The 246379-nt window shown below is 39.7% G+C and overlaps 1 protein-coding gene across 1 annotated transcript; it reads right to left on the reverse strand.

Annotated features, from left to right (window-relative positions):
- Positions 1 to 130302: 130302 nt before the first annotated feature.
- EIF3H (eukaryotic translation initiation factor 3 subunit H) lies at positions 130303 to 240680 on the reverse strand. Its single transcript, XM_054498514.2, has 8 exons — positions 240502 to 240680; positions 210439 to 210595; positions 144209 to 144376; positions 142611 to 142710; positions 141250 to 141399; positions 134254 to 134374; positions 131944 to 132076; positions 130303 to 130574 (listed from the first exon to the last, which is right to left on the reverse strand). The coding sequence occupies exons 1-8, from the start codon at positions 240631 to 240633 to the stop codon at positions 130477 to 130479; spliced, it is 1059 nt and encodes a 352-aa protein (XP_054354489.1). The 5' UTR covers positions 240634 to 240680; the 3' UTR covers positions 130303 to 130476.
- Between the last annotated feature and the right edge of the window lie 5699 nt (positions 240681 to 246379).

The raw sequence follows: 246379 nt of genomic DNA on the forward strand, positions 1-246379 counted from the left end.
TTAAAATTAGTTATTGACAGACTCTGGATGGGAAAAATGTTTTCTAGAGATAAAATGATTTCCAATGTGAAGAATCAGGCTTAGAGACTTTTGATCATAAGTCTTTCAAACACGACAATAAAAATGCCATTAGGTTTCTTATCATACAGCAATTCGGCCTTCATTAGCTCATTTTCATTGAAATTCCACACAGTTAATCACTGTAGGACTAACATAAAAAGTCCCCCACTTCATGCTCATTGTAAAATTACACCTTTACTTGTTTGTCCCACAAAATTAAGCATTTACAAGATTGCACGGCCCCAACACAGGCATTTAGAAGCATACTTATTATCCTATCATATTCTATTTTTTAAAACTACTCGAAGAATTTGGAAGCAAAGCAATCTCTTTGGACAAATTTGTCAAATAATGAGAGTTCAAAGCTCTAGTTATCTCTTATTCTAAAACACTCCGTTATCCCTCAAGGATAAATTTTTCCATTTCTGATAAGGTCCTCATCCAATCCAAATTATAAGCAAAGGAAGTCTTGGGAGCAACAGGGTTGGGGGAGATGTGTTTACTTATTTTTCCATGTAACACCATCAAAGAAATTTAAAGGAAGAAAGAACTGACCCTAAGGATATCTTCCAGAAGCAAAAATTCAGTAAGACATTTTCTTCATCCTCCTAAAATACAACCTTTATCTCTGAGGAAATTGAACCAATACTCAAGATCCTACCTCTCAAAGCAATGTTTTTCCAAAAGAGTTGTCCTTATTCATCTAATATAAATATCATCTGTGGAGTCATTTTTTATACCCCCAAGATTTACATTAAAGCTAGTTTAAAAATAATTTTCCATTTACATATGTTTTCACTAGATTGAAAGTCAAAAGCTCTTCAACCCTTGCCATTCCGGCAACAAAAGACAGAACCACATTATCTTAAGGTTTTATTCAGCAAGACAGAGAGCGGAGCCTCTGAAGAGATAGGTTTCTCGTGCTGAAGGGTTAAAAGAGGACACCAAACCACCCTCTGGAAGTCATTAAGTTACAAAGCCCCAAGAAGATAAAAGTTTCCATTTTCTAAAATGTAAATCAAAAACATATTCATTAGTATTGCAAAACAAACATGCAAATCTTCACCACTTGAAAAGCTCGGCTAAATATGTACAAGGGCTAAACCCAAAAATACATCTGGTCCTTGGTTACAGAACTTGCTTTTTTGGTTTTATCTAAAGAGTTTGTCTGTCTTCCATGGTTGGCTTCTTGGATTATTGCAATTCATAATAAGCCTTTTAGCTAAGGATGAAATAAACAAAGATAAAGTCTATGTCCTAGTTTTAAATGGTCCAGATGGGATGATTTTTCCATATGTTTAGCACACCCACTGTTTATTAATCATTGCTAGCAGAGCTTAGAGGATTACTGGGTTTATTGCCTGGGCAAGGGCTGAAATTTACGGTTTGTATAATCTCTGCACACCTTTTTAATATTCCATCCTTTCTGGATTGCCCTTTCTGCTTTATTCAGGTTGAGTGTGCGTCCAAATCCCTGTGTGTGTGTCTGTGTGTCTATGTGTGTGTGTGACTTATTATAGGGCAGGGAATCTCAGCCAACTGATCAAGAGGAGGTTTTTGTGCCCAAATTTGGATACAATATCAGTCTGAAGGAATGTGTTACATCATAACAATGACAATGTGGGTAAAACTGGCAATACTTGACTCACCACCCTTTACAGTGATTTACTTAGTGTCTGGCAATCTGTTTTTCATATGATGTTTGTTTCTCATAAACAGTTTCAACATGGGAGAGTATGGTGTCAAGATAACAGTCATATCATCCGTCATTGCAGAACATCTACGGAGCTTGCCAAGAAAATACGGTTCTTTTACCCTGGGCTTCTTACAAGTCCTTGCGTTGTGGCAATTGTTTCTCATCAACGTGCTGTGTTGCTTTTTGAAACCTGACCATCATTGCCTCAGTTATGTTGTCATTGCAGTTTATCATAAGTGAGATGAAGTCCATGGAAGGGTCAGCAGGGGGAACGGTGGAGGAAAAGAGAGAGGAGGAAGTCCTGGGACATGGTACAGCCGCAGAGATGGGAAAGCCTGAAGCAGTGAGCTAAGGAAACAACAGGGGCACCTTGATTGTTTCACTTCTGAAATGGATTCAGCCTTAGGGCAAGTGTATTGTCTCCATTTTCATAAGTATACCAAGCCCTCCAGCATATTTTTAGTCATAAAATAGTTAAAACAACAATTTGAGGGGCAAAAAGGAGAAACCTCTGTCTTTTTATATCACCATCAGAATGCCACCCCGTCAATCCGAGGGAATTCTGACAGAAGGCTTCCATATTTGGAACACCCCCTGAAACTTGGAAGCAGAAAAAAGGGGGGAAGATATTCTTTAAAATTTCTTTTAATAGAATTGGTTAAGACAGTTAATGCAGAAAATGTTCTATTAATCATGTATGTTTTTATAGTATTTTTACGTGGTTTTTGAGATGTGGTTTTATATCTTCAGCAAATAGAAGAATGGAAGGCCTCCATAAAGCATAAGGATAGACAGCTGTGGGCACAGAAAACTGAATATTCAGTCATTCAAAAAAAGGCTTTGAAATCACTCTGCTGGAGTCTTGTGTACAATAATTGAACTCTGGCCAAGCATATTTTATGACATCCTACCCTATGCTGTAGGCACATAACATTTGCCCTATAAAATAAAATATAGGATTTGTGTTCAGGAACTAGCATTTTTCAAACCAGTTACATAAAGGTGCAGCATCTAACTCATGTCGGTGGACGGAAATGAACTAATTTGAATTTGAAATGTTAATTCTATGACCCAGATTTTGGTCAGATATTATGGGAAATCTACATATAGAATCTCCTTCTTCTGATAGCTCACCTTAAAATGTGTGCCCAGGAAAGCTGCTTCATTTAAAGCATTGTCATCAGGTAAACTGGTACCCAGCTTCCTCCAAGATGACAGACTAAGCCCACTTTCCAATTCAAAGGGGGGAAAAAAAAAATATATATATATATATATATATATATATATATATAAAAGTGACTAAACAAGAAAGAAAAATACTGTTTATTTCAGGGATCCAGTACATATAGAGTATATCTCAGAAGAAAACAAAATTGGACTTATCAGTTACAAAGTTCAGCCACCTTCTGAGAATGTCTTGCAGTGGAAATGAAAAGGAAAGTTCTAGAAGGTCAATATCAAGTGATCCTTAAAAGAACCGGCAATGCACATAGCAAACTGCTAAGTGTTAGGACTTAGCAGAAAATCATAGAAAAGGCAGGCCTCTTTATAAAAAGACGTTTCCCACCAAAACTGTCTCTTAGGCAGAGGAATGTCTTATCATCACTGAATAGCAAATTATAACCAATATTATTGAGGGCTCTGTTTATAGTTTCTTATCCCCCAAAGTAATTGCGCATGTAGAGAGTTCCCTCAGAAAAACTGGATAATCAGAATAATTCAGCTTTTCTTTTTTCTTACTGAGCAATATAACAAAACCCAGAAATTACTCCAAGCAAGAGGAAATTTTGAAGGGACAGTGGTCCAAGCAACTAAATCACATAACTGGATAAAAACGCTACCTGAAATAAACTCACGGTCTTTTCCTCAAAACTTAGATTTCTCCATCCCAATTTATGTTAATAAATACCCAAAGTCTCCCTGCTGTCCAAAACCTCTTAGTTCAAACATATGTTAGTCACCAAGTGCTACCCATTCTTCTTTCAAAATGTATATACTCTGTCATTCAGTTTTTTGCTTTTGTTCCCCATTGTGCCATTCCAATTCTGCTCCAATTATTTTGGCTACGGGTCTGTGGGATGGATTGCTAGGGAGAGACTAGAGACAAATGAAGGTGAAAATTTAAAAGGGTCTTGCAATAATCTAGGTAATGGTAATGCAGTAATGTGAGTAGATGGTAAGGACTACCCTACCTAGATTATCTAGATTATTGCAAGAGCCTTCTAAATGTTTGCCTTCATTTGTTTCTAGTCTCTCACTAGCAATCCATTCTACAGACTACTAGCCAAAATAATTTTTCTAAAAAATCCTTTTCATTTTGTCACAATCCCTCTCAAAAGTGGCCAAATGTTTTCCACTGATTACAGGACCAAATACCAAACTTAAGCTGATGACATTGAAAGCCCATTGAAATCTAGCCTACTACCCTACCAGCATTTGGCCTGATTACCTTTGATCATACCATATCAATTTCTTACCCTTAATCTCTCACTTCCCTTCTCTTTGCCTGTCCAAATCTCCCTAACTTCAGTTCCAGTTCAGGTCCTTTCTGCTCCGCAAGGCCTTTCCCACTATCAAAGTGCACACTGATGTCTCCCTTCTCTGGACCACAATATAGCCTAAATGACTATATTGTAAATACAGACACACAACCATGTGCTGCCTTGTACTATTAATAGTTTTACGTCGGCAGGGCGTGACGGCTCATGCTGTAATCCCAGCACTCTGGGAGGCCGAGACAGGCAGATCGCTTGAGCCCAGGAGTTTCAGACCAGCCTGGACAATATGGTAAAACCCCATCTCTACTAAAAACACAAAAATTAGCCAGGTATGGTGGTGCATGTCTGTAATCCCAGCTACTTGGGAGGCTGAGGCAGGACAATTGCTTGAACTGGGGAGGCAGAGGTTGCAGTGAGCTGAGATTGCACCACTGCACTCCAGCCTGGGTGACAGAGTGAGACCCTGTCTCAAAAATAATAATAATAGCAATAATAGTTTTATGTTCATTTTCTGTTTTCTTTACTTGACTATACGCCCCTGAGAGACAAGGATCATTTCTAAAAAGCACCGGTAACTGCCACACCGAGTACCCGTTTTATGCCAGACACAATGTGAGGCACCTTCCCAGAGCTATGTCACTAATTCTAGGCTATAAACTCCATGGAGACATGTCTGCCTTGCTCCCACAGTGCCTGGCAAAATGAACAAGTAATATATAATTATCTGGGCTCCATTGCCTTGATCAACAATTAGCACCCAATTTTGAAAAGAATTTACATGCAACACAGAAAGCCCTAAATATATAGACATTTTGCAGAGTCACAGACAACAGTCAGAAAAAATACTCTGGTAGAATGAAAGTATTCCCTCCTACCCTCAGAATTGGCTCACCAATTTCATTGGTTCCTTTTGTGCTACATAAATGAACTTTTGTGACACTTCATTATTTTACCGTGATTTTCCATGGCTACACCCATGACTATCAGACATTTGTTAGGGCTTCCTGAGAGGACTGGCTAGAACTCTGTTTCTGAGTGATCATTTTTATCACATAAAAATACCTGACTAGATTATACTATTTAATAATAGTTGTTTTCATTTTTGCACACTTTCAGTAATTGAGTTAAATCTGGGAAGAAAGTAAGTTTCCCAAAACCATTTCTACTGCTTTACTCCTCACTTCTAGATTTTTATCCTTTTGTCTCAAAAGAACCCTGGAACCACTGTAGCAATATAAGAATAGCCCATTGGAAACAGTCAAACTGCTCTCTGACAGGCAAAATGAAATGAACACAGATGCTCAATGTTCTTGTTGAATTAAAATGAAAGTCCAGAGATCTAGATGACCCAAATTGCATGTCTACACAGGTAAGGCTACCCAAATAAACCCCACCCAGCACTCTCCTTACATTTTTCAGATTCGAGAAAGCCACTGATGCCAACTCAAATGAGAAATTATAAAGACAAACTTGGCCCAGTAGGGAATTATGTTTTATCCTACCACATTTTTACATTTGCATGCATGGCACCCTTCAAAGCCAGGAGTTTATATTTTCCCACCAAGACTCAGCATGTGTGAAAAATGCTTTCCAAGAAACGAAGACTGGCTAAGATGCAAATGCAAATATGAATTTGTGGGCAAACATACACAATTTAACCTGAACTGGGATCTTTCCTCCATATCTTGGATAGACTTGGTAATAACCCAAGTTTCCTCCAGACTGGAATCTTGAACCTCAAAATCCAAAAAAATAATGGCACAAGGAGAGAATTGTTCAAAAAGCAAATGCATTTCTCAATAATGAATATAACATACAACTGGAAAAACGTGGGGAGTGGGATTCAGCAGGAGATAATGTGCTCAAGGCTGGGAATTATTTGCTAGCTTATTCTTTCCATGAAAAGGATTATCTCTGTGGCTATGAATAAATTCCAAAGCCTCGGACTCCAAGGGATCTTTTTTTCCTTAGAAAAGGGCCAGTACTAGAATTCAGTTCTACTGCTTTCCAACTCGAAAAGGATTCTCAAAATAAAGATATGTATAGAGAGGGTCTTGTGCTAAAAGGGATGATCATATTTACCTACTGTTTTCTCTCCCCACTATTCTAAAAAAGAAAGGTTGCTGTAGGTTGTCAAATATGTATACACAAGTTTAGGTTTTAGAGGATATAAGCTTATAGCACATATCAGAGCCAGAGGAAGTAGCTTACCTAAGCTGGAAGACAGAGAGGAAGTGGGGAAAGTTGCCACACTAATCTCCATCTTTCCTGGGTGCTGGACCTTGAACCACATTATCTCATCCCTAAGCAACTTAAGATGATTTATGTGCAACAGCACTGACTCTTTCTGTGTCTTTGAAAATGAAAGAAAAAAGATCTCCAAGAGAGATTATATGAAGATTTGAAATTTATTTAATGCATGGTTATTTGCCTACATATGGCCTAGGCCTGTTTGGTACAATCTGCCAAGTATCTTCAAAGGTTCTCAGAAAACTCCCTAATTCGATTCCACTGCCCTGAATTTTCTGTATCATTTTAATTGTTCCAATGAGATGTGAGATGCTGCGTAGTGAACAGCCTCAAGCACTGATAAATCAGCAATTTGCCAATCTGGATGTTAAAACCAAACAAGAAATACAGAGATAGTCCCTACTCCAAGCAGAATGTCTCTTCAGTGGTCATGTTGCTTTTAACTTTTTTGCAAGAAACATTTTATTTGGAGCAGCTTCAATTGCTGAACATGAAAAATGACAAAAGCAGGCATTGGAGAGTAGTATTGTGCCCCCAGCTCAGGATCCTAAGAAGTAATCAGACTTTTCTGCAGTGTGGTGCAGTGCCAATCCATGAAGAGGAAGCCAAAATCCTAAATGAAGGCTGAGCTCATAAAACTGTTCTTTTCCCTTATCAAGATGAGGTCTTAGGCTCTCCGATTTCACGGGTTTGCTTTGATTTTTCTTTTTCTTAGGCCAGCACAAGTAGCTCTCACATGGTTTGCCTTAGACATTAATTAATATGGGTAACTAACAATTCAAGTAGAAAAAAGCAAAATCAATTAGCAAATAGGAGCTATTTACTGAATATTCAGTATGTGCAAGGTACCAAGCTAGACGCTCAAAGAACACGAAAGAATAGGCAATATGGCTCCATCCTGAGTTTCTCATAGGGCTTACTGAAGAGCAGAGATGAGAGATAACAATAAACTACAAGCTAAGTGTCAAAAATGGCCAGACAAATCAGTGTTTTGGGAGTTGGAGACAGGCCTGGGTTGGATAAAAAAGGCTGAAGAAAACAAATAGGATTTGAGATGAGCCTAAGAAAGAAGAAAATTCAGACCAGTGGAAAAAAGAGAATACACCTTCATGGCAACAGGTAAACAGGTACAAAAAGATTCTTGCTGAATCTGACAATGTAATTATTAGAGCTTATACGTATTTTTCTTTTCCGTAGGCCTAATTAAAAACTATTTAAATATTTCTGTTTATTAATGTCCCTACAAAGGGAAGTAGGCTTTAAATAAATCAACAATTAGATTGAGATTGACCAAAGCTACATAAACAATTTTGCAGATATTAATGGGCCCTATCAAAGCCTAGTAAACAATTTTGCAGATATTAATGGCTACTACTACAAATATGAAAAGATACATATTAGTAATAAATAGGCTGGGCATGGTGGCTTATGCCTATAATCCCAGTACGCTTTGGGAGGCCAAAGGCAGGCAGATAGCCTGAGCTCAGGAGTTCGAGACCACCTGGGGCAACATGGTGAAATCTAAATACAAAATACGAAATACTAAATACTAAAATAAAAAAAAATTAGCCGGGTGTGATGGCATGTACCTGTAGTCCCAGCTACTTGAGAGGCTGAGGCATGAGAATCACTTGAGCCCCAGAGGTGGAGGTTGCAGTGAGCCAACATCACGCCACTGCACTTCAGCTTGGGCTACAGAGTGAGACTCAGTCTCAAAATAAATAAATAAATAAATAAATAAATAAAACAAATAATCAGTAACATGAAGAAATGTAGTGCTGTGTTGCACATTTGGTCTGAAACCCAGATTTTTTCAGACCCATGTTAAGGAGTAAATGTGGAAGTCTTCCTACTTGCTGACAAAGCTCTAGTGAGATCTTTGAAGACTAAGCCTGTGTCATTCAGCTCTGCATACTTAGTTCCTAACAAATTGTCTGGGATTATAGTAGATGTTCAGTTAGTACATGTTAAACTGAACTGGTCTAAATCTCATTTCAAGCTGATCAAAATATGTGCATTTATGAGCTATAATTTCTCCAGTATTAATTGCTATAGAGTAGATTATGCTTAGAATAACCTTAGGATGTATTTTCTCACATCACTGCTTTTTAAATCTCCATTTTTGGCCATCATTATGAAACATGACTTTTTGGTTCACCCCATCAATACTATCTCTTGACACCTCTCTCTGAGGTGTCAAGATTTGAAGGACTCTCTTTATCTTGCTTGGTCTCTAATGTGTTTCTTAAGTTCTTGCATAAGAGGAGCATAGTCCACACGATAAGGTAAAGCTGACCTCAGCATCATGACCTTCATTCATTAACAAAAAGAAAAACTTCATCCATGAATTTGTGGTGCATTGTCAGGGTGGCACCAGCTTGGAGAGGGAGTGCCCACAAATGAGTTCCAGTCTGTCTCTCAAAGCAGTAACAATTCACAAAAGAAATGTTATAATGTTCTCAGGAGTAACTGAACCAGTCAGAAATTAAAAAGAACTATGCATACACAACATAATGAGCAGATTTATTAGAAGGAAATACACAGTTGAAGAGGGAATTACTGAGCCAGAGAAGAAACTATGGAAAAGATTGCCCAACACAATTTCAAGGTTTCACATCAACTCCTAGACAGGATTCTTGGTCTCCGCAATACACAAGCATTCAAAATCTGCTCAGGTATTTTCTTTCATAAAAGAACTTGTAGATCCCAAGCCTACATGTGCTATCTGTTGAAATGTTGGTCCTGATAAATATAAGAGGGTCAAAAGCCAAGCAGAAACTCATCTTAGCTCAAGTCAGTAGGCCTGTACTCACTGACCACTCTGAATTTCCATCTAGGTCTTTACTAAGCACATTCGTGATAAATAATCCCAATTTTTTTACTTTTTTGGCACACATGTAAGACTGGTATAATTCAATTTCCTATCCCCCAAATCTTTATTGAGATTGAGCAAGAACCATGTGCAATATCAAAGCAGTGAATCCATTGCTAGGCACCATGGGTACAATCATGAATAAGTCTTTGTCCCTGCCCTCAAGATGCTCACTGTAACAGAAACAATCAAATCAAAGGTGATCTCTGTGGCTGTGGGCTTGCAATTGAAAGTAGAAGATGTTAGCTTAAACAGACACGCAAAAGAAAGCAGAACAACAACCCAACAAACCATGACAACATAAATGAACAAATGTCAAGGAAAGGTTGAGCCTTGGGGTCCAATAAACAAGTGTGATTATCTTGTGAGAAAATTGAGAACAAACAGTGTAGAGGGGAGTGAGAGCTTGAGCAGGGAGGTGTTGAGACAGACTTACCCCCTCCCAGTCCTGTTTAGTCTTCAACGACTTTCCCACAGGTGTTATTCTGCTGCCACTGGAAGAATAGAGGCAGCTGGGAGGCAGCCAGGAGGAATGTTCATCTTTGTCTTTGCAGCCACACCCAAACCCACAATGAGAGAACTCCCAGGCAGAGGTGCCAACCCTAGACACAAAGGATAATGCAGCAGATACAGAAACAAGACGAGAGAGAGAGTAAGAAAAGAGCTGGTCAGACAGACAGGGCCAGTGCCATCTTTAACGAGGCTGAGGAACACCCAGTTCAGAGCTTCAGGGAGTGACTGTCATCAAAGATTAAACCATCTCTGGGATGCTTTGCAAGATAGGAGGAACACTTATGCAACCACCTCTTCAATAGATAATGTTGATCCTCATTAAAACGGGAAAGCCACCTACACAATTTTGCAAACAGTTTCCTATAACCACCAGATCTTCCAAATGCACATGTGATCCTAAAATGTAAATGGTGCTCAGTCACATAAAGGTAGCTTTCTCAACTCTCCCACTACATCCCAGATCACTAGCTGGACAGAATACAAGCATCTGCCCTTAGCAAATGAACCTATCGTTCTTTTTAAGACTTCCATGGTAGACAAACAATTTGATATTCTCAAATATTTAGGTTATTCTTCTTATTTGGCACTGCTGGATTTTAAGCCTGGGGTTTCTGAACCAGTACTTGTGTCCATAACCAGATTAGTGCAAAGTTGGTTACTGTAGAAGGAGGCCCTCATATGCTCAAGAGCCCCTCCACTGGGCCTGCCAGTCGTTCTTTTCCTATTTGTCCCTGTGAGAAGGAACAACAGATACCTTACTAAACCTCTCATCTCACTAATCTCCTCCTACTCTTTCCCTCACTACATGTCCCCAACTTCCCCAATCTCCTAAGATGTCTTCCTTATTGCCATTTTTTTCCTCAGAACTGGCAAAGGAACACAGTACCAAGCTTAAGACTTGTTAATATGTTAGTTCTATCAGGGTATCAATTCAGTAAGCAACTATTTTATGTAAGTCCCCCAGCTAGGTGCTGTGAGCAACACCAAAAAAAAAAATTATCACTGACCACTCTCAATTTCCATCTGGGTTTTTAATGAGCACATTTAATGAGCACATTACTTAAATGTGCTCATTAAAAACATTATAAGGGCTGGGCACAGTGGCTCACACCTGTAATCCCAGCACTTTGGGAGGCTGAGGTGGGTCCCAAAGTCACCGGACCCACTCCTGACTTGAGGAGTGGGTCAGGAGTTTGAGGTCAGGAGTTTGAGACCAGCCTAGCCAATATGGTGAAATCCCATCTCTACTAAAAATACAAAAATTAGCCGGGCATGGTGGTGGATGCCTGTAATCCTAGCTACTCGGGAGACTGAGGCAGGAAAATCACTTGAACCCAGGAGACGGAGGTTGCAGTGAGCCGAGATCATGCCACTGCACTCCAGCCTGAGCAACAGAGCAAGACTCCATCTCAAAAAATAAAAATAAAAAAAAATAAAATTATAAGCCTTTTTTTTTTTTCAAAAAATGAACAATCTAGCAAGGATATCTAAAACTCTAAGTATAAAATGAGATAATACCATAATAATTAATATTTGCAAGTTGCTTTGTAATTTGATGAATATCTCCTCATTTATAATCTTGTTTAATTGTTAGAAATATGCTGTGGGATAAGAAGATTATTATCATCCTCATTGTATCAGAGAGAGCCCTGTAGCTCATTCAGGCAAATGATTTTCCTCAGAACAATCATCAGTAGGGGAGCAACAAACAGACTTAAATCCAACTATTCTAGCCCTGAATGCTTTGCTCTCTCCCCAAGTAAGGTAATATAAGAAAAGTAGAAAGAAAGTGCTATTGGAATTCACAGGAGGAAATGCCATGAAAAACCAGGATGTTCTCAAAACCACATCGCAGATGAGTTTCTCCGTCAGGCATCTGGCTGCAGTGTCTTCAGTAACTCGTTTATCAAACAGTTGCTATAAGTTCAGCTAACAGCGTCCTTCCCTAGAGTTGTTTCTCTGTCACACAGAAGAGGCCATTGTGGCCTCACTGTTGTTTTCAATAACTCTGGAACATCAAATTTATCTTTATAATTGCAAAGATGTTAAGGTCGCCAGATTTCTATATCGAACAACAAAAGGATGGTGAATTATCAGATTTTTAATAGGAGACAGGAGAGGTAAAAAGGAAAAGAGAGGCAGAAAGGCCTTAGGGTGACTTAAGTCAGGAAGTTGCAACATCAGATCTTAATTTTTTCATTCAACAAATATTTATTAATTCCCTTCTTCATGCAAGCCAGTGTGCTGGATGCTGGGGTTACAAAAGTGAACAGGCTAACCATGTCAGGCACATGCACTAAACATGGGTGCCTACTTCTGAACTGTACATTACGCATCTGAGACATTTCACTTTTCTGGACACCAGGAGAAGCCATTGACAAGCCATTCCAATGCACCATAACCCTGTCTATAATAGATTCCTGGCAAACCTGAGGCTTGCTGTTCAGTCAATGATATCTTAAATTCCAATTCTTTAAAAAAAAAAAAAAAAGAAAAAAGAAAAAAAAACTGTCCTCAAAAGTGTCCTGACCACACACTTTGGGAATTCCCACTTTGATGGACTTCCAAGCTCTTTGGGGCCTCCTTGGGAGGTAATGACAGCATGTCCAATCTGTCCCTCCCCCACCCCCAGCAGCTTTCTCTCTGACCTTCTTAGAGAGATGGTAATCACTCATTTGAAAACCAAACCAAAACTCACCGTAGCCTCCCAACTGCTGATAACAAAGTTAAAAGGCCATGTTTCTGGCTCTCCCTTTCCCTGCCAGAGAAGAAGGGTACATGGGAAGGGCCTCCCACTGACCAGGAGTGAAAGAGAACTCTTTTTTCAGACTTACATTTTCCATCACACAGGTAAAATCTTCCCTGGTCTACAAGTCCCAGCAATGGGGCTGTGGAAAAAAGTGGGTTCATTACTCAGAGGAGCCTAACTTTCCTGCAATTTCTCTTCTCCTTCTCTTTGGCATTTCAGTTTATGCATTATTCAAGATGCAAAAGCAAGAAAGATAAAAAACAAACAAGCAAAAAAGTCACCTTCTCCTCAGAGCTCCTTTGTAAGATCAAAAAGTTCTCAAGAATGAGCATCGCTTTTGTTGAGTTTACACAAAAACACTCACGCCTCCAGGTCAGACCTACTCTGTTCTAAAATGGAAAGAGGCACCTCCACTAGGATGCTCTGAAAGCCTTCAGGAAAGAAATTGGGAAGACTTTCAAGGGAGCAACTCTTATATTCATGGATGGCCAAAAGTAAAATGATGTGATCTCGGGTAAATTATTTGACCTATCTGAATGTTCAATTCTGTAACTTTCAAATAGCATTTGGATTTATCTAAAACTACTGTGCTGACTGATATCTATTATGGAATAGTTTATTCTGATAAATGCAATAAGACAAACTTGGTAGAAAAGTTTCCATGAGAATTTCAATTCTCAGGGCAGGAGAATTTTTACCCAAGGGAGCCAAGGAGACATTCAAATCACAAATGGTTGAACCCTGGGAGGACATCAAAAGATTGTTTCCAAAGATAAGTTTCTCAGAACTGGAATCCTCTGAAATGCTCTGCCAAAAAGTGTTCCGTGGTCACAGAAGCTTAGAATAGTCAACAGAGAATAACCACTCTTGGACATTCACAAAGAACATCACTAAAGCTGACTTTGAAATGTCCCATCTTAACTCAACTTTCTTCACATCGTTGAACACTACCTTTTCAAAACTTATTTGACCACAGATATTGGGGGTTTAAAAGAAAATCATGTATAAACATTTCATAGATGGGAAACATTGCAGAAGAAAAAATAAATTTGCCTTGAAAGAAGGATAGATTCCCAAAACTGAACTAACTTCCTCAGCATGTAACTGATTTAAGGGTACAGCAATGTCGTTATTACGTGTCTGTCTAGAGCCTGCCAGGCTGAAGTAATAGCTAATGCATTTTTCCTTCTCTAATTGGCATTCTAAGCCTTGGCACCTGGTCCTTAATTCAAATCACAAGACTCACTCACAGCCTCACTCCAATAAACTGGCCTTACTGAAACTGCTTCTCCATTTTGCATACATCCAGCCCCCAGACTTTTTTTTTAATATCCTTCTATCCCTGTAGTTCTTTCCCCAGAGACGGGTGACCACTCCTCCAACCGTATTTCATAGAAACGAATATTTGTGTAGAACTCATTAGCCCCACTTCAGGTAGGGCGGCAGTCAATAAAAATAAAACTGCTTGGAAATCAGCAGCTATTTGAAAGCACCGTTGTTTGAAAGACAGCTGATGGAACATGCAGCTGAGTAGGAAGGACTTACAATGGGAAACTGGGCTGAAAAACAAATTGGAGATGCCTTCCTTCTGCTCTGGAAATGAGCCCATTAAAATCCCATGAAGCTGACCTATGCAGCCTGGTTTGCCTACGCAGACTTGGTATAAACTGTTGCAGGCCCTGAGGATCCTCAAGGCACCATTCTAGGTGGGTAACTTGTCTAGGTTTCCACAGTCCGTTCTCACATCAGCACACTGACACTGTGCCCAGCTCACCACTAGAAGAAAAACGGCATACTTTCCTATTTCCATGGCATGTGACAGTTTTCAAGCACTACCCTCACGATTTCCCATTGGATCTTAGGTCTGCAACTTTGAAGAAATGATTTTCCCCACTGAGCCTTAGTTTTTCTCATCTGCAGAATGAGAACAAGTGGGCCATGCGTTAGAGGATTCCTTTTAGCTTTTCATTCACTTGTTCATTCATCCAAGGTTTCCTGAGCATTTCCTAAGAGCCAAGCACAGTGCTGGGCACAGAGTCGACAGTGGAGGTTCTCATGGTCAGTAAAGGAGACAGATAATGGACATGGTGAATTAACCAACGAACACATTACCAGATATAAATTGCTTTAAATAAAACAAATAGGGATCTCAAGGAGGAATAAGAGAGATATCTGTAACTCCATAATGCTTCCAATACTCACAGACAGTATACAGAATGGGAATCTAAAACTCACTGAGATGTTCAGCAAGGGGCTTTCAGCCGCACAGCCACCTCGGACTCCTGTGTCCCATGCTATTGAGAGGTGACAGCGTGCTGGCAGTCCTCACAGCCCTCGCTCGCTCTCAGCGCCTCCTCTGCCTGGGATCCCACTTGGACGGCACTTGAGGAGCCCTTCAGCCCGCCACTGCACTGTAGGAGCTCCTTTCTGGGCTGGCCAAGGACAGAGCAGGCTCCCTCAGCTTGCGGGGAGGTGTGGAGGGAGAGGCGCGGGCGGGAACCAGGGCTGTGTGCAGTTCTTGCGGGCCAGCGCGAGTTCCGGGTGGGCGTGGGCTCAGCGGACCCCACACACGGAGCGGCCTGCTGGCCCCACCGGCCCGGGCAGTGAGGGGCTTAGCACCTGGGCCAGCAGCTGCCCTGCTCAATTTCTCGCCGGGCCTTAGCTGCCTTCCTGCGGGGCAGGGCTTGGGAGCTGCAGCCCGCCATGCCTGAGCCTCCCTCCCACTCCGTGGGCTCCTGTGCGCCCGAGCCTCCCAGACGAGTGCCGCCCCCTGCTCCATGGCGCCCAGTCCCATCGACCACCCAAGGGCTGAGGAGTGCGGGCGCACGGCGCGGGACTGGCAGGCAGCTCCACGGGCAGCCCCAGTGCGGGATCCACTGGGTGAAGCCAGCTGGGCTCCTGAGTCTGGTGGGGACGTGGAAAACCTTTATGTCTAGCTCAGGGATTGTAAATACACCAATCAGCACCCTGTGTCTAGCTCAGGGTTTGTGAATGCACCAATCGACACTCAGTATCTAGCTACTCTGTTGGGGCCTTGGAGAACCTTTGTGTCCACACTCTGTATCTAGCTAATCTGGTGGGGACTTGGAGAACCTTTGTGTCTAGCTCAGGGATTGTAAAGGCACCAATCAGCGCCCTGTCAAAACAGACCACTGGGCTCTACCAATCAGCAGGATGTGGGTGGGGCCAGATAAGAGAATAAAAGCAGGCTGCCCCAGCCAGCAGTGGCAACCTGCTCGGGTTCCCTTCCACACTGTGGAAGCTTTGTTCTTTTGCTCTTTGCAATAAATCTTGCTACTGCTAGCCCTTTGGGTCCACACTGCTTTTGCTGTAACACTCACCGCAAAGGTCTGCAGCTTCACTCCTGAAGCCAGGGAGACCACGAGCCCACCGGGAGGAACGAACAACTGCAGACGCGCCGCCTAAAGAGCTGTAACACTCACGGGGAAGGTCTGCAGCTTCACTCCTGAGCCAGCGAGACCACGAACCCACCAGAAGGAAGAAACTCCGAACATATCCGAACATCAGAAAGAACGAACAACTCCAGACGCGCCACCTGAAGAGCTGTAACACTAACCGCGAGGGTCCGCGGCTTCGTTCTTGAAGTCAGTGAGACCAAGAACCCACCAATTCTGGACACACTATCACTGCTCCCAGGGAGATAATTCACTTTTTGAAGCCCACCAGGGAGGAGGTACACTTTTTACAGCTATGCAACTGCGAACACTGTGCTTTAGAGGGGATGAAAACGAGAAAAGGAAAGGGGGGAAAAAAAAAGATGAGACAAAATTTCTACCTAAAAAAAATTAAAAAAAAAAACAAAAACCTTCCCCATCTACAATCTGGCTTGGCCTGACAGCCAGCTTGAAAATCTAGGGCAAAACACAAGGGACTTCCCACCAAGAACTATGGCTGATTATTCCATTTTATATTTTTAAAAAGAGGAGAAAAAAAAAAAAAACTTCTCGGAAGTGCGAATGAGGATTGAATTGCAGTAAAGCACAACAGGCCACCATCTCTGAGCAACAGGGATTTAGTTCTCTGTATGGAGATGCAGTCTGACAAGACAAGTTCACCGCAGTTCACAGCGCGGTTGAACGCCAAGGCCCAGGAGGTTCACATCTGGGACTCAGCACACAAGCGTTATCACTGTTACAGCTGCAGGTAATTATTAGTAATAATAATAGATAATATTTACATAGCCTGTTTCAACTAAAGATCCAAAGACATTTGATAATACCTACAAATTTCGGTGCACATAGCCACCCCCAAGAACCTGCTGAGAGATGGCTTTCCCATCAACACAATGCAGATGACATGCAGCAGATTATCGCCAGGCACTCTAACCTGGCAGCAGCTCAGGATGGAAAGCTAAAGGAAAGAAATTTAAATATTAATTTAGGCTTTTTGAAAATCCATAGAATCAATCCTTAGGAAAAAGCAGTGTTTTTACACATTTGTCAAAACCCACAGAAAGTAAAGGAAGTCCTCACTTAACTTTGTCAATAGGTTCTTGGAAGTGGCGACTTTTGACAACTTCAAGTGAAACATCTTATAACAAAGCCAGTTTTAACATAGGCTAATTGATATCAGTAAGAATTACAATCCTACAGCTTATTTCTGGTCACAAAAACACCATAGTTCTAAATAAATGCCAAAATACTTCTAATATCAAACATTGAAATAAATGTGAGCTATAAATAACATTTAAGAAAAATGAATAAAAATGAGTAAGATAGTTATTTACTCAATTATGCCAGTTCAGGGTCATGGGTGACTGGTGCCTGTCCTGGCTACTCAGGACGCAAGGCCAGAACCAGCCCTGGACAGGACACCCACAACCACACTCCCTCACACTGGGCCCATGTAGACATGCCAATGAACCTAATATGCACATCTTTGGGATGTGGGAGGAAACCTGAGTACCTGGAGAAAACACATGCAGACATGGGGAGAACATGCAAACTCCACACAGACAGTGGCTCTGACCAGGAATTGACTTTTTTCTCAATAACGTTATCATGAAATGACATTGAACAAAACAACGTTATTCTAGAACCTGATGCAGAGGAGTGTGTTCTAATATAAACTAAAGATTTGGCGTGATAATGACGTGTCAATGTAGGCTCTTCTTTTTTTTTTTTTTTTTTTTTGAGAGTCTCGCTCTGTCGCCCAGGCTGGGGTGCAGTGGTGCGATCTCAGCTCACTGCAACCTCCGCCTCCCAAGTTCAAGCGATTCTTCTGCCTCAGCCTCCTGAGTAGCTGGGACTGCAGGTGTGTGCCTCCATGCCCAGCTAATGTAGGCTCTTCTATTGTAACAAATGTACCACTCTGATGCCAGATGTTGACAGTGGGGGAGACCCTGCTTGTGTGGAAGGAGGGAGGATATGGAAATTCTCTGTACTCTCAGCTCAGTTTTGCTGTGAATCTAAAATTGTTCTGAAAAACAAAATCCATTGAAAACAAAAAGAAAAAGGCCTAGAGTTTCTTTATGACAGTCTGGGGCTGGTTCAATGTAGCTCAGGCACGTTCTGCTTGAATCCCAAAATTAGTGCAGCTGCATGCATAGGTTTATTACAGCACAACTCTCAATTGCAGAGATATGGAACCAACCTAAATGCCCATAGACCAATGATTGGATAAAGAAATTGTGGTATACATACACCATAAAATATTACTCAACCATAAAAAAGAATGGAATAATGTCTTTTGCAGCAACTGGGATCTAGCTGGAGACCATTATTCTAAGTGAAGTAACTCAGGAATGAGAAACCAAATGCCATATGTTCTCATTTATAAGAAGGGAGGTGAGGGATTAAAAAAAAAAAAACTATTTATTGGGGCCAGGTGTGGTGGCTGACACCTGTAATCCCAGCACTTTGGGAGGCCTCGGTGGGCAGATCACTTGAGCTCAGGAGTTCGAGACCAGCCTAGCCAACGTGGTGAAACCCTGTCTCTACTGAAAATACAAAAATTAGCCAGGTGCGGTGGCAGGCACCTGTAATCCCAGCTACTCTGGAGGCTGAGGCAGGAGAATCACTTGAACCTGGGAGGCAGAGGTTGCAGTGAGCTGAGATCATGCCACTGGACTCCAGCCTGGGTGACAGAGTGGGATTCCATCTGAAAAAGAAAAAAAAAGAAATCTGCTTATTGGGTAGCTGGACGTGGGGGCTGGTGCACACCTGTAATCCCAGTCGCTCGGGAGGCTGGGGCAGGATAATTGCTTGAGCCCAGAAGGCAGAGGCTGCAGTGAGCAGAGATTGTGCCACTGCACTCCAGCCTGGGTGACAGAGACTCTGTCTCAAAAAAAAGAAACAAAGAAAAAACACTACCTATTGGGTACAGTGTACACTACCTGGGTGACAAGTGCACTAAAATCTCAGACTTCACCACTATATAATTCATCCGTGTAACCAAAAACCACTTGTACCCCAAAAGTTATTAAAGTTTTCAAAAATTAATAAAAAGTAAAATAAGTAGATCATGAGATTGGAGTGCAATGAGAGTACTTGGAAAGTGGGCCCTAGGAGCATAGGTAAGGAGTTGGGAATGGAGGCAGGAAAGGGTAAGAAACAGTGAGAGTGCTTTGTGTAGCCAGTTAGCACCTGGAGCTCTAAGCCTCTGGGGAACGCTGGAGACAATAAGAATCCTCCCCTCAGAATTATCCTAACTGAGGAGCAAGGAAGCTGCAGTATTTACCCAACAATTCTGTGTCCTTCATTGGTTGAGGCTGCTTCTAAAGCATCAACTCCCTAGAACTTCCAACTTGCCCCCACAGATCAAGAGCATTTCTGCAGCCAGGGGAAAAAAAAATCCTCAAGCAGAAAGCCAAAAGTGTTCCCAGTAAGCTCAGTAAAAGGTGAATGCCACAGCTGGGGGAGAGGGCAGATGGCATCTGCTATTCTGTTCAAGACCCAAATCATATCATCTACCCTACCTACTCTTACTAATGAATGGGGCCAAGGGTCTGAGATGTCAGTAAAAGAAAGGAAAGCCTAGGCCCTTTTTCAACTGATAGAAAATGAAAAAGAAACACCTAAAATTGCAGATATCAGAATAAGTTGTTCAATATCTATGATTACATATTGTCATACCTATCCAAAAAAGATGATATATATTTGTTCTAGTAATTAAGAAAGACATCTGGTAAATAACTGACTTCATGCCTTGTCTCAGACAGCAGTTGGCAGCACTGCACACAAAAATCCTCACCATGGAAATATTTGGATGTGTTTAAAGCATTTCAGATTTCTAAAAGATATGTGAGCCGCCATGGTGGCACATAATGAGATTGGTCTCACGATGTCCCCTTAAAACAACCGTTTCCTTCGAGGAGGTAAACAGTAATGTAAAACATGTTTTTTTTGCTGTGAAGTTTTAAAGAACTGCAGTAACCACAATAATACTGAGGCTTTTTCCTTCATTAATATTCTAGTTAAATGCACACCAGTGACAAGCTGCTCAACCTTATGATGTCCTGGGACAAGTTTTTTTTTAAGTCTTACATTGTCTGTTCCTTTGTGTGTTTAGCATGGAAAAGTAAAGAAAAGGTTTTTGTACTAAGGAACACAACAAAAGAGATTTTGAAAGATTTATTCTACTTAAATATACATTTTATTTTAAAGAGTTAAGGTGCTACCCATGAAGAAGCTATTTTATCCAAGGTTAAAGAGAAGATCCCACATTGAATATGAAAGGGTAAAAGATGACATAACACCATCTATAAGGTCTTCTATTCAAAAGCAATATTTTCTATCCCTTCATCTCCCATTTCCCTACCCGCACCATCTCAATGCCACCAGACTGGTGCATAAATAAGAAACATTGGCAGGTCAAGGAGACACAAAAAACAAATGCTGTTTAAGAGATGTGGCCAATGTTGAGTAGCCTAGAGGAAGAAAGAGGCTTGGAAATTAACATGATATTTGACACTTCTTAATACAATTAGAAATATCTGGGTTTCTAAACTGTACTTTGTATAAGCAGAGAAATCCTCCTTGAAGAAATGCATTTCAACAGGGTCAGCTGTTTTGTGTCCTCTTTTCACCAATTCGATGGAATCATTTCCAACTTGGGCAAAGAACACTCTGCTCCCTTTTAAAGATTTAAATTTGTATATTGTATTAAGGTTTCCTTTTTGGTTTTGGTTTTTCTACTGTGAAGGCCAAGGATTCAACAGGAAATAAACAACCTTATAAGGGTCTGCCTTAGAAACCTAAGCCTTCAAGAAGACAGAAAACCTCATAGTTACACTGTGTTTCTGTTTGAAGACAGAGACTGGACACTACTTCTTTCCTGTTTATTTTCCTCAACAGTATTAAGCACAGTGCCTACCTCTGTGGGCAAGCATGGAGGCCTCTCTCCATTTCAGAGTCAAGGTCTTAGAGTAAATATTTTAGACCATCCGTCTTATCCATCCATCCATCCATTCATCCATCCATTCATATGACAAATGTTTCTTGAGCATCCACTATAGGCCAAGCACCATTCATAGCATGAACAAGACAAAGTCTGCATTTTCATAGAGTTTGCATGTGAGGGGCTCAAATCCCTTAGCAACAACAGTCCCTTTAGACTCCAAGATTGATGGTTCTTTTTTCATACTGGGGTAAAAAGGTACCCCAAACACTCAAAACCTCTCTCCCAGCTGCCTTCAGGTCATTCCACACAACTCTGGCCCCTATCTGCCCCTCCCAGACATGTCCATCCATCCCTGGCCCTCACTGTTTGCTCACCCTGGAACCCAACATTGTTCCATTGTTCCATGGCCCAGTGGATTCTCTGCTCTCCAAGGGACTCGCCTAAGCACAAGCCTCAAATCCTTCCCGCAGCCCCTCTTCATTGGGCTTAAAGGAGGTTTCAAAGTTAGATAGACTTGGATTAACATGCAAAGTCAGCCACTGTCTAGCTGTGTATCCTCTGGGCAGTTATTTAACTTCACTGAGCTTACTTTCTTCTTCCTCCTTCAGAAAGGACAATCATACCAGCCTCATATGTTTGCTGTGAGAATTAAAGAAGACAACATTTACGCATTTCACCTAGTTCCTATCACTTAGAATTCCCTTAGTTAATAGTGCTATTATTAACGAGTACATTAGACAAAGAGATTAGTTCACATGTACTGACTGGTCCCTCAGTGGGTGCTAGCCACCTAGGATAACTATTCACTTATTATTTAACAAAGATTCATTGTTATGTGTAAGCTATTGTGACTGGGCTGGAATTAGTAAAATCTAGATGTATAAATCATGTATTCTGTGCCAGGTATTGGGTAAGCGTATTACATCCATCATGCAATGGACTGAATGTTTGTGTCCCCCTAAAAATCCTATGTTAAAATACTAACTTCCAGTGTGAGATTATTAGGAGGTGGGGCCTTTAGAGGTAATTAGGTTGTGAGAGTGGAGCCCTCCTGAATGGGATTAGTGTCTTTATAAAAAGGAGCCCAGTAAGCGCTCTCATTCACTTTCCATGTGAGGATACAATGAGAAATTGGCAACCTGCAACCCAGAAGAGGTCCTTTCCCAGAACACAACCATTCTGGTGAGACAGCAAAGTAAAAAGAGCTCCCCAGAGAACCTCCAAATGGCCTACACACTGGGAGGAGAGGGCAGGCCTCGAGAAGTTCGCGATGTTTGCAGCAGGGAGGAGCCTGGCCTCTCCTGTTCCTGGGTGGTAACCTGTGATTCAATTGGTGAGATGGGAGCCTGTTAACAGGAACCTCTCTCATTTTGCTGTGTTGTTTTTTCTTTTTTCTTTTCACCCAGTAAATTCCATAACCCCTCACCCTTCAAAGTGTCTGCGTGCCTAATCTTTCCAGGTCATGTGACAGGAACCCAGATTTTTCCTACAACACTGGCCTCCTATCTCAGATTTCCAGTCTGCAGAACTGTAAGAAATACATTTCTATTGTTTCAGCTACCCAGTCTATGGTCATTTATTTTTGCAGCCCAAACTGACTAAGACTCACCATCTCACTAAAATCACAGAGGTCATGCTTATCCCTATTTTGCAGACGAGCAAACTGAGACTCAGAGAAGATTAGGGAACTCAACCAAAGCAGTCCATTGGCTGAAAGTAGCACATCCAGAGTTTTAGCCCACAGCTACCTGACTTCCCAGCAAATGTGTCAGGCCCACCACCATAAAATTGCACATATGCACTCCTTGGCTCATGATCTGAGCAAACTCAACTCAAGAAAATGAATATTGAGAGGAGTCTCAATTGTAGCCTAAGTCCATAGGCCTCAATCTGAAGGAAATTGAACTGAATTGGAAGAATGAGGCTTCGACCAGGAGAAAATTTTATTTAAAATTGAAAGGTAATCGTTTTGGATTTCTTCAGGCCACATCTCTCTAGGTCTTTTATTTATGATATAGGTAAGGGTAGAAAGAGCTAGTAGATATAAATCTGCCAATAAAAATGATATCTAGCTGTGCTTCAATCAACTGCAAGTCTATGTTACAGGATTTCTCAGCCGTTATTGGCAGAAGAGAATATTTTCTCTTTTGTAGTCTATACATTAGATGTGAATTGAAGTGACTTCGACTCAAGGCTGTCCTTTGGAGAGAGAATAACATGGTGGGGAACCACAAAGTCATTTCATATGATCAAAGGCCAGGTCTGTTTTCCATTAAGAAGCAGGCCAGACAACTAACAAAAAGTAGAGTTGTTTTCTTGACTGGTGATATCTTGTCTAGACTCCAGAAAGCTCTCCTCTATCCTGATTCTATGGGGTCTCTTAAACTCCAACTCTCGTCCTATTCCTAAACCAGTCACTTTTTTTGGAACTCACCCCCACCATTTTCCACCACCCTATGTATTAGAGTCTAATCTTCTGCTGAATTCTTTTTCAGATGTTACTGTGCTTCTATCCCTGGCACCAGCTCCTTCCTAATTAATGGCTTCTGTTTTTGAACTTTATTTTGCTACCCACTGGCTCCTGCAGAACTCTTTGCATGGCTGGCTTCCCACTGTGTTTTAAGACACTGTCTCTGGCCTCAGTCCCAGCCCTACCGTGGATCATTTCTTCAGTTAAAGAAATATGAGAATTGTTTGAAACAACTGGGATATACTACTTGGAGAAAAGAAGATCCAAGGAGCCCATATCAAATGTCTAAGGCTCCTAGATAATCGAAATCTAGAAGAAAGTCTAGATTTATTATGTGGCTCCAGACAGGATATTAGAACAAACGGGAAAACACTGTTCTGCCCAATATCGAGAACTTTCCAAAATTGTGGTTGTCCAACAATGGAATATGCTGCTACTATAAGTCATGTATTTTCTGTAATTGAGCATACTCAAGCAGAAGTGTAATGACTACTTCTTGGGAATGTAGTAGAAGTGATTCTTGAATCAAATAACAGCTGGTCTGAGTACAGCTAAGGCCCTGCTGACTTCTTAAGTCAGCAAAACTGAGATACCAAACTGTTCTTCACAGCCAACTGATGCAAGTACAGCTCCCAATAAAACCCCCATTAGCACAACATTTCTTGAATTATCTGTTGTTTTTTTCATGAAGTTCCTTCAGAACGTTGGTTCATTCGCCACACACATTTCTAAGACAGGAATTATTGTGAGATGAGAGGAAACTCACATTGCTCTCCAAAACACAGACAAGTACTTCTGTGTCAGTTTCAAGAAGGATGGAGCAAGAGAGTCCCGTAAGGGCTGCCTGTTAGAATCTGAGGAGAAAGATCTTGATTATCAAAAACTGAATCCTAGCTGTTCTAGAAGAGGGCACTTTGTTTGTGGCTTGTTTTCCACCTCCAGTGGAAAATGTTTTTTTTGTTTCAAGTTACAATCATTTAAAATGTCAAAACTATCTTCATAACACACAACCTGAGGCTATATTCTGAAACCAAATGAAATTCCATGGAAACCACTTACATTGCTCAGTAGATTGGGAAGCCTCTCTTAAGTAATCTCCCCTCGCCCAGGGAATTTAAAACACAAGTGGAAACACTTCTCTTTTGTTACTCACTCAACTTGATTGCCTCCACCCAGACTGAAACACAAAAATACTTCTGCCTTCAGTATGCTGAAAATGATTCTTCAAGCTATGAGTTGAGATATTTCATGGCAAGGGCTTTTATCTCTATAAAGTATTTCCTGAAAGAACTACCCCAATTCCATTTGAGGGAATATTACACAGCCAATAAACATTATGTTCACAAAGAGTTTCTAACAACAGTACCAATGTTATTTTTGTCAAATGGAAACAAAGCAATTATTTCAAGTTTACTAGTGACAAAAGCCATGTGTAAAAAGATGACTGTAGCCTCCAGGTCAGGATGCCTCAGTAAATCCACCCTTCAATCATCCCTCTCCTTTAAATGCACAAAACGACTGATAAAATATAAAAAATGAAAACCAACATGGCATTGCTTGTTCAAAAACAAGACAAATACATTTGTAGAGTAAGGATGGGACAATAATGTAAAATGATACATAGGACTGAAGTCTCAGGACTGCAGGCTCCGAGCAAAAGGGCCCAAAACAAGTAGGTATTTAGATTGGGTCACAAGCTAGAGTCAGTGTTTGGGAAGCCAAGGGGTGGAGTAGCTTCTCTCAGCTCCTTCACTCCAACGGAGGCACAAAAAATAAAAATAGCGCAGGCCACCCTCTGTCTGAAACAAGTGCATTTCAGTAGATGCAAGTCCAAAAAGGCAGGTGGAACCAGGCACCGATTCAAACCACCCTCTGTCTCTGTGATAGATCAGTAGTATTCCCAATATCACCTTGTATTAATTTTCTAAGGCTCATATGACAATGTACCACAAACTAAGTGGCTTAAAACAATGAAAATTTATTCTCTCACATTTCTGGAGGGTAGATTCCCATAATCAAGGTGTTTGAAGAGACATACCTTCACCAAAAGCTTTAGGGAAACAATCTTTCTTTGCCTCTTTTAGCTTCTGGTGGACCCAGGAATTCCTTGGTTTATGGCAGGATCACTCCAATTTCTGCCTTGGTCTTCACATAACCATCTTCTGCTGTGAGTGAGTCTCTGTATCTAAATCTCCCTCTTCTTTCTTCTCTTATAAAGACATCAGCCACTGGATTAGGGCTACTCCAATCTAATATGACCTCATCTTAATCTGACTATGTCTGCAAAGACCTTATTTCCAAATAAGGTCACATTACAGGTACCAGGATTAGGACTTCAGCTTATCTTCTTGGGGACCCAATTCAACCCACAACACACTCTGAAGCAGAAATCCCCACCACTGCCTTTATCAGACCCGGCTCTGGATGGGGGACTCAGAGAAATGGATGAAGGAAACCACAAAACATCAGAAAGAAACGAAAAATAATTAAAATCCTCCTTAGTCAAAATGAGCACAGAAATAAGAATTTCAAAATTTGTGAGGAACTGTAATAAGAATTTCAAACTGTGCGAGGAACTAGAAAGCCATGAAAGAAAGCCAAAAAATGGATAATTTGAACACAAATTCACTCCATTGTAAAACTGATTTCACAGAAATATCAGACCAAGACTTTAAAATGAAGTACATACGTTAAAGAGGATAAAAGAAGCCATAATGTTGATTTAAAAGAACAAGGAATCATTAAGCAGGAAGAAATCAAACAAGAACAAGAGGCTGTGAAAAAGACCAATGGATCCTGAAAAATAAAAATTATGTTGATATAAAGGTGACATGACAGGAAAAATTCTGGACTGTTCCTAGTTAAAGAGAGAGTTCATTAACTAAAAGATAGTCCTGATGAAGCCACCCAGAATAAGACACAGAGAGACAAAGCAATTGTTTTTTAATTAGAAAGACAGTGAAGACACATGGAAAAGAGAATGAGAGTCTCCAATATTTAATTAAAAAACATCCACAAAGTAGAGAATGGAGGAACTGGTAAAGATGCAATTTTTTTTTTTTTTTTTTGACAGGGTCTCACTCTGTCACCCAGGCTGGAGAGCAGTGATGCAATCATAAATCACTGCAGCCTCGACCTCCCCAGGCTCAGGTGATCCTCCCACCTCAGCCTCCTGAGTAGCTAGGACTACAGGTGCTTGCCACCATACCTGGCTAATTTTTGCATTTTTTTGTAGAGACTGGTCTCACTATGTTGCCTAGGCTGGCCTCAAACTCCTGGCTCAAGAGATCCACCCACCTTGGCATCCCAAAGTGCTGGGATCACAGGCGTGAGTCACCATGTCCAACCAAAGATGCAATATTTAAAATGATGCTTGCTGAGCATTTCAAAATGAAAGAGCAATGTGAGTTCTCAGAGCAATCATGCCTTCTGATAAATAAAAATAAATCCATATTGGCAGGACATAAAGCAGCGGTTTTTAACGTTTTTGGCACCAGGGATTGGTTTCACGGAAGACAATTTTTTCACTGGGGGAGTGCAGGGGGTGGTATTGGAATGAAACTGTTCCACCTCAGTTCATCAGGCATTAGTTAGATTATCATAAGACGCGCACAACCTAGGTCCCTTGCGTGCGCAGTTCACAGTAGGGTTCGCGTTCCTATGAGAATCTAATGCCTCCACTGATTTGACAGGAAGCAGAGCTCAGGCGGTAATGCTCGCTCACCCGCTGCTCACCTCCTGTGCTGCGGCTGGGTTCCTAACAGGCCACGGACCGGTACCCGTCCACAGCTAGGGCTTAGGGACCCCTGACATAAAGGATAAGGAAACAACCTCAAAAAGGACCAGAGAGAAGACACAGATTACTCATGAATGAGCAAAAACTAGTCCTTGAGAGGACTTCCAAGCTGCAGCCATAGATGGCAAAGGTCAGTGCAGTGGTACCACAGAGTGCTGAGGGAAAATAAGCATCTGGCCAGGCCTGGTGGCTCACGCCTGTATTCCCAGTAATTTGGGAGGCCGAGGCAGGCAGATCACCTGAGGTCAGGAGTTCGAGACCAGCCTAACCAACATAGTGAAACCCATCTCCACCAAAAATATAAATATTAGCTGGGCGTAATATTTATATTTTTACAGGACGCACCTGTAATCCCAAGTACCTGGGAGGCTAAGGCATGAGAATCACTTGAACTTGAGAGGAGGAGGTTGCGGTGAGCCACAATCACACCACTCCACTCCACCCTAGGTGACAGAGCAAGACTCCATCTCAAAAAAAAAAGAAAAGAAAAGAAGCATCTATCTAGAATTGTATACCCAGTTAAACCCTGGTTCAAATGTGATAGCAAAATAAATATTTTTATACACATAAAAGAGACTTTAACACCCAAAGACATTTTCTAAAAGAACTATTAAAGAATGCACTTTAACAAAAAGAAAGATAAACCCATAGGGAGGAATGAGATAAAAGAAAAACACAGTGAACAGACAAAAAGATTTGTTAATATCAGTCAATGAAACTAACTACAAGCTGTGAACAATAATTACTATGTTTTATATTTAAAAGGCATAAAACTACAACTCTAAGCAACTATGACAGGAAAATGGGGTGTTCAATGAGTAGTTATGGTGTGGTAGGACTCTGAGAAGAGAGCAGAAATACTAAAGAACCATAGGATCACTAAGTATGCATGGAAAAAAGACTGGAAAGAAATGCAATAAATGAGCCAGATGCAGTGGCTCACACCTGTAATCCCAACACTTTGGGAGGCTGAGGCAGGAGGATCTCTTGAGGCCAGGAGTTTGAGAATAGCCCTAGCAGCATAACAACACCTCTATCTCTACAAAAAATAAAAAATTAGGCGAGTGTGGCAGCTCATACCTGTAATCCCAGCACTTTGGGAGACTGAGGTGGGAGGATCACTTGAGGTCAGGAGTTCAACACCAGCCTGGCCAACATGGCGAGACCCCATCTCTACTAAAAATACAAAAATTAGTCATATGTAGTGGCGTGCACCTGTAATCCCAGCTACTCAGGAGACTGAGACAGGAGAACTGCTTGAACCCAGGAGGCAGAGGCTGAGATCGTGCCACTGCACTCCAGCCTGGATGACAGAGCAAAACTCCATCTCAAAAAATAAAAATAAAAAATATGATAAAATACAATATATTAGCCAGGCATGGTGGCATGCACCTGTAGTCCCAGCTACTTAGGAGACTGAGATGGGAGGATCCCATGAGCCCAGGAGTTCAAGGCTGCAGTGAGCTATGATCATGCCACTGCACTGATCATCCTGAGGCAACAGAGCAAGACCCTGTCTCAAAAAATAAAAAAGAAATAAAAAAAATTAATAATGATTGTCTCAGAGAAATTATATGAGTATTTTTTTCTTTCCTTTTTATTCTCCTCTGTATTGTTTTCTAAAATACATATATAGACCTTTTATGAAAAAAATGTAATCATCTCTATTAAATCTCCTCACATCACCTCTTCTCTTGTCTTCCCTTAATCCTGAAGAAATGTCTACTCCTTAAAGTGACGTCGTTAGCAATACTAGCACTGGGTAGCCAAACGGCATCCAGAAATTTCTCAAGATAATCTGACCGTTTTGCATTGCTGTGCTGGACTGGTGTCTTAGTCGGCTCAGGCTAGTATAGCAAAATACCACAGGCTGGGTGGCTTAGTAGAAATTTATTTCTCACAGTTCTGCAGGCTGGGAAGCCCCAAGATAAGGTCCTAGCTGGTTCAGTTCTTGGTAGGGGCTCTCTTCATTCCTTGCAGATGGCCGCCTTCTAGCTGTGTCCTCATTTGGCCTTTCATGCTGAGTGCGTGTGGAGAAAGAGAAAGAGAGCTCTTTTTCCCTCTGCTTATAAGGCCACCAATCCTACTGGATTAGTACTCCACCCTTATAATCTCATGTCACCTTAATTACCTGCAAAAAGCCCTACCACCAAATACCATCATATTGGGCTTCGGCGTATACATTTTGAGGGGTACAATTCAGTCCAAGCAGCTGGTATCCTGAAGATCTGCCAAATCCCATCATCTACTGTCACTCCAAGCACCTACACAGAAAGTCCTCACTGATTCAATATAACTGCCCAGAGATCCACCTTGAATGGATAGAAGGATAGTTACAGTCTTTTTAAAAAGAAAGAAAGCAATCAGAGCCTATAATCCCAGTGCTTTAGAAAGCTGAGATGGGAGGATTGTTTGAGGCTAGAAGTTCAATAACAGCCTGGGCCACATAATGAGACCCCATCTCTATTAAGTAAAATAAAATAAAATGCAGTTTTATGACATTTAAATACATTTCTAACGTAAACTAGTGTATTTGTCTGTTCTCACACTGCTAATAAAGACGTACATAAGACTGGGTAATTTATAAACGAAAGATGTTTAACTGGCTCACAGTTCAGTATGGCTGGGGAGGACTCACAATCGTGGCAGAAGGTGAATGAGGAGCAAAATCATGTCTCATGTGGTGGCAGGTAAGGGAGAGTGTGTGCAGGGGAACTCCCCTTTATAAAACCATCAGATCTCGTGAGACTTATTTACTATCACAAGAACAGCAAAGGAAAGACTTGCCCCCATGATTCAATTACCTCCCACTGGGACCCTCCCATGACACTTCGGAATTATGGGAGCTACAATTTGTGATTTGGGTGGGGACACAGCCAAACCATATCAACTAGCAAATAACAAACTGTCATCAAGAGAGGTAGCACTACCAGTCCTAAAAGGAGTGAATGCAATGGGTAGCTTCTCTGATACACATCTTTGTGCAACACAAAACTAAATACTAGCATATTTCAGGTGGCAATAAGTGTTTTAAAATAAAATAGAGGAGAGGATTTTGATATTATACCTGGTGATGTGGTAGGCAAAGGCATGAAGGGGTGAGGGGCACAGAGCAATTCATAGGGATATTTGATGAAAAACATTCCAAGCAGAAGGTGCAGCACCAATAAAGCATTTGCTTGGCATGTTTGAGAAAAAGCAAGGAGACTCATGTAGCTGGAATGAAGTGATCAAGGAAGAGAGGATGAGTACATGGGGCCAGGTGCCATAGAGTTCTCAAGACCTTTGGAGGGAATTTGGCTTTTATTCTAAGTGAAATGGTGAGCCATTATGGAGGGACATGATCTGACCTAACTTACCAAATGATGTCCCTGACTTTGTGCTGAAAATAGACTCTCCTGGGGCAAGGGTGGAAGCAGTGACCACCTAAGGAACATTACAATAATCCAAGGGCAAATGATGGTGGCTTAGACATGGGCTGTATTAGTCCATTCTCACACTGCCATAGAGAAATACCTGAGACTGGGTGACATATAAAGGAAGGAGGTTTAATTGACTCACAGTTCTGCATGACTGGGGAAGCCTCAGGAAACTTACAATCACGGCAGAAGGTGAAGGGGAAGCAAGGAATGTCTTACATGGCAGCAAGAGAGAGAGACAGAGAGCCAGCAAAGGGGAAGTGCAGCAACAGAGAGAGACAGAGAGTGACCAAAGGGGAAGTGCCACATTTTAAAACCATCAGCTCTCGTGAGAACTTACTATCACAAGAACAGCATAGGGAAAATCACCCTTATAATTCAATCACCTCCCACCTAGGTCCCTCTCTTGACACATGGGGATGACAATTCAAGAAGAGATTTGGGTGGAGACATAGAGCCAAACCAAATCATTTGGGTTTAACAATGGAAGTTTGAAAAATGGTTGGGTTCTAGATATATTCCGAAGCTAGAGGTAAGGTGTTTGCTGATGGGCTGTGAGAGAAAGGCTTATTTCCACACTTGATATTTCCACACAAACCACCTCACCCTTCTGGAACATAATGAGAGTTCATTCCTACACATCTTCCTAGTGCAAAAGCCATGCCTGTTGGCAGGGGCAGCCCCCTTCTATGCACCTCTGGGATTCAGAACCTGCCCGCTCCTCCATCTAGTCCCCATTGAGGAGAGAGCAGAGACAGACTTGAGGAAAAAGCCTTGAAGAGGTGCAAACTTTGACTTGAGAAATATCATTCGCTGAATGTAAACAAAGCATTAAGAGCCAACCCTATCTCTTCAATTGCTTTTATTCAAACCCACAGAGGTTCTGAAGGGAAATTCTGCTATCTGGTGTTGCCTGCATAATCTCCTCGTCTCCTCCATCTCCACCCCTGCATAATAATCAAATATTTGCCAAGAGGAAGAAGAGAATTGTGCAACTAAACACAATATACTCTTTGAAAACTTTATCCCGTTCCATGTTTCTCTAAAAGACACATTGCACGCATCTGCCTTACCAAGCCTATTCATAGGCACTAATTATTCTGGCAAGAGAAATTAAAAAAACACACACACACACACACACACACTGGCTCCATTCCTATCTGGTGTGAGCCTCTAAGTTTCTTTTTCCTTACTAAACACCCTGGCTAACTAAGGAAGGGAATCTTTTACCCCAAACCCCAAGCCAAATCTCAATAGTTTGAACAAAATTTATATTCTAAAGAAAAAAAATCACACCATCATGTTGTATCTCTTTCATCTGAAAGCATGCCCTAAAATGGACCAACTAGCCAACCAGTTTAATATTTCAGGGGAAAAATAATAAAATACAAAGAGCCATTCTAGATAAGTTGGGTGGGTTGGGGGGGAATTACTCTAGGTTGCTGGCAGGCTGCCACTCTGTGTTCATTTTTACATGTTTAAACAGTACTTACCCAATGCTCTTCTTAATCCCATTAAATGAAAACATTTTCTAATTTTAAAATTAAATTTCCTGTATTTCCTGATAGGCTTCCAAGTTATTCTCCTTCCCTCCTCCTCTCTGAGTCCCTTGGTATTTCTACAAGAAGAGGGGCATTAGCCTTCTGGACAGATTCCAGTTGGCACAATTGCCCTCAGCCTCGTTTTACTCCCCTGGGGTTTTCCTTTGGACAGATTGGTTCCTTACTTCCTGTTCTAAAGCAGTGGAAACGTAGCCGTAAAGCATGTGGCTCACGGCTGTGACCTTCCCCTCCCCCCAACCACATGAGGGCATACTTCAGTCATTTACTCTTCAATAATCTAAGCATGGTACTCCAAACTTCTTTTATTACTTACCCAAACCTAAGTAGATTTTGAGCATACACCTTCAACATGCATATATTTATGAACTATGCCTTTTTGATACTATACAAATAGGTTGCAAAATTTTGTAAAAATATGACCAAAAGTAGGAATTAAAATAAGAAATATTCTTTTAATATGTTATATTTTAATCATATAACAAAATAATTAAATTATTATTATAATATTTTAGTGCAAAGTGACAGAATATCTGGCAGTACCTTAAAAACCTTGGTGATGCCACAATTCAATGATGCATTTTTCAGAGCTAAAAAGGATGACTCCCACAGATTGTACTTTCCAGTGGAAGACAGTCATCACTGGCTGCATTTATATTGCTATGCTTACGTATTAAGCATAAATTATGCTATGCTGTTGGTTGAAATTCATCTGGGAAGTAAGTTTCCATCTGCCACATGCTACTCATTTTTGCTTTCAAACTAACTGGAAGATGCTTGATTCTAGATTTTCTGTTTTTTAATGTGCAGATACAAAAAAGTCTCTGTAGACAAATATGTAATTGTTTTTGAAGACAAAACACATAAAGCACAACCTAGTTTCTAAAGTTGCATCTTTAACGTTCTTTCTTCATGGCAAGAATTTATTTTGAAATGCACTATTTCTTAATTATTTTCCAAACACCACAATTATCTCATGGGACAGTGCTATGGTTTAAGTGTGTACCCCCTCCAAAATTTCTGTTGAAACTTAATTCTTTTTGTCACGGTATTAAGAAGTAAGACATTCAGGAAAGTGATTAAGTCCTGAGGCCTTCACTCTCATGAAAGAATGAATGCTCTTATAAAAGAGCCTTCAGAGAGAGTTCACTCCTTTTTGTCCTTCCACCTCTTGCCCTGTAAGAGCGCAACATTCCTCCCCTTCAGAGGTCACAGCAACAGGTGCCATCTTGGAAGCAGAGACCAGGCCTTCACCAGACACCAAACCTTTCAGCACCTTCATCTTGGACTTCCAGTCTCTACAACTGTAGAAATAAATTTCTGTTCTTTATAAATTACCTAGTATAAGGTATTTGTTATAGCAGCATGAATGGACTAAGACAAACAGATTATACATTTTTTCCCAAAAAAACTCTCTTGGGTAGCATTCTAGTGAGAGCCACTCAATATCGATTCAGAGTATTAGTGATTTTTAAAAGTTAAAAATCAGCAATTTATCTTTAAGTTTACTAACTCAAGAAATCTGTAATAAGATCGTGGCTGACCTGTGCAGTACAAAATATGGACACTCACCATGTCGATACAAAATGTTAAATTGCTATACTGTTATATTTTCCAGAGAAACAAAACCAATAAGACATACAGAGAAATACAGAGAGAGAGATAACTTTAAGGCTTTGGCTTACACAGTTGTGGGACTGGCAAGTCTAAAACTCATAGAGCAGGCCAACAGGCTGAAAATTTAGGTAAGGTTGATGTTGCTCTCTTGAGTCTGATTTCCACAGGGCAGCAGGTTGGAAACTCAGGTAGGATTTTTATGTCACAGTCTTGAGGCAGAGTTTTTCCTTTGGAAAACCTCAGCCTTTACCTTTATGAGCATTAACTGAATGGATAAGACCCACCTCCCTCATGGAGGGTAATCTGTTTTACTCAGATTCTACTGATTTAAATACTAATCACCTCTAAAACATACCCTCACACTATCATCTAGACCAGTGTTTGACCAAACAACTGAGCATCATAGCTCAATTGACACATAAAATTAATCATCACATGTGTAGAAGTCCTTTTTTAAAAAAAAAAATTTGCTATTTATTTTTTTATTTTTTGAGATGGCGTTTCTCTCTTGTTGCCCAGGCTGGAGTGCAATGGCGGGATCTCAGCTCACTGCAACCTCTGCCTCCCAGGTTCAAGCAATTCTCCTGCCTCAGCCTCCCGAGTAGCTGGGATTACAGGTGCCCGCCACCACACCCTACTAATTTTTGTATTTTTAGTAGAGATGAGGTTTCACCATGTTGGCCAGGCTGGTCTCAAACTCCTGACATCAAGTGATTCGCCCATCTTGGCCTCCCAAAGTGCTGGGATTACAGGTGTGAGCCACCGTGCCCGGCCTAAATTTTTGTTTATCTAGAGACAGAGTCTCACTCTGTCACCCAGGCTGGAATGCAATGATGCAATCATATCTCACTGCAACCTCCAACTCCTGGGCTTAAGCAATCCTCCTATCTCAGCCTCATGTGTGGCTGGGACTACAGATGTGCACGACAATACCCAGCTAGGTTTTTTTTTTTTTTTTTTTGAGACAGGGTCTTGCTCCATCACCCAGGTTGGAGTGCAGTGGCATGACCACGGCTCACTGCAGCCCAGCCTCCTGGGCTCAAGCAGTCCTCCCACCTCAGCATCCCAAGCAGCTGGGACTACAATTGTGCATCACCATGCCCGGCTAATTTTTGTATTTGTTGTAGAGGTGTGGTCTCGCTATGTTACCCAGCCTAGTCTAAAACTCCTGGCCTCAAATGTGTGTGTGTGATTTTAGAAATGTAAACACTTTCATAAAATCCATGCAGTTAAAATGCATCATTTGGCAACCCTCTGGAAGCAACTAAGGCCACCATTGTCAACCGTCTGCGTTGAGAAGTTTCCACTCTCATTCAAGACGCCATAACCGTCACATGTAACCTGTGACTATATGACCTAAGTGTGCAGAGCTAACCTATGTATTGAATGTAAGTAATGTTCACTTTCTCTCTTAATTTTTTAGATCAAAAAATGTAAACAGAAATTGAAAAATACTCTTATACATGTCCATCTGGAATGCACTGGTCTTAAGTGTGAGGAACCTATGAGGAAGAAGATCACAGACCACTAATTTCAAACTTTAGAACACCAAAAAAAATCACCTAAAAATTGTAATAATGTATATTCCTGTAAAAAAAATTATACCCCATAAACATGTACAAATACGCATTAATTTTTAAAAATTAAAAAATATAATGTCTATTTCTAGAATAGAGATACTAAAATTCTGAGTCAGTAGAACTGGGGTATGTCGCAGGGATTTGCATTTTTTTTTTTTTTTTTTTTTGAGATGGAGTCTCCCTCTGTTGCGTGCAGGCTGGAGTGTAGTGGCATGAACTTGGCTCATTGCAACCTCCGCCTCCTGGTTCAAGCAATTCTCCTTCCTCAGCCTCCCCAGTAGCTGGGATTATAGGTGTGCGCCACAAGGCCTGCCTAATATTTCTTATTTCTTTTTTTAGTAGAGACAGGGTTTCACCATGTTGGCCAGGCTGGTCTCGAACTCCCAACCTCATGTGATCTGCCCGTCTCAGCCTCCCAAAGTGCTGGGATTACAGATGTGAGCCACCGCATCCGGCCAGGATCTGCATTTTTAACCACTGCCGTAGGGATTCTGATAAAACTGTGTGGTCCAGCCATCACCCTCAGCCTGCATTGTCATAGACTGAGAACTTAACGGCAAGCTCTGATTGAGTGTCCGCTAAGGACCAGGCACTGCGCCAGGAGAACATGATGCATTCCCTCCCCTCCAAAAGCCTCAACTGGGACTAGTCTCAAAGAATTAAGTTTTACGAGATTCTTGTCTTTTTTAAAGCACAAGCCATTGTGAAGAAAACTAGTAAATAATATTTTGGAATGGAAGTCTAAAAGGTGGCAATTGTTTAGTAAAAACATTTCTCACTTTTCCACCCTTCTGTGCAGCAGCCAGAGAAAGTGCCCTGGTCAAGGACAGAAAACCTGGCTTCCAGTTTCAGTTCTGCCACCAACTAGCAATGTGACCTTCAGCCAGTTATTAAATCTTTTTATATCTCAGCTTCTCCAAATATAAAGTGAGGGGGTTGTGCTAGATTATTTGTACAGTCTCTTCCAACTCGAACAGTCTAAGACTCTGCCTGCACTTGAGAAATCAGTGTAGATCTTTCTTCCTAACAAAGCAAGATACATTTTTCAAACAATCAAAAAGATAGATGTATTCATTTGAAATTTGTACTCTTCATTCATTCAATTAAAGTTTATCTGATTGGTTTAAAATGAACCAGACTAGCAATGCAGGTCTGGCCTATTTCAATAGGGCCCCTGTTTTTCAGAGTTCAACCATGTCTCAGCCAAATCTACGTGGAATAAAGTGGAAAAGTGCAGACAACTCAAGGCCAATCTAATTCACCAGCCTAAGGTGTGGATACTTTGTTCTGAGCTAACCCCATGCCAAAATAGGTGAGCTTTATCAATTCCATGGGGGGTAAAAATCACTCACAATTTTTTAACATCCTAGATATAAAGCTAGCTCATACACTAAATTGTTTTTTAATAAAAATAATCTTTCACTAATGGGTCCATTTGTCCCATCATGCACATGCATTTTAACCTTTCTGCTGTTATTTGCAGAATTATTTAAAATGCTCCATAAAAATAAAGACTCTTCAGGCTGTCTTTGTACTTACAAGCAGCAGCCCAGAACAAAATTGTAAAGTGAGCAATTTGTCTCCAACATTCTTCCATTTTTTACTGTACTCCAATAATAATAGCTATTATTATTATTATTATTATAAATACAACATGTCTGATTAGTCCTTAAATGATGTGAGGCACTTTCATTTGGTTCTGATAGCTACCCTGTGAGGTAAGCAGAGGAGATACTATCTTCATTTTACAGATAAGAAAGCTAAGTAGCAGAGAAGTTAAGTGACTTATCTGAAGTTGCATAGCAAAGAAGCAACCTCTGACTTGCACACAGCTTCCCTGACCCCAAGAATTAATGGAGTCCCATGGTCATGGTGCACCTGGCTGACTAGTTCATGCATCTGTCCCCAGCAGCATTTTTGCCAATGTGAAACCTTGACTTCACATCCAGACTCACTTCTTCTTTGTCCCATTCCTTAGAGTCCTTCTTTCTGAGCCAAATAGCTAAGTGAATCCTTACTAAAATGTGAGTGGAGACATTTGCACTGAGTTTGCATTCTTCTCCATCTAGATAACATTAAAAAATCTAATAAGGGCTATCTGAAGACAATGTCTTCACTCAGAGTGCTGCATTCTAATGGCAGAAAACTTCTAGGACAATTAGGAGCTGGAAAGGACACATACTTTAGAGCAAGGGAGCTTTCGTTAGTGCTTGAGTCATAGTCACAAAGTTACACAGCTTGCCCTAATATTGCGTCATGAAGGCAGACCTACCAGGCAAACATTAGTACAGATAATGTCCCATATCACTCAAACCCCAGTTCTGGGTTCTGCAAGTCAACAATTATTGAACACCAACTACCTATAAAGCAATGGCCCACATGCTATTGAAAGTCAAGCAGCTAAAGAGTAAAAGCTTTCATCAGTTACATCGAAAGAGGTTGTTTAACAATATTGCAGGAAAAAATGAGAGAATTAGAGTTTGTAAACAATGGGAAAATGCCATTATTAGCATTAACACATTCTGACAAAATAAGAGGCAAAATAAGTTTCCCTCCCGAAGCTGTAGCTTAGGCAGAATATGAGATGCAACGAAGAGCATAGAGGCAGCAGGCAGAGAGCCCACTGAGAGAGACAATAAACTGCAGGGCCTCAAGGGAGAGGCCACAGCTGGAAAAGAAATAATTAGTGGAAGCATTAAGCAATGAAAACTGGAGGAAAGAAGCTTCTTTTCAACAGAATTGATTTGATAAAGCTCTTGTACTTAAAATATCAACTTTAAACAATAGTAAACCAAGAGACTGAGAATTAACTTCCAGTAGTTACAAAGGTACCAACACAAAAAGTAAGCCTGATCTAGATATCATAAAATATGCAGAAGGGGGTCTGTAGAATTTGGATCCCAAAGAAAAGAAATCTAGACTTGGAACAGAATAAACACAAGTCTTAGAAGAACGGCCTAGGGGCTAAGGGCTTTCACCACATTCACAGTGAGAAAAACTTGTATCAAGCCCTCACTGTAATTGTTGTACCTAATGATACTTGCATTAATATATAGCAAATTGTATATATTTTCTATTACATTATATAGGGCCCTGTATCAAAGAAGCCTTTCAATTAATGTCATTGATAGATCTCCAAACTACATAGATTTTATCTGGCTACTGCAGCTCAGAATTTAAAACCCAAAAACCCTTGAACAGTCACGTCTCAAAAGAGAATATCAAAAAAGCCAATAAACATATGAAAAGATGCTCAACTTCATCAGTCATCAGGAAAAAAAAAAAAGCGCTAATTAACACCATAGTGAGATACCGTCACACACTCACCAGAATGGTGAACATGTAAAAGACCAGACATACCAAGGGTCAGCAAGAATGCAAAACAACGAGAATTGTCTTACATGATGATGGGAGTGTAAATTGGTACAATCACTTTGGAAAACTTTTTGTAGTGTTTATTAAAGCTAAATATGCTTGCGTCCTGTGACCCAATAACTCTCTTCTGGGTATAGTTCCTACAGAAATGAGTGTACATGTCCACTCTCTTAGTTCATTTTGTGCTGCTATAACAGAATACCTGAGGCTGGGTAATTTGTAATGAACAGAAATTTATTGGATTAGTGGTTATGAAGGCTGAGAAGTCCAAGATCAAGGGGCCAGCAACTGGTTAGGACCTTCATGCTACATCATCCTATGACAGAAGGCAAAGAGAGGGCAAAAGAGCAAGAGATCAAACTCACAACTTCAAGCCCTTTTATAACTGGCATTAATTCATTCATGAGGGTAGAGCTCTCATGACCTAAACATTTCCCTTTAGCTCTATCTCTCAACACTGTTGCATTGCAGATTAAGTTTCCAACACATGCTTTTTGGGGACACATTCAAACCATACCATTCACCAAAACATATACATATGCAAGGATGTTCACAGCCATTTCATTTGTAACCAAAACTTAGAAACAATTTAAATGTCCATAAAAAGTAGAAAGTGTAAATAAATTGTGGTGTATTCATACAGTGGAATATTGCTCAGCAATAAAAAGCCACAAACCCTACTGATAAATGGAACAGTGTAGATAAATCATACCTACATGAGGTTAAGTGCAAAAGTAAGACACAGTAAAGTGTGTACTGTATAATTCTATTATATAAAGTTCAAAAATAGGCAAAAATAATCTGTGGTGATAGAAGTTAGAATAGTGGATGCCCAGGGTAGGGAAGGGGAATTACTTACCAGGAGAGTTCCAAGGGAGACTTTTGGGATTCTGACAGTGTTCTGTGTATCTTACTTTGGGTGACAGGATAGACAGGTAGATAGATGTACAGACAGACAGATGTATATATGCATATATATGTAAAAATTAAGCTATACACTTAAGATTTGTATAAATTTTAATATGTAAGTTACATATTATATATATATTTATCACCCAAGATGAACAAACTTAGATGAGAGTACCTTAACAAAATGCTCCCCTGGCTGCATTTTTTTAGTCTAGGTGGGCCTCACACCTCCGTCCTTAAGAAGCCCACAATCTGGCCAGGCGCAGTGGCTCACACCTGTAATCCCAGCACTTTGGGAGGCCAAGGTAGGCAGATCACCTGAGGTCAGGAGTACAAGACCAGCCTGGCCAACATGGTGAAATCTCGTCTCTACTAAAAACACAAAAATTAGCCAGGTGTGGTGGTGGGCGCCTGTAATCCCAGCTACTCGGGAGGCTGATGCAGGAGATTCACTTGAACCTGGGAGACAGAGGTTGCAGTGAACCAAGATCGCACCACTGCACTCCAGCCTTGGTGACAGACTGAGACTCTGTCTCAAAAAAAAAAAGCCCGCCATCTAATCATGCATGTGGGAAGGGATGAATTCACTGTTGGATGACATTGTACTGTGATATGTAAAAGAAAGGCTATAGAAGAGAGTAATTAATCTTCACCATAGATACAGTAAAGCCTTCAAAAGAGGTGATATTACAGCAGGATCACCTGAATGGTGAGTAGAATTTAAGGTAGAGTTGAAAGGTAGGGCACCCCAGCAGTGAGCACAGCATAAGCAAAGCCATGGAGGCGAAAATATGAATGGCTTCCTCTAAGGGAGAAAAACATAATTTAGTATGGTAGGAGCGTGGCTTGTGAGGCCAGTCAGGGAGGTATAGGAGAGAGAAAATAAGGATGAGGGACACACATGGTGGGCCTGGAATGCTATGGTTAGGCATTCAGCCTTTGGACTTGGAGCATACAGCCAGGGGTTGGTTTACAGAGAGTATATGGAGTGAAGACAGGGAATACATGTAGGCAAGTCTGGGAAACGAACTGCCTAGTTTAGCTCCAAACCAGCTTATTCACTCCAAAAAAAATTATTCCACTTCTAAGATCAAACAGGACTCATGATTCTGTCCTAAAAGAGGCACAACCTTCCTATCCACCCCATTCCCCCATTAAAGGAGTGCTGAGCCCATCCCTTAGCCAATTTTCTGGGAGTACCAAAAATGGTTTTGAAACTGATATCTTCAATTCCAACATATACCCAAGGGTTCAGACCCAAAGGAATGACCTACTAAATACAAGATTAGCTTCACGGGGTTAACATCAGACCTAGTCGAAGCCCTAGTTCTCAGCGTGTTCATTAATGATGTCTCTATAGAGAAATATAAACAAAGATGCTTTTAGCAATTCAGCCCAAATGCTGCTCTGAAGCCAGGAGTTGTTTATATTGAGTAAAAAAGACTTTGCTACTGCAATGATGTGAGCAATTTCTCTTATTCAAAGTATGCATTATTCAGAGTTGCAGCACATGGTAATTAGCAGGCCCTTTAATATATGCTTTATTAAAAAAATTTCAGAGGTGGCAATTTTCTAGCATTGGCCAATAAGTCTTTCTTCATGAGAAAAAAAAAAAACCCTGTGAGTTTCCAGCTTTCATAAAGCTCTGAGAATTATTTATTGATATTTTTAGTAACAAAGTTACAGTAGTAATTTGTTATCATATAGTCCCTTTCATACCAACAGAGTTAAAGCCTATAATATTACTGTGGCATAAGTTATGCTCATTCATGAAACATCAACATTTACACGAAATATGTCATGGAAAGTATTCACTGAGAAAGTACATGAAATGGAACTAAAGCTCTAAAAGTTTAAACCAAGTTTAAATCCAAGATCACACAGGAAGTAAGAAAAAGCACTGGGATTTTCACCCCCGATTTCCCAAGGCTGGTCTAGCTGTTATTCCACTTGAAACACAGAACACCCAAGTCACCGGACTAAGGATGGCTAGCAATGACTGAGGCTGAAATAAGCTACAGTGGTCTCCTGTCATCTTTTTCTTTCTTTGAGTTTCCTGTCTCCTTGCTTCCAGGTACCTGATGCTTTGGTTCTGCTCCGAGACTACCCAAAGCTGCAGGTGGATCCCATTAAAGCCTCTTCTTCGCTCAGCCCTCAAGGCGGTATCTGTGGTACACAGTGAGTGCAAATGGAGCCCAGGACTCATCAGAAGGCCACCATAGGGTCAAGGATCAATCTCTCTTCCTCTCATTTGTTTGAAGTCCTCACCTCTTCTACTTCAGCAGAGTAACACTTGGCTCTCCTATGACTAACTCCATTATAGTACAAACATGCTATCACTGTTTACTTGATCATCTTCCCCAATAGGTAATTTCCCTCCAAAAGGAGTTTAAGGGTTGGGCACAATGGCTCATGCCTGCAATCCCAACACTTTGGGAGACCAAGGCAGTTGGATAGCTTGAGGCCAGTTCAAGACCAGCCTGGGTAACATAACAAGAACCCAACTCTACAATAAATTTTAGCTAGGCATGGCGGTGTGTGACTGTGGTCCCAGCTACTTGGGAAGATGAGGTGGGAGGGTTGCTTGAACCCAGGAGTCTGAGACTGCCGTGACCTATAAATGCATCCCTGCACTCCACCCTGGGGAACAGAGTGAGACCCTGTCTTTTTATTTTTGTTTAAAGTGGTTTTAAAATGAAACAAACAAAACACTCTTACGTTTCTCCTGTAAAACCTCTCATTGCTTCTCAATTATCACCCTCCTGTTAAGAAATACATTGCAGTTATTCACGATACTTGAGTGTATATCCTATATGTCTTTAGAAAGCATGTGGCACAAAGAAGGAAATATCACTCAATGACCCGAACCTCTAAGTTAGCAAAGACAAAAGGAGAGGGGGCAAGAGAGGGAGATGAACAGGGGATGAAAGAGCAGAGGCAGCAAGCAAACAAGAGCAGACAGCAGAGAGGAGAAAATGAACTCTGCTCAGGCTGACCCTGTCTTCCTCCTGCATGCACAAATGCACAGCTGTGACTTCACATCCCACCAAATAACCCACTCCCACCAAAAATACTTGTGAATAATGTCTATTTTGTTGCAGAATTCATAGGGAACAAGGAGCGAGGTGGGGGTAGAGGGGTTTACATCGCACACTCCACAGCCCACAACTTCATATGTTCAACATGCCTGGTCCTCCAAGTCTCTCTTTCTCTGGTATACTGTATTATATATGTATTTTCTTTTTCTCTTTTTAAAGTCATGGTCTTGCTCTGTCACCCAAGCTAGAGTGCAGTGGCACTATCATAGCTCACTGCAGCCTTGAACTCCTGGGCTCAAGCAATCCTCCCACCTCAGCCTCCCGAGTAGCCAGGACTATAGGCATGGGCCACCATGCTCAACTAATTTTTTAAAAATATTTTTTAGAGACAGCGTCTTACTATGCTGCCCAGCCTGGTCTGCAACTCCTGCCTCAGCCTCCCAGAGTGCAGGGAGTACAAGCATAAGCCACCATGCCCAGCGTTATATATGACTTTTCTGACCCCACCACAGTCCTAGATAGCTTGCTTCCCATCTAGAGCAATATAGCTGTACCCAATACTTTCTAAACAACTGTTATCATACTACACAAAGAGCCCTCCAGTACCAAGATCTAATGTCCCTTGAAGGTCTTAGGAGATTATGAACAGCATTTTTTCCCTTGTCACTGATGAACAGACCACAGCTTAAGTAATTAGAGAAGGAAGGCAAAAACCTGAATTTTCAAGCATGTACTATGCACCAGCAACATGCTGGAGTTTTTATCTATATCTTGCCAATGGCAACACTTAAGATTCCTACACTTGGCGAAGTGGACACAACAAAGAAAGATGTTATCCATGTTCTCATTGCCTGCCCAAGTGCAATTTCCATCTCCACCCCTCTGAGAGATGTGGAATATGCCTAAAATGAGAAAGTACGTAGCATTAATTTAAAGAGAAGTGTTGACATGACAGAGAGATGAGGAATGCATCTTGAATCCAGCCAACTCAGGCCATCCTTTGAGGCTTCAGGATAGTTTGGGACAGGCTTCCAGTTATATGTGAGATGTTGAACAGAAGAAAATGAAAACGGGTGGGGAGCTGGACAGGAAGGAGATGCCATATCGGAATCTATCATTTTCCAGTGTTGAACAAGGCTTTTTTTGGGCGACTCTGAATGACAACTAATTCCTTCTGCTTAGAGAAGTTCTGTGATTTGCCTGTGACCACCCTCCACGTCGACGTTTGGTGGAGCCTGGGAAACGCACAGAAGGAAACACTGTAGTGTTGGCAGGGCAGGCGGGGAGACTCTAGGGCCGCAGATGAATGACCTAATACACACATGGCTTTGGTGGATGGAATAAAGACCAGTTCTCTGGAAGCCGGGACAGCAAGCTTAGCCTTAGAGTAAAGGTTATTTTATCAGGAAATAAATCAGAGGCCTGTAGCATGACCATTTTTTTCCAGGCACATCTTGGTGATGAGGAGGGTGTGTGTTCAGACCACAGGAATCTCCAAACCACCCGGCCGCCCCATCGGCGCTCAGGGACGCCAGGCGCAGGGCTGCTGAGAGCCCCAGACAAGAGCATTTCTGAGTCTTCGCGTTGTGTCTGTCTGAGTGCATGTGGTTTCTTTCATTTGTGTTTGTATTTGGCCTTTTTTATTTGTTTGTTTGTTCGGACGGTCTCATTTGGAGGCTGGTGGTTACCGTCCTTCCCTCTGTGTGAAGTTGCTGCCAAGAAACCTGGTGTCTGCCTGGTGTCTTGCTGCCTGGTGTCTTGCTGCCTGGTGTCTGCCATGGTGTCTTGCTGCCATGGTGTCTTGCTGCCTGGTGTCTTGCTGCCTGGTGTCTGCCATGGTGTCTTGCTGCCTGGTGTCTGCCATGGTGTCTTGCTGCCTGGTGTCTTGCTGCCTGGTGTCTGCCATGGTGTCTTGCTGCCTGGTGTCTGCCATGGTGTCTTGCTGCCTGGTGTCTTGCTGCCTGGTGTCTTGCTGCCTGGTGTCTGCCATGGTGTCTTGCTGCCTGGTGTCTTGCTGCCTGGTGTCTTGCTGCCTGGTGTCTGCCATGGTGTCTTGCTGCCTGGTGTCTGCCATGGTGTCTTGCTGCCTGGTGTCTGCCATGGTGTCTTGCTGCCTGGTGTCTTGCTGCCTGGTGTCTTGCTGCCATGGTGTCTTGCTGCCTGGTGTCTGCCATGGTGTCTTGCTGCCTGGTGTCTTGCTGCCTGGTGTCTTGCTGCCTGGTGTCTGCCATGGTGTCTTGCTGCCTGGTGTCTGCCATGGTGTCTTGCTGCCTGGTGTCTGCCATGGTGTCTTGCTGCCTGGTGTCTTGCTGCCTGGTGTCTGCCATGGTGTCTTGCTGCCTGGTGTCTGCCATGGTGTCTTGCTGCCTGGTGTCTTGCTGCCTGGTGTCTTGCTGCCTGGTGTCTGCCATGGTGTCTTGCTGCCTGGTGTCTGCCATGGTGTCTTGCTGCCTGGTGTCTTGCTGCCTGGTGTCTGCCATGGTGTCTTGCTGCCTGGTGTCTGCCATGGTGTCTTGCTGCCTGGTGTCTTGCTGCCTGGTGTCTTGCTGCCAAGAAACCTGGTGTCTGCCATGGTGTCTTGCTGCCATGGTGTCTTGCTGCCTGGTGTCTTGCTGCCTGGTGTCTTGCTGCCATGGTGTCTTGCTGCCTGGTGTCTTGCTGCCAAGAAACCTGGTGTCTGCCATGGTGTCTTGCTGCCTGGTGTCTTGCTGCCTGGTGTCTTGCTGCCTGGTGTCTGCCATGGTGTCTTGCTGCCTGGTGTCTTGCTGCCTGGTGTCTTGCTGCCAAGAAACCTGGTGTCTGGCCAGCAGCCAGGCCTGAGGTGCCGGCTGGAGTTTCTGCTGGCCTGGCTTGCAAAATGCATTCCGGTGGGCACCAGGAAGGCAAGAAAAAGAGGAGCACTTAGGGGCAGGGAGCGAGGCAGGAGCCTACCAACCTGCTAAGCTGTCCCGGGGGAGAGGCAAGTGTCTGTCATAGAGATGTCCACTGAGAGGGCAAAAAACACCAAGGCTAATAAAAGTAAGCAGAGGCAGGAAATGGCATACTCTGGCTGGGAGTCCTTTTATATAAAAGTAGCACACACTCTTATGATAGGGACAGAGAGTGGGGTTTGGAGTTCTAGTAGAATCTGTGAAAGGACAAAGGGAAGGGATAGAATTGCAAAGGCAGTTGGACATTTTCCCTCGTTGTGGCCCAGAGGTGTGTCCTACCTCAAAACCTGAAATAAACTCAAACACCCCACCTTCAGAGAGATGGAAGTTATTTTTAAAAAGACAGGCTTTCACTTTGAAGCTATTTCAAAAGACTAAGATATAATTTAGTTTTGGGGGACGGGGCGGGGGGTGGCGCAGGGAAGCAATGAGAGGAAAAAAAGTAAAAACACAAGTTATAAAAAACAAAAATAAAGTCCTAGAATTAAATTTTGCAACCGAAATATAGGCCTTCGGGTTCCTCATCAATCACAGCTCTGTGTTGCTGTTTTGGTGAATAGATTTCTGAATTTTATTTTGAATGGTATAATTTTCAGATTACCATTTTAAAAGAAGTACCAGCCCAGAGAAGGATAAAAAACGGAAACTAGTCCACACAACTTCTTCATACAACTGAGGGCGTGTACACGAGATATCCCTAAATGAATGCTTCTTAAAATTCTCCACTATTTTCGTGCTCTGTACTTTCTCTGTACTCTATAAGTTTTCTTTGCTCCAAGAGCTGGGCCTGTCTGCATATTCTCAGAGATAACATCAGGTCAGCGCTTCAATTACCAAATCCCTGTTTTCAGAAACTTAACTCAGGTATAAAATGTGTTTGGGACTCAAACTTGGCAGATAACATCTCAAGCCAGCCGTTAATTCTCTAACATGTTTTCAAGGGCAAACATCTTTTAGCTGCTTATTTTCTGATCCCAAAGTGCAAATAAACAGAAGGCCATACAGTGAAATTATCCATAGTATGTCCCCGACCAGGCCCTACCTAATTGGATTCTAAGAAGGCTGTCTGTAGAACAATGCTACTTTTAAAATGGAACATTCTTCGTAGAAAAACATTCTACAAGCACGGAAGGGTGGTGGAGGGAAGAGCAGAGCTGTTGTTATGAAAATTCTTTATAGTTTGTTTTGGGAATATTAAGAATAAACCTGAAAAGAAGGGAGAAAACCAATGTCTTCTTCATTTCTTCTCCCCTGAAAGCTGTATGAGGGTTACTATATTCATGTATAGAGCTGTCTGGTTTTTAAGAGCACAGAATTGATGTCACGAACACTTACTACCTTTGTGTTGACATTCGTACTGGGGCTAGGGTCACTAAAAGATAAAAGTCATGGCCACTGGATTCCTGGTCTCAGGTTGAGAATATAAAACAAATAAAAAGGTAAATAAAGTATGTGGCAGTATCAGCCACATACTAAATATGTTGGCAATAAGTGCCAATAATAAAAATAGAAAAATAAAACAGCCTATGAGGCCAGGCTTGCTAAACAGGGTTATTAGCATGGGTTTTGGAGTCGAACTACCTGAGATGTAAATTTGACCCCACCTTGGATAATTTACTTAATCCCTGTGTGTCTCACTTTCCTTGTTTGTGTCTCAATTTCCTTGTCTGTAATATGGGGTAAAACATAATATCAGCCTCTTTGGGCTCATAAAGAACTTGGAACAGTGCTTGGTGCACAGGAAGTGCTGAGGCTGATGCTAGAGAAACCTGAAACTAAGGGACCAGAGGTGAAAGGCCCAGTGACTGCACTGCCGTGGTCCTTTATTTTGTCTTCTTGGATCTTCAGTTATCCCTAACTTATTCCTGAAGGTTTCTCAAAGATCCTGGACAGTCTTCACATTGCATTTACAGGTGTTATCAGGGTGCCTAAGAAGAGGGCCCCTGGAGACAAGGCTTTCTCTCCTCCCTCTGGCTTGCCATACTTGGAACTGATTCAGTCCTGCAAGTGGAGGGTCATGTGGCTTACAAAACACCCTAGATTTAGGCAGGAGTCCAGATTCTTTTGGATGCAAGTAGCAAAACTCAAACTAGACTTTGCAAAATGATCTGTTGGAAGGAAGCCAGGTAGCCTTCAACCTTGAAGCTGGGGAATGCAGGGACAGAAGCATCTCTGGAGGCCTGGGAGCCTCAACTAGTCAGGCCTTCCTTGTCCTCATCTTGCTGCTCCTCTCTGCTGTTGGTTTTGGTTTCTTCAATCTGCTTTGTCAAGGGGTAGGAATCATGTCCACTAGCAGCACCTGCTCACATCTTCCTCCCCTGTAATAAGAGAGAAAGGGGCCTTATTGTCTTCATTTCAAGCTGCAAAATTCCAGACAAGGACTCTGGTTGGGCTTGGATCACATATCTACCCCCTGGACCAATCCTTATGGCCAGAAGTGGGGCTGACATACTGCGGTTGACCCAGCTTTCTTCCCTAGAGCAGTTTTTATGGCCAGGTACCTGAACATGGTAGCTGCCTTCACATTCGGACAACCTGTTGGGATTGGAGATGGTAGAAGCTGTTCCCCAATACAATAATGTGTTGTTCCCTTAAGGACAGAGCGGTGCCAAGAGAACAAACCCATGACTATCTTTGACATTACAGAATGACATTGTGGAAATAGTATTTTTATAGATAACATTTGGCAGAACTGGATAAAGTAGTTGCTACCTCTTTCCAAGACTCCTCATGTCCTTGCTGCATGATGAATCAATTCTTTCTTTTTATTTCAGAAAAGCAAAATGTTTCTGTGTGGTGATACATCACACAGTTCCAAAGGCCTTCACTTACTTTGTACTGTGGAAGTTAGAATGTAAAGTCAGTGGTATTCCTGGGTATCTATTTTGTGCCTTGTCCATGGTAGCCATTCAATAAATGCTTGTTGTTTGAATATATGAATCAGTGACCATAATGAAATTTTCTTTCTCAAATACAACAGTGAAATTGTAGATAGATCAATCATATGTCTATGTTAAAATATAAGCTCTTGGCCGGGCGTAGTGGCTCACGCCTGTAATACCAGCACTTTGGGAGGCCGAGGCGGTTGGATCACCTGAGATCAGGAGCTCAAGACAAGCCTGACCAACAAGGCGAAACCCCATCTCTACTAAAAATACAAAAATTAGTCGGGTGTGGTGGCATATGCCCGCAATCCCAGCTACTCGGGAGGTTGAGGCAGGAGAATCGCTTGAACCCGGGAAGCAGAGGTTGCAGTGAGCCAAGATCACGCCACTGCACTCCAGCCTGGGTGACAGAGTGAGACTCCGTCTCAAAAAAAAAAAAAAAAAAAAAAAAACAAGCTAACCAGCTCTTTTTCCCTAGCCTAAGGCAAGTCATTTAATTAATGTAAACCTCGGTGTTCCCATTTTTAAGGCACAAAGATGGCCAGGCGCAGTGGCTCATGCCTGTAATCCCAGCACTTTGAGAGGCCAAGGTGGGCGGATCACAAGGTCAGGGGATTGAGACCATCCTGGCTAACACGGTGAAACCCCCTCTCTACTAAAAATACAAAAATTAGTAGGGCATGGTGGCAGGCGCCTGTAGTCCCAGCTACTCAGGAGGCTGAGGCAGGAGAATGGTGTGAACCCAGGAGGCGGAGCTTGCAGTGAGCCGAGATCACACCACTGCACTCCAGCCTGGGTGAAAGAGCGAGACTCCATCTCTAAAAAAAAAAAAAAAAAGACACAGAGATAATTATTCCTTCCTCTGATAATTTTCTTAGGATCTAAACAAGATAACAAATATTGCAGTGAACACATATTGCTTGCATAGCTCTTTTCCTATTAACTTTTTGTTTGTTTTTTCCTTCACCACCACCTTCCCCCCTTGAGGAAAAACAAGGTAGCATCCTAGTATTGAAAGAGGAATTTTAAATAACTTGGTTCCATATTCTCATGTACAAATCACTGACTCCTTGTTGGCTATAGAATGTGTTTTCAGGGGCCTTTGAAAACTAATGAGAATTTGTAGAAGACACTGTAGCGATTCCTCAAGGATCTAGAACCAGAAATACCATTTGACCCAGCATTCCCATTACTGGGTATATACCCAAAGGATTATAAATCATTCTACCATAAAAACACATGCACATGTATGTTTACTGCAGCACTATTTACAATAACAAAAATTTGGAACCAACCTAAATGCCCATCAATGATAGACTGGATAAAGAAAATGTGGCACATGTACACCATGGAATACTATGCAGCCGTAAAAAAGAATGAGTTCATGTCCTTTGCAGGGACATGGATGAAGCTGGAAGCCATCATCCTTAGCAAACTAACACAGGAACAGAAAACCAAACACCACATGTTCTCACTCATAGGTGGGAATTGAACAATGAGAACACATGGACACAGGCAGAGGAACATCACACACCAGGGTCTGTCGGTGGGGTGGGGAGCAAAGGAAGGAAGAGCATTAGGACAAATACCTAATGCATGAGGGGGTTAAAACCTAGATGATGGGTTGATAGGTACAGCAAACCACCATGGCACATGGATACCTATGTAACAAACCTGCACGTTCTATACATGTATCCCACAGCTTGAAGTAAAATAAATAATAATAATAAAACAATTAATTAGAAAAAAACTAATGAGAACTTTTAAATTTTGTTTGCTTTCCTTTCAATAATAATGTTAAAATTGACAGAAGCATATTCTGGATAAATTGGATGACCATCTTAAAGCAAACATTACCCCCAAACTCATGTTGGTACTTAGGACATTTGGGTGATAAATAATTGTCTGAAGAGACTAAACTTAAAGATTTTCTTTGGCTCTCATAGCAATAGATAGATGGGTGCATAGATAGATACAGAAGATATATGGACATAGACAGAGATGTAGACATACACGCATATCATTTGTTAAGTGTCTTCTTTGTGTCAAACTCTCTCCTGTAGACTCCACCTACATGTTAGCTCAGTTAATCCTCCCTACTGCACTACAAAATAGATTTATTACTCATATTCAGATTTATGGTGAGATAGAGGCTCAGAGAGTTTAAGTGACTTATCCAGGGTTTCAAAGGCAGAAGTGGGAAGCCAGGACAAGCCTCATCACGAGTACTGTCAAAAAAATCTTTCTCTTGGACTGCAGAGAATTAGCTCTGTGTTGCTACCAAAGCTCTCCAGCTTCCTCTTTTCAAAAAGTCTCCTTTTTCTCAGCCTTTCAAAATCTTGTCTAACACAAGGAAGAAACTACCACTGAAGAAAGATAAGAAGAAAAGTTGTGTGAGGGGCTAGTAGTGCAATGAATAATGTGCCTGACTACAGATCAGAAAAAAAGTTCTGTGCACGTGCAGGTGTGCTGGCTGGCTGGATGGATGAGGAAGTCAATAGAGTTTTCTCTATACTATACCTCTTATCATTTGCCTCATTTTCTACTTTTCTCTCTATGACACTTGTTCCAGAAACAAATGCCTAGAATTGCCTATTTAACTTAAAATCGCTTACAAAAATGGAGAGGCTTATTAGACCTGGTATTATACCTGCTAAGTGCTTCTTAGCAGCCAAGTACTTTTAAAAAATGATTCAGAAGGTTGGCAATTACTACCACCCTCAGAATGGAACAAAGCATTTTCAAAGGGAACTAACATTTTCTAACATATCTTATAATTTAGCACCACAGAGCCAAATGTGCTAATAAGTGTTTTCCTGTTTAATCCTTGCATCAAGACTGCAAAACTGATACTGTTATCCCCAGATATTATTATCTCCATATTTTGCAAACAAGGAAACAGAAATCCAGAATAAATAACCTGCCATAAGTTGGATATCTAGTATTTGACAGAGGATTTAAACAGATTCTGCCTGGCTGTGGAGCCTACATTCTTTCTATTTAACATTGAATCGGTCTTTATCACAGTTGCCATCTTTCTCTATGAAATTTACAGGAAGTTCAGTCATCTCACAAAGAAGAAAGTGGAAAATTATTCTGCACGCACAAGACCACTAAATAGGGTCATCATTCACATAACACCACGTGTTACAGGAGAAGGTCCAACTCTCAGGAAACATTTATCTTAAAAAAAGATGAACAAACTGATTTTTTAATAATTTCTTATAGTATTATATGTGAAGAATGCAGTGGATTGCATCATCAGATAGAAGTTAAATCCCTATTTTAGATCTACCATTTATCAAATGGTAGATCTAAAATAGGGATTTAACTTCTATCTACTACTGGGTATCTACCCAGAGGAAAAGAAGTCATTATGTGAAAAAGATACTTGCACATGCATGTTTATAGAAGAAACCTGGATGGAATTGGAGACTACTATTCTAAGTGAAGTAACTTGGAAATGGAAAACCCAACATTGTATGTTCTCGCTCATAAGTGAGAGCTAAGTTGTGAGGACACAAAGGCATAAGAATGATACAATGAACTTTGGGAACTCAAGGGAAAGGGTGGGAGGGGGGTGAGGGATAAAAGACTACACATTGGGTACAGTGTACACTGCTTGGGTGATGGGTACACCAAAATCTCAGAAATCATCACTAAAGAACTTATTCATGTAACCAAACACCACCTGCTCCCTAAAAACCTTTTGAAATAAAAAAATAAATTTTTTTTTAAAAAGTTAAATTTCTACCTTAGAGAAAACACAGTGTGAATACTACTAGTTAAACCTCTTCGTGAAGCCAACACAAGGGCCTTTGTCTTTTGGCCTCTCCTTTCCTCTCCAGCTTCATCTTTTGATATGCTTCAACTTGTACTCTATGTTTTAACATTGATTTTTACATCTCCAAACATTCCATGCTGTTCTAAGATTCTGTGCCTTCCTTTACTCTGTTAGCTCTTCCTGGAACAAGTTATACACTTAACCACATAACCTACATTCCCTTGTCCATCTGGAATACTCTCAGAAAACCCAAGAGGATGTCTGTGGAACTTTCTAGACCCTGCCCTCTCCCTATCCAAGTCATGCCTTCCTACACTACCTCTAAGCTTCCAACATCTTCTGTAGAGTTTATTATGATGTCCTGTAATTATCTTTCTCACACTTGTGCACTGTGCTAGACTGTAGGTTCTTTTAGGGCAGATATAGTGTTTTATTTACCTTGATATCTCTAACACAGTGCCAGATAGCTAGGGATGCTTAATACATGACATTGGATTGAATCAAACTGAATTGATTAAAAAACAACTAAAACGTAAAGTGTAAATTTGAGACTTTCAAAACTTAAACTCCTTATAGAGCCATCTTTTCATTTGTCCCCTCTGCACACTTGTTAATGTTCTATAGAGCTTGCCCCCTGGGTAAGTTGTCTTTGCAAGACAGTTATCCTTCTTTCAAAGGGAAGTTTATCAGTTTTATTCCTTCATTCAACAAGCATTGATTGAGTGCCTGTGGTGTTTCAGGGCCTGCATCAGGAGCTTGGGATAGAAAGAAGGATGAGCCAAGACTCCTGCCTCAAAGAACTGACAACATAGCAAGGTTATATAAAAGTTCAGGAAAAAAAAAAACATAAAACAAAGTAAAGAGGGATTACTGCTATGCAAGAAATGCAACAACATGCCTTTGGGGTGGGAGGCAGAGAAGAGAGAAAGCATTCAGAGAAGGGCCAGGGAACACCACCCAAACAAAAGGATGTTTGCATGAGGCCTTGAGTAGAAAGAAGTGTTTTGAAAGAACATAGGTATTCTCTAAGTTCCCCTAAAAAAAAATCCCAGCCATTTTTTATAAGTAAAATTGCCCTTACCTGAGAAAATTTTAAGCCACAGTATTGCCAAGTTTCTTTTCTATGTCTTCTAAATCTATCCTGAAATCCCAGAAGACATTTCCCGCCAACTTTGACAGTTCTTTGGCAGAACTGTTCTCCATGTTAATAAGCTATAAGGATACTGAAAGCACTGAAATAGCCATTATTGTGTTGCTGTCTTGTTGGGATTGGTTATATTGTATTAACACTGCCAGAGGACATAGCCAGAGTGAACTAAACTTAGAAACAAATGTTCAGGAAAACAAACAAACAAAAAAAGCCTTTAAAAAAATTACATTCAAGGAAAAAACAGAAATGATGGAGACACCAGCCTATGAATGGGAGAAACAGTGTCAACAGGTGACAGGAAACATGAAACTCTGGGTTATGGCTTTGCTTATATCTTCTCTAAAAAAAGTCCATTACAAATGGTAGAACAAAAATGGGGAGACTATTCACAAAGCTGGTGGCTGTTCTAGGTAATTCAGGTCTCCATGCCCAATGAATTTTATAAGGAAACTTAAAAAACCCCTAGGTGAATGTCACTGGGGATTTCTGGGGAAAATAGAAGTGGGATCAAAGCTCTGGGAATTTGGTAAATGTGTTTTTCAAAAAGTGTGCATCCGAGAGCTTAGCTTGAGCCTAAGGCATGTCCGTGAGCCACAGTTTGGATCTACTTTGGTGGGTCTAGAAGGGTGGATCCATCAGGAAAATATATTGAATTAGAATCTTCTAGAAAATAACTTATTGTGGCCAGGTACAGTGGCTCATGCCTGGAATCACAACACTTTGGGAGGCTAAGACAGGAGGATCACTTGAGACCAGGAGCTTGACTAGCCTGGGCAATGGGCGAAGCCCCATCTCTACAAAAACAAACAAACAAAAAAAATAGCCTGGTCTGGTAACATATGCCTGTAGTCCCAGCTACTTGGGAGTTTGAGGTGGGAGGATCATTTGATCCCAGGAGGTAGAGGCTGCAGTGGGCAGACATCACCAGTGCCCTCCAGCCTGGGCAACAGAGTGAGACCCTGTCGCAAAAAAAAAAAAGGAAAAGAGAAAATCAAAGAAAAAGAGAGAGGAGAGGAGAGGAGAGGAGAGGAGAGGAGAGAAGAGGAGGGGAGGGGAGGGGAGGGAAGGGGAGGGGAGGGGAGCGAAGGGGAGGGGAGGGGAGGGAGAATTTATTGTAAGAGAAGAAGGAGTCATCAGACAAAACCTGGTCCAATAAAAAAGCTTTGGTTATTGGAAGAAATGAGCAATTGCCAAGTGTTAGCCTATCACCTGCACTTGATCAGGAAATTGGCAATCTCATATTTTGATAGGAGTGTGAACAGGCACAACCACCAGTTTGGAATCTATCTTCCCTTTGAAAGAAGGAGTAGGGTCCAGGAAAAAGTAAGCCTGAAGGATGGTTATATGCTTGTTTGTTGGTATGTATTTAATGAATCCTCTTTCTGAACTTGGACCTGATGCTAACCAAAAGACAAGGATTAGAACCCTGAGCACTGAGGGGAATTAAAAAGTGCTAGTTGTCTTAGACTCTAAAATTTGTAAAGAATGGCGGAAAAATGATGATGCAATTAATTTATTTTTTATGCTTGTTCCAGATGTTTTTAATTTAGCTTTCACCATTTTTCCTTCTCATAGAAAAATGCTCTAGTCCACATTGGTAGTTTCTCTCGAAACCCCAGCACTGAGCAGAGTTTTTGCTGATGTTTTTCATGTGCAGCGTTGAGAGACGTGAGCAACTGAGCTGCAGGAGGAGTCATTTTGCTCCTTTTTGGAAACGAGGGCCATTTGGAAATCTGCTCTCCCTCCTTCCCTTCTCCTAGAAAGAGCAGAAACTCAATCACGCTCAACAGCTTTAAGTGGGGCTGATATTTGTCAGATACACCTTAATGCTAGGTCTGTTGTGTTTCTTTAAACTCAATATTTCTAAGGGAATGCAGTGAGAAGGTGCTAGCACTTGAGCTTTGCCTATGGGGTTAGACTTAATGACCTTCGAGATTCTTTCCAGATCTGCAATGTGTTTATTTTGAAAGCTTTATAACCCCTGATGAGATATATAGTCATCACAGAGGGATTCAGAACCATTTATAAATTTGCATTGAACATGGTAGACCAAAGAATGTGGGCATTCTTATCAATAAGTAATGTGCAAGCAAATGGTGGAACTTCTCTTGAGATTTGTCAGAATGAATCGAAAGTTTTTAAAATATGCCTACCCTTTGACATAGCAGCACTTCTTCTAGAAATATATCCTAAGGAAATATTTAAGAGTGTTTTCAAAGAATTTAGCACTAAAATGTTCTGTTTTTTGAAATAATTTTCAGAAACCAGAAAGTATTTAAATGTCCAACAATAGCGGATGACTGCAGTAAATTGTGGCTTGCGTGTGCTAGTATACTGTGCAGTCATCAAAAATGAGACAGTACATGTGTATTTATTCTAGTGAGAGAACAGATTATAAAAGTAGCATTACATTATGATCTCATGTTTGTAGCAGACACACATAGGAACATTCAAAAAAATTCTTGATAGAACTACATCAAAATATTAACAGTTATATGTTATTACCTGTGGTAAAAGCCGATTTCTATTTTCACCTCTTTACATGTATTCTTCTTCTAAATTTTTACCATGATTAAAAATTTGTGTTGCCAAAAAAGTTTCAAAGACCTAAGTATGTATTAATATATGTATCCATTTTTGCATTCAATAATTATTTATCAAATGCCTCTTATTCAGCATGCTTTGTGCATATGTCAACCTTTCTATCAAATTCGTTGTTAACTATTTGATCATTTTCTTAGTAACGGATGAACAGAAGAAGCCTAGTAAATAAAGTAGTGAAAAATCAACAAAAAGGTTGAAAAGCTTATTTAAAGCCACATAATGAATTCAAAACAGCAGCCAGGACTTGTAACCTCAGATCCTCAGCGTTGAACCCCTTAAGCAGATGCCGTTCTCCTATTCATCTTAATTTGTGTTCATTGTCCGTTAGGACCGAAAGGTACCTTGAAGAGGTCATTTGAAGAAAGCATTGGCCACGCCACAGTACTCTGCAGCTGCCCCCATGAAGAAAAGTAGTACATTTTCCACCCCACCTCCAATCTGGGCTGGTCCATGACTCGATCGTGCCAGTTCTTAGCTTAGGCCACCAGAGACTTTGCATCTTTCACTTTTTTAGAACCTTTGACCAGCACGTGAATCACCCTGGGTTAGACTACTGGAGAATAAGCAAACTAGTGAAGAAAGGTTCCAGTCATCCCATCACTCAGACATGGCCATCATAAACCAGCTGACCAGAGACACACGAGTGAGCCCCGCTGAGGTCAGCAAAACCACCCAGAGATATCTAGTCCTAAATGCCAAGCCACAGAACAGTGAGCTAAATAAATGTTTGCTGTTTTGAACCACAGAGTTTTTGGGGTGGTTTGTCATGCAGCGAAAGCTAACACATACACTCAGGCTCATATCATCCTCCTCATTTTTCAACTAAAGAAACCAATGAGATAAAGGAGGTGCCCCACTTAGAGTCACACTGTAAATCAATCAAACTGAGAGAAGAGCCAAATTCTCCTGACTGCCATGCACTGAATGCTTCAGAAAGGAAAAGGTTAACACAGTTCACACACTGTTCACAAACACAGACAGAATTAAAACCTTGGCTAAACAATATGGCAAATAGGCTCAGGTCACCATGTGCTCCATGTCTTCCTGCCAGTTCAATCATTTGGCTGCAGGAGAAAGGAAAAAATACCACATTCAGTTCTACTCCTGTCCTGCCCCAGTCAATTCCAGTATTTCCCCATCGCACAGACCACCTGGGAGTTAGGCCCCTGGAGCCTCAGAAGTGTCCGCTCTCTTGCTGTCTCTTCTCTTTTCTTCTTTTTTCCTCCTCTCCTCCCTCCCCCTTCTTCTCTTCATCAATCTTTCTTCTCCTTCAATCTCTCTCTCTGTTTCTTTCAAAAGCCAGAGACCCCCTAACCCATTCCTACATCTTTTTTCTGATTTCACTGACCTCCTACCTACACAGAAAAATCAAATTGACAGAAAAACGAATCAAAATTCACAACCTCAACTGCACCTCAGGATTGCCCTAACAACTACTCATAATATGTGCCAATTCAAAGTGCTTGGCCCCAAACATTAGCCAATTAATCCTCACAGCCACCCTGTGTGTTAATTAGGCATCATTATTCATGAGTTACAGACCACAAAAACAAAGCCAGAAAAAATAACTGCCATACCCAAGGCTCAGAGGCAGGAGAAGAGCCGTGGCCCTCCTGGCACTGGGGCGGAGGCCGGACACAGCCCATGAAGCCACAGCAATCCCCCTGGTACAGACCCAGAGGCCGGTGCCAAAGGGCGGTTCAAGTCTTTCCTTTTCCATTAGCCACAGGTGTGTTTTACCACAGCCTAACTAGCAGCTACTATTTATTCTCTGGGATTTTCTAAAAACGTGCTTTTTCAGATTTTCAAGCCAAAGGCATTCCCAGCATCACTCTTTATTAAATCGACCCACAGAAATGTATTGAAAATCACGAGCATTTTGAAACATACTGAGTCCTTTATGGCTGGAATAATCTAATAGACAAGCTGTTGTTAATTTACAACCTTAATTTTCAGACACACTTCTTGAGTCAAAAGTACTTCCTGCTCCATAATTCCTGTAGGGATACAGGTGGCCTAGTACTAAGTACACATCTACTGTACATTAAAATGTATTTCTTACTTAACTTAAACATTTCTGAAATCTCAAGTTTATGTCTAGACTATTTTAATCAGCTAAATGTCATAATAAGCCATATGTTGGTCTTGATCGGTTACATACACCAGCCCTACTCATAAAGTATCAAAAGGTGTTTTTAAAAAGAAGTCTGTGTTTGTTTTACCAAGAAAATGGTACTTTCAGTCTATCATATCAGACATGCTGGCAAGCAGAAAAGGACCTTACGTAACTGGTGGAAAAAATGGGTTTTTCTCCCTCTTTTCCTCTCATTTACCATGCCATCAATACCACTTTTAAACTTCAGAGTTTAAGAGCAATAAGCTTCTATTGGTTGAAAATGGCACTTGACCACTATCCACAAAACATCAACACTGAGAGAAAGCAGAATGGTGTTGAGCAGGTATTTTTGTTGCTGCTGTTCTCATTTTTACAAGGGTTCTCTGCTTTCAGTTTCTTCCCACCTGAGTTGGCCTACAACTCTCAACCCCCAAAACAGCTACCAAGTCACCCAAACATAAGATGGGAAAAAGTAAGAGCATTGCTGACTAAATCAATATCCAAGTCTTTAATGAGCACCTGTCATGCCTAACATGTTGTGTTAGGACCTGCAGCCACAGCCGAGAGCAAGGGGGTCCTGACACCTGCTTCCACAGAGCCTGCAGTTTTACTGGAGGAAAAGATGTTAAACATAATTCCACAAATACTCATAGACATGCATTTTCACTAGAGTTCTGAAGACAGAGTGCTGAATACCATAAGAGTTCACACCAGAGACACAGACAAGTACACAGGAATGGAAAAGGGTTCCCCAAGGAAATGATATTAGGCTTTGACCTTAGGAATAAGTAGGAGTTCGTCAGGTAGAGAATTCAAATCTGTGACTGGGTGTGGTGGCTCACACCTATAATCCCAGAACTTTGGGAGGTTAAAGCAGATGGATCATTTGAGGTCAGGAGTTCGAGACCAGCCTGGCCAACATGGTGAAACCCTGGCTCTACTAAAAATACAAACATTAGCAGGGCACACCTGTAGTCCCAGCTACTTGGGAGGCTGAAGAAGGAGAATCACTTAAACCTGGGAGGCGGTGGTTGCAGTGAGCCAAGATCACGCCACTGCAATTCAACCTGGGCAACAGAGTGAGTGAGACTCTGTCTCAGAAAAAAAAGATTCAAATATGTTAACTTCTTACTTTTATGACAAGCTAGAAAGCACATAAACTGCCTAAAGTCACTTGTTTCCAATTCTGAAGAAGCATAATTGAAAGAGCACTCATTAATCAAATTAGAAAACACAAGCTTTCTTATCAATCTAAAGAGGGATCTTATCCCAAATTATGAAGTCACACACATACACACACACACACACACACACACACAGACACACAAAATGGTACTTCAGGGAAAATAAGTAAATTGGGTTTTAATGTTGACACTTGATAAAACTCTATGAACTGCGGATTAAGAATAAGAATTCTTGCATGGAGACTTTTTTCTGGAGATGAAAATGGTCCTAAAGTTTGGTTATGCCAAGCCTGGACAGAAACACCAGGAGAGTTTGTTTCCACCATACCATGCAATCACATAATTGCTCTTGGTTCACATAATCTGAAGAGTAGGAAATATTTTGTAATGACAATTTTTGTAAATGATGATGTTTTTCTGGGCATCTTCTCAGTGCATGCTCTTCCTCAACTGGAATGAGTCGAGTCTTGGTGGGGAAAGCATGTGACAGTTCTGTGTCTCTCAGCTGTGTCTGCAAACTGCATTATGACTTCACGGCCATCCCCCCACTGAATCAGCATCTACACTCTGCTTTAGCCTGTTCAGGCATTGGAGTAGTTTCGGTGCTGTTCATCAACTCTTTCTCATTCCTCTCCTCCGAGACTGATGACTGTACTTCTCCGCCCCCTGGAAATGAGGCTTGCCCATCTGACTCACTTTGTCCAATGAATTATCAACAGAAGTGATGTGAATCACTTCGAAGTGGAAGCTTCAAGTGCTGGTACAAGATTTACCTCTCTGTATTTCCCTGTTGCTGTGATCTTATAAGTACAGTTGGCCCGCCCTCCATATCCGCAGATTCTGCATCCACAAATTCAAGCAGCGTTGGATTGAAAATATGAAAAATAAAAAATAGATAATTCTTTCTGTATTGAACATGTACAGACATTTTTTTCTTGTCATTACTCCCTAAACAATTAGGAATGACGGCTATTTACATAGCAGTTACATTGTATTAGGTATTATAAGTAATCTAGAGATGATTTAAAGTATATGGGAGGATGCATGTAAGTTACATGCAAATACTATGCCATTTCATATAAGGTACTTGAGCATCTACTGATTTTGGTGTCTGTGGGCATCCTGGAACTAATCTCTGGAGGATACTGAGGGATGACTAATCAACATAGAGCTGTGTCATTCTGAAACCTGGGTGATTGTAGAGTGCCCTTCTGGCCTACACTGCACATGTAGCATAAGAAATACAGTGTATCCTGTTAAGCTATAGAGATCGAGGGGTTATTTGTAATAGTACTATAACCCAAACCATCCTGGCTCCATAAGAATTAATGTTGGGATTTTTCTTTTCTTTTCTTTTTTTCTTTTTTGTCACCAAGGCTGGAGTGCAGTAGTGCGATCATGGCTCACTACATCCTCAACTTCCCAGGCTCAAGTGATTCTCCCACCACAGCCTCCCAAGTAGCTAGGCCTACAGGCACATGACACCATGCCCAGCTAATTTTATTTTGTATTTTTTGGTAGAGATAAAGTCTCACGCTTGCTATGCTGCCCAGGCTGGTCTCGAACTCCTGGGCTCAAGTGGTCCTCCTGTCTCGATCTCCAAAAATGCTGAGATTACAGGCATGAGGCACCACCCCCAGATTTTTTTCACTTTTGCCATACTACCTTCTCTTGTGTCACCCTTGCACTCAAAATTATATTGATCCCCTATATAAATGCACGTGGAAATTCAATGCCAAATGGATATTTTTTGAGACTCAAAAATTACTGCTTCCAAAATAGCTATCCCTAGAAAATAGTGAATCACCAGTAATTGGTAACTCTTCCGCTTTGGACCCTGCTCAGGGTGGAGTGGGGAACAGTTCCAGGAGTCTGTATCATGTTACCTCCAACCTAAAGTTATAGAGAGGACTGGCTAAAAGTACACATACACCCAGTCTGTGTTGACTCAATTCCTGGTTCTGTCATTTACTGTTTATAACCTTGGGCACATTATTTATTCTCTCCCTGCCTCAATTTTCTTATCTGTAAAATGGGAGATCTTCAAAGTGCTTTTTTCATAAGTTTCATGAAGGAATCAAATAAGGTGGTACAGGTGAACCAGGAACAGTGCCTAGCAAATGCTCAATCATTTTATCCATCATTACCTTAATGTTTTTATCCATCATTACCTTAATGTTAAGTCTTGCAACACTCTCCTATCACTTCTCATCCTTGCCACTACAGCGTACCACACAGATCATTATGTGGCTCATACATCATTTTTCACAGCCGGTATAGGAGACTCAAACAATCTTCAACTCATTAGAGTACCTGAAAACTAAATTGCCTCCCCTATCTTCCTCAACTGCTTTCACTACAATTTCCAGAGTAATTTCTCTCTGCTACAGTGATGACTTCCCACCTTCTCAGGAAGATAAGATGTTGTGTTCACACACTAGGCTAGCAGTCCTCAAATGTCCAGCTGAAGATGGACTGAGACAAGGAGGCCGGGGGCACGAGAAGAACCAGCAGAGGCGAGCGTGAGCTTGTGGGCAAGAAGTTTTGAGAGGCCGCCCTGCTCTATCAATAGGACTTTGAAAGAACTACATGGGTGACAAGAATGCACTGTGATTCCCTTTTCTGATTATTTGAGACTGAAGTAAAGACTTTAACTGCTTGTCAGTGTTAGATATCAAATTTATTTTTTCTGGCAGCCACACTCAGACTGCTCACAATGCAAACCCACTGTGTAGGGGCTGTGCCCACAATGAGGGCTTCCACAGCTGTTGTCTCCCTAGGTGCCCCTTTGATGTTTTCCTTTCATCCTCACACTCCATGAATTTTCTAAGGGCCTCTCACGTTTAATGTACTTCTTATCTTACTCTGCTCCGGCTGTTATCACAAAATACCATAGACTGGGTGGCTTTAACAACAGACACTTACTTTCCCACCTACATACATACATCCAGTTTGGGTGGACTCAATTCCTGGTCCTGCTGTTTATTGTCTATAACCTTGGGCACATAATTTATGCTCTCCCTGCCTCAATTTTCTTATCTGTAAAATGGGAGTTCTTCAACATGCTTCTTTTTTTTCACTTTTTTTTGTTTGTTTTGTTTTGTTTTGTTTTTTATTTTAAGTTCTGGGATACATGTGCCGAACACGCAGGTTTGTTACATAGGTATACATGTGCCATGGTGGTTTGCTGCACCTATCAACCCATCATCTAGGTTTTAAGCCCCGCATGCATTAGGTATTTGTCCTAATGCTTTCCCTCCTCTTGCCCCCTGACACCCTGACAGGCCCCGATGTGTGATGTTCTTTCAGACATGCTTCTTTCATAAGTTTCACGAAGTCATCAAATAAGATGACGCAGGTAAACCAGGAACAGTGCCTAGCAAGTGCTCAGTCGTTTTTTACCCATCATTACAATAATGTTGAGTCTTAAGTTGCTCCTTGTCTCAGCGCAGCGCACCCTCAGGTGGACATCTGAGTGCTGCCAGCCTACCACAGTATTCCAGTTCTGGAGGCTAAGAAGTCCAAGATCAGGGTACTGCTCAATATGGCTCCTGGTAAGGAACTCTTCCTTGTGTGCAGATGGCCACCTTCTCACTGTGTCCTCACACAGCAAAGAGAAATCTCTCTCTCTCTCCCTTTTCATATAAATCCCCTGATCCCATCATGGGAACCTTGCCCTCATGACCTCATCTAACACTAATTACCTCCCAAAGCCCCATCTCCAAATACCATCACCTTAGGTAATAGGGCTTCAACATATGAATTTGTGGAGGGACATAATCATTTAGTACATGATCTCTCCGAGGAGAGAAAACCAAATTGTGGGCTAAGTCTGACCTTCAAGATTCAGGAAATCCAGCCAGGCATGGTGGCTCATGCCTGTAATCCCAACATTTTGGGACATAGAGACAGGTGGATCGCTAGAGCCCAGGAGTTCAAGCGGGAACTCCTGTGCTAAGTGCTAGCATGGAGTAGTCACTCATAAACACTCATTTAAAAAGAAATGCAATGGCTGGCGCAGTGGCTCATGCCTGTGATCCCAGCACTTTGGGAGGCCGAGATGAGTGGATCACCTGAAGTTGGGAGTTCCAGACCAGCCTGGCCAACATGGAGAAACCCCGTCTCTACTAAAAATACAAAATTAGCTGGGCATGGTGGTGCAAGCCTGTAACTCCAGCTACTCAAGAGGCTGAGGCAGGAGAATTGTTTGAACCCAGGAAGCAGAGATTGCAGTGAGCCAAGATCATGCCATTGCACTCCAGCCTGGGCAACAAGAGCGAAACTCCACCTCAAAAAAAAAAAAAATTCATTAAAAAAATTAAAAAGAAATAAAAAGAAATGTGAGCAGGGGAGTCATTTCCAAATGAGACCTGGGGAGGGATGGGAATGATTCCCAGAGGGTGGCAAGAACTTATCTGAACATTAAATCCTGGGGTTAGGGGAGAAGTTCCGTAGGCTATGATGGGTAAGGGTATCAGGCTAAAAAGCACCCGAGTTTGGAGAACTGTAAACAAATGTGTCTGGGTGGAATGTTAGGGAGGCATAGGGGGATGGGTTTGGACCCTGGGTGTCCTTAAAATCCAGACCGCTTTAGGTTTTGTCCCATGCTTTACTTTATTCAATAGAATGCAGCACCTCATCTTCAGTGCTTATGAAAAATGTTTTAACTCAAAGTACATTGTTCCAATAAACCCAGATACAATCATGAAAAAAAAAAAAACATCTGCTTTTCCCTTCACATTGTTCAGGAGCAAATCCCAGTTTGATTTTATACTCAGGAGCTTGTTCTGCCCTAATGTAAAAAATACATAATGGGACTCAAGTGGAACATAAAACTATTTCAAAGGAATTTTTTGTTCAAAACAAAGCCCCCTTTAACCCCTGAGACACCGAAAGTTAAGCGAATTATTAGGATTTTTCCCCCATATTTCTTCTTTTAAGATAAAAGCTTTTCTTAAAAAGTAAATGTTGGCCAGGCACGGTGGCTCACACCTGTAATCCCAGCACTTTGGGAGGCCAAGGCAGGTGGATCATTTGAGGTCAGGAGTTTGAGACCAGCCTGGCCAACATGGTGAAACCCAGTCTCTACTAAAAATACAAAAATTAGCCAGGCATGGTGGCAGGCACCTGTAACCCCAGCTACTCTGAAGGCTGAGGCAGGAGAATCGCTTGAGCCTGGGAGGCGGAGGTTGCAGTGAGCCCAGATCGTGCCACTGCACTCCAGTCTGGGCGACACAGTGAAACCCGGTCTCAAAAAAAAAAAAAAAAAAAAAAAAAGTAAATGTTAACATCACATTAATCTGATCTAATAGGTAAAGTGATTCTGAGTTAGTGAAACGTATGTATTATTCACCATGTTTAAAGCTATCTTAATACTTTCTAGAACAATGAAATCATAGATTAGCAAAGAGTTTGCCAGGTAAGCATCTGTTGTTGTTGTTGTTGTTGTTGTTGTTGGAGACAGGGTCTCATTCTGTCACCCAGGCTGGTGTGCAGTGGTGCACTCATGGATCACTGCAGCTTCAACCTCTCAGGCTCAAGCGATTCTCCCACCTCAGCCTCCCAAGTAGCTGGGACTACAGGCATAAACCACCACACCCAGCCTATTTTATTTTATTTTATTTTATTTTATTTTTTGGAGAGATGAGGTCTCACCATATTGCCCAGGCTGGTCTCGAACCTGAGGCTCAAGTGATCCTCCCACCTTGGCCTTCCAAAGTACTCGGATGACATGCATGAGCCTGGCCATTAGGCATCTTAATGAACAGATAATGATTGGTAATTGTGCCTGAATTAGTTCTTTGTAAATGCATTCTGCCAAAATGGTTTAAAGAATGAATGAAAAAACTCTTTGTCCCCTTAAATACAATTATACCTCCATTTAATTTGTACTAGACACAAAAATGAATTAGATACACTCCCTACCCTCTGGTATCGCACAGTCTAATTTAAGCAAATGAAAACAATAAGCTTCAGAATGTTGCAATAGAAGTAAAATTGAAGTCTTACCAGAATACTTAACAGACAGTCCCCTTGGGTCTTTGCATTATTATTTTGTTTAATAAATCCTATTTTTAAGAACAATTGAAAGTGATGCTGCTATTCAATTTAACTAAAATTAAATCCCACTCCCATTAACCCCAAATTAGTGGATTGGAAACACGTAAGATCTCAGTGCATATGATGTATGACACACATTTTCTCCTAAGAATCGTACCAACAGAAGCAGTCTCTGTTCCAAATTTCTTTCTTTGCACTTGTCTTACTTGAAGACTCAACTTTGAAAGCGTGGGGGAAAGTAATCATCTGTTTATGTATCATGAAGATGAGAGTTTCTTAATGATAAGGATTACAGCTTTAGTCTTCTTTGATTCCCTAGATCCTAGAACAAATTAATAGAAGGTGAGGGAGAAAGAAAATGAGTGAGTGAGTGAATAATTCATAGAAAGAAGGTTTTGTTCAGAAAACACCCATTTAGTGGAGGAAATGTCATCTAATAATGCAACAATCATAAGATAATAGATAATGATTGAGTACCTACCATGTGCCATGTTTTCTTCTAAGCACTTTATTTGTGGTGGTTCATTTAATCTTCCTTGTCCTGGGGACTGCCTTCATTTTACAAGTGAGGAAAATGGACACAGAGAGGTTATATATTGTAGGGAGATGGGACCCTATTTAAGAGCTCTTTACTGAAGTGCATGGCCCCATAGGGCCTTGTGGAAACCTGTTCCTAAATGTGTATGCTATTTTTTGTGTGTGTGTATATTTTCTTGGGAGAAGAGTCATAGTCTATTCAGATACCCAAAGTGGCCTGTTACATCCCCTCTCCCAAAAAGTTAAGACATTGTATGTGTTTCCATTTCAACTTAGATATTAATATTGAGTGAATGAAATAGTCACTACGCTAAATTGACTATAAATCTGGCAGTCATGTTATAAAATAAGGGTTTTCCACACTCCAACTCAATTTCCTCCAGGTTTTCTCTAAAAATAAATGAAAAACAAAAAGACTCTTAGAGAAATGAATTCTTCCAAACTTCCCTGAATGTCTGTCAGACTTTTCCACAAGACAGAGGAAAAACTAGTAACAAAATCAGGAAAGTGCACCAGTGATCATGTTTGCCAAACCCAGCAGCATTTCCTCAGGTCTCCATTTTTTGGTAGTTTCAGATCCTTCCCCGCCTGCCTGGAAATCCTGTTCCCTCCTCATTCTCCTAGCTTTACTCCTACCCAAATCTATACTCTTAACTTTCTACTCTTCCTTTTTCTCATATTTTGTCAAAGCTGTCACCCAGTCTCATGACTTCAGTATGAACTGCTAACCCAGCAAACTCCAATCTTTGCAGGTCGTTCATGCCCTTTCTCCTAAAGGTTGACTACACACTTTCGAACACACTGCACATTTCCAAGGGATGTCCTATTCCCATCTGAAATTCAGCACATCTGAAACTTGACAACATCTGCCCCATCGAACCAACACTTTTTCTGGCTTCTAGTTCATCAGTGATGCCAGCATTATTGAGACTATTTGTGCTTAAAATCAGGAAATCATTTGGTATGACCTTTTCTCACATTTCCCCATATCTAAGACTTATCTTTCACAATATTTACCTCATCTGCCTCTTCCTTTTAATTCCTCCTGCACTCCTCCTAACCCAGAAATTCCTCATCACTTCCTCCTCCCAATCATGTCTAGTCTCTTAGATTTGTATGTTGGTTTCTTTATAATATTCCCTGTGCATCCTTCAGGACTTAAGTCCCATTTCTTCCACAAAGTCTTCTCTAAGAACACTACAATGCTACCTTTCCTCACCAAGTGAACAAACTACTTATTTGACACTTACCATCAAAACTCAACAAAGGCCAGACATGATGGCACCTGTAGTCCCAGATCTTTGGGAGACTGAGGTGGGAGAACTGCTTGAAACCAGGAGTTCAAGACCAGCCTGGGCAACACAATGAGACCCCCAAACCTCTATAAAAAATTTTTTTAATTAACCAAGCATGGTGACACATGTATATACTCCCAGCTACTCAGGAGGCTGAGGCAAGAGGATTGCTTGAACCCAGGAGTTCAAATCCAGCCTGGGCAACATAGCAAGACCCTGTATCTAAGAAAAAAAAAAAACACACAACAGAGTTTAGAAAAGGGTGGGACAACCTTGTATGGCTTCCAATTTTATGGATAAGGAAACTGAACTCAAAAAATATTCAGTGATTTGCCCAAGGTCATACCACTGATCTGTGACAGAAGCTCTAGAACCAATTATTATGCCTAGCCTAAGCAACAGTCTCCAATACCAAGCTCTCAGCTCCTTGGGGGGCAAAAGCACGGCTTTTACCTCTTTGCGGCCTCCTGTATGTCCAGCACAGCATTGTGTACATAGTAAATGCTCAATAAATAAAAATACCATCTAAGGAGAGAAAGAGATCAGGAATAGGAAAGAAGGGAGAGTACAAAGAAGGCACAGCTAGCCTGGCAAATCTAAGAAATCCACAGCCGGGCGCAGTGGCTCACGCCTGTAATCCCAGCACTTTGGGAGGCCAAGGCGGGCGGATCACAAGGTCAGGAGATCAACACCATCCTGGCTAACACGGTGAAACCCCGTCTCTACGAAAAATACAAAAAATTAGCCGGGCGTGGTGGCGGGCGCCTATAGTCCCAGCTACTAGGGAGGCTGAGGCAGGAGAATGGTGTGAACCCGGGAGGTGGAGCTGGCAGTGAGCTGAGATCACGCCACTGCACTCCAGCCTGGGCGACAGAGCGAGACTCCATCTCAAAAAGAAAAAAAAAAGAAATCCACATACACCCCTGGCTGGCCGGGTAGTGAGGACCCACCACCCACGCCAGCACTCTCCTGAGAAGAGGAGGGAAAGTGACATCTGGATCACACCTGGAGACCACAGGAACATCGTGTTCCAGCCTCCAAGTTGCCGCCTGCCTCAACCCAGCATGGAGGGACTTTCGCAAACCTCTGGCCTGCTGTGTGGCTGGTGACTCAAAACTGTGCCTGTTGTCTGAGGTATCATTTGTAAAGTGCTTTCTTGGAAGAGAAAATGTTTGGGACAGCTGGAAGAGGAGCTCCCTGTCCTGGAGCCACAAGTGGCCTTGTTGTGTGCCCTATGAGAACACAGGCTTCTTATTTCTCTCCCTCTTCCCCTAGCCTGTGTTTATTTAAATCTTCCACCACCATGGTTGGGGGGAGGGGGAGGGGTGTGCCCAGGACTTCAGGCGAGGTCTTTGGAACCACCAGGGAGCAGGCCCAGTACTTACTGCAGGGACCACAGTAGTCATGGGCACAGGCCCCAGGCCAGGAATCAGGGAGTCTGGCCAGGACAGTGGGAGGCATTGGGAAAGAGTTGTTATTGTGTCTTTGGCAATCCTGTAATTATTGTGTTTGCTGTTATGATTTCTGTCTCTGGTGCCATTTCTCTTGGTAAATCTGTTCCCACTGTGTCTTCTACAGAGAGTCCTTTTAAGTATATAAATATGTGTACATTTGATAGCCAGGCTGCTGTGTTGACTTCTCGAAGAGTCTGGGTAGCTCAGGAGGAGAGTAGCTGAAGGGAGGATAGATTCCTCTCGGGAAGACTTGCATTTATTAGCAAAACAAAGACCTCAGGTGGGCTTTCACCGCCCCCCAAACCTGCCCCTTTTGCTCAAGTAGCGCCACCCAGCGGCGCTACCAACATCCCGCAACCCAAGAGTGTGTCCAAATCACTGGGAACCCGCCTCCAACCCCGCCTACTGTCCACCGGCTTCTGCTCAATCAAGAAATCAGAAGAAAGACAGAATGGGGGCCAGAGTGCCTTTCCACTCCCAGCCGAGGGGCCCAGGCATTCCCCTGACACATTTTAGAACAAAGGACAGAGCAACAAAGATGTCCCTGACTTACAAGAAGCAGCCAGGCTATTCGTTCCCTGGAAGAGACATCTCCACACACACAAATCATGGTGTATATTTATAAAATCATCAAGGCCTCCTTCCTGGAGCACCTCTGTTTGCCAGTGGCAAACATTAGTGAGGCTTAATTTTTTTTTAATCTTTTTTTTTTTTTTCTGTTGCCCCAAGAGAAGCTCCAAAGGCAAGCAGGATTAAGGCTTTTTAGGGTTAGGAAAATCGTCTTAAGAATCACCATAGTGTACTTTATAGGCTAGAGGAAGAAAAAAAACTTATGTTTATATCTACAAAAAGGATATGATTCCACTATGGTGAGAAGATACTTAATTGTAGCCATGCTCTGCATCAGCTTTTCCTAGTCAATTTAAAGCAAAATTCTATTTTTCAATTCTTACTCTACCAGTTTCTGGTAAGGCGTTGGGTATTTATAAAAAGAAGGCCCTGGTGGGTGCAGTGTGGCTCATGCCTGTAATATCAACTCGTTGGGAGGCCGAGTTGGGAGGATCGCTTGAAGCCAGGAGTTCAAGACCAGCCTAGGCAATATAGCAAGACCCTAGTCTCTATAAAAAATTAAAATATTAGCTGGCCATAGTCCCAGCCACTGGGGAGGCTGAGGTGGGAGGATCACTTGAGTCTGGGAGATGGAGGATGCAATGAGCTGTGACTGTGCCACTACACTCCAGCCTGGGCAACAGAGGGAGACGTTGTCTCAAAAAAGTAAATAAAAATAAGGCCCTCATTAAAAATAATTTATTAGATATTTATAAACTTAGCACTAATTTTTTTCCTATTAAAACTAATAATGCAATGAACATATCCTTACAGAACAGGTGTTCTTAAAAAGCTGAATTCCTCCCTTGAAATAGATTTCTAGGATCAATATTATTGGGTCAAAGGGTAGGAAAGAATTCTTGCTTGTTATGTGTTATATATATATATATATATCCTCAAACAGCTTTCTGAAAGTATTGTACCAAATGGCAATGCCACTAGAAGCGTATGCACTTATTAATCTGTCCAGGTCAATTTAAGACCTGTTGGTGTTAATGGTATGTCAGGTGCAATGCATTATTTTATGATCCTGTCTGATACCTGATGGAAACAGGTTTCCCACCCTAACAACTCTTCCCTCTCAGGGTGGTCTTTGGTCATATGCCCCATTACTTTTCCAAATTAATATCTTAAAAAAAAATTGAAGATTTCCAGGGCAATAATTCTGTAGTTATTTTGATTAGAATTGTGCCTCTATAAATTATAAATCTATAGATTAAAAATAATAGACATATTGAAAGATTGTATGTTCCCATTCAAAAGCAGCATTCATGTATTATGTTGATTTTTTTTTCCCCCTGAACTCCTGGTCATGTCTGCAGCCATGTTGACAGTGTAAGGGTGTGTCAGAGAAAGCCATTCCTCTCCAGGACACAAGCTTCTTCTCTCCTTTCTGGGCTCTCCCAAGAAGACTCCATGTCCTAGTGCCCTTGCAGCTAGGTGCGCCCATGTGGCTGAGCCCTGGACAGTGGAATATGGAAAAAAGTCATGTGCTGCCTGCAGGCCTGACCTCTGACACCTCTCACGAGAGCCTCTACACTCGCTCACTTCCCTCTTCACTTGCCAGCGAGATGTAAAGGATCCTGGGTAGAATCCCACTGGGTGGATCCCACTGGGTGGAGGCCTAGTTCCCTCATCACCACGGAGCAGGCCAACCTTCCCATAGTTTACTGGACCATCTTCACATGGTTTTCACCCTAGGTGTCTGTATCCTAATCTCTTTTTATAAGAACGCCAGTCAGATTAGATTGCAGACTCACCATAATGATTTTATTTTACCTTAATCACCTCTTCAAAGGCTCTGTCTCCAAATACAGTCACATTCTGACCATCATGTAAGCAGAAAATAAAAATTTTGCTGTGTTAACCCACTGAGATTTGGAAGTTATTTACCTGATTGTTACAGCAGGTAACCTACTTTAATGGATTAGGGAGACTCCCTAAACTTCTAAGCCAAAGACTCATACCAGTCAAGGTTCTCCAGGGAAACAGAATCAATAGGATTTGAGAGAGAGAGAGAGAGAGAGAGAGAGGGAAAGACAGAGACAGAGAGAGAGAGGGAGAGAGAGAGAGAGAGAGACAAACAGACTTATTTTAAGAAACTGGTTCACATGATTGTGAGAGCTTGCAAGTCTGAAGTCTATAGGGCAGGCCAGTAGGCTGGAATTCAGGTAAGAGTCAATGTTGTACTCTTAAGTCTGAAATCCTCAGAGCAGGCCAGCTGGAAACTCGGGCATGTTTCTACATTGCAGCCCTGAGACAGAATTCCATCTTAACCCTCAGTCTTTGCTCTTAATGCCTTCAACTGACTAGATGAGGCCCACCCACATTACAGAGGGTGATCGGCTTAACTCAAAGTCTACTGTAATAAATGTTAATCACGTCTAAAAAACAAAAAATCCCTGTCACAGCAACACCTAGACTCTTGTTTGACTGAACAGCTGGGCCCAACAGCCCAGGTAAGTTGACATATAAAAATAGCCATCATAGAAACCAAAGCAGTAACATTTTTTAAAAAGAAATTAGAGAGATCATAATGTAATAAAAACAATATTGAGCTTAGACATAGGCAGATCTATTTCAGTCACAAGCTCTTATAATTGCTGTGTTCTCTTACAAAATATACATATCATCTGTATAGTTTTCTCATCTATAAAATAAGGATAATGTAATACATCATGCAAGTTTATGGGAAAAATTTTAAAAGATGTTTGTGGCTGGGCATCTTTGGGAGGCAAGGCAGGCAGATCACTTGAAGTCAGGAGTTTTAGACCAGCCTGGCCAACATGGTGAAACCTTGTCTCTATTAAATACAAAAATTAGCCAGGCATGGTGGCGGGCACCTGTAATCCCAGCTACTCAGGAGGCTGAGACAGGAGAATCACTTCAATCCGGGAGGCAGTGGTTGCAGTGAGCCGAGATCACACCATTGCACTCCAGCCCAGACAACGAGAGTGAAACTCTGTCTCAAAAAAAAAAAAAAAAATTAAAAGAGATGTTTGTAAAGTTCGCAGCCCAGTACTTGACATGTGAGAGCAGTGGTCCTCCTCTTCTTCCACACAGAGGGGAGTGGTGCCCTCTCTTTTAGCAGTGGCCTTAGAATGACAGCTCAGCTCCTAAGTCCTCTCCAGCCCATTCCTCAGAGGTGAGTCACTGGATTTTCCAACCACTTAGTATACTTAGTCTATTTAGGTTACAAGACCCACTTCATCATTACATGGAAATCACAAGAATTCAAAAACAGAAAATCTATTTACAGATAGGTAAATTACAGGGACAGTAAAACTAGTGAGATCCTCAACTTGACCAGCTTAACAAAAATGTATATCTTCAATTCAGAAGCCCAACCTGTTGAATCCACTTCTTAGCTATATGAGTTTGCTGAGGCTGCCATGACAAAGTACTGCAGACTGGTGACTTAAGCAACAGACATTTGTTTTTCTTATAGTTCTAGAGGCTAAATGTTGGCAGAGTTGGTTTCGTCTGAGGCCTCCCTCCTTGGCTGGTAGATGGTTGTCTTCTCCCTCTGTCTTCACATGGTTGTCACCGTGGGTGTCTGTATCCTAATCTCCTCTTTTTATAAGGATGCCAGTCACATTAGATTGCAGCCTCACCATAATGGTTTTATTTTAACTTAATCACCTCTTCAAAGGCTCTGTCTCCAAATACAGTCACATTCTGAGATATTAGGGGGTTATGATTTGAAAATGTGAACTCGAATTTGGAGGGAAGACACAATTCAGCCCAGGATATCACCTAATTTACCAAACATCTCCACTCCAACCCCCCTCATATAATGACATACGCACTAACAAGCTAGGCTCTGTTCTCACTCCCTGGTGCTTAAGGGACCTCACTCTGCCTGTTCTGTTATCGACTCATACCACAAGAAATCATGAAAGACTGGAGCTGATACACACATACACACACACACACACACACACACACACACATTCTTTGTGATTGGTCTTCCGCATCCATTCTTTGACCTGGAACTGAGCCGTATAGGAATTGAATTGGTGACCTTGTTAGCAAGATTTGCTAACCACTCACAAATGGAAAGGGAGCATATTGCAAAATATAACAGGTGAGGGAACTCCTCTTAGCCTACTTATCTAGGGACACCAAGCATATTGCAGTTTAGTAGAAATAACCAATATCTAAATTAAATGGTCCAGAGTGCATGAACTATATCAATAATCAGCCTGCATTTCAGATGAAAGAAGTATAAGCATTTAATTATCACAAAAGGCAAAAGAAAAAGCATCCAAAGACTGTTCTAACAAATAGGTAGACACCCTCTGAATTTTGAACAGGTTTCTAAATCAAAAAGGGCAGTAAATCGTGTTACTTATCATTTAAAAATAACTAGGATTTAAGAAATGAAATTAGACAAGTGATTAATGCATCAACTTCAGCCAGAGTTCCTTTGATAGTTGGAAGAAAATAAAAGCCAGCCAAGAAATAAACATTTCAAATTCAGGTGCTCTGCAATCTGTGCTCCAAATGTTTTCCCTCAGCTTGCTCTGAGGTGGCTTGGTCTGCATACACAGCAGCCAAATTGCTGGCTTGAGTCAATTATCTTCAAAATAAGAGCACTGGCAGAAAAGAAGAGAAGCTACAGTCACAATGGTCAAAAGTCCATTAGAGAGAAATAGTCTTTCTAGGGCAGGGACGAGGAAATATGCTGGCTAAACTGGAGGGATTGTCAAGGTGCTATTGAGAGATGTTTGAGGTTTTACTTTTTTTCCCCCTCTTGCTATTTCCATTTATATTGGGACTCCAAGGATGGGGTAGAGTCTTCTGTATTGAAATTGAAAGATGTCCATGATAGAGTAAGAAAAAAATATAGATAACGGGACAGTATGTGTAAAGAGAGAAAGAGAGAGACAGACAGAGAGAGAGAGACAGAAACAAAGAGAGAGAAGTGCTTGGTGGGTTAGAAGGAGCCAAGGCTGCCTGGGTTCAAATTCCAGCTCTGCTCTTTACCTCCTCTGTGGCCTTGGGCACTTTAACTCTATGCCTCAGTTTCTCCATCTACAAAATGGAAACAATATAAACAGTACCAATTTTCTAGAACTGTTACTGTTATGAGGATTGAGTTAACAAAGGTAAAGCAAGAAAAATGGTACTTCTATAGAATCAAATAGTAAGAGGCCAGACGCGGTGGCTCACACCTGTAATCCCAGGGCCTTGGGAGGCCAAGACAGATGCATCACTTGAGGTCAGGAGTTTGAGACCAGCCTGGCCAACATGGTGAAACCCTATCTCTACTGAAAATACAAAAATTAGCCAGGAGTTACGGCACATGCCTGTAGTCCCAGCTACTTTGGACGTTGAGGCAGGAGAATTGCTTGAACCCAGGAGGCGGAGGTTGCAGTGAGCAGAGATCACACCACTGCACTCCAGCCTGGACCACAGAGCGAGACCTTGTCTCAAAAATAAATAAATAAATAAATAAATAAATAAATAGTAAGTGCTATCCAAGTGTAAACCGCTCCAATTATAGTATGATTCTTTATTTTGTAAAACAAGCCTCCACCCCATCCCCCCCAAAAAAATCCCTTTTTAATAACAAGGTGTATTTTCCAGGGCCAAAGTTAGGGTGAGATTAATGAGGGACAATAACAGAATTCACCTCGGGTATAAAATTTAAGAAATGCCAAAAAATTCAGTAATCAAGATAAATAATATTTCAATGCAATGTTTTTAAAAAGTAATGCAAAAAAATTGATGATGAACAAAACATTAAAATTTTAAATAAAGACAAGATCTGTTACTGATTTTTTTCTATTGCCTCAGGCTTCAGTATGGCTTGGCATGGGGTATATTCCTTTATATCACAGACAAATATTTGGCAGGTTATAGCCCAAACTTTTATTTTTGGAGTGAGACATTACCTAGGTGTGGTGAGCAACCAAGGTCAGACACAACCAGATCCGTGCTCATTTGTGTTTTTCCACGAGGTCAGAGTTTTACCAATGCTGTTTCAATCATAAAAGCCACGCACTTGGCCGGGCACGGTGGCTCACGCCTGTAATCCCAGCACGTTGGGAGGCCGAGACGGGTGGATCCCTTGAGGTCAGGAGTTTGAGACCAGCCTGACCAACATGGTGAAACCCATCTCTACTAAAAATACAAAATTAGCTGGGTGTGGTGGCACGTGCCTGTAATCCCAGCTACTTGGGAGTCTGAGGCAGGAGAATCGCTTGAACCCAGGAGGTGGAGGTTGCAGTGAGCCGAGATCGCACCATTGCACTCCAGCCTGGGCAACAAGAGTGAAACTCTGTTTCAAAAAGAAAAAACAAGACAAAACAAAAAAACCCATGCACTTCATGGAGTTCCCAAGGAGGCAGTTCTCCTTAGTGTTACTGATTCACTCAGTAGTCAGAGCCATGGGCACACAGGCCCAAGTCTCTCCACAGGTCAGTCAATATTGCAAATCATATACATATATATAGTATAGTACCATATAATAGTATACCTAATCAATATATAAATGTCATAGATTACACATTCCACATCAAACAAAGTAATCTTTAACTTCAAGAGAAAAGGGGGTAGGAAAAAAGGGGTTAACGAACCAGTCCAAGGCGAGTGACCTGTACAAGGAGAGTGTCCTGCCCTGATCTGGACCAACATCACAGTGTTGCAAGTCTTTGATTTGGGCAGAGCCTTTGGTGGTAGATGCTGGGCACTGATCATAAGTGATAGCAAAACAAGGTCTATAAAGATGGCCATCACAAGCTGATAAGTCTTGCTCTTTTTATGACCACATGGTCCTCTGGAGAGGACTGAAAGCTATGAGTTTGTCTGGTTATTTCTTTATCTGGTTGGGTTCCGTCTTTGTTGATTAGGCAAACATCTGGTCCCTGTTGGCACGATGCCTTTTGAAATGTGAGATGGAGCCTTTTTCTAAGATGGAGTTACTTACTACACACTAGGATTTCGTTTTCTGTTTTACATTTCTGTATTTTTTTTTTTTTTACTTTTTTGCTATGAGAACATACACAAAATAAGTGAGGATTCTTACAATTTAATTTATCCATGAAACCTTGAAAGAAAAACACAGGATGATACTAAAGTACTCATATATCTAGGCAGTCAATCAATAGAAGTGAATGAGGCCTCACTGCCCACAGAGACGCCATCAGCAAACTACCTTCCTGCATTGCAGAGCTTGCTACTTCATTCTTTAAATCACAAAAAGAGGCTGGGCTTGGCTGTAATCACAGCACTTTGGGAGGCTGAGACAGGTGGATCACCTGACGTCAGGAGTTGGAGACCAGCCTGGTCAACATGGTGAAACCTGTCTCTACTAAAAATACAAAAATCAGCTGGGAGTGGTGGTGGGTGCCTGTAATCTCAGCTACTCAGGAGGCTGAGACAGGAGAATTGCTTGAACCCAGGAGGCAGAAGTTGCAGTGAGCCGAGATCATGTGCCACTGCACTCTAGCCTGGGTGACAAGAGTGAAACTCCTTCTCAAAAAATAATAATAATAATAAATAATAAAAACATAAATCTGCAAAAAAAACAGAAATTGGGAAATAAATAAGAGTAAACTTCACAAAGCCTTTCTGGGCCTCATTTTTTTCATCCTTTGTAAGAGTGCCTAGCAGGAACCCATCCAAGAGCATCCCTCTAGGTTCTCACCAATGTCTCTCTTGGGCCAAGTGAAGAGTCTTCTATTTTCCTGTTTCCAAGGGAAACCCAGGCCTTCGGGCTGCTGTCCTGCCCCATCTCACTAAGCCCCAAAGTCTGGGAGCTGGAGGGCTCTTCAGAAACCTTGTTGGTGAACTGTTGGCAGAAGCTGGGATGAACATGCACTTGTGAATCCAAAGGCCTGTTAATGAGTTTACTTCCACACATACCCAGTGGCTAGACTTTGAAAGTGTTCCTCCATCGCTCTGATTCTGTTTCTTATCTGCAAATGAGAAATAATAATACTCACTTCTTAGGGTAACTGTGATGATCAAGTGAGAGAATATATGTAATGCATTCAGTACCTGGTAGGCCCTCAATAAATATAAGTTCTTTCATTTCTTCTTAGATCAAAGTTTTAAAACATTTCAATTTAAAGGACTTTTTGCTATTAGAGGGAAGTAGAAGTATGTCAAAACCAAGGAGCAAGTGATAAAATAAGATAGAGATTTCACTTTGGAGAAAGGTGTGTAGCATCTCATTTGCAGTAGATTTTTCCTCCTAATCCCATTCCTTTGAACAAATATTAAAATTCTTGGGCATTCAATGAGCACAACTGTTGATCTGAGAAGGTGACCCAAGAGCCTGCTGGTAACAGAAGATGGGCAGTGATTAATAATTTGCTATGTTTAATCCCTAAAGCAGATCAATAGAAAGTAGATAGAAGTTTGCTATAATTTTTTTTCTTTCTGGATTATTTCCAATAAAAAGAAGGCACAACATTTTCCTAACATAGCTTAACCTTCAAGAAAATTTTATAATATCAGAAAAAAATGGGGATGGGACCATGGGTCATGACACTTGATAGAAAGTTTTCAAAGACCATTTGTTTACCAACAGCACACTGAAAGCAAGGAGAGTTCACCATAAACCAGCAAATCTCCCAGCACACATGCTGCCACTTCCCCTCAATTATCTTATTATTCCTTTTTTAGGATATATCTTTTTATTTTAATAATATTAATGAAGTTTTCTATCAGAAAAATTAAAGGCAAACATTTTTCAAATCCATAATCCTGCTATCTAGATAGCCTTGGCTGACATTTGAACAATAAAATAAAAAGCAATGCTTCCACATGATTAGAGTATTAATTATGGAAAGGTATAATAGTAAAATAGGAGTTTAGCCTCAACCACACTCCCAACTCATTCTGTTATTTTACCCCAAAAGTAAGCCTGGAGTTCCTCGGAGAGGAGCTGGGCACAGTGGCGTGTGCCTGCAATCCCAACCTACTCAGGAGGCTGAAGTGGGAGGGTCACATGAGCCTAGGAATTTGAATCCAGTCTGGGTAGAGCATAGTGAGGTTCTATCTCTATTCTTTTTTAAAAAAAATTTTAAGAGTTCCTTGGAGAGCATTGCAGAAAAAATTGCAATGCCTATACCAGTCTTTACATATCTTTTACAATTATACATAAGAGATTATGCTAATCACAAAGTTACCCAGCCTTCTTTTTCATCTATATTATGGGCTGAATTGTGTCTCTCCTAAAATTTATATATTGAAGTCCTAACACCCAGTACCTCAAAAAAAGACTCTATTTGGAAATACGGCCTTTAAAGAAGTAGTTAAAATGGGGCCATCAAGTGGGCCCTAATCCAATCTAACTTGTGTCCTTATTAGAAGAGGAAATTAGGATACCCAAAGAGATCCCTGTGTGTCTGCACAGAGGGAGACGTGTGAAGAGCCAGCCAGGGAATGGCCATCTGCAAGCCAAAGAGAGCGATCTGGGAGGAAACTAACACTGCCAGCACCTTGATCTTGGACTTCCAGCTTCCAGGACTGTGAGAAAATAGATGGCTGTGATTTAAGCCACCCTGTCTGTGTTACTCTGTTATGGCAGCACTAGCAAACTAACACAACCCATGAGCATGTGTTCGTGATATACCCATGTCAGTGCTCATGGACCAACCCCCCTCATTTCATCATATAAATTATTATAATTGATTTCATCTTTGCCCTATTGATTCACATTTACGTTGACTCCAGGTTTTGGGGTTGTATTTACTAATTCAAACAATGCAGCAATAAACATTTGTGCACTGATATCTTGGCATAATTTTGTTATCAATAGAAGTGAATGAGGCCACACTGCCCACAGAGATGTCATCAGCAAACTACCTTAAGTAGTTTGCTGAGTTTGCTGTTAAGTATATCGATAAAGTAAATTCTCAGAAAGAGAATTGCTGGCTTAAAGTATAAATGCATACATACTCAATATTGATAGTGACAACCTGCCTTTCAAAAGTTTCCACTTCCACAAAGGTGCATAAAAATGCTACTTTCTTTGAGGCTGAGCATGGTAGCTCATGCTTGTAATCCCAGCACTTTGGGAGGCCAAGGTAGGAGGCTCACTTGAGACCAGGAGAGTTAGAAACAAGCCTAGGCAATATAGTGAGATCCAGACTCTACAAAAAAATAAAAGAATTGGCCAGGTGTGATGGCACACGCCTGTAGTCCCAGCTACTCAGGAGGCTAAGGTTGGAGGATCGCTTAAGTCCAGGAGTTTGAGACTACAGTGAACTGTGATAATACCATACCGCTCCAGCCTGGGTGACAGAGCAAGACTCTGCCTCAAAAAAAAATTAAAAATTTAAAAATATTTTTAAATGCCATTTTCCCTTGCCAGCACTAGATACATCAAGCTTTTTCATTTTTACCAAGCCAATAGCTAAAAAATTGGTGTCTTCTTCCGGTTTGTACCTATGATTGAGCCTAAGTATCTTAGAGAGTTGTTGAGAGCACAGGCTCAGGGCCAGATGCTGCCTTTTCCTAGCTGCGTGATCCTGGACAAGTTGTCTGACTTCTCCGTGCATCAGGCTCCTCCTCTGTCAAATGGGATAACAATGGAAACTACCTCATCCTAAGGGTCCTACAAGAAGTACATGAATAAATAGATAGTAATCCAAGTGCTTAGAACAATCCTTGGAATATGGTAAGCCCCAGATTAATGTTGGCTATTATTGTTGTTGTTGTTTAAAATAATAATACGTGTATACTGACAATTTGTATTACCCTTGCTGTGAATGCCCTATGTTGCAGATTGAATGTTCGTGTCCCACTCAGAATTCATATGTTGAATCCATAACCCCCAGTGTAGCTGTATTTGGAGATAGGAACTCTAAGGAAGTAATTAAGGTTAAAGGAGATCATAAGTATGGGACTCTGATCCAACAAAGTTAGTATCCATACAAGAAGAGACATCAGGCCAGGTGCAGTGGCTCATACTTGCAATCCCAGCACTTTGGGAGGCCAAAACAGGAGGATCACTTGAGGCCAAGAAATTGAGACCAGCTGGGCAACATAATGAGACCCTATCTCTATAAACAACAAAAGAATTAGCCAGGCATGGTGCTATGTACCTGTAGTCCCAGCTACTCTGGAGGCTGAGTGTAGGAGGATTGCTTAAGGTCAGGAGTTTGAGATTACAGTGGCATATGATCTCACCATGGCACTTCAGCCTGGATCTTGTCTCTAAAAAAAAAGAAAAAGAAAAGAAAAGTCATCAGACCACACTTCCTGTGCATGCTCAAGGAAGAGCTCATGTGAGCACACAGCAAGATGGCAGCTGCCTACAAGTCAAAAAAAAAAAAAAGGCCTCAGAATGAAACCTACCTTGCTGGCACCTTGATCTTGGATTTCCCAGTCTCCAGACTGTAAGAAATAAATCTCTCTGGTTGAAGCCACCCAGCCTGTGGTATTTTGTTATGGCAGTCCTAGCAGACTAACACATCCTGATTACATCTTTTATCCATGTTTCTGTCCAGCTAGTCTTTTTCTTATTGTATTAACTTCCCTCAACCAATGATTTCTTAATCTGACTTAGAACGACAGACATGCCGATCAAAGGACCTGATAGGGAAACGAAGGCATATGGGATTGGCTTCCGCTTGGTCTCCCAACGAGGAGCTGAGCTAGCTGCAGCAGAGAACTGCTGCAACCACTGAAGACAAAGAACATGGATCAGACAGCGCCTGAGGTAAAATGTTGAGTTTTCAATAGTCCGGATTTAGGATGCCATGTGTAAATTCTAGCCCTAAATAGCAGCACAATGATGGAATTCCACAGTCCCCTCCAAAGACAGAACAAGCAGCCGGACACCTTCTGATTTTTAATGTTTTTACACATCTCCCTCTATTAAAGAAAAGTATAAAGGGCATCAGTTACTTTTTACCTTTGTTCATTTCCACATCAAAACCTTGGTACTGAAATGTACTTTTTCAAATTTAAATCCAAAATTGTAATTTGATGCAGAGCAATATAAATAACAGATGCTGGAAGGCTTGCATTTTTTGTCTCCACAAGAAATACACACATTGGATCCAAAGTTTTGGATATGACATCCAAACAAAGTTAGAGACTGGAAATGAGAGATTGCTAAAGTTAGGTCCATGCAGATACACTTTACAACTTTGGAAAGTATGGGGAAACATGGGGAAATTGGAAGACTACACACATAAAAACCACACTATATTTGACAGACAATCCCATCTAATGGGCACATAAGACTCCAAAGTTAAGGCAGGAGAGTGTCATGGTTGAAGTGTGGACCTCAGAGTTGCAACGTCATTGAACATTGCAGTACTCAATATCCAATCCTACATCTTACACAGCTACATGATCTTGACCAGGGTAATTCACCCTCTAAAACTCAGTTTCCCCAGCTATAAAATAAGAATGATGTCATCCAGCTGATTGAGTTGTGAAGATTATGTAGTTAAAGACTGAAGTTCATGGCTAACGGCTACTAAGAGTTCTGCCAATGACTAAATATCTCTAAGACTCTCTCAATATCTGAACCTTTTGATTTATAAGTTTCTGTCATCCGTCTAATTCAGTTCCATATTCTTCAACCAACCGCTAAGTAATTATTGAGTTCTAAGTGCTACACTTAGAACTCAATAAAGGAGAAGAATAACACCCACAAGAAGCTTGCAGCCTGATTAAGGAGACAACATGGGTCTATATGAAATAATTAGTGACCAATACAAAGCAGTGAAAATCAAGTAAGACCATAAATGCCACTGCAGCTTGAGCCTGGAGGTGTCCGGGTAAACTGGGAAGGGAAGTGGCTGCAAACAGTCTGGGTGGAAGTCATCACCAGTTCCGCATTGCTCACGAGACTGTACCTGTGGACAGTGCTCAGTTGACCATAATACCCGTCTTCACAGACTGCAAAGCAGCACTAACAGAGAGTGTCCCAGGCACAGAGTGTGGCAGGGTAGATTCAGCCAGTAAGGTCCCCTGGAGTTTTCTTTTGCATGCGGCCTTCGAGAGGGGGTCTGAAAGTATCCTTTCCTCAAAAGTATTCTATAGATTCTTTTCCTGGGGCAGTATCTTATGGTATCATTTGTTGCTCTACACATGTCTCCAAGGCAATGGTGGGTCTTACAAGGGTAAAGATGCACTTCCTTGTCTTTCATTCCTCACTCCCAGGTGTCCAGTCTCTTACTCACTGTCACACCTTTGACAAAACAACCACATAAATATATGAATGAATGGAGTTCATATGCCCTCATATATCTTGTGTCAAAGAGTGAGACAGGTGGAAATGGGGTGAAATAGGAAGTAAAGAGGTAGAGATCAAAAATCTGCTTGTGTAAAAATGTGGACACCACTTACCAGTAGTCCATTACACTGAAACTTCAACCACACTTCATATTCTTTGTTTTCTTCATGTCTCTAGTTCCTGGAAAAAAAGTTGCAAGAAGCAAAAGAGCACTAAGCTGGAGTTTTGTTTTCAGAGGAAATGGCAGGAGGGGAGAGGGTGTTTCAGTTGTCATTGCTGCATAACAAACCACCCCCAAAACTTGGTGGTTTGAAATAACAATATATTAGCTCTCATGGCTCTGTAGGTTGACAGGCTCCAGATAGGCAGTTCTGGCTTTGGGGCTCTGGTGTGGGTAGAGGCAGAGTCTAGATAGGGCTGGAGTCTTCTGAAGGCTCGACACCAGGGCTGACCCTCCGAGAAAGCTGTTTCACTCAGGTGTCTGCACCTTCCACGCTCCTTGGCATCTCTCCTGGCCCCTCTCATACGGCATCTCATCCTCCAGAGCCTTCTCACGTGGCTTGTGCCTCTCAGAACACAGATGTCCCAGTGGAGTCGCACTTCCTCCACGGCCACTGACCTCTCAGTGTCTAAAAGCGGAGGCTGCCAGGCCAGGTCAGGGATATGCCTGGAAGTGTCGGTGTCACATCTGCCGTATTCTATTGGTCAGAGCTATAATGGGACCCAAGTGAGTAGAGAAATGGACTCTGCCTTCTGATGAGGGAGTGGCAAGTTCGCATTTTAGAAGAGTGTGCAGGATGAAGATATTGCTGCAGCCAAGTTTGTAAAATACAATTTCCCAGTTTGTTGTCATTGTCATCGCTGAGGCTGTTGTTGTTCTGAAGAATCTCTGCTTGGCCAAAGTAATGCAGAAAACTCCTCAGTCCCTAAATCCCACTGCCATCGTGTTTGATGACTAAATGGCAGCGAGACTAAGATGTTCCTGGAGACCAACTTCTCCCATGGGCCCTCAGTGCTTCTTACCAGAGCCCTGCATTAGCCGATGGAGCTCCTCAGTGTAAGCTACACAACGGTGCCCTTTCCTCCAGGTAGAGGCACGACCCGGGAGAGCAGCACCAGCTGCCTCTGCCAACGGCCTCCTGCAGGGCACACCTGCGTGGACCATGGCCTTCCTCCTAGCCTAGCACTCCACATATCAGAGGCTTACAGCGAAACACTGGCCACCAAGTGAATGAATGAGCAAGAAATTACTGTGCTTTCCTTTCAGTGTGATAGCCCAATGAGTGGACAGGGAGGGGAAACAGGGGAAACTAGACCTGAAGAGAGAACCCCAAAACCACTCAACTCCCACATGGGCAGCTAAAAATTGTCCCAAAACGTCTCCTTGAGGTGACAGTGAGGATGAATGATAGAGCATGTGCAGTTGAACAGAACGTCATTCAATCACAGCCAGGAAGCCAGAGCTGGTGGCAACCAGCGAATCTCGGAAACTAGAAGTAGAAAGGAAAAGTTTCCTACACCATATTTGTAGCCAAAACTTTTTAAAAACAAAAGACAAAGGAGCAAGTGATTTGTAACCTTATTGGGGTGACATGAGCAAAAATGTATTGTCTAAAGTATTATCAAATAACATAATTTTTCAGATAGTTACTTTTTTAGATACAAAATTCACTAGAATGAGGGTTTTTTTTTTAAACTTTTATTTTAAGTTCAAGAGTACGAGTGTAGGTTTGTTACATAGGTAAACTTGTGTCATGGGAGTTTGTTGTACAGATTATTTCATCACCCAGGTATTAAGCCTAGTACCCATTAGTTATTTTTCCTATCCTCTCCCTCCTCCCACCCTCCACTTTCCAAAAGGCCCCAGTGAGCATTGTTGCCCTCTATATGTCCGTGTGTTCTCATCATTTAGCTCCCACTTATAAGTGAGAACATGCAGTATTTGGTTTTCTGTTCCTGTATTACTTTGCTAAGGATAATGGCCTCTAGCTTCATCCATGTTCCTGCAAAGGACATAATCTTGTTCTTTTTTATGGCTGTACAGTATTCCAATGTATATGTACCAATTTTCTTTAACCAGTCTATCACTGATGGGCATTTAGATTGATTTCATGTCTTTGCTATTTTGCATGGTGCTGCAGTGAACATACATGTGCATGTGTCTTTATAATAGAATGATTTATATTCCTTTGGGCATATACCTAGTAATGGGACTGCTGGGTTGAATGGTATTTCTGTCTTTAGGTCTTTGAGGAATCTCTGCACTGTCTTCCACAATGGCTGGACTCATTTACCCTCCCACCAACAGTGTATAAGCGTTCCTTTTTCTCCACAACCTTGCCAGCATCTGTTATTTTTTGACTTTTTAATAATAGCCATTCTGACTGGTGTGAGATGGTATCTCATTGTGATTTTGATTTGCAATTCTCTAATAATCAGTGATGTTGAGCTTTTTTTTTCATATGATTGTTGGCTGCATGTATGTCTTCTTTTGAAAAGTTACTGTTCGTGTAGGGTGAGTTTAAAACTCTGCCCTTTGCAGCTGTAAATCACCATGGGTGGGTGTCTGGCTTATCCACTGACTTGTTAAATCAGACGTTTCCCCCCTTTCCAAGCTTCAGCTATCAATTTATCATTAAACTCTGACAGAGTGTTTGCTCTGTCTCCGTAGTGGCTCAGAATACCAACAGCTGAAAGGAGAAATTTTTTGAAGCTATGTGTCTTTATTTTTATATTTTTAAATTTTTTTTATTTGTTATTATACTTTAAGTTTTAGGGTACATGTGCACAACGTGCAGGTTAGTTACATATGTATACATGTGCCATGTTGGTGTGTTGCACCCAGCAACTCATCATTTAACATTAGGTATATCTCCAAATGCTATCCCTCCCCGCTCCCCCGACCCCACAACAGGCCCCAGTGTGTGATGTTCCCCTTCCTGTGTCCATGTGTTCTCACTGTTCAATTCCCACCTATGAGTGAGAACATGTTGTGTTTGGTTTTCTGTCCTTGTGATAGTTTGCTGAGAATGATGGTTTCCAGCTTCATCCATGTCCCTACAAATGACATGAAGTCATCATTTTTTATGGCTGCATAGTATTCCACAGTGTATATGTGCCACATTTTCTGAATCCAGTCTATCATTGTTGGACATTTGGGTTGGTTCCAAGTCTTTGCTACTGTGAATAGTGCCACAATAAACACACATGTGCATGTGTTTTTATAGCAGCATGATTTATAATCCTTTGGGTATATACCCAGTAATGGGATTGCTGGGTCAAATGGTATTTCTAGTTCTAGATCCCTGAGGAATCGCCACACTGACCTCCACAATGGTTGAACTAGTTTACAGTCCCACCAACAGTGTCTTTAAGATTACTTTTTATAAAATTACTTTTTAATACTTTAAAATTTAATTACTTTAAAATTACTTTTTATAAAATTACTTTTTATATATTTTATTTCTATAAATTTCTCCTATTCCAGTTATCAGAAACTTGAATGACTGTTCCCTCAAAGTGCCACAGCAGCCTCTGTTGAAGCTCCCCCAGAGCCAATATGGTCTCCAGCCCCCAACTAGGAATAACTCAAGCATAAAAATGTGCTTTCCATAGAATCCAGAGTATCGGTTTGCATCAGGTGAAGCAAAACCAGAATCCCCGAAGCCTCGTGGATTTGGAAATCTACCAAATTGCTTCACTGTTACCCACCCAGGACTTCTGGGTATGTAAAAATGTAAATATTTTATTTTATAGTTTATATAGGGTGTTTTATAGAGCAGAGAAATCAGAACACCCTTTACATGACACTGTAAACCCACCATGCTCTAATATCACTCAGCTGTGTTCCTCTCCTTATTCCCCTTATCAGGGATTAAGGGCAGCTCCTACACACATGAAAGCTTTTGACATTCCTCACTGAAGGTCCTGGAGAACACTGGGTCATGAGAGCGAGTCTGTGGAAGTGAAAAAGCCAGTGTGAGAGCCCTCCCTTTCCTAAACTTGTAAACTTCAGCTTAAGAAGTTCACATCGAAGTTAGTGCAGGAGCCTCCCATCCTCAGAGCACAGCATCATTGTTAGATGAATAGGAGCTCTGGCTGAAATTCAGCAGACACCAGGCAAGCTCTTTATGGGCTTTGTATCCTATTCATTCTCACAACCACCTACATGGTGGGCATTAGCGGTAATAATGTCAACAATAATAGCAAATAGGCATGCAATGCTCACTATGTGACAGCCACCATTCTGAGTGCTTCCTGTGTATCAACTCACGTAATCCTCACAAAAACTCCACGAGGTATGTATATTATTAGTGTCACCATTTGATGAGGAAACCGAGGTACAATGAGATGAAAGAACTTGCTGAAATTCTCAGAGATCGTAAGGGAGGAAACTGACTCAGAAGCCAAGCACTCCTAACTATTCTACCCATCTACAGATGAGGAAACTGAGGCACAGAGAGGCAATGTGGTCTCTAGGTTCATAAACCTAGTAAGTAATCAGATGGGATTTCACGTCAAGCATGCCTGGCTCCAGAGACTGTGCACACTTGGTTGTTACTGAGACATGGACAGAGCAACCCAAGTGCCTTTTGACTTGAAAGTGACTTACCAGGTTTTGCTCCCTGGCACAGCTGCTGCTGTTTGCTTCAGTTCCACCTGCCTCAGCACTACCAAGCACAGTACCATGAAAGAATAGTTAAGCATGGGTGAAATGAAGAGTTGCCTGTATCATACGGTTTCAAGAGCATCCAAGAATATGTATGTCCCTTCCTACATTTAGGGAGTTCATCCCTCAATTCACACATTTGTCTCTTGCAGATGTAAAACACTATGTTGCATCAGTAATCCATATCTCAAACACCTTTACCAGACTTTTCTTCAGAGAGGGAAGATAAAATAAAGGCTTTTAAAAAAAAGGAGGAGGAGCAAAAGCAGAAAGTAGCCTCAGATCTACTGGGCATCCCAGTCTGAGCCTAAGCTGTATCCACCTCTGGGACTCAAATACCTCTAAACAGCTTGAATGAGCTGGTGGGCTGGGCTGCCAGCAGGACATTTGCATAAGGGACTGAGAAGCCTCCTGGGAAAGCTCTCACCCTAAGGGAAAGAGGGTCAGCAGACCAGCTTGGCCCAGTGACAAAACCTCAGTCTCAGGGGAATAGATGCACTTCTGAGTGTAGCACTTGGTTCTGTCACTCACTACTTGTCTCCAGTTTGTATCTCAGAGAAGTGGGTTGTAAGGTGAAATCCAGAACAGAGCATGTGGTGGCAGTCTCCAGTTCACTGGAGGGACATCCCGGGCCAGCAGCATTGGTGGTATTAAGATGAATTGGCAAAAGTAATGGTGTCTGGTGATGCAGCAGCTCCCAGAAGATGTCCTAGCCCTGTGTCCTGCGGAAGCAAAAAACCAACACAGGGAACTGGCATGCAGAAGGATAAAAAGAACCAACCAAACTCATTCAAGGGGTGAGTTCCACATTGCCAAGCCCATGAGAATAGGTCCAGGTGCCGCAGTCTATTGGCCAAAACTTGAATACCGTTAAGAAGACAAAGAAATGTACCTCAGGAAATTCTTTCTTATCTTGTTACATCCCATCTCTTTTTTGAGAATCAGGACTGATTTCAGTCTTTCAAGTACGTATTCATTCATTCAACAAGTATTTATTGAGCAACTATTATATGCCCTGAATAGGCAAAGAGGATACAGCTATTCACAAGAAAGCTCTTCCTCCACACCCATCCCAGAAGGCTCCCTCTTGCTCCCTGTCTCTCTGCCATATCAGCTTTCCTTCAGCAGTTTCCATCACTGGCTCTTTCCCTCAGCTTCAACTTTCCCTTCACATGCCACCCCCACTGCTTAAAACACTTTATCCAACCTTCACATGATTGGCTTCTCTTTGTCCTTGGTCTCAAATAAAAGTCAGCTTCCCGAAGAGGCCTTCCTGGCCACCCTATTCAATGGGTCCACTGTTACTCTCTCTACATCATATATTACAGTTTTGTAAGTAGATGCCTATTTGTGTGTGTTTCACTATTTGTTCCTCCTCTGCATTAGAAGCTTCCCATCATCCCTAGTTTCAACTTAGTGTCTGGCACACAGTAGGAACTTGATAAGTACTTGTAGCATAAATGTTTTGAATGAACTTAATTTTATAGAGGAAAACCCAAAGTCAGATGGTAGTAACTGATTGAACAGAGGATGCAGACACAGGCATGCAGTTGGCATGTTAAGAGGAGCTTCCACCTTAAAATACCACCTCCAAGACTTCGTCGTTGAGTTATGAGACCCAGAAACAATATTCGGAATCATGTGACTCATGTTAAAATAGAGGTTTGTCCAAAGTGCTGTGGAAACACAGAAGACAGCCTGATTAATTTGGCTAAGGAATAAGGAAAAGCTTCCAAAGAGATGACCCCTGAACTGAGCATTGAAGGAAGAGGTGGACTAGGGGTGTGGAGGCACGTGGAGCAGGTCGTTTGTCCCAGAGGTGTGAAATGGCACGTGGAGTTCTCAGTCTTATCCCCGTCAGCAAGGGTTGCTTATTTTGGCCAGCTGCACAAAGACTCTTCATTTATTTATTCAATAAGAGTCGAATAGCACTGACAAAAACAGCAGAAAAACCAGATGTGGTCCCTGCCCTCTGAGGGGAAATAGACAAATGAGGAAGATTGGTCCAGAAGGCTCATGGCCAAAGGATCGAAAACATAAGCAGAGGCTGCATCACAGAGGTCCACACTGAGGAAAGTCAAGGTGCCCCCGTTTACAGACTGCCAACAACCAGAGGTGCGCATGAGGCTGATTGACAGGTACTATCCTGCCTGCCTGCTAGCCACACACACTTAAAAGAGACCAGCAAAGATCACCTTCCCTTGCCTAAACCATAGGGACCTCCCAGACAACCCATGGACCCCTGAGCTATATAAAAGATGAGTTGTTTTAAGCCAGTAAGTCTGGGGTATGGTTTGTTGCTAGCTAAGCAAAAGCTAAATGATCAGTGTATGATGGCACAGTGCTAGGCACTATTGGGGTGGCACCAAAAAAATAAGACCCTAACCTTCTTCATGAGATGATATGGAAACAGTTGTATGTAAGAAAATATGAGATACAATGGATCAAAATGAGTTCTCCAGAGAGGCACCACAATTTACTATGGGAGCATGGAGGACAATGAGATGATCTCTGCTTGGGGATAGGGGCACATTGATGGAAGTGAGCAGGCGATCTGAGTGCAGAGGCACAGAAGTCATCAGGCAGAGGCTGGGAAGCGGGGCGCTCCCAGGTAGTAAGAACATTGTGCTTAAAAGCCCAGAAAGTAGGACAACAGTGAGTAATCTAGGATGCTCAACTGAAATATTTCTTGCTTCTTGCCCCAGCCTCTCCCCCTACTAATCTACTGTCCCCAGTAAACTCCTTCAGGAGGTCCGAGCTTAGACTTCACTTCCTCCAAAAGCCTCTTGCTGTGGACTAAGTCGTGTTCCCCCAAATTCATATGTTGAGCTCAAACCCCCATGTCATGTTATTTGGAGATGGGGCCTTTGGGAGATAATTAGGGTTGGATATGGCCTTTATGATAGGATGAGTGACCTTATAAGAAGAGACACCAGAGCTCTCATGCACTCTGTCTCTCTGAGAGAGAACGATGAGAAGGCACCATCTACAAGCCAGGAATAGAGTCCTCACCAAGAACAGAATCAGCTGGCACCTTGATCTCAGACTTCTAGCCTCCAGAACTGTGAGAAAATAAATGTCTATTGTTTAAGCCACCCAGTCTGTAGTATTTGTGATGGCAGCCCCAGCAGATATGCTCACCTCAACATTGGTATCAGGCACCCTTCTCTTATTTCCTCTCCAGAAGCACTTCCCAGATTGTTCGTGATTGGCTCTCTCTTTGTCTGTATCTCCCACCAGGCTGTGACCTCTATGAGGGCAGGAAACTTGTCTAACTTGTCAGCTTTTTAAAATCTCCAGTGCTTAGCCCAGTGGCATATAGTCAGTGCTCAATAAATGTTTATTGAATAAGTGCTCCAAATTTGTCATTCCATATGACATCTCAAAGAATACATGAAAATAAAACATTAGCTAACTCTAACTTGGCTACAGAAATAATTCACATCCTTTTGCAAACTTTGCTATTTCTCTATCATTTCAATTAAAAGAATTGATTTGGAGGACATTTTCTAATTTACTGTTTATAAACACAACATAGAGCTTGCAAACTAAACCAACTTTCTGATAGAATATTTTGTCTGATGATCCAGAACAACCTGATCTCTTGAACCACCAAGTGTCTTTCCATATCCTTTATAAGGAATCTCCATTCATTTGTGTAAACTTTTTTTTTTTTTTTTTTTTGAGACAGAGTTTCACTCTTGTTGCCCAGGCTAGAATGCAGTGACATGCTCTCGGCTTACTGCAACCTCCGCCTCCCGGGTTCAAGCAATTCTGCCTCAGCCTCCCGAGTAGCTGGGGATTACAGGCACCCACCACCACGCCCAGCTAATTTTTGTATTTTTAGTAGAGACGGGGTTTCACCATGTTGGCCAGGCTGGTCTCGAACTCCTGACCTCAGGTGATCCACCCACCTTGGCCTCCCAAAGTGCTGGGATTACAGGCGTGAGCCAACATGCTTGGCCTTGTGTAGACAATTTTTACAGAATTTCCACAGAGTTCTGGAATATTCACTAACATTTACATCATCCTTCTTGGTCTCCCATTTTTTTAACTGATGAAGAAACTGAGGCTCAGCAAGCCTAAATGACCTGCCCAAGATCATCAGCCACCAAGAAATAAAGGCTAGAACGTGGGTCTGCTATGGATGAGAACAGACTTTGCTGGAAGGAAAAAAATGGAAAATATACAGAATTCAGAAATGTCCTGGTCTGTAATACAGAACGTGTATTTCTTCCTATTAAGATGGCACACAAGTATAAATATTTTAAAGGCTTTATATAGGAAGGAAGAAAGGGTGGGGAAAGTCTGGTGTTTATTACCAGAAGCGCTCTATCCACATTTAGGTTTGTCAGTGTCCATTAAGGATGTTAATGTCCATTCTCTTGCCTTTTACGGATGTCAGCACATGACACTTCTGGCTGGACCAAGATGTCAGCATACTTCACGTGTTGAGTTAATCACTATATAGGTTTCCTTGCAAGGTAAACTGCCAATTTCACTTATAATTTGGATGCCAAGGTGACTTGTTCCACGATTTCTGATCTATGGGATTAACTTGAGGGCAAAGTTATATAGTTATATTCATAGGTGCCATCTTGATTGAGGGGAAAGTGGAGGCGAGATAAGGAAAGGCAAAAATTCCTCCTTTTTCATCTGTCACACACACCACACTGATCCTTTGTTTCTATACTTGTTTAAGGTCAGTAACTGAATTAGCCAAATATTCAGAAGAAGGCAGCATGCCTCAAATGTCTCCAGTCACAATTAAGCTACTGGCTTTCCTTCTGCATGGAACTGGGTTCATTGCCAAACATTCCTGTCAGGTGAGGTGAGGAGGATTTCTCTCAGCCAAATGCCTCACTCTCTTCCCCAGCTACCTGTCTTGTTTATTTCTTTTCACAGTAAGTCCCAGGAAGTAGCTCTTTTGTGTGAAAATTCAGTCTTAAGACACTCCTCCATTGTACAATTCAGCCAACAGGAATACTTAAGAAGTGTGGGCTAGATTACCTAATTATGGTCACGTTTGAGAAGCGAAGCATAGAGATGACCAATAACAATGTGGAACCAGATGAAACTAAATAGTTGAGTAAAATAATGCATTCCAAGCACCAGCACATAGCCTGGCACGTTTTCAACACGCCTGTCCGAATTCTAAATGTAGCACACTCAGCTCTGTTTCTGCCTCGCTTCTTAGTCTCCACCATCTCTTTCTTGGTGATCTCATTCAGGCTGCTGGGCTCAAAATGGCCTCAAAGTCTTTATGACTCCCAAATTTACTCTTAGCCCTGACCTCCCACTCTGTGCTAGAGAGTCATTTATCCCACTGACTACCTGACATCTCCACTTGTGTCTCTTACAGGTAGCTACAAATTCAGCGTTTCCAATGGAAAACTCAGGATTTCCTGCTCTGCTTCCAAGATCTGTCCCTCTTCCGTCTCAGTAAAAGAAATCATCATGAATCCAAAAACCTAGGAGTCATCCTAAATCATTCCCTTTTGCTCAATCCCTCCCTCCCCCTACCTTTCCATATACACATCCAATCTGTCACCTAGACCCATAAGCACATTCTCCAAAGGATGTCATGAGCTGGATAATTTATATCCATCTCTCTGGTCACTCTCCTAATCCAACCACCGTTATCTTTCCCTGGACGACTAGAAGAAAGATGAGTGGGTCTCCCTACTGCCATTCGTGTTTTCCCATGATCTATTCTGCACAAAGCAGCCAGCCAGGATCATATTTGTGTGGCTGGGGGGAGAGGCAGGGGGAAGACGCAGAGTCTCACTCTGTTACCCAGGCTGGTTTCAAACTCTTAGCCTCAGGCAGTCTTTCCACCTCAGCCTCCCAAAGTGCTGGGATTATAGGCATGAGCCACTGTGCCCAGTCATGGTCATATTTTAAAACAAACTCAGATAATCTCTCTCTCCAGTGTGAATAAATCTCAGTGGCTTCCCACTGCATTTAAAATAAAATCCAAACTCCTTGTTCTTCCCCTCCATCATCTAAGGTCATCATCAACCGGCCATGGGCTTTTCTCTCTCAATCATGCACCTCCTTTCTCACTAGCTGAAGCCACATTGGTCTCCTTTCAGTTCTTCAAACACCTCAAGCTCTTTCCAGCTTGCAGCTTTTTGTACTTGCTATTCCCTCTACCTGGAATACTGATACCAAAGCTCTCCAGCACCTCAAGTAACTGGTTCTTTTGAAGCCTTCAGGTTTTGACTTAAATTTTACCTGCCTTCCCTGGCTTTCTCTGGCCACCTTATTCATAAGGACATCCTAATTTCCTCTCAATTACCTCATTACACTCATTTCGTTCCCAGAACTTCATCACAATCTGCTATGATGTGGGCTGTGTATTGACCTGCTGGTTTAGTGTCTCTCTTGCCCAATATAATGTAACCCCATGACAGCAGGGCCATATCTGTCTTCTTCATCATGCTATCCTCAGTGTCCAGAACACTGCCTGGAGTATAGTAGAGGCTCAATAAATAATTGTTAAATAAATGTATAAATTAATCTATAAATGTTCTCAATGACTATAACTTTATTATTAAAATGAAATAAGTGCAAAATAGAAATGTAAATAACTCTGGGAGTGGTAGAGTTAAATGTGAGGGTATAGAGGTCCCCAAACTGCCTATCTTTGTTTGGTTACCACATGCAATATACACATGCAACATCAAAAGCTCTCATCCACCAGAATCCATGAAGAAGGAGCTAGTTATAAGCAGAGATGGGCTAGGAGACATACTTGAGAGGAATTGAGCTCATTTGTGAGCCTGACAGTAGTGGATTATTTGAGGGACTTGATGTTGGTCAAGTTAGGGAATAGGTGTGTTAGTTTCTTATTGCTACTGTAACAAATTACTGCAACCTTTAATAGGTTAAAATAGCACAAACTCACAGCCATAATCCCAGCACTTTGGAAGAATGAGGCGGGTGGATCACCTGAGGGCAGGAGTTTGAGAACAGGCTGGCCAACATGGCGAAACCCCATCTCTACTAAAAATACAAAAATTAGCCAGGCATGGTGGCTGGCACCTGTAATCCCAGCTACACGGGAGGCTGAGGTAGGAGAATCGCTTGAACCTGGGAGGCGAAGGTTGCTGTGAGCCGAGATAGCGCCACTGCACTCCAGTCTGGGCAAGAGAGCGAGAGCGAGACTCCATCTCAAAAAAAAAAAAAAAGAAAAAAAAAAGCACAAACTTATTATCTTGTAGTTCTGGGGGTCAGAAGTCTGGAAATGGGTTTTATGGGCTAAAATCAAGATGGCAGCAAGGCTGCATTTTTTTTTGGGAGACTCCAAGGGAGAAATCATTTCTTGCCTTTTCCAACTTCTAGAGGCAGCTTGTATTTCTTGCCTCTTGGCCTATTTCTCCGTCTTCAAAGCACATCACTCAGATCCCTGTTTCCATGGTCCCATCCCTTCTCTGACTTTGACCCTCTTGCCGTCCTTTTACAAGAATCTTGAGACTCCCTGGGCCTGTAGAATCCAAGAAAATCTCCCCATCTCAAGACCCTATAGCACACATGCAAAGGCTTTTTTGCAATGTAATGTTACCTCTTCACACTGTCAAAAACTTACTGAGGATTGTAAAGAACTATTGTTTACATAAATTATATCCATTGGTTCATCACCATTTTAGAAATTTAAACTGAGAAATTAAAAAAGTATTTTATCTATTTTAAACTAATAGCAATAAACCCATTATATGTTAAATTTTAACATATATTTTACGAAAACCAGCTATATTTTCCAAAAGAAAACATTACTAAAAAGAGCAGTTTTGTTTTATATTTTTGTAAATCTCTTAAATGTTTGGCCAAATAACAGACAGCTAGATTCTCAGATCTGCTTCTGCGTTTAATTTGTTGTGATATCACATTTGGAAAACTCCATTGTAAACCCAGAAGAGAATGAGAAGGAGACTTCGTGAACCCCCCGAGAAAACCTCAGGGACCCCTAATGGTCCGAGGACCACACTACCTCCTGTCATTTCCTGCACACACAAGGCTGTTTTTCTAAAGGCTGTGAGTCTCCTTCCCATCCCATCCTTCACTGGTGAACTTCTGCTTTTCCTTTAAGACTCAGATATGGCTTATTCCAGAAAGTCTCTCCTGGGCTCTGCAGGCTGACTTAGGTGCTCTTCCTCAAGTTTATGGCAGCATATTCTCTTTCTTGCACTCTCTCTGCTCACGTTGCTCTGCACACTGAATTTACTTCTCCGCTTAGGCCTCCATCAACCCAGCACATTGTGAACTACCTGAGGATGAAAACCACGTCCTAGTCATCCCTATGCCCCGCAGATGTGATGTGCTATAAATGTTGACTGAATACAAAGTAAATGAATCCTTCCTACTGGCAATATGAACACCAGCATGAGGGAACAGAACACAGGGACTTAGGTGGGCAGCTCCTGCTGTTACAGGATTTGCTTCTTCCCATCTGGCCCAGTCCCAAGCAAAGGCCTTTATCATTTCCACTGGGTGGCCATGCTCAACGTACATGATTTCTGGTTCTGGAGAATGCTGGGTAGCTGCTGAGCAGAAGAAATGCCCGCAGCCTCCAGAGAGTCATGGGTCTCCCCGTCCTGTCAGGTGTTCTGCAGTACTTTGTGGATGCCATGTGAGGATCAGATGGCACAGGACACAACGCATGTTTATATTTCCCATCTACCTTGCATCCTGGCTTAAAGGAGCAAGCAGAGAAACATATGGAAATCCAATGATGAAAAGTGTTAAAGAAAAACATTATTCAATGATTCTTGTTAAAGCACAGTAAGGCAGACTTTATTCAGGACCATTGCAATAGGTATTGGAACCAATACAACAGGATTCTGCAGTGGGAGAGAGAGATTGGGCTCAACTCTGAATACAGCATGGGCAAGTGGAAGTTTATAGCCAAAGAGCACCCAGTTTTTCAGTAGGTGGAAAATTACTGAGATAACACTGCAGTAAGAAAGATTCTGGCTAAACTGACCTACCAGAATTCTTTCTGAAGACAGGCCAAGGTGATCCTTCATTACCTGTGGGATGGTGGAGGACGAAAAATCTGATCAGATATCAAGAGTGAGCAGATATCAAGAGGATGGACGTTCTTGCTAAACTGATTTGCAGAGTTCTTGCTAAAATTGGATTTTATAAGGAAGTGCACAGATGGACCTAGCAGAAGCTCAGGAGCCTGACTAAAGTGTGGTCAAGCAAATAATCTTTGTCAAAATTTAGCCACATGCTTGTAGTTAGAATTTGCATAAGGTCTTAATACAATTTCTAGAAAATGTCAGTGAGTTTAACCAGCAATTCTGTTGACTTGCACCCAAACAAATGTGGAAGAGACAGGTAGTGCACAATTGCTTTCATTTCATGGTGCACATTTGGGTCCATGTCTATCAGGTTCGATGAGTGGACTTCTCCCCCATCAAAGGGCACCTTGATTGCTTCAACTGCATGGCTCAAAATCCACTGTAAGTCCCAAGAAATGGAAGATTCAGCCATGTCAGGCCTCACACAAAAAGGTAGCCTAAGTAAACATTCTTAACTAAGAAACTTCTCATATACCTGTCTGCCTACTAGTCTATCAAAACACTAAATTAGATGCATACAATTATAAAGTATATTCCAGGGCATAAAAGGGTTGGCAGAGGATCAATGCCAGGTGTGGCAACTACCAAAAATGCAACCCCTAACTGGGAAGTGTAATTGACCAAGGGACCCAACTCTGAAATCCACTGCTGCATTTGTGTAGAGACCATGCTTCTCATCGGCTGTTCTGGTATCAGGAATACCACGGCCAATCTATTTCTTGGCAACACCGAACTCCTATGATAGCCAACTGTGGTTCAGAGACTCACCAGCAGCCTTAATGGGCCTTCCTTAGGCTGCACAACTATGTAGGATGCTTCTACCTGACTTTCCTCCCCTCTCTCCTTCACCTGTGGGCAAACTTGTTTCATCGTCTGCCAACTGCCCCAAGATGTTCCACCTCCCTCTCCATTTTTTCTAACACAGGCCTTTCCCCTAAGAAAATTCTTGCACATTTAATCCTATCTCGGCATCTGCTTCTTGGGAAATCTGGACTAATACACCAGGCAGGATCAGGTACCATGTTTGGGAAAGAAAAACAAACTGGAAAATTGTCACAGCTTCATCCCTTTCTAGTTGTGTCAAGCTGCTTCTAAAAACCTCATTTCCTCAACTGCCAAATGAATTAGCTGGATTAGGTATCTCTAAAGTCTCTTCTAGCTTCGACCTCTTGGATTCTATAGCTCCCATTCTGCCATTTATGACCACAGGTTACCAGCATCCTAGGAGACAGTGTCTCTCAGCACAATTGGCTTATTCTACTTACCGAGTCTCAGGTGAGGAGTTACATTTCCATACACTGCTCTTGGACAAGAGAAAGCTGTGAGGTAGCCAAAAACTCAGCAAGTAGAGTAAAGGCGTCCTTGGCTAGGCTCCCACAGAGAACTGAGTGAGTGGTACACATCTTTTATAGTCCAAGTTGCAGTATTAGAGCCTCAAGGCCAAGAGCTCACCTTGAAATCAGAGCCAAGTTATGCTAGCAAGCTTGAAGACATCCTGCCACGTCAGAAGGAGATAGTGTCCCCTCTTCTAAGCCCCCTCAATTCTGTGTCAGACCTTTCTCCTGGCACTTAGCACATGGACCTAACAAGCACCTTGGAGTCTGACACATGAAAGTTCAAATCATTGGTGAGCCATTGAGAAGTTACGTCAGTTAAGATTAGGTATGGCCACCTGTGAAGGAAACTCAAATTAACAATGGCTTAAAGACACTCTATTTATTCTCTCACGAAAAAAGAAGTCCAGAGGTAGACAGTTCAGAGCTGAGAGAGTGGTTCCACAAAGTCAACAAGGACCTAGATTCCATTCACCTTTCCACTCCACTATCTTTTGATTCAAGATGACTGCTAGAGCTCCAGCCATCACATCCATCTTCCAAACAACAAGATAGAGGACAGAAGAAGGGACCTTCTTTCTTCCTTTAAACGCCTTTCCTACATTTTTCACCAACACTTCCACTTTATCTTATTGGCCAAAACATAGTCAGGTAGCTTTACCCGTCTACAAGGAAGGCTGGAGAATGTAGTCTGTGAGCTGATGGGAATCTGCTCAGCCGAAAATCGGGGTCCTTATAGTCAAGAAAGAAGGGGAGCTGAATATGAGGAGGTAACTAGTTGTTTCCATCAGAGACTAATGGGAAAAACAAACCTGGCGGGGAGTGAAGACAGAGGGCTCGCACAGAAGGGGAATGAATCAGGCATGGAGAAGATGGGTCTCTCACCATCCGTGGGGCCATAGCGTGCATATGCCTCAAATTTTTATCATAACCAAAAATAAAAACAAAAAATTGGCAATATTTAACCCTATCTAAGAATAAATACACACATGACTTCTATTGTACCACCTGTATAGCTAACTCAAGTCCCATATTATTTTATGCTGTTATGATTCAGACACTTTGTGTGTGTGTGTGTGTGTGTGTGAGACAGAGTCTCGCTCTGTCACGCAGGCTGGAGTGCAGTGGCAAGATCTCGGCTCACTGCAACCTCCGCCTCCCTGGTTCAAGCAATTCTCGTGCCTCAGCCTCCAGAGTAGCTGGGATTACAGGTGCCTGCCACCACGCTCTGCTAATTTTTGTATTTTTAGTAGAGACAGGATTTCACCATGTTGGCCAGGCTGATGATTCAGACACATTTTTTAAATGCTTTCTCTGAGAGTCAAGATTTAAAGTTGTGGCACGAATTGGGGTAGATCTATGTTTTTAAAAGTAGCCCATGCCTCCCTACCGCTTTCGCCAGGAAGTATGATGCTGTTGGCACTCAGACTCTCTGGTGCTCATGTTTTTCACCTGCCAAATAAAGACAGTAATGCCTACCAAGACGGGCTATCATCAGAATGAAAAGTAAAGCCTGAAAAGCATTCAGTCTAGAGTCTGGTTCATGATAAATGCTCAATAAAGGCTACAGTTATTTGTGGTCTCCACTGCTAGCGGGAGGTTTCCAGAGAAGAAGAATCTGTCTTCTTCCTCTTTGAATCTCCTCCTTTTTTTAAAATTGATTGAACTATGGGATTTCAAAAAATGGTTTTGTGATTAAAAAGCCTAGTTGTTTTCTATTTAACATTTGTAATGCTATATGCAGAAATAAATTATTTTAACAAAATTCAAACAGGTTTGAAAACAGAGACTATCAGAATAGTTATTTGTGAGTTCGCTTATTCAACATTTATTTGAGGACCAAGCACTGAAGACACGAAAATGAAAATCACATACTTCTGTATTCAAGATAATTAATGTAAGAGGAGGACAGAACAAATCATAAGATGCAATAAGAACTACAGTGAAGATGCGTAGTTACTGATGCCGGCAGGAGGGGCCGGCTATGCCCAGGAGAATCAGAGCTTTACAGAAGATGTGAAATTTGAGTTGGTGTTTTGAGGGATGAATAGGAGTTAACTAGGTGGAGGGAAAGATTAGTTACTAATTTTAAATATTATATCTAGAAATCATGAATAAGCAGGAGGAAAAGTTTGGTTAATGTGTGAATCAGCAGATGAAGAGAAATAAATCTTATAATAAACAGATATTTAGATTAAGAACAGTACGGACATGGAAATTATGGCCTCTCTCTCCCTCCCTCTCTCTCTCTCTCTCTCTATGTATATATATATATATATATATATATATATATATATATATATATATAAATAAAATATATATACACATACATGTATACACATATATACACACACACATACACATACACATATATATATATATATATATATCTCTCCAAAGCCAGGTTAGTGATGCTGAAGGCACTTTGCCCCTCACTAGGAAACACCATGAGGGCTGGATTATTATGTGTGGCCTGAGCATTTGCTGGTAAAGTGAGAAGGCCCATGTCATAAAAAGATTCACAACTAAAACATCTTCCAATTGCAGGTATCAGATATAGAAGCCCAGCTTCAGCAACTACCTGGTGGCAAGGAAGAAGAGTCCTCAACACAGACATCGTAGGTGAACTCCTCCAGAACAAGATCAACAGGATCAGAAGTGCCCTTCCATTTCCATTAAGCCCCCCAGTTAAGAACACTGAATTGGAGTAAGGAATTAATGGGAGGAGACCTGTGAAAATTCCTATATGCTGCTTGAGAAGAATGGCAGACCAACTAATTAACTTATCCAGTAATTTTTCATATTAAATTATCACAGCAATTTGTGAGAAGTGGGGAGTTTCTCTGGGAAATAGGATCCAGGTCAGTGCCTTCTTACAGAGCCAAACCTCTGCAGTGTACAAAAACCTTTCCAGGGCAGCTCATGTGCAATGAATATGGTGCATTGGGGCCCAGAAACCACCCTTCTTCTAATACAGGGTTTGTCAAACTTGAAGTTACAAACACTTAGTAGACTTTAAAAGTCTATTATCACAACAAGCTTTTTAAAAACATGAAATAAAATGGAATGGGACAGAATGGAACCCAATGAATGGATGAAAGAATAAAATAGAATAGAATAGAATAGAATAGAATAGAATAGAATAGAATAGAATAGAATAGAATAGAACAGAATAGGCTAGAGTGCATTACACTAGTAAAGTTAATATAGTTTGTAAAACATTGTAAAACCATGCATACATGTGCATGCACACACACACATACACACACACAGACAATCTGGCTTTTGATTTGAATGTATGTTTATTCATACATTGAATGGCAATGTATGTGCTGGCAAAATGATAGTGCTGGCAAAACCCCCACTATCCTAGCCAGCCCATTACCCTAGTGTGCCTTCCCAAACTGAAAGACTGAAAAACTTAAAGAGGTATTTCCCATAATCTCTTGCAGTTAAAATTCAAATAGGATTTAGGTTGGCCAAACATAAACAATTGCATGAGATTCAGAAAGTGTGTCGAAGGTAAAGGTCTCAACTTGTGTCCATCCAATGCTGCTGTTGACCGGCTGGTTCACGGGGGCCCTGGGTTTTCCTGCAGTTAACAGTGGCAGAGGTCCCCGTGTCCAGTTGCTGATTACATGGTAGGGGGTCTGTGTTCTGCTAAAGTGGGCCTGGCAGCTGCAGCACTCTTCTGGAGGCAATAGCTGCCGTGGCCTTCTCCCAACCCACGGATCACAGCGGGGACGTTGTATTCCTGGATGTACCATTTGCCATGTCTGCTTTCTGATTTTCCCGCTTCAGGATCGTGGCAGCAGCAGCAGCTCCCCAAGTGGGCTGATGCTGTGGCGCTGTTCTGGAAGTCACTCTGGAAGACCCAGCCCACTCCTCCAGCCCTCCCAGGATTTTTTGAGTGGCTAATTCCCTTCCCGATTAAAAATTGCTAGAGTTGTTTCTGTTGGCTGCAACTAAACCCTGTCAGATAATAGAAAAACAGATATGAGGGTCATCAAATGATGCACCCAAGTCTCCTCTCTAAATTAGATTCAAATTAATGGCAAGGCTGGAACAGAAACCTCGTTCTTCGAACACTGAGTCCTCGATGGGGTTTGGTGTCCCCTCAGCTGCATTTGTGCAGGAATGGAAAAAGAGGAGATATTAAACCTAAGGAAGGGGCTTAGGTTTGGGATGAAGTTTGTGCCCAAATCTTACTCCCAAAGTCCTCCTCTCCTCCAGAGTTATTGACTAAGGAAGCAGTCACAGAAGGAACAAACATCAAATAATAAGAAAAATATTCTCATTTTACAAGCAGCACAAGCCCCTGACACTCCCATGACGCAGATGATCTACATGATCTGCAGAGGTGCATGAAGTTTGGCCTTTCTCCCACTCAAACAGAGATGGTAAGATCTGTACAGCAGACCCCACGCTTCTGACATAAGCAGTCAAATAGATGAGGCTGACCAAACTGTAACAGGGACCGTCGGGGATAGTTACTGCCCTGGAGGCAGAGGGCTTAAAGTAGGAGACTTAGGAAGCAGGCAGAGAGAGGAAAGGGAATAGGTTCCATCAAGGCTTCAGGCTCTGACTACCCAGATTGGAGGCACTTTCTCTTGTATTGGGATGAAGCTAAGAAATGGAGGGTGAGAGGCTGAGCGCAGTGGCTCACGCCTGTAATCCCAGCACTTTGGGAGGCCGAGGCAGGCGGATCACCTGAGGTTAGGAGTTCGAGACCAGCCTGGCCAACATGGTGAAACCCTGTCTCTACTAAAAATACAAAAAATTAGCCGGGCTTCGTGGTAGGCGCCTGTAATCCCAGCTACTCAGGAGGCTGAGGCAGGAGAATCGTTTGAACCCGGGAGGCAGAGGTTGCATTGAGCCAAGATCCTGCTATTGCACTCCAGCCTGGGCAACAAAAGTGAAACTCTGAAGAAAGAAAGAGAGAAAGAGAGAGAGAAAGGGAGGGAGGGAGGGGAGGGAAGGAAGGAAGGAAGGAAGGAAGGAAGGAAGGAAGGAAGGAAGGAAGGAAGGAAGGGAGGGAGGGAGGGAGGGAAGGAGGGAGGGAGGGAGGGAGGGAGGGAGGGAGGGAGGGAGGAACGAACCAACAGAAAGGATGGAAAATTCTTCACCTCCATTAGGCAGAGGTGAGAATACAGAGAGAAGATCCTGAACATTCCCCTCCCGCTACAGAAAGCTGGCCTGATGTGGAATTGAGGGTCCTAGAGTCTAGGGTGTCTGAACAATCAGGAAAACATGAGGGGACCATGTCTTAGAAGAATTAGGAAAGAATTCGAGGAAAGAAAGGCTAACAGAAAGATGCAAGACATTAGAGAGATCTTATGCCCTCTTTCTCTCTTTTCTCAAAAGTCTTTCTGAACTTAGAGATTTTTTTTTTTTTTTTTTTGAGATGGAATCTCACTTTGTCGCCCAGGCTGGAGTGCAGTGGTGCGATCTCCACTCACTGCATCCACTGTCTCCAAGGTTCAGGCGATTCTCTTGCCTCAGCCTCCCCAGTATCTGGGACTACAGGTGTGCACCACCAATTCCAGCTAATTTTTTTTGTGTGTGTATTTTTAGTAGAGATGAGGTTTCACCATCTTGGCAAGGCTGGTCTCAAACTCCTGACCTCAGGTGATCTGCCCACCTTGGCCTCCCAAGGTGCTGGATTACAGGTGTGAGCCACTGTGCCCGACCCAAAATTTAGAGATCTTATATGAACTTAGCTGTAATAGCTCATAAATGCTTAGGTGACCATCTCCTATAGATTGAGGCTGAAGAAGGCAAAACTCTCTCACCTCTTGCTGGGCCAGCATAGCTCCATTCCTTTCTAAGAGAGGCTTGTTAATAAGTTGGCATTCATCTTACTCTGGTGAGTTTATTTCATCACAGACTCACTGAGAAAAAAAAAAAAACATTGCAACTTACCACAATAAAGTAAATATCACAAGATAAATGACAGCGTTGGAATGGAAACTACTTAGGGACTCAGAACGGTCAGACGCAAACAGTTTCAAGACTATTAGCTGCTAAAGGTTATGCCTTATGTCACCCAAAAGGGTTTTCCCCTAGATTTATAGCACAAACTCATGGAAGATTTATTGCCATCTTAATTTTTCCCCCCATTTTAACTTTACGAACAGTCAGCCTGGAATTCCTCCTAAGTCATTTAGGAATGAGGAGCTGCTGATTCTTAAGAAATGCTTTGTGGCACATTTTCTGCAACTTTAATGTCTTTCTTATGAATTCGATTATGATCAAATCATCTCATGTGCCTCTCCAGATATACCCCCTGCCCTTTGCCACCCACCCTGTTCTCTGTCCCAGGAAGCTGGCCTTTAAGAGCCACATAACAAAGTCTCTTGCCTTTGGCTTTCAGATGGGTACAGCCACAAGGGCGAATGACCAGAGATTGGCGGAAGGGAAGAGACGGGCTTGGGATGTTTGTTCCCCCAGATCCTTTCTGCATGCTGCATGGCTGGCTGCACCTTGGCAAGGTCTCAGCTCCTGTCAGGCAGCCTTCTCACAACGCTCTCTGCCTCCAAGTTCCAGTAACCATTCCGTCCCAGTGGTAGAGTGTACATTTGCTCACAATATTCATTCTCTCTCTCAGGGCCCACCCCACTTATTTTGGCTTGGCCATTTGATTTGCATTGGTCCATGGAATGTAAGCGGGCGTGTCATCATCTCACGGAAGCAAGAAGCTTTAATGTGCTCTTGGATGATGTGGCTCTGCCCCTCGTGCTTCTGACCTCCATCATGAGAAGAGTAGGTCCCAACGTGAGACCACTGTGAGCCTGCGCTCTCAAATGAGAAGGCCATGTCGGGCCCAGCCAAGCCCAGCAGAGTCCAGCAGAACCACAGCCAAACTACAGCCTTCATGCAACATGCATGAGAAATGATGTTTGTTATCATAAGCTGAGATATCGAGGTTGCTGGTTATCACTGCAAAAGTCAACAGATGCGGCCAGGCACAGTGGCTCAGGCTTGTAATCCCAGCACTTTGGGAGGCCAAGGCGGGTGGATCACGAGATCAGGAGATCGAGACCATCCTGGCTAACACGGTGAAACCCCGTCTCTACTAAAAATACAAAAATTAGCTGGGCACGGTGGCGGGCGCCTGTAGTCCCAGCTACTCAAGAGGCTGAGGCAGGAGAATGGCGTGAACCCGGGAGGCGGAGGTTTCAGTGAGCAGAGATCGTGGACTGCACTCCAGCCTGGGCGACAGAGCGAGACTCCATCTCAAAAAAAAAAAAAAAGTCAACAGATGCACTCCCAGTGCCTCTTCAGACCTAGGGGTACCTCTGACATCTACTGCTACTAGGCACAGAGTTCTGCTATATGCCTTGTGGGTTCTCTACTCCCTTCCCAAACCTTTATGAATGGTTCCTTTATTAAAGACTCTTCAGTATATCCAATTCAATTATGTCACCTGCTTCTTGTTGAGACTGTGACTGAAACGTGTCATATTTAGAACGGAGAATATTAGAACAAACCACAAAGAGGTTTAATATAGCATGATATTGACTGAACTCTCTTTAATAGCAAACAATAACTAGGAGGAAAAGGAAGGGGCGAGGGAGAAAGCAGAGGGAGACAAACAAAAGGAGAGGAAAGAGAGAGATAAGGAGAGGAAAGGAAGAAAAAGAAGAGGAGGAGGAAGAGAAAAAGGAAGAGGTGGAAGTATGGAGTGGGAGAGAAGAAAGTAGTTATTGAGGGCTTACTACATGCAGATATTGTGAAAAGAACTTAAAGATAATCTTGACTATAGTAAAAAATAATTGAATTGTTTTTAAATGATTAAAGGGTCTAACTGGATTGTTGAAAACACAAAAGATCAATGGTTGAGGTGATAGATACCCCATTTACCCTGATGTGATTACTATGCATTGCATGCCTGTATCAAAATATCTCTTGGAACCCATAAATATATACACCATAAATATATACACTATGTACCCACAAAAATTAAAAATTAAAAAAAAGGTGATCTCATTTGATTCTTACAACAACCCTAGGTACTATCAATTATGTGCATTTCGTAAATGAAGAAATAAGATAAAAAGAAGGTAGGGAGTTTTCTCAATGTCACCCTCAGAAATGTCCAGAAAAACTGCTTTACAGCCTCAAGAAAAAGAGAGCACAAAGTGGATGGTAGGAAGGCCTCGTGGTGATAACATCTTCGAGGGCCGTGAGGGGTGACAGAGTGATGCTAGTTATTCAAAACTCTTGGACAACATATGCCAGGAAATCTTGCTGGCTAACGGAAATACATCAACAACTACAGCCTGTGAAACACCAACAGTCTCTAAGTAGCTCCAGAGTTCATTTGGATTCTGTGCTTTTTTAAAAAGAAGCTCCATTAAACTGCCACGACGAGCGGCTCTGATGCTGGGATTATTCACTGTAGTGCAAAATAAAGTCAATTATGGGGCTCTCCTATGAGTGAGGGACTCACAGGCAAGTTCCCATTTTCTCTTGGGCTTTATTTCTGTTTCAAGATTGTCAAGCAAAAGTGATAATTACAAAGACGGCTCTATCTTGCACCGATTTTTCACACCAGTCGCCTGTTGTTCATTCACAAGTCTTGCATGGAGGTCGGATCTCTACAAATGCATGCAGATGTGCTATGATTCAATTCTAATGAGCCTTTCAGAGGAAGCCACACACAACCAGCTCTGCAACATCACCACTTTTACCACTTACCAAAATGATCAACACACATCATTTCTCTTAACTGTTTTATGCAAACTTAATACATATTCTGAAAAGTAAGAAAAATATAACTCACATTCGGAAAGAGGAGAAGCAAAGTAACATTTATTGACTGATTAATAGGTTCAGCTCTCTATCTATAATCTCCTTTGAGAGGAAGAAATCATTACTCCCATTTTATCAGTGAAGAAACAAGATCTCAGAGGCTGAATGTAATGGTTAATATTGAGTGTCAACTTGATTGCATTGAAGGATGCAAAGTATTGTTCCTGGGTGTGTCTGTGAAGGAGTTGCCAAAGAAGATTAACATTTGAGTCAGTGAACTGGGAAAGCAGACCCACCCTAAATCTGGGTGGGCACAATCTAATCAGCTGCCAGCACAACCAGAGCAGTAGAACGTGGAAAGACTAGACTGGCTAAGTCTTCTGGCCTCCATCTTTCTCCCGTGCTGGATGCTTCCTGCCCTCAAACATCAGACACCAATTTCTTCAGCTTTTGGATTCTTGGACTTACATCAGTGATTTGCCAGGGGCTCTCGAGCCTTTGGCCACAGAGTGAAGGCTGCCTATCAGCTTCCCTACTTTTGAGGTTTTGGGGACACAAAACCAGGTTTTGGCTTCCTAGCTCCTCAGCTTGCAGACAGCCTATTGTGGGACTTTACCTTGTGATCGTGTGAGTCAGTTCTCCTAATAAATTTCCCTTCATATATACACCTATCCTATTAGTTCTGTCCCTCTAGAGAACCTGACTAATACACGAGTAAGCCCAGGGTAACATAGCTGCTTCATGGCAGAAGCCAGGTCCTAACAGACTCTTGCAGGCGGTCTTCCTACTGTGCACTCCTGTTCCAGCACAGACCTGGCATGGGCCAGTCATGGGCCAGCCATGCCCAAAGCCAAAATCGTCTCAGGGAATGGTGAAGCCCTGAGAATATGTGCTAGCTGTCTGTGGTCAACCATGTTGATATTCAAAAGCATGCAATGCCCTTCTTAGGGAAAGATTTGTTCTCTCCCTATCAGCAGCAGCCTTGGTTGGACAACTTGATTTTGCCATAGAAACATGAACAGAAACAAGTGAGCTATTTCCAAGCAGAGGCTTTAAAAGCCAGCTCAGAGCTCTCCATGTTCTCTTTTCCTTTCACTACAAGCAACGTGTCATTCAAGGTAGAGGCTGTTCCACCAGCCTGCGTTGTGGAGTGAAACCCCCACCATGGATGTGAATCGTGAGTGCAAGATAAACCCTTAGACTGGTAGGTCACTGAGATGGGGTCCTTCATCACTGCAGTGTGACCTCGCTGGGGTTCAGGGTTCTGAAGCCCCAAGGGGCACATCCACTGCCAGATGTTTGTATCTTTTTAAATTTATGACAAATACCAGAGTGGGGGAAAGAACAAGTTGGGTTTGAATCCTGAACTTGCCCTTTACAACCTGAAAATGAGCCATCTTGTGCCATCTTTCCGCACCTTCATTTCCCCATCAGTAAAAATAAAAATAATAATGCCTACCACTCTGATATGGTTTGGCTGTGTCTCCACCCAAATCTCATCTTGAATTGTAGCTCCCACGATTCCCATGTGTCGTGGGAGGAACCCAGTGGGAGGTAATTGGATCATGGGGGCGGGTCTTTCCTGTGCTGTTCTCATGATAGTGAATAAGTCTCATGAGATCTGATGGATTTATAAAGAGAAGTTCCCCTGCACAAGTTCTCTGTTACCCACTGCCATGTAAGAAGTCCCTTTGCTCTCCTTTGTCTTCTGCCATGATTGTGAGGCCTCCCCAGCCATATAGAACTGTGAGTCCATTAAACCTTTTTTCTTTATAAATTACTCAGTCCTGGGTATGTCTTTATTAGCAGCGTGAGAACAGACTAATACACACACATACACTTCTCTCCCACTCCATATTTGAGGTGGAACAGAAATGAGATGCCGAGGCTGTCACTCTGTTTCCAGTACTCCATAAGCACACCTCAACCTTTCGCTACCTTCTCCCAGTTCTCACCCCTTTTCTTCATTCCCTGTGAGCCCTGTCCCATCCTTAAGTATGTGTGTTCAGGCTACCTCCTGCCTGTCTCCACACTTCTGCACTTTCTCTTCTGTTGCCCTTCTCTCTTCCCAGAACCTGGCTGTCCCCCGCATGCACACTCAGATCTTCATCTTCCTTCTGATGCTTTCCCTTCCTCCTGCCTCCAGCTACTACAACTGCCTCACTTGAGAGTCTCGACCTCCTTCCCTGCATCTGTAATCGTCAGTGAAATGTTGAGCACAGCTGGATTTTCTAAGCCAATGGTTAATTGCAGGGAGCTGAGGGTGACCCAGTGGCAGTTTCAAGTATTTGGAGTGTGAAATAATGAAGACGCTGGTGAGCAGACCAGCTGAAAATCAGCAAACAGGCCCCCTGAACAGCTTCCAAGTGTTCTGATGATAGTGGCTTTCTCTCCCCAGCTGGCGAGGCTTGTGCTTCAGCCAGAAGCAGACAAGAGTCAGAGACCACCCCAGGGAGATGCACAGTGGGAAGAGTGTGTCCTCAGACCTGCAGAAGGATTTTGATAACTTCCCCAGTTACCATGACAGCTGGGCTCACAAAGGATTACACAGGAACTAAGCAGCAAATTCTTTAATGAAGTGGTGACTTCAAGAGCCTAGGTCTCCCCTCACCAGCAACAGTGGCCCCTCGATCCCCATCTCTGCTAATGAGGGATTCACTAAACCCCCTCACACAGGGGACAGTCTGTACTGCCCCAAAGATGAAGGGGACACCCAATCACATATGTCATGACCTCAGCTCAGGGTTGTGAAAACCGTGAAAACAGTCCATCTGTGCCCCCTACCGTCTCTTTCTTTGCCTGTCCACAAATCCAGACAACGGATGGGCAGATAAATACTCCAGGAGGCCACTCTGCAGGCCACTCTGTGGTCCCATGGGTTTATCTGCACTGAGGGAAATTTCTTGAAAAGTCTTCAATTTTGAAAATGCAGCATTTTAAGAGCTTACTCTATACAGGCATTGGGGGCTAAGCAGTGAAAAAAATCTAAGCACCTACACTCAAGGAGTTTATAGTCAAAGTGACTGAAATACAAATAAACTAGCAGTTCTAACAGTGAGAAAAGCTTAGGGTTCTGGGAGTGGGGGAGTGTTGAAAAAATGCGTATCATATGATAGGTGCACAATCAATACTTAAATGAATTTGTTTGTTGTAAAAATGATCAATAAATTGAATCAACAACACACCAGGAACCTTCCTACCCCAGAATATTTGTACTTGCTCTTCTTGTCTGGAACATTCTTTTAAAAAAAATTCTTTTTTAAATTTTTAATTATTTTTTTTAGCCCACCTGAATTCACCAGCACTGTCTGGAACATTTTTCGCCAAATACCCTTGTATGAATTTCCTGCTGCTGCTGTAATAAATTACCACAGACTTAGAGGCTTCAAACAACACAAATCTATTCTCCTGCAGTTCTGGAGTCTGAAATCTAAGATCAAGGCATCAGCAGGGCTGCATTCCTTCTGGAAGTTGCAGAGGAGCATTTGCTTCCTCACCTTTTCCAGCTCCTAGAGTCCTCCTGCATTCCTTAGTTCCTGGCCCCTTCCTTGCCTCACTCCAACCTCTCACTTTGGTCATCCCATCTCTTACTACCGACTCTGACCTTCTTGCCTCCCTCTTATAAGTAAGTGAAGACACTGGGTCCACCAAGAAAATACAGAATAATCTCCCCATCTCAAATCTTTCATCACATCTACAAAGTCCGTTTTATGAGGTAAAGAAACATATTCACAGGTCTGGGCATTGGGATGTGGATATATTTGTGGGGGGTCACTATTCAGCTTACCTCAACCCTCAGGATGCCTGTCCTTAAATTCTTTCTTTCTTTCTTTTGAGATGGAGTCTGGCTCTGTTGCCCAGGCTGGAGTGAAGTGGTGCAATCTTGGCTCACTGCAACCTCCGCCTCTCAGGTTCAAGCAATTCTCCTGCCTCAACCTCCCAAGTAGCTGGGATTACAGGCACCTGCCACCATGCCTGGCTAACTTCTTTGTATTTTTAGTAGAGAAGGCGTTTCATATTGGCCAGGCTGGTTTTGAACTCCTGACCTCAAGTGATCAGCACCCCTTAGCCTCCCAAAGTGCTAGGATTACAGATGTGAGCCACTGTGCCCAGCCACTCTTTATCTGTAAGGCATTCTCGGTCAATCTAGCATAAAAGAGATACACCAGCCATGCCTCTGGCACTCTGTCTTCCTTAACCTGCTCAATTTTTCTCCATTTTATTGATTCCCATCAGAAATACCAGGCATCTGCTCATTTATTATTCACTTCCTCCCTCGACTCCATTGGAACGTAAGCTCCAGGAAGGCAAAGAATGTCCTTTGTCCACTCTTACAGCACCAAACCCCAGAACAGTGCCTGACACTTAAGTGTTCATTCATATCTGTTAAATAAATGAAAAAATTCAGCCCATAGGTGAGATGGCATTGATGAAAACTGAGCCAGGCAAAGGAGTAGCAGAGAAAAAGGCATGAAGAGGGCCCCAGGTAAAGAGAGAACATGAACAAAACAAGAAGGTGTGGTTAGTTCCAGAAACAGAAAGACATTTGGTATTAGTCGGTGGTGCTCACTGTTGGTTGCCTGGCCAGAATCCATCCACCCACTCCTCTTCTAATAGAACCCCAATTTTGAGCATATGCCCACCACCCTCATATACACACACCCCAAGGCACCCAGCAGAGTCCACTCCATGCGTTGTTGTTATCACACAAACGCTGGTCCCGGTAGGATCTATTTCCTAGGTTCCCATGGCAGCCACCGGTTTGACCCAAGGGAATTGCTGATAAGAGATAGGAGGCGCTATGGACTGAACTGTGTCCCCCCCAGAATTCACACGTTAAGCCCCTACCCCCACTGTGATGTACTTGGAGACAGGACCTTAAAGGAAGAATTAAGGTTCAGTGAGGGTGTAAGGGTGGGGCCCTAACCTGATAGGACAGATGTCCTTGTAAGAAGAGAAAGAGACCCCAGAGCCCTCTTGCTCTGCATACACACAGAGGAAAGGCCACATGAGGACACAGTGAGCAAGTGGCCATCAACAAGCCAGGAGGAGGGCCCTCACCGGGAACCAGCCCTGCTGACACCCTGATCTTCGACCTATCTCCAGAACTGAGAAAATAAATGTCTGTTGTTTACACCAGCCACTGTGTGGTATTCTATTATGGTGGGGCAAGCTTGACAAATCCAGGAAGAGAAGGAAAGAGCCAGGATATCCCCCTCCCTTCTTCCTTGACTCTAGCAGCTCTGTCTGGTGGTCGCTCCTGCTTCCCCCAGGACGAGAGGCCCACGTGGCTCCTGTTCCTGCCAGGTGACTGAGGCCCAATCTTCAATCTTCGGACGATGTCCTGACAACTGTGCCTTGCTGCCTGATAACCTCTGGGTGGCCACAACTTCCCTTGCTGGCTTCTCAGCCCTTCGTGACCTGTGTGACCAATTCCCTTCATTCATTCCCCTCTGTATCAAGAACTCACACAGATTCCTGTGTTCCTTGCTGCACCCTGCCTGACACCTTCTATGGAGCATAAGGTGCCTGAGGGGAAGGCAGCACCAGAGCAGGTTCAAGGGCATGCAGGGGCCAGTTCACCAGACTCCTTGCCCATCTAACTGCAGAGTTGGAATCATATCTAGAGACCAATGAGGAGCATCCCTGCAGCCTTTTCAGCAGGTGGAGGGACATTTTTAGGGCTCCATTTTAGAAAGAGCAAGTCACAATGAGCATCTACCAGCAGGACCTGGAGAATAATTCTTTGCAGCCTATATTTTCCACGTGGTTTCTCTAATGCTGTGTAAACACAGCCCAAGACTTTTTTCCCCAAAAGAAATGATAGTGGACAGAGAACAGAGAAACAACAAAGAATAGAAGGTGAGAGCTGGCCTTGCACCTTCCCTAAAGCTAGGTCTTCTGGCTTCTAAATTATGTCTAACTCCTAAATTGCATCCAAACCACAATTTGGGGGGCCCACTACTGAAGCAACAGTGTCCCCACTCACGCTCATTCCCTTTACAAACCCCAGATTCTTGAATTTAAAAGGGAAGAAGGGGCCAGGCACCGTGGCTCATGCCTGTAATCCCAGCACTTTGGGAGGCTAAGGCAGGCAGATCACTTGAGGTCAGGAGTTCAAGACCAGCCTGGCCAACATGGTAAAAACCCATCTCTACTAAAAATACAAAAATTAGCCAGGCGTGGTGGCATGTGCCTGTAGTCCCCACTACTTGGGAGGCTCACATGGTAGAAACACTTGAACTGGGGAGACAAAGGTTGCAGTGAGTGGAGATAGCACCACTGCACTCCAGCCTGGGTGACAGAGTGAGACTTTGTCTTTAAATAAATAAATAAATAAATAAAAGCAAAGAAGAGTAGGGGCTGAGAAAATTCAAACGAGAAACACCCAGGCAGCACTTTGCATATAGGATTTATCAATTCCAAATAAGGGTGTCATATGGGGAATGCCAGCTGGTAGCTGTAATTGAAAGGGCCAGGAGTTTGGTCTGTATGATTAGTCACATGAAGCTAGCAGAAGCCTAATTGTTCTTTGTCATTCTTCAGCAAAACTTCTCTCTCCCTTCTTTTAGTTGGTTTGCCTTTCTCCCTTTTTCCCTTCCTTTTCTTTTTTTTTTTTTTTTTTTTTTTAATATTCTTGGAAACCCTTTTCTGCCAATCACTGTCAGCGGCTACTCAGGCCTGAGCAGAGCAGCAGCAGATGCACAGTGAGATATGCAGACTTGGAAATGAACTGTGGACAGTGCGTGGGAGGGAGCACTCCTCTCACGAGAAAGAGCAGAGAAAACACTCAATGTGAATACAGCCTTAGACAAATTCCAATCTAATAAGAATCGTTCTTCAGGTGCACTGACGGACAGAAAACAGAAGTAAATGCTTCATCATGCGGAACTGATTTCTTTTAAGTAATAATAGAAATGTAATTCTCCAAGAGGTCGCTGAGATTTATACGTATTGCTAATATATTTAAAGCTGAAGAAGAAAAGACAGCAGTCCCCAAACAGCGGTGCTGGAACTAAATGGAAACAGACAATGTCAGAGCTCAAGGTGACGCTTCCTGTCCCGAGAGGCCAGGAATCATGAGAGATGCTCCTATGACAGGTATCCTTAATTCTCCAGGTCAGAGGGTCTGGTTAGGGCAGTTAGCGGAGGGGAGACAGGTTTTAAGAACACTGGCCTCTTTTACAAAACAGCAAATATTTCCTAGTGCTTGAGAAATGCCATGGATTTCAGGAAAAGGCTCATGAGAAAATTCAGAAGATCTATTTCTCTCCCGGCATGTCTCACTCATCATCAACCTAGACTCGCCTCTGTTCATTGGTGTGTGCACGTGATCCTCTGTCATCTTCACAGCCACCTACACAGAACCACTACACAGGGCCTATGGCTGAGAAGCAGCATGGGGTGGGGTGGACAGGACGCCATCAGCCTTCCACTTAGGCTCTTGTGGCTAATCTGGGAACATTAAGGTGACATATGGGGTCCTTGAGATACACTTGCAGGACTAGTTTTATAACCTGTTTCAGCATTTCATCATTTTTTAATACAGTGGAGATGACTGGGACTTCTCTTCAACTCTGAGATGGCCTTGGAATTAACGACTTGATGAAGAAAGTCTTCATCCGTAAGGCCAGCATGTTCCAGTGTCCCCCAAGGAGCAGATAAATCCTGATTCCTTTGATATTTTATGTACAAGGTCTCAATTGGATCTCCTTAGAGTATATGCTTTAGGGTGGGCGGAAAGCCTTTTTTTCTGAAAAAATACGCAACCATTGAATTCCAAGGAAAGGAACATTAAAACATTAACAACAAAAATGATCCTTCTTTAAGCCCCTAGAACTTTATGACAATTTGTCAGACATCAACTGTGCCTGCATGTTCTCACCCTGTCTGTCTCTGTCTCTCTCTGTTCCAGCCTGTCACTCTCTCTGATACACTTTTCCCTCCCCTCTTCACCTGGCCAACTCATGCTCATCTTCCAAACCTCATCCCTGAGGAGTCCCTTCCTCAGGGAAGTCCCTACCTTTGCTAATACAACCCTCTATGATACTATCTCAGGGCCTCCTGCACTCCTCCGTGGTGCCAGTCACAATTGCAAATCACTGATGGTTGATGTCATTATTTGTTTAATGCCTGTTTCCCCTCCCTGACTGTGAACTCCATGCAGGCAGTATGAGAGCCCTAAAAATGTGCCACCCAGGTCTCCTGCTGTAGGGAGGATAAGTGAACAAATGGCCCCAGCTGCTCTGCTCTGAACCCACCACTGCATTGTGCCTACACCACGCTTCCCAAGGGTTACTCCCAGCCACCGGCTGAGCCCAGCACTGAATGCAGTCCCTTCCGGCCTCTGGGACTCCTCTGACAAGCTACCTTACATCGAGGGATCGGTAGTCACCTAACCAAAACCTTCCCAGCATGGGGCTTCAGCCTGAGACTCTTCTTCCCCACCACTCCTTCCCGTCCTGCCTCCTTCACAGGGGCAGACATGCAAGGCCATTCAATGGCTTGCACCACTTCCTCTGGCTCCCTTTCCTGAGGACCTGTAGGATTTGCACTGTTGCAAGCAGCAGTTTCCCCTTATTCCCCTCTGTTTCCTCAGGGTCTGGCACAAGGCCTGGTATATAACAGTTGCTCAATTAAGATGTGTAAAATGCACAAATTCTGACAAACATGGGGGAAACCAGTTGACAGAGGATGGACCAATCAGAGCAAACATGACTCAACCTCTGGGAAACTCCTCCAATGGCATTCCCTACAGAATCAATAACAGTGCCCTATTCCTCAGGGCCTTTGTGTTATACGAATGACCACACCTAAAGGAAACAACTGCAGGCCGCGCATGGTGGCTCACGCCTGTAATCCCAGCGCTTTAGAAGGCCGAGCTGGGCATGTCACTTGAGGCCAGGAGTTCGAGAACAGACTGGCCAAAATGATGAAACCTTGTCTTTACTAAAAATACAAAAATTAGCCAGGCGTGATGGTGCATGCCTGTAATACCAGCTACTCGGGACGATGAGGCACGAGAATCGCTTGAACTCAGGAGGCAGAGGATGCAGTGAGTTCAGATTACACCACTGCACTCCAGCCTGGGAGACAGAGCCAAATTCTGTCAAAAAAAAAAAAAAAGAAAGAAAAGAAAACAGCTGTTCTCAACATTGTTAACATCAGCACCAAAATAGCTATCTTTTACTGAGCACTTAGTATGTGTTAGGCATTGAACTATACAATTTACAGGTATTAATTTGTCTGATTCGAATAGTTTAAGTTTTCCCATGGTGACAAAAAAAAAAAAATCTTTGTGGCTTAAAACTCTCATCTGTAAATCTGAATTCTGTTACGGATAGCCTGCATTGTCCTTCTCATTTTTCAAAGACAGAAGCTAATAAGGCTTCTGAACACACAAGGTATAAAGTTGGACCCCCAAATCCAGAGGAGGTGAGGCCCTGGCTGGCTCAGGCCTCACTTCACTCAGGAACACCTATGACATATTTCATATCTGCTGGAGTTGAGATTCAGGGACCTGAGGTCATGTCTATAGATTTGTTCTTGCGCTGAAACTCCCTTCTCTCAATAGATCTGGCAAATCCAAATCAGTTGGCTTTCCTAGCGCCATGCAAAGCACAACTGCTGACCCATTCTTGTCCCTGATGAGAGCTGGCACTCAGCCCTTTTACAGACGTGACATTTTGTTATTTTCAGTCTTTACCTTATCTCCATGACAGTGTCCAGAATTCCTTGCTCTGGGCTTGTTGTATCAGCCAGGCAACTAGAAAAGAGTCTAGTTTTATTTCTTTCCTCCTCTTTTTTGTTTTTAAATCCATGTTTCCTTTTCATAAACACTAAAATCTTCCATCCTCTCAACAATGTTTAGAATCACTGGTTATCCCAAGTGGCCAGGAAAATGTGACTGAGCTCCACTGTTAGTAGTTCACTTTTGGCAAATGCCAAAGTAGGCAAATTACAGAACCAACAGGTTCTCTTTTTTTTCTCTCTCTCATTTCCAAAATACAAAATTAAACTATAACATTAAATAAATGTATTCAAACTGTACCTAACACTCCCAGTCCCCCAACCTTGTCCCCACTTTTGGAGATTCTGATATGCTCTCCTGGTTGGTAACCTCTGCCATGGATGGGGGTGAAGGGCTAAGACATTTTGCTCCAACACTGGACAGGCTCAGAAAAATTGAAAGTGGCAGATGATCCCAACCATCTCAGCAGGAATCCATTTTGGTACCAGGACCCTTCTCCACTGAGACACAATCTTACTACGGGCCACTCATGGGACAGAAGTGACCCGCCCACGAAAGGAAAGAGAGAGGCCTCTTGTGCACTGTGCCACTCGTCTCTGACAGATGCAGCCTCCCGACTCACAGCTCCAAGGCTGCCAAAGTTCTTTTGCCCTGAAGCAGCATCTGGTTTCCTGATTAGAGCCTCTCCTTCATCAAAGTAAAAAAACGGGTTCCCTCCCAGCAGGACCTCGAGTCCCTCTAATGCTTCTTAGATTTAATTGGAGTAGTGGGTCTGAGAAGTCTCAACTGCCCTGGAGAGTAAGGCAGTCCCAGGGAGAGAGGCCTTCAGCCCGATCCTAGGGCTTGTCACATTGGCCTGAGTCCTATATCCAGCAAGCTGTGATCTGAGTCAATTCCATAACCGTTTCAGTACCTCCGTTTCCCCACCCATAAAACTTAGCTCTGGGACTTGGGAGTCTTAATGAGCATTGGCCTTTCCTGAATAAATTAACCAGGTGCCGGAAACATCTGTGGCTGGAGGAGAATCTACTGTATAAACAGAATATGGTATTCTTATACACACGACTGTAGCTAAAGCTCAAATACTAACTAAGCCTGACTTCATCCTAAGTCCTGTGCAGTGGGTATCTGGGGAAAAGCCAACCTCTTCTCCTCTAGTCTAGGTTCTATTTGGAGAACTCACCTTCTCCTTTACATTGCTCTGTTCTACTCAGGACAAAGGGGTTTCTGTCAAAAGTAAAGGAATCAATAGTTCTTATAGCATCACTTTTCATTTAAATCATATAACAATACTCCAAAAATAAACACCCCCAGGAGAATGTATGCTTCATCCAGACAAAGCCAATATCTGTCTTATTCACCACCATATCCTCAGAGTTCAGCACAGTACTGATTCATGCTAAAAATAAATTAATTGAATGAATGAATAAAAGCAATAATAGCTCTAGAAAAAATGTTATATGTTTGCATAGTTGCTTTATAGCAACTCCTTCCATGCTCTCCTCAATATATGAGTTTATTAGAGCAGAAAATACTAAGCAACTTGGTAAACTAGTGAATTAAGCCTCAGATTGAGCCTTGACAGTGAGTGGCAGAACTGGAACCAAAAGCTAGGTCTCCAAACACTCAATTCTGTCTTCTTGCCATAACAACTCACTGCTTCCCTTTATCTCTAGTGAGGGCCAGAAAATTACAGCCCTGAAAGCCGAATCCAGACCAATACCTGATTAATAAAGTTTTCAGAACACAGCCACGCCCATTTATTCAGACTGTCTATGGCTACCTTTCCATACAGCGGTAGAGTTGAGTAGTTGCCATAGAGAGCATATGGCCCACAAAACTGAAAATATTTACTACCTAGCCCCTTACAGAAAAATTTAGCTGGTGCCTGCTCTATATCCTCCTTCCCCTAGAATCCCATATCAGTCCCATATCAATCCCATATCAGTCCTTAGAAACAAGGGGTCTATGGGCCGGGTGCGGCGGCTCACGCTTGTAATCCCAGCACTTTGGGAGGCTGAGGCGGGAGGATCACGAGGTCAGGAGTTTGAGACCATCCTGACCAACATGGTGAAACCCCATCTCTACTAAAAATACAAAAATTATCTGGGCATGGTGGTGCGTGCCTTTAATCCCAGCTACTCAGGAGGCTGAGGCAGGAAAATCGCTTGAACCCAGGAGGCAGAGGTTGCAGTGAGCTGAGATCATGCCATCACACTCCAGCCTAGGCAACAGAGCAAGACTCCATCTCAAAAAAAAAAAAAAAAAAAAAAAAAAAAGAAAGCAAAACAAGGGCTCTATGATTACATTGTTTTGGTCACACAGCCCCACAATCAGAAACCACTAATGAGTGCTTGCTATTGTGAAATCAAAAAGCTTTACCACATCATCTTATTTAATTCTCCCAATAACCCTATGAGATATGCATCATTACATGCATGCATAATGTGATAATAGAATTGGCCTGAACCGTATGAAATTGCTAATTTTTTTTTTGTCCGTTGAATAGTGGCAATTTCACGTAGATGAAGAGAATACCACTATCACTGTTTTAGAGCTGAGAAAACAGGAGAAAGTGGTGCATTGGCACACAGTTAATAAATGAAAGAATGCTTTTTCTTCTTAAAACTTTACACTCCACTTTATTTATTCAAAGTTTTGCTAATTTTGAAGTTAAAGACTCAGTCCAATGATGCTTAAGCAAGCCTTTCCCAAAATTTATTTTTGAAAAGTTTTCTGTTTGTCTTTTTATCGCCAAGTAGTACCTATGAATAGTCCACAAAACTACAGTTCCTCAGAACAGACTTTGGGGTTTCACCGTATTAGCCAGGATGGTCTCGATCTCCTGACCTCATAATTCACCTGCCTCGGCCTCCTAAAGTGCTGGGATTACAGGTGTGAGCCACGGCACCTGGCTAACATGGTGAAACCTCGTCTCTACTAAAAATACAAAAAATTACCTGGGCCTAGGGGCATGTGCCTGTAATCCCAGCTACTCGGGAGGCTGAGGCAGGAGAATCGCTTGAACCTGGAAGGTGGAGGTTGCAGTGAGCCAAGATCACGTGCCATTGCATTCCAGCCTGTGCAAGAGAACGAGACTCCGACTCTGTCTCAAAAACAACCAACAAACTTTGGGAAATACCTCCTCTTCCTTCATCTGCATCAAACTGCCCGCAGCATTTCATAGGTGCTGCCACCTCTGTCCCCCTGGCTGCAGTCATCTCCTGCCTCCCCAGAACACCCACGCAACTGCATTGGGCATGCCCAATTTGAAACACACTGTATCTTGCTCCACTGGCAAGTGAAACTCCATTTTCACTGAAATAACCTGAATAGTCCATGCTACTGCTGCAGGCTAATTCCATTTACAGGAATAATGAAGCTCCATCCTTGTGTGGCCTCGGATGTCAATTTCATACACTTGACCCATCCCATACCTCCCATTTGTGATGCAAATAAACTGCATGTTCCATCAAAACTGCTTGCTCTCCCTCTAAGCTCATGTTCTTTCGATTTATGTGCCAAATCAGTTGTAGACTCTTTCTCAGTAGTAGTGTCCAAAATCTGAGGCTGCCCTCTAGCCCAGGTCAATTAAGCAACATAATATGTGTTTAACTGTGCTTTGCTTCTTTTTTTAAAGAGAGAAAAAATTGCTTATATATATAAAGTTTACTGTCAGGGTTCCATTGATTCCTATTTTCCTTAGGAGTAATATAAGTCCATAATTTGTCATAATCATCCTCCCTACCCCCTCCTAAAATATTAACTTGGTAGGAAGGTTGGAAATCTATCACAATCAATGACAGACATCTGTGCACAAAAATAGCAAGTCTCGTATTTAATATTTTACTGCCATATTTTGAAACAACTGGTTAGGCAGCTGCTACTGTTATCTTCCAATTACTTCTCATTTTTCCAGAGACTTAAATGCAAGCTGTAACAAATTAAATCTAAATTTCTATATTCTCTTTTAAAAAAATAAAAGACTTTCAGAAAATACTGCAAAAAAAAAAAAAAGTCATTGAGAGGAAAAAAGGGATATTGGCAGCAAGACAGAGGACTTTATTCTCAATGCCGCCAATGATTTGTTTCATTTGCCTTAAGGTGTGAAGATATGCTGACCCCTAAGTGATCCAAGTATTCTCCATGCTGACCCCTAAGTGATCCAAGTATTCTCCATTCTACACAGGCTCTTAGTGCTGAGACTTTGCAGCTTGCTAAAAATGCACTTTTCCCTGCAATTTTGTAAAGGTGCCCAAGAAGAAATTCCTTCACCAAATGTTAAATATTCTCTGTTGTACCACTCTATCAATGGTGTTCAAATACACAAAAAATCTCTCAAAAGCCTTAATAGGTCATATTTAGGAGATACCAATTCAAACAAAATTGCACATGGTTCCAATTGAACAGCACGGCAGAGAACAGTGTAATTATTTTTTTTCCAACATCAACATGCTTTTCACCTTAAATTATGAGGCTTGTGCTTAGAAATTACATTTTTGCTAGAAAAATAACACATTTCCTAATCTTCTCTGTTTTCATTTTTCATCTGACTCCTTGATCCTAATTAGGGGGCACTGAGGGTGAGGGTAGGAGGCCAACTGTCACAATTTGTCCCTCTGACTGCCAGGATTCAACATAGATTTCAAAATAGAACTTATGTCACTGAGGCTTTTTTCAGTGCAAGGTTCTGAAGTAGAACACACTTGCTGTTCTTTCGGATGCGGTATCTACACTGCTCCTGCACAGTGGCTGCTGCAATCAGCACAGCCACGTAAACAATGCACCACTATTATCATTATCTCAGGCTTATGGCATATGAGGCTCTCTAGACCTGGATCCTTCCAGCCTTCTCTGTCCCTCCTCCTCCTCCTCCCTGTCCTTGTCCTCTTCCTCCACAGCCCAACATAACTATTACTCTTAACCTCTCCAGAGAGGTGGCTACTCTATAGTGAGTTATTAAATTATGTCTTCCCAATATCATCTGGTAACTTAAAAAAAAAAAAAAAAAAAAAAGTCCAGGCCTTATTGCAACCTTTAGTTTAAAAGAAAAATCTCGGCTGGTCGCGGTGGCTCACACCTATAATCCCAGCACTTTGGGAGGCTGTGGTGGGGGATCACCTGAGGTCAGGAATGCGAGACCAGCCTGGCCAACATGGTAAAACCCAGTCTCTACTAAATATAAAAAAATTAGCTGGGTGTGGTGGCATGCACCTGTAATCTCAGCTACTCAGGAGGCTGAGGCAGGAGAATCACTTGAACACAGGAAGCGGAGGTTGCAGTGAGCTGAGATCACACCACTGCACTCCAGCCTGGACGACAGAGACTTCATCTCAAAAAACAACAACAACAACAAAACTTCCTTGGCAACACAGCCAGATTCAGGAACAACTGTATGGACAGCTCCTGACTTAGGATGGCTTAACTTACAATTTTTCAACTTTACAATGGTGCAAAACAATGCACATTCAGTAGAATTTTGTTTTGTGATTGCCTTTTTTTTTTTTTCCGTATAAGTAGGTCTCACTGTTTCCCAGGTTGGTCTCAAACTCCTGGGCTCAAGCAATCCTCCTGCCTTGGCCTCCCAAAGTGCCGGGATTAGAGGTGTGAGCCACCACACTCAGCCTGAATTTTCAATTTTGATCTTTTTCTGGGCTAGTGATAGACAGTATGATACTTTTTCATGATGCTGGCAGTAGCAGCAAGTTGCAGCTCCCAGTCAGCCACCCAATCACAAGGTAAACAACAGATACAGTGTATTGTATTCAGCAAACCACATGAGATATTTGCCACTTTATAACAAAATAGGCATTGTGTTATTTTGCCCAACTATAGGCTAATGTGTAAGTGTTCTGAGCAAGTTTAAGGTAGGCTAGGTTATGCTATGGTGTAGGTTAAGTGTATTCAATGCATTTTCAACTTACAATATTTTCAACTTACAATGCATTTATCTGGATGTAACTGCACCTCATGTCAAGGAGCATCTGTACTAGAGCAAACTTCACCAAGCAATAGTAACCTGGGGTGCTGGTGAAGACAGGTGCTTGGTTAAGCTTCATCCTCAAAGCTCTTGATTCAGTTAAGTCTGGGTTGAGGCCTGAAAATTTGCTTTTCTAACAAGTTTGCAGGTGATGTTTACCCAGGGGCCATACTTTGGGAACCGCTGCTCTTGGTGAAGTCCCATGTGGGCCAGGACTGACTGCCTTTTCATCCTGTGTTGAGCAGTGTTTGGCACATTTGTTTGTTGAATGAACACCAAAAGGTGCTCTAACACTACAGAAGAAGACCCACCACAACAATCACCATTCTGAAAGTGTAAGTTTGCAATTCTACTTTCCCCTACAGTGTGCTCCATTTGCAAAGCTAAAACCCACTCACCAAATTAGAGATAGAGACTCAGAAGAGCTGAACTGACAAGGTAAGCAACACACACTTCTTTAGATGGAAAAGTGCCACTCCTGTTGGTTGGCTGGTTAGTATTTTTTTCCTAGAGGCAATGAAACACAAGCATCTAGTACATAAGAGCATCAGCAGAGGATAATCTTTTTGTCCAAGTGTGCTTTAAATCAGGAGCAATGATTTACTGCTAACACCGAATATATTTGGAATTCATGGAGGCTTTGCATTGCCAGCCTCTAATCACTTCTCAGCAGAGTACCCTAAAATTGCTACAGTCCGTCAATACAAGATGGGAGATTGTCATCTGAGATTTGCCACATCAGGGATTCATCAAAATGCAAAATCAACACCTTCCCTTTCTCTCTCTCCTACTCCAGATGATTTCTGAATTTCTGTACATTTGTGAATTCACAGAAGCATGAACAAAATGACATGAACATTACAAATGCAAATGTCTTTGTTCCTAACAAATTACTCCAGTTTTCCCTTCTTCCATAAATCTGGGAGTGGGAGGGAAGGGACTTCACATTACCATTGCAAAATCACCATACGTTTAGAAGCCAGAGGCAAAGGTAAGCTATAGTTTCCCAAAGTTTTTTTTTTTTTTTTTTTGTCAGGGATAGCTTTTAAACACACACAACCTCAAATATTATTTTTCCAATGCTGATTTGTACTTTAATAAACTGACATCTGCATCTCTAAAGAAATAGTTCACTGTCAAAAGAATCTAGCTTAATTTTGTTTGCTTGAAATGTTTTCATCTCAGACCAAATTTAGAATACCCCACCACCTGTTTACGCCAATCTCCAGCAAAGCAGCAAAAGCTCACCTCTTCGATTCAATTCCCAGCTGGAACAGTCAAGGTGATGGGAGTTGTGAGATGTTTTAAATTAGCCTCCAACTCCTTGTTCATTTCTGAGAAAATGTGCTACCCTTGAGCTCCAAATGCTACATACTTCAACTCCAGAGTACATCACGGAGCATCTTTGCAAACAGAAAGCCTCAGTCATGTAAGGGACGACATTCTGCAGAAAATGTTGAGGCACAGAACAATACAAAAGAATGGTGAATAGGCTATTTTGGAAACAATACTTAAAGCTCTTGGTACCTCCTTCCACATCTGTGAATGGGGGTGTTAGTAGTCATAGAGAGATAGGGCTAGTTCCTCTCTTGCTCTAAAGTTCTGTTAACATATTTGCAAAATACAATAGCTTTTATTCTCCAATTCCCACTTAACGCTGCACCTTCTAAAATCTTTTGAGGCCTAATAGCAAATAAGCCTTGGCATATACATGAGTTGGGTTAGGCTTTTTTTTTTTTTTTTTTTTTTTTTTTTTTCAGGTTGAAAGCAACAGAAACCAATTCATACTTGCTGAAGAAAAAAAAAGGCAGTTATTAAGAAGATTCAAATGTGTTTTTGTGAGATTCAAAGGCAAGAATCTAAACAGGCCTCAGAAAGAGACTGGAAACAGAAAACGCCAGTGTTAGGAACCCAGGCAATATTCTTTTATTCTTGCTCCAGCTGATTGTTCCCCTGTGCTCTGCTACTCAGCCCTGAATTACAAAGTAGTCAAGAGGTTAGACCACCTCTACTCAAGGAATGAGCCTGGATGGACACTAGCATCCCTTAATTGTTGTTTATCTGAAAAGGGTAACTGATTAAGATGTCCACCTTGGTCCAGTTATAAACACAGACACTGGGAGCTCACCACTGGGATCCTGTGAATCTTGGGATCAGGGTGAATTAGGAGGTGAAACAGTTCCCACAAATCGGTGGGGGAAGGAGAGAGAGTGGCTCACCACAGAAGAGATGATATCACATAAATAGGAAGATATCTTGAAACAAGGACTATTTTTCCAGTCCTGTTGAGAAGGGAGGTTGTGCCACATCTTGGTACGAGTACAATGGCACTGACACCCAAGACTTGAGCTCCAGTCCCAGTCCCGCCACCTAGGGGTGGGTTAGCTTTAGTCAATCACAACCTTTTTGAAGTTTGGTTTCATCATTCCTGGGCCGTTACTGTGTTTCAAACCTAGTATTTTCTGTATCAAGTGCATTGGCTTCCTAATGCATTTTGTACTTTTCTCAATCCAAATGAGAAGATACATGAGCAAGTACTTTGTGAACTGTAAAATATTAATTTGGAGATTGCTCTTAAAAAGCTACTTGAAATATAATTTGTCTATTCATTTTCTTCTCCAAGTACCTGGGTCTTTTGCCTCCATAATGAGGGAACCCTTCAGCAGGTATGGAACATCAGACACTACAAGCCAAAACAATACCTACATTAAGACTAGGCAAGATATTTTATATAAGCAGCACATGCATTTTGGTTTCTTTGGCCCATTGCCTCCTGAGTGTGCATTTGTTATAGTACAGTGGACTAGAAGTGGAAATCATCAGCTGCAATTCCTCTCTATCTCATTAGAGGTCTAGTTTCCCCTTAATGCACATGAAGACCTTTCATTAGCAATAATGGGAGCTGCATGCATCAAAAGGAAAAATAGACCTTCTCCATTGTGATCTAGGAGATGAGGTTATTGGGACACTTGCTTGCCTGACTGGAGAATTATGACATTCAGAGATGCATGATTAGATCATGGAAAAATTAAAATCTTCGTGACTGTTTTAATAAATAAAATGCAATTTTAAAACCTCAAAATGGAGGTCAAGAATCAACACTAAAGAATCATAGGCAGATTGAAATTAGGAATGAGTTAAGTAAGTGAAAGCCAAATGACAAGATAAACAAAGGTAGAGAAAGATCACCTAGGGGATTTGACAAAATAAGAACTGTTTCCAATACACACAAAGTTAAGACACTGGCAAGAGAGACTACAGTCCAAGAAGAGACGGCAAGGACCATTTACTGTCAGAAGCGGTAAACACTGCTGAAAGTTAAACAAATCCTTTGCTTCCATGTCCACAAAGGAAGATGGAAGATGCCAGAAATGGCTGTGCCCTGAAGAAGGGTCAATGAAATAAAATATTACTCAAGGAAATAAAAGTGACACCTGAGTTTGTCTTGAGGTTGACACAAATGCCAGAAGCAGTATTTTCCTGCTGCAATCAACTTTAAACAAGGACACTTGGAAATTGGCCATTCTGCATTGTTAAGGGTCTGAGGAAGAAGTGGCAGAGTCCTTCACTTTCGTTCAAATGTAAAAACAGTAATCTGTGGATTAAAGGAGAATATATTTTCTTTACAGGACAACATCAGACAATGAGACCTATTTTTGGGGTTGGGTGGGTGGGGAGGGTGGGGAATGCTCAGGAAAAGAAAGCAAACATGTACCTGAATCCTTTTAAAAAGACTTCAAGCAAGTCCTAGAATAAGCGTGAATTCAGCACTCCTTCTCCTATCCCCTCAACTCATGATGGTTCCAGGGAATATTCAAGTTAGTAAGACTCTGAGGATGTATTCAATCTGTAGCAGACTGCTTGCCATCGATTCAATGAAAAGATTGAAAATTGGTTGCCTAACTCATAAAAAAATGCAATTGGCCTCAACATCTAATCTCATGGAATCAAACATTTTTTAAGGATAGGTGCAATGGCTCACATCTGTAATCCCAGCTCCTTAGGAAGCCAAGACAGGAGCCAAACCAGCCAGGGCAACATGGCAAAACTCCGTCTCTACAAAAAAATTAGCCAGGTGTGATGATAGGTGCCTAGGGTTCCAGCTATTCGGGAGGCAGAGGTGGATCACCTGAGCCTGGGAGGTTGAGGCTGCAGTGAGCGGTAATTGTGCCCACTACACTCCAGCCTGGGTGACCGAGTGAGACTCTCAAAAAAAAAAAAAAAAAAGAAAAAAAAATGTATAGAGATGGAGTCTTCACTATGCTACCCAGGCTAGCCTTTAAAAAAAAAAAGTCAATAGCTTTTGGGGGTACAAGGGGTTTTTGGTGACACGGATAATCTGTATAGTGAAGTCTTACATCTTAGTGCACCCTTCACCTGAGTAGTGTACATTATACCCAATATTCAGTTTTTATCCCTCACGCCCCTCTTACTCTCTTCCCTTCTGAGTCTCCAAAGTTCATTATACTCTTTGTGCGCCCACAGCTTCACTTAGAATAATGGCCTCCAGATCCATCTGAGTGGTTGTAAGTCATTATTTCATTCTTTTTTATGGCAGAGTGGTATTCTATGGTGTAGAAATCAAATTTTGACTTTAATAAACTGATCACATGGCAACTACGTGAGGGCTTAACAGCCTATAAGAACAAGAATGCAGGTACTCAGACAAAGAAATGTCTGGGAAACACCAAACTCCTACAGAATGGCCCAAACTCTCCACATTGGAGCAGGGGTATAGCACTTGGAAACCATTCCTTGCGTACCTGGACTATATCCCTAAAATCACCATTGAGGCTTATGCAAAGCCATTTCAGGTTCTGCCAGTAGCTGTGGAGCCAAACAGGCTCAAGGTGCATTATAGGTTAAGTGTCTACTTATATAAAATGAAGTCTCAAGGCAATAAGTACTGGGCCACAGCAGTTTGCTCCAGCAAACTGTAATTTCCCAATAGCTCTGGCTTCCTATTTCTCACTCCCTGTCTCAAGTAATTTGGAGTCAAATGAACCCCTCTTCCAATCCATCCAAAGAGGTTCTGACTCCAACTTGGGAGTCACCACTTTTCAATAATAGACTCAGATCTTTATCCTTTTACCACAATGACTACTAACCACTGTCACCCCTTCTGTACACCCCAATTGCAGAAGGATCCTCTGTTAAGACGGCCCAAAGCACTCTCCAAGGCACTTGTGACTTCATACTCTATCAGCTTGTATGACTTCATGTTCCCCTCTTGGGTCATATGCTGATTAATAAGCTCAGAGGCAGAATCTGTGTCCTGTCTGCTTTGGAACATCAAGAGTGCTTGACATAGTAGGTATCTGATAAATACTTCTTAAATTAAAAAAAAAAAGAGACAGAATTTTAAAAAGTACAGAACTAGCATAGAAAAAGATGCCCAGTGAGAATTTTTTAAAAAATGACCAATAGTGTATTACATACTTAATTTGGTTGAGAAGTGTTTATTGTAAAAATGGAGTTTATAATGAAAATAAAAAATTATTTCATAACATCCTGATACCACTACACCTGAGTTCGATGCCAGCATGGTTTGAAAGTGAAGCTGATACAAGTTTTCTAAAGGATGTTAAAAAACTATAGTATGAAGAATGTAATATTTTAGAAGACACTAAAACTTAAATATTTAGATGTATATGAGAAATCACACCAAGCTCTCTTAATTAGGTTAACATTAGATAACTACGTCTCAATTTCCAAGCTTCCAAAAATAGGTAAAAAAATTATTTTAGTTTAAGTTGATATTAAAAACACATTGGGAGCAGGAATCCATTCTTTCAGGTTTTAAGAATAATGTTATGATTATTAGATTATTATCAATGATTATAAAGTTAATGTCAAATATCTTCTACTTTCTTGGTTAATATTCGATTTTTTCATTAGATTAACATGCTAGCTTTTCCTGTCTTTCTGTTCTTGGGTAAGTGAATGATTTATTAGACCTGGTGCTCAATTTACGAGCTTTTCTCATTTCAACTTGAAGAAACTGCAAATATTTATAGAAGATGAATCACATGTATTTGTTCCTGAAAAATGTCAGAATACAGCACTCAAATCAAATGCCGAACAGAAACTATTCCCTAACACTACATACTGTGGCGAGTTAATTTCCACTGACATGTTTTCCTAAACAGTTTTTCCCACTATGATTAATTCCCAAATCAAAAATTACCGAAATCTTTCATTAAATGTGTATTCATGTTACCAAGTTATAGAAATCTAAACAATCATAAAGAATTTAAGAATCACACCTTTAAAGACATAGTTGAATTGACTCAGTTAAATTACTCTTACATCCTAAAAAATATATAGGTTACGTTCGAACTGATTTTCCTCGCTTTTATTTTGCTCGCTTGCTACTTTAAGGGTGCTTTGTTTAACTCCACAGTAAGATCCCAAGTCTAAAAAATTAGAATGCAGAGGAAATGAACCAACAGAGCATACACTCCACAAGGGCAGGGGCCATGGCCAGTTTTACCTGTTAATATATCCCTTCTGTCTAACACAGTCACACTCAAATTTGTGTTGACTCCAATTTAAGGTATCACCATGGGTAGGTAGGAAGGCAAAACAGCAGAAACTTTTGAAGGCAATTTGGCAATACAGGTAAAAGGGCTGACATTTTACATACCCTTTGACTCATAAGTCTACATCAAAGATTATCCCAAAGAAATAATTATATGTGAGAAAGTACTTGGATTCTAGAATGTTCTAGGCCCTGAGCTTTTTAAAGTAAAATCCGGCTAACAACCCAATATCCTAGATAGGGTGCCTAGAATGCCTCCCTCATCATAAACACAGGCTGAGTGGCTGCCACATACCAACCAGAGTTTGCATGCTTCACCCAAACCCCCAACAAACGTCTTCAACACTCACAGCCACCTTGTGAGGTAACACACCTGCTCCCATTTCTTATCTCACCTGGTTGACAAAAAGTGAGGCACAGGGAGGTTAAGTAACTTAGGAAAAGGAGGAGCCAGGTTTCAATCTGGCTGCCTGATCCCAGAGCCCCAGTAGTGCCTTCAAAACGATGTTGTCCAAAAAATGGATTTCTCAACTCTCCTGATCTTTCACCCATCTCCTTTTTTGATAACCCTCCTAGGGGATCATAATCTAAAATTCTCATAGGCAAACCCACACCAGCTGGCAGATCTCACTGACTTTGGTGGTACACAAACAGCAAAATCTGTGATTATCTTTAAAATATAAAAATTACTAAAATATATTTTTCCCAATGTACTACCATTCTCCTAATTCCTAATTCCTCATTCACAACACTTGCTGTTAGCAGAATTATACTTCATGGTTTGGGAAGACAAATGTGAAGTCCTAAATAATATAAACAAAATGAAGTTTACTTGTGGTGGCATGATTCTTTTCTTTAAAATTTCTGTGTCCTGTCCCGGAGTGGTGGCTCATGCCTGTATTCCCAGCACTTTGGGAGACAGAAGCAGGTGAATCACTTGAGGTCAGGAGATGCAGACCAGCCTGGCCAACATGGTGAAACCCCATCTCTACTAAAAATACAAAAATTAGCCAGGTGTGATGGCACACACCTGTAGTCCCAGCTACTTGGGAGGCTGAGGTAGGAGAATCGCTTGAACTCAGAAGGTGGAGGTTGCAGCGAGCTGAGATTGCGCCACTACACTCCAGCCTGGGCAACAAAGTGAGACTCTGTCTTTAAAAAAAAAAAAAAAAAAAAAAAAAAATCGTGTCCCATGGCCTGTGAGTACAGGGACTGGTTGACCATCACCAACAGAAATGAAAAGGCAGACTGACTGGAATTAGGCCAAGTGATTCCGGGTCCGGGGACAAGGAATCCTGGGCAAGTACACGAAGTCTGGACTTCTCTCGAGGTGCTCATTTGGGAGCAGCGAAGTATAAAAATTCAAAAAAAAAAAAAATATATTCACAGTAGGTGCCACGGCCTCCGGGTCAGAAGCTGGGATAAGTAGTTGGGAGAAGTGGGTTGAAAGGTGGCACCTGAGAGGCAGCAAAAGTGGTGGAGCCTATAGGTTTCTGCCTGATGAAACTTCTGGTCAGGGCTTGCTTTAGCTTTTAGAAATAAACAAGTATAAGCAAACAAAAGGAAGCCAGAGAAAATACATCTAAAATCAAAGAAGCAAGCAGTCAAGGTTTTGTTTTATTTTATTATGGCTAGAAAGACACTGTTATAGCCAAAATCGGCAATGACACTAAAGAAATCCTCTGTGCTTTTCAATATGCAAATATATTTCTTCCAAGAGTTGCCCTGGTGTGATTTCAAGAGTTCATGTTAACTTCTTTTCTGGAAACTTCCTTTTCTTAGTTGTTGTATTCTTGAAGAGCCTGGGCCATGAAGAGCTTGCCTAAGTTTTGGGCAGTGAACTCCTTGATGTTCTGGCAGTAAGTATTTATCTGGCCTGTGCATTTGAGAAAGAGATAGAGCCATAATGTTCCACAAATTGTAAAATGATCCAGAAAGCTAGTCAAACTGAAAAATCAGCATAAAACAGAATCACCTGTATATTGTTTTGAATTCAGAGTTTATTTTTCTATAAGGGATAAGAAATACAAGTTCTTTTGAAAATAAGCTACTGTCCACTCTCAATTACACAGAGAATAAAGAAAAACTACTCCTCAAAAGCTTATCAGCCCTTAGGACATAATAGCTGTCAGTCAAAAGGACTGACTAAATAGATCAAACCAATGCTGTACAACTGAGAAAACAGCATTGACTAGCCTTCACAGGTAGAAAGGAGATACTAACAATAAATCACAGAGCTGCAAACCAGCCAGACCTACTGGACCCAGATGTGAACAAGTACGGTAGGTTTTCAGTTTGTGCTTTGGGAATGTTAAGGAGTTTTCTCCTACGAGCCAGACAGAGTAAGAGTAGAGAGTTCACCTGAAGAAAGGGCTCCATCGTTGCTTTTTATGTCTTAAATGATCTAATCTCATGCAACAGTTACATCAGTTACATACTTCTTCAAAATATAAGGATTTCAATTCTGTTTGAATTGGACCTTTGGGAAGGAACTGTGTCTCATTTCCAAATTTAATTTGTATGTACACTAGAAAATGTTAAGGAATTTGGAATTTCCTCCCACATTACAAATGTATCAATATAATTGAGAAACTGCCAATCAGCTTTTGAGTAGGATTTTCACTTTGATAAAATCTTCTCACAGGTAAGGATCTGACTGAATCAGATGGCATTTAACATTTCTATAAGATTATAGCCAAATAAGGGCATGAATGTCATATATTCAAAATCAAGTCCTAGTACAGGACACAGGACCTCTCCTGCTTAAAGGTGGTATTAAACATTAAGCATAACCAGAAAAAGTTCATCCAGAAATACATTTGTGCTGCCACAATTTAAGTCCAAGTAAGGGAAATAATTTCCTAAATTCAAGTCAAGTACCCACTGTACAGTGCTGAGCTGGAAGAGGAATAGTAAGAGGCCTGAGCTAAGTGATCTTCTGCATTAAGACTGTAAACAATTTTTCTGGGTTTCCATGAAAAAGCACTCATTTCAGAAAGTTTATAATGCCATCTCAAAAATGTTTAGAAACATAGAGTGAAGCACTGAAAGGACCTGGACAAAAGAACAAACTCTTACAAGTTCTTAGATTTCAGATATTACAGGTGCTAGATTCAAATTCATCCTGCAGCTATTTCAAACATACTAGCTTTTATGGCATGCTTTTCTGTTTGTAAGTTTCTCACTGTCTTCTGCTTCCTAAGAAATGAACAAAACCAGCCAGGTTTTGCACTGGGCAACAATACCTGCAATGAGCAGCGAGTCCATCCTAGCAGGAGGCTGTGGCGGTTTGAAGAGTTTGGACAGGTCCTCCTCAGGGAGCGGGGGTTCTCCTCGGCTCTGGCGCTGCATATTCTCCTGCTGGCGACGCTGCTGATACTAAAATTCAAAGGGAAAATGATTTGGTTATTTTTCTCCATCTGAGGAGGAAAAAAAGATGTCCTTCCCCTACACAACCAGCAGAACCCCACTGCTCTGAATTCCAACCTCAGTTTTTATCAATGGCAACATTTGGTAACTTGCGTCTAAGAAGCTAAATACGCCAATAATAGAAGAAAATTCCTTTGTTGAAAACTCTAGTGTCACTCTGAGCTCTAAGAGTCTATAACTAATGATTCAGAAAACAAAACTAGTTATGTAAGTAACAGGGAGCTTAAAGGGAAAGAAACTCATGATTAGTAAGGTAAAGGGAGTTCCTTTATCATTTATGACAATGGGGTAATAAATAAATGATTCATCCTAATTTTAATGACTAAGTAAAGAACTACCACACTGGAAATTCTTTCACCTTTACTCCTATTGACCTAAAATAACAATACAGATGATGTCATTATTGCTATGTTCACTATTGTTACGGCTTTTTTTTCTTTTCTTTTTTTTTTTTGACACAGAGTCTCATTCTGTCACCCAGGCTGGAGTGCAGTGGCACAATCTTGGCTCACTGCAGCCTCTACCTCTCAGCCTCCCCGGTTCAAGCAATTCTCCTGCCTCAGCCTCCCAAGTAGTTGGGGTTACAGGTGCCCACCACCACACCCAGCTAATTTTTGTATTTTTAGTACAGTCTCAAACTCCTGACCTCGTGATCCACCCGCCTCAGCCTCCCAAAGTGCTGGGATTACAGGCGAGAGCCAGCACTCCTGGCCTGTTGTTACTACTCTTAACAGATAATTGTCTGTACCTCAGCTCTATAGCTAAGGATGGATACTATTAATAGCTCAGATAATGCTTCAAATACTTTCAAACTCTGGATTCCTACGATTCGCTGAAGAGAGAGTAGGGACATATATAAACTTTAACTATAAACTTATAGATCAACTACAGTAAGAGCTAACAGCTATGACTGCTCCCAACAGTGAAGCACGTAATATCCCATACACAACCTTAAAATGTCAGGTAATGAGAAACCAAGCTGTGCTAGTAAAAATTTAGTCTTTGGATTCCTAAGAAAATCAAGGGAAACAACAACTCTTTCTAGTGAAGGAAAGTAACTTGCTTTGTAAAGATTCCTGTATTCATTATGGGGTACTCATAGGAAACAAATATTCAATTTGATACCCTGGATGAGTCCTTCACCTACAGGAAAAACCAGCATGAAAATGAAATCCAGCTGAGACGATTTTTTCCCCCTCAGTTTATCAGACATTTGTAACCACTCCCATCTTTTCAGTTAAAAAAAAAAATACTGATTTACATATGTTTTCTCAATTCTAAGCTGGTAGAAACAAAGTACTTTAAATTTCACTATATACTAAAAATGAACTCTGATATTAAGAAAAAATTTAAATACAACATTCTCAGAAACCACTTAGTTGTGCTTAGAATTCTATATTTAACAACGCTCTGTTTAAAGTACATTTTAATGAACAGAGTAGTCATATATAAATACTACTTTCACAGATAAACATTCTGGAATCAACTTATCTATGAATCAAATGCTAAGAACACTTTAGAGCAGTATAGTCCAAATACAATATTCCAGGAACTGTGAAAACCATGTGGCCTGCAGGCAACATGAATAAAGAAAAGGTTAAATGGCCACAGCCGTAGATGTATGCATATGAGAATATTCGGATAATTCTAGGGTTTTTGTCTGTATTATACTATCTACTTCACAGCAGTTAGTCTATTACTTCCTATCAACATTGCTTGCTCTTAATCACAATTGCTCAGTTTTTTAAATGAACTGAAGATTGATTGCTAACTATGCTGCAATGAGCCACTGCCAAACCAATTATATTTTAGTAAAGAAATGAGCTGTGACATTCTGGAATCTCTTTGCTCCTGATTTTCTCAATAAATGTATCTCTTATTTGCATAACCTTGGCATTACAATCTGAGCTTAATAGCTCTCTTTAACACAGGTATTTTTAAGTATAACCTGTAAATAATATGTTACAAACATGCCATAAAAATAATAATCTTTTAAAAATATGATATAGAGTAACTAGCTAACGGTCAGTGCTTTACCAAAGATAATTTAGGTCATTTTGAACATGACTCTTGAAATACATGAAACGTAGAAATACATGTTTGTTGAATTTTTCCATAATACCAACCTGATGTTTCTGCTGCTGTTGTTTACTAGTATTCCTCATGTATGTGTTGTATTTAACTATATCTTGGCTCATTTCATCCACTCTGTCCATCAGCAACTGTAGATTCTTCCCCAAATGATTGCTGAAATGTAAAGTAAACATACTGACAAGTCTTACTTTAAATTATAGCTTTGCTACTGCTCTAAACAGTTTTAAGACATGAACTTGAACTGGCTTTTGCTAAAAGAATGAGAGCACACATATGCATAAAAGCAAAGGCAGAGGAAAAAATCTGAGTCAACTTGTTACTAAACTTTCCATACCAAACTTCCAACTATAATCTCAGGGATACCTGAAATAGCCGAGTTTCTTATTGTGAGAGCACAGGCATGATAGGGTAGGAACTGTTAAACATACCTAGTGAGACATCTATAATACATATTTTTTATACCAAGTTCAGTATTCCCAAATTCTTTTCATTAACTCACCCCTGCCCAAATGCATTCCATAACATTTAAATCAGCAGCCACAGGAAAGAACCATCCAGATTATGACATCTGGCACATGATTTCTCTATCTAGGCTTTAAATGAGCAATGGTAACATTTATTCTTCTACAAAACCTGATGAAGAGGCTCCTTTCCTCTTACCTTTCCTAGAATCTATAGTACAGTCTTTCATATTTCTTATTCTCTCCAGAAATTTCTATTGCAGTTCAGTTACCAACATCACTTTATAAAGTGATATAATGATTGGCACAATGACCACCATATTCACTGATTTCTGCCTGCAACTTACCTTCTACCATGGTAACGCCTGGACAGCTATTATACATATATATGTTTTTAAAATAGCAAGCTTCTAAAGAGTAGTACCCATTCATTAACTGCAAACAGGTATTTACTATACTCCTATTATGTGCCAGCCTTAGTACTAGAAAACAGGGAGACAACAGTGAATAAGACATACATGTTCTATATCTTCATTGATCTTATAACTGATTAGGGATGGAGGAGAAAGAGAAGGGGGAGGTGAAGAGACACTTACTTTAGATAGCATGATCAGAATATCTCTGAGGAGATGACAGACTGAAAGTGAAAGATGAGTCAGCTATGCCAAAAATATTGTAGGCAAAAGAAAATACAAGTGCTGAATGCCTGAGATGAGCAAGAATTAGGCAGATTTGATAAAAAGAAGAGGCCTGGCATGGCTAGAGCACAGGGATTAAGGTCAGGCAGACCAGACAAGCACATGTGGGAAGCTCATTAGCACCACACAACTCCCCAGCAATATAGTTTGTTGTGAATGAGACCTCACAACTGCAATGTGAATGATACCCTGGAGTTTTGCATGTTTATGACACATTTTGCTTAGATTTTAAAATGATCATTCTGCTGCTATGCAAATAGACTGGAGAGGAGAAACCAGGAGGTTAGTTAAAAGTCTACTGTGGGGTGTTGGCGAGGATGTGGAAAAATGAAAACACTCATACATTGGGGTGGGAAGGTAAAGTGATACAGCTGCTATGGAAACAGTTTGGTGGTTCCTCAAAAAGCTAAACCAAATTACCATATAACCCAGCAATTCCACTCTTAATGAATATACCCTATAAATATGTATATACCCTAGGGAATTAAAAATATATACTCACACAAAAACTCATACATGTATGTTAATAGCTACATTATTCTTAATAGCCAAAAACTAAAAACAATCTAAAATTCCATCAAATGATGAAGAGATAAATAAAATATTATATATCCATATAGTAGAATGTTATTTGGCCTTAAAAATGAATAAAGTTCTGATACACCCCACAACATGGATGAACCTTGAAAACATTTACTAAGGGAAAGAAGGTAGACACAAAAGGCTGCTTATTTTAGGACTCTTTTTTTCTTTGAGACAGTTTCACTCGTCATCCAGGCTGGTGCAGTGGGGCGACCTCCACCTCCCGGGCTCAAGCAATTCTTGTGCCTCAGCCTCTCGAGTAGCTGGGACTACAGGCATGCACCACCACACCTGGCTAGAGTTTTTGTATTTTCAATAGAGATGGGGTTTCGCCAGGAACTCCCGACATCAAGAGATCCTCCCACCTCGGCTTCTCAAAGTGCTGGGATTACAGGCATGAGCCACTGTTCCTGGCCAGGACTCTATTTTATAAAATATTCAGAATAGGCAAATCCGTAGAGATAGAAAGTGACTAGAGGCTGCCAAGGGTTAGGGGAATGGGAATGACAGCTTAATGGGTTTGGGTTCCCGTTCAGGGTGATGAGAATGTTCTAGAGCTAGTAATGGTTGTAAAACATTGTGAATATACTAAAAACGACTAAAGGGTACATTTGAAAAGGGTTTAAATGGTCAATTTTTTCTCTATTTTAAAAACTGCACCTCCGGCAAATAATCTATCGTGACATTACAGAGAGAAATTGTGGTGACTTGAACTAGGATGATGGCAGAGCATAGAGAAAAGTGAGCAGAACTGAGAGAGATTCTGGAGGCGGAGCAGGCAATCTTTATTTGATAGGGGGCATAAGAGAGGAATGGAGGGTGACTCTCAGTCTTCTGGCAGCTGGTTACTACATTTACAGAGAAGGGAAAGACTGAGAAGGAAACAGGGTGGGAATACTGGGAATGAATAAAAATAAATCCAACTAAAATATGGATTCTATCAGTAACCTCAAGAAAATCAGAAAGTTTTGGCTCTTTATCAAATAATGGAAAGAGCATAGAACTAGGGTGTATGTGAGTAAATTTACCTTTTAATCCCAGCCTGGCACTACCTAGATAACCTTGGTCCAGTAACATGGTCGGACGACTTCACCTATTGAGGAATCAAGTGCTTCTTTCATATTTATTTTATTGTGTTGTAATTTTTTAAATCACTTTTAACTTCAAAACATTTCTTCTTCTCTGGATACAATGTATTTGCTTCTGTTTTACCCTAATTTCTAAATAGTTGATTTAAATTCACTCAGACTTAAGTATTAGAATTGGGCAAGACTGGGGAAAAGAGAGGCAGACAACGATCAAAGTGCAATGACTTAAAAACATACTACAAGTCTGGAATCTGTCCTAAGGACAGTGGGAAACCAGCTAAACATTTTAAGCAAAGGAGTAATATGACCATCTAATTTGCATTTAGCAAGATCATTACAATTTTGAAAGAGGAAAAAAAATAAGGTCCTAGACTAAGGCAGTAAAAGTCACAGGAGTAAGACAAAATCGCCCCACGAGTATATGTGTGAGAAGACAGACCTTGGGGAACACGGACAGAGATGAGCACAAGAGGGTTCACTGTGGAAAATGAGAGGAAACCCAGAAGGGCTATAGTTTCACAGGCTCCTAGGAAAGGATCTCAGGAAGAAGGCCTTATCAACATATTACATGCTGAAGAGTCTAAAATACTCAGTGACATAGTGACATCAAAGTCTTTTGTGACTTTGGAGGGAGGTCTTACTACATATAATGGGTGGAATGCCACAAACTGTTGGCAATCACTGGGAAATCAGTGGGAAATGAGGAAACAGTGACATCAAAATTCTATCGAGAAGTTTGATTATGAAACAAATTGAAAAATTTAGCAGAAAACAAAAGGAGATGGATACTAAAGGCAGGAGATCAAAAGGTATTCTTTTCATAAGTTTTTCTTTTGAGATGGGGGACGTAAACAAGTTTAAATGTCTTTGTTTTTGGGAGATGCATGCTGAAGTATTTAGGGGTTAAAAGTCACGTCTACAATTTACTTTCAGATGGTTCAGAAAGAAAAAGTAGTGTTTATGTACGTAGATAGAGTGCAAATGTGGCATGATATACAATTGGTGAATCTAAATGAAAGGTTTATGGATGGATGTTCACTGTATTTTTCTTTCAAATTGTCTAAAGAGTTGAAAATTTAAACAAATTTTTAATTGGAAAAACAAGCCTATAAAGATTGAAAAAAAAACTAGTATAGAAAGAAACTGAAAATCTATGAAGAAGGAAGGAGTAGATCAACCTAATGAGGTCCTGAGAAGGCAAGAAGACAGGAGGCACTGGCTTCAGGTTCCTGATCCTTTCATTTTTACCAGTGAGCAATGTGAAGCCCAAAAGGCTATATAAAGTGTAAGAAATGCCGTTAGCTACATGATTAGTTGTTAAGTCATTTATGTCATTAATTGCAAAAGGAAATCAGAGAAAGAAAAGATCATCACCAATGCTGTGGCTGGGAGGTTACGGGGAAAGCAGTGACAGTAGGGAAAAAATAACAGCACAGGAGAGGTACTGCCATATGCAGAGAAAATACACCTAGACCTTAAATCTTGGAGGCTGTTTACAGTAGTGAGAAAGGCACTACTAAAACAGACCCACTGTTTCTACCAGAAAAGTCTTTAATATAAAGTACTAATATTATCTGCTGCAAGTATATGAAGTTATTGTGAAAGAACACTGCTACAAGCACAAATATGTGGACTTTAAGTATTTCATAACTTTTATATTATGATAATGCTCTTCAGAAAAAAAAATCAGAAACACACACACACACACACACACAAATCTGTGTACTACAGGCCTTATAAAAGGGCATCAGAAATTAACAATGACAGAAAATCATACCACTACCAAGACCAATTTTGTGGGAATCTTTTCAGTACCAATTTAACTAGGATGCTGAAACAGGGACTTACTGTTAGGAGTTTCAGTAACATTGCCTTTTCTTTTATTGCCAAGCAAATAAAGAACTGAAAACAGATAACTTAAACAGATGTGAACCAGGACATGAAGTGTTAAGTCTGCTCTGGCTACAGTATCAATTTATGCTTATAATCCTTAATGTATGATGCCCACCCTTAGTTTACGTTTTTTAAAAGAGAAAATAAAAACAGAATTGTTTCACATGTGTGAAAAGCTGAACGCCTGTGATACACATTTTTAAAAACTAATAAAGACTGTTATGGAATAACTATTACTAGAACTTCCATCTAATAAAATTAAAATAAAAAAATTTGAATTTTTCAACAAAAGCAAATACGTTTTAGTCGTCGCAGAGAACAAACTTATCAGGCACATCAAAGAAACTGGTGCCCATGTATAGGCTGTGAAAGGAAAGACCAAGTTTAAGCACCTGCATAAGAATGATTTCTGATGAGGTTTCTTATACAAACTTTTATGGCAACTGGCCTGAGCCATCATCACACAACTACTGTCAGAAATTAAAAATTGAGATGTACAAAACTTTTCTTTCTGTCTTTTAAAATAGTATAATCGATTTGGTTCAATGTAAGCGTCTACTAGCAAAAAAGCGCTGCTTCAAAGTTGCTTCATTTTTTTCCCTCCCAACAGGAACACCAATTTACACTTTAAATAATTTCATATGGAAAGCAAAGAAATGGGGCCTCTTTTTCCTCGTTTACATAAAAATACAGAAGACAAAAACTATAATAAAATATTTGTCTAGGTCTCAGTTGCTAGGGCAAACTGAGAACATTTTCTTGGTTATTATAAATGCTGCTTTGGACAAACGGACATTATAGACCAGCTCATTGGTAATGTTAAAGCACCATCAGGGATGTATTTCTTTTGTATGCTCAATAAAGGAAGCCTGGGAAAAGGTGAAGACATGAATTATGTAAGCAAAAGCTTTCATGCAGTAAATTTAAAATTATTATATAACCATATACTTAATACATCAAATTGTAACCTTGCATGCTGAAAAAGGTTCTTAGCTAAATGCTTTAAATACAGGTGTGCCCAGTGTGTTTGTAAAAGCAATAAAGAAAAATATGACCTTCTAAAATAGACAAATTAAAGGACTATTATGAATATATGTTTGCAGTCAAACAGCACACTCTTTGGTGCCAAATTAGCCTTGCAACCTGGCTGTGTTACTTAGCACTCCATTTACATTCATCGTCCATCTCCCTGCCCTGTTAAGACTTTCTAGTGGCCTTTGTGATCAATTAATGCAATGGAAGGCGGCGCTTCAACCACAGTCCTACTCGTGCCAGCGCATGGAGAAGAACATTGATGTCTCTGGCCCTTCTGGGTTCATCCCACTTGCCTTATTATCGAGGAAGTACAAAGTCTGTACATTTTTTTTTTTTACAAGTCTCTATCTAAGATTACTAGAAATCTGATAAATAATTTAGTCTGCTCCAAACTGGTTGCTTAAGAAAACACACCTTGTTTCTTTCAGCCAACAAGCATATATTGATTCTTTACCTACTCTGACCATTTAATTTCATTCCACAAGTCTGCTGCTAGCCTCCTTCCACCACAGACAAAATAATCACTAACATAATGCTCAAAGGGCATTTAAGAGGAGCTATACATGTGGCTCTATTCACATTTCTGTTAAGAGTAATAGATGAGGGGGAAATAAACATTAATTTAACAAAGGGAACAATACTTCCTTTTGGAAACCTCAATCTGCATTTTACAAATATAATAAACATTATCTCAACAACTAGATAGCTAAGGCAGTCACGCTGGAGGAAATTGTTATCACCAACTAAAATAGGTGAAGCCAATGTCAGGTTCAGAAAATTCAAATTTTAGTTGAAAACTCAAACAACTGGAATTTTACAACTGCAAGAGTCTGCATCTGAACAAGGGCAAGTACAACAAGTAAAAGAAAAAAGCATTTCTGTTCTTTTCCTGAGCATTATTAAATATCCAGACATAATACCCTAAGCCTCTTAGGACCGTGTACAAGAAATAAAGCTGAGCCATATAAAAAAGCCCTCCCTCTTGGGCACTGACCTTATCAAAGCACAAATGATACAGCAAAGAAGGCAGCAGAGGGTTCTTCTAATATAAGCAATTAGTATTCAAATAATGTGTTGTTTCATATTATCAGTTTGGCGTTTTTCCCTGAGATCCTAACAGGGCCAGACTATTACTCCATGTTACACATGTTTTAAGAACCTATAAATGTTCTTAAGTAACTGTTTTCTTGTTTCACAGGTAAAGTTTATGTGAAAGAATCTTTTGCAAAAAGTTCTAAAACATGGGCTTTTTATTAGGCAGGGCCACTTACCTGCTGGCAAGGCTGAGCAATTCATGTTTATCTGCAACAGCTGACTTCTTTTCAAGTTCCCACATTAGGACATTGATCAGATGTGAATTTTTAATTACAATCGGCACTTCTTCAAACATGTACTCAAAGGTGATATTTGCTTTTTTCAATCTGTGAAGCATGTTAAAAATACTTTAGTCTGATTGTCAAAAGTAGATGCTAGATTGACTACTTCATAAAATTTACCTAATTACAGGCCCTATCCAAGATCTTTGTTTCATTAACACTCTTAAAAAAAAAAAAAAAAAAAAAGAGAAACTAGAGTTTTACAGAGTCAAGCGTAAGTTGAGTGATTTGAGTAACTTTGAAAATGATGCGAATTTGAGCTAAAGCCCAGAAAATAAGATTCTTGGCAGAAGAAACTACTCATTCTTTGTAATCAGGTATCTTTAAAATTTCACTGATACGAAAATGTAAATGTCACAGTAAGCTATGCTACACAACCTACACCTACAACTTAATTTAAAATAGCTAGAAATGAGAAATACTCTATTTCTTGAAAAGTTCATTTTAAAAGCCTCTTGAATTAGAGTTTAACAAGTAGCAGAACACAAGGAGACTCCAGATACAATAGTTAGAACATGCCAAGAACACAGTTTCTCATAGATTAATTATAACCACCACATCCAGGAATTGTTCATGAGTTAGCTTTTCTTTTAAAATTCTCTGCACCTTAACTTTTTAGGAGCCAAATGGGAAACTAGAGATGAACCGTCCTACATGAAGTCAAAACCATTAATTCTGATTCAGTAAGAACTAAAAATTTCTATAATTAAAAAATGGAAGAATTCTAAGTATTTAATTTATTTAAAGTAAATATTACAATGCCATTAAATAGGATCCCAAAACAGCTCCATCAGTTAATTCTCTGCATAACTGTCACCCATAAAATTTCCAATAAGCCACATTCTTTACCAAATTCTTAAAATGTTTATGTCTTTCCCACCCCCTCATTAAACAAGGGTTCGGAAAATAAGACACACAGCTCACAACCAGTCTGACACAGAGCTTACAATCTGACAGCCACTGATCACTCTTTCCATCTCCCTTTATTCAATCATTTATTTCTTCGAATCCAGTAGCTAATTAATTCCCATTCTAACTGAATTCACCCTTGGTGAGAACAACAGATGAGATATTCCCTAAAGAATAATTTAAACATGGGAAGGGAGAGAGCAAGCAGCACTCGGCATGCAGAAAACTTCTACAGTCCACATGGCAAAAGCATTACCACACCACAACCGAGGATTCAAGAGATGTGGCAAAGAAAAATCTCAACAGAAAAATACCCAACCCTTTACCAGATGCCCCCAAACACTTACGCTTCAGGGGAAAAATCCTTTTCTTTACAAACTTCCATCAGTTTAGGAGTCAGTCTGTATGCCTTTAGTGAGAGAGATCCTTGGGCAGTTTTTATGGGATCTCAAACAAGGAAAGAGAAATAAATTACTAAGAATTTTGTCACTACCATGCTTGAATGGCATTGGTTCTAGGCACATTCTGTTACATATCACACAGTCTTTGCAAAATAAAGATCAAAATAAATAACCAGAACACAACTTGAAGCAGACTCAAAGCACTATAGCAAATAGCACTTGAAAATGCAGGAATACCTCTACCCTACTTACAATAGAGTAATTTCCTCTGTCAAAAACTAAAGATGCAAAAGAGTTATTTTCAAATTCATTCCTCAGCAAGAACCAGTAATCTTGCTGAAAATTAAATGTATCGTATGTTCTAGACATCTTGTATAATTAGGAAATCACTGATAAATATTAAACATGAAAATTCACTGCATGTACTTGGGTAGCTCCTCATTCAACTTAAAATGAATAGCCCCGCACACAAAATTTATCCATCCTAACAATCACTGTTCACATTTTTTCGTTAAAACAGATTGTAAAAACAAAACCATTCAAGTCAAACTGCTATCACAAAAGTGTCTTTTTGGTTTTGGAGAAACTAATTTTGTCAAAACTAACCGCTGAAACACTCCATGAGTAAGGGAGCTTAGCACTTGCTGCATGATAACGGCTCTGGCATGCCAATATTCGCCTAAAACCTGTGTTAACATTCATGTTGTATGAAACTTAACACAGTGAAACTTTTAGCAATAGGTGATAAAATGAAAACCAAAATAGATTGAAACAAGTGGAAAATTCATCAAGGTCTGATGATGCAATGTTTCCAGCCAATATAAGTACACTTTAACAACTTGTTCTTTACTGTAATCCAATTGTTAACATACTGAAACAATTTTGGGGCAGCTCATAAGATTGATCGTATTCATTAGTATTTTTTCTGACAGATACTCAGGACGTTACATTTACTTCTCAGCTGGAAACTATATGCAAGTCTGCCAGATATGGCAAACTGTGAGTGTTTGGGGAGGGGGAAGGCTATAAAGCTGTTAAATTGCCTACAGTTCTGATACAGCACAGAACATCTGGTCTGGAGAGCTTGAGGAAACACCATTAAATAGGCCGAAAAGAAAAAAATCTTTGTGCTAAGAAACAGTCCAGGTTTTGTACGCTGTTGTCAGAGGTATAAAAAAAACTTGGCACACTGTATTATGATTGGTCAGTCACGTACAGAGCCAGACACTCTAGCAATCGGGGTTTGTTAGACATCTGGTCTAGTTCCACCGGCCCCTTCAATGAGGGAGGGGAGATGGAGGAATAAAAATGAAGCAGCTACTCCAGCATTCCAAAATGTACACATCAGGGCTCTGATAGCAAGAAAAATAAACAGAAAGAAGGAAACCCTGTCTAGACTGAGCTGCTGCTGAGGCTGCTGCAGAAACAGGGTTGGTATTTACTTGAGAAGGCCTGCCAGACTGCTCTTAGAGGCAAAAAAGACAGAAAGCAAAAATAGTAGTAATAATATTAAGGGAAAAAAGAATAATAAACCTCCTACTAACCATAAATGAGAACGACAGATTCTTCAATGGCATGCTGGTAACTAAACTGAGAGTCCAGGAGTGCCCGGGTAACGAATGAGCCATAGTATGTGGACTGATACCAGCCCACATGAAGATGATCAATGTTTACATGGCGAAGGCTCCGCATCATTTCCATCTGATATTGGACTGGATGATGGGGAAGAGGAAATTAAAAGAAAAAACTTTTTAATGATGTTACCAACATTAAAAACAAGCCTTTTGGAAACAAATGTCTACCTAACAATTTATTAGCAATAGGGAACAGGATTCCAGACTTAAAATTCATTCAGTTCATATATAAAACAAAACAAAATTAGGCTTTTAAATCATCAGGGGTTTCCTTTTATTCTTTAATGAAAAAATATTTTGTAGAAAATGTATTCCACACAATATTAATACCTTGTTCTAACCAAAGAATTATTAAATGTGGCTTCTACTCCCCTTTTTGAAACTCTCAAAATAGTAAATGTTGAAGAAAAATTTGTGTAATTACTAAATTGGTTGGTTGTAAGAAGTTTCATTTGAATTAATAAAAAAGGAAGAGTTATCAACCTCTTCTTCAACACAGCTTTTAGAGCTGAGAAACTAAAACCATTAGGAAAACTAAGGGGAAACAATTAACTACCAACCACACTGCTTATATATGAAGAGGATACAGGCTGTAGCTGATTCAAAATATAAGAATATATTTTTGCCTTCATCTGGTGCCCCCTGCTGCATATGCTAAATTTTTTAAAGAATTATTTTTTCTTGTTTGTGTGTTCCTTTAAGTAACAGACACTATTTTTTCCTTAGAATAAAGTTATATTTTAATGACCATGTATAGAATGAAAAGGTTTAGTGACTTTTACTTTTGTCAAATTAATGACTACAATGTATACTAATGACTATAATGTATACTATATTAAAGCAGTATTACCAGAAATACAGATTAAAACTAGCAATATAATAAATGACATTTTAAAAAGCAATATAGCAGAATAATGCACAGCAAATATATAATACAGGAGAAAACTTTATAGTCAACATAATAGCCATGCTATTTCTCTTATTATTATTTATTATTATTATTATTGACACAGGGTTTCAATCCTGTTGCCCAGGCTGGAGTACAATGGCCTCATCTTGGCTCACTGCAACCTCTGTCTCCCGGGCTCAAGTGATTCTTTTGATTTAGCCTTCCAAGTAGCTGGGACTACAGGTGTGCACCATCACACCCGGCTAATTTTTGTATTGTTTTTTTGTAGAGATGGGGTTTCACCACGTTACCCAGCCTGGTCTCGTACTCCTGGGATCAAAGAATCCACCCACCTCGGCCTCCCAAAGTGTTGGGATTACAGGCATGAGCCACTGCATCCAGCCCCAAACTATTTCTATTATTATGAATACATGACCACGCTGAGTAAACGTATTTGCTTAACTTGAAACCTGTTTCATTTTCAAAATTCTTACTCAGGTTTTAGCAAAAGAAAAGTTATACATCTGTCATTCTTTTGGTTATACCACTATGGTTTTACAAAGCCAACAAGACTCAGGATCATAAAGTATAAAAGAGTGTTCCTCAGATGGACACAGTCTGATTTTTCATTACTTGTAGGCGAAGAAGTTATAAATCTGCTTATTCCAAGGAAGTTACAGTTCTCATGCTAAAAGATGGCAGCCAACTCATCAACTACACAAGAATTGTGTTTTTTGAGATTTTTTTTTTTGCTATGTAGAAAAGCTAAACAAACAAAAACTACCAAACAAAGTTATTTTGCCACTATCTGAAGAGACTTTCTTAAGCCTACGGCAATGTTGCAACAGAGCTGGAAGCTGCACTACTGTCAAGATGTACACAGTTTAAGTGCCTGTTTTGAAAGTGGGCTCATTCATTCATAAAAAGGAAAAAAAGTGTTAATATAGAGGAAGTTAGGCTACTAAGGGTATGGGGGAGAAGGTGATACCAGACACCAGACACTTTGTATACCAAACCAGGGTTTCTGTATATTTATGAATAAAATACAAAATCAAAGTCACATAACCTATGCTATACTTTAAACCACCATTAAAAACATCACTACCTTAGAAACCTATTTTATACACAATATGATAGCCTGAAAAAGCAGTATAAAATATGATAATCTTACACCAATTATTTTTTATCTTCATATTTTATTTCTCTAGCATGTAAGAGGAATCTCACCTCCCCCCAGCTAGTTTAACGATTCACATCAACCACATAAATTTGGCAAGTGGGACAGAATCACTGCTATGATCTCCTTCTGTTTTGAAATTCCATAATTCTTTTAAATCAAAGTAAAATCACTGATTTGGCTAATAAATTGTAATCAAATTTAATTTATGAGTGAAAAGTCCCAGTATTATAAGTAAAATGGGAGCCGAAACTAAATTTGCTATTTATTTTAAAGGGAAAGGGAAGAAGAGAGATTATTAAGCAACTGACAGAACAAGTAAGATTTTTAAAAAATTATTTTTAAATCAAAACTTACACAACATATTAGTACACAATTTAGCTACAATATAAGAAGAGGTTGGAGTCTGCCAACTTATAATAGCAGAAAAGAAAGACTTGGGTGATCTCGGCTCGCTGCAACCTCCCTGCTTCAGGCTCCTGTGATTCTACTGCGTCGGCCTGCCGAGTGCCTGGGATTGCAGGCGCGCGCCGCCACGCCTGACTGGTTTTTGTGTTTTTGGTGGAGACGGGGTTTCACCCTGTTGACCCGGCTGGTCTCCAGCTCCTGGCCTCCAGTGATCTGCCCGCCTCGGCCTCCCGAGGTGCTGGGATTGCAGACGGAGTCTCGCTCACTCAGTGCTCAATGTTGCTCAGGCTGGAGTGCAGTGGCGTGATCTCGCCTCCCTACAACCTCCACCTCCCAACCGCCTGCCTTGGCCTCCTAAAGTGCTAAGATTACAGCCTCTGCCCCGCCGCCATCCCATATAGGAAGTGAGGAGCGTCTCTGCCCGGCCGCCCATCGTCTGGGATGTGAGGAGAGCCTCCACCCGGCCGCCCCGTCTGGGAAGTGAGGAGCGCCTCCGCCCGGCCACCCCATCTGGGAAGTGAGGAGCGCCTCTGCCCGGCCGCCCATCGTCTGGGAGGTGAGGAGCACCTCTGCCCGGCCACCCCGTCTGAGAGGTGAGGAGCGCCTCTGCCTGGCCGCCCCCTCTGTGAGGAAGTGAGGAGCGCCTCTGCCCGGCCGCCCCGTCTGGGAAGTGAGGAGCGCCTCTGCCCGGCCGCCCCGTCTGGGAGGTGAGGAGCGTCTCTGCCCGGCTGCCCCGTCTGGGAAGTGAGGAGCGCCTCTGCCCGGCCGCCCTGTCTGGGAGGTGAGGAGAGCCTCTGCCTGGCTGCCACCCCGTCTGGGAGGAAGTGAGGAGCGCCTCTGCCCAGCCGCCACCCCGTCTGGGAGGTGAGGAGCGTCTCTGCGTGGCCACCCCATCTGGGAAGTGAGGAGCGCCTCTGCCTGGCCGCCCCGTCTGAGAAGTGAGGAGCGCCTCTGCCTGGCCGCCCCGTCTGGGAGGTGAGGAGCGCCTCTGCCTGGCCGCCCATCGTCTGGGATGTGAGGAGCGCCTCTGCCCCGCCGCCCCATCTGGGAAGTGAGGAGCGCCTCTGCCCGGCCGCCCTGTCTGGGAGGTGTACCCAACAGCTCCGGGGAGACAGCGACCATCGGGAGTGGGCCATGAGGACGATGGCGGTTTTGTTGAAAAGAAGAGGGGGAAGTGTGGAAAAAAGAAAGGAGAGATCAGATTGTTGCTGTGTCTGTGTAGAAAGAGGTGGGCATAAGAGACTCCATTTTGTTCCGACTAGGAGAAATTCTTCTGCCTTGGGATGCTGTTGATCTATGGCTTTCCCCCCAGCCCCCTGCTCTCTGAAACATGTGCTGTGTCAACTCAAGGTTAAATGGATTAAGGGCGGTGCAAGATGTGCTTTGTTAAACAGATGCTTGAAGGCAGCATGCTCTTTAAGAGTCATCACCACTCCCTAATCTCAAGTACCCAGGGACACAAACACTGCAGAAGGCCACAGGGACCTCTGCCTAGGAAAACCAGAGACCTTTGTTCATGTGTTTATCTCCTGACCTCTCCACTATTATCCTATGACCCTGCCATATCCCCCTCTCCGAGAAACACCCAAGAATGATCAATAAATACTTAATAAAAAAAAAAAAAGGAAAAAAAAAAGAACTATAAAAAAAAAAAGAAAGACTTGGAATCTAGAGGTCGAGGTTCTCATGCCAGCTCTGAGATTTCCCCTGTGGGGATCTTGCTGTACAGTTAATAATTCTTCTTTGATATTTAATTTTCCCATCTCCAAAGAGATCTGAGAACCCAATCCCAGTCAAAACGCTATTATTCCACATTGTTCACTGGATATACTAATTATAAATAATTTTCTATTAGCTAAAGGGGCCTCCAGCATGCATTATGATTTAAAATAAAAATACATTCCTCTGAAAAATATTCTGTAATCTTGCTAAGTCTCTCCTCAAACAGCCTGAATACAAGAGATTCACGAGGTACAATACTCCAGGATACACGAGGTAAAAAACTCCAAGATCCGTAGCAAACTTCCAAATTTCTTCTTCATCCAGAGTTTTACCTATTCTACAGCACCTCTGACAAGGGTAAGAATGAAAATGAAGTGTTCCTCTAAACTAGGGAAGAAAGTCAAGAAAGCCTATAGCCATGTGGAGATACCACTCCTCCAACATATTTCTGGGGACTGAGGAGTAAAGAGAGATCAGCTTCTTTATTAGGGGAAATGAGGGGAGCATTTCCATTTCCTCTTCCATGGTTTAGAATATGACATAAAAGATTTTGCAAGATTTTGGACACATTTGTAAGTCATAAGAGTTTTCATATCACCTAAATATCAAAATAAAGGGGCCAAGAGCAATGATTGGTCAATTAAGAAAATCACTTTAAAAAGATACAATGCACTAGAATTTCACTAATAAACAATGTATGTGTTGGGCCTAATCTATGTAAAGTGCCAGGAGATTCTCTATCTTGGTTTGGACTTACCACCCCAATTTTAAAATTAAAAACAAAACAAAACTTTTTTTTTAAGTGCCCTCTCAGAGGCATCATATAAAGAAAGGACCTAAACAGACTGCAAGTGAGTCTTAAAAGGTGGGGCTGGGGATGCTAGAGCTCCGAAATGAACCACAGTGCACAGAGGCCCAGTTCTCACCATGACTCTGCTCATATGAAGCGCCAACAAATGCAGTGTTTGAAAAGAGCTCACTTTGATGTAATAAGGTAAAAAAAAATAATCAGTAATACTGTTTCTGTTTATTATAAGCCAAGGAACAAGAGACACAACTCACAGCCACGTGAACTGCATTATCTCTGTAGACTTTCAGGTCTGTGTCCCCATTCTTTGAATCCCATCTCCCTTCACCCTCAGTTTATCCTCCCCTTCCCATCCAAATTTTCAAAAAGTAGAAAGCCAACTCCTGCAAAAGCTTCCTGGTAAACCTAAGTAGGAATACGAAATGAAAAGCAACTGTCCCAGTGACCTGTCTCAAAACCATGCTCCTGGCAGGCACCATCAAGGGAGCTAAGCTGCCACACCAGCTAACATGTATTTACCCCTCTGGCCTATGGACAAGGGAACAACTCTGAAATGATGACATGCTGGTTAAGTTTTACACAGAAAATAAGAAATGGTCGTTCCAGATTCCAATCTCCTGGATAAACACCCTTGCTTTTGTGGCTATGCTAGTTTCTCTCAGGAGTTATATTGGGTGGGTAGGTAAGGTGAGCACAAGAGACCCAGTTTGGCTACAAAACAGGTAAATGAGGGAGGGAAGAAGCCTCTGCATATCTGGAATTGGTTTGTGATGAAGATGCCACGTCATAGCCCACAGGCTCTGGTGACTATGAGGTACTGCTATTTGCCTCCTCATATGCAGCCAGTACTCACTTTTCTGGCTGGAGTTTTGGTATTTCACTCCCGAGAAATAAGGCTCAGGAGTGGCTCACACCTCAGAAGGAAGAGAATCATGTCAAAGAAACAAAAGGAAAAAGGAGGAGGAAAAGAAAAAAAAAAGGCTCCTTGACTCGAAGTGCCAACTGCCTACTGCTGTGTTAATGCAGATCAATGAAGAAACAAGCACTGATTGGCAACTTTGCAGAGTTGGTCCAGGGTTAGACAAGCTTCAATTTTTGTTCTAAAGTTCTCATATTTAAGGGAAGTCAAAACAGCAATTTCAACCAATGACATTCTCTTCTGAGTTAATGTCTAAATATTCCTGGAGAAATTTCCCAAAGATGAATGGCAAGAGGATAATCCTCTTGGGAGACAGAACTATTTTAAAATTCATAATGTTTAAGAGAAGGACTTAGTAGAAAAGAACCTTTTAGGCATTCTTAGTACAAAAAAGCAAACATCTCCACTGAGAAAAAGTAGTATGCAACACATAAATTTCAAAGACAAACTGGTTGGCTGGGCCCCGTGGCTCACGCCTGTAATCCCAGCACTTTGGGAGGCTGAGGTAGGTGGATCACTTGAGGTCAGGAGTTCAAAACCAGCCTGGCCCACATGGTGAAACCTCGTCTCTACTAAAAATACAAAAATTAGCCAGGCATGGTGGCAGGCGCCTGTAATCCCAGCTACTTGAGAGGCTGAGGCGTGAGAATTGCTTGAGCTCGTGAGGCAGATGTTGCAGTGAACCAAGATCACACCACTGCACTCCAGCCTGGGCGACAGAGCGAGACTCAGTCTCAAAAAAAAAAAAGACAAACTGGTCGTTACTATTAAGCCAACTCAAACTACTAATACAAAAAGCCACACTTGGATGCAGTTGAGCTGGTGCCACAAAATTTGGAAGGATTATAAAAACGAGAAGTTTTATAAATCTCTTCAACTTTTGCAATTGTTTTCATTGGTAAGCGTGTCCCAAGCAAAGGAAAACCTGCTTTACAACACTGAATAACTGCCTGAAGTTTGGCACCAGTATATTCATATTCAGTTTTTCCAGATATCCTCTTTGCAAAACAGTCCATTTTAAAGCGCCTAGAGCTAAATCTGTCTTCATTGAGGTGGACTGTCCAATAACTATCCCTTTCAAACATCAACAACATTTGTTGGGCTTTCTCTTGTTTTACCGTCACATATGAAAACACTGAAAATAATATGCTGTCTTACATTTAAGTGTTATATATATCTGAAGTTGCAATGGCAACCAACCAAACAACAGTATGAGATTCAAGTGCTCCTGAAGATCACTGGAAAGGACAACAGAGTAGAAGCTTTTCAGTTCAGCAGAATAACTCAACAGAATTCTTCTTACCTTCAATTCTTCGTCCTCATTTTTAAAAAAATCATCTTTTTGTGTTAAGAGAGCCCTTGTGAAATACAATTTCTCACTGAGAAACAGGAACAAAGAATTGCCACCAATGGATAGCCTGGGATGAGGAGAAAGTAGAAAACTAAAAATGGAGCTTATTCAAACTCGAAAACTCAAGATATGTCCAGTAGATCAAGAAAAAAGAAGTGTTTTGCAGATGTGTTATTAGGGAACTCTTAATTAACAAAGTCATTTAAATTCTAAAAATTAAAAACAATTTAAGAATCTACCATCTAATATTTAATGACTTAATATTTTATCAAATAAATCCAAATTATTTAAAAATACAATAAAATTATTTCTAAAATAAACATAGCCTGTAGGGAAAGAGTAGAGCTAGGCACAGAGAAGGAAACTACCACTTAGTGAGCACTTACTATGTCAGACTTCCTGCTAAGTGTTCCACATATGTTATCTAACTTTATATTCCTCACAATAACTCTAATGAGCTAATCATGATTATTGAAATCCTTTTAGAAAAGCTGTTTACCACAGCTATTACTTCAGACTCTGACTCCAAAGGCTAGCCAGCCACCCATTTTGAGAGCCTCATTACTTCTTATTGGCGAAGTATACAGTAAATTATTTCTGAATCATTGAAGCACAGCACAAATACAAGAGAAATACACAACAAATTTCTAGGTTTCCAGAAACCACATCTTGTGTATATTTGACATTAAATTAACCAATAATAAACCAATAAATGCCAGTAAAATTTTAAGTGATAAAACCACCATCAAAGATTTTTAAATACTACAGTTGGTAATTATCACAAATACATAACCAAGCCCCTAAAATGCTGCATTCTATGTTACTATTTGAGGCTTGTGCCATGACTACTTTGTAACTAAATACTAGCTTAGGTCAAAGATGACCTATATAGGTATATAGATGGAACAGAGACCAGATCTAGTACATGTTCTTTGCAGCAAAAAAAAAAAAAAAAACACAAAGCTCAATCAGGAGATGCAAATAGCTTAAAAAGCAAGCAAACAAACAAAACCCCACAATTTTCCAGAAACAAACCAATGATCTCAACAAATACGACACGGAGGTGGAATGCATAAAAATCTCCTATCTGTTCTGGCATGAGAGCTAACCAAAGTAGGACTTTTAAGAATATAATTATAGGCCTCCTTCCCAGCTGCAACATGGGACACCAGTGAGCACTAGGCTGTGAACAGTGAAGGCTCTGTGCCATTATTTAACAAGACAAACTTTATTCTGTGCTTTCCTCTTCATATCAGACTTTTTGCCAAGCTGCACATACGTTTCAGGCAATGTTCAAAGCTACTAGCAGATGTAGACTTAGGCAAACAGAATGTGCATTTGAAAAAAGAATTAAATAAGAGTCTACTTTGGGTGGAAAGAATTATGGAGTACACAAGTTTCTTAAAACATCCATATTCTCTGCACCCAGTCTGTACCATGTATTCATCTCTTGTTTCAATTAATACATCTCTTACTAATACCACCCTGTGACTGCTTAAAAATTTTACTAACAGTTCCATTTTTCACATTGAAGTGTCCAATGTAAGTTCTATTCTACCTAGACACTAATCTGTTGTATTGTAAAAGAAGTAACAAAAATACTGCCTCTTAATCTTACAGAAATATTTTTTAAAATCATGGGTGGTTTAATGTCTTCTTTAAAGTGTTTATGAATTCTGAAAAAATATTTTTTTGAACGCCAAGCTGGGGGATAATGGAATGGGAATAGGGTGGGGGCAGGCATTGTTACCCTAATTTATCTTTAAAACTAGTATGAACTTTGACAATTATTAGAAATCAGGTATTCTGAGGTTTTACTGTGTCTCAAGAAGTCTTCTATGAAATAAATTGAATTATTCACACATAATAACACTTACATCCTGTAACAAATTTATATTATCTTCTTAAGCAAATCATGAAATAAAACCATGAGATCTTATTTCTTTGAGGTTATAAGAATCTGAAATACATATATACATTTATGGCCTTGGTCATGAAAACACACACACATAGTGGAAGATAGATAGCCATCAGGAAGTTAATTCTATGTCATTTGAGATGTGTTTGTACAAACAAACTGAATTTACCTGGAAGGGCTCACCATGAAGAACTCTCATATAAAGAACAGCTTACTGACCAATGCTACCTCTTGCTACAATTAAGAGCATGGTATGTTAGAAGACCAAATGAGAATCTTTAGTGTTAGGCAAAAAAAAAATTTACACTATGTAATAGGCTCTTTCATGAGGACAAGTAACACCTCTTGTCATACAGGTATTAGATTAATGTTAGCAGAGAGGTGCTGAAAATATTCCCGAAGAATGGAATATTTAAAAAATGTGATTGTTGTTAACGTGCTTGAAAAAAGTCACAACTATTGGGAAAGTATACGTGTGTGTGCGTGCACCTGTGTGCATGTGTGCACGCTCTGCCCCATTCACAAAGGACTTGAGGTAGCTTGCATTAAACCATACAAGGTGATAAGTAATATCAGAACTACAAAACATCTAAATTAGAATATAGAAAGTAGAAACTGAAGGAGAGGCAGAGAACTGAACAAAGTGAATCAGGCCATGGATATTCTGATTAAAACATACAATTTGGCTCCAAGCCAAATCAAAGCAAAAAGGAAAACATGGTCATTCATATCCAAAGGGAGACAAATATCAGATCTTAAAGTAGGTGAAACACTTCCCAGTACTTAACCCTGAATGAAATTACCTTAACCCTAAAATGAAATTTTCATGTGGGGCTTCAATGAAAACTATTTTAAGAAGACATTTCTGTTATACAAAAATCATGCTTGATTTGCCTTTCCTATAAATTTCAGTTTCTAATGTAAATCAAGGACAGAACAACCTGAGTACTTTTCTAAACACAGAAAACTGTTTGTACAACTTTACAAAAAAAAAAAAAAGATTAAGGGGCTAACAAAATGAATTAATAGGTTCTTTCTATTTACAGAAACAATCTGTAAATTTCAAACTCCACTTGTTTACAAAACAGAAAGAGATGTATCAGAAGTGAGCACTAAACATTCAAAAGAGAACAAATGATCACTTTTTGGAGGTACTGTTTGTAGTGTACACACAAAAGTGTGGTGATAATAAATGACCCACAGAATCACTTCACTTTATTTGTTCTGAAACCATTTACTGGGCACTGCTTGCACTAGGAGCCTGATAATGCTATAGTGACCTCATCTTCTAAAAGATACCCTCTTCAATAAGGTTGCCCAATGAACTAGTGGTAGTCAACACATTTGTCTCTCTAGGCCTTAATTTCCTCACCTAGAAAATAATCGTTTCAACTTCCAAACACATGATGATGGCAATTTAAAAAACTTTCCTACGAGCCCAAGGGCTCTTTTGCTTCTTAATGAGCATTTTCAAAAGTCCCATAGGTACCACACACCATGAAGTATGTATAGACTAAGTTCATTAACCCCACCCTCAAACTCTACTACTTCTATATTTTCTCCCTCAGTTAGAGGATTTGTGCCATCTATTGTGACTACTTCTCCACCACTCGGCTTATAATAGTCAACTACCTTCCGAGTAGACTTTGTTTTCCTCAAGGCAAAAATCATTTAGAACATTTCTAAAAATTTTAAATGGCATAGGAAAATGCTCGTGAGCTGCTAAGAGAAAAAAGCAGAATATAAAACTATAAAACATCTATAAATGCCAATATGTAAACAGTGTGGACTGCACTCTCCTCCTAAGGAGAAAGACTGGAAAGAAATACGCTAAATTGGTAACGGAACTGTTCTCCAGAGAGTGAGATCATACAAGGTTTTTCTTTCTTATTTACTCTTATCATCATTTTCCCATGTTTCTTTGGCAAAACAATTATTCAATGCATACAATGTTAAAGAAGTACATACATACATACATACATACATACATACATACATACATACATAGTGACAAAAGTTTTCTATTGCTTGCCAACTTGCTGATTTTCCCATAGTCACCTATAACCTGGTTACTAGTGCTCCTAAACTGTGGGAGCAGCAGGATAGGGTACCGGACTACTCTGAATCTGAAGCACCTAACCTGGTCTGAATAACATCTTTACCACACATTAATTGTGTGACTGGCAACAAATTAACTAGACTGGCCTCCTCTGTTGCCGAAAAAGAAAACATGGGGAATGTGGGGGACATGGGGGCTGGGGGGACATAGGGGCTGGGGGGACGGTGGGCACGATACTACCTACTTCATAAGGCAGTTAAGATTAAACGAAATCATTTACATCAAAAGCTTGGTGCACTGGAAACCTCAGAAGAGCTCAAACCCTTACCACCATCACCTATTATTCAGAAATGTTCCTTAGAACCCAGGTACTATGATACTCATCTGGGTCAGAAGGAAATGTTTGTGTAGAATTGGATTGGATTAACTTGGCCTCCATGGAGTGTTACGCAAGCTCCCCTTTTCTCATCTCCATATTGGCGATGGGGGAAATCAGGAAACTGGGGAGGGGGACTGGAGATTGTATGTGTCACTACAAAAATCAAAGTCTATGCATTTCTAACATTCATGTCATGAAACAGAATTCATATGTACAAATAGGAATATGATCAAAAAACAATCTACCAGGAGAAAAAAATACTTCTAAGATACTAAAAACACTAAGCTAATTATATTCAGTACAATAAAGAACAGATTCAATAAAGAAAGAGACAAGCTACAGAAATTAGATTTCAAGAAAAGGTAATCTTGGGTGTTCTATTATTACTGTGCATATAACAATATAATTGCATTGTACCATATAAGTTTCTATCTCCTGATTCCATTAATAACTCTTCCAAAGAGAAGAAATAAGCTTCCTGCCCCTATCCCCAACAGGTGACTTTTCAAAAAAAGAAAAACATTGAGAACAGCAGTGGGGATGGGAAGGAGGAGTGAGCAGTAATGCCAGCTTACTCAGGGTACTGGGTCAAGGCTATCTGAAAAAACTGCCCACCCAAGTGAATAGCTAAAGTCAGTTAAATAGAGCAAACAGCTTTATCATACACCATGTATTGCTTAGGAAAAGGGTCCACTCCAGCAACTTCAACTGCCCAAAGATAAGCTTCCTTTACCTTCAAACATCAGGATGATTTGGATTTTAAAAAACAGTATCAAAGATATTACAGAAGAAAGCCTGAGGAATATAATTTTTGAAGACTATCGTTAACTGCAACCTAAAGAAGTGGAAGATGGCAAGAATGGAAAGTGACAGCAGTTATAGAAAAGGTTAGGAAGAGCAAACAATTTCCTATGGTTTAGTCAAACCAGAAAAATAGAAGTTTTTATAACCACACACTCCATCCATCCTTTCTTGTCCTCACTTCCTCACCTCTTTCCCTACATACATACTCTGCTTCTTCCAAATACTTTTCGTAGGATAGGAAATACAGCATTCCAAGCTAAGAAAAATGATCAAGCAGAAACCTTCATGGCAGCCCATGATAAACAACAAATCTGAGGTTAGGAATCTATGGTTTATTTTTAAATGGGGCCATGTTACATTTCCTGTTATGACAATATCTAACCCAGGAATCCTTATCCTGGGATTTCAAGGAATGTGTGAATCTCCTATAATCATATGCATATGCACTACTATGGAGATAGTCCAAAGCTTTCAACAAATTCTCAAATGGGCTCAAGATCTAAAAGGGTAACAAGTACTGAGATGCAATGGAGAACAAACCAAATGTGCTCCTGGAACTCCCATTGCCTCACAAGTATGTGGGGAGAATGCGGAGGTAAGGCTAGGTGTGAGGCAGTTATCAATCCAGTTCCGGGGCAGCTACAAGGTAGCACAGATGAGTACTGAGATCACCAAAGATACACTATCAGGACAAGTACAAATGACAGACCAAGGGTTCAGAGAAAACTCCAGCCTTCAGCAGGAGAGCCAACAGAATGTGACTTTTACCCTTGCCCTTCTCCTACCAAAAACACAAAGTGCATGATGAGGGAAGCTGGATGGAGGCTTCACCTAACTACTCTGTGATCCAGACTATTACTTTCCAGGGTGGAGAAAGAGAAAAAGCTGTGCATGCCCTTACCCCCAAGGTGATATGACCAGAGACTTCTACATTTGAGAAGAATACGCATTTATAATTTGGGAGAAAGTTAGTCTCTAGCAAAAATATCACATTATCACATTTTTGAAATACTCTCAGGATAAATTTTATTCTATGTTAGAAATGTACCTTAGATATAAATAGCTCTACTGTCACATACTAGGGACTAACTTCAAGCAACCAACAATCCTGTTACTTTTTGGAGTTTTTACACACAGATCTCTTGAAGTCATTACTGAGATTAGCCTTATCAGCTGCCATTGGGTAATCTGAAGCTCATGAAGATACTTTCCTATGGAGGGCCACTAGGATTAGAGGAAGGTGAAATACAGTATATGAGGGGGAAGTAAAAAATATTGGACAGCAAAAACATTATTACAGAAAGATGTCCGAAGGCTACAAAACAGATCAAATAATTATCTTCTGCAATTGGCAAACAGGCTCCTGACAGATATTTAAAATAGAATTAACTTCTATGGGCTATACTGATAGAAATAAACTGTATAACTATAAAAAATAAACATCTAGGAAAGCATAAATAACTGTCTAGGGAAGGACTATCTTTGTTTTACTTTCCCTAAACTTGCTTCAGCTTGTTTGTCATCCCCTAACGCAGCACAAAAATTGTCGTTCCATGTAGTATCCACTGATACTAAGCCAGCAGTGTATCCCAAGGCTTTTGAGAATGTGTCAAAGGCAGACCAAACGATATCTGCCTAGGGAGCTAAGTTTAATCAGAGTATTTGCAATGTTTCAAAGCATTTCAAACCAGGTAATAATATCATCTTAACAACAACAAAATCTTCCTTTTCCCCTGAAGAATATACATCTTTTCCTTGCAGAAAAGATTATGAGGCTCAGTTAGACCAACGCGTTGAATAGCTTTCTCCTTATATTTTGGGGGAGAAAAATCTGAAAGAATGAATTCATGCATTCATTCCCATGACAATTATTTATTCTGTGTTCTAATTGTGCCAGACCTTCTAGGTGCTGTCCAGCATAGGGCAGTAAAGACAGAGAAAGCTCCTGCAGCTGACGTAGTAGTATAGAGGAGTAGACAGGGCACACAGGATGACAGTCAGCATTCTAGGGTCTACTCAAATGCTTCATGTTTGTTCCGTAAAGAAAATATCTGGGTAATCCCGCAGAGTTCTCCACACCTTTAAATTAAACAAACTATCTCCGTCAAGAACCACCAAAAAAATCAACCTTGGAAGTCAAAGGCCCAGCTTCATACCTTGTAAAATAATACAGTGTAGAAGAATAGTTGCAGGCTGAGAAAACAGAAGATCTGAATTGCAATTTTGACTCTGCCATTAAAATAATAAATCAAAGCAGAGAAAAACCTCCCCAAAACCTAAATGCCCTTAAAAATACAGTTAAAAAATAACCTAATTTTTAATTTATTCCAAATGAAAAAATTGTCTGGTTTAATGTTTATTACAATGGTATGGAGACAAAATAGTAAAACAGCAATGAGTATCCTTGTTAGATAGAGAAAGCTGACATTTTAAAAGAGTTAAAGCAGATACAGATAAAAATCTGCCATGGATAAAATTCCATGTATTTCTTTGCTAAGTTTTGGTATTAGAATTAATTATCTCTACTGTGTGTTCAAAAACTAATATTCCATAGAGATAAGTGGAAAAAGATAGTTTCACTAAAAATATGGTCTAGAAATCCTAATAACCTGAAGTGAACAGAAAATAAAAATAAGACTCAAAACAGGCCAGGTACAGTGGCTCATGCCCGTAATCCCAACACTTTGGAAGGCTAAGGCGGGAGGACTGCTTGAAGCCATGAGTTCGAAAACAGCGCAGATGACACAGCATCTTTACAAAAAAATTTTAGGGCCGGGCGCAGTGGCTCACACCTGTAATCCCAGCATTTTGGGAGGCCGAGGCAGGCGGATCACGAGGTCAGGAGATCGAGACCACCCTGGCTAACACGGTGAAACCCCGTCTCTACTAAAAATACAAAAAATTAGCCGGGCCTGGTGGCGCATGCCTGTAATCCCAGCTACTCGGGAGGCTGAGACGAGAGAATGGCGTGAACCCAGGAGATGGAGCCTGCAGTGAGCCGAGATGGTGCCAATGCACTCCAGCCTGGGTGACAGAGCAAGACTCCGTCTCAAAAAAAAAAAAAAAAAAAAAAAAATTTAAAAATTAGCCAGGCATGGTGGCACATGCCTGTAGTCCTAGCTATTCAGGAGAACGAGATGGGAGGATCACTTGGGCCCAGTAGTTTGAGGCTGCGGTGAGCTATGATTATGCCACTGCACTCCAGCCTAGTCCACAGAGTGAAACCTTGTCTCTTAAAAAAAAAAAAAAAAAAAAAAAAAAACTTGAAACAGTGATCAGTGGTCAGGAGAGGGAGAATACCAACAAGAATCACAATTTAAGAAATGACAAGATTTCTAGTCTAAAGATGACACCAAAGAGCTTATGTGGGTTCCCTGACAGAAAATCGGCCTCAAGATAATCTGAAAAGGAGGAGGAGGCTCAAAAGGTGTCATCAGATTTTCCTCCCAACACTTTAAATTTTATTTCAGACAAACAAGAACGTCTCTCTCAAACATTTACCATTTGCAGACCCTTTAACAGACATATGGCACTCATGAAATCCACTGAGTCCAAGTTTTAAAAAGTTATCTCAATCTTAATTATATAAAGTTTTAATAAAATTACAAAAAAAAAAAAAACCCACAAAAAACTGCTGTGTGCCAATGACAGGGACAAAGATGATTTGTACCTCTCCCCAGGGTTTCAATACACAGCCAGGAGGCAATAGCTTGCACTATTAGGTTCCAGGTCTAGGAAGCTTATTTTCTCAATTTTTACTAAATTAGAAGCTCTTTACTCAGACTTTTAAAACATCAGCAAAAGCAGCAAGCATTTGGTCACTGTTGGAGGACCCTAGATATATAAACAAAATAGAGACTCCAAAATTAAGACTCCACCCTAAATGTCTAAGAAACACACTATATCTAAAAATTAATATTTCAATTATGGGGATTTGATTCCGATCCTTTAAAGCTCTGGAAGCTATTCATATCATACTGTGGTATTTAGATGTGGTTTTCAAAAACATGCCCAGTAATCTCATCAATTTCTTCCTCTAATAAAAGTATCAAGGTTTAGCAAAGAAAAAAATCTTACTAACTCCAGTATGATAACCTCAATGTTAAAAAACTGTGATATTTTTACTCAGAAATAATGCTGTCAAGCTACCCAGGAAACTATATGTTTAGCTAAGCATGTCACTTTGGCAAATTATTTATAAAAATACAAATGGCTTTATTGGCATTAACTGTGTCATAAATAAGGGGTAAAAATGTAATCTTGTCTCTAATGTCGAAGATTCATGCAAGCATCTTTCTCTTCACAGACAGTATGGAAAAGCAGGGTCAGACTTAAGCTCATGCCACACGTTTTTCATTCAGCACACTGTAAAGAGGAATACTTGGGCCGGGCAAGGTGAAGCATGCCTGTAATCCGAGCACTTTGGGAGGCCGAGGCGGGCGGATCAGAGGTCAGGAGATGGAGACCACCCTGGCTAACATGATGAAACCCCGTCTCTCCTAAAAATACAAAAAATTAGCCGGGCACGGTGGTGGGTGCCTGTAGTCCCAGCTACTCGGGAGGCTGAGGCAGGAGAATGGCATGAACCTGGGAGGCGGAGCTTGCAGTGAGGCGAGATCTCGCCACTGCACTCCAGCCTGGGGAACAGAGTGAGACTCCATCTCAAAAAAAAAAAAAAAAAGATGAATACTTAAAGGTGGAAATTTTAAATTTATTATTTTGTCTACTTCCTTCCACAATGAATTAAGACTAGAACGTATAATACATTATTTCATAAAGCCCAAGACTCTACTGAGTAGAAGAAGGAAAGAGAACTGGCAATTTTAATACTAAGACATCATAGATTAACAGATGCATCCCAATTTCATAGAGTTCAGGTGCAAAAAAAGAGGCCTGGGGGTGGGGATGGGGGTGGGGAAGGGATTCTAAAGCAGATAAAGCTGTTCCCAGAAAATGAAGTAGTGGATGGGTAGGCACTGTGGTAGCAATAGCCTTTTCTTGAAGCACAGCTGCATTCTATCATACGCATTCTATCCATCCCACTTTTTCCAGTCTATGTCATAACTCAACACAATTGTTAAACAGAAAGTCTCTTCCTTTGAATCAGGGATTTTCCATTATGAACGAAAAAAGAAAACACCTAGTACCTCTCCATACAAGAACACATATGCTCAGAATGAACACTCCTGTACAGATCAACTACGAGCCTGAATATCTAGTAATGTACACAATTAAAATAAGTGCTTTTGTGTATTGTATGTGACTGATATTGACCAGTATTATCCAACAGTCATTTTGTAAAGGAAATATAATTACTCTACTTTCTCTCCAAATAATATTTGTCAGTAACTCATAAAGCCCAAGACTCTACTGAGTAGAAGAGGGAAAGAGAGCTGGCAATTTTAATTCTAAGACAGCATAGATTAACAGATGCATCCCAATTTCATAAAGTTCAGGTGCAAAAAAAGTTGTGTTTTTTTTTTTTTTTAGATGTTTTTACAAGGTTCTCTGCTACTATAGTGAGACTTCTGCTTTTTTGTGTTAAACCAAGTGCTACGTTGAACAATGCTCCTGTAGTTGGGACTCTTGTCCATCTTTAAAGACAAGATTCATTATTTTTGGAAATAAGCCTTTGGAAAATATAAAATATCTCATTTCACATCTGTCCTCAAAAACTTTATTGATTTATAAAAAATGTCTTTGTAACGTATTTTTAAATCACATATGTCCTGATGGCACTGTCCTACCACTTGATTAAGTCATAAATACACAAAGATTCTTGGAACTAGGAGCAAATGACTCAAGAAACCAATAAAACCTATTTCAGACATATGTCATTGAAATTCCTATTTACACTCTTGTTTTTCAACTGCCTGTGTAAATCATCAAACTCCTAGATTCTTATTCCCAGTCTATACAGATCCACATTCCATTTTAACCAGAATTTCCCATCCTGGCCACTAATGATGACATTTTGGGTACGCTAATTTTTTGTTGTGGAGGACTATCCTGTGCATTTTAAGATGTTTCATTCACAGTGCCCCGGCCTCTATCCTCTATATGCCAGTAATGAGTGCACACACACCTCTTCCCAAGTTGTGACAACCAAAAGTATCTCCAAACACCTCCTGATGTCCTCTGGGGAGTAATCCCTAATACCCCTCCAGCCCTGAACACTGATTTAAGCACTGGAATTCTGTTTAAATGTCAAATTTATTTTAGTCAAATAAAACAGTGCTATGTTACTATTTTTATGATTGGATAATCTACTGCTGATCCACTTTTGAGAGGGGATTATAACACAAGGAGAATGAAGCATCTGAATGCAACAAAATATGTAATTGATGTAAAAATGTTAACCAAAACAAACTACCCTATTAATTGAATATTATCTGACACATGGTAACCAACTTACTATCCTTTATGGTACACATACAACCTTTAAAAAGTTAATAATTACTAAGAACATAAAAAAGCATTCTAGAAAACGCATAACCAATCTTACATTTCAATGTGTAAAACATATATGAATAAGATTGTTTCAATGCCTTATCCTCTGAAAACATCAAAATATGAGGATCTTTTAGAAAGTAAAGGCCAAGTTAAAAAAAATTAGCTGCTATTTTAAGTAATAAGTATTTAAGCTAATTCACTACCATCGAAATGTGATATAGGCCCAGGAACATGCAGGAACCTTTAAAAGGTTAGATAAACTAACAACAGATACATACACAATTAAGATCTTGAAGTTGGTTGTCAACTGCAGCAATTAGGACTTCTCATAAAACTTGTCTCTTGTTACAATACTACTTACTAATACTAATGAGAGAAAGAATACAAGGTGGGGAAGAACATGTATTAGTCTGTTTTTATACTGCTATAAAGAACTGCCTGAGACTAGACTGTGTAATCTAGAAAGGACTTTTAATTGACTCACAGTTCGGTATGGCTGGGGAGCCCTCAGGAAACTTACAATCATGGAGGAAGGCAAAGGGGAAGCAAGGCAATTTCTTCACAAGGTGGCAGGATGAAGTGCTGAGCAAAGGGGGAAGAGCCTCTTGTAAAACCATCAGATCTCGTGAGAACTCACTAACTCTCATGAGAACAGCATGGGGGAAACTGCCCCCCATGATTCAATTACCTCCACCTGGTGTCTCCCTTGACAAGTGGGGATTATGGGGTTTACAATTCAAGATGAGATCTGGATGGGGTCACAAAGCCTAACCATATCAGACTACAAGCCTGAATTAGTATGACAGTATTACTAACGTAAATGGCAAGGAAGAGAAAGGTTAAACATAGGATGTTCATCCTTCAGTCTTGGCTTAGAAGCCCCTTCTTTCTAGAAATGTACTTAGTTCCCCAAAATTCAGGTTCAGTTCCTTCACTTGGTGCACTGTATTTCTGCTTTCATAAGATTAGCCCATTATGCTATAATTGTCTTGTTTTGTCTACATTTTCCAAATAAGCCACTGTGTCCCCAGCACCATGCAGATGATTGGCACCAGTGGGTGCTTTACTAAGTCCTTGCTTTAAAAAAAAAAAAAAAGATTCATATGAATACTGTGATAGCTCTCCTTATGGTATGTAAAAGAAATAACATATACAAATTTATCCAGCATAATTAAGAATATCAAGGAAAGGGGGGAAATTCCTGATAGCAATCTAAAACATTGCAAAGACTCCAAATTTTTACAAATCTCAATGAGCTCTGTGTATGACGGTCTCTATATTTAGAAGGGGTGAATTGAAATTATACAGCTAATTTTACTTACGTCTTTTGCAGAAAAATACTCTGTGCAAAAATAAAGATAATATGCTAGATGATGTTTAAATCCAGAATTTCACTCCATTGGGCTCATCCAAATAAGCAGCTTACAAATCAACGTATTTTGCAATCAAATACATTTTCAACTAAAACATGTAATTTTCACCTGAAAAATGTGTAATTGAAAAAAAAAATGTTCGATGATGGTTAAGATGTGTTTTAACCATAGAGGGACATATGTTCTAATGTGGCTGGATCCCCATTTTTACTTGTCCTAATGTCCCCCATGATTTAGCATTTACTTGGGAGTAATGCATTCCAGTTTGTATGGTAAATTATATGGTCACAGTTAAATGCCATTCTCATATACTGAGAGCAACAACGTTGAAGAAAAAATGCTGGCACCAACAATAATAGCTTCCATTTACTGAGCACCTATTACACTTCAATCAATAAACCTGATAGTTTCCATATTGCACGTAAGGTAGGTATATTTTTCCAATCGTCACATGTGTAACTTGCCCATATAATAATAAGTGACAACTACAGCTCAAGGCTAGACTTTCTCAGTTACCAAGCTCATGTTCCTTTCAATATACCATAAAATGTTTATGTCCTGTGATTCTTTGATTCTGTTGATAGAAATCTAGAATAAGGTTACAATTCTAATTTGAAAGAAAAAATATTTGTTTTTAAATGGTTACCAAAAACTACGTATGCTAATAAAAAAATTAGAAATTACCTAACAGGTCTGATGACAGGAAATGTTAAGTTAAATGTAATATATTCATGCCTTCAAGAGTTTACAGTACAGCTTAAATAACGATGGTGATGAGGATCATTCAATAATACAAAAATGTACTTAATCTGAAACACATACAAAAGGTAAAAAACTGGCCAGGCATGGTGGCTCACACCTGTAATCCCAGCACTTTGGGAGGCTGAGGTGGGAAGATCACCTGAGGTCAGGAGTTCGAAACCAGCCTGGACAACATAGTGAAACCCTGTCTCTACTAAAAATACAAAAATTAGCCAGGTGTGGTGGAACAAGCCTGTAGTCCTAGCTATTCAGGAGGCTGAGGCATGAGAATCGCTTGAACTGGGAGGCAGAGGTTGTAGTGAGCCAAGATCAGGCCACTACACTCCAGCCTGCGTAATACACAGCAAGACTCTGTCTAAAAGAAAAGGTACAAACACTCTATGACCGGGCGCAGTGGCTCACGCCTGTAATCTCAGCACCTTTGGAGGTCGAGGCAGGCGGATCACCTGAGGTAGGGAGTTCAAGACCAGCCTGACCAACATGGAGAAACCCCGTCTCTACTAAAAATACAAAATTAGCCAGGCATGGTGGCACATGCCTGTAATCCCAGCTACTAAGGAGGCTGAGGCAGGAGAATCGCTTGAACCCAGGAGGTGGAGGTTGTAGTGAGCCGAGATCGAGCCATTGCACTCCAGCCTGGGCAACAAGAGTGAAACTCCGTCTCAAAAAAAAAAAAAACTCTAAAATTTTAAAGCATGTTTTAAACGTTTAGAAAGAATTATACCAACCTAATAACTACTGTGTTAAAGATGACACAAGATAAACAATTCTTTTCTAAATTCTGTAAAATACTGTTCTGATAATTTTATTATTCAAAAAACATTTAAAAAAGAAAAACTTACCAAGGGCTACAAGTTCAGAGAGAGTACATTCTGTTCTCTAATTCATAACAAAATTCACATGCTCACAAAAGTGGTAGTTAAGTTTAAAGATATAGATAAGATAGGGAGAGAAAAGGCAAATGAGAGATGCAAGAATTTAAGGAGTTCAGTAATGGAAGCATTTCAAGAGGTAAACCAGATGTTCCTATGGAATTGCAGCATAGAATCCAGGAGACAGAAAATCATAATGTCAATAGCTGTACTCAGATCAAAGAGCATAAAAGTAGTGTCCATCCACTACAGAAATGTCCATTATACTCAAAGGATCAGGCCACTCTATGCTCTCAGCAAAACCCAAAATTAAAATCAGTTGAAGGCTGTTGATTAAGAAAGTACTAGAAAGATGAGAAGATTGCTTCCTCAAACATTTCACTGGTAAATGGAAGCTTGGCAATCGGGTCAATACATAGAGGTCAAAAGCATAATTTAGGTCAATAATGTCTCATTAGAAGCTTTAAAAAGTTACTAACAGTGATCGGTATAGATCCATTTTACTTGCTTTTGCTGCCACCATCATGCCTTCCTTTCCAAGCATCTCTCTCCTGCTTTACTTTCACACTGGCAATGTTGTAGACAATGTTGTAGGCACTCCCTCCAAAAACCTCTCAAAACCAGATGAAAAACTCCTTAAGATATTCCTGTCTCCAGAGGCAGCACAGTTCAAATGCCGTCACAAAACACTTCCTAGGTCTATATCACCTTTCAAGAGGATAAAAGATGCATACTCTGGTTAAATTACTCACAATAGGTAAAAAGTAAAAATTATTCCAAGCGGTCCGTACCTATTAAATTTACCTTCCCTCCAAAATTAAAATGGAATTAAGGTTATACATAGTATGTAGCTACTTAAGTTGAGAATGTTTGGTTTTTTGAGGGGTAAAAGTCTTACTTTCCAATTTCCTGACTTCTATTCAACAACCTAATCAAGAGACTATATAAAATGAAATGCTGTAATATGTGGTTTGCTATGGTTGTGACCCATGAACTTTTCCATAGAGAACTATGCTTAGATGATAATCATCTGACACTGAATTATGAGTACTACATTAAGTGCCTGTCCAGAGAAGATCAATTAAATTTCCATGAATGTTAAAGGTCAAAACATCTCGGGCTACCTACCACCTACTAAACAATAACATTTTACAGATGGCATCATAAAACAAAAATTTCAATTGACATCTGCTCTCCTATCAGGAATAAAGGCAGATAAAGCTATACCCCACCCATTAAGCAGAATGCCTTTTCACTGTTTCATGTTCTATATAATGAATTTATCTCCTTAGTATAGATAGAGATCAGCCTGCTTCATACATATTTGCTCCATTTTCAATTTCACTTGTGTATTGCTCTGCTCTGGCTGCCATTACAAAACAACATAGACGAGGTGGCTTAAATAACAGGATTGTATTTTCTTACAATTTCTAGAGGCTGGGAAGTCTAAGATCAAAGCTGCCAGCCAATTATACTTCTTGTGAGAGACCCTTCCTGGCTTGCAGATGGCCGGCCATTTTCTCACTGTGTCCTCAGGTGGCAGAAGGAAGAGTCACCCTCTCTTGTGCCTCTTCTTATAAGGACACAAGCCCTGCTCTCATTACCTCATCTAACCCTAAGTACCTCCCCAAAAGGCCCACCTCCAGCTATCATCACATTGAGGGTTAGAAATTTGACGTAAGAATTTTAGAGGAATGTTAGACATTCAGCCCTTAACAACTTTTATTTAACTTTCTCAATTTGGTGATGGTATGTGTGCATGGGGATGGATGACATAAATTAAAATTTTTTATTTAAACCATAAATTTTGTAATAAGAAATGGTTGATATCAATATTCACGAAAAAGACTATATAAGAAAATAATACCAAAGTTGGATAAAGCAAAAAACAAACTCTAGTTACGAAGATGCTATTTTATAAATGCTAAAGGTCACATTAGTACTTGGTGATTTACATAATCTAGGCAGGTTACATATGTTGAATTCTTTCTAATTCTAGCTATCCTTGTTTTTTTATGAAGGCATGATTAATAGTAGCCCACATTTATTCAGTTTACTACCCAGTAGCCACTTAGCATGTACTCATGTTAATCTTCCCAACAGTTCAACAATAAGACTACTGTTTCTGCCCCCATTTGACAGGTGAGGAAGTCTAAGCACTGTCCCCTACAGTAGTACATCTTTAAAATACAGAGTTTAGAAAAGAGAAAAATAAGATGTGTCACTAATAATTCCATTTCTGCAAAAAGAACTAGTCAAAAATCTGTAGCTTTTCATTTGACTATTAATAAAAGAAGCCTGTCTTTGTTCTATGTTTTAATCTCAAAGAGATGCTCTTATACAACCACTGGAGAGGGCCAAGATGAAACTGGGCAGAAAGGATCAAGTTCTCCCCAGATGGAAGTCCTGCAGACGTGAGGGATTTTCCAAAGTATTTGATTGAAAGTAGAAAAAACAGAGAGTGAATTTTCTAAAATACATCCACCGTAAAACTGTTCTTTATGGATCCCCCCTAAAGTGAAGATCTACAACGAACACAGTTTTAAAGCAGTTTCCAAAAGACACGGTGATTCTTCCCTTTCTTCAATTAATATAAACTTTAAAATTACCTTGCAGCTATTCTATTCCTATTATTCCAAAGAAACAAGATGATGCATCTCTCCTTAACTACTACTGCTATTTTTTTTAAAGCAACAGTCCTTAATGTTACATAAAACTGCTAGACAATTATTGATGGGAAAGAAAAACACAGAAATCTGGAATATCATGAAATCTTTTCCAGACTCAGAATTATGACCAGTGCTAAAATTCAAAGATTGAAGGAAATAGATAAGAAAATAATTCTTTTGAACTGTACACATACACTACAGGAAATATGCATAGCATCAAAACAACACCGCATTTTACAGTGTTTATAAATCAACTTCCTGCAGATGTTATCATTAGGAATATCCACAATTTGTTCAATTATAAAATGTTTTAAATTGTCATATTAACAAGAAACTCATATCTGCTTCAAATGCTTTTTTGGAAGGAGTATGTAAATCATAAATATTTGCTGTACAGTCAAGAAAGAATACTAATTTACTATTTATTCGTAAGGGGTACTTCTTAAAAGGTATTTTTCCCCAGTGTTTCCATACAGAGTATAGATGCAATATGAATCAGAAAAATATTTATAAAATGTAGCTGTAGCACAACTTATTTGATATTGATATTACGCAAATCACTCCGTCTTTAGGTTATACAAGACTGTGTGTTCTCCCTCTCTTATGTGTTTAAGATAAACTTCAAATTCTGATTTCTTATGATGTTTGATGTAAGAAACTAATCAGGAGGATACCCTACAGAGAAACAGAACATCTGGTGAAACGTGTAACATGCCTCAGGATTATGTCTGCTATTAAGGTTAGCGTGGAATGTGAGAGCTGCAATCTCCGTGTTAAACAGTAAAAGCATAACAAAGAACTAGGGTAGCAAGAAGCCTGTTCTGCAGCCACAGAATACTTTCTTCTCAGCAACGTGTTAACACTGAGCCTCACACAGTATTTGGAGAAACAGTTTCATAATAAGCATACACTTTGGTTCAGAACACGTAGCTGTTCAACAGACTGCTTCTCCCATATGACTGCTGATTACATCCCTTCCCCAAATATACTAACCTAGGCATTCATCAAGACAGGATGTATGCTGTTGCTTGTCTGTGATTCATCAATCTATTCTGCTTTTATTTTTCAACCCACCAATAAAAGAATTTGGAGCAGAAGAAATAGGAAAGAAAAACTGAGCAAGTCCAGGTGACTAGGAGAGATGGCATTATTAACTCAAAAGGCACACAATGCTCGGCAGCCTTGCTCCTCCATTTGTTTTTAACTTTCAATTTTCTACCATAAACAGCAACAACCAAATTCTACGCTTACTTCAGTATAAATTGCCTTACATTTGTGACATTTTTAAAGGCTCCTACTGTGTCATGAAAGGTTCCCAAACAAGGAAAGACCTGCACAGCAGGAGAAGAACCTACTTGGATTTTCTGACAGCTGTGAAGGATCAGTCTCCTACAGTAATAGAAATCAACCGCAAACTGAAAAGTGTTTAGAAATAAAATGTTTCCATCACCTCACACTATCAGCTACTTCCATTAGTACCCATGAAAAAGACACTGGATTTTACCCAGCATTTTAATACAATAAACTTTACCGACAGTAGAAAAGAGAATACAATCACAAACTAATCCTATTATTAAACATAGGAAGTCATCAATGAAGAGAAAGAATACTTCTACCCCTTCCCTACTGGACTACACTAATCACAAAAGCCTTACACAACAGTTTACAAATGCTACTCATGAAGCCTATTTTGGGCTCTATATTCTGAATCAAAACATTATTACTTCAAATATAAAAGCATCTCATCAGGAGTTGATTTTACATCAAGTTCAAAGTCAATGAAATGATAAGCTGCATGGAATGAGTTTTGTCTGTCTGTGGATATCCTGACTACCTACTTATCAGAAAGGATAATACCATCTACATACCCTGGAGACCAAATGTGCTCGAGTCATCCATATTACAATAAAAATAAAAAGGTTGTGGAAAGATAGTCATCAGTCATTACAGAGTCAGTCCCAACTCCAGTTCTTGATTTCTGCCAGTATTTCCTGAGCACTTAGCTCTGTTTCTAGGATCTATGGTAAAAGCTGACACAGCCAGCTAAATTAAGACACACTCCTTGCCTCCAAGCAGTTCAGAGTATGTTTAAAAAAAAAAAAAAAAGCCACATAAACAATACCAGGTGATCAACAGGTTGTAGGGTACAGAATTAATGCAAAGGGGATGACTATGGGGACAGGGGAATTAGGAAAGGCTTTGCAGAGGAAATGATACCTCTGCTAGGTTTTGCGGGATGGGCAAGAGTTTGCCAGGTCAAAAAAAAAAAAAAAAAAAAAAAAAGTGAAAGCAGTATTTCAGCCAGAGGAAACCACGGTGCAAAGGCATAAAAATGTGGATAAATTTTTAGCGTAATCTTCAAACAATCTTTTATTATATATAGGAGAAAGAATAAAAAATAAAGCTGGGAAGGCAGGCCTGAGCCATATCTCAAAGGGCCACAGGCCAGGGAAATTTAGACTTTACTGAACTGGCAAGAAGGTGTCAGACAAGGGTTTAGTTGGAGAGTGACACTCAATCTTCTGCTGTAAGACATTACCTAGGAGCAGAGGATGGACTAAAAAGAAAAAGACTTAGATGAGGAAACCTATTAAGAGGCTACTGCAGTAATCCATGCACAAGATGATAATGAAAGCCTGGAGTTAGGAAATGTGAATAGGGAGTTAGCATGAAAACTGGAACATAAGCAAGAACTATATGTGTTACCTTTAAAAGGGGCTCATGGAAAAGTGCATCAACAAGAAAACATCAAAATTCCAGAAAGAATTTTAGGCCAGATACAGTACTAAAGGAATATTCCAAAACAAATTCAATTATTAAGAATCAACAAAGTTTACACATTCACAAAAATGACTAAAAATCTCCATCTTACTTGCTGAAACTTTTGGAGCTCCAGCAAAAGAAAAGCAAATCACAAATTGATAGCACTAAATTCACAAATCAACAGTGTAATCTCCAAATTTTTAAATAATTGCTACAATTTATAATTACATTGTTTCATTACTGTATCACATAAAGACAAAAGCAGAAATTCACAAAAAATTGATTTGTCTATTTGTGCTTTATGAAGGGTCAGGAAACATTTGTTTAATTTGGGGCATTTTTATAGGATTTTAAAACTGCATCATTTCTAATGCCGCTTTCATTTCCGAAATGATTTTCAAATCTATGGTAAACCATCTAAATTTAAAGAAAAAAAAAATCTCTAACAATGAGGGTTGCTAAGTTATTTGTGTACTCCATGATTCCTTTTAAAGATACTTAGAAACAGCATCATGAAAGCAATCATTCATTTAAATAAGGAACCTGAAATGTCCAAGATACCCATCTAGAATGAATCAGTTCTGACTACTGTCAGCATGTCCTTAATGATACAAGCTAAGAATATTTGTAAAAAATAAAGTACTTTAGAAGGTCCGGGCCTTCTAAATATTGACCACAGCTTAAGTTCAAAACAATAAAGTGTTACTATCAATGCAAAGAAACAATCTGAAGATAAATATCATATTGAACAGTCCAATTTAACTCACAATTTCCTTCACTTATATAAGATACATTATTGGGGAAAATTGTAGAAACATACCTGAATTCTAAGGGAAACATTCCAAAAATTTTGCAACAAGCCACTACTGACAAGCTTACCACAAGCTAGACAGTAGTGAAATACCTTCTACAGAATATGCAATATGCTTGAAACACAGAATGTTGTCTTATCTCACTGGTATTCAGACCTTAGATAAGGGTTGTGAAATAGCTAGCTTTATAGGACAATTTCAGCATACAAATGTTCTGACATATACAGGGCTTTAAAAGAATCTAGAAATTTTACATAAAAAGTGGGAACAGCCAAAATCCCTACTGACAGTAGAATGAAAAAATAAAATGTGATATATTCATAACAAAGGATATAGCAATGAAAAATGAACTGCAGAAAATGAACTCACAAACAATGCTGAGTAAAAGAAGCAAGACATAAAAGATATACTGTCATTACATTTATAAAGTTTAAAAACCAACAAAATTAAATTCATAATGCATGTAAACACTGCTGCAAGAACTACAGAAAACTGAGTTTCATGAAAGTCAATACACTGGCTACCTGAAAATAAGGGGGAGGAGCAACAGGAACACTCAGGGAGAATCCATGGTGCTACCTATGTTCTATTTCTTGACCAAAGTAATGGTTACATAGATATTTGCTTCATAATTATTAATTAAGTGTGCATCTGTTTGATGCACTTCTCTTGTAAATATCTTTTGTAACAAAAAGTTTTTAAATAGAATACGAGAAGTAATAAAAACTAATGGGTAGTATCTTGATTTAAAAAATAATAAAACGTGTAAATGGTGCAACTGCTTTGGAAAACAGCTTCGCAGTTCCTCAAGGGATTGTATGTAGAGTTACCATATGACCCAGCAATTCCCTCCTAGGAATATACCCAAGAGAAATGAAAGCAATGTCCACAAAATTTTGTACACACAGATTTATAGCAGCATTATTCATAATAGGCAAATGTTCAGATGAATAACAAAAACATATTACTTATATACATTTAATGGAATACTACTCAGCAATAACAAGGAACGAAGTTCTGATGTATGCTGCACTATGAATAAACCTTGAAAAGATTATTTTAGTGAAATAAGTCAGAGACAAAAGGACAAATATTGTATAATTCCACTTACATGAGTTATCTAGAAACTAGTAAGGGCAACTCATAAAGACAAAATATAGATTTGAGGATACCAGAGACTGGGAAGGAAGGGTGACAGGGTTTCTATTTAAGGTGCTGAAAATACTCGAGAATTGACACTAGCGATGGATGCGCTTATCTGTGAATATACTAAAAGCTACAGAATTGTACACTTTAAATGGGTGAACTATAGAGTATAAGAATTACACCTCAATAAAACTGTCAAAAAATAATGTGTAAAATATTTCAATACAAGTGAGGGTAATGTTTTAGCCTCATCTGTTTAGAAATAATAATGCAGATTCAAATTATATATTTTAATAACTACAGATTTCTGAATTAAGTATATAAAAAGCATCCATGAGCAGAATGCAGAAACAGGTATCATTCTTTTCATCTAACAATTACAATTGACTATTTTTAAGAACCAAGAAAAACTAAAGCCAAAGAAAATAAGTGTAACATAAAAGAGCTCAGTAATATGGGTTGTATATAAGTTCATTAATCAAAGTACTAAAACCAATGCGTTGCTATTACAAAATCATCAAGAACTCTGGAAACCATGTTTATATTTATTAAAAACTCAAATGTAGTCAGAGGCTCTATCACATTGAAAGGTCAGATTTCCTGGATTTTAGTTAACTAGTATGAGTAAAATGAATGGCACAATAGGAAAAGTATATATCATATGAACACAACCCAAAAGATGCAAGGGGTTTGACAGCTGGTGGCTTGATAATGCCGTATCTACCCCTCCCATATATAACATATTCATATCTATAATAATCCCTATCAGTGTAATATCTGCTTAAAATAATTTCTACATTTAGAATTATTTCTAAAAGTCAGTCATATCTGTTTTTTTCAGAGGATACCAAGTCTCAGGTCCTTCTCCATACTGGCTCTCCGTTCATTCTTTTCTGTTTCCTACTATTCTACTATTTTGTGTTAAGTGAAAGCAAAGAGCTGGTATAGATCTCAGAGATGACAAACCTCTGATGGACCACACAGCAGAAACTACTAGAGTCACAGGCTCTATTACTGAAAATACAGCAATATAAAACTATCAGATTGAAGGGCTAATACAATTCAAAAGAAAAACAGGTCCTCTCTTCCTTTATCCCTCAACCCCACCAGTAATAATGGTTATTGGAAATAAACTAGAAAAAAAAAAAAAACCATAAAGTTTGAAAAGAATGGGCAGGACAGAGTGGCTCACACTTGTAATCCCAGCACTTTGGGAGGCTGAGGAGGGAGGACTGCTTAAGCCCAGGAGATCATGACCAGCTGGGGCAACATAGTGAGACCTCATCTCTAAATAAACAAAACAAAACAAAACAATTGGAAAAGAAGTTCTAACTGAGCTAAGGCACTTACTGAAAAAGGCTGTAATAGCAGACATTTAAGCCTGGGAAAAGGGGCACAGAAGGTATCTGCTATAACATTACTTTGATCCTAACTGCCATTTCCAGGTGTGATTTACATTAGGATCTAATTACAACGTATTTTTCTTATAATTCTCAGTATGTAGAAGAAAAAATGCTTACTATAATCACATACAGCGAATATTCAAAGATTATCTCTGCTCTCTGCACTCATTTTAAATAAAAAGTAAAAAACAGGTAGAAAATACTTTTCCTCTGTTTGTTAAATTAATAAGCAAATGAATCAGAAACCCATTATTCTCAACACACTAAAGGCTCTGACAAGCAAAATGAAAATGTATCATGGCTAAGTCCAAACTAATTTTCACCAAAATCAGTGATACTGCTCTGTCTCTGGGAATACATTCAACCCTAATGCTTACTGTTCAGTCAACTCTGTTGCTCCTCGGTATTCTTAGATCAAAGGGGCATTTTATAGCCCTAGCTCAAACACAGTTTACTACGTTACTAAGTTTGATGGCAACTCCCAATGAGAGCAAATATTGGTTAAACTACTTAGTTAGGAAATGTAAAAACAACTTTAATTTACCATTCATAAATAACAATCCATTTGCAGACTGCATCCATGAGAAACACACATATACCACACTTTGAAAGAAATGTTGCCAGCAGTACTAACAGCTGACTGCATTTCAAGACCAAATGCCACCTTTTGGTTTTGACTCACTCCCCAAGCTCCTACAAACCTGGGGGAAGAGGAGTGGGGGGAGGTGCTGGGTATGATTCTGTCTAAAAAGCCCCAAGACATCCCAAATATATGGACTCTAAAGTGTTGTTTCCTTTGGTCAGTTAATAGGTACTACATAATCCCTATGCATTTTCTGCCTGACATACCATGTTCTTCAGTCATCTACATTTTGCCTCAAAATACCACCAACAGAAAGCTCTATTTTAATAGGAAAAAAAAAAAAAAAGCCTATAAAAGAAACGCCCTTTTAGGCCAGGCACAATGGTTCACACCTGTAATCCCAGCACTTTAGAAGGACAAGGCAGGAGGATCACTTTAGGCCAGGAGTTCGAGACCAGCCTGGACAACATGGCGAAAGCCCATCTCTACTAAAAATACAAAAATTAGCTGGGTGTAGTTGTGCACGCTTGTAATTCCAGCTACCTGGGAGGCTGAAGAAGGAGAATTGCTTGAACTCGGGAGGCGGAGGATGCAGCAAGCAGAGATCATGCCACTGCACTCCAGGCCGGGTGACAGAGAAAAACTGTCTCAAAAAAAAAAAAAAAAAAAAAAAAAAAAGAGGAGGTACAACATTTAAAGTTTCTATTTTGAATGTTAAGGTTTTCTGGGTTAGACACAATTACCTTTTATGTTATTCCTCCTGGAACAGAAGTTTTCTGATAGCTTGTGCAAACACTAATACAAACTTCTCTCTTTCCAAATGCTCACTGTTTCACATTGTTGTCTGTTTAAGTAGTACGGCTTTCTAGATTACCAGTCTCCCAAGAAATCCTTCCTAGGATCCCCCTCTGGCACTACCTTCTTTTACTTATTGGACTGAACTAAATCTAACAGACTACAGGTGTAAGCATAGACAGATACACATGCAACTCTGCAGGCACTATGAAAGGCTCCCTAAGTCCAATAATTACACAATTTCAATAATGTGAAATAACCCAGAAGAAACTGGGAGAAAAGAACCATTACCATTCACTTTATAAAGACCTTCCCAAGATTCCTCTCAACAGAAAACTCTCAGCACATTTAAAAGATTATATATTTACAAAAATACAAGCTACATATTTTTCTAGGGCCTTGATTATATGAAAAAAAGCATCAATATGATAAAGACCAATTAAATCTTCTAATTTAGAGAAAAGACCACCTAGCTTATTAACTTTGAATAAAGGTAAATATTGTTTTAAAATCTAACCTAACTGGAACTTGAGCAAAACATTTAGAGAATGCTTTCGTATGATAAATGACTGAGACTTACTTAATTAAGACAGGATTTCACAGCATAATTAAAGAACACTCAGGAAAAGTACAGTTTGTCCTACAGAAAACAAACACCTTTCCTTCCACTCAGATTATATTTTCACTTTATATTGTGGCACTCAGACATTTATTTTAAAAGACTGTATTCATAATGTTTAATGAGTTTATTCTCCAAACTAAAATATTAAAATAGTAGTTTAATATCAAATTTGAGACACTAAGAAAACAACAGGCCTTCAGCTGGTTTTCACAATCTGTTGAGAAGCTATTTTCTTAATAAGCCCCAAGTTCTTCTAACTGGCACAAAGCTTAAGTCAATTTTATCTTTGTATCAATATAAATTAATTTTATCTTTGTATCAATACCATACTTCCTGCTCTTTCTACTTCGGAATAAAATGGAATTAATTTATATATGCCAAAGTAACTTACTTTGTAGAGAAGATTTTTTATAACCCAAATCTTTAAATATTCAAAGTTCATATCTTGAAAAGCATATAATTAAATAAAAATGTTATCCTTCCTGAACCCTAAGTAAGTTTTTCGCCTTCAGTGACAATAAGGCAGGAATATATTTGGAAGTCAAAGTACTAAATTTGGTTATGTTAAATAATCAAATAGACCTAAAGTATAACTGAAATATAAAGAATGTTCAATTTTTAGGAAACTACATTCTTAATTTTATAACTAAGTATCGTTTGACATCAGAAAATTTTAGCAACTGCTTGTTAGCTCAACAGAGTGAGCTCCTTAAGAGTGAGGAGTGCTACTCTTCAGGGCCATTTTTTTTTCCAGAAATAAAGTTTCGATCACTTTTAAAATGGCACCACCTGCATGGTAACAAATACAGAAACACACTGCTGCATTGATAAGTAGATGTTAAATGCTGAACTGGGTGGCATGCTAAGCTAATTTCACCAAAATGATTATATATTCTGTCACCATGCTGGAAGTAAGAATGATAAATCTGTTAATGTCAATAGTCCACTGTGGCACTTTAAATGGAAACCTATGTTTCAAAAAAACTAGGTCTCCCTCCCGCTGGTATCTCTCTTATACAGAGATAACCACTCTTTCTGCTTTATGTATATTTCTTTTTTTTTTTTTTTTTTTTTTAAGAGACAGGGTCTTGCTCTGTCTCCCAGGCTGGAATACAGTGACATGGTCATAGCTCACTGCAGCTCTGAATTCCTTAAGGGATCCTCCTGCCTCAGCCTCCCAAAGAGCTGGGACTACAGGAGTGCACCACCAAGTGGCTATTTTGTGTAGAGTCGGGGTCACCCTGTGTTACCCAGGCCGGCCTTGAGCTTTTGGCCTCAAGAGATCCTTCTGCCTTGGTCTCCCCCAAAGTGTTAGGATGACAGGCATGAGCTGCCACACCTGGCCAGATGTATCATATTTCAATCATTCTCCTACTGGTGAGCATTAAGATTTTTTCAATCTTCTGATATTAAACATTCCTATAATACTCTTGTATGTATATCACTTTACATATGTATATGAATATGAGTAAGTCAAATTCCTTTCAGAGAAACTGCAAGGTCAAGAATTATGAGCAAACCTTTTTTTTTTTTTTTTTTACATTGCCAAACTTCTCTTCACATAGTTTGTACCAATTTAAACTCCCATCAGCAATCAGCAGTACGAGTGTGTCTGTTTCCCTCCAGTGTCTGTCAAATTCATCGTGCTATAAAACTTTTAATCTTTGCAAATCTAAAGTGTGAAATGTCGTATTTTGTTATAATTTGAAATTGCATTTCTTTCATTATGAATAAGATTGGGTATCATTTTGCACATGTAAGTGCCATTTGTATCTTTTCTTGTGAACTGTCTAAACCATCTTTGGCCTGCTGTGGCCACTGGTCTGTTTGTTTGTTTTCCTTCTCAATTTGATTAGTAAAAAAATCATTTATATATTAAAAATTTAGCCTTTTGTCAGTGCTAAATTGCGAATATTCTCTTTCACTTTGCCATACAGATTTGTTTTTACTTTTATTTGTTTTAGGTATAGACCATTTATTTTGTGCCTTCTGGGTTCTGTGTCATACATGGAAAGGTCATATCTGGTCTCACACTGCGGTGAAATCATTCATTCATGTTTTCCTTTAACTGTTTCACAATTTTTTTGTTTTATATGTTGAAATGTCTGACCTACATGTAAATTATTTTTGAAAAGATCTATAACTTCTACCAAAAGAAGTTTTCTTAACACTAAATTATCTTCAGGAGAGATGGAGATATATACTACAGGAGATGAAGATATATACTAGCAAGGCAGATAGTGTAATCCCTTAAAGAAGGAAGAATGAGCCAGAACTGACTTGTATAGCTGTATTCCAACATAGTAACAGAGAATGAGAAAATAAAAATGTATCTCCATACCTCCTCTGTTTATCCCATGGTCCAGCAACAAAATGATGTAATGCAAAAAAAAAACTAAGGTAAACTTCCTGATTCTTTTTTTTTTTTTTTTTTTTTTTTTTTTTTTTTTGAGACAGTCTCACTCTGTTGCCCAGGCTGGAGTGTGGTGGAGCAATCTAGGCTCACTGCAACCTCCACCATCATGTTCAGCCAACTCTCGTGCCTCAGCCACCCAAGTAGCTGGGTTTACAGGCATGCACCACCACGCCCGGCTAATTTTTGTATTTCTTAGTAGAGATGGGGTTTCACCATGTTGGCCAGGCTAGTCTCGAACTCCTGGATCTCCTGGCCTCAAAGGATCCGCCCACCTTGGCCTCCCAAAGTGCTGGGATTGCAGAGCCACCACACCCACTGCTCCTGAATTCTTACGCATAACTTGGCACACAGGTACATTTTTTTCTGAAGAAAAGGTCTATAGCTTGGGGGGAGAAGAAAATGCAATGGCTCAGAGCAGTGTTGCAGCCCAACCAGGTAAGCAGGGTATCAGAGTAGGAGGCCTGTCCACTTTAGAGTGTCAGAGACTAGACCATGCAAGAAAGGAATACTCAGAAGATAGTGGTTGTCATGGGGATTCAGAGATTCAGTAAAGTGAGGAAGGTATTGGGGGTAGGAGGAGGAATAGCACAAGGAGTCAGCATCTGAGCAGGGTAAAGAAGGCAGGGCAACCCATGCATGAGTGGCCTGGCATGGGTCTTCAAAGCCCAAGTGGGATGGTATGTGGAGTCAGAGACTGAGCAAGGTGAGGAGGGCATCTGAACAGGAAAAGGCTTGGGAGCAGAAATAAATTAGTTACATAAAAAGGAAATTAACCAAATAACTAAATGTATTAAGAATAATATGAACAAGTGTTTTCACTATCAGAGAAGGGAATTACAAATATGAAAAGGGAGAAAAGTAGAATAAACTCTGTTGTAATGAACTGGAGTTGGAGCTATCAGTGTAAATTCATGGTTTTCAATATAAATAAATACAGAAATACAGATGTAAATGTGTTTATCTGTGTGTTATTTGTATATTCAAATACATGCTCAGTCAGCTCAAAAGGCCTTCAAGTAGTAATATCCCAAGAGAAATGAGCACGCTCAGGGTGTTCTTGGCATCTAAATACCATTCTTCTCTTGGAGGATCTAGGGCTCCTTTGAGAAATGACTGAATCCAGAGATGGGACAGGGAAGGTACAAAATGAGCCTGAAACATTACATTATGCCAAAGAGTGAGGAATGCTCAAATAATTGATGGAAACATTGCAAAAGGGCACAAGCTACCTTGAATGGGATTCCACTGATCAAACTGGGGATAAACTGAACATTAAATAATGACAGTAACTTGCTAATAGCCCACTGAATAAAACAGGAAACCATAAGTTTATACAGCTACATGACTAAATTGAAAATTATATAGATACATGACTAAATTGAAAATTTGTTAAAAGAGAATAGTTACAAAGTTCCCCATAAAATACTTGGGAGTGGTTCTTTCCTGAGACTATTTAAAGTTTACTAGCTCTATAATACAACTAATAATTAGGAATAATGATTGAGGTTTGAAAGAAGATAAGCATACTTCATGACTGCATCAAGGATCAGATTCCAATGCAGTAAACATACTGTTTTTGAAATAATTTATTTCTGCCTAAAATACAGAGTTCAATGACTAAGGCTTCAGAATACTTACAGAATAGTGGGGGGGTTTTGTTGTTGTTGTTAGCATGATATTGAATCTCTACTGTGTACTCGTTACTTAATCCCTGTATCATGCTTAGTCTTCTCGAGGAATAAAATCTAAATAATTTGTAAGGGCAAAATGATAAATAAGTTTGACTACAAAACATATGAGGCAGAAGAGCCCTGCACAGACAAAAAAGTCAAAAGCACAGGTGACAAAACTTTTGTAAAAGAAAACACAAAACCGACAGTTAAGGCAGAACATGTAGGCAAACAAAAAAAGCTAGGACACCAACCCTCTCCATATTACATGTTAATACAATTAGGGCACAGAGGTAATAGTAGTCTCACTGTGGACAGCCCTGGCTCACCTCTCCAGCTGGGATCTCTCTCCTGAGAGGCCTCCATCACCACCCACAGCCATCCCTGGTGAATCTCACTCTCTCTGTGTCCAACCAAATTCTGCTTTCCTTCCCTCCCAAACCTGTGCCTCTTCTCCTGTGTGTGCTTGTCCCTTTTTCCAAGGGGTTGGCAGATCACCCCAAAGGAAATACTGGGCCTAGATGAAATCAGAAGAAACAAAAAAAGAATAGATTTTTAGGGGGTTTTTTTAAGTGTAAAAAGAAAAAAACTGCATGCCTGCTTGCAAACATATGGGATACTGAAGAACTATTGCTGCTTTCACCAACCCAGTTGCTGATCAGTGTCAGTGCTGACAAACTTGCTTTCTTTCTTCCACTGTTTTACTACCTACATCTTCTTAATGACTGGGAACAAAGGGGAAGTCCAGTCCTTTCACCAGTCAGCTTTTGAATTAAATTGAAACTGTAGGGATGACCACAACCTACTCTGTACTCAAGCCACTATCCCTATATTCCTTAAAGCCACTATAAAGAGGTGAGATTCCCACTGCATTATGTTACAAATTTATGTTTACCCCCCTTACCAGAAACCTCTAGCTGAGCCCATCCTCTTCACACTGGGTAATGATTTATGTTTCTCCCCTCAGGGCCTAAACTTTTATTTGTTCTTATTAAATATTATCCTGTTTTAAAAGCTTCTAAATTTCAACTGGCCCTGATTACTTTGAATTATGCAATGCAAATTAGTCTGCTGAATAAAGATTGGTCTTGAAATTTGATGAGCATCTCAATTGATTAAGTTAAATTATGCTTTAGTGGGGGGCATACCCTATATACTTCAAATACCTCCAGACACACAATGAACTAATAATTGTACCAACACTTTTGTGAAAAATAACAATATCTACTACACATTAAGTGCTTACTAAAAAGCAGGCACTGCCTTTAATGTATTATATGCACTCCTTCTTAATCTTCAGAACAACTCTTAAGGGTAGGCAGAATTATCATGCTCAGGATCAGATTGGATTCAAATGCACCAAGGCTGTTTAACTCCAGAGACTATGTCTTGATCATTATACCAGAGGGCCATTATCATGGCTACTAGGTAGCTACAATTTCACAGGCAAAGTAATTATAAAAGCAGTTTTTTTTTTAACCATGACTTTAACAAGCTGATCAATATGATGTAAAATAAATTTCACAAGACGGATTACTCAAAGAAGTAAACCATACACATTTCATTCAAAAGGGGCATAAGGTACAATTTTCCAGATACTCATGAGCCTAGCCCACAAGTCATGAGTGACAAGTTAGATGTCACTCATGAATGAAAATTACCCCTCTCCTCAGTAGACACCACATTCTCCTATCTACCCCATCTTCATTCCTGCCACCAATAACTAGTCTTCTTGCATTCAACTATTATTTTTTTCTTAAAACAGATCTGAATAATGTCATGATACTTACAAAAAGCCTTCATGGTTGCCCACTATCAATAGTATAAAAGCCAAACTCCTGACCAAAATGATCACAATTAATACGTTATGCTGTAGATATCAATTGTCTCTGTTTTACAGATGAGGAAACTGAAGCTGAAAGACTAAATTTTAATATAACCTGCATCTCTCAGCATCCTTGCCCATGCCATAGCCTCTATTTCAAAACCTCTTGCCACTACCAATCTCTTTCTGCAACTTAATGTTGCCAACTACCAACTTTCATTGTTTAAGATGATTTTTTTTTTCTACTGAGACATAAATCACTGTATACCAGTGGCTCATCAGAGCAAGAAACAGAGGTGGAGCTGTTAAAAATGTATATATAGGCAGAGTGCAGAGGCTGACATCTGTAATCCCAGCACTTTGGGAGGCCAAGACAGGCAGATCTTTGAGCTCAGGAGTTTGAGACCAGCTTGGGCAACATGGCAAAACCCCGTCTCTACAAAAAAAATACAAAAATTAGCTGGGCGTAGTGGCATGTGCCTGCAGTCCCAGCTACTCTGAAGGCTGAGGTGGGAGAATGGCTTGAGTCTGGGAGGCGGAGGCTGCAGCATGCTGAGATCATGCCTCCGCAATAGAGCTGGAACCTGTCTTAAAAAAAAGAAAATTGAATACACACATACCCACATATTTACTTGGGTGTACATGCCTAAATCCACTGAGTTATAGGTCCACCATTCTTAAACTACCCAACTGTAGCATATGAATTACAAAAAATTACTGATATCATGACATACACTTCAATTTTCATCCATTTCAGAGTTCAATTTCCCAACAACTTTTGTCAAATTTTAGACATTTGACTCTAAATTCAACAAACTTTTTCTTTAAATCTTGCTAAAACAGGTAATCTACATGAACACTGATGCATGCCATTATCCTAAGCAAATTAATGTAGGGACAGAAAAACAAATACTGAACGTTCTCACTTGTAAGTGGAAGCTAAAAATTGGGTACTTACGGACATAAAGATGAGAACAGAAGACACTAGGAACTACTAGAGTGGGTAGGGAGGGAGGGGTCAAGTGTTGAAAAACCACTGGGTACTATGCCAGCTACATGGGTAACAGGATCATCTGTATCCCAAACCTCGGCATCATGCAATACACTCATGTGGCAAATCTGTACATTTACCCTGTGAATCTAGAAGTTGAAATTATAAAAATAAATATACATATAAATGAATGCATAGGTGCTCTAATTATTCTCTTCTAAGGGTGAGGGTCTTAATGGCAAATGACAATGCAGGGTGTTTTTTTTGTTTTTTTGTTTGTTTGTTTGTTTGTTTGAGACAGAGTTTCACTCTTGTTGCCCAGGCTGAAGTGCAATAGTGCGATCTCAGCTCACTGCAACCTCTGCCGCCTGGGTTCAAGAGACTCCCCTGCCTCAGCCTTCCGAGAGCTGGGATTACAGGAGTGCACCACCATGGCTAATTTTGCATTTTTTAGTAGAGATAGGGTTTCTCCATGTTGGTCAGGCTGGTCTCAAACTCCGGTCCTCAGGTGATCCTCCTGGCTCGGCCTCCCAAAGTGTTGGGATTACAGGCGTGAGCCATCGTGCCCGGCCGCAGGTTTTTTATTTTTTAATGGAAACAATAAAATAGAAGACAGTATTTTTAACAGTGCCAAGTTGCCACTTAGAAGTCTGGCACTGGAGCAAGAGCTGCTTAAATTAATTGCCTAGGGAAAAATGGAGGTAGAGAAAACTCAACCTTCTTGGGATGGTGGCAATAGCAGCTGAAACAAAATATTAAAATCCATCTCCTAAAGCAAGTTTGTACAACCTGCGGCCCGGGACAGCTTTGAATGCAGCTGAACACAAATTTGTAAACTTTCTTCAAACATTGTAAGATTTTTTTCTTTTTTTCTTTTTTTTTTTTTTTTTTTTTAAGCTCATCAGCTATCACTAGTGTTAGTGTACTTTATGTGTGTCCCAAGACAATTCTTCTTCTTCCGGTGTGGCCTAGGGAAGCCAAAAGATCGGACATCTCTGTCCTAAAGTCTTCAAGTTATTAAGGGAAAATCCACTCTACTTTTTACCTACTACTTAGCAAAAAAAAGACAAAGATTAAATGCAAGTATGGCTTACTGTTCCTGTTTCTAGTGAGTCAAGCAACATAAAGAAAAGAAAAAGATTTATATAATTTGATCAGGGAGGCCGGAAGTCATCCATAAATAAAACTGGCAACTACTATGAAAGTTAAATTTAGCATGGTTGGGGTTCAGGGAGTCCATTTGTAATGCAAAAGTTAGGGTAAACATAATAAATTGATGCTTTTAAACACCTTTTTTGAGAAATGGGTAAGAATTTTTCTATCACTGCTAATTTACTTACAAATTATATGCTTTCCCAGGTCAGTCCACCCTTCTAAATATAGGGTATACTCAAAACATTGAACTAGCTATCTTTAATCAAAAAGTAAGACTTCTGGTCTAAATTTATATTGTTAAATTACTTTATTCTAATCAGTTCTCCAAAGCCAGAAAGAAAAATTACTTTCTAAATATTGTGTTAAATTTAGGAAAGAATATATTCCTCAATTTCAAACAAATTTAAAACAAAGGAAACTGACACAGTAATTTTTTGGGGGCTGGAGGGTTCACATCATTCCGTTAATATTGTCCTATACCTACAGGATTAAATTTAGCTACTTTAGCTTTGTATGCAATTCACAATCTCCATTTAATCCATTCAACAAATATTTAATTGGGCATGTATTATATTCCATTATTCTAACAATAAATATTGGGGATAAATAAATCTCAGCCCCTGAGCTCAGTGAGCATCCAGTCTAGCAGAAGTGAAAAATAATTGATAAGATATAGTGTGATAGTCCCCATAATATTAATTACTAGGGTGTTTTTCATATATCTTCAAAAATTCGTTGATGTTCCTTCCCACCAAGCGACAGAATTTAATTCCCCTCCTCTTAATTATGGGCTGGACTTAGTGACTCAATTCTAAGTAATATAGTAGGGGAAGGAATAAAAAGTAACTTTTCAGTGAAGAAACCTGGCAGTCACCACCTAAACTAAGTAACCAAGGTTAACATCATCATCATTAAAGACATGTTGAGATGATGCAATGAAAGGGCCAATTTACTTGTATACTTCCCCAAATCATGGGGATTATTCTTTCCTACAATCATGAGAAAACATCAGATAAGCCCAAATTGACAGATAATGTATAAAACAGGTGACAAGCACTCTTTAAAAGTGTCACAGCCAGGAAAAACTAGGAAAAGAAACAGACTGGAACATACCAAAGAGATACAATGAAATCCAGCATGGCACCCTGGACTGCATCCTACATCAACAGAAAAAGAACATGAGTAAGAAAACTGGAGAAATCTGAATAAATTCTGCATTTTAGTTAATGGTACTGTACCAATTCTAATTTCTTAATTTTGACAAATATTATGGTTACATGTTAATGGTCTTTGCAAGTTCTGTAAATCTAAAATTCTTTTTAAATGAAAGATTTAAATATATACAGTCTGGTAAGAATCATCATGAGACAAGCATATGATCTATGAGACATGATCTATGGGTCAGCATCAGGGGTTACGTGTGTGAAGTCTGGGAATAATGTCTCAACTTACTCTTGAAATATGGGAAGGAGTTGATCAGCTGGAATGGGGAAGGGGGTAGAGAAAACAGAATAATCCACTATCCAGGAACAAGGCAGATTTTTGGTTTGTGTAGTTAACAAATGGTTCATCACGGCTGGCATTACGGGAGAAGAAATGGAAGTAGTGTCAAGAAATAAGGTCAGAGAGAAAAGCAGGAATCACTTGTCTTCAAGATCCAGCCTCAAATCCCACATATATCATATCAACCTAGGGCTGAAGTGAATCATCTCCTGAAATCATTTCCTATACCAGTCATTTGGCCACAACCATGTACTGCCTTGTGATAAGTTTGTCCTATTATTTTAATTTTCCCAATTTAAATCTTACTCCACAGAGTGAGATAGCAGGAACTAAGCTTCACATACTCCCTGAAATTTACCTTACTGGTTTCTACCTTATATCATGCCTTATACAGTGTCTAGCATAGTAGGGACTCAATGGATGAGCAATATATAATATAAACTGGTCATCAGAATTAATCTGAAGAATATGGTATCAATGAGAAGCTGATTTTAATCATCATAAGCTGATTCACTGGGGAGGGGGAGGGTGCACAGAGAACAACAGTACAGATATTTCCAAAATCAAGTAGAAATAACAAAGGACAACGTACTAAAAACCTTAGAAATCATTTTAGGGCAGTGGTACCCAACCTTTATGGCACCAGTGACCAGTTTCCTGGAGGACAATTTTTCCATATAAGGTTGTGGGGGTTGGGGGGGTGGCAGTGATTTTGGAATAAAACTGTTCCACCTCAGATCATCAGGCATCAGATTCTCATAAGGAATGTGCAACCTAGATCCCTCACATGCGCAGTTCACAACAGGGTTAGCGTGTGGGGGGCAAGCCACCCAGGTGCCAAGGCAAGAGACTGAAGGCACAAGCTGTTCCAGTATAATAAAGAAAATACTTAAAATAAGAATAGTTATATTAGACGTAGAATAGATATGATTATATATGAATACTACTAATCATTAGTTTATAGTATTACTCTTTATTCCAATATTATAATAATCTTTGCTCTACTATTATAACCTAGGAAAAACCAGGGCATACAGAGATAGGAGCTGAAGGGACACGGTGAGAAGTGACCAGAAGACCGGGACAGGGCCACTAGAGGGCTCCCTGGTCTAGTGGTAATGCCAGCGCCTGGGAAGGCACCCGTTACTTAGCCAACCTTGGTCTAGTGGTAGCACCAGTGCCTGGCAAGCACCCACTACTTAGCAGACCGGGAAAGGGAGTCTCCCTTTCCTCGGGGGAGTTAGAGAAGAATCTGCTCCACCACCTCTTGTGGAAGACGATGTCAGGCCCGCCCGCAGCCATCCGGAGGCCTGACCATCTCCCTGTGATGCTGTGCTTCAGCGGTCACACTCCCGGTCCACTTTCATGTTCCACTCTGTACACCTGGCTCCACCTTCTAGATAGCAGTAGCAGAATTAGTGAAAGTACTGAAGTCTTTGAAATGCATAGAAGAAATAATGATGTAAGCTGTCCCCTCTCTCTCTCCGCCTCGGCTACCAAACAGGGAAGGGCCCCTGTCCGGTGGACACATGGCTTGTGTGACCTTACCTATCATTGGAGATGGCTCACACTCCTTACCCTGCCCCCTTGTCTTGTACACAATAAATAACAGCACAGCCAGGCATTCGGGGTCACTACCAGTCTCCACATCTAGGTGGTAGTGGTCCCCCAGGCCCAGCTGTCTTTTCTTCTGTCTCTTTGTCTTGTATCTCTATTTCTACCATCTCTCGTCTCCGCACACGAAGAGAAAAACCCACAGGCCCAGTAGGGCTGGACCCTACATTAGTGCTCCTATGAGAATCTAATGCCACAGCTTTTCTGACAGGAGGCAGCACTCCTGGTTCTTAACAGATCAGTACTGGTCCGTGGCCTGGGGACTGGGGATTCCTGCCTTAGGGGACTTAAAGACTAAGAAGATAAAAACTGTTCCACATAACATCATTTCTGCCTATCATTCTGATACTCTGCTCCATTCTACCTCCTGACAATTAACAATCAACAAAAGGGTGTCCTATAAAGTGGTTAAGAATCCAGGCTTTGAATCCTGATTCCATACATTGTAGCAAAGGCTCTTGGACAAAGTACTTAGCTTCTCTAGCCCTCAATAAAATGGCAACAGTAACAGTACTCAACTCTTAAAAGAACCATATGGATTCAATGCATGCAAGTCTTCAACACAATCAATGTTTGGTACATGACAAGCGCTCAACAAATGTTAGCAATTACAACTGTGACTGTAATGTTATCATTACCAGTACAATAATGGAGAGGATGATGATTACCATTCAAGAGTACTGCCTTGCCACTCTGCTCACTTCTAAGTCTTTTACTTTTTAATGACCTTCTCTAGCTTAAAAGATAGAGGAGAAAAATTTCTTGTTGCTGTGTTCTCCCTAAAAGCTAGTAAAAATATCTATTTTACTAAAAGTAAAATCTTCATGTACAGTTGTTGTTTTATTCCACATACAGAAGAGTAAGGTTAATCGACAAACAGGAAGATATCCTCGGCGTCAATAATCAGATAAACGTTGAAGAACAACTGCATAAAAGGGAAAACAAAGGAATAGCCCTAAAATTTTACTGTTTCCTTTCCTATTATTTTTAACTTCAACAGTTTAAAAGAGGTCAAGCTAATACATTTCAAATATCTAAAACACAAACTACTTACAGCTATTTTAAAGCAAATTATTTCAAGCATTTTTTTCTTCAACTATTTAAATAATTTTGTAGACTGTATGCAATGTGTAGCTCTCACGTTGACAGTGTACTCTATGATAGTGGCCAAAGGTACATTATACCAAACGTAAAGGTCTAGAGAGTTCCTCTGTACAAAAGGTACTTTGCAGTGGAAACCAACTATGCCAATAACACTTTGTAGCACTGCCCACAGGAAACACTAACTGCTGTATCAAACATTCCTGATGCTGAAGTGCTTATTATCTACAAAGAATGTTCTTCAACATCTAATTCATACTCGGTCAGAGATGGATCCTAATCCACCCATATGAATTTAGATAATCAACAGTGTGACCAAGATACCTATATACATATTTTCATACGACATTTGTGAAAAGTTATAAAGGCACAGAATATATTTATACATTTACCCATGTTGTTCAGACTATGAAAATATTAGCAAGAATCAATATAAGGAGAAAAGCTGTTCAAGTTGTTTTATCCAAGAGCGATGAATTTCTAATTTCTTAACCAAAAGATCCATGCCCTAATGCTTCCTTAGGTTATAAAGATTCACAAGATAGTAAGGTAACTCAGAAAGACATTAGACACTACCTTCACCAAGTGACCAAGGTTAGCATCACCAGTGATGTCATGTGGGTATCATGTTACACCACCCCCCCCTTCCCCCACCCCAGGAGAATGCAATGAAAGGGGCACTTCAACACTGAGATTTCTTCTTAAAAATCTGTTAATTCCAATTTAATCATGAAAACACATCCAACATATCCAAACTGAGGAACATTTTACAAAATACTTAACCAGCACTCTTTAAAACTGCCTAGATGGTGGGAAACAAGAAAAGACTGAGACAGTCACAGACCAGAGGGGCCTAAGGAGACATGATAACCAGCGCAATGTGGTATTCTAGACTGGATCCTAGAAAAGAAAAGGACGTTACTGGAAAAACTGGTGAAATCCAGATAAAGTTAACAGTAAGATGTCAATGTTGGTTTCTTAAACTAACGTATCTCAGTAATATAAGATGGGAATATTAAGGGAAAACTGGTTGAAGGATATAGGGGAACTCTGTACTATCTTTGCAACGTTTCAGTAAAATCTAAAATTATTCTAAAACAAAAAGTTCATTAAAAAAAAAAAAGACTCCAGACACACTTGTTTACAAAGGTTATCTAGTAGCCATGGATAAACTTTCTTGGAGTAAACACTACCACCAATAAATCCAATCACCAAGCTGAGTGCCCATAAATATTTCAAATGTCAAATGAAAATTCCTAGATTAAATCACAGAATTATAAAGACATTGATGACAGCTGCTGATAGTCATCAAGTCAACTAGATTACTACAGATAGCTTAAAACCTTTTAGTAGTCTCTTACAGTTTACAGAATAAAACCTAAACTTCTGTAAGGTCTGAAGAACACAGCCCCTTTGTTTTCATTCAGCAGGATTTATTCAGACAGATTAACCTTCTGAAAGTTCCTGAACAATGTCAAGCTCATTCCCACCTCAGGGCCTTTAGCACTTGGTTTTCCTCGTCTGTCTCTCTTCACACAGCTAGTTACTTCTTATCTTTCAAGTGTCAGCTGAGCATATCTCCATTCCAGGGACTCTGCATATAACCACTGTTTTTCATGTTTCAATACAGCATTCAATAAATTACGTGAGATATTTAACACTTTATTTATTTATTTATTTATTTATTTATTTATTTAGAGACTGGTTCTCACTCTGTCACCCAGGCTGGAGTGCAGTGGCACCATTTCGGCTCACTGCAACCTCCACTTCCCGGTTTCAAGAGATTCTTGTGCCTTAGCCTCACGAGTAGCTGAGACTACAGGCGAATGCCACCACACCTGGCTAATTTTTGTATTTTTAAAAGACGGAGTTTCACCAGGGGTTTTGCCATGTTGGTCAGGCTAGTCTTGAACTCCTGGCCTCATGTTATCTGCCCGCCTCAGCCTCCCGAAGTGCTGGGAATACAGGCATGAGCCACAGCACCCGGCCAACACTTTATTATAAAACAAGCTGTGTCAGATGATTTTGCACAACTGTAGGCTAATGTAAGTGTTCTGAATACATTTAAAGTGGGACAGGCAAAGCTATGACGTTTGGTAGGTTAGGTGTATTAAATGCTGGGTTTATCGGGACGTGACCCCATCATAAGTTGAGGAGGACCTGTATTTTATTTGGTTAACTAATGTCTCTCTCCTCTACGTTTTCATCATGTTATTCCAGAGACAAGGCAGAATTATCCATGGAATCCTATCCTATAAATGGAATATTGTGTTGAAAAAGTATCTTATTTCTCTTTTAGTAATCTTAGTTCTGTCTTTTGGAGCTTGATAGTAAAGATTAATACTCTCTCCAGAAAACAGGCCTAAAAAATATCAGTCTGCATACGTATTACACTGACTCACTACTCCACATAATGAACGTACTTTTTAAATGGTCCAAAAAGATATCCATAATTTCTGAATTGAAAAACCTTAAATATTTCATATTTCAGTGAAGTTGATATTGTTACAAGTACAGGAATTCCCCTGCTGGTTATCAGCAGCTTACATTTACTAAATTCATCTGCTCTGTAATACATACTATCATCACAGAACAGGTGCTTTTTACAAAGTATTCAAGATAGAAGGGAAGGCAAACAGGAATTTAATTCTGTATGTGTGAGGTATTAAAGTTATCTGATAATATTCAGTCAAATATCTCATATGTGAGATATTAAAGTTATTTGATAATATTCAGTCAAGCCCCTAAAACATGAGTGTACTCTTATACTCAATCTTTTGTCATTTCTTCTACCTCTCTCTAGTTTTCATCTTTTCATTCTCATTGCTACTGTTCACATTTCAGTAAAGCCCTCATTATCTGTTTTCCCCACCTTCAGCCACAAAATATTGGTTTTATATCAACACACCTCTGCCAGAAAACCCAGAATGATTCACAACTACTTCAAACCTAAGCTTCATTTTCAAGAGTTCAAAGTTTTCCATAATCTGAGCCTATTATTATTCAGACCATTCCCCGAACTAAGTCTCTGATCTAACTAATCTCATTTTTCTATGCTCATAATACATGCTTGTTTCTAATTCTATGCCTTTGTCTCTTATATAAGTTCGTGTTTCTTGATTCAGTCAGTCACGAATTTCTAAAACTTTGAGTACAGTCCTACTCTCAAAAAAATAATATTACAAACTCTTGGTAAGCAGTATTTGCATTATTCAAATCTTTTCCTTTTTAAAATACTTTTCTCCTTTGTTTTATCAGGAAAAACAAAAAGGCTGTTGATTGTCACTTCCAAAAAGACAATAACATTCTTAGGTGTCTTTAAGTTACACCGGAATTTGGAAACTTCAAGCCAAATTACAACAGTATAACAGAGTACTCAAAAATCAAAACACATGAATAAAAGTACAAAGCAACTTACTTGTAAATTTTCAAAATGTCACCTCATTATTATTATTATTATTATTATTATTACTATGCTAAGGACAACAGTATCTTAAAATTATAAACCTTCATAGTCTTCCCTTTACTAATCAAAATGAATATTTTTCCAAGACAAAACAGTCACTTAAATACATAACAAAGATAACAATAAATACCTGTAAAAGACTATTTCCACAGTATAGAAAATTAGTAAAAGTGCTGATATTGATGACTATAAATTTCATTCAACTATATTAGGCTAATTAAAATTTAAAGATTTCAAGTTCAAAGGCCAAATGAGATAATTTATCAAGCAAATTAAATTCTGTGATTAGTATAATTCATTCACTATGGTTAAAGTAGTTAAAAATCTTTCCTAATTCTCAAAGATGTTCATCAAAACCACTTAATACCAGCTGAAGGGAAACTGAGAGCAGTGCTTTATTCTTAAAACATGAAATATATATTTTAAATGCACACATTTATATCAAACAGTAACTAATTGAATTATACCAAACATCCTTATGGTACTCACTACCATATGATAATTATGATCCAAGCAAAAAACTAAAGAAAAGCAAGGTCAGATGAACTTAATATTCAACTGCTGTACTTTTAAGCTTTCCATTTTTTTATGTTGAACAGGTTTTCTAGTTCTAAGGTTTGCCTAGCTGTTGAACTTGTACCTCCTTACAATTTTGGTTTAGCCAGAGCCTTTCTTTAAAAAAAAAAAAAAAAAAAAAAAAAATTTTTTTGCAATAAAAGAAATTACGGTCTAAATCGCAAAGATGACAAGAAACCTTAGCAATTTAAATAGACAAGCCTTGAAATAATACTGTGATCAAAGTATCAAGCAGCCTAATATAACCCAGCTGGCTCAGGCTTATCATATATGGTACTCATTACCACAATTGCACTATCTAATCTACTTCCTGGTGTCAACAACAACTTTCTGTTATTAATTCCTCCCAGTTATGGATCTGCTTAAATTATTGCACTTTCTGATATGACAACCCTTTGTCCACAAAATTTTTTTTAAAAAGAGCAGGTCTTATTTTAAATGTTTTAGAAATGGAACCACGGTTAGTAAAACCACAGAAACCATGGTGGCTTTGTATTATTAGCCATCTATATAAGGGTATGTTAATTTCTATGGAGGTAACAGATGACTCATGGTTAACACAATTTTGTAAGGGATCACGTTTTATCAAAAAGGTAACCATATGCACGTATGCAAAAAGAACTATTCTATAAATTTTTGAAATTCAAGTAAGAGGATGTATCCACTGACAAAGGTATACAGGTTAGATTCTGCTAGCCAGTCCTCTTATCCTATCCATACACAACTTCATCACTCATGTAGATCCTTGTTGGGTTACAACTTGTAAGATTTTGAAGCTATAGCTCTTACTGTCTTTAAGTAGTTAAATGTTTCTTAGGAACTTGCTTTTACACATAATTTGTTTGCAAAAAGACTCCATTTAGGCAAAGTAAAAATGCTAGGATTATTAAATCTACCTCAACATTGTGTCAAACACTGAAGCAGCAAAAAATTAAATCAAAAAATACAAAGAGATAAATAAGAAAAGGGTAGTGTGATCATGATTACTGTCACTGGATTTACTGGTCTGTCTCAGCCATAGGTACCAGGACATTGAAAAGATGAATTGTGAGAGTTGTTCACGGTGCACACCTTCATTTTTTACAAAGAGCTAGTTGGACTGGTTACAAAGGAGTCACTAACTGCTCAGTGTTTCATGAGTGGCACCCAGCGTTCACACAGATTCCTTACAGCTAACTGATCCATTTCCTTTCCATGCTCTCTTCTCTTTCATTCTGCTTGCCCAGATGGCAGTCACAGCAGATTGGAAGCATTGCACAACATACTACTTAACCATACTGTGTACTCAGTAAAGAAGGAAATTCACGTGACAGGCTTTATCAGTATTGTCTGTTTAAGTCATTTGCAAAGCAATGTATTCTAGAAAGTCTTCCTGTGTCATCAGTCAGGCACTGATTTCCTAAGTCAAATTAAACCATCTATTCAAACTATTATTTGTAATTGCATTCAGTGATATTTAATAAGAACACATTTTTCTTCCCCTACCCTACCCAGTTTGATCTGTACTTTCAGTTAGTTTCTCCATTCCATGTGGCAAAATAGTAGAGGCTGTGCTGACTTTCAGCAGTGAAATGGGTTTAGTGTCTGTATATACTCAACCACCGCTAATTTTGTTGACCTTCATATTTACTTAATATAATACCTAGTGTACACCCACAAACTTAACTTTCTAAAAATCTGGTGTTAAATTTAATATCATTTGATTTCAGTTATGCTGATAGTAAATGATAACGCCAAGAAGCAGCCTTTTAAGTAAACACAATATGTCTACAAGTCACAACTGCAGGCAACTGCATCACTCACTGTGCTTCTGAAAACATACTGGAATTACTGCCACCTCCCTAAATTGTGATGGATTATATATTAGATGAGCATACTGGGGTTTCTGGCTCTGCATTTGCCATTAATTTTAAACTTGGGCATCTCTGGGACTCAGTTTCCCATCTGCTAAAATAATTACAAAAGTTCCTCCTGTGATTCTCTTTGTAAACATGAAAAGTAAGGCTGTAGAGACTCAAGACTCCAATTAGCAGTAAAGCCAGAACTTCATCAGTAGCCATAACTCAGTGTAGATTTCCTGTTATGCCTATCTGAAAGTTTGCCATATATAAGAAATAAATATATCTGCTATACATACATTTTAGAAATATATTCTATTTTAGAAATTTTCTCAACTAAGAACTATAATGGTATATGTGTATACACATTGCTTCCATAATTGGATACTAACATCTTTTCAGGTTGCCCAGAAGATGAGGAGACAATTTAGACAGAAATGTAAATCTGGATTCTGAAAAAAACATCAGAGTGTCACTGTTGGTCGTATCAAGTATCTCCGAAAGGGGCAGGGAGGCAAACCAGATATGGCTTACAATGATCTTAATACTGCATATAACGTCTATACCACCCTATTCCCCATTTTATCAACAGAGAAAATAGCTCATACCCATCAAGGTATTTTATCATCATCCTTTATACAACCCCTCATCCTCTTCTAGTACTGAATCTTTTTAATGTTTTATTTTATCTTTTTTCATGGGGTTGGTGATGCTGGTAGTTGGAGGAAGAAGAGAAATTAAAATATTAAGAAGAACTGAGTACATTTAAAAAACTGAGTACATTTAAAGTATTGGGAGTTGCTACGAAATGAAAATGAATCAAAAATGAAAATAAAATACTTCTAATATGACAAAGAAAAAAAGATGGTCAACTTACAAATTTTCAAGAACAAAAGTATCTTATGAAACAAATACATTCAGAATGACTTTGAATTACAAACTTGGAGACACACAGTTACGTAAATATGTGTTTATAACCCCAAGACATTCTCCAGGTAAACAAAAATATATTCCAGACACGTTTACCTGCATATTAACACAACATTCACCTTCCAATAGTCTGATTCACTAACATAATGCACTAAAACAAGTCCTCCTCATGCTTCTCATGTTAAAGTCAAATACACTGCTTAAAACCACTAAGTTCTATAAATAACAAACATTTCAAAAAATATCTGTAGCAGAAATGTAGGTAAGCAAAGGCCAAAGTGCCCAGCACACAGTTTCCACTCAAATATTGATTTGATGAATAAACAACAAAAGAAGAAAGAAAGAAAAGCAAAAAGGAGACACTAAAGTGAGAGCAGATGAGCCTGGAATCTACAGTGACTTGAGAACAACTGGAATTTGTAGGACTGCTGCTGCTGCCACCGCCGCTGCTGCTGCTGTCATTGCTGTCTGCTGAGGATAACAGCATGCCACAAGTCTAGGGAGCCCCATGGAGGGCTCTGCTGCCAAACTCCTTCTACCACAGATGCTGGTTGTGAGGTTAGTAGCCTACCACCAAAATTTGTCTCCACAAGGTAGTCACCCATCCAATTCTATAAACCAGAAAAAAGATGAGTACATTTCTGCAAAGACCACTAGAATAATTGTATGGCCCTCTCATCGGTCACAGGAAAGAAGGGCTGTCTGTCTATCAAAAGACAATGTCTGTAGGTTAGATGTTAGAGGGCAAAAAAAACGGTAAATATGTATATGAGGGTAAGGAAAGAGGGAGATATGGGGTTTCATTATAAACCTACACCATTACATTATTACTTAAAGTCAAAATAAATACTGCCTTTGTTTTCAACTATATCAGAAAGAATCTAAAATGTACTGAGTAAAAATTACTGGTAGAAAAAAGCATTAAATAATACTCATGGTGGAGAAGTGTTAACGGTATGAAAACACAATTCTGAAACTGCTAATAGGTAAGCCACGAAGAATAATCTCAAACAGATAAAAGAACAATCTCAAAACAGATAAAAAGTTCCACAAACTATCAAAATTTCACCTGAAGAGAGACGAATATAAAGCAAACAGAACACTTTACTGGCATAACTAAGACAGCACTCTTTTAGGATGAAGGGCAGTTTGGAAAACTCAGTATTAGCACCAAAACACCAAATGTAATTATAATTAATTATCGATCTGTAAAACATACTTTAGGTAATATATTTAATTGTGGGAATGAAACTGAGTACCACTTCTCCTAGGCAAGATAGGAAGCAAGTCTGAACTTGAAAAAAAGAAATAGCAAGGATCTTTGGTTACATACTGTAATAGTGACTTTTTGACATTTTAATTAGTACTAAAACAATTCATTTTAATGGCTATTACCTTAAAGTTTGGTAATAAATTCAAATATCTTTACCTAAAGTAGTTGTGGGTCAAAAGTAAGACAGTTTTTATTTAATTAAAATTTAAACCACTGGGAACAGTAATTTAAGGATTACATTTTTAGACTTGGGAAACTTAGGAATTTTAAATACTATTTAAGCACTGGATCCACCTGTAATTTTCAAATCTTACAGTATTACTTTAAGTCTGCACAAAATTTGAACAGGTTTTACTTGGCTTCTTTCCAAACCATAGCACTTATGCTTTGGGGACTAAGGGAGAGTATAGTGTAAAGCGCTTTAATTTCTTTAAGCAGAAAAATCTTTTACCTTGACCACATTTTCAAAAGTATATCCTTCCATGCATAAGAGTTTCTCAACTCATTTTTTAAAAAGAAAAGAAAAAGAACTAAATTGTAAAACATGAAGTAAATGCAAAAATATTTTTCAAGCTTTCAAAATGAAGCTAGACTTTGTTCCTACTATTGTATTTAAAATCTTGAGACACTCAAACTGAAAGAACCAAAAAGCCATGAAAATAGGAGAACTGATGCTTCCTATTCAGATTTTGCTTCTCGTATATTCTAATCACCTTAATAAACCAAAAACCGAACACATAAAGTAAATTTAGGTTTTTAAGTTAAAGTTTTATGTCACAAACCAGGCTTTTCTGAGTGATACAAAAAAATGTAAGTGAGCAATAATCTAAAGTTCATTGCCCTGATTATTTAGCAGTAAATCACTAAATGTGAACAGTTTAACATTTTCAAAATACTACGTGAGTAACAAAAAGATGAGTACCAAGGGGAATTATATCATAATTCAGTGTACAGATTCTCTCTAGTTACCTGCATACATAATGCTTCTAAAATCAAGTATCTATTAAGTATTTTACTGAATATTTTAAATAGAACCAACTGCAATATGGGCCCCGAGGTTCTATAAACATGACACTAACATCATTATCAGGAGAACTTTCATGTATAAAAACAAACATCAAAAACAACTTCTCTACCTGGATACTAAAGCAACAGCAATATCTGAAAGGCATTTTCAAGGAATCTGAACAATAAAGATGTCAAATAAAAAAATATATACATATTAGTTTGTTCTTGATTTCTAGAGGTGTGTGTGCCACTTATGAGGACCCAGATATACAAATAATCAGAACACATTCAAAAGACACAACTTTCTTGTTTAACAGTTTCTTTAAATTGCAACTGACATCTATCTATAGACTCAAACTTCACCTCTCCTGTGAAGTCATCCCCCGAAAGGAATTAGTGGCTGATAGCTGAGTGTTCGCATCATTTTTTCCTTCCGTAGTCTACACTTACATCAATTCTGTTTTACAATTTTTTTATGTACACACTTGTCTCTCCCACTTAAAATCTTTTGAGGCAGTAACCAGTATTTGGTGTCTTTGTATCTTTTTCACTTCCCACTCAAGTAATTTGCTGGCTAAATGCTGAAGTGAATTACGGTGGACTAATTTTTTTTCCTGGATATTTGAAACAATTTATCATACCTCCACACTTGACCACAACGATATGAGGTCACTAAGTAAACATGCTATTTTTCTGCAGTAAATTTCAAAACATAGCCCAAAACTGTCTACATATTATTTCTAACATTTCTACCAAAAATATATCATTTTTAAAAATGCAACAAAAGAAAGAGAAGTTTTCAAAAAATCTGTCAAACAGACCACAATGATCCCTGACTATTCATACAGATAGGGGGTAAGACAAAATAATAAGTAAACACATGTCTACTCACAAAATGTCCCCATCTGTCTAAAAAACATTAAAAGCTTTCTCCGTCCAAATTCAACTCTTCTCTGAGCTCAAAAGCAATACAAAGGCAAAATAGTAACCACAGACTAGGTTTCCAGCAGTTTTACCCTGGGTGTGGGCTGCAGGAAAGCTAAGAAGAGAAGGAAGGTGAGATTTGAGGAACCAAGTAACTAAGCAGAGATTTTCTCCAATGTAAAATATGACTAACTTGCACAGAGAGCACTGCAAATAACATCATCATACAAACTTATTCTCTCCAACCTCAGTCATACAAAAATAACCCTATGCTGGGAAAAATTACTCTAAATACATCAATATTTTAATTACAGTTTTGTCAATTCATATTTTAGCCTCTGAAAGGATTGATTCTACAACTCTGCTTTTCTTTTCAAAACTTAAACGAAATATGTTAACAGTCGACACTAGTATTTCTTACTCTAACACCAAACTTGATTAATACAAAAACAAATAATTTTCAAGTAACAATTTTCTCCTACTGAAAATGAAAAAAACACATAAAAGCTATGTTTTATTTATCACTACAATGTGTATTATCACTTTAATAATTATACATGGTGCACACATGAATACTGTCTGAGTAAAAAGATATTATTTTATTCCCCTAACTGAATTTTAGGAGTACAATGCAGTCTTCATGCTTTGTTTTGAAATCAACCTATTTTGAAGGCTAAGGATCATCCTTTGTGTGTAGTAAGCAAAATAAAAAATTGGCCACTCCAAATATGAAAATTATGGATTTGACTCTGATGCAAAATAAAGTAAGCTTCCTATATCACCTGAAATAGTAAATCAATTTAGTCTGCTGAAAAGCAAGGCAGTGAGTTATTGAATCTGTGTTTAATTCAGTGTACTTTATAACATATTTAAGGAATTCAGTTGTATAAAACAGTATCTGAATCTTATCAGATGAAAATATTTTTCCCTTTTAGCAAGCCTTGGGTTGCATGTTTGAGAAAACAAATTAGTCTCCAGTTCTGCTAAGCTTGATAATAGTGCCCCCTAATGGGAATTTTAGTATGAGTTTTTCTACTCTTTTTTTTTGTTTGAAAAAGCATATATTCTCTAATATGATCAAATCACTTCACTTTCAACTAGAAGGTAAATTCTGTAATATAAAAGTTTATGAAGACTGAATTCACTCAAAGGAGAGTTACCACATGTGCAAAAACAAACTGTGAATTAAGAGAGAGATAATTATAGAAAACTTATAATAACAGTTTTCTAGGTTTTGAATCATCCAGTAGCATAATCTAACACAGCACAATACAAAACATTAATCTCATAAGGAAATTATCATTCTCATTGTTTCTAGTACTCAAGTGAGCAATTAAAAAGATACCAGAGTCAGAAAAAATTGGTTCAGAAGTTATTCTATGCTGCACAGTTCCAAAGTATAAAGCTGAGATTTCCACCCAGGTTTTCTGGCCTCATACCATTATCTTTCCACAATGCCTAGTCACACGTCAGCAACCATGAATTACAACTTAATATGTGTTTTCTTTTTAAATGAAAAAGGCACTAAAACTAAAGCAAAAACTACCTATTCTGATACTTCCTAGGTGTACCAGTGAAACAAACATCCTATAGTATCAGTATTTTCGTTTCAGTGCTCAAAATACATTCTGAGCTCAGTCAAGATTAAAGGTAACATCAAGAACAAATATCGCACAAAAAATTATCAATTTATGATGAAAGAGAGGATTTACTGCCTTATTCTTTAACTTTACAGGAGAGGGAGAACAATAAGACATGAAGTTACATAAATCACAGGTGGTCAAAATTTCTTTAAGGGTCAGACAGTAAATATTTCAGGCTTAGGACCCATATGGTCTCAGCCACAACTACTCAACTGTGCCACTGTAGCGGGAAGGAAGCCACTAAAAAATATGTGAATGGGCATCACCGTGTCCCTACAAAACTTTATTTACAAATCAGATCATTGTTTGTCAATCTCTGATTTAAACCATTTATTAACATTTCACTTTTGGACAACAGATTAAAAATCTCCTCTTTACATGAGGCACCAAAACAAACAAACACTTGAAATATATACTCATTAAAATTATGAAATATTTGGTATATTACCTCCCCGAGGTGGATGGCACAAAAAAAGATCTTTCTCTGAATAACTGCTAGTTTTAGAGACCACAAAACAATAGAAAAGCAGTAAGAAATGCAATGGGTCTTTACCATGATTTTAAAAAATCAACATACAGGACTATTCTAATATATATCCATATAACAGAAAATTATAGTTTTTATCTAAATTTAATAAAAATCTACTGGTGACTACATTTTAATGCCCATTAATATAGAGTATATGGGTTAGCAAGGAGGTGAAAAACCTCAAGGAAAACTACAAAACACTGCTCAAAGAAATCACAGACTACACAAACAAATGGAAACACATCCCATGCTCATGTATGGGTAGAATCAACATTGTGAAAATGACCATACTGCCAAAAGCAATCTACAAATTCAATGCAATCCCCATCATATTCCAACATCATTCATTACAGAATTAGAAAAAACAATCCTAAAATTCATATGGAACCAAAAAAGAGCCTTCATAGCCAAAAGAAGACTAAAGCAAAAATAACAAACCTGGAGGAATTACATTACCCGACTTCAAACTAATAGTCACCAACAGTATGGTACTGGTATAAAAACATGCATATAGACCAATGGAACAGAATACAGAACCCAGAAATAATGCCAATTACTTAAGCATTAACTGACTTCGACAAAGCAAACAAAAACACAAAGTGGGGAAATGACACCCTATTCAACAAATGGTGCTGAGATAATTGGCAATCCACATGCAGAAGAATGAATCCTCATCTCTCACCTTATACAAAAATCAACTCAAGATGGATCAAAGACTTAAATCTAAAACCTTTCCTGAAAACATAAAAATTCTAGAAGCTAACATTGGAGAATCCCTTCAATATACTGGCTTAGGCAGATTTCACGACTAAGAACCCAAAAGCAAATGCAACAAAACCAAGATAAATTGACGGGACTTAATTAAACTAAAAAGCTTCTGCACAGTAAAAGAAATAATCAGCAGAGTAAACAGACAACCCAGAGTGGGAGAAAATCTTCATAATCCATATAACCAACAAAGGACTAATATCCAGAATCTACAATGAACTCAAACAAGTCAGCAAGAAAAAAACAATTGCATCAAAAAGTGGGCTAAGGACATGAAAGAAGATATACAAATGGCCAACAAACATATGAAAAAATGCTCAACATCACTAATTATCAGGGAAATGCAAATCAAAACCACAATGCAATATCACCTTACTCCTAGCTAAAATGTCCATAATCAAAAAAAAAAAAATTATAGATGTTGGCCTGGATGAGGTGAAAAGAAAACACTTTTGGTGGGAATGTAAAGTAGCAGAATCACTATGGAAAACAGTGTGTGGTGACTCCTTAAAGAATTAAAAGTAGATCTACCATTTGATCCAGCAATTCCATTCCTGGGTATCTACCAAGAAGAAAAGAAGTCATTATACAAAAAAGATACTTGTACACGTATGTTTATAGCAGCACAATTTGCAATTGCAAAAATATGAAACCAGCCCAAATGCTCATCAGTCAATCAGTGGATAAAGAAAATGTGGTGCATATATATATTATGGAATATTATTCAGCCATAAAAAGTAACAAAATAATGGCATTTGCAGCAACCTGGATGGAATCAGAAATCATTATTCTAAGTGAAGTAACTCGGGAATGGAAAACCGAACATCATATGTTCTCATTCATAAGTGGGAGTGAAGCTATGAGGATGCAAAGGCATAAGAAGGATACAATGGGCTTTGAGGAATTAGGGAAAGGGTCAGGGGGTGGTTAAGGGTTGAAAGACTATACACTGCATACAGTGTACACTGCTCAGGTGATGGGTGAACTAAAATCTCAGAAATCACCACTAAAAAACTTATTCATGTAATCAAACACCACCTGTTCCCCAAAAACCTATTGAAATAAAATATATATATATATAAAAATTAATAATAAAACCTGCCTCCCCCAAAAAAGAAAAAAAATGTTAGGAGTTACATTGTATTGAAAATGCTAATTGTGATAAAAACACAAAAGAATAAAGAAAAATTACTATGGTGTGAAAGAAAATGAAGACAGAAATAATTATGTCCAATATCTGTATATCTAGAAATACGTGAATAGTACATTCAAGGCCAGGAGGAATGAGCCTTAGTTTAATAACTGACCATTGGATCATATCAGAATTCACTGTCTTTGTGAGGACAATGGATTCAGAAACAGCACTTGGCAAGTTTGTAATCTTCTCTCAAATCAGAGTTGGGTGAAATATCAACTGCATAATAATGGGCCCTTTAATTCTGAATAGAAGACAGAGTTACTAACTTTGCATTTTTTCAGAGCTACAGTTAGAATGGAAACTGTGGCTATCACCATCAAGCCTGTCATCTCACCAACTTCTTAGAGAAACTATGACAAGGCTCTGGAAGACAGAAAAAGTAAATGTTTATAGGGAATGAATAATCTGAGATGAAAAAGAAAGAGTGTAAAGGATAGAAGTAGGGACACTTAAATGGAGAGAATGTAATATGGGAAAATGTTTGAATGGAAAGCATTTCATCCAGGGAAAAGGCCAGATAGAGGACAGCACACAAATAAAAAAGAGGGAATGTTATCATCACCAAGAACATAGCCATTCTAAAGGGTTGAGGAGTAAATGGTTGTCAGAAAATTTATGAATATTTTTTAAATTCTCATGAAAAATAAAATGGAGAGATCAATGCAAATATTTTTTAAAAAAGAATATATGGGTTAGGTGAAAGAACCTAAAATTTAAATCTATCACATGAGGTTATGAAAAACTAAAGAAGACTGTTGTCTTAGATTTTTCACATGTATAAGAAAAATGACAATTCCCATTAATTTCTAAAGGCAGACCAAGAAAAACTTATTTACTTGCTTTACACAAAAAGCAGATTTCAAATACGGAATAATGACCTACACTCAACATCCTTTAACCTCTGGCATACACTTCACTAAGAGTCTAAGAGTCTATTATAGTAGAAAAACCATGGTATTTGGAACCCAGTCAGCTACCAGTTTCAGTCCCTATATTACCAATTCCTAGTTAAATGATTTCTGATAAGTTATTTATGTCACTAAACATCAGTATCCTAATTCTGGAAAATGAGACTGAAAAGACCTTCAACTGTGCAGATTAACAACTAATCATAGGCAATTTACATACAATACACAGAATACAATGCCTATTTTTTATTACTTAATGCTAAACTTAAATCTCTATCTCAGGGCTGTTAAAATATTTTTTAACATTTACAATTGTTTGATTTAAATTTAAAATTTTTTTAATTGAAATTTTAAAAAACTTCAATTGTCATGTTTTTAAATTTAAATTTTTACGTTGAAAAAATATTAAATGTTTTCATTTAAATGTTTAACACGCATGTTCATGCTCATTTTCTCTCTTGCCTGCCACCATCTAAGACATGCCTTTTGCCTTCTGCCATGACTGTGAGGCCTCCCCATCCACGTAGAACTGTGAGTCCATTAAATCTCTTTTTCTTTATAAATTGCCATGTCTTGGGTATGTCTTTTATCAGTGGCTTGAAAATGGACAAATACAGTATATTGGTACCAAGAGTTGGGTGCTGCTGTAAATACCCGAAAATGTGGAAGTGACTTTGGAACTGGATAACAGGCAGAGGCTGAAACAGTTGGGAGGGCTCAGAAGACAGAAAAACTGTAGGAAAGTTTGGAACTTCCCAGAGACTTGTTGAATGGTTTTGATCAAAATGCTGATAATGACATGGATAATGAAATCCAGGCTGAGGTGATCTCAGAGGAACTTGTTGGGAACTGTAATAAAAATGACTCTTGCTATGTTTTAGCAAAGAGACTGCTAAATGATTTGTGGAACTCTGAACTTGAGAGAGATGATTTAGGGTATCTGGTGGAAAAAATTTCTAAGCAGCACAGCATTCAAGAGGTGACATGGGTGCTGTTAAAATCATTCAGTTTTAAAAGGGAAACAGAGCATAAAAGTTTGGAAAATTTGCAGCCTAACAATGCGATAGAAAAGAAAAGCCCACTTTCTGAGGAGAAATTCAAGCAGAAATTTGCATAATGAGGAGCCCAAATGTGAATCTCCAAGACAACGGGAAAAATGTCTCCAGGGCATGTCGGAGACCTTCACAGCAGCAGCTCCCATCACAGGCCTAGAGGCATAGGAGGAAAAAATGGTTTTGTGGGCCCTCCTGCTGTGTGTAGCCTAGGGACTTGGTGGCCTGCATCTTAGCCACTCTAGCCATGGCTAAAAGGAGCCAAGATACAGCTTGGGCTGTGGTTTCAGAAAGTGCAAGCCCTAAGCCTTGGCAGCTTCCACATGGTTTAGCCTGTGGGTGCCCAGAGGTCAAGAACTGAGGTTTGGGAACCTCCGCCTAAATTTCAGAGAATGTACAGAAATGCCTGCACGTCCAGGCAGAAGTTTGCTGCAGGGGCAGTGCCCTCATGTAGAACCTCTGCTAGGGCAGTGCAAAAGGGAAATGTGGGGTTGAAGCCCCCACACAGAGTCCCCACTGGGGCACTGCCTAGTGAAGCTGTGAGAAGACGGCCACCATCCTCCAGACCCCAGAATGGCAGATCCACCAACAGCTTACACCATGCACCTGGAAAAGCCGCAGACACTCAATGCCAGCCCATGAAAGCAGCCAGGAGGGAGGCTGTACCCTGCAATGCCACAGGGGCAGAGCTGCCCAAAGCCACAGGGACAGAGCTGCCCACTTCCTACATTAGCTTGACCTGAATGTGAGACATGGAGTCAAAGGAAATCACTTTTGGAGCTTTAAGATTTGACTGCCCCACTGCATTTCAAGACTTGCCTGGGGCCTTCAGCCCCTTCATTTTGGCTCATTCTCCCATTTGAAATAGGTGAATTTATCCAATGCCTGTACCCCCATCATATCTAGGAAGTAACTAACTGGCTTCTGATTTTACAGGATCACAGGTAGAAGGAACTTGCCTTGTTTCAGATGAGACTTTGGACTGTAGACTTCTGAGTTAATAGTGAACTGAGTTAAGACTTTGGGGCACAGCTGGGAAGGCATGATTGGTTTTGAAATGTGGGGACATGAGATTTGGGAAGAATCGGGGTGGAATGATATGGTTTGGCTGTGTTGCCACCCAAATCTCATCTTGAATTGTGGCTCCCATAATTCCCACATGTTGTGGGAGGGACTCAGTGGAAGATAACTGAATCATGGGAACGGTTGCCCCCATACTGTTCTTGTGGTAATGAATAAGCCTCACGAGATCTGATGATTTTATAAGGGGAAACCCCCTTTGCTTGGTTCTCATTTTCTTTCTTGCCTGCCACCAAGTAAGATGTGCCTTTCACCTTCCACCATGATTGTGAGGCCTTCCCAGCCATGTGGAACTGTGAATCCATTAAACCTCTTTTTCTTTGTAAGTTAGCCAGTGTGGGGTATGTCTTTATCAGCAGCATGAAAATGGACTAACACAAATAACATACACTTGTGTCCTTGCTAGCTAACTTAAGTAATTTTACCAATAAAGCTGAAGTCCTCTGTGTCCCCTCTATACCTCCCCTTCCAGAGGTAACTATTACCCTGAATTTGGTGTTTATTGTTCTCATGCATGTTTATACTCTTACTACATATGTATGTATCTTTTATCAGTATGTAGTATTATATTTTTTTAAATTTCACACAAATAGCAGCATGTAGTGCACATTCTGCAGCTTGCTTTTTCTCTAACCCAAGTGAAGAAGCAGAGAAAACTAGCAGGAAAACCAAAGAATTGAGGTTTTGTTTTTCTTATCAGTTAAAAGGTCCTAAATGATCATTTTTTTAAAAAAATTCTACTCTCGCAAAGTCTACCTATGTAAATCCAAACACACAGTTATTCTTCTGTTCTCAGTTTTCCAATCCGTAAAACTAGGATAATAATCTGTGCTTCTTATTCCATTTGAAACTTTTGAAATAAACATTCTTTTAAGACTTTGAAAATAAAGAGCTTGTAGAAATTTAAAAAATAAAGTACATGTTCGTGAAATAAAACATTTGTCAATTCAAGTATTTCAAGCTCATAAAAGAAGTTAGCATCCAATGATCTAGAATTAGTAATATATTTCGTTTCGTTCACCTACCATAATTGCAATGAATATTATTTTTTTATATTCTAAACCAAGAATATTATTTAAAAAATTAATTACCTGAGAAAACTGTGTGACAGTATTAACTATTCTGGAATAGATTCTACTCCCAACTGTGCCACCAACCCAGTAACCAAACAAAAAACTTAAACCTCTCAAGCTCCTCACTTGTAAACCAAAGAAACTGCATTAACAATCTCTTCTTTTCCAGACCTAAACTAGTGATTATTTAAATATAATTAAGTACCCCCAGACATGTGCATGTACAGAGAAATAGAGATATTCTAATACCGCCAGAAAGAACTGCAGAGAAATCTCAACCTTAATTCTGTGGGAGGTAATTCAAATTAAATAGGGAGAGCATAGCCAGTTTAAAAAAAAAAAAAGATGCACACTGCATAAAGGTTTAAAAAATCCAAGTATGCTAGTGTTCAGGTGCCTAGAACAAAAGTAGCCCTGGTTAGTTTCTAGAGGAATTACTTTAATGAAAATCTGCTTTGCAGACAAACTGCAAGGTATTTCACTTTAGCAAGCAATACTTTGTGTTTATTATATGCTCAAGGTACTATGAAGGTCTGAAGTCAAATGAAGCAAGTAACATTCTATCAATATGATCAGTTAAAAGTCATATCAAAAATGACAAAAAGGAAATTAAGAAAAATCCAATTTACAATAGCATCACAAAGAATAAAATACTTAGGAATACACTTAACCAAAGAGGCAAAACACTCATAAATTGAAATTACAAAACACTGTTAAAAGATGATGCATATAAATGGAAAGAAAAGCCATGTTCAGAGGTTAGAAGACTTCATCTTATTATGTTGTCAATACCACTCAAAGACAGATTCAATGCAATACCTATCAAAATCACAATGACATTTTTTGTAGAAATAGACAAATCTATTCTAAAATTCATATGGAATCTCAAAGGACCCTGAATAGGCAAAACAATCTCAAATGAGATGAACAAAATTTCTGACTTCAAAACCTATTACAAAGCTGGAGTAATCCAAACAGTGTAGTTCTGACATTAAGACAGATATACAGACCAGTGGACTAAAACAAAGAGCCCAGAAATAAACCCTGGCATATACGGTGTCAACTGATCTTTAACAAGGGTGCCAAGATGATTCAATGGGAAAGGACAGTCTCTTCAACAGATGGTGCTAGGAAAACTGGATATCCACATGCCAAAGAATGAAGCTGGACCTTACCTTGCATACAGCACAAAGATTAATTCAAAATGGATTAAAGACCTAAACATAAAACCTGAAACTTCCTACCAAAAAACAGAGGAAAAAAGCTTCGTGGCATTGGATTTGGCACTGATATCTTCAATACAATACGAAAAGCACAGGCAACCAAAGCAAAAACAGACAAATGGGAGTATATCAAATGTAAAAACTCCTGCCCAGGAAAAGAAACAATCAACCTAGTAAAAAGGCAACCTACAAAATGGGAGAAAATACATATTGCAAACCACATATCTGATAAGAGGTTAATATCCATAACTCCTTCAACTCAACAGGAAAAAAAAAAAGCCTCCAATTTTAAAATAAGCAAAGGACTTGAATAGACATTTTTTCAAAGATATACAAATCACCAACAAGCATATGAAAAGATGCTCAACATCAGTAATCATCAGAAGTGCAAATCAAAACCACAATGAGATGATCACCTCACATCTGTTAAAATGGCCATTATCAAACACACAGAAAATAACAAGTGTTGACAAGGATATTAAGAAATTGGAACCCTTGTGCAAGGTTGGAAATGTAAAATGGTGCAGCTGCTATTAAAAAAAAGTACAGAAGTTCCTCAAAAAATTAAAAATAGAATTACCATGTAATACCATTTCTGGGTACATATCTAAAAGCAAATGGAAACAGGATTTTGAAGAGATATTTGCACGCCCATGTTCACTGCAGCATTATTCACAATAGCCAATAGGTGGGAGCAACCTAAACTTCCATCGACAGATGGCTGGATAAGGAAAATGTGGTATATACAGATGATGAATTACTATTCAGCCTTAAGAAAAAAGAAGAAAATCCTGTCATTGCTACAACACGGATGAACTTTTAGGACATTATGCTAAATAACACAAGCCACTCACAAAACAATAAATGCCACATGATTCCACTAACATGAGGTATCTGTAGTCAGACTCTTGGAAACACAAAGTAGAATGGTGGTTACGGGGATGAAGGAGGTGGAAAAAGGGATTGTTCAATGGATACAGAGTTTGAGTTTTGCAAGATGAAATAGTTCTAGAAACCTACTGCACAATATGCATACACTTAACACTACTGTAATGTATACTTAAAATTTTTATGTGCTTTTTACAATAAAACGTTACACAAAAAATGAAACCTGAGATTTCAAACAAGTGAGAAGTTATTTTCAACCTGATTTTTTAAAAATCTTTTAGATGCTGATTTTAGCCTTTGATGTGAGCTTTTAACTACTCTCAGCCTTTGCTAACAAAGCAATTACACCTATAGTACAAAAATAAAATATTTCTGAAATGCTTGAGGAGTATCTTCTTTCTGAAGCAGAAAATTGAACTCCATCTCTTTCTAAACACTGACTTAATCAAAAGAGGATGGAAGGGAATGGATACCAGACACATAAGGATGATCTTTGTCCCTCAAAACTTTATTTAGCAAGCTGATTTCATGTTGACAAAGTCAACATCAGCACAGTTCCTATCCAATCTATGACAAATCAGAATCACAAATTCCAAATAAGTAAAGGCCAAACTAATGATGTCTATGGTATAAACCCTCATTTCCCAGAATTTATATAATTTTCCCAAAGTATCAGACATCAAGTGAAGTAGGCTAGCCTGACAGACTCCCAATTCACACGTTATCAAAAGTTATGGCGAGACCTGTGTTAATATCCATTTGTATGCACTGCAAAGACACGCTTGTGATGAACACCCTTACCTTCATCAAAGTCAGCATCATCCTCTGTGTGCTGAGGGAAAGGAAAGCAGTTGGTAATTTCAAGCCGATCTTCTACAACCAGACCCAAAAGCACTCCTTGAACAACTTCAGTTCCTTGTCCTTCTTCTTGATAATGTTTGATTATCTTTAATACCACCTAAAACATACACAAACAAAAGGGAGCTTAACAACCATCCTAGTTTATTATTTCCTTTATTTCTAAGAAAAAACAAAATAAACTGTACTAGGTTTGCAAAACCACAAATTAAATAAGAGGAATAAATAAATGTCTTACAAATCCTTTCCTTTGCCCTTACATAAATAATAAAGCTCACATAATCTAAACGCAGATCTGAAACTCCAGGAGTTTGACTACATGTCAAAAACGTCCATGTACAGCAGTTATGCTCTTAAATCAAAGCTCCCCCATGGTCTGGCATCCAGGAGTTCCTTCAGCCAAATCAAAGAATACCCCCTCAACCTGAGGCTATTACTGAGAAAGTGATCCTGTTAATAGACACATAAATGACAAAACTATCAATAAGACACAGAGATAAAGGTCTCAATTATCAGGACACCTGAAAGCAGAGCCTTCTGATAAATTCTCATTTTGCCTTTCTCAACAGATCATCTCCACAGTCAGAGGATGCAACAACGGGAACACGTACCTACACGTATCCAACAACAATCTGGTTGGTATAGTCTCCAGCATGATCTAGTTTTCCTCAACCAGAAGGATTCACTAACCAACCTCTAATGGAATAACCAGGTCTTACACTACTCTCTCCTTTAATATTCCCATAAAGATAAAAGAGGTAACACCATGTGCAGGTGGACAAGCAATTAAAGTCTGCAATAATAATAATCATTAATAATTCCTACAACATGGGGTTAATATATGTAAAGTGCTTTTTATAGTGCCTGGCACATGTTAATAATAATAGCATTAATATTTAATATAAGCCCATGGCCTGAAGACCCAAAAGGCAACACATTCAAAATTGTAAAGTTCTCAGAGGGAAAATAATTCTAACAAGAAAATGACAATTTATTTGTACGTTATTAGTGTTTCATTTAAAACAAATATATTATTGTTAGAAACTAAGTAATGGGTAGGCCAGGCACACACAGGGTGAGCAGCTACTTCTGTGTGCAGCCTGAGACCACAGGTCAGCTCAGCCACACGGATGGTGAAGAAACAGCCTAAGAGAGAATCAATGCGGTTGTCAGCTAAACCTGCTCCCGCCAAAGTGGAAACGAAGCTAAAAAAAGGCAGCAGGAAAGGATAAATCTTCAGACAAAAAAGTGCAAACAAAGGGAAAAGGGGAGCAAAGGGAAAACAGGCCAAAGTGGCTAACCAGGAAACTAAAGAAATTTACCTGCACAAAACGAAGAAAATAAAACTGAGAAGAGTCCAGCCTCTGATGACGCCAGAGATAAAGACGCCAAGTTTGACTGATATCATAACACACTGTATCTTATCAGTGGTCCCTATTTCCCTTCTTGTACAACCCAGAGGAATACTGTTATCAACTATTTTGTAAACACAAGTTTGTGTGAGATACTGAATTATGGGAGGGTTTGACTGTCGTGAGTGTCAGCTTAACATTCCATAGTTGGGGGGTTAGTTTTTATATCCTGTAATACAAAGCATACTAAATGGCAATATGGAGTTGCAGTCCTGCATTTAATGTCTTGAACATTTTAAATTACTTTCATTCCCACATTACTTTTTAGTAGAATTGTTTCCTAAAGAAAAACACTCTTTGATCATGGCTCTCCCTGTCATAATTCTGTGCACTGTAACATCTTTGGTCGTGGTAGTCCTGCTTTTCTAATTAACTTTGTTAATGTGCTGTGGATGATTGAAAATTAGAGTATGTAGTCTATATAGTATTATATTGTGAACTGGTGAGATCTATGTAACAGCTTACTAACATGTGAAGATACTGGTACTTGATAGCCTCTTATGGAAAATTTGCTTCTCAATTTTAAGCTGGAAAGTCACTGAAATAACTTTTTAAAAATTACAACACATGGCTTTTTAGATTTTCAGTATATATGTTAAGAATTGTGTACAAACTGAAATGTCTGTGTACTGATCCTCAACACAACCAATAAACCAATTATGAAAGAAAAAAAGAAACTAATTAATGACCAGTTAATAACAGCACATTACATTTACTAAACATTATATGACAGGCAATAATCTAATTATTTCACATGTATTACCCTATCATGTAATTCTCACAACCACCTTAGGAGAAAGGTACTGTTATACTCATTTTATAGATAAGAAAACTGAGGCAGAGAGAAATTAAGTAAATGGCTAAAGGTCACACATCTAGGAAGTAGTAGAGCCAAGATTTAAACCTAGTTTAAACCTAGTTTTTTTTTAAGTTTAAAAGTAGGTTTTTAAACCTAGTTTTTAAACCTAGGAGATGATTTTCATATTAGTAACTAAATTGATAGTTAAAATAACCAGTTAGTAGTAGAAAACAGACATGCAGTAAAAACTGTGTTATGAATAGACCCAAAAAGACTACACCAGTAAGATACAGAACTCCAAAGCAGAGCAAGCAGTCAGCAGGGAAGAGAGCTCAAAATGGAGTAACATCAACTAATAAGATTGGCAGACCTTCAATACTACGAAATGAAAGTGCACAACCTACACATTCCTGTATGAAAGACCTCTCTACTTCTTGAAAGGCACAAAAATGGACTTGATGAGTCATACAAGTATGGGTATGAGTTCCAGCTCCAGCATTTACTAGCTGTGACCTTGAGAAAGCTATTTAATCTTCTTAAGCCTTAGATTCTAATTTGCAAAATAGCACTATTTCATAGCATTACTGACACTACTAAAAATGGCACAGTATAGAGTTCTCTGCACAGAGTCTGCCACATAGTAAGTGCTCAATAAATGACCAATACTGTTGATTTTTGTCAATAAAATAACTATTTAATGCTTATTCAACATACCTCTCTGCCAAGAAAAATTATTTCTACACTTAAAAAATAGAACAAACACAGGTGATTAAAGCGAGATAAACTAAACTGATAAAGAGTTATTACAAACACATCTACCAATTCATCTAGGTTACCTAGATTCCTTTATACTTACCCCTACCTAATGAGATTGCTAAACCACTACTGAAATCAAAGTAAACAAGAGATACTAGAAGATATATGAGCTTAACATAGTTCTTCAGAGAAATTCTAGAAGTGATTCCTAAACAGCTGATTCCTACATATGCAAAAGGGAATACTGGTGACTAGGACCAGCACAGTTTCATAAAGAAGCCAGGTGAAAATAACCTCATTTCCAGTTATGAAGAAAATAGCAATAAAAAAATTATTAATATATTTTAAAACAAGTTATTACAGTTCAAACTATATTGAAAACTGTCTTAACTCTAACAAAAGTGAATTCTAAAGGCATCAGTAAGGATAATGTAACCAAACAGCACACCAGTCTTGACATGCTTGCCAAACAGCCAATGCAATTTTATGTAGTATCAATAGAATACACTGCTCCAAGTAAAAGAAATAATTATCTCACTCTTTCGACATCACTGAACTGTTATCCTCAGTTCTTTACAATGACCCAAGAGAAAATTTACCAGTAACAGTACCCAACTAAGAAATGAGAAAAGCACAAAAAACAATCAGTATGAGTAAGAATCCACAGAAAAGGGTAATTACAAGAGAGAAAGCTTAAAATCCTGTGATGAGAACCAGTAAAATTAATGCAAATCTCTCTCTAGGCAAGGGACACTCAAAAAAAGCATTTTCCAAATACTGAAGAGTTCTTTGGCTGCTAGAGGATTAGTCTTACTTTGAAGGCAAAACCTAAGGACCACAGGTGATAGTTTCTGGAAAGAAGATTTCAACTCTAAGGATAAATTCTCTCTAGTACTGAAGGCTGTCCAAAAAAGAAAGCATTCAGGAAAGACTCGATCACTAAAATAATTTCCAACTTTAATATTTATGATCTTGTCATTTTAATATAATCTGATAAAGTACTCAGAAAAAAAATCACTATTATCAAAACTAAGCTAGCTCATTTTTCATTGTGACATTTTATGATCGTCCTACTTCCTACATACACACTAAAACCTCAACTCTTTAGTTCAAGAAGTAATGTCATGGAAATGCCTTAGAGTAGGATTCATTTGGAGCAGGGGTTCCCAACCCCAAGGCCACGGACAGGTACTACTCGGGAACTGCTCTGCGGCCTGATAGCAACCTGGCTGCACAGCGGGAGGTAAACTGCCTAAGCTCCGTCTCCTGTCAGGTACCAGTGGCACTGATTCTCATAGAAGCACAAACCTTTACTGTGAACTGCACATGCGAGGGACCTAGGTTGCATGCTCCTTTGGAGAACCTAATGCCTGACAATCTGAGGTGGAACAGTGTCATCCAGAAACCATCCTCTCATATCCCCACAACCCCCGACATGGAAAAACTCTCTTTCACGAAACCAGTCCCTGGTGCCAGAAAGATTGCAGACACTGATTTAGATGTTAAAAGGAAAGGAAATTCCTGATTAAATACAACTAAATGACATACATACTTCTGCTATTCTACATAGATAACCAAGAATTTGCCATGTATATATATTTCAAAGTTTCATAGATTTGAAGTATCTTTTAATAGAGACAGAATCCATGTTGTGCTCATCGTTTCCCCTTGTAAATGTTCCCATAAAAATGAAAGGATGATTTACTCACCACATCTTCAACACCTAACACAGATACTGGCACATAAAAGATACTCAAAATATATTCTGCTGAAAGAATGAATGGCAAACACTTATCACTTATGATATGTCAAGCACTCCACTGTCTTACGTGCAAGGACTCATTTAATCCTTACAACCACCCTATGAAGTCAGTTATATTATTTTCCCATTTTACATAAGGAAACAGAGATAAGCTGACAGGGAATTCACCCAGGGAAGTGAGATCTGACTTCTGAGTCCAAAGCACTTCTAATTACTTTACAATAAATGAGTGATACCAAACTGAGTGCACCAAATATGTTGGTAACAGCAAGGCTGAAAAAGACACATGGAAAGCTTAACCATTCTTCAAAACAAAACACTCTCCTGTTATATTTTGTTTATATGTATCACAAATGACCCCACATTTGTGATACATATACACTCAGGAGCCCTATTTACTCACTCTCAGCTGAGCAAAATCAAGTAAAGAGCTTTTTTTAGATAAATGAAGAGGGGTCCTCATTCTGGATATACATTAGAGCCATCTGGGGAGCTTTAAAGTATACTAATGCGTGAGCACACTCCTGAAATTCAGCTAACTGATATGGGCTGGGTTCCTATACCGGGTTTGGTAGGCGGTGTCTGTTTTTGGGTTCTCCAACTTACTCTAACATCCTATATAGTTCTAACTTCTAATGAAGTTGTACGGCCTAGCTTTCCTCTGCTTTTGTTTTGTTGTAACTCCTCAGGTGACTACAATACACTGTTGGTCAATCCCCAATTTCCTCTGTTTTAAGACTTCGTGGGTTGCTGAAAAGTGAAGGCACTGAGAAATACAGACCCAAAAGTGAACATGTTGTTTATAAAAGCATAAATATCACCCTAATAAGAGGAATTCAAGCCCTAGTTGGAACAATCTCTACAGCATATAAATAAGAGGGAAGGTAACACCAGCAACCCATCTTGAAACATTCATGTTTTCTGCAGCACAGTAAGACTTACACCTTAGCATCTGACCCCGTATATAAGACTGTTAAGAACCGATGCTGACTAGATTTGTTTATCCTATAAATTAGTGGGTAAATGAGGATTCTTCTATGAATTATGCCTCAAGGGACAGAAGCAAACTTGCTAGTAGAAACCTAACTTATCAAATTCTTCTACACCTTCTGAAACTTTGTCATGTTCTGGGTTTAAATGCTTAACCTACTCTATGTGCCCTAAACAGCAAGTATTATTCTCTGATTAGGTCAGTTGTCTCTCAAACCGTTTCCCAGATTTCTGAAGTTTACAGTCTCAAGTTGGGCAGATCTTCAAGGAATCCCAACCTGCAAGATAGTAAACAGGTGTCCTGTCTGCTGAAATTACCCTGAAGGGAACAGTTTTCTACTATTCTTCATTATTCAGTGCAAACTATTTGAAAAAGCAAAGCAGACTATATGCCATCTCTAATGAACACAATGCTACTTTTTAAAGTGTCTGGCTTTAAAAAAAAAAAAATGAAAACATATCTTTGCCCAAAAATCTAAAAGCAAGAAAGGATTTAAAGGATTTAACTTCTATTACAAGTATTCTCTGTATTATAGGGTAAAATATAAATACCAATCTAAAATAGCCAAATAAATAACATTATAAGTCAATAATCTAAAATTTAGAAGAGTTAAGAATGGCAGGTAAAATATTTCATCCTTCCTAAAGGGAAAGATTTAACAGAATCTCTAAGACCTCCCTATCAAAATCATATCAAAGACTCAGTTCCATGACAGGGAACAGTTCAAATTTGACCAAAATAAATATTAAAGTTTTTGATGAACTAGAATAATTTCCCATCAAACATAATGTCTGCATAGACCAGTAACTACAGAAAGATTTGAAATCTTTCTGCATAGAATCACTAGGCTTCTGTTATTTTGACTTCTTTCATTCCCTCGTTCATTCATTCATTCATTCACTTAGATATTTACTGAGTGACTTTTCAGATCAGTCACCTCTGCCAGGCCCTGGGAATATGAAACTAAATCAAACACATTGGTCTTACTTTCATGGGGCTCTTATTTTTAGAATAGCAAGTCTCAAACACAGTTTCTCTTTATTCTCAGACAACACTGCTGACACCAGATGTGTGGATTCTTTCTATACCATGTAATTCTTCAATTCGCCAAACACCAGCTGGGTATCTTACAATTTAATTCAATTTTTGACACTATCTTCCTGGAGTCAGTGTCAGATTCCAAAAGTTAAGGACACAGTCCTACAAGACTGCCCTCACTTCAGATGACAATCCCAAATCCAGGCCTCCAGTACTTCTGACCAACCAGCTATAAATCAGGAGTTCCCACAAAACCCTCCTCAGATTCAATAATTTGCTAGAATGACTCACAGAATTCAGAGAAACACTTTACTTACATTTATCACTTTATTATAAAGGATATGACAAAGGACACAAATGAAAAGCCAGATGAAGAGCTGCACAGGACAAAGTATTGGAGGTTAGGGGGCAGAGCTTCTCTGGGCCTCCACCCTCCCAGATTCTCCAAGTGTTTGGAAATCCAAAAGATCATCAAATCTTGTACAAGAGTTTTTACAGAGCTTAATGGAGCTTAATCTCCAGCCCACCTACCCTCCTTCCCAGAGGTCAGTGGGGCTGAAGGTTCCAACCCTCTAATCACTTGCTCTTTTGGGTGACCAGCTCCATCCTGAGGGGCCTGACCCAAATCACCTCATTAGCATTAACTCAGGTGTGATCAAAGAAAAAGCATTATGAATAAAAGACAGTCCTATCACTCAGGAAATCCTAAAGGTTTGGGGAACAGTGTGACAGAAACCAAGAACAAAGACTAAAGATATTTCATGTATTTCAAGGCCCTTTAAAATTTAAAAAAAAAAAAAAAAAAAAAAAACTCTTAAAAAATTTTTAAAATCCCTAAAATTTTCATGGACCCCCAAAAATCTTATATATTGATATCTGCATATCAGAAATTCAAACCAAGAAATGTCTGAAATATTTATTTCTCTTAAAAATAACCTCTATTGGAAGCTTTGAAAAAAATTAAAAATAAATGCATTACATGCTAATATAAACTACGTTTTAATGAAAAATATTTTATAAAACAAGGTAATTTTATCAGGATATAAGAATGACAATGTTTCACATTTTTGTAAAAAATTTACATTTTCAAAAAAAATTTAATCCAGGAGAGGAGAAACATAGTTTTACATTTTTGTAAATCTTTTTAATATCTGGTTTAATAGAAAACAGATGGATAATCATATCTGTTCTTGCAGTCAATCCTTTATGATATCACACACATCATGTAACATCTGGAAACCTCCATTAAACAGTTGTGAAAGAATGAGAGTAAATGGCAAATTATGTATTATTATGAAAATAAGTTTTGACCTTGGAGAGTCTCTAAAAGGGTGTCCAAGATCCTCACACTTCAGGAACTGCTATTCTAGAATGACAATTAGGAAAATTAATGTGATTACAGATTGTGGAAATTGCTAAGAAAAGGGGAAATGTAACGGGGAGGGGCAGGGAAGCAGCCTTAACTTAGGGGGATCCAGGAAGGGCTTCTGAGAGGATACCTGACCAGAGAACTGAAGAACAAGCCAGCCCTATGAAAACCTGGGAGAATACTTGACTATGGATTTTTTAATCTTTTAAATAAAAATGCTAATATTTACATTTCATAAAGCACACAAGTTGTATTTTAGGTGAAGAAAAAGGCCTCTAGATGGATAAGCACTAGGGTAGGAGTGATACACGGTCACGTTTTTACTAAAAGAACTGGTAGATAAATAATAACCCCACCTACTGGCAGAAAGTTGTCTGTTTTTGAGACAGGATCTCGCTCTGTCACACAGGCTGGAGTGCAGTGGCACAATCCCAACTCACTGCAACCTCTGCTTCCCAGGTTCAAGTGATTCTCCTGCCTCAGCCTCCCTAGTAGCTGGAATTACAGGTGCATGCCACCACACTCAGCTAAGTTTGTTATGTATTTCTAGTGGAGACGGGGTTTCACCATGATGGCCAGGCTGGTCTCATACTCCTGGCCTCAAGTGATCTACCCGCCCGGGACCTCCAAAAGTGCTAGGATTACAAGCGTGAGCCACCATGCCAAGCAGGAACAGTTATATCTTAAAATAACATTAAGTAATTCAAAACTACCAATTTCAGTTATTTTTTGTTAATGAATTATAAAACACAATATACTAGTAGAATCCTTTCAGGAAAAGTTACCATAGCTTTATAATTAGCAATATGCGTATTCCTAATGCCAGGGTCAGGGTCAATCTTTACCTAGTAGGCATGTCTATGAAGCTAACACCAGAATTCTTCTAATAAAGGTTGCAACTCCAATAAAGTTCAGAGGTAAAAAGAAAACTATTTAAGAAACACATTGGACTTTCAGGACCTGCAAGTTAATGCAGCCATGCCCCAAAATACATCAGATATAGATATTTTCTGCAAAACCTAGGAGCTGAGTAATAATCCAATCTCTGTTCTTGGGTCAGGATATGGAGTTTTGAACTTGTCTGAGCCACGAAAGTAGAAACTGAGTCCTTTCTAAAAAGCTTCAACTCTATGAAAATTGCTAGTGCAAAAGCAGAAAACAGTAACTACAGTATCTTAGAAGCTAAACATAAACGCACCAAATGACTATACCTAGTCCCAGGAATCTACCCAAGAGAAATAAAAACATCCACACAAAGACATGTCTACAAATGTTCATGGTGGCATTATTCATAATAGCTAAAAACCGAAATCAACCCAAACCACCAAATGCAGATGAATAAATAAACTGCAGCAAAGGTTGAGTATCTCTTATCCAAAATTCTTGGGACCACAAGTGTTTTAGAGTTTGGAATAGTTGCATTTTCAACCCTATCTTTATGCCACAGAGCAGAGAATAAGCCAAAACACCACCACCACATAATGAGTAATGCAGATAGGTCATCTTGGCCCGATGTGGATCATCGTGGTGAATCTGCTGTTGATGTATCAAGCACCCACTTTATTACGCTCTGCAGGTATGCTTGCAGGGGGCAATTTGGGCATGCAGGAAAAAAAAAATACGTAACACAGCTAAAGGAGACTGGGAGGGTCTTTTTTCCCTTGGAGACCCCGAATAAACTGTGTGGTGTGCAACTGTGTTTTGACAACATCCATCACATGAAGTCAGGTATGGAATTTTCCAATGTGGCATCATATCAGCGCTGAAAAAGCTTCACATTTTGGAACTTTTCAAATTCTGGATTTTCCAATTAGGGATGTTCAACCTGTATATCTATTCTATGGAACTATACTCAACAATAAAAAGGAATAAAATACGAATAGACAAAACAAGGAGGAATCTCAAAAACATGCAAAGTGAAAGAAGTTAAACAAAATGTTATGTACTACACATATGATTTCATTTATATGAAATTCTAGAAAAGGCAAACCAATAGTAACAGGAAGCTGATAGATAAGTGGTTGCCTAGGGCCAAGGTGAAAAGGCAAATACTGACTGCAGAAGGATACCAGGAAACTCTCCAAGTGGGGAAACTATTCTATTAATACATCTTGATTGTGGTAGCAGTTAAACAATTGTTTACAATTACTAAAGTTCATCCACCTGTGCATTTAAAATGAGTGGAATTGCCAGGCGTGGTGGCTCACGCCTGTAATCCCAGCACTTCAGGAGCCTGAGGCCAGCAGATCACGGGGTCAGGAGATTGAGACCATCCTGACTAACACAGTGAAACCCCATCTCTACTAAAAATACAAAAAAATTAGCTGGGCGTGGTGGCACGTGCCTATAGTTCCAGCTACTTGGGAGGCTGAAGCAGGAGAATCGTTTCAATCAGGGAGGCAGAGGTTGCAGTGAGCCGACATCGCGCCTTTGCCCTCCAGCCTCGGTGACAGAGCAAGACTCCATCTCACAAAAAAAAAAAAAAAAAAAAGAAAAAAAAAGGTGGAATTTATTTTGTATAAATACCTTAACTGAACAAAACTGTACACACTTTAAAAGTCTGATGAAGAAACAATTCATACATGCGCTGACTCCCAATTTTACTCTCAATTTCAGAGTTCAAAGATCCCCTGAGATGCTATAATACCCAGAGCTAAGAACCATAACTATAACCCTACCTATTATGTATAATATAAAATAAATATCTATTGACTCATGTTTTTAATAAACCTAGGTCACCAAAAATAAATTAAATTGTATTATTGTTGAAGACAAAGTATACTGCTTAGAATTTTCCTGTTTACAGTATTTTGGAATTTAATGAGATTATTTAGACAACAGATAATTTGTTCCTAGAAAAGTCTGCTTAAGTCAAACAAATTCAAAGAAATTGGAAAATGTTAAAATATTTACCATCTCCCTGCCCAAAAAGACATGATTTTTTAAAAATTCACACTACCCAATATTCTACATCAAAAAGCATACTTCTCAAAGTGTGCAAGCCCTAAAAGCAAACATCCACACCTGAAGGACAGATATGCACTTGAAAAGATCTACGAACCTCTTAAAATCATCAGCAATATTTTCTATCTACGTACTTCAAGGCATTTCCCTGGGGAAGGAAAAAAAAAAGACTTTGTCATTCTTCAAATTCCCAAAAAAGCCCATAACCCAAAAATAAAGTTTTAAAAATTAATAGGGCTGGGCGCAGTGGCTCGTGCCTGTAATCCTAGCACTCTTGGAGGCTGAGGCGGACCGACTACCTGAGGTCAGGATTTCAAGACCAGTCTGGCCAACATGATGAAACTCATCTCTACTAAAAACACAAAATATTGGCCGGACATGGTGGCTGGCACCTGTAACCCCAGCTACTCAGGAGGCTGAATGCAGGAGAATCACTTGAACCCGGGAAGCGGAGGATGCAGTGAGCTGAGATCCCACCACTGCACTCCAGCCTGGGCAACAGAGCGAGACTCTGTCTCAAAAAAATAAAAAATTAAAAAATTCTTTAAAAAATTAATAGTAATAAAAACTTATTACCTACATGCAGTTACGTGTTTCAATGAAGAACAATGAGGCCGGGTGCGGGTGGCTCATGCCTGTAATCCTAGAACTTTGGGAGGCCCAACTGGGCAGATTGCCTGAGCTCAGGAATTCAAGACCAGCCTGGGCAACATGGTAAAACCCCATCTCTACTAACATACAAAAAATTAGCCAGGCCTGGTGGTGTGCACCGGTAGTCCCAGCTACTCTGGAGGCTGAGGCAGGAGAATCGCTTGAACCCAGGAAGCGGAGGTTGCAGTGAGCTGAGATCACACTATTGCACTCCAGCCTGGGCAACACAGTGAGGCTCCATCTCAAAAAAAAAAAACAATGGTATGGACGGACATACTTCTTCCTTTATACATCTGTATTTTAGTTATAATAGAATGGAGCATGTGTTTGTTTTTAATTCAAAAAGCATCAAAAAAACTAAGGAAAAAGATTTTTAAAATACAGCAGTAACTGATTTGCTATGTGGAGTTTCACAAAATAGAACAAACTAACGTTTCATTTTTTCTGACAGTGCTACTGAGTTGACAATGATGGAGACATAATATATCTTGATTTTAGCAGGTTCCTTTACATTTGTAAAATATGGGCTGAATGAAGCAGTTAAGACTTGAAAGGATGAGAAAAAGAAGCCCACACACTACAAGCCAAAGCATCTGCTGATTTTAAATTCTCATCTCTTGTTAACCTGACTCCTCTTCAACTCTGTGAATATCACTGCACACACATATACAAATTGCCAGAAAACATGCACATATACACACACCATCAACATAAAGAGGTAACTAACGTCTGGCCTGGTTTTCAACAAGCAGAAAGGCCTGTTTAAGAGAAGCCTAACTTATGCTTCAACAATTGAACAATTTGTTCAAACTTATTACAATAAACATTCACCAGGAAAAGCAGGTTTCCCATCATCTTTGTAACAGACACAATAAGGATCTGCTGAAAAGCCCTGCTAAAATAATTAGGAACAGAAGTAATTTTAAACTGTTAGAACCATACCACCTATCATTTTTAAGCCTGCTTTATAAAGCTGAGCTACGGAATGCTGAGGTTACAACCTGTTCATCTTTTTAAACAGTTCACAGTATTAAAAAACACTGAATTATTAAAATGTTTTACCACTAAAACTAATTTAAAAGTTAAGTAAATCTAAGGTAATGGTATTTAGTGATCACAATACTATTTTAAATACAGCTCAATTAAATTATTAAATTATTACTCTTGTTGGGAACAGGCCCCAAAATCTGGCCATAAACTGGCCCCAAAACTGGCCATAAACAAAACCTCTGCAGCACTGTGACATGCTCCTGATGGCCTTGACGCCCACACTGGAAGGTAGTCAGTTTACCGGAATGAGAGCAAGGAACACCTGGACCACCTAGGGCAGAAAACCGCTTAAAGGTGTTCTTAAACCACAAACAATAGCATGAACGATCTGTGCCTTAAGGACATGCTCCTGCTTCTTAAGGACACGCTCAAGTCTTAACTAGCTTCTGCTGCAGATAACTAGCCAGACCCATCCCTTTATTTAGGCCCATCCCTTTATTTCCCATAAGGAATACTTTTAGTTAATCTATAACCTACAGAAACAATGCTTATCACTGGCTTGCTGTCAATAAATATGTGGGGGCTGGGAGCGGTGGCTCACGCCTGTAATCCCAGCACTTTGGGAGGCCGCGGCAGGCAGATCACAAGGTCAGGAGATCAAGACCATCCTGGCTAACACAGTGAAACCCTGTCTCTACTAAACATACAAAAAATTAGCCGGGCGTGGTGACGGGCACCTGTAGTCCCAGCTACTCGGGAGGCTGGGGCAGGACAATGGCGTGAACCTGGGAGGCGGAGCTTGCAGTGAGCGGAGATGGTGCCACTGCACTTCAGCCTGGGCAACAGAGCAAGACTCCATCTCAGAAAAATAAATAAATCAATAAATATGTGGGTAAATCTCTGTTGGAGGCTCTCAGCTCTGAAGGCTGTGAGAGCCCTGATTTCCCACTCCACACTCCATGTTTGTGTGTGTGTGTGTCTTTAATTCCTCTAGCGCCACTGGGTTAGGGTCTCCCCGACTGAGCTGGTCTCGGCAACTCTGGTTACAGGAAGATGCTATTAGCCAAAATAGACATGAAAATAGTTTACAACAATGCTTCTCAAGTTATCAGTGGTAAAGAACCCATTTTCCCCCAATCTATCACAGACCAATACTTTAGTAAAATACAATAAAAATTACTTACTAGAAAGATGAAAATAACACACACACACACACACACACAAAGCCCAGGGATATCACTTGGATATCACAGCAGTGTCAAACTACTATAATAAAAGTTTCTAAACTCTCTATCTTAACCCTGTGTTTATACTGTGCAGACCAGTGTTCCCAAACCATACCTCATACTTTGAATAGCACTGGTTTACAGAATCCGTAACATTAAGCACGTAAAGTTATTTCCCAACTCCCAAAACTGAGCTGTAGACTACAGAATCAAACATTTCTTAATTTATGTCACGAAGTCTGTCAAAATACATGACCACAATAGACATGAGCTCCAAACTGGGTAGCTACCAAGCACTTATGTAACTGTAAGCCCAGTGGCATAAGACTGTGGCAGTAGTTGAGAAGAGCAAGAAATGAATAGTTTTCTCTGCCACTCCTTGCTGCTTCTACAGGAGATGACAGGCATACTCCTCCACTGAGGTCATATCACGACTCCCTTAGCTCCAATTCTATTCTGAACATTGTATTTTTAAGAATCATAAAAACAAACTTATTTCAGCAGCAGGGCCCACTTTGAATCACAACTTCTGTAAGACAGGGGTAAGACAGTGATTTATTTATTCAGTGAGTAAGCCCAGGTGAAACCCCAACATTCAAACCTCTCACTGCTGTCTTCCATTTGTTGTCTAGTACACAGTAATTCTAGAAATCTTTATTTCTTTGCAAAAATGTAATGTTTGAGTAAAAGAAAAAAATTTTAGTAAAAGCTTAAACATGAATTCTTATGAATGTACACACCAATGTGACTGACTCCCCAGCCCTGTAGTCTACACAAACAGAAAAATCCTATAGCAGAGTGGTTGAGGGGCTGGGAACCAGAATCCAAAATAAAGTTTGAGTGCCAGCCCTGCAGCCTTAGTCAAGTTACCTTATCTACCCTACCCATACCTTCCTCCTATAAAGACAGTACCAATCTCAAGCACTGTTGCAAAGATTAAAAAATAATCCACTCAAACTAACTAGCACACAATTACTAGTAAGTCCTCAGTAAATGTTAGCTACTATTATAACAACTATCACAACAAACATTTCACCTCTTCTTTTTCTTTTTATGTTTTAGAATCATCAAGTCTGATTTTTTTAATTTTTTTCTATCTTTTTTTTAGAATTGTCATATTTCACCTATTCTCATTCATTCATCTATCCATCTGTCCATCCAAGGAATATTTAGTGACTAAAATATGCCTAGTTACCCTTATGGCACAGACACTTGTCTCCCCAGAATGTTTTCAGTTCATTCCTCAGAGATTTTTTTTTCAGCCTAATAAGAGGTGAATTATAACTTATTAACCCAACTGATGCCAAACTTCCATTTTCTTTAAGACGCATCAATCAGCTGGACATACTATCTAACAACCAATACCACAAAGTTTTACAACACGATGTTTTAAATCTGCATTAAAAAGTCAAGAGTTCAATTAAATTTACTCAAAATATTCTGTATACGTATGTGTGTTTATGTGTAATTTTCCCTTAAAACATCATTAAAGACAAAGTACAGTCCACAAGTTTCTTAAAAGTCTGAAATAAAAAAGACAAAGCTCAAACTATACCAGTCACTGCCTAGTTGAAGAGGTCAGGCAGGATGCACAATTCCTACTTGGCTTTATTACAGTTTTGTAGCTTCTGGGAGGTAAGGCCCACAGCCTGAATTTCTCACATCAATAACTGTCAAAGAACAGCTATTACTGTAGAAGATTTTTATTCTCAAAGAAACTGTAATGCTGTAAAATCTCCCTGCAGCATATTCTGCAAAGTCAGTATCTAGACTTTCATTTAATTCTGGCTTCTTTCACTGACTGATCTGTGAACTTGGCAGTTTTCTTATTTGGTTAAGCCTAGATCATTTTTTCTAACACTGAACAAAGATGGTAGTTATTGCCAAAATGTAAATTCAAAAAGCAGAAAGCTGCATTAGTCTTAAATTTAACACATTTTATGGCTCAAGTGGGATAGGGTTCCATTTCATAACTGGCTGAGTCAAATAATAAATGGGATTTAAATCACTGCTGTTAAGTTTTGATGTGAAAGAAATTTAAGTAACTTCAATAGGAAAAAAAAAAAAAAAGATTTTTTGCTCCTGACACACATGGGATTAGTTACAATGCTCCAATACACTTAATCAATATCAACCTCTATAATATTTCAGTTTGAAAGGGCTATTTCACTGCTATTCTCTTGGATCTAATGCTCACTGATGGTCCACATTTTTAAAGTTAAATCAACTAGTAATTGTTGGGAAAAAGAGAAGATAGAGAATTTAGCCTCAAGAAATTCAAAAGAATGGTACTAATCTTATAAAAATTAGTCACATGTAAGTATAATGATGCAATCAAATGTACAAATATATAATCGTAATTAAGAATTAACTGATAAGATGTTTAATTTATAAGTTTCTGCTTTACCAATTCAATATACATAACCAACCTGCAAATTTTCCCACATGTACCTGGTTGGTAATTTTTCTAAAATAATATGAGTGATTAAAAAGCTTAGCTGGAACAAAATTCATTTCCTTTCTCATAAAACAAAAAAACTTTTCAGAATTGTTATGAACTATCTACCTTCTAACACATTCTAAGTTTATTACATTCGAGTTTATTACATTCAGGAGCACGCCACTGCTTACTTAAATAGAAGGCAGGACTTTAGGTGATTTGGGGGCACTCTCTAATACAATTTGTTTCTGCCTCCTTGCTAAGGTAAGTGCAGAAGGAAACGTATAAAGCAACTATGATTGCCTCTTGGAAGAGGGTGGTTAGAAGACAGGGATGACAGTGAGAGTTTCTTTTCACTATATACTTTCACTTTGTCTTTGATTTGTGTGCCATACACATGTATTATCCAGTGTAATGGTTGTGTTTAAACAGGCTTAATAAATTAAAAGGGTTCCCATTTTCCTGTATAAAAAGCACACCACAGTAAGTCCACAAGGTGGTTATTCATCATCTTTCTGGTCAAGAGGTCCTTTAGAATGAAACCGAAGCTGATGCATTTCTGTGTAAAATGTAAAATGGGAGTTTTCTTCTCTCCAAAAGGAAATAATTTTTATTTTATTTTAAAGGCTACCAGTAAACCACACTTGAAAACACCATCTACAAGCCCTTGTTTGGAGGATGAAAACAAAAGGCGGCAGGCAAGGCCAGGTGGTGGTGGCTCACACCTATAATACTAGCGCTTTGGGAGGCCAAGGCAGGAGGATCACCTTAAGGCCAGAAGTTCAAAACCAGCCTGGTCAATATAGGGAGGCCCCATCTCTACAAAAGAAAAATAAAAAAATTAGCCAGGCAAGGTTGCACACACCTACAGTCCCAGCTACTAGAAGGCTGAGGAGGAGGATCACTCAAGCCCAGGACTGTGAAGCTGCAGTGAGCCATGACTGCACCACTACACTCCAGCCTGGGCAACAGAGCAAGATCCTGTCTCAAAAAATAATAGGCCAGGCACAGTGGCTCATACCCATAATCCCAGTACTTTGGGAGGCTGAGGCAGGCAGATCACTTGAGGCCAGGAGTTCAAGACTAGTCTGGCCAACATGACGAAACTCCATCTCTACTAAAAATACAAAACAAAAGCAAAAATTAGCTAGGTGTGGTAACATGCACCTATGGTCCCAGCTACTAGGGAGCTAAGGTGGGAGGATCACTTGAGTCCCAGAGGTGGAGGTTGCAGTGAGCCGAGATCGCACCACTGCACTCCAGCCTGGGCGACAGAGCAATACCCTGTCTCAAAAATACATACACACACACACACACACACACACACACACACACACAATAAGCTGGGAAATACAGTTTGATTTTATTTTGTGTGTAATAGTGATTTTCCAAAGGGTTGAGTTTTAGGACTACAGCTGTCCATTGAGAAGATAACTTACTCAGCAGCACTGTCCAAGTACAAAATGAAGTCTGTAAGACCAGTTATATAGGCTTTGGTGATAGCTAAGAAAGAGTGCAAGAACTGAACAGTACAGACAATGCAGTTATAAACTCAAAGAACTAAGTAAGTGATCTTAGGAAAAACCTCAAGAAATAGTCAAAGACGATACCAGAAGCCTGCATGACTTGGGTAGACAGTGGTATCACTAATGGACAGGAAATAAAATTAGAAGGCAACACGGAGAGGTGGAAATATAGAAAGTATTAAAAAAAAAACTCACAGTAAGCCTCAAGATACAACAAACATCTGTGGCACTTAAGTACCAGTTTAGGTACTATTTTGGAGGGAAAGAAAATCTTAAAATTTTATGCCAAAATGCAGCTGATGTTTAAAGGGTCAAAGACTCAAAGGATTAAAAATATATACATTTTGACTAAGTTAATACTGAGTTATCACTGTTTTTCCTGAATCCAATTTTTTTCTTATATGCTTGAGCATGGTACCAACATTAACAAGAATATGGCATACTACTCCAGCATATTTAAGTATCCACTTCAGCCCTTTCAGTTTTGATGAAACAAGTACAGTTTGTCATCAAACAGCTAAGTAAATTACACTACACTTTGCTATTAAACCTAATCTTTACTGCATATAACCATTTTAAAGAATGATCTACCTACCAGTAGTAGTTTACAAAAAACGAAGCCATATTCTCTTTAAGATATTATCTAAAACCTTGCCAAATAAAATAACATCCAAGTACCATAAATTAAATATTTTACCAAAAACATTATAAACTAATTTTGAAAAGAAAGCAAATGCAACCAAGTTTTCTGTAAGTGCTAAAATTAGGAGCTTTTATCTAAGAAATGACCTATGGTAGACTTGATGAAGTAAAAGAAAATCTAAACACAAAAATAAGAACTTGGAAAGATTCTTTTCAAACTTCATGCTTTGTAGAGGCTTTTTTCTCCCAGGTATGGGCTAGAACTGAGCTGCAAGTCCAGAGCATTGCTGCCAAGACTTAAAATACCTGGAGTTGCTCAGCCAAACCAATGAAGTCTGAGATATTGAACAAAAGATCCAAATTTATCATATACGGAAACCCGTTGAAGCAAAAGGTGACAAGAAGGCAAAAGATAAAAAATGCTTATTACACCCACACCTTTTAATGTTAAATAGATATTTGAGGCATTAACCACATAAATCCAGGCCAGATTTGCTGTAACAACTAAAGTTAAAATATTTTGATCATATTCCATTTACTTGGGAAATCATCCAGTTTGGAATCCAACAGTAACTATTACCAACTATTAAAATCAATATCTACTACTAAAAATCATATCAACTATGTAAGAAATTACCCATTCAGGTTATCTTTATTACAGTAGGAAGGCCATTCACTATCTTCATATCAAACTAAGGCCTAGAGATCATAACTGATTTATTAAGTCATCTCCTCCATGAGAAGTACTGTGTATGCTGCCTTAAATAATACCCAGGAAGACAGCTACAAGAAACAAATGATAGATTGTCATCACTAGCGTATATGTCACAAACACAGTAAGCATTGTCAAAAAGCAAATGGCAATGAATTTCAATAAGGTGTCTGACCTTAAGAGAAAGGACCAATGGCCCAGGATGTTTGCAGGTTTATCCAAATCTTGGGAGGAACATAAAAACGGAAAAGTCTGGCCCAGTGTGGTGGCTCATCCCTATAATCTCAGCAATTTGGGAGGCCAGGGCGGGTGGATCGCTTGAGGCCAGGAGTTCGAGACCAGTCTGGCCAACATGGCAACACCCCATCTCTACTAAAAATACAAAAATTCGCCGGGCGTGGTGGCACAAAGCTACTGGGGAGGCTGAGGCATGAGAATCGCTTGAACCTGGGAGGTGGAGATCGCAGTGAGCCGAGATCGGGCCACTGTACTCCAGCCCAGTCGACAGAGCGAGACTCTGTATCAAAGAAAAAAAAAAAAAGGAAAAGTCAGATGGACTTAGAATTACCACCCACCTAATGCAGGTAAATTAACTTACTTAGGAACACATACCAGTACTCTTCCCAATGCTCCTTAATATGCTGATTTTCTTTACTATTGATCCCCAGTATCTTAATATGTGAACTCAGCAGTTTAAGGTTGCATTTTTCCAAACTTGAGAATATTTACTAAATTGACTTCTTATAGCTACAAATCTTCTACAATATGACTGATTATCAAACATAAAGATTCTAATATATGTTTCCTCATACATTTTAAAGTTAGAAGTCTGTAAGACACCTGAGTTCTGAAAAATATATTTCCCAATGCTCAAACAAGAAGCACTAGATTAACTATTCTGTACACACCTTAACTTCTATTTCCTCCATCTGGACATTAATCAAATCACATAAACTATTTATTTGTACCCACGTCTCCTCATTGATAAAATAGGGATGATGATGGTTCCTATATCAAAGAGTTGTTGTATTGCTTCAATGCCATAATAAATACACAATACTTAAAACAGTACCTGTCACATAACAGGTCAACTACCGGGGTCTTCAAGTATATGAAGCTGCTATACAATGTAAAAGAAAATGAGTCAAGGATGGCTAGATGTGATCTGAATTCAAGCTCCAGGATATATTCACTTTATGTCTTTGAAAAGCCACTCAGCTTTTTGGAGTGGGAGAATCACACGTTTAATCCAGATAATACTAGTCCGCCCAGTTCCTGGAGCTACCAAGATATAATAATGTACGCTAAATGATTTTTCTCTTATAAAAAGTTACTATTTGTAAGCAATAACATCTTACTTGCCTAAGCAAAAAATATAACTAAGCAATCAAAATGTCAGACTGCATAATGAATTTAATCCTCACTCACAATTACTCAGGTTAGAGATAATCCTGCATAACTGGTTTTTCACTCACAGCAAATAAAAACCTGAAAAGCAAGGGGATAAGAAACAGATAAATTTAACAACCAAAAAAGGCACCAACTAGAAACATAAACTACTCAAGGCACCTAAAATTCAATGACAGGGGACATTTATTATAGAAATAACAGACTACCCGAAGGGATTTCTTGAAAGATCTACTGTCTTGTCTGGTTCAGTAACATGTTCTTTTTTTTTTTTTTTTTTTTTTTTTGAGACAGAGTCTCTGTCTGTCGTCCAGGCTGGAGTGCAGTGGTGTGATCTCGGCTCACTACAACCTCTGCCTCCCGGGTTCAAGCAATTCTCCTGTTCTCCTGCCTCAGCCTCCTGAGTAACTGGGATTACAGGCATCCGCCATCATACCCGGCTAATTTCTTTTGTATTTTTAGTAGAGATGGGGTTTCACCATGTTGGCCAGGTTGGTCTCGAACTCCTGATCTCAGGTGATCCGCCCACCTCAGCCTGCCAAAGTGCTGGGATTACAGGCGGGAGCCCGGCCCAATAACATGTTCTTAATGATAATACTATGCCATCAAAACATGGTTAGATTGTGTTCCATGTTCTCTGACTAAAGCAGCAGAAAATTATGTATTACACTTCAGAAAGACATATAATTAAAATAGCTAAAATGTGCAAGTTTTGGTGCTTGAAAGGATTTCAAATTATCTGACTGAAAAAATTATCTCACATGTCAAATAAATTATGTATGCACCACTCAAGTCAGAAAACTGAAAGAAGAGGCCAAGGGTCATATAATTTTTTTGTTGTTAAAACATTAAAAGGCCAAACAAACTACATTCTACTTCAGACCAGGATCTCAGAGAAGAGCTTCCATTTCAATGGAATTTAAACAAGCTGTTGTCCAGTCTCTTTAAATTCATAAGAGTATCACAAAAAATCTACAGTGACACATGGGATAGCCTGGCATTACAAATTCGAAGTATTTGATTCAAGTCACAAAGCATTCCCACCAGCCCGCTGCAGTGGCTCACGCCTGTAATCCCAACATTTTGGGAGGCCAAGGTGGGTGGGTCACCTAAGACCAGGAGATCGAGACCAGCCTGACCAACATGGTGAAATCCCGTCTCTACTATAAATACAAAAAATTAGCCAGGCATGGTGGCGCATGCCTGTAATCCCAGCTACGTGGGAGGCTGAGACACGAGAATCGCTTGAACCTGGGAGGCAGAGGTTGCAGTGAGCCAAGATCCGCTTGAACCTGGGAGGTGGAGGTTGCAGTGGGCCAAGATCATGCCATTGCACTCCAGCCTGGGCAACAAGAGCAAAACTCTGTCTCAAAAACAAAACAAAACAAACAAACAAAAAAAAACAAAGTACTTCCACCGAAATTTTTCCATTAGATTTGAATAACCATCAGGTAGGTAAGGTAGTGATAACATTTATCCCCAAAGCTGTTGTGAGGATCACATCTAAAATTTAACACAAAATTTAACCAAACAACACAAAATTTAACCAAACATCGCTGTACAGGGTCTTATAATAGGTGCTCAATTAACATTAGTGATTTTTCAAACAGATAAGAAATTGACAAATAAAAAGATGGAGAAATATGAACAAGCCCAGAAAGCTAACCAGCTTATCCTCAACTGTGTGCTCTTTTCTCACCAACACTCAAAGCATTTACTAACCCAGTTTCTTCATGATTGATTTTCAAGAAAATTTCCACCCAACAGGAGTATATTCATTCATTCGCAACATCTGAGTGCCTTCTATACACGAGGAACTGTTCTAGACACTTAGAAATACTGCAGTGAACAAACCTGACATGGATGCCACTTTCAGGAAGCTGATATTCTAGTGCGAAGAAATAAGCAACAAGTAAAAAGAGTTTCAGACAGGAACAAGGACCAAACTGGATACCAAAATTCGCAGATGCTCAAGTCCTTTAAATAAAATGGTGTAGCATTAGTTATTGCATATAACCTAGGCACATCTTCCTATATATCATCCCTAGATTGCATATAACATTTAATACAATGTAAATGTTATGTAAATAATTATTATACTGTATTGGTTTTTATTTGTATTTTTAATTGTTTTTTTCCTATATTTTCGATCCATGGTTGGTTGAATCCATGGATGTGAGATTGCTGGATTCAGAACCCAAAGATATGGAGAGCTGACTGTATATGTAACTCATACTTTTCTATTTATTAATAACATACTCTACCTTACTTACAAAACCAGGGGAATAAAGTATCTAATAAGATAACTTAAAGGGGAAAACAAAATTTAAAAGGTAAGAAATTTCAATAGCAATGGGTTTCAAGCACCGAATTATGGAGGAGACAAATGTTTTATACTTTAGCCTTCAAAAGGGTTATCATCTCAATGAGAAGGGGAAAATATATTAACACTAAATCACTAACAGTATGGATCACATACCAAGGTGAGTGATACAAGCTGTCATTAAAAGGCTCAGAGAAAGGAAGAGACCAATGCTTCTTCTCAAACATTAAAATGCTATAAATCACCTGATTGTGTAGGTCAGGAGACCGGCCTGAGATTCTGTGATACGTATGTCTGCATTTCTAACAAACTCAAGTGTAGCCAACATTGCTCATCTTACTGGTCATGGATCATACTTTGAATAGCAAGAGTCTAATGAACATAAGAAAGGTAAAATTCAAATGTTCTAGGGAACAAAGTGGGTTCAACATGAAAAGTTTAACGGGAAGAATTAGCTTGATCTTGTCTAGGAACAATGAGATCACTTGACAGAATGAAGATCCATTCTTTTGTTTTCTTTATTTTTGTTTTCTTTCTTTTAACTCATGTGTATTTGTTACAACTTTAAGCAGAATGTGACTCAGGCACTACATTTCCATCCACAAGACTAGCTCTGAGTTATTTTTGAACAGCTTTATGACATGCTTAGGTAGGCTTATAACTTTGCTCCTCCAGTTGATTCTTTTCTTTGGAAAACAAGCCCTGTGGAGAGTTCCTTCTATCAAGTTCTTTCAGTTTAACCATTCTCCCATTTCACAAGGAAGTACCAAGCACTGACTCTAGCAAGGTACACAATAAGAGACACACTGACAAGTCTATTGGAATGGACAATTAAAAGATTATTGAGAGAGAGCGTTTCATCTTAGTGGACTAACAAAAATGGGTATCCAGCCATACTAAAGATAAAAGAGATGTGAAGCAATGGGACTCCTCATAAATTGCTAGGACAAATGTGAAATGGTACAAATACTTAGGAAAATGATTTGACATTATGGTACTTAGTATAACTGTCCAGGAGCATCCCTAAATCCTACCAATCATGGTGTGAGACAGACGTACCAAGACTCAAAACATAGGAGAATATAAACTATGATTTAATTCATATTTATTCATACAGACAGGTGAAAATAAATTGTTTAATACTCCATGTGGTAAAGCTACAAAAGAATCATTAAAACAAAGCTCACCAATAGTGATTCCCATATGGGGAGAAGGGATTGGAGGAAGGCATGAAAAAGGGGAAGGGGCTTCAAAGATACTTGTAATGTTCTGTTTCTCAAGTTGAACAGTGGGTAACAGGATGTTTAAACACTATCTTCCATGTATGACATTTTGATATGCTTTACAGTTCTTTGCTGATGTTATCAATAATCTTTAAAAAGTAATAATAATAATTCAGGGAGTTTGTGGTGGCAGATTCTAACAGCAATAGAGTTTTAGAAAGTATGAAAGACTACAAATATAAAATAGTTCTTTAACCATTAACTTAAAGAGGCAAAAAAGCCAGGGCAAAAAAATGGAACACAGGGAGCTAAAAGAGACAATGCTGAAAATTTTAATATGGAAAAGTCCTGATGATGTTTATGTGCTAAGGGAACATACAGTTGACCCTTAAACAATATGGGCTTGAACTGCACAGGTTCAGGGATGTGAACCTTTCATACAGGAAAGGCCAGCTTTTCCTATACGTGAGTTCCACAAGAATCCATAGGGCTAACTGTAGGACTTCAGTATGCCTGGACTTTGAATACACAGGGGTCCTGGTTTCCCTGTGGATATTGAGGGACTGCTACATTACAGATACAGAGGAACTGATGAAATAGGTCTAAAGGTAGGAAAGGAAGGGTTCAAGAATACAAGAAAAATTGGTCTTGGCCACTATCAATGTGCCAGGAAGGAACAAGTGTGTTAAAACATCAGGCTAAACATAGGATGAGATTAATCTCTGGGTTCATCTATATCTATATATGGCTGAGAATGGTCATGAGAGTCAGGACTGGGTTCTACCTTGTTCACCTATATAATATCTTATATATGTTACTGCAATATACCACAGCATGTAGCAGGGCTAGACCTGGCATGTGGTCGGCAATCAATAAATATTTGTTAAATGAATGAAGAACAGAATACATCTGGAGTATACACATTCAAGTTAAACTATATGGAGAATTTTTAAAAAAACAAGAGTAGGTCGATTAAGTCACATTTTTTATTCAATATGTGATGATGAAAGAGAACAATTTCAAAGGGAAAGAACTTCATGAACAAAAGCAAGGTCGTGCTTACTGCCTGAATAAGGATGTGAATCTAGGTCTGTCTTTAGCATGACTTTTTTGTTTTTTTTTGAGGAGTCTCGCTCTGTCGCCCAATCTGGAGTTCAGTGGTGCGATCTCGGCTCACTGCAAGCTCTGCCTCCCCGGTTCATGCGATTCCCCTGCCTCAGCCTCCCGAGTAGCTGGGACTACAGGCACCCGCCACTACGCCCGGCTGATTTTTTGTATTTTTAGTAGAGACAGGGTTTTACCATGTTAGCCAGGACGGTCTTGATCTCCTGACCTCATGATCTGCCTGCCTTGGTCTCCCAAAGTGCTGGGATTACAGGCAAGAGCCACCGCACCTGGCCTTTAGCATGATTTATTAAAGAAAAAACCAAGTAGTCTGAGTGGCTGGAATGTACGGTTCCTACAAAGCTTGGAAAGGAAGGAAATAAACCTGAACATAAATGCAAGAAACAAAGACAACATTTTGGTCCTTAAATTCAATGGAAAGTCACTGAAAACATCTAAGGAAAGAAGTTAAAATCTGAATCTTCACATTAAATAAATGTTTTAATAAAAGTATGAATGGTAGACTGAAGAGGGCAGGGGAAAACAATATTAAAATAACCTATATAAGATATTAGAACATAAATTAGGAGTAGTATAAATAATAAAATGGAATACATACTCATTCATTTATCCTACTCTGTGAATTAACAGGTTCAGCACTGGAGATAAAACAGGTGAAAAAGCATAGTCCCTGCCCTCAGTAGCATACATTCTGATGAGGAAAACAAACAAGATAGTTACAGGCTGTGGAAAATTCTAGAAAGAAATACAGGGTGCTGTGATGGAAAGTAAGGAGAAGAACAAGTCTATAATTCTATTTTGTACATGTTAAATACGAGATGCCTATGAGATATTCAAATAGTGACGTCAAACACGTCAAACAGGCAATGGGTATTCAAGAGAGGCATTCAAGAGCCATTACTGGCAGAAATATAAATCTAGGACTTATTAGAATATAAATATTTAAAGCTGTGAGCACAGATAAGAATACCTTAAAGAATATTACTATAATTACTGCAAATAAAGCAGCAGCAAAGCTTAAATGGTGACTTATTCTGTCCCAGACATTGTTCTAGTTATTGACATATATTCAGTCCATTTAAAGTCTCAAGCAGAGACTAAAAGAAAAGCCAAAACCTAAACCATGAGGCACTCCAATATGCACAGATGGAGAAGAAACATAAAAGGCGAGGAGTAAGTGGCCTAAAAGGAAGGATAGTGATTGACTGGGGTCACACACCAGTAAGAACCCTCAGGATTCAGGTATGAAAGCAAAAGACAGAAACCATAAACCATTAAAATTGATAGGGATAGCAGCAATCATTTTGTGGATGAGAAAATGTACCTTTGGAGTAAAACAATCATAGAAGCGTTGTTAGTTACTGGTGGATGCAGACTGGAACGCATGTCTCCTGATTACCAGTTCAGTGCTCTTTCTACAATTCTAATCTACATTAGCAAAGTTAGCATTCGAAATGATATGAGAAACATTAATAAGGATGAGAGTGGCAAAGACACAGTAATCTGAGTGTTTACGATGACACAGGTACTATACTAAACACTTTAAATACCTCGGAATTTCATTCTCACAACCCTTATGAGTTACTACTTTATCATCATCCCCATTTTACAAAGGATAAACCTGAGGCCTAGAAAATTTAATAACTTCCCCAAGGTCATGCTTACTGCTGGAATAAGGATCTGAATCCAAGTCTGTCTTCAAGATTCTCTTGGCTAGTATGTAATACTGCTTTCCTAAGAGTAACATTGTTTATCAAGACAGAAATGAAGAAGAAAGGAAAGAAAGGAAAGGAAAGAAAAGAAAGAAAGAAAGAAAGAGAAAAGAAAGAAAGAGTTTAAGGAAGGAGTTTTTTTAAATTGTATCTGGGCAAACGTGGGTATACCTACATGACATCCATGTGGAGACAGTATTCAAGATGGATGATTCTTGGTTACTCCAGCTGCAATAATCCATTAATAAAATTTAGAGTAACCAGTATTCCCTGTATCAACAATGTAAAAGGCATAAAGAACATACCATTTAAATGCTCCCTACATGATTTATGGTAACTGGAAAACATTCACAATTAAAATATGAGCAACCAAGATAAAAGAACCTTGCAACTGCAATATAATCTAGCTGCCTAAAATTACATAAATGACAGAAAGGCAGATGTCCAAAAAGGGGGAAAGTTGTTAGGAATTTATTTTGTTAATATCTACCCAACCGGTGGAGAACAAAAACATAGAGGTACCCACTACTGTGAATAAGAGATAATTCACTAAGTTCGTCAAGAATCTGGATATAAATAACTCTCAAGTAAAATAATCCTTTACCTGCTCTTATTATGATTGATTTTGGAGTCACTGGTAAGCTTCTGATTTTTTATTCGATTTCCAAGGTGCTTTGGTAATCAAAAAGGGTCTTTTTGGGGGTAGATATGAGCGTTTTCACCACTGAAAAGGTATGTCTTCCACAGTAAATGAGTAAATCAACATTTACATGTACATAAACTAATCTCCTGTGAGAAGGACTAATTGGTTCCTTAGCATTAATCAATTCTGAGAGAGCTGATAAGAAATAGTAATTTGTGAGTCCAAAAAATTGAGAACCAGTCTCCTGACCTTCCTAAGCACCACTGCCTATTTGTGAAACCTGAAGTGATCCAGTCCATCTCCACCTGCAGGTCTCTTTTTAATGCAACAATCCCTCTTAAACCTGCCAGGACATTGTTACTGAAGTGCTTTTATCACTGCCCTGTGTTAGGCAGTATTTGGCACTTAACAGAATGTCCTAAAATATTTGCTAAATAAATGATCTCCAAATAGATTTATGCCACCGACCTGTTGCCTTTTTCAACTCTGGAAACTAAGTGATTCAAAGAGTGCTGTTGTGACATAGCAAATTTAATAAGAAATATGTTTCTAAGAAATAAACATTTCCCAAGTACATAAGTGCTACTTATTTTAACAAGCGTAATCTAAGTCCACCCACTAACTTTAGAGATTTGCAATCTCTAAAGATACGTCATTTATTCCTGAACACACATCTGCCTCCCATGAGCCAGGGAAAGCCACAGTGCCAGTACACAGGCCAGATAGTACTCCATTTTCTTTTCTTTTTTTTTTTTGTTTGAGACAGAGGCTCACTCTACTGCCCAGGCTGGAGTACAGTGGCACAATCTCGGCTCACTGCAACCTCCACCTCCCAGGTTCAAGCGATTCTCCCGCCTCAGCCTCCTGAGTAGCTGGGATTACAGGCGCGTGCCAACATGTCCGGCTAATTTTGTATTTTTAGTAAAGACGGGGTTTCACCATGTTGCTCAGGCTGGTCTCAAACTCCTGACCTCCTGATCCGCCCGCCTCGGCCTCCCAAAGTGCTGGGATTACAGCCGTGAGCCACCACGCCTGGCCTGCATTTTCAAAGTATTACACAAGTGACATTTAGAACAAAACATTCCAAAGTTAATTTCTTGCCTGCATCTTTCAAACTCTACTAACCACAGACATTAAACTCATAATAATAATCATAATTAACATTAAGTGATTACACTGTACTACAGGTCACCACATAAATTTTTTCATTTAATCCAAACAACTCTATGATATAGATACTTCTCATTCCCACTTGACAGATGAGGAAAGCAAAGCCTGGAAAGGCTAACTTGCCCAAAGTCACAGAGCTGGTTAAGTAGAAGAGCCTAGAAGACTGAATGAGCACTTAACCACCAGGCTACACTTTTGTATCCAGTTTAACTAAGTCAGTTCAACAGATTCAATTATATGCTGGGTTTAAATTATCAACAGTTTCCACTTAAAAATACCCCCTTGCAATTACAATTTTCACATGAATTTAAAAGTACTTTCTTATTACAAATATCTAAGATCTGCAATAATAGGAAACAACCTTTAAAAAAATCAAAGGAAGAGAGGATGCGTTTTAAAAAGAGAGGCAGGAAGCATACTTTTAAAACTAGAATGTCTATAAATGCATTTTGCTTCGAAACAACAGAAATAAAATTTCTCATTCTAGATTTTCCTTTTCCCAGCTAAGTCCATTTCCTTATCAAGAATTTCCTTGGATGTCCTAGTTCACGAACCTTAACTACTAAATACATTTAAGGCCCTTCTCTTTGATATTCTTTTATGTTTTTCAGAATGAACACTACAAAAGAGTCTACTCTAAATTATACGGTTTCAGATAAAGCGCCGAAGTACAGGCTCAAAAGAGTGGCTACAAAGTACATCTCCACTTCGGAAGTCACAGATGTCAGATCCCAGCAGGGAAGCAGTGGAATCTTCCTTAATCTCTCCTTCCCGGAGCCCTACTAGGTCCCTAAATCCTTCTCGACACCTTCGTTAGCTGCTGGTCTCCAGGAGTCTTCCTCCAAATCCCCCCACCGGTCATCTCAAAACAAGACCCCAGGAACCTGTCACTCACACCCCTATTCTCAGTCCCCTTCCTGAAGCCCCAACTGTCCCGTTAGAAGACAAGAGAAGGTTGTCGCGTCTCCTGAACAAAAAGTGAAGATGAAAGAGAAAGGTACTAGGGAAAAACTTTGGCCCAGCCACACCAAGCCCGAGGAGGAGAATGCTAGAAAGTACGTCTGGTGGGACGGGGCTGGGAACTGCGCTCCCCACGTGGGCCAGAGGAAACGGGACAGCACTCACAAGGCCATCTATCTGCACTTGCTTCACGGCTGAATCTCCGGAGCCGCCTTTGCCTTTGCCTTTCCCTGCTACGCCGGCGGTGGAGCTCGAAGAGGTGGCAGTAGAGCCGGTACCTTCCTTGCGGGACGCCATCTTTCCAAGCAGACAGGAAGAAAGAGAAACGTGGGTTACCGGAAGCGGAAGTACAAGTCTCGCGTGACGTCACTCGCAGGCCGGCGTTCGTGGGGCGGAGATGGAAGGAGAAGCCAAAATTGGGCCCCGCCTCCCTCCTGTTTTCCAGTTTTACCTTCTTTCCAGGAGGTATCCTTTGTGCCTGCCTACTGTACATTTTCGACCTCTTTCCAATGGAATGATCTAAGATGAAAGTAAACTTTTTAAATGTTTAATCATTCACCATTAGGCAAACCGTCATAATAGCATTACAGTTCGCATTATTTCTGTGGTGTCTCTTATGGAAAAATGCTTTCATTTCTGATCTTACAATGAAGTGCTGTACTAACTCGCATTATGCATATTAGAAAACTGAGAAGTGATTTGTCCGACATTATTCTGTTAATTGGCGATGAGCCAGTATTGCAGAGCTTGTTTTACGTAATTTTAGATAGCTGCTTGTAACCACTTAGATTATATAGAAATTAAGACACAGAAACTTTTATCAGAATTACCAGAAATAGTAGCCTTTTGCTATTAGTTTCATGTAGAGATTTACCTGAGTAAAGTACCAAAGAAGTTATTTGAGGTATTGTTGAAGGATGATACAGAATATATTTTCTAAAAATCACGCTGATTTATGACACATTACTCTGAAATACACATCTCAAGTCCTTAAAAGAATATATGACAACTGTAAGAAGCCATTTTAGATAAGTAATTTAAAACATTTTTTTCTACTTGCAAATGACTTTTTTCCTATCCCTTATTTTTGAAATGTTTATTCAATCAATATGTATACAGAACTGATGAAATAGTTAAATCAATAAACGGCATATCCTGCCCTGAAGTTTTTTGTTGTTTTGTCATTGGGATCTGGTGTTATATTTCAATCTGGGAGGAGAAATAGTTACATGTTACAAATTCTTAACACTACAAAATGAAAAGTTAATATCCACTCATTTCAAGTGTATATGAAATATTTATCAAAACAGACCAAATCCTAGTTCACACAGAAAGTCCACAAATTTAGAGGTTTTAAAGGTTGATCCTGGTAAAATTACACTAGAATTTGGTAATAGAACGTTCACAAAAAGAAGAAAGAAAATCTCTCATGGAAGAACCAGACTGGAGGTTTTTGCCTACCACTAGGTAGCTGGAATGATGAGCATTAGAAAACAGTCAGGCTACTTATAAACAATAATACATTTATTTATTGCTTTATCCTACAACATACATAACACAGTTTTGTTTCAGAATTACAATACCAATATCCTCATAACAGTAAAACTACAAAGTAAAGTTTAAAATTTTTTTGCAATTTTTTTGTCCTTGAAAATATCCAACTAGGGTTTTGCAGCCACGTGTGCTAAACATACTACAATGGGTTATTTTCATCTGTCCTGAGACAGTTCATGTGAGCCCTCTTTATGAAATACACTAGATGTAAGAGGTACAACTGAGAGAGAGAGAGAGAGCCAGAGAATATGAAAAATTTGAATTAGAAATCAATATGATCACCTTGACACAAAAGGGCCCAGAAGCAATAACATTTCCGTCACTTCGGTTCCTAATTTCATTCCTATCTCACTGGGTACCTCCTTTATTCTCAGTTCCCATTGCTGATTTTTCTACCCCTTTTCAACCTTTAAATATTGAAAAGCATCAAATTTAGACTTTGAACATCTTCTTTCCCATATTTTTGCTCTCTTTTATGGTGCCCTTATCCAAGCTTTACAAAGAGATACACTCCAAATAACGTAAATAAATCAATATATTATTTAAAATGTTCAAATAACCCAGAAGAATGAAGAAAAAGAAAAGAGAGAAATGAAAACAGAGAGAATGAATAAAAAATAACTTAAATGGCAATCTTAAGCCCAAATATAGTAATAGTTATGTTATTTTATTTTATTTTTTTTGAGACAGAGTCTCCCTCTGTCACCCAGGCTGGATGCAATGGCGTGATCTTGGCTCACTGCAACCTCTGCCTCCCAGGTTCAAGCGATTCTCTTGCCTCAGCCTCTTGAGTAGCTGGGATCTCAGGCACCCACCACCCTGCCCAGCTAATTTTTGTATTTTTAGTAAAGACGGGGTTTTGCCATGTTGGCCAGGCTGGTTTCGAACTCCTCACCTCAGGTGATCCGCCCGCCTCAGCTTCCCAAAGTGCTGGGATTATAGGCGTGAGCCACCGTGCCAGCCAATATAAATGTTTTAAATATACCAATTAAAGGAAAACAATTGGATGAATTAATAAATGGATAAAAACATGATCTATCCATAGGCTGTCTATAAGAAACTCACTTTAAACATAGTAATATAAGTACAAAGAAAGTAAAACGATGGAAAAAAATATATCATGTAACCACTAATCAAAAGAAAGCAGGAGTGGCTATATTAATATCAAATAAGGCAAAATTCAGAGAAAAGAAAATAATCAGAGACCGAAGGAGACATCAAATAATGATAAAATGATCAATCACAAAGAACACATGAGAATTCTCAATGTGTATGCCCCAACAGAAATCAGAACTTATGTGAAGAAAAATCTCATAGAGCTGAAAGGAAAAAGTGGGCAAATCCATAATTATAGCTGGAGATGTCAACTCCCTCTCTCAACAATGGATAGAACAACTATGGAGAGAATCAATAAGGATATAAGGAACTCAACAATACCATCAACCAACAGGATCAAATCAGCATTTATGGAACACTCGAAGAACAAAATACACACTTTTTTCAAGTGTCCATGGAACACACAGGTCATATCCTGAACCATAAACAAACCTCAGCCAGTTTAAACCTCAACAAATTAAATGATTTCTGAACTGAAATTATTCATAGTATGTTCTCAAATCACAATAGATTTAAAGAAGGAATTAAAACATAGGATAACAAAATTTTCTGAATATTTGGAAACTAAACAACATACTTCTAATAATATTAATCCACAGATCAAAGAGGAAGTCTCCAGGAAAATTTTAAAACATACACACAAATTGAACTAGATGAATATGAAAATATAAAATATTAAAATATGTGGGGCACAGATACATCGGTGCTGAGAAAGAAGTTTATAGCTAACTGCCTATATTAGAAAAAGGAAATGTGTCAAATCCATCATCTAAGCTCTCTAACATCCTAGACAAAAAAGAACAAAATAAACCTGAAATATGCATAAGAAAGTAAATAACAGATTGTAGCAGAAACTGAATATATTTAATCACTTAAAGATGATTGGTCACAACCATGAAGTTGTCTTTCTGGCCTCGCATAAGGAAGTTCAATATTGTGGGTATTAATTTCATTGTGGATATTTATTTATTATATAAAATAAATTTATCTTGTATTCGCAACAAGATGTTCTTCTTTGTCACAGAAACTAATGTTTTTAGCATACTTCTCCAATTGCTGGAAATATTTCTAATTTAGTACAGGCAAAAAGAGAGAGGCTGATGAGGGCCTTCCAAACTAAGCTGTGGGCGCTGCCCATGTGTGATTACTGCATGGGGACAGGAAGCAGAGGATAGCCTGTCACACCTGAGTGAGCAAATAAAAAATAAACGTCTAACTAGTTCAGCTTTTGTGGCATAATAACTCTACCCACTAGAAAAACACTGCCCAGTAAAAGTCATTCTGTGACCATTCCATGCCCAGAACCACCCAGTATTGGAGCTGCTTTCCCTCCCTTGGCTAAGACACTTAAACCCCTTTCAATGCAGTAAAATGAGTCAGGACACCAAAGATGAGCCCCTAAATGTTGTTAAATGTCATTTTATTACGATAGAGAGTGTTAACTTACAACAGAGAGTATAAATTTCGGGGTTCACCTGGCTCGTTCTATATTCAGATGAGCCAAAAGATGTGTGGGGTGTGTTTGTGTATGTGTGTGTGTGTGTGCGCGCGCGCACACATGCACATGCTTGCCGTGTCTTACTCTGTTGCCCAGGCTGGAGTGCAATGGCACGATCTCGGCTCACAGCAGCCTCAACCTCCCCAGGCTCAGGTGAACTTCCCATCTCAGCCTCTCAAGTAGCTGGGACTCCAGGCACACAGCACCACACTTGAATAATTTTTGTATTTTTTGTAGATAACCAGTTCCACAATATTGCTCAGGCTGGCCTCAAACTCCTGGGCTCAAGTGACCCTCCTACCTTGGTTTCCCAAAGGGCTAGGATTATGGGTGTGAGCCACCATGCTCAGCCTGCCAATTTAAATTATTTTAAACAAGAGGGAAATATATGCTATCATGGATCTGGATGTCTAGAGAAGGGCATACTCCAAGTGAAGCAGCATAAAGACTCCAGTTTCATTACTTCATGACTCTCTGGACTCTGTCTCCTGCCATGTTTGGGTTCTGACCAAAGACTGGCTACCACTATAATCTCAAGCTCTCAGTAGCAATTGAAAAAATACACTTTTTGTTTTGTTTACTTCAAGGAAACCTCTCCCCCAGCCATAGAAAAAAGATCTTGCTCATTAGCCTTATTGAGATCAATTTAAGTCATAGGCCTCCTTTTGTGTACAAATGTGAAATAAGACTATGGGAGGTTATACTTTGAAGAGCTAGGTAATTTGTTCAGTGTTATGAAAGAAACTACAGAGTATAAAGTTGGAGCCAATAAAAAGAAAATAATATTCATTTACACATAAGAATTAGCATGTGGTCATTTTCTATATGTTTGCTAAAATAATAATAATTTTTAAAATGACATTGGACTTTTCATCCCAGTATTTTGATTCATCACTTACCAACTAATATTTAAACAAAGTAATCTTGCAGTAAAAAAAAATTTGAGAGGATTGTAAGAGTGACTTTTATTTTGTATAATATCATGTAATTAATACTTCATATTGGTGTAATTCAATTATAAATACTAGACTTTGAAATAATATTCTACTGGATTATTGAAAGCATGTTTAATTTCTTGCCACCAGGAGTTCAGTTTCTGCCCTGAGTCCTCCTGCTGCTTAAAAATATATACAAAACCATGAGTGAAAGAGTTGTCTTCAACATTTTGTTAAATATAAATAAATAGTGTTTTTTAGAAAATCCTTTTAAAGCTGTAATCTGACATAATTTCCAATCTTTAAACTTCTTTAAGTAACAATAATAATATTTGGTTACCTAGAGTAATTTTATAAGGATTCATTAATCTTCTAAAGTGCTTTGATAGATGAAAATGGAAGACCCATTTAGTGTGAACTTCTCTATCAGTTTGAATAATAATTAAATTTCAAATGGCAGTTTGCTTTGCATTACAGTAAAACATGTTTGCCATTGTACTATTTCTTAACTTTTTGCTCTGCTCTGCCAGTTTTTATTTTCACCATTTAAATTAATGCCAGTAAACATTTTGTAGTAAAATGCCAATGGAGAGCACTGTTTAAATCTGTTAGAGACGGGCTGGGTGAGGTGGCTCACACCTGTAATCCCAGAACTTTAGGAGGCCGAGGTGGGTAGATCACTTGAGGTCAGGAGTTTGAGACCAGCCTGGACAACATGGTGAAAACCTGTTTCTACTAAAAATACAAAAATCAGCCAGGCGTGGTGGTGGGCACCTGTAATCCCAGCTACTCAGGAGGCTGAGGCAAGAGAATCGCATGAACCCGGGAGGCAGAGGTTGCAGTGAGCCGAGATTGCACCACTGCACTCCAGCCTGGGCAACACAGTGAGACTCTGTCTCAAAAAAATAAATACATACATACAAACATACATCTGTTAGAG

This window comes from Pongo pygmaeus, chromosome 7 (genome assembly GCF_028885625.2).
Source record: "Pongo pygmaeus isolate AG05252 chromosome 7, NHGRI_mPonPyg2-v2.0_pri, whole genome shotgun sequence".
NCBI lineage: Eukaryota > Metazoa > Chordata > Mammalia > Primates > Hominidae > Pongo > Pongo pygmaeus.

Bases quoted from the DNA above. Each gene is read 5' to 3' on its own strand.
- EIF3H (XM_054498514.2), bottom strand. From the start codon at position 240,633: ATGGCGTCCCGCAAGGAAGGTACCGGCTCTACTGCCACCTCTTCGAGC. The intron at 141,400-142,610 runs GTAAGTGTTTGG...CATGCTTCACAG, and splicing joins AAGGATTTTTCCCCTGAAGC to ATTGAAAAAAGCAAATATCA. The intron at 132,077-134,253 runs GTTGGTATTATG...TTTGAATTTTAG, and splicing joins AACAGCAGCAGAAACATCAG to TATCAGCAGCGTCGCCAGCA.